General features: G+C 36.0%; 1 protein-coding gene across 1 annotated transcript; it reads left to right on the top strand.

Moving 5' to 3' along the window:
- Positions 1-70,171: 70,171 nt before the first annotated feature.
- LOC150104099 (metal-response element-binding transcription factor 2-like) lies at positions 70,172-241,830 on the top strand. Its single transcript, XM_090396400.1, has 13 exons — positions 70,172-70,219; positions 82,911-83,111; positions 102,250-102,331; positions 109,264-109,359; positions 113,134-113,234; positions 128,565-128,595; positions 144,489-144,529; positions 158,162-158,238; positions 192,189-192,241; positions 226,161-226,272; positions 239,077-239,203; positions 239,283-239,333; positions 241,813-241,830. The coding sequence occupies exons 2-13, from the start codon at positions 82,914-82,916 to the stop codon at positions 241,828-241,830; spliced, it is 987 nt and encodes a 328-aa protein (XP_090252526.1). The 5' UTR covers positions 70,172-70,219; positions 82,911-82,913.
- Positions 241,831-288,358: the final 46,528 nt, after the last annotated feature.

Here is a 288,358-nt window from a genome sequence, read left to right as displayed (position 1 = left end):
ATCCCATCCTACTCAGGTTAGGACTTCAAGACCAGCTCTCTCCCCATCATTCTTTCATACCATGGAACAGGCTCTCTAAGGGTCTTCCAATCCACATCGGTCCTCCCCCTGTCAATCGTAAAAAAGAAGAAATAGATCATGCTGTAAACAATTTAACTAGGCAAATCAACACAGCAATAGCATCAGTCACTCAAACTACTGTCTTTCACGCTCCTAACTGGATCCCAGAAGAGACAATGGACCTGATTAGAGCCAAAAACAAGGCCAGAAAGCGATATCACAACACCAGAGCCCCGCAGGACAAAGCAACCTTAAACACTTTGAACAAACAGGTTCGAAAAGCCCTCCAGGTCCACAGGAACTCCAAATGGGAAACCAAACTGAAGGAAATCAACTCAGAAGATAACTCCATGTGGAAGTTTGTAAAATCTCTTCGTACCAAAAGACAACCACTTCCCCCTTTAAAGACCAATCTTGGAGTTGCACACACAGATGAAGAAAAGTAGAAACCCTAATTGACAATCTGGAAAATCAATGCAGCCCATCTTATGCAAACTTAAATATCAATCTTATTTACAAAGTTCATCGTAAAGTTAGATATGCACTAAGTCAGCCTAAGGATGATTCAGAAACCATCACCCCCACATCTCCAACAGAAATAATAAATATCATTTCCCATCTGAAGAATAAAAAGGCCCCCGGCCCGGACGGCATTACCAATAGAATAATAAAGCTACTCCCACGGAAAGCCATAATTCATCTAGTTAATATTACCAATTCCATTTTAAGATTCCAATACTTTCCCTCTGATTGGAAAATCGCGGACATTATACCTCTGAAAAAACCTGGTAATAACCCACAACTTCCCCAAAGCTACAGGCCCATCAGTCTTCTTTCCTGTCTTAGAAAAGGTCATCCTATCAAGACTACAATCACCAGTGGACCAACAGAAAATAATCCCAAATGAGCAATTTGGGTTTTGCAAGGCTCACAACACAGTGCAACAAATTCACCGACTAACAGAACATATCACTCATGGCTTTAACTGGCACCTTCATACTGCTGCTGTATTTTTGGATGTTGCCAAGGCCTTTGATAAGGTCTGGCATCAAGGCCTTATCTTCAAACTAATTGAAAACAATATCCCAATTAAACTAATGAAACTCATATATTCATATATCAATGAAAGATACATGCAAGTAAAACTCAACGGAATTGTTTCTTCAAAGCGCAAAATCCTGGCGGGAGTACCTCAAGGTTCTCTTCTGGCCCCAATACTTTTCACAACTTACATGGCAGATATTCCTCTCAACCCAAAAACAACTACTACGGCTCTTTATGCTGACGACACCGCTATTCTAGCTAGATCGCTCAGCCCTCACCTAGCAATCACTAGACTCCAAGGAAGTATCAATGAGCTAGCAAACTGGTTCACCAACTGGAGAATTCAAGTAAACCCCCTCAAAAGCTCAGCCATGATGTTTTCAAGAAGAAAGATCTGCAACAAAGAAGACATCCTGCTCTCTGGTCAAAAGATCCCATGGCATTCAGAGACCAAATATCTTGGGGTACTGATGGATAAGAAACTCCTTTTCAACAAACACATCAATCTCATTTGCTCCAAATCTTCCAAAGTCATAGCTCAGCTCTACCCATTGATCAACCGCAAGAGCAAATTGAACCTACATAATAAATTGCTTCTTTACCGGATGGTAATACGTCCAGTCATTACCTACGCCTCACCAGCATGGAGTCACACTTCAAGATCAAACATTTCAAAATTACAGAGAATCCAAAACAAATGCCTTAGGATGATCCTGGATGCACCGTGGTTCATCAGAAATTCACAAATTCACCGAGAAACCGGCACTCCATACATCTCCCCCCTTCTTCGTGATCTTGCAGAAAAATTCTTCGTGAAGTCAAGTTCACATTCAAACCCACTAATCGTGCAAGCTGTCAATTACAATGAGACTGATTACTACAAACAGAAAAGGCCGAAGGCTGTTCTTCTCTCAACCGATCGTAGCTAACACTACTGCCCTCAGAGGGCGAGCTTAATTGCTCACAAATCTCCCATTACCAAATAACTCTCATTACAGATAAAGGGGAATATGAAAAGCACTTGTGCTTCACCCATCCTGTCAGTAACGTCAATGGTCAATGGTCAAAACTTGGTATTTCTAGCCTGGTTCCCACTGATGAGACCTCACAAAACCCAAAGCAGTATACTGGGATTTCTTCCAACTCTCCCAAATCTCAGGACCAACAACGAAATTCTTTTTAGAAACATTAAAAATAGCTGGGGACAGCCTTTTCATCGGGATCTCGCCTGGCGAATAGCCTACGGGCGGCTCCCGGTGAAACAGGTTAAATCCAGGTATGTACCCAGTCCTTGCAACCCCTTCTGTGATATCTGCCGAGGAGTGGAAACGGTGGAGCATTTTTTTTTTATTTTTGCCCACCAGCCCAACGCATCTGGCAAAGACTGAGCACAGCATTGGGAATCCCGATGCTGTTGTTAAATTGTGAATGAAACTACGTTGTGTAATTTATTTTTTTCATTCACATTTAACATTGATTATTATGTATTAATCATGATTTGTATAAAAATTATTTATTATTCCTTAATTTAGGATTACTATTTAAATATTTATTCTAAACTTAACCTACTATTAATTTGTTAAGCAATAATAGTGCAGAATTTATAATAACTAAAATATATATATGATGTAACGAAAAGTATTATTATAATTAATTCTATACGTAATGAAAAGGCTGATTAAGTAGCTCAAATATTCTGTTTATTCTTATTTGTGAAAATAGAGCGTGACCTTCGGACTGAAAGGAGAGGAAAGATATTATATATATAAAAAAAAGGATTTTGAATTACAGGAGAGAGGAAGTTTTTGCGGAGCGGGAAGGAAGGTAGGATACAAGCAAAAGAAGTGGAAGAAAATTATAAGTTCTCTAGGGCAGAAATTCATGAGAATAGTGTTTAGAAGTGAGCCAGAACATAGTGAATCATATACTTAGTGAATCATATACTGCAAGTGAAGTCAGCTGTGTTGTAAAGGAAAATTAATGCCTTATCCGGATAAATAAAGAACTGGACATTCAATGAAAAATTCTGATTAGTTCCAGTTAGTCTAGGATTACGTCTTAATTCTATGTTGCCCTGAGAAGAATTATATTGAAATTAACTAGTTTCAGAGAAGTAAGCAAGGAAAGATATCAGTGCCTTATTGATGTTTTTTTTTTTTTTTGAGTAGTGAAGCGCAATTAACAGTAGTTCAGTTAAAATAGTTGAAGAATTTTTATTAATGTGTTCCGCTAACGTAAATAAGTTAATTCATAAGTGTGCTCACAATTAATTGATGTATTGAAGATTGTATCTGGTAAGAGTAGTCATACTTGTTTGTTTATTCTAACATTAACATATCTTCGAAGTTTAAAGTCCGAATTAAGATTGCTTGGAATAGAATATTGTCTACCTTGGAATATTAGTGCTTCCTGTGAATTTTAAACATTAAATACAGCTGATAGATACTTGGAGACTGTTTAAATAAGAAGTTTCATTTTACTAACTTGAGTTAAGAAAGCTTGTGATTTTGAAGCTGTGAATTGTATGTGAAAGTTTAGAACATTGAATTGGCATGAGTGACTTAGCAAGATGTATTAAGTTGATTGTATTGTTTCATTTTAAAGCAGAATTCTTGTATTTGTTATATATATCATATATTAAATGTTTTATTTTGTTAATCTAAATATTGTGTTTGCCTGAATTCCTTTTTATTGCACCGTTCATAAATATTCGAATCTTGCAGGAACCCCAAGTGGAATAGTAAATAATTCGGCCTAAATAAATGAGGAGACCGCTAACTTAATTGAAAATTGATCCTACTATTTTATATAGACTAATCTAGAAATAGGGTGGCGCAGTATAATTATAAATTTCCCTGCTTTTGGATCGGTGATCAATTTGCAATTAGTTGTTATATTGATAAGAGTGACTTGAACCAAGATGGCGGATTTAGAACATAACATGAAAATAGAACGTCACGACACTGTCACTAGAAGAGGTCGTACGTCTACAATTCCCTCCACCGGTCAACAAGACCCAAAAGTTCGCTATCTTCTTAATTAACGTCTTAAAGTATCACATCTGGAAGGTACGGAAAAAACCCCAGGTACAGGACGCAAATTTAATGTACGCAAGAATAAGGAAAGGTTTTTTTTTTTTCTATCTACCTAAATTTCTTGCGCAAGAGAGACATTTATAAGGAGACTTTAAATTTGTGAACAAATACTGCAAACCATCGAAAATATGCTTTCTCATACAGGAACGCATCAAGCCCTGTATATATCTTTAGAATCTACAAAACCCCACCTAACTCTCTCTAGGAAAAGTAATAACTATTCTGTCCTTCCTCGCCACAAAGCTTTCGCTGGCACGGATTCTCTTACTCCAAATAAGGGGGGATAGATCTGAGAACCCGGGCTGCGAAGGCTTACAGAGAGGCGGTGCCGCTCCCTGTGAGCGGCATCTCCCGGGCCAGATTCTACCCCATTTTAAGTCCCAGTGGTACAAAGTCTGCAAGTTCTTCAAAACGTTCTTATTCATTTCAACTTACCGGACCTTAAGTTCTTAAAAAAAAAAAAAAAAAATCTAGTCCGGACCTTAAGTTCGAATTTTATGGGTAAATTTATATATCTAGTTTGGAACATAAGTTCTTAGATTTTCAATAACAGCAGTAAATTTCTAATTACCCGGAATACAAATAAAGATATTATACTTAGTAACAAAAATTACGAACAAACATTTAAACTGTAAAATACTGTTCCAAAACAGGGTCAACGGATATCCTCTAGACACCTGATTAAATCATTAAATTGGATAAATTTATATGCGAACCTTAGATAAAATTTTATGGTTAACCTTTTTTTGAATAGATAAATTGAGATTGTGTTACAGACCAATTAGCCTAAAACGGCTAAACAGGTTGACTGAGGCCTCTTTTACCTCCTACTATCCTACTCTATCTTGCATTATCCTCCTCTCTTACTGTCTGCTGATCCTCAGCATGCTTTATTCTTCAAAGGCCAATGATGAGAGACATGAACTCCCATTCTACCTCAATAAAGGTCGAAACCGGTCTGGGTAGTGGCCCCTTGCCTTTAATACAAAACATCATATATCTCCTCCAGGAGATGTGCTTTGCATTAAGGGTAAATATTAAGATTAGTGATCAGAGCTTATTCTCCTTTTACCAAAAGTTGCCTTGGTTTTGCACTACTTTAAGGGTCAGCTAGACTTCCAATACGTGCAGGCGCAAACTTGACTTGTTTGTCTGTTTGCTTACTTCGGAAATGGTGTAAAACCAGGTTTAAAATAGCTTGGTATTTTTAACATATATATTATAAAGAATTGAATGACTGGAACCGAGATTTAAGTAAAAAGGTTTTAATATAAAAACACGACTAGTTTCGGCCTGCAACAGCCTTCATCAGGTGACATTATAAAAGAAAGAAAAAATACTAAACACTGAAGTTTAAAATACTATGAACAACATAGAGAGTCTCTATACATAATTAGCATGAAAACGTTGTAGTTGTATTTAAAGCTGTTCTTTCGTTTGTTGCGTTGTTGGGAGAGTGCGTGCTTGCAGCATCACGTGAACGCTAGTACATGATTAGAGCTGAATAACTATCTGGGAGGTTGTAGCTTAAGTTATTATTTAGATCAACAGGATTGAAGATGATTTCTCTAGATTCCACGATTTTTCTCTCTAGTTCATCATTGCAACGGAAGATGTTAGTAGATTTTTCCCAGCAGACTTTGTGACTTTGGTTTTCATCATTAGAATTAGCCGAGAAAAGGATATGACTTGATAATATAAGATTTAATATAAAAACACGACTAGTGTTTTTATATTAAAACCTTTTTACTTAAATCGTGGTTCTAGACATTCAATTCTTTATAAAAATATGTATGTTAACCGAGTTAATGATCATTCTTTCATCTATAACCTTCATGACGAGGCTTCTATTATTAATAATAAAAGAAACTTCAACAAGACACTGATGAGGATTGGACTAAGCATCAACATGTTGGTCTTCTTGAAACGTTGCAAATTTCACGCTGTCTTTCCTAAATTTATGTGCTTTAAAGAAAACATAACAACTGAACGTGCGAGGAGAATCTATCATAAAGCTAAATTAGACTTACTGTCTGAAAGAATCTCGGATACTAAACGCACTCTCGCTTTTCTTTTTAATAAAAAAAAAAAGAACTATAGCGGAGAAACTGGAAGGATCTCTAGATAATGAAAGTTGCATACCTTTAATACATACTGTGAATCTCAAGCAGCCACAATACAATATAATAACAAAGTAAATCTTATAAGTAAATTTGAAACATTAAAAAGATTACAAAATAATAGGAACTTCTCAAAACCACACATCAATATTAACAAAGTCGTTATCAACAAATCATCTTATATACTTTCAGATGTAGAAAAAAGCATCCCTAGTAAAGGTCTAAACTTTATTCCTTCCCCAAAATTAATACCAAAGGAGACACTACTTACAAAAATAGAAAAAGCTGCTTCTTTTCTCCCTCCACAAGATGCAAAACTTCTACGTATAGAATCAATCTTTATTATCAATAACGAAAAACCACCTGCAGATAACATTACTTCAACAGAACGCAAAGCTATTTAAATTGTACATGTTTTTGGTCACAAAGTGTTACAAAATAAAGACATTGTTACATAGACCTTATATTTATAACGTACTTATGTTCTTACAAATTGCCTACCGCTTTCGCTAGTAACTGACTAGCTTTCTCAAGGCTTGCATAGTACAAAAAAATAGTACTTTCGTAGCGAAACCGGTAGGCAATTTGTAAGAACATAAGTACGTTATAAATATATGGTCTATATAACAATAAGTCTTTATTTTAGAACGTAAAGCTATTAAAAGTTTAAAAAACAACAGAGTTGTAATTATCCTTCCTGCCGATAAAGGCAATGCAACAGTCATCCTCAATTCTGAAGATTACCAGAATAAAATGCTTGAATTACTACATAATGATACCTACTCAATACTCGAGAGATCCAACTCGTGAACTTCAAGATCGTACAAACAACTTATTAACACGTTCGGGGGCCACGCTACTTTGGCATAGTCTGTTCCCATACGCCGAGTAATTTCACTTCTTCAAGGTCAGTACGGTAATCTCGTTGCCGGCGGTAAGCGTCATACGAGTATACTCGTAGTTGGCTTGTGCAGAGCATATACCATCTATGAGAATACACAGTTTTGATGCTAGCTCCATAAGCCAAGCATTTTCACTTCTTCAAGGTCAGTACAGTAATCTCGTTGCCGGCGGTAAGCGTCATACGAGTATACTCGTAGATGGCAGCGAACGTGTTACAAACAACTGAATTATCCCGAAAAGTTCGCTTATCTCTACGCTCTCTCCATTCGTTAATTCCTCGCGTATATGGTGTTCCTAAAATCCATAAAGAGAACACCCCATTACGCCCAATTGTAGAAGGTATCAATTCTCCGACGTACAACCTTTTAAAATATCTTGCCAAATACCTAAAACGTTTTTCACGCAAGTCACCATCCTTTATCAAGAACACTACAGAATTTGTTACATACATCAAGGATATTACAGTTAATGAAGATGACATCATGGCTAGGTTGGACATAACTTCTTTGTTCACTAATGTCCCAACAGATGAAGTCTTGACATTACTCAAGGACAAGTTATCCATAAAATGTTAGCCTTGCTTACACATTGCATCAGGTCCGGTTACTTCAAATTTCAAGATAATATATACAAACAAAATCATGGACTGGCTATGGGTAATCCTTTATGACCTCTATTATCTCTTCCTTTATTTTAACACCTAAAGTTTGGAAACGCTATGTAGATGATGTCTTCATTATTTGGCGCCATGGACATGAATCCCTTATGGTTTTCCTCGAACATCTCAATAGCCGACATCAAAGTATTAAGTTTACTGCAGAGCTTGAAACGGATAATACCTTGCCTTTTCTTGATGTCAAACTGACTCGCTCTTCTGGTAAACTCAAAATAACGATATATAGAAAGCCCACACATACCAACAGATATCTGCATAGTCAGTCCCATCATTTCCCTCCTCATAAGCTTGGAATAATTTCCACCATAATAGAGCCCGTTATCTTCTAGATGACCCAAATGAACTTCTTACAGAAATAAACCATCTGAAAACTTCTTTCGAAGTTAATGGATATTCCAAGAGAATCATTGAAAAATTCCTTCTTAATCCTCCTAGACATTACTCAGAAGAAACAAATAGATTCAAAAGCTCTATATTTATTCCTTACATAAGTACAGTTTCACATAAATTAGCAAAAGTTCTAAGAAAATAAAATATCAGAACATTGTTCACTTCACTTCCAAAGATCCGTTTCTTAATAAGCCACCCAAAACCTTGTCATCATCAACTCAAATACCCTAGTGTATATAAAATATTGTGTGATTGTGATATTCCTTATTTTGGGCACACAGACAAATCTGTCGAATTGCGTATGGAAGAACATATGCGGGACATTACTTACAAGAGACAGCGAGCCAGTGCATTATCAAGTCATATCCTTTTCTCAGCTAATCCGAATGATGAAAACCAAAGTCACAAAGTCTGCTAGAAAAATCTACTAACATCTTCCGTTGCAATGATGAACAAGAGAGAAAAATCGTGGAATCTAGAGAAATCATCTTCAATCCTGTTGATCTAAATAATAACTTGAGCTACAGCCGGCAAAGGTTCATCGATTGGTAGAGCCTCTGCTACTAATGGCTCAGTTAAGTAAGTTTGAGACGGTTAGTAGTTGGAAGGGGCACAATCGTTCGATGCTGTTGGCACACTCTCCCTCGATGAGTCTTTGGACTCCCTGGAGGTGTCAAATAATAATAATAATAATAATAATAATAATAATAATAACCTCCCAGGTAGTCATTCAGTCATTAATCATGTACTGGCGTTCACGTGATGCTGCAAGCACGCACTCTCCCAACAATGCAACAAACGAAAGAACAGCTTTAAATACAACTACAACGTTTTCATGCTAATTATGTATAGAGACTCTCTACGTTGTCCATAGTCATTTAACCTTCAGTGTTTAGTGTTTTTTCTTTTTTCTTTCTTTTATAATGTCACCTGATGAAGGCTGTTACAAGCCGAAACTAGTCGTGTTTTTATATTAAAACCTTTTTACTTAAATCTCGGTTCTAGTCATTCAATTCGTTATAAAAAATATGTATGTTAACCGAGTTAATGATCATTCTGTCATATATATATATATATATATATATATATATATATAATAATAATAATAATAACCTCCCAGATAGTCATTCAGCTGTAATCATGTACTGGCGTTCACGTGATGCTGCAAGCACGCATCCCAACAATGCAACAAACGATGTCTTACACCCACCCACCCACCCACACACACACACACATATATATATATATATATATATATATATATATATATATATATATATATATATATATATATATATATATATATATATATATATATATATATATATATATATATATATTAGGATAACCAAGCAATTTTATATGCTTGGTTATTTTAGCTCCTAATCCCAAGTATGCAAACAATTAAGTTTGCGCCTGAAACAAAGTTCAAGTCTAAAGATGGTACAACACCAGGGCAACTCATTGTAAAGGTGGCTAAAGCTTTGATCACTATTCTTAGTATTTTCCCATAATGTAAAGCACATCTCACTAGAAGATGTATACTGCAATGCATTATGGGTGGGGTCACTACCCAGACCGGTTTCGACCTTTTTTGAGGTCTCCTCAGTGAGTAGCTAGACCCTAAATACCAAGGTTTTAGTAATACAAAGCCTTATCAACTTTACCTATATAAGTTGCAACAAGGTGTATTAAGTTTTAATAAAAATCTCTGGAGGAGATATTGATGGGAATAAATTTTTAACTTGGGTATATTGTATATTAGGATAACCAAGCAATTTTATATGCTTGGTTATTTTAGCTCCTAATCCCAAGTATGCAAACAATTAAGTTTGCGCCTGAAACAAAGTTCAAGTCTAAAGATGGTACAACACCAGGGCAACTCATTGTAAAGGTGGCTAAAGCTTTGATCACTATTCTTAGTATTTTCCCATAATGTAAAGCACATCTCACTAGAAGATGTATACTGCAATGCATTATGGGTGGGGTCACTACCCAGACCGGTTTCGACCTTTTTTGAGGTCTCCTCAGTGAGTAGCTAGACCCTAAATACCAAGGTTTTAGTAATACAAAGCCTTATCAACTTTACCTATATAAGTTGCAACAAGGTGTATTAAGTTTTAATAAAAATCTCTGGAGGAGATATTGAAAAATATTAAAAAAAAAAATTTATTCCCATCAATATCTCCTCCAGAGATTTTTATTAAAACTTAATACACCTTGTTGCAACTTATATAGGTAAAGTTGATAAGGCTTTGTATTACTAAAACCTTGGTATTTAGGGTCTAGCTACTCACTGAGGAGACCTCAAAAAAGGTCGAAACCGGTCTGGGTAGTGACCCCACCCATAATGCATTGCAGTATACATCTTCTAGTGAGATGTGCTTTACATTATGGGAAAATACTAAGAATAGTGATCAAAGCTTTAGCCACCTTTACAATGAGTTGCCCTGGTGTTGTACCATCTTTAGACTTGAACCTTGTTTCAGGCGCAAACTTAATTGTTTGCATACTTGGGATTAGGAGCTAAAATGACCAAGCATATAAAATTGCTTGGTTATCCTAATATACAATATACCCAAGTTAAAAATTTATTCCCATATATATATATATATATATATATATATATATATATACGGTTTATATTTAATGACATTATTTTATAGGGAGAACAGTTAATCGTAACAGTTTGTGATATTATATTCCATATAGTCATTCATATAAAAAAATAAATAAATCTGTTATTATTTTTTCTCTAAAGGGAACAGGTGAGAAAAGCCGTACTTACACTTTTCACGAGACAGGAGGGGTCCGAAACGCTAGAGTGCTCCGGGGCTCCCATCTCATTGTTTGGAGCCCTTAAATTGGTCTTAATTTTTCGCGTCTCCCAGCTATAGCCTCGTGCATCTGCGCATAATTACGGCCTCGCAGGCGGTTTTATTCAAATTTCTTTAGGATCGATAGCTACTCTAGCCATTGCTGATAGCTGAATCAAAAATGGCAATGATATCAGCAGCATCAGGGGAAGATAATACACCCGCTGTCATTTTGTGTTCACTAAGTCTAATACAGTCCATTATTATCTGAAACAGTGGGAGTTATATTATTAGTTTCCTTCAGCTGCTAGGTGGAAAATTCAAGTTAGTGGGAAGAAAAACTCATGTTTGCCAGTGCAAAAAGATCCACTAAAAACAACAGAGTGTTATTTGAAAAAAAAAAAAAAAAGAAACGATATGGAAGAGCTACTGGTCTGCATTGGGTTTGCAAACAAACCCCTCAGGATAGGCTGCACGGTTGTGGACTGACCGTGACTGAAGATGAGTGAGATTATCTTACTCATTTTCAATTGAAAAACCCTGATAGGAGTTCTTCCTATGTAGAGGGGGGATTTCGAAACTAGGTCTTCACAGTGAAAGAGCATTGTCGAAACCGAAGCCATGGATGCTCAATAACATAGTCAAGACATATGCTGTATATATATTTTTCAACTTTCATCAAACCACCAGACTTAATGAGTCCTATCTGGACAGAATGCATCAAATCTCTACAGTGAATTACAATGAATACGAATGATGTTACACATGCTAGGTTTATCATAGTATTTGAGACTTATACTCTGGTACATAAATGAAATTAATCAGTGCTTGATATCATGAAATAGATTAGCTTTCAGAGCATTATAAATTCTATTTATAATGCTCTGAAAGTTATATAGCTCTATGAAGTTAATAGCTATTCACACTGTATATTCTTCAATAAAATTTCCTCAAAAATTAACTGCATAAAACTAGACAGATCACACCTTTTATGCATTTTAATAATAAAAAAAATAAACAATAGTCAGCACTAATGTCTTTAACAATCGTAATTGCCTTGACGTGTATATACGTCCATAATTACATGGATGGGAAGTGCCCATTAAAGTTATTATAAGTTTTCGATATTATAGAAATAATATGGATACCAAGGGTGAAAAAAAATCAGCGCCTTTTTACTCCCGTATAGGGAGTACGCGAGGCCGTTTTAGCCCTATCCAACTTTTAAAAAACTGAGTGGGAAGTTCAATCTCCACTGGAACCCAACCAGAGAGATAGCTAGTCCAAGGCTATCACTAATTAAGTGGCACACAGTGAAGAGACGGCTCAGCAAGCACCACCATCTCGTCGTCACTAACCCTATTACAATATATTTATCAGAAATAGTGTGGATTCTACGGTCGATTTTCTTGAGTTTACGGCCGAAAAATCCGAGTTTTCTGGAGAAAAAATTCGCTTGTCCGTGCCAGAGATCGACTCACTCGGAAACTGGTCGAAAAAAGTCTTAGTCACAGACTAGATTTGTCCAAGTCTTCCTTTGTGTGGCCAAGTGCTGTGGTGTGCAAACGCCACATCCACTGAGCTGCACAAGCTCCTGGATATGAAGCTTATATATTATAAATATTTAATCCATGTGGCCGTTTGAGTGGAAGAAAATAAAATTAAATACAGTAAGCTTCACTACAGGGTAATGAGAATAAGCATCTACTGTCACTTTCTGCATTAACTAGATCTTTAAAATGTTCATATCAATTTATGTTGCAACACACAAATGTTAATATTTCTAACTTAACATTATTATTTTATTTTTTTAAAAAAAATCAAAAACAAGACTATTTCTCTTAAAAATGATATCAGAATTCATATGTACAATAGAATGAAAGAAAATAAAATAAATCTGCAAAGGCCTTTTATTCTGTAAGGGAATTACACTAGGTCACTCAGCCCTAAATGTTTGAATACTTTGGGGAATTGAACTTTACCTTTAGCGAATCACTGACATCTGGTCCAAAGCTGTCAATGATTTTGATAGGCATTTGGACAGAAAGAGTACGGGAAACAATTGCCGCCATGTCGTGTTAGCTTATACATTATTGTCTGAAGTATTATGAATTTAATAGTTTTCTTGAACCAAGGATATAATAAACGCAACTTTCCAAAGAAAACACCCCATTTTCCACTTCTGTAGATTGAATAAGTTGGAATACTCTCGAACGCTTGGAAAATATTCCACTTGTCGGCGACTAGAAGACATGGTACATTGCCTTGCTGAAAGAGACAATGGTCATTTCGGTAGAAACGCCATATAGCAGGAAGCATTGATTGTTTGGAAGTTCTGATAGCCCTCAGGGATAAATGTTCGTGGCACCACAAACAGAGGTCCGAGGCCAAAACAGGACTTATCATCACGCCCCCCCCCACCATATGAATTTCATAGTTTGAGTTACGCCCTCTGGCAAGATACGCTCACATCTACCACACCTACAGTGTCCATCTGTAGGTGTGGCAAAGGGTATAGCTTGTCTCATCGTTTCATAACACACCTCTTCAACAAGCCTCCCACTGTGCATGCTCTTTTTTTTTCTGCTTGACAATCCATGGAACTAATGTGCTATAAATACCTATGGCTAAAAAATACCTTTTTAAATACCTATTTTCTTGAATTTATGTGCCGTATATATCTTAACAACGGTCCAGAACCCAAGTCTCTTATTTTTATAATTTAGCCATTTATACAGGGTGACCAGAGCCTGTGTAGCTCATTAGAAGTGGCTATGGTATTTATATACCAGAACAATTTCGCACACAGTTTCAAAATATGCTGAGGACTATCGAAAATAACAGAAGTGAAAAAGTTGCATATTTTGTGGTACAGCAGAAGACAATGAGTTACTTCTAGGTAAAATAAATTACAAGGATGATATTACGGCACATCATTTTTGTTTATTTTTTGCAAGTGGCCTTCCCCCAAAGCGGGAATGAAGATAAAGATGGCATTTTTGGATTTCTTTCTGCAGATATTGTGAAAGAAGTCCGTCGTGGAAAGAGACTGACATGCTTTTTTTTTGTAAAAAGACGTGGTGCTACAGTGGGTTGCTCAGATAAAAGATGCAGAAGGAGTTTCCATCTTCTTTGTGGTAGGAAGCATAACACCCTTCATCAGTTTTTTAAGGGTTTTCGTTCTTATTGCGAAAATCATAGCCCTAAACAGGAAATACCGAAAAAAGAAAGGGAAAAAAAGTCACAATGTTCTATTTGTCTTTCTCCGGTAAATAAAGAACAAAATCATCAAGGCACTTTTGGCACCTTGCTGTGAAAATGGTTGGTTCCACTATATCTGTTTACAGATTTCGCACACAGTTTCAAAATATGCTCAGAACTATCGAAAATAACAGAAGTGAAAAAAGTTGCAGAAGACAATGAGTTACTTCTGGGTAAAATATATTGCAAGGATGATATTATGGCACATCATTTTTGTTTAGTCAGTTCTTATTTTTATTATTATTTAATGTTTGAATAGGTTAAAAAGTAAATAGAGATTTCTGTTCCATTGATTTGTCAGTAATAGTTTTAATGGTAATTAATTCATTTATATCCACACCTATAATGTATTGAATAAGAGTTTGAATTTCTTAGTCATATGAACATCCAATCCGACTCCTTACGCTCAGCTGTGGAGCATGTCGCATACCGGATGCAATTTGTTGTACACAAGAAAGGTCAGCACATTGAAAATCGTGTATGTGGTCCAGGGGACCCTGATTCTGATGACTAAAACATTATTTCCTGTGAGTTCAATCGCTACATTAATTTCTGTATCTCTTGCAAGTTGTTGTTTTAATTTAATTATTATTATTATTATCATTGTAACGCGCCACGATTGAGTGACGCGGCTGTCGCTTACAACGTCGAAATGTTATTATTCCATTTTATCTGCCTTTGATGTAATTATTCGCTTGTTTTCTGGTCCGCCAGCGCTAAAATTTCTCCTATCGGCGACTTTTGGTACTAACTCTTTTTTTTTCGCCGAAATCATCTCCACATGCCTTCAAAAGTCTCGATATAAAATTTGGTCAGCTTTCATTTATTGGTTTTAGCTACAGATGCCTCCAAAAGAGGGAAAGTTATTTTATGGCCTCTCTGTACTTCTCACAGTTTTTTTTTTTTTTTTTGTGAACAGTTCAGTAACTTGGTCAGGCATTCCTTGCATGCCATCATGAAGCAAAAGAGTCTTTGACTCATCCTCTATAGTTAATTCTTTGCTAATTTTTTCATTTGTTTTGAATTTCTTATCTGTGGAAGGGGAATGAGACTAGTAATCCTTTCCATTCTTTACTATACGGTTCAAGATAATTTTTTGTGTATTACTGCTTTAAATGAACAGAATATCTGGGGTAGTCGAACACATGACCTAGTAAAATGATTTACTTCACATGTTCACGAGAAGAGAGACAAAGTGGCTCGTATTATATCTCGAGATATGACACCAGAATTTGTCGAGTGCTTTCTGTTTGCGAATTCAGACTATAATAATAGCGTAGTACTAGAATGAAAAAACCCTATATAATGAAACACATCTTTCCCCTCACCACACTGTACAGATGCAAGCAAAACTAAGTATTTATTGTAGCACTGAAAACAAAACACAGATATGACCTTTGTGTATTGCATTTATTGAAAAATCCAGTAAGTAAGTAAGTAAGTAAAGCATTTTAGAAAATAGTTCATAAATCTCACACTATTTTCAAACAGCAAACATATAGCATTAGGAATAGGGAGAACAAGATGGCGGCATTTGGCAGCCACCTTTCTTCACTGGATGCCATGTATAATTATTGATAGTCTTGGGCCAGCTATCTCTGATTGGTTACTGATGGAGATTGAACTACCCCTCAGTCTCTGAAGGTTAGATATGGCTGTTTGCCTACCACATTGCTAAAATACAATAATATTATAATATGCTAAGCAACCGCCTGTTCTAAGCGTGTATGGACGAGAACAAAAGTAAACAAAGAACACTGGATAATGGACTACCACAAGGGTCAGTTCTGGCTTCCCCTCCTTTTTAACTTATACATCGCACATTTGCCTAATACAGCCTCCAAGAAGTTTTGCTATGCTGATGACATTGCTCTAGCCACCAGACACACCAATTTTACTACAATGGACCTTGCAGTCCTAGATGAATACTTCAGCAAATGGAGATTATGCCCAAATCCTAGCAAAACACAAGTTTCATGCTTCCACTTGAACAATAACCAGGCTAACAAAGAACTCATGGTCTACTTCAACCACAATCTGCTACACTACAACAGATTCCCGAAATATCTGGGCGTTACTCTAGATAGAACACTATCTTTTAAACCACATCTCATTAACACAGCATCCAAGCTAAAAACAAAAACACAATATACTGCAAAAACTATGTGGAACAACTTGGGACGCCTCAGCAACTATGCTTCGCTGCACTGCTCTTGGCCTCGTTTATTCTACAGCTAATACTGCTCACCCGTATGGCTGAACAGCGCCCATGTATATTTCGTTTATGTCCAGCTTAACACCACTCTGCGCCTTATTTCTGGAACTGTAAAATCAACACCAATCTACTGGCTCTCAGTGCTAAGCAACATCCCACCTCTACACATCCGCAGATCCAACTTTCTTCTACATGAATACAGCATAATCATGGAAATCCAAAATCTTCCAATCCATGAAGACATCCCACCCCTAGAAATAAACAGGCTAAAGTCAAGGCACCCGCCAATCTTAACAGCAAAAAATCTTGCAGAGACTAGTTTCAATATGAAGGAGAAGTAGAAAGAGTCCTGGTGTAACACTTCAACAGGGATCTTCCATGAATTAGTGGACCCAACACAGATTCCTTCGGGTTTTGACCTACCGAATCCGCACCAACCATGGCAGATGTACAGACCACCTTTACAAATGGGGCATGATTGCCTCACCCAGGTGCGACTGTGGACCACCTCACCAGAAAAATAATCATATTACAGCAGAATGTGTCCTACGTGCATACAGTGGAAACCTCTCTGACTTCATCCATGCTACACCAAGTGCAGTCGACTGGATAATCAACCTAGACATTCAGTTGCAGCCTATTCTTGATTTTTGAGTGTCTCTTTTATGACTGTATTGTCTTATTATTGTACATGTGACTATTACTATGTCCATATATATTAAGGATTACTGTAATGTAACTTTTCATGTGTGAGCCATACGCTAAATAAATAAATAAATCTGGGACATAATAAAATGTTTAAACGTGAAAAAAAAAATTATTTCATGGCACATAGAAGAACCCCTGAACACACCGCCTTCTATACTTAATCCTTCAATTTCATGCTGGATGAAAAACCGGAGAATCCATGAAAATAAAGCCTGCTACTTCCATATCAAATCGGCTAACTGACTATCAATTGAAAAATCCTGCATTCCTCTCTTCACGACGACAATACTCAGGTCTACTCCAATCAAAAATCGCAATGTCCCGTTGTTTTCATAATTGAGCTACGGAGACGCATAAGTACACTGCTTGGAAAGAAGTTAGCAGACAGTATACTGTGAGGAAGAAATTGCAATTGCCCACACCTTAACAAGATGTTGAACCACCTTTTGCTGCGATGACTGCTACAATCCTATGGGAATACTTTCCACAAATGTACGATAGCCATCAACGGGAATTTTTCACCATTCTTCATCTAGTTATGTAATCAGATCGTGGACTGTTGTGGGGCGTACGTCTCCTGACCTCACCAGACGCTCAGGTTCATCCCCAGAGCATGGACTCTTGCTAAAAGAGACAACGGTCAGTTCTTCATCAACGCCACAAAGTAGGAAGAATTAATTATACAGAATATTCACATACCTCATGGAGTTCAATGTACTTGGCATCATAAACAGGATTCCCAGGCCACACCAGGAAAAACAGGTTCATACCATCATATGGCAACCCTGAATTTCATAGTTGGCGTTATGCACTGTGGTAAGAGACATTCTCTGGACATCTGGTTGAAGCCCAACCGTCCAAATGCTTAGTAGAAGGTTCAGCGTGATTCGTCACTCGATAACACAGGTTTCCAATCTTCGCAATGTACACACTCTTTTAACCACTGAAGACGAAGATGCATGTTAGTTCGGGTAATGTGGGGCTTGCATATTGCAGGTCTACCAGGAAAACTCATGTTGTGAGCCTCTGTTCTGAAGGTTTTTGTGCAAATTCATGTTCCAATTTATTCCACGAACTTCGCATTCAATGTGTAAAGCGACATATGTCAGTTTTTACATATTACCTGTCGTCGTAGCACCCTATGGTCACAATCAGTGGATGTGCTGGGTCGTTTACTGCAGATAGTACACGCAGTTAATTTCCTACACTTCCGTCTCAATACAGTGTCACTGATTGTTGACTTGGGATGGCCGAATTTGTCAAAAATTTGCCGAACATAGAGGCCTGCAACATAGCATCCTATCACAAAGCTTCTTTCAAACTCCGTCAGTTACCTTTTTCCAGCCATTTCACCCGGCTTCAGTTGCACTGACTTAAGAACATCATATTCCATTAAAGTATACCGGTACAAACACGTGATTAATTACATTGCACAATGACTTGGCTCATGGGAGTGTTCGTTGACTGCTTTCCAAACAGTGTACATCCAGGGGAACGCCAAGGGTATTTGCCGCCCGGGTGCAAACTTTTATCAGCTGCCCCTAATACTGCATTGTATAATCCAAATTAGATATTAGCTACATAAAATCCCACCATATCAATGTTGCTGCCGGGTGCCGTGCACCCCTTGCACCCACGGGTTGGCGCACCCTGTGTACATCTACTGAAGTATCTCTCATACCTGACAGCAATCATATCTTGTCCATGCGTGGCTTCTCTAGTACCCTCTACACACACACACACACACACACACACACACACACACACACACACACACACACACACACACACACACACACACACACACACACACACACACACACACACACACACACACACAGTGGCACAAGCTCGAACGCGAACGGACGTACCTGAAATCGCTCCTCCTGCTTTTACCTTGAATTAGTGCGGTATCGAACAGAAAAATAGCTCGTACAGTGCTCTATCTAACAGTAAGTAATTTATTCTATAGTTTCATACTTCTAAGCGCGTATGAGTAAAATTTTATTCTATCTTTATGAACTGAATGCTGCTGGTCCGTCAGACTATCTATTGTTAAGCTACCTCAAGGATAACTTCCCGGTAAATAGGATTAGCTTCTACAGCAAGGGCTAACTCACCCCCCCCCCTCTCCTAAAACTGCTGCCACTGAAGCCTATTCAATGGAATCGTCACTTCTAGGAACAAGCAGGAAAACTGTAAGTACACTATCTTAAACTTTGTATCTTAGAAAGCATAGCAGTTCAATAGGCTATAACACACAACTTTAAATAACATCAAGATGGCGGCACGGGACGAATTAGAGTTCGAAAAAGCCCTAGATTTGCTGCGTAATATTGCCAAATTGAGCGGTAATTTAAGAAACGATTTTAAAAAGGACATAATAACCGCACTTAGCCAACTAATAATAAAATGAAAAACGAAACTAAAGTAGCAGTAGAACTACAGGCAACTACAAGTAACCAGGAACAAGTTAACTAGGCTCAGCCTACTCAGCTATACTCGTAAGTCGTTAAAAACAATGAAAAAAAAACATGGACGAATTTGAAAACAATCCATGCTATAAACTATTAGTGAAACGAATAGCTCAACTGAACAGCGAGGAAACTAAAAATATCATCAAAGAAAAAATAGACCCAAGGAAAATCAAAATCGGAATAACAAAAATGAAAAGTTTTAATAACGGAGGAGTCTTAATTGAATCCAAAGAAAAGACTGACATAGAATTGCTACTTAAAGAAATCACGAAGGAATGCAAAGGCATGTTAGTAGCAAATCCCAGCAAGAAATAGTATTATTAATATTATTATTATGTGACACCTCCAGGGAGTCCAAAGACTCATCGAGGGAGAGTGTGCCAACAGCATCGAATGATTGATTCCTTTCAACCTAACCGTGCTCAAACTTGCTTAACGTTTTGCGAGCCATTGGTAGCAGAGGCTCTACCAATCAACCAACCTCTTCCAAGACTAATTATATATAATATTCCCAGTGAAATCGATATGAACAACGCAATCGACTCAATCGGCGTGCAGAATGAAGAACTCTTCAGATCCGATACAAAGCTGACACAGAAATTGATCATGATAAATAAAAAAACGAACAAGAGAAACTTAATTATTGAAATCGATCCAACGGTGAGGACCAAACTGCTAAAAACTGGTGTCAAAATGATGTGGAGAATTTGCCATTGTGCAGACTATGCAAACGTTCTGAGGTGCTTTACTGTAATAAATTCCACCATCACACACGAGACTGCAGAGGAAAATCCACCTGTCCATTCTGCTCTAAAGAACATAAGTTCAGCGAGTGCCCACGAAATAAGTCCGAGATGAACTACATAAATTGCCAAAATCATAAAAAGCATGCCAAAACCAAAACAACGGCAAACACATGACACTAAGCAAAGACTACTCGACGTACAACTACTACAGACAGCTCAAAATTCAAAACACAGATTATGGAAAGCAATAATAAAGTTAGCAGAAACAGCACTACTTCCCTGGCATGCCTTTAAATAAATCTTCTACGCTCTATAAAGGCTGTAAATAACTTAACAGAACTCATAATTAGAAAAAAATATAGAACTTGCTTTAATACAAGAAACCTACAATATCAGCAACAAAATATGCGCTTTTCCAAGTAATTATAAAATATTTTCAAAGGGATCAGAAAGAAAGTGTGCTGCAAACCTAGCGAGCAACCCTGAAGTCGAGGCAATATTAATTTCCCAGCACAGCAACGAGGACTCAGTACATATCGAAATTACATACAGAAGGATTTTATCATCATCCACGGCCTAATTCTAGGAATAGATAGCAACTCCCATTCGGCATTAGGGTTTAACGAAAACACAAACAGTAGAGATAAAAATTTGGAAGAGTTCATAGCATAAAATTCCCTACGCATACTAAACGATGATTATAACAGTCCATCATTTGAAAATACCAGAAGAAGCAGCTTCATTGATCTGACGATAGCAAACAACGATATTTTACCCCGGGTGTCTGAATGGAAATGCAAAGAGGAAAGCTGTTCTGACCATCGCATATTAAGTTTAATTATCAGTAACAAAAATTTAAACGGAATACACAACACAGACCATCACATTAACATCAAGTACTTCACCAATAAAACCAACTTAGAGAAATTTATAAAAGCATTAAAATGAGAATTTTCACGCCTAATCTCAGAAGATCACTATAATGCGAACATCGAACAGCAAACAACAACCAAGCTTAGACAAAAACCTAGCCATCTGAGCATCAGTACAAACCGATACAGACTTCCTTACTGCTACGCTTTCATCAAGTATGATAAAATCCAGCAACCAAGCACTCAGATCAACCAATAAGCTAAACATCGATGGAAGAAAATCAATACCTTGGTGGAACGACGAACTAACCATCCTAAGAAAATGTGTTAACGCACTCCGACGACTGTACCAAAACATACAATAACCAAGATTTGAGACAGAGTAGAAGACAGAACTACTATAAAGCCAAATACAGCTATCAGTCCAAAATTACAAATGCAAAAACAGAATCATGGAAAAAATTCTGCACAGTTTCAACCGTATCCAATCCTTGGAATTGCATATATAAATTAGAAGCAAGCAAGAATAAGACAATACCTATATTATCAACTATCAAGAAAACAGACGGCATCTACACTAAAAACTTAGCAGAAACCGCAGCTATTATGATAAAGAAGTTCATTCCCGATGACGATGAATCAACAGATGAAGAATCCATAACACTTACAGACAAAGAATGAAAACAGACATAGACACTCCCGACGACGACTTATTTACATCTAATGAAATCGAGCTACTATTAAGATCAATGGATCCAAAAAAAAAAAAAAAAAAAAACTCTGGAGAAGACGGAATAACCAGCAATATATTCCTAAGAGCGTTTCTCGAATTTACCGAATTCATAACAACAGTTTACAACGTATGCTTAAAAAGAGGTCGATTTCCTTCAATATGGAAGCGTTCAAAAATTATACCCATAATCAAACCAGGAAAAGAAACACCCGACTAAATTAGCAAATACAGACCAATCAGTCTCATAAACGTTGTTGGTAAGGTACTAGAAAAACTCCTAATAACCGAATAATGCACTATGTGTATTCAAGAAACCTATTAAGCAGCAATCAATACGTATTTAGACCTCAGTCCAGCACAGTAGACGCAATTGTGGAGGTTAAAGAGTTCACAGAAGACAATCCACAGCAAAACAAATACGTACTACTGATCTCACTCGATGTGCAAGGAGCCTTCGATGCTACGTAGTGGCCAGCCATAATCAATCAGTTAATAGATTTTAAATGTCCAAAAAACTTACTCTACCTTACAAAAAATTATTTTACAGACAGAAGAGCAACCATGACATTAAAAAAACCACAACTGCAGCGAAAGAAGGCAAACGAGGCTGCCCGCAAGGTTCCAGCTATGTGCCAGGTTTCTGGAACATCCAGTATGACTCGCTTTTAAGACTTCCTTTCACTACTGAAACAAAAGTCACAGCCTTCGCCGATGATGCGATGATAATGATTCGGGGACGCCACGGCTTACAGTTAGAAGTAACGGCCAACGAAGATCTCTTTAAAATTGCAAAGTGGGCACGCGAAAAAAACGTTACCTTCAATAGCACCATGTCTAAAGTGCTCCACATCTCAATCAAAAAATCAAACCAACCTGTAACGGTCTTCCTAAACGGAGAAGTTCTCGAGGTAGCCAGTGAGTTAAAACACCTAGGAGTGATAATAGATAAAAAATGTACCTTCAATAAGCACATCTCATATGTTGCCGAAAAAAGCTTACAAGTAGTAAACCTCCTAGCTAAGTCGGCAAGGATTAAGTGGGGGATCAGGCCAACGAGCTGAAAACAATATATACCGGTGCTATACTACCACTGATATCTTATGCTGCACCTGCCTGGAAACATACGCTAAAATCAAAGATAAACCGACAAAAACTAAATAGAGTTGAATGCCTTATAGCCATACATATAATTAAAGGATACAGGACAACATCTTTCGAAACAGCTTGCGTTATTGCAGCTCTAACACCGATTTGCCTGAAAATAGAAGAATTATCTTTTGTATATGACGTCTTTTCCGGAAGATATAATGAAAGTTACAACATCGATCCAAATTACTACGAACGCCCGCTTCACTAGTAGGTGGCCTCACCCAGCAAAGCGAGCATATATTAAGGAGAAGGAAAGCTCCGAAAGCGAGGATTTTCAAATATACACTGACGGAAGCAAAACCGAAGGGAACGTCGGTTGTTCTTTCATTGCATACAGCAGACAGTCCATTACACAAGAACGCTGCTCTAGGCTGCATCCACTCTGTTCCAACAAAGCAGAACAACTTCTATAGTTCAGTCACTTACATATCTCCGGGAATTAGAACTCAACACCTCTCATCAAAAGACAGCAACTATTTACAGTTATAGTAAAAGCACTATAGATGACATTAAAAACCAAAACAACCATATAGCATTAATAGAACAGGCAGGAAATCTAGATCAGAATCTCACTCTTGCAGGATGGGAAATCAAGTTCTGCTGGATGAAAGCGCATACTGCGGTAGCAGGAAACGAGAGAGTGGATCAGATGATTAAAGAAGCAGCTAGAAACGAACGGCTAGAAAGAAGTTACCAAAGTACTCAAAATCTGCTATAAAAATCCTTGCAGAAGAGAAAAGCCTAGACTTGTGGAAAGAAGAATGGAAGACATCAAAAAACGGATCAACAACAAAAGAATTCTTGCCAAGCATCAGAAGCAGACTCCAGCTGAAAACACACGCCATTTCTACAACTTTAACCACGCTACTAACGGGACATGGAAAACTAAGACACTACCTACAGAGATTCCATATCCTGGAATTGCCATCATGCACTTGTAGTCCACACCTTCAACAGACTGTTGACCACATACTCTACAACTGTCAGCTATTGGACTCCATCCAGATGCCCCTAATACAACATGTCATCACTTCCGGAGACAAGTGGCCAGTATCAAAACAGAGACTTGTCGAAAAGTATTACTCAGAATTAATTATATTTGCCAATAAGATCAACTTCCAGTGCTTATAATCTAACATAAATGACTGATATTGTGTGAATTATATGGTGTTAATATATGGATATATAAAAATATAAATGTAAATATGAATATCGATACAAAAATATAAATATAAATGTAAATCAGTACTTGTAAGCTACATGTAACATAAGCATTGTATGTATGCAATGGAGCATGTAGGAATAAATTACCTCCTTGTTGGGTGACTATTGGGAGGAAAATGGGAGTAATACACACACACAAACACAGACTCTCTCTCTCTCTCTCTCTTTCTCTTCTCTCCAAGCATGATATCTCCGAATAAATGGCAATAGGAAGAAGAAGATTGCTGGTATAGAAGCGCATAGAAACTTCATTTTCAAATATCATCTGGTTTGGAATATTGCACAAATCTTGTTGCCTAGCCACATATGAAAGCATGAGCTCACAGGAAAGAAAATTCTGGGTTTGGCTTCTTTGAAGACCAAACGCAGGGACTGCTAGGATGGCCTTCACTTGTCCAGGAGGTGTAGACCCTTCACTCATCAATGAAATTCATCATCTGCATAGGAAATTCAGTTTCTACAATTAGAGAAGGTATGTTGGTCTGTTCCAACATGCCTTCTCTAAATTTGTGAAAACACATTATCTCACTTGTAACCAGGGGTTGTATTTAATGTGACAGTCTATTTGTTGGACTTAAAAGTCCCAGCCGAGGTTAACATTTCTCCTTTTCTTCCCAACCACTTCATTCCTGATTTTGTTCTTTAGTTTCATACTTAAGATAGTGGTCTTTGGCTATCTGGAATGTTTCTATGATGATTCTTCAGGTTTTCTGCGATTTGAAGCTGTACTAGTCTTGAATAAGCAGAGCATGTCTCACGCCAGGCAGTGATATTATTTTCTACCTAAAAATAGTCAACAACCTCCATGCATGAGGGCCATCTTCGAATCCGCAGCCTATTGGTTAGAGAACAGACATGCTAGTCAGTTACCCAACTAGGCTAGCATTATGCTAATATGATTTGTTATGTTCACCAATTAGAAAAGAACAGAAAATTATTTTGATTACTGTATATTATTTCAAAAATAAACATTTTGTTTTTAACACCGCACCTGCAAATCTTTAAAAGTATTTTTTTAAAAATCGTTGAATCCAAATATTCATGGTTTCCAGTTATTAATTTCAAACTATGGCTGCAGGGTATGGTTGTCGTTATAAGCTCATCTGCTAATGTCGTTTATTCCCTTATAGGGAGTGGACGAGGTCCTTTTAGCCCTGACACTTGGAAACTGCGTGAGTAGTTCATTCTATACTGGTAGACAATCAGAGATATTTGCTCTATGGCTATCATTAATTATACGCGGCATCCCGTGAACAGACAGCTAACATGCACTGCCATCTCTTGGTCTTCAACTCGAACAGTATTTTTAATGTCTGAAATCGTTTGGATGCTGTACACTCTATTGTTTAGTGTACGGTACGAAAAACCGGAGTTTCCGGAGAAAAATCCCACTGGTATTATTATTATTTTATTCACATAATTGATACACAGTCAAAACAAGATATCATATAAATAAAAATATGACTGGTGATTCAGAACAATTCAGATTCTATCCAAGAATCTAAGAATAGTTCGTCAGGTAGCGTCGTTAAATATGGACTGTTCTAAGTAACGCTGTTTTTTGTAGGTCACATGGGGTCACTTCATTGATTTATAATTGCAATAAATAGTTGGACAGCTTCTTTGAAGTTGCACCAAGTGCAACTTCAAAACTATTGGGATGACTTTGGTATGTTTAAGCCACAGTCGGCCAACTTCGATTGCCAGATCTCGATATTTAGTAATTTTTTCCAGTTCTTTGTTGCTGATGTTGTTATCACTGGGTACTGCGATATCAATAATCCAAACCTGCCTACGTTCGATAATTGTGATGTCAGGTCTATTGTGTTCCAAATGCCGTTCAGTTTCTATTCTAAAGTCCCAGAGAATTTTTGCTGTTTCGTTTTCCAATACAGTCTCTATTTTATGCTGCCACCAGTTATCAGAAGTAGGAAAGCCATATATTTTGCATACATGCCAATGAACTATTTTGGCCACTTGATCATGGCGGTATTTATAGTCAGTTTGAGCTATTTTGCTGCAGACACTGATTAGATGTTCTACAGTCTCATCTTTCTGATCGCATAATCTGCATTTGCTGTTATTATTGATGTTGAAAATTTTTGCTTTGATTACATTAGTTTGTAATGCCTGTTCTTGAGCTGCTATAATAAATCCTTCTGTTTCTTTTTTAATATATCCATGTTGTAGCCATTGCCATGTCTTGTTCACGTCAATTTTGTCCTCAGTATCTCGAAGAAATTGGCCATGCAAGGGTTTATTTTTCCAGCCCACATATCGGATATTTTGCTGTTCCTTTTTGTAATCGGATTTGTTTCCTGTTGCTTTTAGATTTGTTTCCTGTTGCTTCTTGTGTAATTTAAGAAATTACATCGACAATAGCTCTGAGCCAATGCTTCAATGTAATTTCTTAAACCAATTTCTTCTTCTTCCACAGTCTGTCTCACTTGCAGCAGACCCCGTCCACCTATCCTCGGTAGGTACAACCGGTCAACATCACTTCGTGGATGTAATGCATGATGCATAGTCGTTAGTTTTCTAGTTTTGCGGTCTAGTTTGTCCAGGTCTTCTTTTGTCCAATTTATTATGCTAGCTGTGTATCTGATCACTGGTATAGCCAAAGAATTCATTGCTCTAATCGTGTTTAATCCATTTTGTTTTGTTTTCAGAATATTTCTAACTCTTTTGATGTATTCTGATGCCGCCTGTTATTTAACTTTCGAGTGGAGAATATCATTGGCTTCTAATATTCCTAGGTATTTTTAGTGTTCCTCAGCTGAAATTGCTTTTATATATTTCTCTTGATCAAATTTAAAATTGCTGTGTCATTAATTTTTCCTCGTTTAATAGATAAAATTGCGCATTTATCTAAACGAAATTCCATTTTGATGTCCTGACTGAAAATACGAACTATGTTCAATAAAGAATCTATTTGCTGGGCCGATTTTCCATATAGCTTCAAGTCATCCATATACAACAGATGGGAAATTTTAATATGAAATTCATGAATTTCAAATCCAAGTTTTGTGTTCTTCAGAATCATAGCAAAGGTATCAAAGAAATGTTGAAGAGCAATGGTGACAAGGAATCACCTTGAAAAATTCCACGTTTAATGCTGATATCTCCAAATCCTTTATTATTCACTATTAATGTTGTTTTCCATGATTTCATAGCAGTAGTCAGAAACGAACATATGTTTTTGCTAATTCCAAATATTTTTAGTGATTTTAGGATCCAGGAGTGTGGGAGGGAATCGAATGCTTTCTTGTAATCTATCCATGCCATGTTTAAATTAGTTTTTCGTCTTTTTTGAGTTTCTGAGAATCATTTTTTTAATAAGGATCTGGTCTTTTGTTCCTATAGATTTTTGAAAATTGCCTTTTTGTTCAATCGGATAAATCTGATTATCTGATAAGTAGTGGTATATGGAATTTGCTATGATTGAGTGAACAGCTTAAGCATAGTTGGTAGACATGTTATTGGAGGATAGTTACTAGGGTCTGCATTCTTATCCTTATCTTTCATGAAGAGAAAAGTGCACCCAGATATCATCCAGTCTTCTACTGAGCCAGACTGCAACAAATAATTAAATTGTTCTGCCATTTGATCATGTAGACTGGTTAGATGTTTTAACCAAAATCCATGTAGTTCGTCTTTGCCAGGTGCATTCCAAATTATTATTATTATTATTATTATTATTATTATTATTATTATTATTATTATTATTATTATTATTATTATTATTATTATTATTATTAAAGTAATACATTTTATTCCATTACAGGGAGTAGGTAAGGCCTTTAAATACTCTCTAGGTTTTGGAGATAGTGGGTAGTTCAATCTCCACTGGTAGCCAATCAGAGATAGCTGGCCCATATCTATCACTGATTATAGGCGGCCACCAAAGAAGAAACCGGCAAACAAATGCTGTCATCTCTTGGTACCTAACTCTAACTGAATATGTTATTGTCTAAAATACTGTAGGGTTCTACGGTCAATTTTCTTGAGATTAAGGGACGAAAAACGGAGTTTGCGGGAGAAAAAACTCGCTTGCCCATGTCAAAGATCGACTAACTTGTGAACTGGTCGAAAAAAGGCTTAGATTAAGTACCTCCAGCCAGCGACTAGACTTGAACTATAAGCCTAGGTCGCTTATCTTTCAGCGACCTAGCGCAGGAGATGCAAGCGTCATTTCCACTGAACTACACAGCCATTATTATTATTATTATTGTTGTTATTGCACAAACACCTCTGTGGGGTGTGCAGTCTCAATTTTGGAGACCAATCATCCACACCGTATCTATTTATAAGAGGGTTCGATGAAAAATTGTGATAATCACTGTGTAGCAAATGAGGTAGAACCATGTAACTTACATATTATTCTACATATTCCCCATGAAGTGCCATACATTTGTTACAATGCTGCTGCTGCATCATTTGCAATCCTTTTTTGAGGTGCTTAGGAAAGATTATACTATCTATATCCAAAAAGACAATGGCAAGAAATTTCCCTGGTGACTTTTCAGTTCTAAACTTCTTTGGTCTTTGAAAATTTTGTGTCTCCACTCCACTGACTGTTATGTCTCTCTGGGTCATAGTGATGAAGCTACATTTCATCAACAGTTGCAATACGAGACAAAAAGTTGCACCTGATTTCTTAAAATCACCCCAAATTCCTTGAGATGACAGCACACGTTTTCTCTTTTGGTTGGCATACAAACATTTGCCACCACATTGCTGAGAGCTGCATGTCCAGATGTTGGTAGATAACGCCTCTCAAATCGTTCCCTGGATATTCCCTGACTCTGCAGTGTTTTTTGGCTAGTATTTATCTGTCATCAAGGATCATGGCATGTACTGCATCTCATTTTCAGGTGTGATCGCTGTGGAAGGTATTCTGGATCTGGGAGCATCTGTTGTCTCAGGAAGCCCAGTTTTAATCTTGGCCACCCATCTGGCAACTGTTCGATATGCTGGAGCACAGACCCTAAACTCTCACACAACGTTAGGGGAATCTCAATTGTGAATTTTTCTTACAGCACGAGAAACTTGATAACGACCAGCACCTCTGTGTCTTCGAATTTCTTCAAAACCTCAGACATGTCTTCTTATATATTTTAAAAGAAAAAGAGCAAATTATTATACTTGGATGAAACATGAGGGTTAAAGGGATTAAGATATGTTCTTTCTTCTGGTTATATCAGTGCTTTAATATCATTTTAATTCTAGATGTTTATCAGAATTTTCCAGCCTTCCCCCCTCATGCTTCTTGAACCTATTGCCTGACAAAGCTCTTACAACAGATTCTGGCAACCCATTTCATGTATTCGACACTCTTGAAGGAAAAAAAAAACCTCTATATTGTCTCTGGACTTATATTGCATATTGTTCCTTTTTGTCATCTTTGATATAAAGAGATAAGTAAAGCTTTTATGTTTTGGAGCACCTTATATCTGAGATTTGACAGCTTCCCAATAATAAAAAGCTTTCAACCAATCAAAATCCGTTAACGGCATTTACTCAGTGTACATAATATACAAACCAAATTTTTCTTTTATTCTGATGACAGCTTTCCCGAAACGGCCTTACTTCGCCCCATATACAGTGCTCCATAATATAAATGGAGCACTGTATATGAAGTAAGGTGAAGTAAGGGATGATCAATTTCCAGGGATGATCTCTTGTTCTTCTCTCTCTTGCCAAGTTCTGAAATATTTCTCTGCATCAATGCTATAAAACACTTTAATTAACTTAAATATTTCTCATATCCTTTTTTCCCCGTCATTAACGAAGTTTTGCATTGCACAAAATCTCAATATGTTTCCATTGGCTAGTTCAGTAGTTATCGATAATGCTCTTTGGTTGGAATACATGGATCGATCCTATCTTGGACGGTAAGAATGTTTATCAAGATTTAAACGTGAGGAAGTTTCCGTGAGGAAAACCTTCAGTTTTCCTCACGGAAACTTCAGTTTTCCTTTTTTTTCTATTTATTCCCAAAACAGCAAAATTGCCATACGAAAGCACGCAAATACATTGGCCTCATAGCCTTAATTGATTTGACCGCATATCCAAATCAAAACAAAAACAGGCCACTCACTGTCTTAAGTTTTAAAAGAGGTAAACCGTGAGTAGACATATCCGTACACAATAAATAACGGAAAAAACTCACGTAGAAAGATTATTTATTAGTATAATTTTCGCCTGTGTGTCACAGGCATCTTCAGTACATTAAGCTCAAAATTAAACACTAACTGACAATTCCAAAAAGCGCCACCTAAGTAGCTGGTGTAAGATAACTAAAAAGGTCAATAACTTTCCTAAAAAAAAAAAAAAATTAATACAATAAAAAGTTAGGAAAGATTAGCTGATTTGTAAAGTACTATCTCCCATAAAGGGGATAGACGTAAGCCGTCGGATCTGTTTAAGTTAGGAGAATGAAGTAGAGTTTCACATGTTTCTTTATAAAGGCATTCCATGAGAAACTGACTTTTGTGAAGAACTCTTGTCTTTCTCCAATGAACTCTGTGTCTAGTGAAGATGGCATGTTCAGAAAGTCCAGACTTTTCAGGTTTAAAGTATTCAATATAAGATTGGTGTTCTTCTAGCCGAATAGAGGCGGATCTTCCCGTTTGTCCGAAATAAGATAATCCACAAGAGCACGGAATCTGGTAGACACCTGGATGATTAAGATGTGGAAGCTTGTCCTTAGGAGAAGTGAGAAAGATGGAGATTTTTCTAAACGGTCGAAAGGCAACAAAAATATTCAGTGGTTTTAAAACTTTTGCTATACGTTCACTGATGCCTTGTACATAAGGGATAGTAATGCGCGTTATTTCTTCTGTTTGAAGAGGAAGACATATTAAAACTACTCAAAGTTCTTTTAATGAAACAATTCTTATAACCATTAGATAGAAAGGAAGAAGTTATGTATTGTAGTTCTTTCTGTAAAAGATCGTCTGTAGAACAAAAGGAATGGGCCCGATGAACCAGTGTTTTAATAGTTCCTGCCTTTTGACTGGGACGGTGATGAGATTCCGCATGGATATAATAGCCTGCATGAGTCTTCTTTTCGGGAAGATCCGCCTCTATTCGGCTAGAAGAACACCAATCTTATATTGAATACTTTAAACCTGAAAAGTCTGGACTTTCTGAACATGCCATCTTCACTAGACACAGAGTTCATTGGAGAAAGACAAGAGTTCTTCACAAAAGTCAGTTTCTCATGGAATGCCTTTATAAAGAAACATGTGAAACTCTACTTCATTCTCCTAACTTAAACAGATCCGACGGCTTACGTCTATCCCCTTTATGGGAGATAGTACTTTACAAATCAGCTAATCTTTCCTAACTTTTTATTGTATTAATTTTTTTTTTTTTTAGGAAAGTTATTGACCTTTTTAGTTATCTTACACCAGCTACTTAGGTGGCGCTTTTTGGAATTGTCAGTTAGTGTTTAATTTTGAGCTTAATGTGCTAAAGATGCCTGTGACACATAGGCGATAATTATACTAATAAATAATCTTTCTACGTGAGTTTTTTCCGTTATTTATTGTGTACTCACTGTCTTGGCCACTCGCTTTTGGATCATTTCCACATTGTGTGTGTGTGTATATACAGACAAACCTCGCTTAACGCGATTAATTAATCCATCAATTAATGCGCGCTAAGCGAAATTGCGTTAAACGAATGCAATAACAATAGAAATAATATTAATTCATCCATCAGTTAGCTTAAATTTGAAAAAAAAAATTACAGTGTAAGCTATATTAGAGGATAACATCATCAAAGTTAATAAAATCAATTGCTAAAATTTTATTTAATGTCTAAACGTTTGATTGAGCTACTTTTTTTACAAAAAAAAATTAAGTAAAGATGTTTGAATAGTGCTCGATTTTTTCATCATGTCATGCAATTTGCGATAGCTGGCGAATGCTTCATCAAGATTTCGACGGACTTCGAAGTTTCGTTCCATATTAGAATCAGCCTTAAACAAAATTTCCTTAGTGTGCTCAATGTGATTGAAAACTAGCTCAAGTTCTTTCGCAGAATCTTTATTAGCTCTAGCAGATTCCCCAGTAGTTATTCTTATACAATCCAGTTCGATTTTTAAAACGGTCAAACCATCCTAAACTCACAGTAAAGCTTTCCCATTCCTCTTGAAATTTGGTCTCCTTCAATGAGGTAAAAATATAGAGAGCTTTTGTCTGAATATTCTCTGTACTAAGGGGTATTCTTTTTTGGTTATAATCCTCAATTCAGAGTGACAGAAGACGCTCCATCTCGATCAGTAAATCGCTTCTATTTTGGGTGATCTGCATGCTTAAAGAAGCAGTAGCAACTTTTCCTTGTTCTTTGTATTCTTTGCTCTTATTTAATATAATCCAATCTATAGACTCGCTGCATCCCAGGTCTCGCACAATCATTGTGCGAGCCCTGGGATGCACAATGATTGTGCGAGATTCGCACAATGATTCATGTCTCTTAATGACTTCCAGCTTTTCCGCTCGCTACGGACTGGCGACAAAAAATTTCGCCTTACGTAAAAAAATCTCGTTAACTGATTAATCACCACGCATAAAGCGGGAAATGGTATCATTTCACTCAATTGCGCTAATAATGGAGCACCCAGGGAGGAACCAAGGGGCCATTCCCCTCGAAAAAAAGAAAAAAAAAAGACACTAAAAAATTTAACAAAAATCTTTTCCTAATTAAAATTCATTTTTTTTTTATTTATGTTATGTCGTGTCTTCTATTTCTACACTACTTATGAATTAGCGGTCATATAAGGCGGGAAAAACATAACTTTCGGGAATCACTGCCGCTGTGAATGCAAAGCGAACGAAGTAGGACTCGGGCGGACCGAACGCTACTTCGTTTGACCGAGTGGGCCAGAGGAGATCACGGGTATCATGTATTGGCGATCACTGAGATGCTCAGTCATAGGTCGTATGCACTTCGTAGTGTGTATTCTCAAATAGTTTACTCAACCCCCCCCCCCCCCCCAAGATTAAATCCTGAGAGCGCCACTGATCGCTCATATCGAATTTGCGTTAAGCGGGGTTTTGCTGTATATATATATATTATTATTATTATTATTATTAGAAGTTTAACAGAAACACGGGCGTTAGGTATAATATAATTTTTAAATAACGACTTTACACATGTTAGAGAAAACTAAATATAATTTATTACTGCTATATATTTCGCCAATATGTCATGAACTTCTTTCAGAGAGAAGGTAGGAGAACTGATAACAACATTGAAATTCTGAATACAAGAACGAGTCATACAATATGAACTCTAATGGTGTTTCCTTCTATACAGCTACGACCAAGACACGTGACATATGCGTGCTGCAATGACTCGTTCTTGCATTCACAATTTAACATTTTTTTTCCAGTTCTGCCTTCTCCCTGAAAGAAGTTTATGACATATTGCGCGAAATATATGGGAGTAATAAATATAGTTATTTTGCTCTTACATGTGTGAAGCCGTTATTTGAAAATTATATTATATGTAATTGCTATTATTGTTATATGTTATTGCTAAAGTGATATAAACTATATATATATATGGAAATTTAAAAGCAAAAAAATTTATGTTTATTGCTATTAATTTTATTTTATAAATTCTATTGGAGAATAGGAAAGAAAGAAATTATTTAAAAAGAAAGAGACAAGAAAATAATTTCTCTTATCTTTTTTTTTTTTTTTTTTAATTTTTGTGTGATCTGCAAAAAAAAAGTTATTTAAATAAAAAATGAAAGGGGAAGGGTTTGAAGCGCTTTCATACCTTGTTGACTAAGGGGATAGCAAAAAAAGGGAAAAAATCCAAAATAAGTTTTTTAGATGGTGTAAAGGGCGATCACTAAGTATTTGATATGATTTTCATTGCCTTTTTTAAATTATTTCAAGATTGTGACCTTCTTTTTTAACCACTTAGGACATAAATTTCAAAAGAAATTTAAACAATTAATGTGCCAAATAAAAAAGGGGATATGTCTGTTAAATTCTTGAGAAAAAAAAAAGTCAAATGGCGCCCTGCTTAACACTGTCCATAAACTGCTCACTGTTCTGTAGAGTAAATAATCTTGTTTTGTTGCTGTATCATTCCTTGGTCAGTTTCCACCGAGTATGTAACAAAATGTTAGATTGTGTTTGAGATGAACTGAGTGATTACGAAACATCATTGTAAAAAAACTTCGTTTTGGATTAATTGAAAGTTGTGTAATTACATCCGAAGTGCCCGATATCGATTATAGGAACTGGCACATAGTATTTTGTATCAGCGTCATGTTTTACATGTTGTATAGCGTTTAATTGTATGTTCATTCGAAATCAGCAAAGTAGCCCAGATACTTCTTGGTGATAACTGATTCTCCAATATTAAAGTTTTGTTAGTTATTTAATGTCATAAAGAATTATTGTCCGTAGATGGCGGCACTTTTGCAACCTGATCTTGTAAAGTTGTTCTAGAAAGCGTGTAATAAAAAAACTATACAACAATAAAAAAAATCTCGTTTGGTTTCTTATAGTCAGCGTTATTTGTGAGTATTAATTAAGGTGGGTTTTTTATGTCTTTTTTTATTCTAAAATTCATTAGCAATAAGTAACCGACAATCGTGTTGCGAGCAAAACCTGTTTTAGATTAACTACGTGTTGCAGATTCTACTTCCTAAAAATATGTAGTCTAGCTTTCGGTTTAATTACGTATCTGTGCAGCGTTTTGCCACTCCGTTTCCGTATGAATATGAGATCTTATTTCCATGTAACTTGATTTGAAAAATATTTCGAATTCTAATTAAAAAGGAAAAAAAAAAGATAAACCTTAGATTTAAGTTGTTTTAGTTAAGCGCCATATAAATCATTTTTAAGTCCACTGATTCAAATTGTCTGAAAATGTAGAGCTATTTTTTGGGTGTTAAGAGAGGATGGCCTACAGTTTAGATATTTTTCCATGATGTAATGTATTTAATTTTATAGCAGCCAAAACCTATAATATAACTTTTTCAATTGGAGTATTTCTGTTTTAAGTTTTCTGCAAGGGTAAAGATGCTTGACAGTTGACATGGACAATAGAAGATATCATTTATGGATTTTGAACATGCATTCTAATGCCTCAAGAGAATAAGGAAAAAGGAATTATGGTCAGTATAGTAAAACTAAAATGATCATTGATATTGTGATCATAGTAAGTGACATGATAGAACTGAGAGAAGTGATAGAAGAATTACTTAAGACTTCAAAAGAAGTTGAACCAACATTGTAGTGTAAATGAAATTAATGACTTTATAGAAGAATGGTACAAACGGAGTGATACAAAAAAACATTGCTACAGAATGTAAAATAAAATATAAACTGAAGAATACATTTACTTAGAACTGCAACTGTGTGGGGTGTGGGGGGAAGAGAAAGAATACCCAAAGAAATCAAATGAAGGATTAAACTAGGATGAGCTGTCCTTGGTAAATTAAAGTATCTTATGCAACAAAATAAGAAAATAGACAAATTTTACAATTTGTGTATAATTCTAACAGTGACATGGAGCACAAATAAGATGAATGGATAAAATGCATAACTTAGAGAATAGAATGGAGAGAATTATGGTGAACAGCAGAAAAAATGGAGGGGGAAGGGAATGAAGATGTTAGATTGGAGACAAACTTTTTGACATTTTGGAAAAGAATGCCAAAGATAAAATGGCAATGAAATAGTCATATTGGTAGGTCACAAGATAACCTATGGACTAGAAGTACATAGAAGGGAAATGACTCCTTTCTTGTCTTTGGAGTAGGATGGAGTATTCATAATCTGCTTACAGTATTCATTCTGCAGAAAGACTATGACATGTCATAGTCTTTCTGCAGAATGAATACTGAATACTGTATTGACATGTCATAGGTTACAAAAAGGGCAGAGATGAAGACTGTTATTATATGGCACTTCCATGGAATACTAGGACTTATTGTGGGAAGCCACTCCACACCACTGTGCTATGCAACCCATCCAACTCATCAAAACCTATTCATCTGTTAACTGTGTTCTCAAGTTAGTTTTCTTGAAAGGATTTTCCAAATTTCTGGAAGAAACAACTTTATAGTTTGGCAATTTTTAGATATGCAACTAGAGGACTTGAGAATATTACTACTGTGAATTTCTTTCAAAAATACACTATTGAAAAAATTTTAACCTTTTACTGGTACTTAAATTCACATGGTATTAGTAATCTTAAAATAAATGAAGATGTAGACAGGTAACATAATATAAAATCAGTAAAAGAATGGACAGCAGTAGGAAGAATAAAATAAATTGCATGGTATATGGCCATTCATTAGGAACTTAGCATTATGTTATCCTTTCATTACAAGGTATTGATCTTTCTTTCAAGGTATTGATCTGATCTTTCATTATAAGGTATAGAGAGAAGGAGGAATTGGAAGGCCGGGATATCATTAGTGCATGGGAAATTGTGAAAGAATATTTGTTAGCAGCAATGGTAAGTTGTATACCACAAGTGAAGAAGAGGACACAATTTGGAGTAAAGTGGATGACAAACTATTAATATTGTTTGTCAAAAAAGATGACAAACGATATTAATGGAATAGTCATATTGGTAGGTCACAAGATAACCTATGGACTAGAAGTACATAGAAGGGAAATCACATGAAGGGAAATGACTCCTTTCTTGTCTTTGGAGTAGGACAAGAAAGGAATTGCATGCGAAAAAGAGGCTATGGAAGAGATATAAGGCGAAGAGAGGATGCATGAAGAATATAAGACACAGGCCAGAAGAGTGACTAGTATGGTAAGGAAAGCGAAACTGGAATATGAGAGGAGATTGGCCCTAAGATCCAAAGAAAATCCTAGGGAATTTTTTAGCTATGTGGCCAGTAGGAGGAGAAATGACTGTGGAAGAATGATATTGTGGGATAAAAATGGGAATAGAGTGACTGATGCAGAGGACATAGTGGAATTGTTCAATGAAAGCTTTATTGGAGTATTTCATCCTAGAGGAGTCAGTTTTAATGCTAGAGGGATAGGGCTGGTTCGAGGTTTAGAGGTACAGGAGGAGAGTGTGTTTCAGATACTGAGCACTCTGGATGTCAGCAAAGCTTTGGGACTGGATGGTATTTCACCACGAGTTTTGAGAGAATGTGCTAGGGAACTGACAGTGCCTTTAACGTGGCTTTTCAATGAAAGTCTGGCTTTGGCAAAGGTGCCCAGGGAATGGAAGAAAGGTAAGATAGTCCCATTGCATAAGGGTGGTAACAGACTGGAAGTGTCTAATTATAGGCCAGTCTGTGTGTCACCAGTAGTTGTTAAGATCTTGGAGAAAGTAGTGAGGGACCGTATACATCATTGGGCAGATGAGGGTAATGTTATCTGAGAGTCAACATGGATTTGTAAAAGGGCGCTCTTGTTTTAGCAATATGCTAATCTTTTATAATAAAGTTACAAGAACATTAGATGAGGGAAAGGCGTATACTGCAATTTTCTTAGACTTAAGCAAAGGCATTTGACAGGGTGCCACATGATAAGCTGATATTTAAGTTGCAGCACATGGGTTTGGATGTCAGATTGGTCAACTGGATTCAGGATTGGCTGTCTGATAGGTATCAGAGAGTTGTGTATGGTGGAGCAGTTTCAAGGAGACAGAGGGTTACAAGTGGGATCCCACAGGGCTCAGTACTAGGACCTATATTGTTTAACCTTTATATCAATGACATTGGCAGTGGATTGCAAGGGGATATTCAGTTGTTTGCAGATGATGCGAAGCTGGGAAGGATTATTAGTAATAGTGCAGATGTGGTAGCCCTGCAAGAGGATTTGAATAAGCTAGATAGATGGGCAAATGAATGGGGAGTGTCAGTTTAATGCAGTAAAATGTAGGGTCTTGAGGTTTGGGAAACATCGATGGGATGCTGCATACTCTATGGGAGGAGTTATACTGGAGGAAGTAGGGGAGACAAGAGATCTGGGGTTGATGATTGATAGAAACCTGAAGTAAGTTTAGGGGACATATTGCAAAGGTGGTGAAGGTAACACAGAGGATTGCTGCAATTATGAGAAGGACACTGACCTGCAGAGATAAGAGGGTTATCATTCCGTTGTATAAGTTTCTGATCAGACCACACTCAAACTATTGTTCTCAGATTTGGTCCCCAGGATTTGAAGGGGATAAATTAACTGTGGAAAGGATACAAAGACGGATGACAAAGATGGTTTCAGGACTGTACAAAGATAGTTATTAGGATCGGCTGAGGGAATGTGGACTGCAGAGTTTGGTGGATAGAAGAAGGAGAGGTGATATGATTGAGACTTTTAAACTGTTGAGAGGTGGTCACAGGGTTGACACTGGGGAGTTCTTTCGCTTGGTTGAACAGCGACAAGGAGTGATGACAAGAGGCCATCCCTGGAAGTTACGAAAGGAAACTGTGAACAAGAGGGTGAGGAGTGGTTTCTTTGCGTGGAGGGTGGTTGAGTCGTGGAATGCATTGCTTGATGGAGTGGTGAGGGCGAGAACGGTCAATGAGTTTAAGGAGTGGTGTGGTATGATAGACTTTGTGTTTCTTCGGGGGGGGGGGACCTCCCCTCGATGAGTCTTGACAGACTTTATGTTCTTAGGAAGGACCTCCCATGATGAGTCTTTTGACTCCATGGAGGCCTGAATGAATGATGATAATAATAATAATCTGACTACATCTGGACTCCTATGCACTCTGGTCACCTTGGGTTTCCAGAAGCCAAGGGGGGGGGGAGCAATATAGTTTGGAAGTAAGTGACCAAGATGGTGACATTAAGATCTGCAGAATAGGCCAGTATGTTAAAGATTTTTCTGTTACAAAATTTGGTTGATAGGTGGAAAAGAAGATATATGATAAAAGCATATGTTTACAAAGTTGTTTAGAATATAGAAAAAATTTTTCAGAAATTACAAGATGAGGGAGAGTGAGAGTTCTTTTGGAAGTCATTTAAGAGTAGATTACAAGAGCATGAATTAGATTTTTTGCTTAGATGATAGTGAACGAGGGGAATGAGTTGCTAGAAGTAATAAGTTTAAGGAGAGGCATGACAGGCATTGAATAATGGTAAACATAAATTCCTAGAAGTTCTCAAGCTCCATGGAGTTATCTGTAATAATAAATTCATTACAATAGATAATATTATTGTACAGGCACTTCCATGGAGTCTGAAGGCTCATTACAGGAAACCCAAACTATCCACACAATTTGCTATACTCCTTGAACCTGTTAACAGAAAAGCACTTACAATGGACCCAGCAACAAATTCCACTCATTCACAACTCTCCAAGCAAAAAATGTAGTCCTCACACCCCTACTGACCACACCTTTTTTACTTCCAGGGATGACTTCTTGTTCTGGTCCCTCTAGCCAAGTGCTGAAACATTTCCCCTGCACTTTAAGTAACTTAAATGTTTCTCTCATATCTCCTCTTTTTCTCTTATCATCAACCAACTTCTGCAATCTACCCTCCCTCAAACTATCCTCATAGAGAACATTCCACAGACCACTCACCATCTTGGTCACTCACTTCTGAATCTTCTCCACTGCTTCCTCATCCCCCCAAAAAATCCAGAAGACTAGACCTGAGCATAGTAATCCAAATATGGTCATATGAAGGTTTAGTGTGTTCTTCAATAGCAAAATAATCTTATGAGCAACCTTAGCAATAATATCTAGCTTCCTCTATTTCCTGAAGTACAATGTGGTACACAGCTTGTAAACTTTGTATCCTATTTAAATTGTCCTGCAAGCTCTCCACATTGTCCTGATTAACTATTCTTCTTCTTCTTGGCACTACAGCCCATTTTTGGGTTTCATAACTCCCTACTAAAATAGCAGTAATTACAGAATCTAAAAAAAAAGCAGAGAGGAACAGACGAAACTGAAAATTACATCTATATATACAGTGGAGTAAAAGCAGAAGAGAGAGCTAAATCTGGTGTAATGATCTTTCTACATAAATCTCTTAGAAACAATATAATCCATTACAACCTTTGGAGCAATAGAATAATAGAAATGAGAATTAAAATAGACAGAGGCTATATGACAGTAATTGGAACTTACGCACCTGAAGAAAGAAAAGAGGAGGACTCAGAAAACTTCTACACCCAACTGCAGAACATATTAAATAAGACCATTCCTAAGGATCACATTTTCGTAATAGGAGATCTCAATGCAAGAATTGGCAATAAACCAAACATAGGACCTATCGGAGAACTTAACTGTAATAGAAATGGAAATAGATTAAGAGATTTTACTATAAGCAATAACCTTAAAATAATGAACACCTTCTTCAAACCTAAAGACATCCACAGATACACCTGGGAAGCAAGAGACACAAGAAGCATTATTGATTACATAATCAGCAATATCAAAATGTCCGAAATGATAATAGATACAAGTGTATACAGAGGATCTGAAATAGAATTAGATCGTTACCTTTTAATTGGAAAAATAAAATAGGAACCAAGATGGAAAACAACAAAAAAGCACAAGGAAAATGGAAATTTTGAATCCTTCAAAGTTAGACTTTGGACGACAATTGTATTAAAGACTTGTACCAAAAAAGAATAAAGAACTGGATGACAAGTATAAAACAAAATCAGAACATAGAAGAATGGTCAAACCTAAAAACCATAATAACAAAAGCTGCAAAAGAAAGTTTAGGAACAATGGAAAAGAAAAAGAGGCCTTAGAGACTGGGATGATGAAATTAAATGCATTATTGAAGAAAAGAAAAAAAAAAGTATATAAAAACTGGCTAATCCTAAAAACAATAGAATCAAAAATCGAATACAGCAGAAAAAAGTTAAAGCAGTATGCAGGAGAATAAACAGAAACAGATGGAACAATTTTGTAACAAAATTAGAGAGAGAGACTGTACGCTCAAAAGACCTAATGCATATAAAATCCTCAAAGATGTAAGCAATGAAACTAGAGAAGAAGCATTAACCCAAAAGGAGAAGACAATATAAACTTGGAACGTATCAAATATGCAGGACTTGAAATCTCACTCAGGTTATTTAACTTTTATAATATAATCTGGAAAGAAGGAACATGCCCACAGGATTGGACGAAAGCAATATCCCCATCTACAAAAAAAAGGACACAAATCTGATTGTAACAATTATCATGGAATCAGCTTACTTAGTACCTGTTATAAAGTATATGCAAAAATCTTAGCGTATAAACTTAAATGTATAGTAGACCCAAAATTAATAGAACAAAATGGATTCAGAAAAGGCAGGTCTTGCATAGACTCTACATTTACATTAAAATTATTAATTGAAAAACACAGAGAAATGAACATGGAAACACACACACATAGCTTTTATAGATTACACCAAAGCATTTTATAAAATTATCAGAGGAAAACTATGGGAAATCCTAGTTGGTTTGGTATGAAATACCAAACCAACTCTTTAGAGCCTTATATAATATGTATCAAGATAATAAAATATCTGTGAAGTACAATAATTCAACATCGAGCTGGAAACCAATAAATAGAGGAGTACGTCATGGTTGCCCTCTTTCATCGGTTTTATTTAATATATACTTAGATAAAATCATAAAAGAATGGAAAATAACTAATGAAGGAGGATTCAAGATAAATCATAACACCAGATTAGCTACTCTTCTTTTTGCTGATGACCAAATAATCCTTGGAAACAATGAAGATGAACTACAAAAATCATTATGCTGTCGTCTAAATAATCTGATAAAAACATATGGTATGGAAATATCAACAGACAAAACAAAAGTCATGGCCTTCAACAAAGGTGCTAATCCAATAAGAAGCAAAATAGTAATAAACAACAAAATAATAGAGCAAATAAATACATTCAAATATTTAGGTTGCATAATGTCATATGAAAATGAAGCTGATATAGAACTAAAGATATCAAACTTTTAAAAAGTAACAGGCATTATAAATAAAATTTTAAACCCAATTATGTACAAAAACACACACGAATAAGAATCTATAATACAGTAGCTAAACCAACCTTACTTTATGGCAGTGAGATATGGACAATAAAAAAAAGCAGATGAAAGAAGAATTGAATCATCCGAAATGAAATTTCTGCACAGAACTGAAGGAGTCACAATAATGGACAAAATGAAAAGCAGCGAAATCAGAAAAAAACTTGGAATTACAACCTCCCTAAATGAAACAGTTTTTGCTATAGAGAAAAATGGAAAGAACACATATTGAGAATGAATAGAAGCAGAATGCCTAAACAAATTCTAAATTACCACCCAAAAGTTACTCGATGCAGAGGAAGACCCTTAAAAAGATGGAATTGCGTCTAGAACAGGCCACTTGGTCTGTTCCGGACTCAATTATACAAGTCTGGAAAGGAAGAAGAAGATAACTTCCTACTAGGTGGGGTCGTTACCCCCACGCTCAGCCATATGTAATTGTCTGTGAAGCGTTGCGTTCTTAAGACCGGTTTGTCTGCTTTGCAGGAGGAAAAAAACCCCAGATAAACCAGGGAGAAAAACCCTGCAGTCCACGCCCAAGACTGCTAACTTAGTTATGTCTGAGAAAGATCCTTAGTTCCTCACGTCAGCGATGAAAATTGAACGCAGGACACTCCTTTCAAAGGCATATGGTTGCAGAGCTCGTAGCCACTCGGCTAACTGCGCGGACCTTGATTAACTATTACTCTGCCTAAATTTACATCATAGTGATAGATAGAAAATTAACAATTCTTTAGATATTTTGGAGATTGTTAATGACCAGTTTATGAACATTTTTCAAAGGTTGTAAAATTACAACACTGAATGGGTTTGGATTTAGACTATTGTTTTTTAATCATATGCATTATTTAATGTAAAGGGAAATTATATGATGGTTTAATACTTTTCTTTTGAGTTATGAGACCTACTAATCTGTTATGTCAGTGTTATAGTTTATCTTTTTTTTTTTTTTAATATATATTGAGAGAAAAATTTAATAATATAAAATAATTTTGTATGAAATCCAATTAACTCTTAACTGTTGTGCATTTAGTTTAACAAGAGAATTAAATATTTTTTAATCTTGTATTAATTTGTTTCTGATAAAGAATAGTGAATCTTCAGGGTAATGGGCATATGTACTTAAAATGCTATGCAGCAGTTGAATAATCTGTATACTGAGGTGTAAATTAGGTCACAATACCTGCATCTGGTAACTTTAACTTTGTTTGTGATAGTGTTTTGCACATTTCTGCTAGATATGAATTAAAAACGAGGCATTCAATTTTTCTTTTGTCACAGTTTAATGACAATTCTTTATGTATTATCAGTTGCTTTCGTTTTTGTGTAGCATGTTTTGAATATCTAAATAAACAGTATGAACTGAAAATTCTTTGAGCAAACTCTTGTTTGCTCAAAGAATTTTTATATGTTTTTAAATACTTGAATAAAAATCAAAATTTTCTTAATTTCATATCAGCTTAAAATCAAAAAGCACAAACAATACCAAAAATGTAACTACTCCTAAGAGATAACACTCTCTCTCTCTATCTTAACATTCTTGGCCTTAATTCATTTTTAAATGATGTGCATTACTATTGACACTTACATGCATCAAAACCTGATCAGTTATTTTTCACAGCAATAACCTTATTTGGCAGTCTTGACCACTATTGTCCATCTTGATTATCTAAACTAATTCTCCCTGAACTCTGTTCATAAGACAGGCAATACATGTTTATTTGTAAAATCGTGTACCCCCATCTCCTTATTGTGATTTCATTTGACTAAAAATTTCGTTGTAGTACTTTATTACTTTTATTTTCTGCCTTTATTGCCCTGCTAATTCCAATAACCATTGTCACCTTTTTGAAGATTATCTTTGAGTATTTCTCATAAATTTGATTTTCTATGATCCAATTACTAAACAATGAGATTACCCTCCTTAGAGACATTTCATAATTCAAACTGGCTTCTCTGACATCACAGATCAGACAAAGAAATAATGTAGTTTTTGCTGTTAGTAATGAATGGACACAAATTGTCCATCTTCCAAGCAGAATACTGCACAATCCCAATATAACACCCTGAATTGAACCTCTTAACTAGCTTTCCCTGCAGATATACTGTATCTCTCCTTGAAGATTCTGTCCACAACCTTGTCCATGTTTCTTTTTTTTTTTTTTTTTTTTTTTTTTTTAATCCTGCAAAACAGTAATTGAAGCTCAGCTGCATGGCTTTTGGCCCTGATTGTGCCAAATTATCAGCTGCCCTATTTGGTACAATCAGGGCTTCATGAACAGCCTAGAGACAAGTTTTATGTATGTGGTAATAGTATCACATGCAGAAAACTTATCTCCTACTCAAATGGCATTTGAGCCTTTAGGTCATGATTAACATTAACCAAAGATAATGCTAATCTCTTAGGATCAGTTTTATCATTTTAGACAAGGAAAATCACCCTCTTCCTGACCATACTCTTCATAGCCTACTGCATGTTTACTGATTATTCATTGCATATCAGGAAAATGTTCTTGTTAGTTTACAGATCAATAAATCTATAATCTAGATGGTATTCTCCCATCTCCCCGACAGTTTTACTGAAAATTTCCAACCCCAAAATGAATGCTCGTCCTATATTATAAAAACACCTCATGGAAGCAGGACCCATTGGGGGAGGCAATAGTAAGATAAACTCTAACAAAGATAATGTCTATCATATATCATCTTAAATTGATTTAATGTTTGTGTGTTAATAACTTCATTTGGCAAATCCTCCACTCAAAAAAAAAAAAAATTCATGCCTCACTCTTATGCACTACATCTTTATCCAGTTTCCAAAAATAACTTCTTGTCTCTATCCCTTTTTCTCCTTCAGTCCTTCAAAAAATATCCTGGGTATCTGTCTTGTGAGCTCTTCTTAACAATTTGTGTCTCAATCACATTATTCCTTCTCTGCTTATTTACCAGACTCAGCAAATTACATTCTCCCAACCTGTCATCATAGTCAGTATTCCACAAACTCGATACTTTTGTTATCTATCTCTGAACCTTTTTCAAGAGCTTGCTTCTTCCATAAGAATCTAGGCAGCCAAATCTGTACACAGCAGTCCAGATGTGGTTAAATGAAAGCTTTTGTACAATGGAATGACCACATCCTTATCTTTACTTATTGAGGTTCGTCTTAGTATAGTGGGATTTCTTTGTGCTGTTTCATCACTTTTGAAACATATCCCTTGAACTTCAATTCTGTATCCACTACTATCTGAAGATTCTTTGCTTCCTCTGCCTCTTGTAATACAACTCCTCTAATGCAATATACAGTGTTACGTTTCAGTGCCATAGTGCAAAACCTTTGTCACTGCAAACAGCTGAATATCTGCTTACTAACCTCTCACAACGGTGTTAACAAATTTGGTCTGGAACAAACATATTATTTACTATATAACATTTGTTAACTAAGTCTCACAAAATTTTGTTCCAGGACAGAAGTCCATGGAACTTCACTAGTAACTCCTCCTAAGAGACAGCTCTTCTATACACAACCCTTTGATATCTATTAGAGAGCCAGTTTCTTATCCAGACTCATTTCCCATAACATATGCTAATTTATTATGTGGTAATCTGTCAGGTGGCATTGCAAAATATAGAAATGTGACCATATGTGAATCACTCCCATCCCCATGCTGGCCTCTATATAGAACTTTAATGACCATTCCAGAAATGCAAATAGGTCTGTAATTTAAAACAACTGTTTTGCTTCCATCTTTATGCAATGGAACATCTTGTCCTCTTTCCGTTCATTAGGAATCATTTCAGACCAAGATTCATTAAACAAGCAAGTAATTGAAAATTTCAATTCCTTGGCACGTTCTTTCATAACACATGAACCCATTCAGTTCAACTGCCGTATTCATATCAAGATGACTTAACTCAGACTTTCACCTCATTCACTTTCAAGGGACTGAGTTCAGGTTTAGTTTTCTCAACTTCCTGCTTCCTTAGAGCAGTATCATTATCGTAGCATGAAAAGCATTAACAAAATGATCGTTGAATAGTTCCACTATAATTTTTTCCTTGATTAATTTTACACCATCTCAATCCAGTAGAGTGATCCTCCCATAATTATTCTTTCTCTTGCTAGCTGCACAACAAAAAACTCCCTTGGATTTTTCCTGGTGTGTTTTGCTAGTCTCTGTTCTTTCCTGCACTTTGTAGATTTTGTGTAGTTGTTCATTTCCAAATTTGTTTTCTTCATAATCTTCTGTAATTCTTGATTAATTTCCCTATTCATGCATTTAACACCTATTCTATTAATCCTTTTAGACATAGGCACATAGTCTGTTATTGCCATCATCAAATATTTCTTAACTATTGCCCACTCCATATTAATCTCTTTTCCTTCAAGTTTATTTTCCCATAGAACTGTTTCAAGCTGTTTTCTGAACCTTTCATAATCTCCTGCCCTATAGTTCCATGTAATATCCTCTTATTCAAAGATATCTCTGTATGTCTTCACACCTCACCTCTCAGGTCAGGATTATGATCACTTTCACCAAGTGATGTTAAGGTTGATATCTTATCTATAATTATATCAAACTACTGTTATTACCAAATATAATACATTTAGTCCACGAGTTCCCTCCATCACTGACTGTATGAGAGTGTGACTCCTTACGAATAAGAAATTTTCTTTACTTTCTCCCATGTGCTATTCTTCCTTTCAATTTGTATTTTGAAAGTTAAAATCCCCCATTATGATAATTTTTTTTTTTTTTTTTGCATTACTTAAACTAATTTGCCTGAACATTTCTTTTCATCTAATTCATTATTTCTTCCAGGTGTGTAACAAACCCCAAATAAGTCTCTCTCTCTCTCTCTCTCTCTCACTTTCTCTCTCTCTCTCTCTCTCTCTCTCTCTCTCACACACACACACACACACACACGTTTATTTCATACTAAATACTTTCAAACTACTTTTACTATTACTCCCTAGTTCTTCAAACTTAAATGGACACAACTCATTTGCCATTATTATTTATTATTATTTCTGTCTTCTCTAAGAAGACGATATCCATAAATTTCAAATCCAATCAAGATATCAGTGAACTTTCTTCCCTGATTCATATTATTTTAGGTCAGACTGTAAAAACTATTACTTTAAACTTTTCTTACTCCTTATGGTTTTTTTTTGCATATATAAGCAGGAGAGGATATTTTTTAGATTTTGCCTTTGATCTTTTATTGTTTCCCATCAATTTTCCCTTATCCCTGTCCATATTATTTTCAACAGCAAACTTCATTTCCTTCTATCCTGTTTCCCTGATTTGATAACTTCACATTCCTGTCAACAGTAATTTTTGTAAATGCTTACTCCTGTATTTATCTAAATGCAGCCTGTCTTTGGAATATAATTATTTTCTTTCATCAAACTCATCCCATACATCCACATAATCAAACCCTCTCTACCTACAGATTCTAGCTACAATTTCATTCATTTTTTGATGTCCTTCTTTTCAGTTCTCCACGATCACATCTAGGCAACACACTCATATACTAGCGCCCTCACTGTTTGATCTGTTTCCCACATCTTCCTCAAATCCCTTGTTGCATGATTTACGTTCTCACTCCTCTCTACAGGTACAGTTACACAATTTAAAGTACCTCCCCTCCTGACAAACATTCTTCTAAAACATCTTTGCTTTGTATATATTGCAAATTGTCAAATCCCCCTAGCATTATTTTCTTAACTTTTCCCCTTCTCTATCTTCTTCCCTCCCTATCCATCCATCTCTACTAATTTCATCCATTCCCTTCCAATTCCCACAAATCCCTCATCCAAACTCTGTCTCACTCTGCACTGTCTTTAACTTGCACTGGAACAATGTGTCCTCTAATTTTTGTTAGCCCATGTGCGCATGAAAAACATTTTGTGTGCAATTTTCCACTCTCAGGCTCAATGTGGAGAGTTGCCTGTGCTTATAATAATGAAAGTCACAAGCCGTAAACCTAATTTGATATGCCTAAAATTGGTGACATCATCTTTATTAAAGGATCTTGTACATTGCATGCAAAATATTTATATAACATAACTTAAATGCTTACTCTTTCAGCTACTTAAATACTGCAATATACATGCAGTTTATAAACAAATTATGTCAAGTTCTAGAATAGGAAATATGATTATTACGTCACACCTCCAATGAGTCCAAAGACTCATTGAGGGAGAACAATCCTCCAGTTACAGCAAACCAGATCATCTACACCATTGCCATCTACTGCTCACCACTACTAGTATTTTCACAGACAATCACAAACATCCATGCCCACGGTGGGATTCAAACTTGTTGCCTTTTGACTGGAGAGCAGATATACCAGCCAGGCCAGCATGCCTAAATCCTTTAGGGAATTCTAGGTTTTAATGCACTAAAATCACTAATGTAATATTTTACATATTCATTGCCATTTTTTTATATAGCTGTAACATGTAAAATTGTAAGCACTAAATTCACTTAAGTCTGCGTAGCAAAAAAAATCCACCATTTGCATGAGTTCAAAGACTATTTTTGGGTACACGACAACTGGGTGACGGAATAAAAGATCAAATATGCAATTCTATTTTGTTGATCTATTACCAGGTAAATTTAAATAATATTTTTTTGAGAAATGAGTTAAAAGAACGGTATAAACATAAAATTTGAAAAATCTTACTTATAATTAAGTTTATTTTTATTGTGTAGAATTACAAATTGTATAGAAGTTATATTGAAATTTCCCATACAAAATAATGTCAGCTAGTTAATAAATTTTTATATTATATATTTTCGTTTATATCATATATCAAAATTTGTAGGATCGTTTAAGAAAGAGATGGTTAAAAAGAGTGGTCTGAAAATTATTTAAAAATGAAAAGGTATAATTGCACAGTATTAAAATAAAGAAAAAGTATAGTTTTTTTAAAATTCATTTATTAATATTATTTTGTAATTAACAAACATATTTACAAATGTTATTACATATATATACACTAAAACCAAAAAGTATAAGAAATTCAAAACAATTTTTTTGAATTTATTAATTCATATTATAGTTATATGCAATACCATGTAAATATTCTATTATATTTTCCCTATTGTAATTAATAACTTTTTTCAAAATTCTTTGGTCAGCTTCATCGTAACGTCTACGTTTGTGCTCATGTTGAAAACCTGCTACTGCTCTTTCATAATCAACATCATATGTTTTTTGAATTTTTGTAGTCCATTTATAAAAATCCATAAATTTGGATGACTTGTGCTGCTGCCAAAGCTCAATTGCAGTTTATGATGACAGGCTTCCGCAAAATTATTTGTCCTGTTGCTTCCATTTATTGTTCTTTGGTACACAGACCAAACGTTTGAGGGAAAAATCGGTGGAGACCTGGTTCTGTTATTCCTTAGACCAGTGCTTCCCAAACTTCTTGATGTCAGGGCCCCCTTAGCAAATATTAAAATATTTCACGGCTCCCCCTCGAAAAAAAATCGTAATAGAGAGATATATTATTATAATATTTATTGTATGTATATTCAATACAAAACGTACACAGCGAATATTGCAAAAATCAAATGCAAACATTACATTTTTTGCCTCTTACTGTTTGGTTCTGAAGACGATGCGGGCTGTTCTGGTAAAATATGAATACTGTCCTTTTTTTTGAGTCTGTTTCTGCTTCTTCTGATTGTTTGCGGGAATTTTTTTTAATTCTTAGTAATATATATATATATATATATTACTAAGTAATATATATATATATATATATATATATATATATATTACTTAGTTTTAACACTTTTACGAATTTTAACACGTTCGGTTGAATTTTATTGCTGCCTTGGGAAATCGAACTCACACACATCTAATTAATAACAATAGTTTTTAGTTAGATACTGTGTTTGCCCATGCAACATATGGTTTTGTTTCAGTCTATACAGCATAGTTTCTGTATGAGGGGACATGTGATTCATTAATTAGTGTGTTTTTATCCCAGTTGTCTCTAATTGCACTATTTGTTGAGAAATATATTACACAGACTCCTCATACCTTATTCACTGGCATAATAAAAGTACTTGTTTTTATTGCCTCTGCAGTATAGTGGCTGTTAGGGAGGGCCCACTGCAAGGGAGTTACTATCTCATCACATGAACTTGTTTAAGCTTTTTTTCATGTGTGAAGTATATGCGAAACTTTTATTGGTAGCAGAAAACTAGCTCGGATGAGAGTGATAATATAAAATGAGTTTTGATATGTATATAAAGTCAATATCAACAGTCCCTGATTACGAACGCGTGATGAAAGGGACAGGAAGATTTGGAACTTCCCTGGAGAGCATTCGAAGTAAATATAATTAACCACTGTTTTGAAATGAAACATATGAATAAGCAATATTTACTAATATTCATTAAGCGCCGAAATACGCAGGAAGCAAAGTTTGTGAACCAACACCACTGTGTGAATTTTTCCATTAAAATATAAAAAATAACAAAAAAAAAATAAAAGTTAAATACGTTTTTTTTTAAATAAAAAAATCTACTTAGTCTTAAAACATTTTAAATTTGTTTTAATTATTTCACGGCCCCCTGAACAAAACCTACGGCCCCAAGGGGGCCGTGGCCCACAGTTTGGGAAGCGCTGCCTTAGACGACCTATGTATGTGTTTGTAAACCATTCTAAAATTGGTTCAAATTCATTGGATAAATGATTCTCAACTTCATAAATAGCATAAATAATATCTTTTTCTGGAACGAAAGCAAGCAATTGTTTTTGAATTTAAAGCGAATTGCGCATCAGAATTCTATCTGGTTAAAAGACTGCATGAAGCTAAATGCTTACGAAGATTTTGTATGAGATGAAAAAAAGCAACCGTTTATGTTAGCTTGTGGAAATGCTATACATAACGCTTGATGAATGGCAATTTCAAAATCAGCATTTATATTTTCAGGATCTAGTAATGGCCACATTTCATGTATCATATAAAATAATTTTGTGTATGTTTCAAGAGTCTTATTAGGTAATAAACAATATAAAACTGGGAAAACAGGACCTCCATCCTTTCTAGCCAAAATAACAAAAATTTGAGCAAAAAGAGGGGGAGAAAGTAAAAATGTGCCATCCATAAATAATTCATTCATGCTTTGGCTCCACACTGCATGGCTTTCATGCCCAAAAATTAATATTCTCATGGGGTCGACCTGTTCTGATCTAGAATCAGCCACTATATGAGCAATAAAAAACATTCAAATTGTGATGGACCGAATTCATAATTTAAGTATTCTTCAGGAATAATTATTGTTTCCCTAAAATCAGGATTAATTGGGACTTTTAAATTTTTTTAATCTTCTTCTTTGAATATTTCTGTACAGACTGCTATGATTGGGAAGCATTCCTTCTACCTCAGAAGCATTTTGTAGAACTTGATTTCTGATTTGTGATGGGTTGCTCATTGTCGTATCCACTAATTTTTTTTTTTTTTGGCTTTTATACTAACTTCTTGCGTTATTACTCTGGCAGCATTTGCAGACCTGCTACATGTGTGTTCCTGTTTTTCAGAAATTAGTGATCCATCACTGACACTTGTTCAGATTCTACCTTTGCATCCTTTGTTTTTATTTTTGCATCGCCAAAATTGCAACAAACCATCCTTATCAATCTTGTCTTTAACATAAAGATACCCATTCCAAGCATATTTTTCCTTGTCTCTTTGACTTAATATTTTCACTATTGACATAATTAAGAATTTTTTTAGTACTATTTTTCACTTGTTGGGACACAAATAAAAGATTCATCATAATAATTGTATTTAGCAATTTGTTTCATTTGAGAGATAATCAAGAGTTTGAAATTTATTTAAATTAATTTAGATGTTACGTATACAATTTAGTATACGATTAAGCTTATATACAGGGGAAATTAGTGATTGTTATAGGGGATTTTAATTATGATGATATCGATTGGAAGGAGGAATTATCGCATGGCAAAAGGGAATTGGAATTCATACACCTTCTAAGAGATAATTGAAACAGCACATAACTGAAGGGACTCGTGGTGTGAGGGTGTTGGATCTGGTCATAGGTTCAGAGGGCATATGCATAAGAAAGGTGTCTTCATTACCTGCAGTTGATGAGAGCGATCATGTGGTATTGATTTGGGAGGTTGCAAAATTCTGTGGATTTCTCTCTTAAGAATGGATATATTCGAAACTACAGGTTAGGTAACTATAACAAGCTTTGGAGTGAGCTTACAGCCATCCCATGGCAGAAAATATTGCAGGGGAAAGATGTTAGCAGTGCATCGGATATATTTAGCGGATATCTGAGGGAGGCAATATCAGAATCTATTCCCGTGGTTAGGAAGATTAACAAGGTAGGCGTTAGATAGATAAGTAGTAGTATCAGGCTTGATCTACAAAAAAAGAAAACGTTATGGAGAATTTACAAGGAGAAAGGTGATCAGTACACTCATGAGCAGTACAAAGCTCAGGCTAGAAAGGTTACCATAGTAAGAAAAGCAAAATCCGATTATGTAAAGACCTTAGCTAAGGGAATGAGGGGTAATTCCAAAAAGTTCTTTTGCTACGTGGCAAGTAAAAGGAAGAATGACTTTGGAAGGATAACCTTAGTGGGTGCCAATGGTATCGAGGTGTAATAGTAGATGATGTAATAATAGAGTTACGGAGTGGGTACTTTTCAAAAGTCTATCACCCAAGTAATGATATCTCTATACCTGTAGCAATAACTGATGTGAGAATTCAGGTTAATGAAACAGAGGTACTTAGAATATTGCAGAATTTAAACGCAAACACTGCTCTTGGTTTAGATTGAATCTCAGCTCGGGTGTTACGCGAATGTGCAAGGGAATTGGCAACTCCTCTTATTTGGGTATTTAACTTGAGTTTGAACTCTGGTGTGGTCCCTAGGGAGTGAATGGAAGGCAAAATAGTTCATTTGCTTAAAGGAGGCTCCAAGACTGTGGTTGTAAATTACAGACCAATTACCATCAGAATTATAGAGTATCAGAATATGATACTCTATAAGGGCCAACATGGTTTTGTTAAAGGTCTGTCCTGCCTTAGCAATTTATTAACTTTCTTATAATAGCGTGACATCTGAGTTGGACAAGGGGAATGGCTACACAGTGATACCTCTGGAATTTGCAAAGGCTTTTGACAGAATACCCCATGGAATACTGTTGCACAAATTAGAATAAATGGGGGATGGATACTAAACTGGTGTTATGGATAAGAGAATGGCTTATGGAGAGATACCAGAAAGTAGTGTATGGGGAGCAGAGTCCAGGATGAAGCAGGTGACCAGTGGTGTGCCTCAGGGCTCTGTGCTTGGGCCGTTATTGTTTAATTTGTACATAAATGATATAAGAAATGACTTGAAAGGAGATGCAAAGTTGGGAAGCGCAATAAGAAATCAAGCCGATGTTGAGAGTTTGCAGGATGATTTAAATAAGCTGGCAAAATGGGTAAAGGGTAATGGATGTCAGTTCAATCTGAAAAAGTGTAAAGTTATGCATTTCAGGGTGTGTACCACATTGATGGAATGGTACTCCAAGAGATTGATGAGGCTAGGGACTTGGGGGATATTAGTGGATAGGTAATTGAAGTTCAGAGGACACATTGCTAAGGTGTCCAAGATTGCACATAGGATTACTTGATTATTGAAGAACATACTAACATCCAGAGATGAAGAGGTTATTATTCCTCTTTATAAGGTGTTGATACTTCCACATTTCGATTACTGTGCTCAAGTCTGGTCGCCTGGATTCCTTGGAGATGAGGAATTGGTGGAGAGGGTTCAGAGGAGCGTGACTAAGTTGGTGAGTGGTGTAAAAAAATGCTCCCTACATTGATAGATTGGAAGCTTGTGGATTGCAGAGGTTGGTTGATAGGCAGAGAAGAGGGGGATATGATAGAAACATTTAAATTACTAAAAGGTTTTTATAAGATTGATGCAGGGGAAATATTTCAGCTGTGTGATAGTGATGGAAGAACAAAAAGTCATCCCTGGAAAGTAAGGAAAAGTGTGGTTAACAAGAGTATGAGAACTAGATTTTTGAGCTTGGAGAGTGGTGAATGAATGGGACTGCATTGCCTGACTCAGTTGTGAGTGCTTCGTCTGTAAATGAGTTCAAGAAGAGGTATGATAGATATTGTTTTGATAGTTTGGGTCTCCCGCAATGAGTCTTCTGACTCCATGGAGATACTCATATAATAATAATAATAATAAATTTTGAATACATACCTTTTATTTACTTAAAGTTGTTCTTTGCACGTTGTAACTGTAATGTTGACACAAATATTGGAAATGATATAATAAACAAACAACTAGTCTTACTGTTTAATAGAAGTCAAAATATCTTGCAAATGCGTGTTGAACTAAATAACCGCACACAAAACGCACAAATGATAAATTGCCAAAGAAGAGACCTTACACCAGTGTTTCTCAACGTTTTTTGGATCATGCTCCACATCAATGTCTCAAAGATTTTGATCCCCCCCCCCCCAGCATAATAGTCAGCCAAGTTCTGAAAAAGTATAATATAAATATGTACATGTACATTTTCTAATTCTCCCCCCCCCCCCCCCTCATGGGGCGTAATGCCCCACGTTGAGAAACACTGCCTTACACAGTGAAGCTCAGAAATACTTCTTTACAAAATAATATTAATAAATGAATTAAAAAACTGTTTTTTCTTTATTTTAATATTGTGCAATTATATCTTTTCATTTTTAAATCATTTTTGGAACACTCTTTTTAACCATCCCTTTCTTAAATGATCCTACAAATTTTGATATATGATATAAACGAAAATATATAATATAAATATTTATTAACTAGCCGACTCATTTTTTGATGGGAAATTTCAATATAACTTCTATAAATTCGTAATTCTAATTATAAGCAAGATTTTTCAAATTTTATGTTATTCTACACAATAGAAATGAACTTAAATAAACTTAATTATAAGCACGATTTTTCAAATTTTATGTTTATACTGTTCTTTTAACTCATGTTTACCTGGTAATAGATCAACAGAATAGAATTGCATATTTGATCTTTTATTCCGTCGCCCACTTAGCCATCGCCCAGTTGACTGTTGCCTAGTTGGCCGTCGTCCAGTTGACCGTGTCCCGTATTTTCTAGGCAGTAGACAATAAACAAATGTCTCTGCAACTTTCTGATGTTGTGTCGATGTCAGTTTACCCGCACTGCACAGGCTAAAAGTAATTAAATGTTGGAATTGGTTAGGGCAGGGATGGCCTTCTACGTTCCATGTGCCAATTTTTTCACTTACAAGTTCAGATCCACCATATAACTCTTGTACCCTTAAAAAACTCTCTGTAAAAATAAGTTAATATAGACATGATATAGTGATTTAACATAAAATCAAGGCTTAATTTTAGATTGAGTACAAAACTGCAAATGTTCATAAAGGAAGAGCAGAGCAGAACTCCGTAGTGCACTAGTATCAGTTGTAAATTGAATGACAGAAACCTGCGATGCACCTCTGTTGCTAACGCTTGGCGCCTCAGGATCAGACAAGTGAATGTGCAAAAAGATGGGCACAAAACAATAGAATCATTAAAAAATAATTACAAAGTTTTACCTTTTTTTTTCTACAAATCAGTTTTTGGTTAATAGTTTTTTGCATAAATAGGCTTAGTTTTTTATTATTATCATTGGGGAAATGCGCTACTTTTGGTGCATGTGCCATAGGTCAGCCATTCCTGGGTTAAAGTAATATTGGAATAGAGACATTGGAGAAATTACTAAATAAATAAGTCGTGAGTATGATTTATCATATATTTCATTCCTCTAGTATATTCAAAAATTATTGACTGTAAGTTGTGAATTCTGAAAGCAAAACTTCCCTATTTGACCTGTGTGCACAAGTGCACAGCTTAGAGGGAACACTGCTCTGGACTGTCCCTAGTTTCTTTAAATCTCTGTTCCACACTTCATTCTTCATTTCCCCTGGAATCATTGTCACTTTCATGTACATTTTGCTTTGTGCTTGCATTGTATCATCTCTTCAATAAGCTTATATTTTTCACATACAGATCCTTAAACTTATACCATGTTTTGTTTAAAGCTGGAGGCATATACTAAACAGACACAACATCTATTGTTGATTTTTGAATTCTATGTCCTTAAGTACAGGTGGAAGAAAAGACATGTACTGTCACTTAGTCCCTTAGTTGGACTTTGTGCATTTCTGTTAAAATCTTTTGGAATGCTTAACATTGTCTTTGTAATCCTGCTAACTTGTCTCTTTTTTGACCTTACTGGTTGCTTTTCTTATTAGTTGTTAACACATTTAAGACAGTGAATTCAGTCTCTCTGAGGTTGTACATTACACTCCAAATCAAGTGATTTTATTTTTAGAATCACTTCATTTCGAGATTTGCTGTTGTGTTTTATTATTACACTCCAAATCAAGTGATTTTAGAATCACTTGATTTACAGGTTTGCTGTTGTGTTTTATTATTTTTTTCTTTTTCCTTTCCTTTCTTCCTCGTAGGACTGCATCTGTTATCATGCGAGTTTTCTGCACAAGGTACCAAGGTGGGATGCACAGGATGCCAAATCTTTGACAAATGTTTGCGAAATATCCAAATTGGCACCATTCAAATTGGACAGACCGGTGACTGATGTAATCCCTCACTCCAAACTAGCTAAAGGAATGGATACCAGACTAGGCAGATGTCAGGTACCGATAACTTTTCCTTTATTTATTTCCATAGCATTGGATGCCTTCCAACTATCCCTAGGAGACAGTGTTTGAATTACATCTCTTGACTTTGAGGACTCTGCCTGAAATTTCTTCTTGTCACTCAAATAGTGTGGAACTAATTTTATGCAATTTTTTTTTTCTGAAGTCCGTAGTAATTATGGATCTTATCAATTCGTTATTCACATTTAATTTGCTAGCATTCTTGGAGTTAATTAGTGGTCATGTGTTAGCAAATTGTGCACTTTTGTACACTAGTTTGAGCTTCAGGTCATTTTTAGTTGTTCACTTCAGGTCATTTTTAGTTGTTCACTTCAAGGTCATAAGCTGGTCATAACATTTCATGTGTTTAAGTGGGACTTTTCTCCAGCTTTACACAAAACTAGATATTGATCCATTGTACCATTATTTGGTTTCTGATGGTGATGTTAGATACAGTGCCCAAAGAGCCTATGTTTACCAAAAAAAAAAAAGGGGTGGTGGGAATGACAGTTAAAGGCCATTTGGTTTAAGTTGACAGGATTATCAAGGTCACACACTTCTATGCTGCCCTAGTGAAACTCCTGTTTGATATTTGTATTTTTTAAAATTCAGTCTCATAACTGTTTTTTTTTGGGGGGGGGCATGCTGCGTATATTTATTGTTTATCAGTATAGTTTGGAACATCTGAATAACCTCTTGAATTTCAAAATCCTTGAACTGTATCCAAATCCTGGTTTTTCAGCAATTATACCAAAGCATTGCAAGCCAAAAATTCAGCATATGCCCAATGTCTCCAGTCAAAAACTCACCCTTTCACTTTGCGTACATTGCAACTCATAACAACTAGAAAATAAAATCATTAAATCCAAAGCAGACTTTGTGAGGCAAGCACAACACTGGCCTCCTGTTCAAATGACATCTGGGTCTTCTGGTCCCTCACCAAGGCTGTGGGATGCAACTTCTGTTGTTTCCTGCTTCTACCTCTCTCTCTCTCTCAGTCATCCTGATGGTACATTGGTAACTCCTCTTAAAGATGAGGCAGATCTTTTGGCATCAGTTTATTCCTCCCACTCTTATATAGACAATTAAGCCAGATAAGGACATCAGAAAATACTCATTTGCCTTGATACCAATAAGTATCCTGGCCCTGATGGTATTCTTCCAGTTGTTCTTAAAGCTTGTGATCCAGAACTTGCACTCATCCTGTATCATCTCATCTCTTCAAGCTGTCCTGTCCTCCTCATCTGGCATTTGTCCAGCTACTTGGAAGCAGGTTTTTATCCTTCTCATTTCTAAAAAAAAGGTGATAAAAGGCAAGCATCAAACCGTTGTCCTATTGCTCTGACCTCAGTACTCTCAAAAATAATGAGAAAGGTCATCAACAGCCAACATCTTCACAACTCAAAGACTCACCAATTACTTAGTGATGACCAATATGGATTTCACAGTTCTTGTTTACAGCTGATTTCCTAGCCGCCCTCATTCACCTTTGGACACAAGCCATGGAAAAGTTTGGAGAAACTGAAGGTGATCATTCTTGATATTTCCAAGGCATTAGATTGAATCTGTCATTGCGGCTTTCTTTACCAAACTACTATCTTATGGTATCCCTCCTTCCCTCTGTGAATGGATTGCCAGCTTCCTCTCCAGTTGTTCATTGCAAGTCATAGTGGATGGTTTTCTTTCATCAGATTTTTCATTCATTGAAAAATCTGATGAATGAAAAAGAAGATGATGGCAATAATACCTAGAGGTACACTCTAGGTATTATTGCCATCATCTACACTCCCTCATATACATCAGTGATTTCTCTCTCTCTGACATCCAGTCCTCTTCATGGTTTTGCTGATGACAGTATTCTCTACTTTTTTTTACTTTCAAAATGTACTGCTCAGCTAAAAAAGATTGAAGATATTCTTTCACCAATGCTATAAACACTTAATTTTCTTGCCATTCTAAAGCAGGAGTGAGGACAACCTCTGAATTTGAATTCCACAAGAATTCAATCCTGTCTCATTTCTAGGAAGAAAGACTATGTCTCTTCCTCCCCCATGCACTTGTGATAGTATTCTTCTCACCAACCAGGATCAGTTTTCTCTTCTTTAACTCTCATATCTAGTCTATCCTGATAATAAGCACATCAGGTCCATAGCCTCTTCAGGTTCCAAAATATCTTTGTATCCTTTTTTGTTTCAAACCATACTTCTCTCTCCTGCTTTCCTCCTGACACTTTATAAAGCACAAATCTACCCATTCTCACATTTATGGTGGTGCACCTAAGACGTCCCTTGGAATACCTGATTGCATTCAGAAATGAGTAGCTCACTTAAGTGATGATCCCCTCCCTCACTCTCTCCAGTTGCTTTCTTGTAGATGCTCTGTTGCTGCATTGTCTTTTCTGTAGGTATTTCCATCAGTATTACTTCATTGAACTGGCTGCTACCATCTCTCCAATTCCTCTAATCACATATGAACATTAGTAGCTGCTGGTCAATGCCTGAGTATGGTTCAGCTTCCAACTCATCGGACTGAACTCAACCTTTGCTTCATTCCCTACACCTCTACTGTTTTCACCAATTATTACAGCCCTCATGTCTTCAAGAGACACATCAACAAATTCCTTTCTTTCTTCTAACCGCATATCCACAGATGGCACTGTCACCTTATAGATGACAGTGCCATCTGTGGGTATGTGATTCATATGTGATGTATATATTATATATATATAAATCACAAAGTCACATTAAAATGGAAAATGAAACAAATTTTCTTTATAGATATACAGTGTTTTCTCAGTTTTCTGACCTTCAAATGAATGATCCTTCAATTAACCAACCTTGACTGGGTTAGTGTGTCAACTAACCTCTGGTACAGCACAATGTAATTATTGCTTCATCTATCTCTAACTCTTCAGTTATGTGACCGACAAATTACACTCACACTGTGGTTAGATAACTAAGGGATTATTTTATCTCTTTCATAGCTGTTTCCACTATCCTTTTATTTTTCCAGATAGTTATTATGTACAAATTTAAAAAAAAAAAAAAAAGCATTCCATTTCCAAAGTATAATACAAGGATTCTATTTCTTTATCATTTTTTAGCATGGGTTTATGCATGTCTTATTACGTTTCGAAAAGTAACCACATGTCTGTTTTATAGTCATGTGGTTACTTTTGGAAAGGTAATAAGGCTTAGAACATGTGTAACTTCTAGAAATGAGTCAACCTAGAAGTTACAAAATTTCAGAAAGTAAACATTACAGCAGCTTCACTTACCACTGAAGAGAGAAAGAGAGCAGGACTCACTGCACATATTTCCACAGACAGTTGTTGAGTTTTTGTTTTCTAATGCAAATACCTATCAAAGGTTGTAAACATATCACATATTAACTGCCATGGGTAGGCAAAATATTAGATAATTTGGAATACTGTTCTAGAGGTCACACATGGAATTTTTTTGTATCTTTAGTAAGTAGGGTGGTTTCATCACATTAGGAAATGAAACACATCTGCTACTTAAAATAGGCTGGTTTGCAGCTTCATTGCCTTTTTTTGTGGTGATTTCAAAAACTTTGGCATAGTTGGTTTGTTTGAGAATATATTATATTCTCAAATGTTCCAACACGCAGTAACGAATATATCATTTGTATTCTGGTTTCTCAATTATTTAATAGTTGTGAAGTTATAAAAAACATCTAATATGTTAATTAATTGTTAATAAGTTTTTGTTGTGTAAAACTTTTATGTACCATTATCTTTGATGATGTAAGTCTTATGACGCACGAAGCTTGTCGGTTTTTTTAATTGTTTATTTTTAATAAATTCGTTATATTACTATGTGGTCTCAATACTGAAAACTACCTGCATAACTGTTTAACCACAGAAACCTATGTCTACAACTGAATAGTTCCTCTGAGATCTTTTCCTATATTGTTAATGTACAAATTAAATAGTAGCAGCCCAGGAACAGAGGCCTGTTGCATGCCACTAGTTACAGGCTTTCTACTGGACTCCACTCCTGAAAAAGCTAATCTCTCTCCATCAACCACCATGTTACCCACTTCACTAGCTTTATATCCATCCCAATATATCCTGTTAAAAATTTATGCAAGAAGCAATTTATTGATTAGAATTCCATGTGGTATCCTGTCAAAAAGCTTCTGCAAAATCTAGCAGTATCACTATGAACCCATTACCTTTATCTAAATCAATGCTTCTTAAACTTTTTCCACTCGTGACCCCTTTTCACTCGAGAAATTTTTACGTGACCCCATTTCGTTCTAGAAATTTTTACACGACCCTGAGTATATAGGTATATAAAATAAGTATACCAATCAAACATTTACTGATAATAAATCATAAAGAAATTTATTTTAAAACAATTCTTTAGTTTACATATAATTTTACAAGTTACATAAAGAATTACAAACAACAGCCTTGAATCTGAATTAATTTTTGGTCGTTGCGCATTCAGAAACCTTTTCCTGTTACCAAATTTTTTGTGATCCCCACATTCGGTTACGCGACCCCAAATGGGGTCACGATCCACAGTTTAAGAAGCTCTGATCTAAATCAGCTGCTACTGTATTATAAAATGTTAGCAAGTTACTGAGGCACAACCTACTCTTCACAAAACCATGTTGTGTCTCATATAGTATCCCATCTGTTCCTGGCTCTTGGCCAACTTCTCCAGTACCTTGACTACAACTTCTGATATGCTGATTGGTTCGGTAATTTGTTACATCAGTCTTGGATCCTCCTTTATGCAGTGGAACTGTTTTCCCCTCTTAAAGAACTGAAGAATACGCTGATGAGCAGAGACAAGCAGGCTATTATACCTCTTTATAGGTATAATAGGGTCTTGGTAATAGACATTCTTGGGACTAACCCAGAGCTGAGACTTAAGATTTAACAACATAGTCATAGGCACTGCCATTTCCTTAGTCCCTTCTCGTAAAACTCAAGCTGGTATACCATCTAATCCCATATCTGTATTCACATCAAGGCTCTGTAATATGCTTTGCACCTCCAGTTCATTTATCTCAGTTTTCATATAGGCCTTTGCCTCTCTTGTTACTACAATATCTCTACCTGGATGATATACTCTTGCAAAGTGTTCACTTAGTAACTCCACTATTTTGCCTAATTCAGTTTACTTTGTTTACTTCCCTACCATCAGCATTCATTAAAATCATTCTGCCATAAACATTCTTCCTTTTACTTGAACATACCAAAATAACTCTTTGGGATTATTTTCTATTCACAGTGTTTCATATTCTGCTTTTGCCTTTCTTACCTACCACTGGTTACCCTTCTGGCCTGTTCTTTGTACTGTTCATGTGCCTGATTGTCACCTTTCTCCTTGAATTCCCTTTATAATTTTTTTTTGTATCTCCAGCTTAATGATGGTATTCATCCATTTAACTCCCACTTGATTTTTTCTCATGCCTCTAGGTATATGCAAGTTGCTATTACTTCCCTCAAACACTCCTTTACCACTTCCCATACACTATCAACATCCAGTTCTTGCAATTTCATATGCTATGGCACTGATCCAAGCAATCTCCAAAGTTTGTCACACTTACAAGCCCTGTAATTCCACATATATCCCCTCTTAACTGAAAATTCCACACATTTAGCCATCTCTCTCAAGTCAAGACTATATGATCACTCTCACCATTTGGTGACATTGTGTGCATATTGGTTATAGACATTCTCTGATGCAATTACTAGATCTAGCGCTCTCATATCCCTAGTACATTCCATTACTTTGCTGTCTTGGGTAATTATTCCTCAGTAATTGCATAAATTCAGTTTCTTTCCTTCTTCCAATCTATGTTCCCATAGTTGAAGTCCCCCATAATAGTTACCTGCTCTTCATTCATTGAGCTTTATTTGCTGATGCATAGCATCCCTATCATCCTTTACATCCCCTAGTTTATAAAAGCATCCAAATATATATTTTGTTCTGCTGGCCACTATCTAACACCAAATGCACTCGAATGTGCTATTTTCACTGGCCTGCAGTTGAACTTCTACTCTCTTTGGTTGCAGTACATCAGCTATTATCAACAATACTTCTCCCATTTTCTTCTTTCTATCCACCATGAACACACTATAATTTCACATTCTGTCTTACTAGCTATAATCATTTTCTTTCAGCCATGTCTAACTAATGCCATTAACCTTTGGCCAGGATGAACTAACTAATGTCAAAAACTCCTCCCCCTTGTTCTGAATGCTTCTGGCATTAGTGTACATAAATTGCAAAAGTCCTTAGGTTCACCATTGTCCTTACACTTTCTACTAACTATCCCATTCTGGTTTGTTAGCAGCAGTACTATCTTAGGCCTTTTTTTGCACTTTCTTGCACTCAACTGCCTCACTGTTATCAGTGTACTCGCTGAACAGCTTTCTGCCTAAAAGCTCTAGTTTTCCTGATTGTGCACATCCAATTTCACTTCATTCAGCAACACTTTTTCCAGAATCTGAACACCAAATCCATTCAGATGCAAACTATCTTTCTTGTATAAGTCCTTTCATCCATCGAACTCATTCCACTCATCCACATTATTCCTCTTGCATAATCTATGCATCAACTCATTTGCTATTATGGCCCTCCTCAGCTCAACTCTGTCATATAATGGCAACAGACTCACAATCTGTTTTCTCTCTCTAACTTTCCCACTCTTTTTTTTTTTTTTTCTACTTTTAAATCATTTGTTCAGCCAAAACAATCAACTTTTTAACTTTACCCTTTGGCACTCTAATAGCCTCACTAACATTGTTAATTTTTGCAACTAATAAGCATGATTTTGTCCCTCTCTCACCAATCAAATCAAACAACAGAGTTCTCCATGAAATTATTATTATAATTCAGGCATCCACAGAGTCACAAGACTCATTGTGGGAGGCCCACCCTAGAAAAACACAAAGTCTATCATACCACTCCTTGAACTCATTGACTGTTTGTGTTCTCACAACACTATTAGGCAATGCCTTCCATGGCTCAACTACCCTCCATGCAAAGAAACCACTCCTTACCCTCTTGCTCACAACTTCCTTTCATAACTTCCAGGAATGGCCCCTTGTTCCACCAATCCTGTGAAATAACTTTGTCAAGTTCATCAGTACCACTGAATATTTGATCATAATCTAGATCTTCCAGCTGTGATATTGAATTCCATTTTAATCATATGAGCATGATTTTATAATTTGTAACTTCTAATAAGAGTTATCATTCCATTGTATAAGACCCTGATCAGACCACACTTAGACTATTGTTCTCAAATTTGGTTCCCAGGATTTGAAGGGGAAATTAACTGTGGAAAGGGTACAGAGGCAGATAACAAAGATGGTTTCAGGAGTGTACAATGTTAATTATGAGGATCAGCTGAGGGAATGTGGACTGCAGAGTTTAGTAGCTAGAAGGAGAGGTGATATGATTGAGACTTTTAAACTGTTGAGAGGTACTTACAGGGTTGACATGGGGGAGTTCTTTCATTTGGTGGAACAGCGGGAAGGAGCGATGAAAGAGGCCATCCCTGGAAGTTGCAAACGGAAGCTGTGAGCAAGAGGGTGAGGAGTGGTTTCTTTGCATGGAGGGTGGTTGAACCATGGAATGCATTGTCTGATAGAGTGGTGAGAGCAAAAATGGTCAATGAGTTCAAGGAGTGGTATTATATGCCTTTGTGTTTCCTAGGAAGGACCTCCCACGATGAGTCTTTTGACTCCATGGAGGCCTGAATAATAATAATAATATGTACCTGTAGCTTTTCTCAAAATCCAGTTGATATTAAAATAAAAGATAACCATGTTAAAAAATGTAGTACAGACATTATGCAACACCAGTCCTTATCTCAAACCACTGTGATGTTTGCTGTATAATAACAACTTTTACTTCCTTTATACATACATACATACATACATACATCTTCAAGGCCCACCTTTCCTAATTGAGTTGTGTGTGTGTGTGTGGGGGGGGGGGGCAACAGCTGCAAGAGGAACTTCCAATCGTCACGATCCTCTGCCACCAAGCTCAGGTGTGCTGGTGAGATTCTCAGACGTGTCCACCCAAGGTTTTGGATATAATCTATCCAGTGAGTCCTTGGCCTTCCACGTGGCCTCCCATCCTCTGGCTTGGCAAAGAGGGCCTGCTGAGGGAGCCTCTCTTGTGGCATTCTGACCAGGTGCCCATACCAACGTAACTGTGATCTCTCAACACGGAGAAGCAGCGGTTGAGTATTGAGGGTTTCCCGAATTGCAGAGCTTCTGACTCTGTCGAGTCTTGTCAGCCCCGCAACCCCCTCGAAGGAACCTCATTTCAACCGCTTGGATTCGTGTCTGCGTTCTTTCGGTCATTACCCAACTCTCATGACCATAGATGAGGATGAGGACATAGACTGTATTGAAGACAGCCAGCTTTGCCTTCTGGCTTAGCTCCTGCTTCAATACTACTGAACGGCCAAGCTCCCGCATATTGAGCTTGCTAAGCCAATTCGAGTATCTAGCTCTGCGTCCCACTTTCCATCATTCGTGAATATGGACCCAAGGTATTTAAACTTCTCCACCTGCCTCATTGGAACTCCACTTACATGTAGAGTGCACTGGGATGGTTGTCTTGAGACCACAAATGTTTCAGTTTTGGCCACACCGATCTTCATTCCGGCATCTCCACAAACAGCTACAAACCTATCCAGGGTCTGCTGGAGGTCATCTGTGGAAGAGCTAAGTAGAACTAGGTCATCTGCAAAACGCAGACATCCAATGCTACATCTTCCAATTCTGGCACACTCACTGCCTCGGCTGTGCCTATCAATCCAGTTCATAAATATTATGAAAAGGAGGGGTGACAGAACACACCCTTGGCGGAGGCCAACGGAGACTGTGAAAGGTTCAGACTGTGCTGTTTACCCTGACACAAAACTCTGGGCATTCATACAGGGACTTGATGGCAGCTAATAGTTGCCCATCCACTCGATGTACTACTTGCTAAAGCTTATCCCGAGGAACCCGGTCATATGCCATCTTCAAGTCCACAAAACATGTGTAGACATTCTTTGCATATTCCCAAGATTTCTCAAAGGCTTGCCTTAAAGTGAAGATTTGGTCAGTTTGCTTCTACCAGGACGAAAACCACATTGTTATTCCTGGAACTTTGACTCAACTATGTTCCTGCACCATCTTTCCAAGCACCTAACATACACTTTCCCAGGCAGGCTGAGCAGAGAAATGCCATGATAGTTACTGCAATCCTTCTGGTCTCCCTTCTTGAAGACTGGTATTATTATGCCTGTCCATTGCCTTGGTGCTCGTCCAGATATCCAAGCAGCCTGACACACTCGAGTCAGCCAGAGAACACCATCTTGATTTAAGGCTTTTAGCATTTCAGGGCGAATTTCATCATCACCAGCAGCCTTGCCCAATTTTAGCGATTTTATTGCTAAATGGACCTCTTCTGCTGTGAGACTAGTCATTGCCCCGATCTGCACCTCTTGAATGTCCACAACTGCTGTGCCACCAGGGTTAAGAACTCTCAAAGTATTCCCTCCATCTGTGGAGGATATCCTTCTCAGTTGTTAAAAGTGCACCATCAGAGGCCTTAATTGCCCTTGCTGTGCACAATTTCCTCCCTTGAAGGCGGCGGATGGTCTGCCAGAATACTTTGTTTGTATTTGCATAGGATGAGTCTAATCTTTCTCCAAAAGATTCCCAAGCCTTCTGCTTTGCTGTCTTTACTGCCTTAACAGCAGCTTTTCGTGCCTCAGCATACTGCAAACGCATCTCAGGTGACCTGACTCTAAGCCATGTTAGGTAGGACTCCTTTTTTGCCTGGTCAGTTTTTTGGACTTCTTGGTTCAACCAAGGTGTCCTTTTCTCACTGCCCGTTGCCACACCGAGCCGCTTTCTGCCACAGCATGAGAGTGCAGAGGCAGTGACAGCTTCTGAACAGCTTCCACTCCTCAACATCTGCAGTATGCTTGGGAATCTCTTTGAACCTGGAGGAAATGTCATCTGCAAAATTCTTCCTCACAGCCTCATTTTCCAATGCCTCCCATTTCATGCGATATAGCTGCTTAGGCCTACCAATGTTGATGGTAGCATCTGGTTTCTGAAGCTGTAGAGTGCACACAACAAGGTGGTGGTCAGTTGACAGTTCTACCCCTCTCCTCACACGAATGTCCAACACTGAGGAAAATAGGTCTGCTGAGACTATAAAGAAGTCAATCAGAGACCTTTATTCTAGTGTATCCCTGTACCAGGTATACTTATGGACTTCTCGGTGCTGGAAGAAGGTATTCATTATGGACAAGCTGTTAGTACAGCAGAAGTCCAATAATTTCAACCCATTCGCATTAAGGTCAGGGGTGCCATTCCTCCCAACCACACCCCTCCATCTCTGGTCATCTGTTCCAACATGTGCATTGAAGTCACCGATTAGCAGGAATGATTTCATGTCTGCCTCCCTGTCAAAAGCAGCATCCACTTCCTCTAGGAAGGCAGAGTATTCTGACTCCAGATTAGGTGCATAGGCTTGCACCACAGCTAAATCACGGTTTTTCATCTGAAGCCTTAACACACATACCCATCCCCCCAATGGGATCCACTTAGCAACACAGTCTGACAGCTGGGGGCTTGTGAGTATCCCCACACCTGCCTGAACAGACATTGTTGGGCTCACACCAGAGTAGTAGAGCTTCCACCCTTTATCCAGGTCGACAGTTGCAGAGCCTCTCCTCATGGTCGAAGAAAGCCCGACTAAGTCTAGCCGGTACGCTTGGCTTCCTTGACCAGTTCTAACTCCTTCCCTGTCAGAGAAAAGATGTTCCAGTTGCCTAAAGCCATAGTCTGGAGCCGTTGTCATTGCCATTTCCATCCTTTTGTAGAACCATTTCTTTGTGCAGCCCCTAAACACCTCCCCAAACGGGTAGCGTTCCCATTGATGGAGTTTCCTCTAGCAGAGTGCTGAGGAGTGGTGTTTAAGGGAGACTGTAACATATTTTTCGAACATATCCCTCTGCCTAAAACTCAAACGCGTCCCTTGGTAATCTGTGCAACGGACAATGCAGTATGAACATTTTTTGATGGCCTGATCATGTTACAGTGTTTGATAATGTCCTGTTAGCACCAGACGAAATGACACAGCAAAATATGAAAGATTCCCCTCGAATACTCGAATAGCATTTGGTTGGAAGGAGCAAGAAGAGAAGAAAGAAAGAAAGAAGCAAGGGAGGAAGAGGAGGGACCACCAGTCTACAGATAATATAACAGATGTATATTACATGAAGTAAGGATGGTCCAGCATCAGGTACCATCAGGTTTGCCACTCCTATTCTCACTAAAGTGAGCCTCTGAGGAATCCTTTATACATTTCTTTTATTATTCTCACATCATCAGGAATTTCATAGCTTCTAATAATTATCCATAACGACTTTTTATCAATACTGTCAAACTCTGCAAAAGCTATAAAATTTATGTTCTAATAAGGTCTAAATTCTACATTTTGTTCAATGATACAGTACTCACATCTGTTCTAAAACCAACTTGCTCATGCCTTAATATCTTTTCAAATTTCGTTTTTAATCCTGTTTATCAAAATTTTACAGAAAATTTTGTACCTGCAAAAAGACTCCTTTCTTTGGAATTATCACTGCTTCTTTCCATTTGGTTATCTGGATATCTTCTCATTTTGTATAGCATATTATTCATAATTATTTGCAATTTATCAGCAGCAATTTCTTTAGTTGTCGTAATCATTTCTATTGCTATAGTATCAATGCCACATGTCTTTCCACTTTCCATTGTCTCCTATTATTCATTAATTTTATTTTTGGATATTGGTTCTAATTTAATATTTAAATCTATATTTATATTTTTTCCATTATTGTACTTCTTTTGTCAGTTATATTGTGATCTACATTTAAAATCTCATCCAACTGCTCTCTTTCCTCAATCTTATTTTCTTCAGTTAGCAACACATCATTTTTTAAAATTCTTTATAGCATTTATCTTATTTCCTCCCTCGAGAGCATATTTTCCTTGTCATCTCATACCGTTTTCTGATGTGTTGTAATGTTGAAGCCTTCTGAATTTCCTTAATTCTATGCAACTTAACTTTTTTAAATTTTACCTTTCATTTGAGTTTTCAGGTCTCATTCGATAACCAATCTTTTGTTCATTTTTCTTTTCTTAATACCAAAATAATCTCTTGCCATCTTGTAATATGCTATCCTAAAATTTTTCCATATCCTTTTTTATAACTTTCTAACTTCTCATTTCGAAAATTTGAATCGGTTCGTTTCACTTTCTTGCACTCAACTGCCTCGCTGGTATCTGTGTACTCACTCAACAGCTTCCTGGCTAAAAGCGCTCTAGTTTCTCTGATTTTGCCATCCAGATGCAAACTATCCTTCTTGTATAAGTCCTTTCATCCATCAAACTCATTCAGTTAATTTCATTCATTTTTATTTAGATATATTCTTCTATTTTGATTTATAGTTTTCTTACTCCTGTGCAACTTAAATTAAAGCTGTAGAGTAACAGCTGCTCTTAGCTTTGGATTTTTACTAGTTCAAAAAAATTTAAAGTTGTTATTCTTTTTAGTCTGCATGTGTGTAAATTTATATATATATATTTGCATTTGTGTTCTATTATAATTTTTTCTTTATCTGTTTACTTAGAGGCTGTTATCAGATAAAAAGGCAGTAAAATATGTTAGTTATTCCTGAATAAATATTTAATTAAAATAGAATAATCCCAGTTAGATTGGACTTGGAGACTTATCTATGGCATGTATAGTTGAATTTCATGTAATTTTTTTTTAAATGTAAATCTCCTAACTTTTAATGGGTGAATAATGAGGGGGGGGGACTGTAGGAGCAGTCTGAAATATAAGTGATATATTTGAATAATTAAGTGGTCTTTACAATTTTTGCAGATTTGTGGAATGAAGCTTATCAAGAAGAAAAGGAGTTAATTGGCTGGTAACGTGTCTCATTTATTTATTAATTTTTCATTTATTAAGAAAGATTATTTTGATATTCTTTTTACTAAACAGAAAATGTGCTAATAAGCTGATGACAGTATCTTTTGTGATTGCATATTATTGATTTTGGTTGAATGACTGAATAACTTAAAATAGAAAAAAAAAAAGAGGTCCAAAGACAGAAAGAAAATTGTAAGAATAATTGAGAGAATGAGCATAAGTGGATAAAGGAAGTTCTTAATGAAATTACGAAATCTTGTTTCCCTGGTGTGAAAATTATTAATATTAATAATACTGTCAGAATGCAGAAAGGGAAGGTGAAAGAATTAATTATTTTGGCTGGAACCAATGACCTGAGAGGTGAAAAATATTATATGAAGGAGGATGTCAAAGATTATTGGAAAAAGTGAAAAAGAAGAGTGACAGGGTGAAGTTTGTGAGTCTGCTTCCATGCTATGATAGAGGCAGACTGAGAAGGAGAGCAATGAAAGCTAATGAATCAATGTGCAGGTTGTACAGAAATAATGAAGTAGTGTTTGTGGACCTGTGGGCTGAGTTTAATGGACATAAAGATTTGTGCAATGCTGATGGACTGCACTTAAATGGATTTGGAGTCAGGTGGCTGGAGAGAGTTTATTCACTGAATATGTGTGTGTATGTGTGTGCAAATGCAAAGTCAGGAAAACCAACTCAATTAGAGCATATGCAGATGAGTGTGTATGAAGGCACCAATGAAGCAAATGAGTGCAGAATGAACAAAACATATGCAATCTAGTCTTTCAGTGAACAATATCGAATGGGGTAGTCAATTCAGAATGTAAAGGTGGTTAGGGACCTAAGGGGATGCTACAGTTTCTATATACTGATGCTAGAAGCATCAGGAATAAGAGGGAAGAGTTTTTGGCATTGGTTAGTGCAACCTCACCAAAAGTATAGGCATTAATGGGACTTGGCTAACAGTAGATGACATAGTTACAGGAATAGAATGTGATGGATGTAATATTTTAGGACAGATAGGGTAGACAGGATAGGGGACTGATGATGATAGCAGATGAATTGTAACCAACAAGATTAGAAGTCAGTCGGATAGATGGCAGTTCTTTTGAGTCAATCTGGTGTGAGATCGAGGCCAATAGGACAAAATATAAAACTTGTTGCTGCTATAGAGTTGAGGTTCCAAGAATGAATGTGGAAGACATGCTTCAATAGATTAGTACAATGAATGCAAGCTTAGTAATTATTATAGGACACTTCAACTTTGGAGATATAGATTAGGAGGAGGAGGAAAGATCATATGACAGGAAGGAAATGAAATTTAATACACTTACTTCGAAATAATTACTTGAAGAAGAATGTGACAGAGGGGACTTGGGGGGGGTACAAGAAGGGGTACAAAGGTGTTGGATCTTGTTATAAGGTCAGAAGACCTGTTCATACCTAAGGTGGATACTTTGCCTCCAATTGGGGAAAGTGATCATGTGATCTTGACTTGGGAGGGTACAAAGCATTTCATTAAAGTGCGGAAATTCCATTTAAGAACGAGTATATGTGGAACTATAAGGCAGGCGATTACGATACACTTAGGAGGAGGTTTGAAGTAGTACCTTGGCATAAAGATTTACAAAGGAATGATGTTTACAGTGCATAGGAGATAGTCAAGGGATATCTGAAGGAAACAATATCACGCTGTATACCCAATGTCATGAGGGTAAATCGAGTAGGAGTTCGATGGATGAGTAGTATCATTAAGCATGAGCTGCAAAAAAAAAAAAAATAATAATAAATAAAATAAAATGTTTTGGAGGGTATATTAAGGAGAAAATGACCAGCTAACTCATGAATAGTACAAGGATCAGGCAGGAAAGGTGACCAGAATAGTAAGGAAGGCAAAATCAGATTTTGAGAAGAAATTAGCTAAAGAGGTGAAAGGAATTGCAAAGAGTTTTTTTGTTATGTAGCAAGTAGGAGGAAGAATAACTGTGGAAGGATAACTTTAATAAGTGCAGATGGTAGAGAGATAACAGAGGCAGACAAAATTAATGAGCTACTGAGTGACCAATTTGCAAGAGTATATCATCCAAGTGAAGATATTATTTCACAGGTGATGGGGACTGATGTGAGAACAGAGGTTTATAAAATAGAGGTACTTAGAATACTGCAGAATCTGAATGCAAATACAGCTGTTGAATCAGATGGGATATCGGTTCATATTTTAACAGAATGTTCTAGGAAACTTGTGATGCCTTTGCCTAGGCTGTTTAATTAAAGCTCAGCTCTGGCCAAGTCCTAAGAGAGTAGAAAGAGGGCAAAACAATTCCTTTGCATAAAGGAGGATCTAAGTCAAATTATAGACCAATCAGTATTTCAGGAGTGGTGGTAAAAATATTGGAAAAGTTGGTCAAAATGAGAATTCTAGATAAGAATATGATACTCTACAAGGGGGCAGAATGGCTTTATGAAAGGTAAGTCATGCTTTAGTAATCTATTGACATTTTATAATAGGTTGATAGCTGAGTTGGATAAAGGTAATGGCTACACAATGATACTGCTGAATTTTGCACAGATGTTTGACAGGATACCACATGGAACTCTGTTATGCAAACTGCAACAAATGGAGATAGATATGAAACTGGTGATGTGGATAAAAGGACGGCTCATGGACAGATATCAAAAAGTTATATATGAAGAAGCGGAATCTAGGAGAAGGCAGGTGACTAGTGGTGTTTTGCAGGGCTCTGTACTTCAACCACTGCTGTTTAATTTGTACATAAACAATATAGGAAATAATTTGAAGACAGCTATTCAGTTGTTTGTTAATGATGCAAAGTAATAGTTAATCAAGGAGAGCTTGCAGGATGATTTGAATAGTATCATAATGGATGTCAATTTAATGTGGAAAAGTGTAAAGTTATACATTTTGGGATACAAAGTTTATAAGCTGTGTACCATATTGAGGGAACTGTACTTCAGGAAGTTGATGAAGCCAGAGATTTGGGGGTAGTAGATAGAGTTGAAGTTTAGATGGCACACTGCTAAAGTAGCCAGGGTAGCTCACAGGATTACTTGGTTATTGAAGAACACACTAACAAGTGTGTTCTTCAGTAATGAAGTGATGGAGAAGATCCAGATGCGAGTTACCAAGATGGTGAGTGGTCATTGCAGTGCTCCCCATGGAGGTAGATTGAGGGTTTGTGGATTGCGAAAGGTAGGTTATGCCTTAGCAAAAGTTGATTGATAGGTAAAAAAAAAAGGGGGGGGGTTATGATAGAAACATTAGAGTTACTTAAAGGATTTTATAGGATTGATGTGTGTGTGTGTGGGGGGGGGATGTTTGAACACTTGGCTAGAGGGAGCAGAACAAGAGGACATCCCTGGAAGTTGGGTAAGAGTGTTGTTAGCAAGGGCATGAGGACTAGATTTTTTGCTTCGAGAGTCGTGAATGAATGGAATGGGTTGCCTGAGTCAGTTGTAAGTGCTTTGTTAATAGTTTAAAAGAGAGTCACAATAGATATTATGTTGATAGTTTGGATCTCTCACGATGAGTCTCAGAACTGCATGGAGGTTCTCATGCAATAATAATAATAATTACTTAGTTTTGATAAATACCAAACTATTCTTGTCATGTAATTCCTTCTCCCCCCCCTCAGTAATTCATGTTAATGTTATTATTATTAACAACACCTGACCTCCATGGAGTCAGTGACTCATTATTGGAGGTACATACTATCACAATCAAAGCTCTTTCAACTGCATTTTAAACTGATTCAATGCATCTACATTCACAACAACACACACACACACACACAAGTAATGCATTTCACTCACTAACCACTCTCCATGCAAAGAATCTGCTCTTCACTCTTTGCTCACCCTCCGTATAGTTTCCAGGGATAGTCTCTTATTCTTTTCCCCTCTCCCATTCTATGAAAAATTTCTTTCATGTAAGCATGGTAATAACCCTTGACCAGCTTATGTCTTAATCATATTCCTCCCCCCTTCTCCTATTAATGAGGCTTTGCAAATTACATTCTTTTAATCTATATTTATACTTCACCCTCCAATGACCAGTTACTACCTTTGTGAATCTTCTCTGTACCCTTTCTAACATATCCTCATCACTATGAAAACTAGATGACCAAATCTGTGCACAAAAAATTTTATATGAGGCCTAATGAAGGTTTTATACAATGGAATCATACCCTCTTTATTTCTGCATGTCATTGCCATTATAAGGTGTGATAGCATAACAACTTGTGCAATGTGGCCCCTGAATATCGGATCTTTGTCCACCATCTCAGATCTCTCATCTCCTGTACCTCTTTCAAAGTTTCCCCACCTAGTTTATTCTTTGCATCCCTTTGTTGCTTACCAAATTTCAAAACCTTATACTTTGCAACATTGAACTGATAGTTCCATTTACCTTCTCATTCATACAATATATTCAAGTTCTCCTGTGTAAGTCCATAACATCTGCTTGATTCTGCATTGCTCTTCCCAAATTTGCATCATCTGGTAATATGCAGACAGTTGTATATTATCAGTGTCATTTATATACAAGTTGAACCATGTTGAACATTTATATACATGTTGAACCATGAAAAATCGCCCTAATACAGACCCCTGTGTCACACCACTAGTGACTTTCCTCTTTTGATATACTGCCCTTCATGAATCTAACACATGATATCTGTTATTCCTCACAGCTTGTCATGTGGAAGTCCACAAAGCTTTTGTGAAATCTAAGCATACCACTGTATATGCATCTCTCTTGTCCAATACATTTGTCATCTTGTTATAGTACATAAGTAAGTTGATGAAACATAATCTCCCTTTAACAAACCCATACTGACAATCACAGAGAACACTGCTGTTATCAACCCATTTCTGTATCCTTGTTCTCACTAATCTCTCCAGTGCCTTAACCACAAAATCCAGATTGGCCTATAATTTGCAGCCACATCTTTATCACCACTTTTATGCAGTAGAACAGTTTTATCTTCTTTCCACTCCTTTTGGACCAGTGCTGTTGTAAGACTTATTAAACAGGTCCATGCCAATGCTACTGCCAACTCTCTGAAACATTATCTTAAAACATGATGATATGTCACCAAATCCTATAGCCTTATTGACATCAAGCTTATTTATTTTCTCATATATATATCTCCTGCTAACCCACAGTTAAACCATCCTCTCCTATTTCTGCAATACTTGAGCTTCTCATGGTTGTACTCTGATGAGGACAAAAGATCCTTAAAATTTGTTTACCACCTCAACCATGTCCTCTGCAGCAGTTACTATTCCACCATCTTCATCCATCAACATCATCTTAACATAATCATTCTTCCTTCTACTTGTCACATAACTGAAAAACTCTTTGGGTGTTTCTTGGCCTAATTTGGTAATTTCTGCTCATATTGCACTTTTGCTTATCTCTTGGTGATTTCCCACACAGTATTTATCTCCCACTTAACACCTTCATTCTGTGTTATAGCCCCAAGCCATCTCCTAAGCTTTTCATAATCACCAGCCTTGTAATTCCACATATATCTTCTTCTCACAGAAGTCTTCATATGGCTAGCCACAACTGGAGGGAAGTATGAAACCCCACTTGCAATCATATCCTCTGATGAAATGATCAGATCTAAAACTCTTGATCCTTGTGTGCCCTCCTTTACATACTGCCTAAGATAGTTGTCTCTTAAGAACTCAAGAAATTAATTTTCCTTATTTTCAAATGCTACCTCTTCACTCCAATCTATACTGCCATCATTAAAATCACCCATAATAATCACTCTTCTTATGTTAACTAAGCCAAGTTGCTTATACACATCTTCATCACCACCCTCCACATTGCCTGGCCTATAGCAGCATTTGACTAAATGTCTCTTCTTATCAACTTCCACCTCACACCATACTCACTCAAAACTATTGGCACTATTTGCATTTTCACTTTGTGTAGACATAATTCGCCTGCCCCAACATCATCCCCCCCACCTTCTTGTCCTTTCTATCCTCATGAAAAATATCACATCTTTCCATTTATATTCCCATCAGGATATCCTTATTCAGCTATGTTTCAATTATTCCAGCAATTTTTGGGCAAATAAACTCAATCAGCAAAACCATTTCATCTCCCTTATTTCTAATGCTCTTCTGGATTTATAAATAAGCACAGCAATTCACTGTTAAGTCTATAACTAGTCCTACCCATGCCACGTGTTGGTTGTGATTTCCCAACACCTAACCATTCTCATTCACATTTTTTTACCACTTACCCTATATACTCAACTACACTGTACATCCCAGGGCCATTACATTCCATACTGACCATCCTCATACATATATTTACTACTACCTCTGACATCCACTCTCCTACTGTGTCACCATGTCCATCTTGCATTCTTGTTCTCTCATCATTATCTCTTATACTACTACTAGTATTCTCATTTACAGCCACTTTAGTCTCATTTTTAGTTCTTCTCTCTTGATCTTTTGTTTTCTGATATGCTATTCAGATTTATAAATAATTTCTCAAACTTTATATGCAGGTGGTCATATACGAGGTGTAGCTATTAAATAACGAGATGGTTACAGAAATGTGGTTTATTATTACAATTGTACAACTTAATTGTTATCCTCTTCAACATACTTCCCGCCTCTATCTATACGCTGTTGCATCTGAATTTTCCATTGTTGGAAGCAGTGCTGCAAGTCATCAGGTGTTATCTGCTTTAGTAGTGCTGCTGTTTTCTCCTTTACTTCATCCACTGACTGAAAATGGGTGCCCTTCAATGCGGATTTCAACTTTGGAAAAAGTTAAAGTTGCATGGAGCTAAGTCCGACGAGTAAGGTGGATCCAGAAACAAAGAGACAATCGATGCACAGGAAAACTCCCATGTCACCGAGAATGAAAAAAGCAAGAATGAGCAAGTCAAAACTGAAGGCAATGCAGATCGTATTTTTTTTTTTTTTTATATCAATGGCGTGGTAATGGTTGAATGTATACCAGAGGGTCAGACAGTTAACCAACATTATTACCTTGAGGTTCTGGCCAAGCTGAGAGAACGAGTGAGGAACAAGAGACCCGATCTGTGGAAGAACAATGCTTTGATTCTCCATCGGGACAATGCTCCAGCCCACAGTGCACTGTTTGTAAAGCAGTATCTGGCTGATAAGAAGATCCCAGTATTATACCATCCACCTTACTCGCCAGACTTAGCGACTTTTACCTTTTTCCAAAGTTGAAATCCGCATTGAAGGGCATTTTCAGTCAGTGGATGAGGTAAAGGAGAAAATGGCAGCGCTACTGAAACAGATAACACCTGATGACTTGCAGCACTGCTTCCAACAATGAAAAATTTGTATGCAGTGGTGTATTGATAGAGGAGGGGAGTATCTTGAAGGGGATAACGATTAATTTTGTATCACCTCGTATGCTGGTGATACAAAAGCTGTCATGTGATAGCTTAGAACTGAAGACATTCATTGTTGCTTCATCATTTGACTTTCGTGACAAATATCCAATGTTTGCTCTGTGTTTTCCAGGAGTATTTTTTTGTTTATAAAATTAATTTTGTTTATGAAATTTTTAGCATTTATATTAGTATGTACATAATCTATTGCATCTGAAGAATACTTCATGTATTTCCTAAATATTGACAGTTTTGTAAAAGACACGAAATCTCAAACATCATAGTGAATGTATCTAGTTCTTATTCAGTTGTAGATGTCTTTTGATTAGAAAGATCTACGTTTAAATTCTTTAGGATGTGATGAACCTTTATAAAGATTTGATTGAATTAAGATGAATTAAAAAGTGGCAGGCATTTCATCCTGCAAAACATGCAAACTTATCAGAAGCACACGTCATTAATATACACAATGTACAGGTCATTAGTTGCTTTGGCTGTAATTTCAATAAATCTGATTTTTATTGCAAACTCAGCTAATTTTTTTTTATTAAGCATTTCTAATTTTTTTTTTTGTTTAAGAAATAGCTTTTTAATAGTTAATAAAAACTTATGAAAATATATAATATGCTGTATTTTATCATATCCTTTTATTAATAATTAAAATTTTTTTCTAAAAAAATCCACTATTTTTACATGTACTTCATAAATATTGCCTGCTGGTACATTTATTATCAATAGACCTCCAATGGAGTCAGAGACATCATAGGAAAGCTTTACTATTAAACACAACACTCATAATCAAACTTTGCTTTAAATTTTTAATTAATAAACATTCTGTACACCACATTCTTGCCTACCACAGAGTCTTTTCTTCATTCTCCTGCTCACAGACAGGAGAATGCCTCCTGCCCTTCTCCCTTCATTTGTAAAGAATCTCTTCTGCATTAATCTAGTACAACACTCATAATCAAACTTTGCTTTAAATACATTTACTTTTTCTGTACACTTCACATTCTTGCCTACCACAGAGTCTTTTCTTCATTCTCCTGCTCACAGACAGGAGAATGCCTCCCACCCTTCTCCCTTCATCTGTAAAGAATCTCTTCTGCATTAATCTAGTACAAACTGCTCATTCACTTATATGACTCAATCATATTATCCATCAGGTTCTGTAGTTAGCATATCCAGCATTCCAGAGCACTGACACTACTTTTCTCTAGATCTTTTGAAAAGTATCTTAATCCCCTTGAATACCAGGTTTTAAATTTTCCTCAAATCTGTAGAAAGTAGTCCATATATGACTTGAACATGATCTTACATAACTATGATCTCTTTATTTTTACATGCCTGTCTTTTTCATCATTGCTGTAATCCATTGTAGTGTCCTTTCATTTCTCATTGTGGCCCCTAAATTTCAGGAAGTACATCTGTGATGCAGTTGGGAGGATATTGTGACATTCACCCTCTGAATCCTAGATAGGATTTGAATTCAAGAACCATTAATAAGGACCTTTAATAAGTGCTTTTCATCAAAATATGAGTTAGCCATTCTCACAGGTAGATGGCAGGATTTTTTGACTCGTCAGAGAATGCATACAATTAATAGATAAAATAAACTGACTTCATAGTCTTAGTTGTTTTCAATGTAATTCCAGCCAAAGTAAATTTTAAGTCTACCATCCCTTGCAGGTTCCTCATCTTCTTCAGTACATTCCCAACAATAGAATAGACAATCCCATCCTTGTATTCTAATTTCTAAACCTTACATTTTACAGCATTGAATTAGAAATATCTTCATCTATCCACACAGACAATCCATTCAAAGTCTCTAGGAGAGCTACAACATTCAGTTTCACTCCTCCTGGCTCTCCAACTTTATATTATTTGACAATGTTTATTCCCATTTTAAACTTTTCTCAGTATTATTAACATATAGGTGTAAATGCCAATGGTTGTAAAATATTTTGTATAAAAAAAAAAGGATTTTAAACCATAATGGTTTGCTACCCTTGTGGCAATACTACTGCCTTTCCTCTTCTTGGTTATCAAATCCCAATACATAGTTTGCTGATATCCATTAGACTGTATTTCCTATCTAACTCGCTTATCTGTTATCCAATCCCATCAATTTAAGTCCAAATTTGTCATATAGCAATATCTGTCAGAGGTCTCTGCAAAGGTCGGAGGGGGGGGGGATGCATACACATACTAATGTGTATGCATCCCCCCTTGTCCAGTAAATTTATCCCTTCCATGTGAGGCACCTGCTCATCATGAAGTGGGGGGGGGGAGCTCTCTCAGTTAGAGTACTTCCTGAATTCTTCTCCTGATTTTTTAAAATTATTTTATTATTATCCTATCCTTCAGACCACCATTACTAAGATCCAATGCCTCCTCATCATGTTTACCATGTGGTGTGATCCATGGACATCCAGAAAGAGTGATCCTAGTCGTCTCACACTACTTTGGCCTCGGCTTTAACAAAATGGACCATCCTGGATGGCCTGGCCAGAATCAGTCAGCTAGTGAGCTTACCAGGATCAACAGTATTGTAGTGTCTCCCTCCCCATGCTCTGGGCACAGGGCCCAAGCTTGCTGCGATGCTAATATAATATCCAGAGTAGATCTGGCATTCCACTCTCAAGCGCTGCCATTGCTTGCCAGAGAGTGGGTATATGTGGTGGGTGGGGAGCACTATGATGAATCAAACTCCTCCTGAGAATGAATAATTTTTCATCCTCTTGTTTATCAAAGTCCTCAACAAGTCCCAACCATGTGCAGAAACCATAGAAATATCAACTAATAATCAAAATAAAATGCAAAAAACATCAGAAGCTGCAACAGATATGTTACTGTTGTTATCTTGCATTCAGTAGGAGAACATCCACTTGGAAAATTGTCATCTTTCTTCATCCAGAAGGATTGGCAGATCTCTAGAATCTGTAAAGAAACTGTATAGGTGATATATTCTTATTTAAGTAGCAATGGTGGCACGATCAGAAAAATTACTTCATGCAACATGTATTGGGGGAATACCATTTACACTCCCCAAGAGATGATATATTCTTATTTAAGTAGCAATGGTGGCACGATCAGAAAAATTACTTCATGCAACATGTATTGGGGGAATACCAATTACACTCCCCACTGCCAAAAAAAAACTTTTCTAGAGGCAAAATATCAGGGTGGATCCTCCTTGATGTTTTTGATGAGGGAGATCTGCACTGAAATTAAAGACCAAGGAGTGACAATTATAAGAAGAATCCTCATACATAGGAATGGGTACTTATTTCTCACCAGAAACATCATCCTTACCTTCAACATATCAAACTATATTGCCATATCTGTCAAAGCCAGATACTGAACGTTTTGTGCTGTTTTAGATGTCAGAAATATGATAATAATAAATTTAGTTTAATCCTTTATCCAAGTGTGAGCAAACAAAGTTTGTACCTGAAAGTATCTTCAGGACTGGGGTAAGGTAGTACAACACCGGGCAGCTCGTTGCAAAGGTGGAGCAAGATCACATCACTCCTATCTCAGTATCTCCCATAATGCAAAACACATCTACTTGCAGATATGTATAATGTTATGCATTAAGGGAAGGGCCACTACCCAGACTGGTTTCGACCTTTATTGAGGTCTCTTCAGTGGGAGCCAGGCCCAGACATGGAGATACCAGGCAGAAGCAATAGCAAGGTCATCTCTACCTATAGGAGTTGCCAAATCTATTATTTATTATTATAAATTTATTATAGTCTAACCAAGTGAAAAATAAACTTTCAACAGAAATATGATAGTTTTCAACTGCTTGTTATGGTTCTGCCATCTGTGCCCAATGTGGTAGTAAAGATCATGAGAATAAAGACTTTAAGGGCAAAGCACCAAAATGCTCTAATTGGGTGGGAGATCACCCAGCATACTCTTACGCATGCAAAAGGTGGAAGAACATAAAGAAGATCGAAAAATTACATTGCCTATCAGGAGGCAATATAACACAATAGTAGTAACAATATCTGATAAACCCTCTTAGGCTGAGAATCCTTATTGTGGGACACATATCATTCCTGCCTTCTCACAACTACAACATCTCTGAATGGTATGACTTACTTGCTATCTCCTTACGGTGAATCAAAGAGAAAAACTGATATGGACTTACTTCTGATAACATGCCCAAAATGGTCCCACCATTACATGAAAATCCTCTTATTGAAAAAAAAAAAAAAAAAAAAAAAAGCGGCATCACAGAGGACCAAAGATATGCTTCTAGACTCTTTAATAGATGGCTCATTAACAGATAGCATTTCTCTGTCCTCCCCCCCCCCCACACACAGGAAGATAAAACAGTTAATATACCCTAAAAATTAAAGATACCAAGAAATTATATTCTTGGTTTAATTCTTTATCCAAGTGTAAACAAACAAAGTTTGCAACTGAAGTATTTTCAGGACTGGGGCAACTCGTATATAGAAAGTTATAAACAAGTTGTGTTTTCATCAGTAGCTACTTGTAGGTAGATAAATTTGCACTACTTTAGAGGTATATTTTTTATTTATTGTTATTGTGATTTGGCAGATTATTTCTGATCTGAATTTTACATCTTCTAACTTATTTTTTATTTTATTGGTAATCAAAAAACCAATACCATGTTTGCTTTCATCTTGCTTTCCGCTTGTTATTAGTAGATGCCTATTGCTTAGATTTTGCATCGTATTTCCTTTTTGTATGTATTTGCTTATCCAATTATATCTTATTTGATACCTTGAAGTTCTTTTTATAGGTGTACTAATTTGTGATCACCAATAAGAGTGACATATGTTATAAGTAGCTATGTATAGAATTCTTGCTGATTGTATCTACTTAATGATTTATCCATTTTTAAAACTTGGTCAAGTTTATTTCCATCCAAGACTCTCCTTTGCAGGTTTTGAATTCATAATCATGGAGTTTTTGGTCTAATCTCCCACACTATTTACAGATTGTGAGATGCATTCTATAAATTTCTGCCAGCTGTATAGTAGAGTAATAGGAAATGGAAGGAGGTGGATGAAATAGACATCCTTGGCCATATCATTATTATCTTTCAACTTAGTCATTATTTCTTAATTTTCTAATATTGAGAGCTTATGTTAACTTCTAAGGCACTGTTAACTGCATCATGCCATCTAGATTTTGGTCTGTTCTATTTTTCCCCATTCCCTCCCCTCTGTTATAAGTAATTATTTTTAAACAGATCCTTTTCTTAAACTTATAATATTTAATTCAATTCAATTTTAGGCAATGTCAGAGAAGTGCAGCAATGAAGAAATAAATGGTCTTCAGAATGTGAGAGAGAATCAAGAAAGTGTTTGGACACAGACTGATAACACTTTATCAGATGATAATAAGGAGGTATTTGATAAAAGAAAATTTAAAGTAGACTGTGATGTGCTAGTACGTTGGACTGATGGATTATTTTATCTTGGAACCATAATTGAGGTAAAAATGTAAATATATTTGTTCTAAATTTTTTTTTGTTATGTCTCTAAAACATAACAAAAAAATTGCATGTCTCTAAAACTTATTTCCATGTTATGGCTTAAAATCTTTTGCCATGATTTAAAACTGTGTGTTTCATTGTATAGTAAATGTTAATTTACTATACAATGACGGAAAAAAACATGAAAGGATAGTATAAAATACCGATTTCCTAATTCTCAGAGTTCTGTTTTGTTTCTACTTAAATAAATATATTAGTTTAACATGAGGAATTTAAACCTATCAAGATCTTTTGGTAAGAAAAGTTCTTTTCAAATGGCATATTAAAATCGATTTTATATGTTAATATGAATGCAAAAAAATTCTTTTAACACTGTCATATTAAGTTAATTTTATGAATTAATTCTAAAAAGTGAGAAAAATAAAATAATTCCTTTTACATGTTTTATTATTATTATTCATTAGTACTGTATTAATCAAGTCAAGTCAGGTCAAAGGGATGGATTCATATAAATCCTAAAATCTGCTACAGTATACATACCCCCCCCCCCCAAGTAAGTTTTAATGCCATTATAAACCTTTTTAAGACACTTTTCTTAATATCTTCTTATTATTTATTGTTTACAATATTCTGTTGGATTTTTTTTCTCTTCCTTCTAAAAACCATACATTATTTGAGCGTGATTGGTCACGATTGGAAACTGTCAATTATCGTATTTTTTGATAGATAATGTGCACCTAATGTATAATGCACATCCCGACATTTTCATCACTCCTTTTGATGTATAGATAACGCGCATGCGCCAACTAGTAGTAGAGTTAGAAAGTGCAGACAGAGGACGGAGGAATTCTTTAAAAGCACGTGTGTTGCTAGTAGCAGTGGTTCCAAACTGCCACCGATGGTGATTTTCAAAAGAAAGACTGTTCCAAAAGGTCGTGATTCCAAAGATATTGTTACTGCTAATAATAAAGGTTGGATAAATTCTGGGGTTATGAAATTTTGGTTGGAGAATGTGTGGTGAAAGAGAAAAATGGCATTTTTCAACCGAAAATCTTTGTTAGTGTTGGATTCGTTAGGGCACACACATGACAGCAGAAATTAAAACAATTGTAAGTATTCCAAATTGGCCGTTATTCCAGGTGGTTTTTAACAAAAAAACTCCAACTCCTTGATCTTGCAGTAAATAAACCATTCAAAGACAATTTGCAGGCTAAGTAGGAAGACTGGATGATGAATGGCATTCATGAATATAACAAAACAGGGCAGATGAAAAGAACTTCATATAAAGATATAGTTATGTGGATTGTAGAAAGTTGAGCTGCTGTAAGTGAAAACTGTGTTAGAAATGGTTTCATTAAACCACAAGGGAATGCAGTGGTGTCCGGCGACAATGATTATGAAGCTGAAGAAATACCGTTAAATTGCGTTAAAAACAAAATTTTTAACTCAATTGATTCTTTCAATATGGAGTCTGATGAAGAATTTTTTGCATTTGAATAGTCTAATGTTCAATAAATATTAAGTAATACTTTTACCTTAGTTTTGTTATTACATTTGATTTACCTCTTATACCTTTCAAATGTATACCGCATATGTTCATTTTTAACAAATTTAGACTTTTTTGTGTAGATAACGGGCATGTTATCTATTGAAAAATATGGTATTCCATGAGACTTGTGACTATTTTTCTGTTTACTTGTTAATTGAACTTGTTAAGTGTATAAGAGTGAGTTTAACTCTTTAGGTACAATGTCTGGAAAATTTCTGAGCTTAATTTTTTTAAGCTGTGAATCAATGACTGGAAATTTTACAGGGTCACTGGATTGTTTTTTCTTTGCTAAAGATTGAGGACAGCAAATTCTTGTTTCAGTTTAGGTAAAAAAATAAAAAAAAAAGTTGGATAAAATGAATCTGTCAGATTCATTTTTGTTTTATTCAAATGTCTGCAGATTATTCCAGGACTTTGGCAGAATGGTATTTATTGAAATTTGTTATTTAGAATCATTACAAAAATTTATTGAGCCATCCCATTTTTTTTTTTTTAATCTGGTCATTTGCATCTGGAGGGGGGGGGGCAATGACATTTATTAAAATTTGGATAATATGATGTACACAAAAATTGTCCATGCAGTTCAGTTTATGATTTCAGTTGATTTTGCCAATAAAAATGTCATTTCAAACTAATATTAAAAATTCTGCATTGACTGTATGGGATTTAATGAAATTTGCTATTTATAATCTTAAATTTATCAATTCCTTTCAAATTTGGTTTTAATTGGATCATTTTCTCTGACAAAATTAGAAAAAACAAAATTATTTGTCTGCATTATCTTTCTTTCTTTGAGTGCCATCTCCTATTGGAGGTCGGCTACTACCTTGGCAAATTTTGAGCGATTCTCAGCTATTCTGAGCAGTCTCTCAGAGTTCATACCAGTCCACTGTCTGATATCTGCCAGCCAAGATTTTCTTCGTCTTCCTTGTCCTCTTCTTCCATTTATCTTCCCTTTTATAATCAATTGAAGTATCTTATATTTTTCATTACGAAGATGTGTTTTCACATTTTCTGTATATTCTTTTTTGAATTATTTTCAGAAACATTTTGAGAACTTGACTCATTAGGCTGATCATTCTATAGCCATTACAAGTTTTCGCATTTACTTTTTTAGGTAGCATGATGAAGGTCGACTGTAACCAGTCTTGAGGGATTATGCCTGTGTCGTAGATCTTATTAAATAGCTTTACTAATATGTTAATGTTGTCACCTTCTAATAACTTTACTATTTCTGCCGGTATTCTATCTGGTCCTAGGGCTTTACCATTTTTAGCTGAGTTCAATGCACATTCTACCTCTGATTTTAGAATGCATGGACCTTCCATATGTTCATAAGTATTTTCTGGGTTCTGTCTGTCATCAGTAAAGAGTTCTTCTATATATTTCACCCATTCTTGTATTTTGTCATCCTTTTTGGATATAATTTCTCCCTTTTTGTTTCGAAGGATACAGAATTGTTTTTTCTTATATATACCTGAGGTCTCTTTCATCTTTTTGTGTAGATTAAAATTGTCATGTTTTTCCTGTAGAATTTCTATTTCTTTACATTTTTCATTCATCCAGATTTCTTTTGCATTTTTGATCTTGTGTTTAATAATTTTCTGAATCTCTGTATATTTTGTTGGATTATGATTTTTATATGATCTGCGTTGATCCATGAGAGAAAGAATTTCATCAGTCATCCAATCTTTCTTTTTTACTGCTCTATTAGGACATAAGGTATTGGTACATTTCTCTATGAAGACAGATTTCAATTTGTCCCACGATTCATCAACCCTCATGATGTCATCATTCTTGATAAGTGCTAGCTCTTGATTCAGATCTTGACTCAATTTGCTTCTTATCTCTGTGTTTTTTAATTTTCCCAAATCAAACCTTTTTTGTTGATGTTTCTTAAGCATAGCTTTCAGTCTAAGTTGTAACTTTGCCACCAGTAGGTTATGATCAGAAGCAATATCTGCACTAGGATAGGTTTTTGTACTCTTTATAGAACTTCGAAATCGTTGATTAATTAGTAAGTAATCAATTTGGTTTCTGACTATATTCCCATTATTATCCTGTGGTGATCGCCAAGTATACAATCTTCGAGGTGGTAGCTTAAACCATTTGTTTGTGGTCTGCATTATATAAGTCAGAAACATATGGCATGCTAAAATCAATTCAACAAAATGCAAGGTAGAATCATTTTAGAATGAAAGTTTGTGATATTTATACAAAAGAGAAGTATTAGAAGATTATAAATTGAAAACTAAAGATCAAGACAGACAAACAGTAAAAAGAAAACATCAAAAATGGACACCATGTCATAAAGCAAAGGTAAAAAAAAATTAGCAAAAGAAAAGAAAATGGCATGTAATATCTGCAAGATAAATCAGTTCATATATGAAGAATTTAAAACAATGCAAAATAAAATAAATAATAGGATAAGAAACATTAAGAAAAAATTGATAAAAAAAATTTTATGATACTCAAAGAAGAATGTGGAGAATAATGCGAACAAAGCAAGAACAAAATGAAAAATTTAAGTAACAAACATTGGATTAGATAAATAAAAACAAACAAACAAATAAAAAATTATGTTTATGTGATCTCTAATCAGGTGATTAGAGATCTTGTTGATTAGGTTGAAAGTGATCTTTATATTTTGTTAGCGAAGCAACCTTGCTATTTTTGTCTGTGACTGATTGTACATATCGGAGAATCACTGCTTCTCTAAAGTCTTGGTTTCTTGTTCATCTGATTGTTTTGGAAGTTAAGATAGGATTTTTTTGATTAATGTTCTATTGTAGCTCTGTTCTGTTGTATTGTACTGTTCTATTGTATTGTAGCTATTAAAATCAAATAATGTTCTCAAGAACATTATTTGATTTTAAAATGATCATTCTTTCCTGTTTCAATTTTGCAATCTCTCCTAGTATGATTCCAAAATAAGATATTATAGCAAGTGTAAAGAGAAGCCTTCAAAAAATTCTGAGAGACACTGCTGATTTATTTGAATGCAAACAGCTTCCATCCTTTTATAGACAAAACTTCCTACTAATAATATCACAAAAGTAGAACAAACAGCTTTAAAAAACATTAAGAAAGACAAAAATAACTTAGTACTGAAAGCCAACAAGGGCAACTCAGCAGTAGTATTGAACTCAGTAGAATATAGTATTGAACTCAGTAGAATACATAGAAAAAATATCACCCTCTAAATGACACTAACATCTATGAAAAGTTGGGTCATGATCCTACAGGATATTTCCATAATAAGGCCAACAACGTAATAAAAAAAAAAAAACATGCTGAACTGGTCTGAGGGGAAAAAAAAAAAAATCTTGAATCTAGACACCCTCTGGTTCCAAGAATATATGGAGTCCCTAAGCTGCATAAGCATGACTTGCCGTTGAGACGAATTGTTGGTGCAAGACACTCCCCAAATTCTTTGCTATCGAAGTATCTAGCAAACCTATTAAGCCCTTAGATTGGATAAACATCCTCTTGTTTAAAGAATGCCATACACTTCATAGAAAACATCAAAGACATGACAGTGGTTCCTACTGATATACTTTCAAGCCTTTGAAGGCTTCTTTTTACACATAGTAGATCTGTTCACCAATGCACTAAAAACAGAAACATGTAACTATTACAAGCCGTCTTCCCACCAGACACAGTGGATCTCTTTAAATGCTGCATCAATAGCACATTTTTCAAATTCCAAAATGAATATTTTGAACAGAAGGACTGGCAATGGACTCTCGCTTCTCTCCCCTGTTAGCAAACCTATTCATGGAGTGATTTGAAAAAATACTTGTGATATTTTTTTTTTTGTAGAAAATACTGGAAAGCATATTCCCATGTCCCCTCTCTCTACAGAAAGCCTATTCAGCAAAAACCATTATCAGTATTTCAAGTTTTCCATTAACAAATGACGAGATTACACAGTCACTTCTAGAAACTTAGTTTCCACAATAAATCTTCCTTATTAACATTGATAGAAGTCTACACAGTATCCCAGATTATATGGCTAGTAGAGCTTAGAGCAGTGTCACTCACAAAATATTTACAACCTTTTTGTTGAGTTGGATTCTTTTTTTTAATATAACGTCCACCCATAAAAAATGGTAAGTTTATAGTACATTAATACCATAGTTGAGTTAAGAGTTTTTGATTATTATTTTATGGTATTTAGAAATCAAACATGGAAATTTTTTCAAGCCACTACGAACCTCCAGTAAGCAGAGCAGTGATCTCGCACAAGCCAATGAAATTCATAACCGACAGCTAAAGATCCCAGCTGTTTGGCTTAACCATGCTTGCAGTTTTTTATTCAATTAAAAAAATGCATACTTAGTTAGGCAAAAATCATCATCATCATCATCATCATCAAATTCCTGCCATGTACCCTCAAGGGGTGTACAGGATATGACAGTACTACATGAAAAAATTACATCATTACTAACTTCCTATCTACAATTTTCCTCCAAATCAGTCTGTTACTTGTCAAGACTCCAACATTATCAGATCTTATATTTCTATCGTCTAAGGCACTTTGTACCGTATCAATCCAACTATATCTTGGTCTTCCTCTGGGTCGTTTTCCTGCCAACCTGGCAGAGAACACTTGTTTTGCTAATCTTTCCTCTCCCATTCTATTTAAGTGACCATACCATCTGAGATTAGCTCTGCTAACGCATTCCTGGATGCTGACAATGTCAAGTTCTTTCCTAATATCCTCATTTTTAATATGATATTGCCATTGATGCCATCTGTTCACGCCTCTAATCTTTCTCAGGACTCTCATATCTGCGGTCTCTAGTCTTTGGTCAAGTGTTTTACTTCTGACCCAGCTCTCAGATCCATAAGTTAAAATTGGTTTGAACACAGTCTTGTATACAGCTAATTTAGTGTTCCAACTAATTTCTTTCTTATTCCATATGAATTTATTCAATTGACTTCCCACGATACCAGCTTTGCTGATTCTGTTGTCTATTTCTATATTTAGTTTACCATCTTCAGTAAAAATTGTGCCTAAGTAGCTGAAATGTTTTACTTGTTCCACAGGTTCTCCATTCACAACACAGTTGACATTTTCAATGATTCTGCCTATTTTCATTGTCTTTGTCTTTTTATTGCTGACCTTCATACCATATCTATTACAACAGCTATTCAATTTAGTCACAGAGCTGACATTAACATGTCCAATTTTGATGTCAGGTTTAATACCACATTCCTTCATAATGTGATCCATATAGATAATGAATAACAGGGGGGATAATGTACATCCTTGTCTCACACCAGATTTAACATTAAACCATCTTCCTGTACTTCCTTCAATTCTAACTGCTGACTCACAACTCAAATAAAGACTAAGTATTGCTTGATATAATGCCCCATTGACACCATATAACTGCAGCGTATTGAATAGCTTCTCTCTTGGCATCTTGTCATATGCCTTTTCCAAATCGACAAAACTTAAATACAGATCTTTGTTATATTCCCATGCTTTCTCGACTATTTGTCGTAAAGTGAAGATCTGATCCTGACAGCCTCTATTTGGCCTGAATCCAGCTTGTTCTTCACCAAGCTTTTCTTCCACAATTCTTCTCAACCGTTTCTCAAGTATACTTGCATAGATCTTGCCAGGAACACTCAGTAGGGAAATACCTCTGTAATTCTCACATTCAGTTTTATTTCCCTTTTTATATATGGGTACTATGAGAGCTCTACTCCAATCATCGGGAATTCGTCCCTCTGTCCAGGCTTTCTGAACTATGTAGTGCAGCCACTGTAAGACTCTTATACCACCATACTTCAGCATTTCTGGTCGAATATCATCTACTCCTGCTGCCTTTCCACATTTCAAGCCTTTGATGGCTTTTTCTACTTCAAGTATGGATATGTATTCCTGACTGCATGCCTGGTCAGTGTTTTTTATCACTGTGCTGTCATCACTGCTTGTTTCATTTAGCAGTTTTTCAAAGTAATTACTCCATACTTCAAGGATATCTTTTTCTCCTGTTTTCATTTCACCTTTATCATCTCTAATTCCTTTTACAGCACTCTTTCCTCCATTCCTAAGCTTCTTCAACAACCTCCAGAATATTTTGCCACCTTCTTGATATTTATTTTCTATATTCTTGCCAAAGTCCTCCCATGACTTTTGTTTAGCTAGTTTTACACACTGTTTAGCTTTCTTACATTTGTCTCTGTATTCTGTAAGAGTAAAAGCTGCCTTATTTGCCAGGAACTTTTGATATGCTTTCTTCTTTTCCTTCACTGCCTCTTTAACTTCCTGTGTCCACCAGGGAGTTCTGATTTTTTTATCCTTGCACACAACCTCACCACATGCCTCTCTGGCAGAATCAATCAATGTTTCCTTCAGAGTTTGCCACTGAATCTCCAAGGTTTGATTCCTGTTCTCAAACTCTTTCATTTTCTTTTCAATAATATTTCTGTATTTTAGTCTACAGTTCACATCTGAGAGCTGCTCAACTTTTATTCGCTTTAAAACTTTCTTACATGTTATTCTTTTCAATATGAAATTCAATTTTATCCTGCTCAAGACTAAATAGTGATCACTTCCAATTTCAAATCCTCTGTACACTCTGGTGTCCTGCACCAAGGAGAAAACATCACTATCAACAATAACATAGTCAATGAGACTTTTCTTATTCCTAGCCTCTTCTCTCCATGTGAATTTGTGCACATTTTTATGTTGGAACATGGTTTTAGTAATAACCAGTCCATGTCCTGAGCAGAAATCCAACAGATATTTGCCATTATTATTAGCTTTGCTCTTTTCTCCAAATTTTCCCAAAATATTTTTGTATGTCTCACAATCATTTCCTACTCTACTATTTAGATCCCCAACAAGGACCAACTTTTCCTTTTTCATTGTGTCAGTTGCTTTTTCTAAAGCCTCAAAAAATTCCTCCACTTCTACCTTAGTAGAACCTTCTGTGGGACCATAGGCACAAATAAGTCTCATTGTCCAGTTCCCCATTCTCATATTTGCCCACATTACTCTACTTGAGACTGACTGCCATTCAAGAAGATTAGCCTCGTATTTTGTGTTGAATACTATGGCTACTCCTTCTTTTCCTTGATTGTCATTGCCTGAATATAACATTTTGTATTTATTGCTCAGAAAGATCTCACCAGTTTTGGTCTTTTTTGTTTCAGTCACCCCTATTATGTCGATCTGGTACTTATCTAATTCCTCAGCTAGCTCCATTTCTTTGCCATTCAGGCTTCTTACATTGATAGTACCGATCTTTAACTCTGGTGATGTTGAGTTGGGGTTTGTTTTCAGATTTGTTCCAGTAGCTGACTTTTCGCTGTTCGCCCTGGTTCCCTGGCGAAAACAACGGGGGCCTTGTTTAACCGGGCGACGCCCCAGCCGGCATGAAATTTTGTCATGTTGTACCATCGTTTTTTATTTTGGTTTAACCAATAAGAATACAATTTGGTCGGCTAAATCCCAAATTGCCAGCCCATCTTCGTTCGTTCAGTATCAAAGTAGATACCCAACAGGGTGCACCACGAGAAGGTGAGGATTGGACATTAGGTCAGAAGCCCTGGTCGGTTCTCCGCATTCCTTTAAAGGCTATGTGGAGGTCTCCTCTCAGTTATACAGCTTTGACCCTTAAGCACCCCAAAAATCATTTCTTTCTAATTTATGCAGGAACAAAATTAAAACTCTCATTCTTCTTAAATAGATCAACAATCTCATTATAACCAGGTTAACATTGGGATAAGTATTAATAACACAAAGCCATATCATACCAGGATTAAAAATATCATCATCAGAGACCTTCATGAAGTCAAGGATTCATTGAAAGAGACCATATGTCACCCATCCAGCTCTCTTAATTCATTCACAGTAGAGGCAATCACCACTTCAATAGGCAAGCTGTTCCATTCAGTTGCTGCTCTGTGAGAGAAAAACCATGCTCTCACCCCCTTCTTAATTGCCACAAACTCAATTCTCATGAATGATCCCCCCCCCCCCCCCCCCAGTTGTCCTCTTCCTATAACAAAAATTCTAACAGCTGGTATTATATGGCACCCTTTCAGAAATTTATAGTCTTCTATCATAATCACCCTTTTTTCTCCTGTTTATTATTGTCTGCAGTCTGCATACTGTCATTATGTTCTCATCTTTCTAACTCTTCTTTATCCCCTTGTAACCCAGGAGACCAAATCTGTGCACAGAAGGCCAGATGCAGTTCATTCAAAGCCTTTGTCAAGATACAAAATTACTTCCTTATCATGTCAGTCATATCATGAATGCTGAAATGAACATTGACATGTTTGTTTCAGCATTGCATGATACGATTGAATTTCAGTTGAATATGAAACTTTTGCTATGTGACTTTGCACTTTAAATTCCTATCCATCATGACTCTGAGATCCCTATCTTCATCATTTTCTCCAAGCATAATCCTACCAACATAATACAGCAGTCCCTCGATTAGTGCGCCTAATGCGTTCCTTAAAAACAGGCACATTAATCAAAAACGCACTAATCGAATATAATAACCTGTGGGAAAATGTATAATCCGTTCCTCGGATTTCTTTTTTTTTTTTTTGACCCTTAATTTTTTTTATAAAAGAATTATGGTATGTCTCAGGGCCTAGTTAAAGGAAAACCATGAAGCTGAAAGACAATAAAACATATTCAGAATATAAATTTATTATTCTGCTTCTTAACAAAGAATTGAGCTAACGTAGTTTGGCAGGCATTCTGTTTCTTTTTTTCATACAACTGACGGTATGGCCCTATTGCCTCTTCTGCAAATTTTTTTCTCTCTTCACTAGGGTTGGTCTCTAAGCATTGCTGCTTAAAAACTTCAATTGTACAAAAACTATTTTCAAATTGTTTCTGTGAAACTTCTTTGGGCTTGTCAGTAATTAAATTTTCTTCAGGATCTTCCTGCTGCGTATCTAAATTTAGCAGGTCGGAATCACTCAACTTCTCAGAATGAGATTTAACTAACTTAGATTCATTTAAAAAGCCTCTAATGTCATTTGCACAATGTGGAAGAATGTGCTTCCAAACGGCTTGCATATTGCTAGGAGTAATTTCATTCAACTTTGCGACTTTATAACCAGGCTGAGATTTCTCTGATTTGGCTAGAAAAGTCTTGGAAGGCATTCACTTCCAAAAAAAAGGCCGGTTTCATCGACATTAAATATTCGTTGATCACAATAGTCTCCTTCTTACACAAATTCTTTTACTCATGATTAAAGGTTAGGAAAGTAATTTAAAATAAAAAAGTAAGGAAAACAATTGCAAGCGATATGATCAGCAAAATGCTATGTAAAGCAGACGACATAAATTTTGGCGGTAAATTTGGAATTTGGGTATCGAAAACGCACTAATCGGGGGCGCATTAATCGAGGGATTGCTGTATGCCATTGGAAATCCTAAGTGCATAATTTTACACTTACTAACACTGACCTGACAGCCAATGTCATTTGCCCACAGTTCCAGATCATATTCAAATCATTCTATGTGCTGGATATCAGTGGCATCCCTGATAGCCCTTCCTATATTTGCATCAACAGCAAATGAATGAGCATTTCCTTTCGGGTCCTACCCAATATCATTAATGTATAGATTGAATAACACTACCTCAAGGACTGATCCCTGGAGTATTCACTGGTCATCATAAATTGGACAGATTTACACCTTCCCCATATTGTTTTATGATACTTGTCCATCAGCCATCTGCTTATCTATCAATAGCTTATATTCCAGTTCTGTATCCTCCAGTTTATGCAACAGCCTTTCATGTGGTATTCTATCTAGTATCAAATTCTTAAGCAAAGTCCTACAGTTTCATAGTGTATATGTTCCCTTTATCTGTTTCAGCTGTAACATTATAAAACTATAAGCATATTGCTCAGACATGTCCTTCCTTTAGTAAAGTGCTATGCTTTTCTTTAGTAAACCTTTGTTGTTCCTTGCAATTATGGCTGTCAATCCATTTTTGTATAAGAGTTCTTACTAGTTTCTCTAAAGTTTTCAGCACCACCCTAGAGATGACATCAGAATCCATACCTAGTTGATGCTATATAGTAGTTACCCTCATTACCACTTTGTTTATTGGAGACCTGAAATAATTAATGCCTATGTTTGATCTTGAGTGGAGTGAGAGTCTCTTCTCTCTCTTTGCTCATCCAGTGTGAGTGATACAGTGGAGATCAAGAAAACTTCCATTCACAAATAAAGCAGTTCTAAATGCTGGCTTGTAGATAGTAATGACCTAACCAGTTATTAATTAGTTGGACCATGGTTCAACTTCTGTCTGCTCTGCCATTTTGCCTGGTGAGAATAGTTGAGATAATGTTTGTGTGTTAGAAATTGGGAAGGGGGTGGAAACTGTTGAAACCATGTTTGCCAACATTAACTGTGAAAAGATAAACAAATAATTATAGTATAGTGTCACTGTATTTAAAACAGTTCTAAAAACCAAAAATATTAAAAAAAAAATAATAATAATTTCCACAAAAATGCTGCAAAAAAACGTCTCCATCCAACACCATAAAACACAAATGTAAATTATATACAACACCCCTTTTACAGGCATCTAGTGCTCTTATTTTTGATTGAACCTTAGTTATAACAAGTCTCTGTACATTTTGACTACCCATTACACTTTCTATTATTCTTTCCACACAAGGATGACATATCACATGTGTTTTCTTTGTGTCAGAGAATCAGATCTGGAATCTTCTTTTGGACTTTTTTTTTTTTTTTTTTTATTGCTAAAAGCTTTCTTGCCATATTTATCTGCTGTTTTTAGTGCTTCTCCATATTCTAAAAATCACTCTGTTCTCTCTTTTTACTTCTTATTCCCAAAGTTTCATTTTTTACAAGCCCAGTTACCCAAAATGGAGGTAGTTTTTCCTGTGATTTTTATGTCTGCCACTTCAGCTGGCTTTCTTTTTCCAGTTCTGCTTGCTGGTAAGATATTTGTTGTAAGCAGTGTTCTATCAGAAATCATCCATCTACCAACTAGAACTCCAGATAATACCTTCACTTTGCCAATACTCTTGATTTTTTTTTTCTTTTTAAACCAATTATTATTTTTCATAACATATTTTAACAGTATTACGACACCAAACAAATTAAATTATAAATATGCTATATAATATTAACTTATATTTTGCTGGAGCCTCCGTAGCTCACTCAGTATAGACGAAGTCCTTTGGTTGGAAAGACCTGGGTTCGATTCCCATCAGTGATGTGAGGAACCATCTGGTCTCTTTTGACTAAAGGTGAATTAGCACCTTAGGGGGTTTTTTCACCTGGAAACTCTGGTTTTTCGTTCCCCAGAACAAGCAATTCGGCCCTCTGAACACACGTGGATTATAGTCATGAATACGTCCCAGCTATATGCCAATCCCAAGTCCGGATTAAATTGGGGGTTGGGGAAAGCAATGGTGAACTATCCTGTAAAAATCCTACCAGGAATACTTTGTGGGTAATACCTACAAAATTCACCTACAGTCGGAAACGACTGAAAGGGGAAACCAGGATATATTTTGCTGGATATCAAACAACATGTTATAGTTTGCACATGACAATGAGTAAGTGAAAGAATTCAAATTGTCATCATCATCATAATGCTGATTATAGACCATATAGGTCTGTTCCAGTCTCATTATCCATCCAATACTTTTTTTGAAGTCTACCCTGCCTTCTCTTTCCAATTGGCTTATACTTCAGTATTTGCTTAGGATATCAGGTGTTGGCCATTCAGTTTACATGTTCTATCCATTTTTGTTTATAATTGTTTAGTTTTTCTTCTATTGATTTTGTTTTTAGTTCTTTAAAAATTCCTCGTTCCTTTTTATGTGTATTTGGCAGTTCTTCTCATAAATCTCATTTCACTTGTTTTTATTCTTTATTTTGTTTGTTTATTGCTCAAATTTCACTGCCATATAATAATGTGGGCACTGCTAAAGTATTATATACTTTCAAGTGTGTTTCTTTTTGTACTATATTTATATTGAGTGTTCTATTTATCAGGCCTATAATCTATAAAAATTTTGAAGTTTTTAATTTTATGTCTTTTTCTCCTTCATATGATATTTCATTGTAACAGACTAAAAGATCTAAAGTCCTAATATGGCACCGTGTAATGTTGTAAAAAAAAAAAGAAATATTAGAAGTACAGAAAACAAGTGCACAGGAAGATATTTACATAAACAATCACATCATCAAGCCCAACAGTATGGAATTCCAAAATCAATTACACAAGAGCTAAGTATTTGTTCTAGTGATACAACTCTTTCTGCAGAACTCAACTATCTTCGCCATGGCCAATGGTTACAACTCCTACAAAATAAATAAAATGCTACATGCCTGCTACTCCTCCTCCCCAAACACACAAGAACAAAACACTATTCCATATATCCAAGGTACATTGGAAAAGATAGCCAAAGTACTAATAAAATATAAACTTCACAACATTAAAACCAGATAATCTTGATGCCACTTAATCTGTCAAATCATGCCTACTTGGAGGAAGTCTGGGCATAGTGGTGTGCATGTACAGGGGATGCAATTGAGTCATTTGTGGGCAGGAGGCTGGTACTACTTTTGTGTGAGATATTCATGAATCTCTCTATCTTTCTTTTACACATGTGCATGCGTGTGCACGTACACACACACACACACACACACACACGTGCATTCTGCATTCTCTGTCCCGTGATTACATTTCTGACATCACTAGCTATGCAATCAAAATCTCTCACAGTATAAAAATACAACCAAAATATTAAGCAAAAACTCCACAATAGGTTAATATTTCTATTAAGATGTGTAGACAATGGTGTCATCCCTTGTTTTTTGAAATTACACCTCACTGCTAAGCAAGCATTAAGAATTTATTAAGCATTAAGTAAAGTGACTTCTGTACACCAATGTACAGAAGTCACTTTACTTAAAAAACATATAGCACACATAAAGTATGAGCTTTCAAAAATAGACAGCCTAACATTTTCTTCTTCTTGGCTTTGCGTGTTAAGCAATTGTTTGCCTGTGGTTTAAAAAAGTCTTCTGCCCATCTCCTCCTGGGTCTTCCTCTTGATCAGTGTCCCTTTGGTTTATATTTCCAGGCAATATTTGGCCATCTGTCTTCATTTTTATTCTTTCTATGTGGTTTTTCCAGTTCTTTCTATATTTTGTGATGTCTTCTTTTATGTTAATTATGGATAATTGTTTTCTTCTTTCTTCATTTCTTTCCTTGTCTATTTTTTTATACCCTGCAAGTGGTCTTAGGAACTTCATTTCTGCAGCTTCCACTTGTCTTTTATCTTGTTTTCCCCAAGTCCATGTTTTACTGCCATATTTCAGAATTGGTTTGGCTATTATAGATGTATCTTCTCTTCTTGCAGACATTTTGAATTTGGACAGACTTTCATATGAAAAACGCAATGCATTAGTACTGTGAGTAAAGAAAGAATGAAGAAGAAACTTCAAATACATATCTAGTCTGATGTGACCATTTTTTCTTTATACGTGTTGCACACAGAAATCACAGACATTTTTGCCTAATTTTACCATTCACAAACCAAAATTAAAATAGCACAACACATTTTAATAGGAATTCGAGCACCAAAATTTCATTAAATTCTATCAAACAAGAAATGAATTATCATTCTGAATTATTTTGCCAATAAAACACTCCCTAACTAGTAAAAAGGAAAAAAATCTTTCAACCAGTCTTCAACCTGATACTAAAAATTATTCCAATAAGTATAACCAAATCATTCATCTGGTTAGCTTTGTCACTATTTCTGCCATTTTTCAAGAGCTACAATGATTTTAATAATTTTGGTAGATAAATTTCCTGGTGTGAGGCTACCCCTCTCCCCATGCTTATTGAAAGCCTGAAGTGTCATGAAAAAGATCCATGTATGGTTTCTGGATTATCTAACCCTTAGCCTGTCCATATTACTAATTTACATTAGGTTTACAACTTTTTGTGGATAGTTTTTTTTTTTTTTATATTAACAACAAACATAAATGAAAATATATCCAAGAGCTTTATTGAATGGTGGTACTTTTGTAGAAAATCCAATCGGTGTGTCAATAGTTATAGTGCACTTGATGAGTCAGTTTACTGCTTTTGGTGTGTAGGGATTATAATCTTCTTTTGCTTAAGTGAGTCTATTACTGGTCCAGTTATAATTGAAAAATAAAACTTTTAATATGATCCTGAGCACTAGATTTCATTAAATTCTGTTGGATCAGCATGGAATTCAAATAAGTTTGTATCATTTTGTCAGATTTTGCCAAGAAAAATTATTTGATTGGAGCAAAATCAAACCTCATAGAAAGCATCTTGTGTACATTCTGAATCCTAAATTCTAAATTGTATTACATTCCATCCTCTCAAGAGAAGGATTATTGCTATGTATAATTTTGAAACCCTATCAATTATCTGACTGAAACAAAAAATGGAATATCTTGACAGATTTTTGTAATGATTCCAAACATCCAGTTTCAAAAAATTTATCCAGTTGCAGCTTAGGAATAACTTGTGTATATATGGACAAAATGAATCTAATAGGTTAATAGGTACTTATGCATCTTGCAAAGATGTAAATAATAAAATCAACTCATGTAGAAAATTTTACATTGCTATAAAAATTCACTCACTATAACAAACTACTGAAAAGTCCCACCCAGTGCCCTATAGCTAGAATGATATATAACCAGTGGTGAGCTATGGAAATTTTAACAAAGGGCTCGCATCGTCGAGCAAAAAAAAAAGAAAAGGCTAACTAGTCCTTATAATGTTTATATTGCGACTTTGTAGAGCCTCTGACAGATATGATAATTCCTGTAGGATATCAATCATTAATGCTAGATCTTTTAAAAATTCCAAATTGAGATTGTCAGTTTAAAAAGCCTTTATATTTATCGTTCGATGCGAAACACACGGCCGATCTTTAAAATTTCGATACCAAGGTCTTTTTGCAATCGTATTTAATTCTCGTTGATTTTTTGGTGATTGATGATAAAAAGCATATAATTTATCTGTAAATATTTCAAAATGATTTATTTCTTTTAATGTTTTTTATCGAATCATCTAATGCTAATTGTAAACAATGAGCAACGCAATGCCAAATCTCAACGTTGGGAAATTTTTGTAGAAGTTTGATTGCAACGCCTGATTTGTCTCCTAACATTACACTAACTCCATCAGAACAAAATGCAATGAGATGATTTTTTAAATAGTTATCAGAAAATCCATATGAATTTAAAGTAGCAATTATAGTAGCATGTATATATTCTGCAGTGATATTTTCCAGTTCTACAAGATTATTAAACAAGAAGAACAAGGGGCTCGCAAATTTGAGAAAAATTTAACAAAGGGCTCGCGTGAGCCCCTTTTAGCTCCTGTGGTCCTTGCAAATTTGCTATAGTGAGAATCATCTATAATAATAGGGTATGTGCAGAACTACAGTAAATAAAACCATGTATATTTGGATTTCTGTGGACATGTGCTGGGTTTTTGTTAGCGTGCATTGTTTTCTTGGGCTGTAGGAAAATAAGTAGCGAAGAAAAACTTTCATTGATTTGATTAAATTTATAACAACTATGATTACACTGGACAACAAAATTTTATAAAAGTCATGCCCCCCCACCCCCAGATTAATTTAGTCATTTCTTATAGATTTCAAGGTGCTGAACACGAATATGACAGTGAAAATGCAAAATTGGCCAGTTTGTGAGAGATCCATAATAGTTTCTTATATAATAGAGTAATGCGCACTTATCACATATACTGGTAAATGTCCACTTCTGCATCCAATGTCACTTTGCCTGTCGCTTGTACAGCTGCTCAGGATCATGTCTGGTGAGCATCCAACAGTAGTCAGCCAACATGGAAGTGGACCACTTGTCCTGGTATCATTTCTCCATCATTGCAGTTTCCTGATGGAAATGTTCACTGTGCACATCACTAACCATGCTGCGGTTGTTGGGGAAGAAATTCAAGGGAATGCAGCAATTGTATTTTTAAGGACATGTTGCAGCCAAGTTTGTGATACAGAGACAACAAGTCCTCAACCAGTTCCTTGTAGTTTTCTGCCCTGACATTTCCGAGGAAGTTAGTTGACACCAGATGAAACATGTCCCAAGCTTTTTCTCATCATCCTGTAGCAGGTTGTCGAATATCTTGTCAATGAAGAGTTCTTGGATCTGAGGACCCACAAAACCTTCCTCTTTAATTTTTGCTTCACTGAGTTGAGGGAATTTGTCAGCAAGGTACTTGTAAGCTGATCCAATCTGGTCCATGGCTTTTATGAAGTTTTTTAATGCTGAAGGCTCAGGAGAACCTGACATCGGTTCACCTCCGTCCTCATTGTCCTCTGAATCAATGAAAAATTCTTTTGAAGGTTCGGGAATGGGAAGTCCTTTGCTGTGCAGAACTGGTCGGTGAGCAGATATTCGGATATGCTATTGTCCACTTCTTTTTCCTCGTGATGCCTCCCTAAACAAGTTGTACCATGCAGAAGTAGCAGTCATTTGCAGGATTGCTTCTCTCTCTCTCTCTCTTCAAACTATAGGAACAGCAAATGGCATCAACTTTACTGCCTTTCAGCTACTTGGGAAGATTTCTAGCATATGTGTGGGCCCAAGCCTTGTCCTGGTTCCCGATCTTACATCCGAAATAAAAGCTGATATACCTTTTTCACTAACAGAGTGATGGCTTTTTTTCTCGCTTGCAAGTATCACTTCCCACCAAATGTAACAAAAGTTATTTGCACTATTCACACAAGTACAAGGCATCACTACTGCTGGATTTACACTGCAGGGATCACTTGTGTAGTACTTATGACGCAGGAATAAATGGGAGTAGAGCCCACGAAGTCGCACAAACACTTGCTCATCCTATGAGACTTCACTTTATACTAATTATTGCATCATTTTACAATAGCAATGACTCAATTGCATTGCATCAGCCAATGATGCAGTTGCTCCCGGAGTGTTGCATATGATTGGTTGATGCAATATGAAGAGATTGAAATACAGCGTTGCCAAACAATACCTATGAACGCAATGCAGACTGAGTTTTTCCTAAACAAGAGCCAATCAACAGATTTTATTGTCATTTTCATGTTCAGGACATCGAAATTAGTAAAGAATTGCTATTTTCATTTCAGAGACAAATTGTGTGTGTTGTGCAGTGTTATCGTTGTTCTACACTCAGAGACATCAGCATATAGCATATTCTAAATCAAAGGTTTTTATGTTTTTAAATTTTATACTTTTTTAACATGTCAGTAATTTGTGTAGGAATATTCCTTTATAATACTGTCATTAGTAAGTAATTTCACACTAGAAAAATATCTGAAATATCCATATGAGGATGTCCCCGTAAGTGTTGCAGGGAGATTCTGAGATTATCTTAATACTAGGTAAGTGCGTTGCAATGCTTTTATCTTTCAATTTATACTGAGCTGTTTTTGTCTCTACAAGCCCAGAAGTGGTTATGGTATTTGCAGTTTCTTTCTTTTTTTTTTTAATCTTAAATATCATATAATTAAAAAAAAATTTTTTTTTTCAGGTTGATGAAGTATATCAGCGATGTGTTGTGAAATTTGAAGATGATTCCCAGTACTGGGTTGTCTTTAAGGATGTATTTAAAGGTTGGTGTGTGATTGATTCATTATTTAGTTAACAAACTTTGATAAAATTTTTTGAGGGGAGAAGTTAAAAAAAAATCAAAGATTTATAAACTAGCATTTTATAAAAAAAAAGCCACTTTTACTTTTGACTTTATTGACAATCCTGATCTCAATACTAACATTGTCAGTGACATACACCATTACTAACAGTCATGCAACCCTGATCTGTTACTTATCACTGAACCGCAACTGGTTTCATCTATGACTACAGCTCAGTTGAACTTTCATTGCTATGTCATATGTGCTGCCTTCTGTAAAAAGTAGGGGAGAATGTGCTTTTTTCAGTTCTGATGTTTCATGCCATTTCAGAACCCAGAATTCCTTTTATATGATTTTTTTTTGTCTCAAGATTTGTTACCTCATTTGATGCTTTTATATTGCTCTCCTAATTCTAAAAATCTACTGATCTTTTTGATTATTTATTTGTGAAAGTTGTTTACATACAGTCTTCACTACTCAAATAGTGAGATAATATTCTTTGAAGATGACAGCACTAATAATTCATTCTTACTCCACTTTCTCTAACTTCACAGATCAAACTAGAGAAGAAGCTGAATCGTTTGCTATCAGTAATGATCTGACACAAATTATTCACTAATCAACTAGAATAATCAATAATCCTCCTCATTCTCCCAACAGCTTTGACCTTTTCTTAATCAGCTTATCTTACCTTACAAATACACCACAGTCTTGTTCCTGTTTCTTTTTCTACAGATCAACATTCTCCCAGCCATCCTCATATCCTAAGAAACTACAGTGCTGCCATTGGGATGACTGTTGGGATTATTTCTGTGTTTCTTTTCCATGGTTTGATTATTGTTTTGCTCTCCTGATCCTAGCATGTTGGAATAAGTGCTTTCATTCCCCACTCAACTCAAAAAAACCCTTAGCCCTAGTTCTCCAACAAATATATGAAAGCAGTCAAAGACCAAAATAAATTCAATGGTGCAAGTTGAAACTCCACCTTCTCACTTGGCTTAATCTATAGCTCATAACAACTGTAAAAAAAAAAAAAAATCCCTCAACAAATCCAAGGCTGACTTCATAAGAGCTAATGTACTAAGCTTTTCTCCTGCTCAAATTTCAGTCAAGCATTCTGGCTCCTCACCAAGGCTTTTCTGCAAAATGTTTTCCTTATCAAGTTTCCAAAAGTTAGATGACTAATGCAAATCTCCTATTATTCTGTGAACTACCAACAAGATGCCTTCTCTGATCTTTCATCAGAAAGACATCAGAAAAGTACTTTATATAAGTCATATTCATCTGGCATCTCTTCCATGCTGTTGTGGGTTATGGAGTCGGTACATAAAACCTTGGACTCTGACTCCTCAATTTATGGTACCTTCGACTCAGACTCCAAGTTTTCTAGCCATTTCTCCATTTAAGCCTAAAAAGGCTGGTTGTGAAAGGATAGAGATATGCTATTTCAATGATGTGGTTTTTAAACTTTTCTGGTGTTATGATAACTTTGTCAGATGTAAAGAATCTTGGTAGTTGTGTTTGGCCTCCAGTAGATTTCTGATCTTTCTTTAGCCCTGAAGTAGAGGGAATGTTTTTATTGCTCTCTTTCTCATTCACAGCTTGTAACACTTTAGGCTGCAAATGTCTTTTTAAATTTGATGCTCTAGTAGGTGCATTTTTATCAGAACCACAAAAACTACTAAATTTTGCATCACATGCTTTTTCACAATCGCCATCTTCTATAAGACATTGACACACACACACACACACATTATATTTCCCATCTGTGTTATTGTAAAGTGTTCAAAAACAGTGGACTCTGTTGATACTTTTTTGCCATTGTGAATTTTTTCATGGGATGCTGCTTTCACTAATATAATATATATTATAATAAAATGTTTTATTTTGAAATTTGCAAAGAACTTGAAATGAAAATATAACCTGAAAAAAATAGGTCAACTAAATTACTATCTGTGAAATAGGAAATGTTAACATATTATTTATATTACAATTTAAATTCATTAGGAATCGGAGTTGGTACATTTTTATCGACTCAGACTCTAGTAAACCAAGAATTGCTTCTGATTCCAACTCCGACTCCACAGCTCTGGAAGAGATGCCAGATAAGTATGACAAAAGTACTCTCAAAAGTGATGGTAAAGATCATCAGCAACTAGCTTCTTTGCTACCTTGAGACCCATCAAATAATTAGTAATCACCACTATGGATTTCACCATTTTCATTATATAGCAGACTTCCTTTTTTGAAGTAACTTGTGGTTGCTCTTGATATTTTCAAAATATTTGATCGTGTCCTTCATTGAGGTTTTCTCACCAAGCTACAGTCTTATGGTTTCCTCCTGCCCTTTGTGATTGCCAGTTTCTTATCTGGTTGTTGATTAAACGTCTTGGTGGATGGATGGCTTATTCTCATCAGATTTCTTTATCATTGTAGAGTACCTTAGGGTTCTGTGCTCTTGCTTATGCTCTTCCTCCAGTGTATCAGTGACACCTCTTTCTCTGACTTTCAATCCTGTCCATTGTTTTGCTGATGACATTCCTTTTCTCCATTTGAGAAACCTTTTAGCACCCAAATGATTCAGGCTTCAAGGTTGTACATTACCAATGTCTTAAACACTGATCATCTTACTATTATCAAATGGGATGAAGATGATCTATTGAATTTCAGTGCTATTAAAATAGAGTCCTGTCTTATTACTTAGAAGAAAGATCTTACTTTGCTCCCTCTTACTTATGATAATGCTCTGATTTCCAGTCAAAATAATTTTTCTCTTCTTGAGCTGACTTTCATATCTAGCTTATTCTGACATAAACATATCTCATCCCAAAGCTCCTCAGCCTCCAAAAACTTTTTTTTTTTTTTGTTGTTGTTCAAAACACTACTTCTCTTTTGCTCAACTCCTCACTTTATAAATCCTGAATCTGACCTACTTTAGGATTTTGTTCTCATATTTGGAATAGTGCACTCAAATCCTCCCTAAACATAACATTTTTGATTGTATACAGAAAAGAGCAGTGTATCTAATAGGTGACTCATCCTCCTCCACACACACTCTCTCTCTCCCCATTCATTTTCTCATAGATGCTCTGTTTCTGCATTATACTTTTTTATAGATACCTTCATGGGTGTTTTCCATTGATCTAGTCACTACCATTCCTCTGCTTTCCTCTAATGATGTAAGAAGATGAGCAGTTCACTGGTCAACTTCCATGCATTAACTCCAAACATATTGAACCAACATTTCATCTTCTTCCATCATTCTGTCTACCTCTGGAACAGCTTTCTCCATACTGTTTTCTGCAATGAGTACACCCAATGTTCCCTCTAAGCTGTGTGCATGTGCGCATGCACACGTTTTACAACTAGCGCACAAAGCAAAAAATATGCGCACACTAGATTTTCAAGATGAAATTAAAATTTATTAATTAAAGAAGTTCCACCTAAACATTAATCTATAAATTCTTTAAAAAATACGGTAACTTGGCAATGCTCAAGCCTATAACCTCTAATTTTTTATTACATTCTCAAAGTTGCACAAAACTTATAAATTATTAAAGTAACCCTATTTGAGGCTAGCAATTTGATGCCAAAGTGAAAGAGGTGTGGCTTAAATGTGTAATTTTTAAGTAGCATATAGAATGGTGTGCAGTTTGTTTACATCTCAGGCCTGACTCATGGAAAATTCCCAAACGTGATTGACTGATCAAATTAGTTCAAGATCATGACGAATTAAAACAATGGTTTCATAATTTTAATAAAAATAATTAAATACTTTTAAAAACTTAAATTAGAGTACAATTAAAAATATTGTTAGCGTTTCAAAATTCTCTAATTTTTAAAAGGAATTTTAAAATAGTAGACTAAATAATAACATTTGCGTACATGCATTGAATACAACCAAGTTAATTAAATCTAGCCTCTAGGCATATCTTTTAGCTCTTGTGTTGCCCTCGGCAATGTTCAGTGTTCAGCTTTTGCCTTCCCAAGTTATTCAGTGAATAGTGTACATTTGTAAATTTATAAAAACAATAAAAAACATTCTTCAAATAACAAAATTGCAAAAAACTGATGCACCATGTCGAAGGAAGCAAAAGGTGTGAAGTGAAAACGAATATCTGCTATATCTGCTAGCTGCTTTAAAAGTGAATGGCTGGATGAAATAGTGAAAAACTGCTATGCCAAAAGCTCATGAGTTGATAAACATTCAGCTGCATGAAATATTTAAGTATGATACTACAATTGGTGTTGCTTGTATTTATTGTCGTAATGCAAAGGTTGCTGGGGATTTTGCTAATGCGAAGAAGTTTGATGTCACTTGGAAGTTGGACTTTTTGAAATGCCATTTGACAAGTAAAATACATCTGGATGGTGTACACAAACTTAGGCAACAAAATTGTTCATTGCCAGCTGCAGGAGTATTGCGTATGCTACATGAAAGTTCAGATGACCGAGAGAGAAAATGATCAAACCCAGAGCAGAAGTTCTTATTGACAGTGTCTTATTAGTTGTTAAGATGAATAACTCTTTACTTTCAGTTCAACATATTAATGAACATATGAAAAAGTATGCCAACTCCCAGACAGCTGGCAAAGCAAAAATCATGCATTTGAATTTCTTGAAACAATCAATTTAATTGTTGAAAATGACATGTTTGAGCAAATTGCATCTGCAAATTTCCATACCTTAACCATTGATGCTGATATAACTGTTAACAAATGTCTCATTCTTTATTTTAAGTTTAGACCTAAAGATTGTAATGAATATAAAACATATTTTGGCGAAATAATTCAGTTGCAGGCATGTGATGCCTCCTCCATTGTGTTAGCTATTAAACAGTTTTATCAAGAAAAGAAACTTGATCTCCAAAAAATGGTGATGTTTACCTCTGATGGAGCTGCAGTGATGCTGGGCAAAGTTAATGGTGTCGCTGCAAAACTTAAATTACAAGTTCCACATCTTGTCCAGCAACACTGTGTAGCTCACCGTGAGGATCTGGTAATCTGTGATACGTAGAAGGAAATTAAAGTAATCAGAGATATTGATACATTAATGAGAACAGTGTACACACTCTTTTCTCGTTCCACAGTGAAAATACATGAATTTAAAGAAATTGTCGAAATCGTCTGAAAATGAAGCTATTGCCTTCAGACCACTCAATGAAGTGCGGTAGCTAGACATTTTGCATTACAGGCAATAATAAGAAACTATGAGGGACTGATCACATATTTTGAAAAAGACAAATGAAATGATCCTGTGGTTAATTATTGTCACAATAAATTAACTAACGTGACATTCAAAGTAGCTGTTAATGTTTTAAGTGATGTTTTTGAAGAAATGGCTTCCCTGTGCAAAATCTTACAAAGGAGTAACCTTACACCACTAGACAGTCATCATTTTGCCAGAGGGAAGATTAACAAAATCAGGAATCAGTATTTAGAAGGTGATGCTTGCTGGAGTGACAGAGTAAATGCTTTACTTAAACAAGAAGAGACTGAACCACTAGATACTAGACCCCTGTTAAATTTTATAAATTGTTTATGTGCACATTTAGAGGACAGATTCTCTGAGAATGAGAATAGAAGAATGGTCAGTGTTTGATATCTCCTCTATTTCACATTGTGATTTCTCATTTGGTAGTGAACATATTAATGCCCTTTGTCTTAAATATCATGATTTTCTGGATGATACTACAGAAATAATTAGCCAGTTTAATGATTTCAAATTTTCTGTAAAAAAATTAAATGCAAAATGATATCAAATTTTACACAAATGGTTGTATTTGCTCTTCAAAATGAGCAGTTTTATGATTTGGCAAAGTTAATGGATATTGGAGGAACCTTCCTTGCATCTAGTGCAGACTGTGAGTGAGGTTTTAGTCTAATGAATAAAATAAAAAACCAACTTAGAAACCGTTTAGGAGAATGTCATTTGGATATGCTAATGAGAGTGAAAAGTTACCAATTATATGGAAATTCAATTAATTTAGATAGTGTGTATAAAGAGTGGGTGAATGCCAAAGACTGAATATTTTATTATTTATGTTTAGAGTTATTTGCAAAGTTAGAAAATTTAATGAAAGGCAATCAGTCACTAGTGTTATCTTTTTTTTTTTACTTTATTTCTTACTTCTAATCAGATCAATATTAAATACATGTAAAATATATATGTTAGCTCTGTGATTGATGTCACACAACTTACTTGGTGATGGTAATAATACACACACTTAGAATCCTATCTAGTACGGTCAGTATCGTGTTGGCCTCGCATGTGTGAAGTCCCCGGAATGAGTCCTGCCCAAGGCTTGTGAATCGTGATTTCCGACTATTTACTGGGGAGGCTACTGCCGTGTGTGGGAACACGGTGGGGAGTTGGGGTGACCTGGCTGACGTCCCATTGACACCAGAAGGTAAAGAGTGAACTAAAATCTTTTAACTTTTTTGCTTAAATGATCAGTATGGTGACTCGTATGGGTGCGCACATACTTTTCAAAAGAAGGCAAATTTTGCACACATGCAAATTTTTGCACACACTCACAGCAAAAAATTAGAGGGAACATTGAGTACACCCTCCCTTGCTTTTCAAGAAACTTGTCAGTAAATTTCTTCTTTATCCTTGATCGTTTTCCTATACACATGTGTGCACACACACACATGTGCATGCAGCATGGTTGTGTTATAGGTATTGTGACCTAGTTAACATATGGAGTTAATATAAAAAAAATAAACAGTAAAATTATACTTGATTTTAATTTTGATTTGAGCCCATTCTTTAATAATAAACAAGAATAAATTTATTCTTCTGTACACGTAATTTTTGGTAAGTTTTATTACATTGTAACTAGTTTAATTGAACATTTTAATTTCATATTAATTTTGTATCTGTTTTCTTCCTTTTGTAATGTTGTCATGAAGGTCTTATACAAGGCTCTGAGCTTGTTTGCACTATATGTGAAAATGGAGTATCAGAAAAGCCAAATGAAATAGTTATATGTGACAGTTGCAATTTAGGTAAGCAAAAGTCTTTTTACATGAGTATTAAATTTAAGTAATTTATGTAACCTTTAACCACTCACAGCCACATGGATAAAATATATAAAAAATATAAGCTTCATATCCATTTACTTCAATTAACACTTTGTAATTATTGATGTATATACACCTCAAGGCTAGTATGGTGGTTAAATGTTTTAACCTTTTACAACTTATTAAATTGTGAAAGAGAGAGAGAGCAGATTCTAATCAAAATCAGTTTGTAATGGATAATTAAAAAAAAAAGAAAAAGAACAGATTGTTTTTAATAATTCGGAATACACAGTATATGTTCTAATGGACTCACTCTCATCAGAAGATGGCAAGTGACACTGTGCATTATGGTTGGAAAGATGTAGGTTCAAATTCTGTCCAGAATGCAGTGAACATTTATAATAATTTCAACTGAGGGTGAGTTAGGATAAGGTTGCTCCTCATCCCATATGCCTTAATAGTACAATCAACCAGACAACATTTTTCCTTCATTTGGAAACCCTTAGGTTTGAATCACATTCAGGATGCAAGGAAGAAACTTTTATAAGAGCTGTTGATCTGAAGATGAATTAGCTTGTCTCATATGGAGGATGCAGGGTTTTCCTTCAAGAAACTCAAGTTTTTCATTCTTCAGAACTAGCAAACCTACACATTATACACTGATTTCACATAACCACTGTCTCACCTTTGAAAACTAGAATCCCCTTTTTCTTACATAAATTGGATAGATAGACCTGACATCATTTACAGGCAAAAAGAGTGTAGGCAGTATAGATTGTGGGGGAGTCAGAATGCTAGTCAACAAGCACTAGTTATATCTTGTCTATCTCCAAAATTCTCTGATAGAATAATGGTCATAACTTTAAACTCAAACCCAGAAGCAACCATAACCTGTACCTGTGCACCGAGACTTCATCTGAAAACTCAGAGAATGCTTCCTACAATCAGATTTCGGACTTCCTCTTTACCATTCCAAAACATAATCTCCATATCATAGATGGAGATTTTAATGCACAAATGGGATCAGATGCTTCAGGAATTACAAAACATAGGACCTTTCATGTACCACAAAACTAAAAAATGACAATGGACATTGAACCATGCAATTGAACCACTTCTGATTGAACCATGCAACAATCTTAACCGTGTGGAAAGTTTTCTTGCTTAGTTCCAATGTATATTATACTTGACAAGAAATTATACTCTTGTTTTAATCCTATATCCAAGCATAAGCATCAAGTAACTTCATGACTGGTCTACTTGTATATAGAGGCTGTTGATTTCACATCAGTTGCCTTACTATCCCATAATGTTTTCACATTATGGGAAGGATCAATCTGTAATGATGGGCTACTGAGACAGTTGATGTGAAGTCTACAGTCTCTGTATGTAAGTAGACTAGTCGTGAAGTTACTTTATGCTTATGCTTACACTTGGATATATGATAAAAACAAGAGTATTCTTATCAAGTATCATATACTCATAACCTTGTCAATTTACAGAGCAAATTTCCACACACTTGGAAGAAAATTGACCTGAGAACATCCAAATGGAACAAAGATCACAAATAGATCATATTTTAATCAATTGAAAATGGCTGAGATTAGCTCAAAATTGCAGAACTTACAATAGTGTAGAACTGAACTCTGACCATAGATTAGTAAGTGCACATAAAACTTCATATTAACACTTTTAACAATAAGATAAGAATAGAACATAAATATCATTGGAATGACCTGAGTCTTTCTACCATATAAACCAAATATAAAGAAGCATTACAACATAAACTAATGAAAGGTCCAATGCCTGAAGAACTATCCCACAGCTTCACTTATTGTACAATCCATCCATAAAGTGGCAGCAGAAACTTTTACAAAGACCACATCATTTCAAAGGAAATGGGTGATACAATCTACTGAAAAATTAATAAAAAAAAAGCAATGACATTAAACAGCGATACAGAAATCAAAGGATGTATGACTACATAATCAGATAAGTAAACTAAATGATTAAGTATATATGGCCTTTTGAAATGACAAGGACACCATAACCAGACTGACTGTCTATTCAGAAATTAGCGCTGTATCAGAATTTGCATACAACCAGAGAAATGTACCTGATAGTTAATTCCTCATGTACCAAATCAAGGAAATCAAAAAGACTAAGAAAATCAAAGGTGAAAATAACAACGAGATACTCAAAATGAAAAACTTTTAGTGTGGAAGAACTAATTTAAAAAAAAAAAAACTGTTGAAGAATTCATTGCATTTCACTAAGGGTGGTTTGCTAGAATTAAAAATCCAAAAATAACTTTCCATTATGTGTAACAATTTTATATGCAAGAGTTTGCAACGGGGTGCTTAAGGGTCAAAACTATAATTGGGGGGAGACCCCCCCACACACATAACCTTTAAAGAAATGCAGAGAACTGACTGGGTCTTCTGACCTAATGTCCAATCCTCACCTTCTTGTAGTGCACCCTGTTATGTATCTACCTTGGATACTGAACGAATGAGGATTGGCTGCCAATTTGAGATTTAGCTGATCAAATTGTATTCATATTGGCTTAAGCCACAATGTAAAATGAGGTACAACATAACAAAATTTCATGCTGGCTAGGGGTTACCTAGTTAAATAAGGCCCTCTATTGTTTTTGTCAGGGAAACAGGGTTGTCCCCTGATCCTTGACTGCCCCTTAGGACTGGTTGAGCCTTCCTACTGAGGGATTACAGGGTGAACAGCACTAAGTAAGCTATTGGAAGACATCCCGACTCAACATCAGCAGGATTTAAGATTGTTACTAGTATAAGAAGCATCAATGGAAAAGAAATGGAAATAGCAGAGGAATTGGATAAGTACCAGATTGATATAATAGGTGTGACTGAAACAATGAAGACCAAAAAGGGTGAGATTTTTCTAAGCAACAAAAATTAACAATCAGAAAAAAGGAGTAGCTGCTATAGTATTCAACACTAAATGTGAAAGTATCTTCTTGAATGGCAGGCAATATAAAGTAGAGTGAGATTGGCAAATATTGGAATGGGGTACTGGATAATGAGACTTATTTGCACTTATGGTCTCACAGACGGTTCTACCAGGGAAGAAATAGAGGACTTTTTTGAGGCATTAGATAAGGCAGCTAGCACAATGAATAAGGAAAAGTTGGTCCTTGTTGGAGATCTAAATAGCACAGTAGGAAATGATTACCAGATATAAAGAAATGTTTTGGGAAAATTTGGAGAAAAGAGCAAAGCTAATAATAATGGTAAGCACCCTGCTGGATTTCTATTCAGGACTAGATCTTGCATTGGTGTTCAGGTCAATTGTCTGTGTAGTACATTGTGACAATTTTATAGTATTAGTAATTACATTTTCCAACATGATAGTGGTCCATACCACAATGTAGCATTGTAAATTTGTGATTTTTAGAATGAACTGAAATGCAGAATCAGGCCATAGACAAATTGTTCTCCCTCTCAATCATTGAAATTTATTAATTAATTAATGCTTTAAAGGAGGAGTTAAGCACAATACCACTGACTTTCCACATAAAATTAGTTGAAAATCTTCCATAATACATTGAAATAATTATTATAATTATTTCAATGTATTATGTATTATTATAATTATTTCAATTTATGTAACATTGAAATTAATAACAGGATGTGTTATTCATTTTTGTCATTAAAGACATGATTTGTTGATATCTAATATTATAAAAGAGATATGTAGATTATGAACTTTGTTTTTTTATGACAGGATTTCATCAGTTATGTCACGCTCCTTTAATTGGATCAGACATTTTGAAACCAGAGGTTCCATGGCTTTGCCGTAATTGTGTTTTTGCTTCAACAACAAAGGTATTTTTATTATTTATCCACATATTTTAATGCTATATTACAAATAACCAAGTATAAAATAGATTATACTAAAAATTATGCAAAATTGAAAAGAACTTTAATAAATAATTTCACTGGGAGACTGCTTGATTGAAATTTTGAATTCCATGACTTGGAGTTTCCTAAATTCAAGTTTTCTTAAAAATGCTCTCTCTCTCTCTCTCTCTCTCTCTCTCCTGCTCCTTGAAATCTTAAATGAAGAAGCTCACAGAGTGGAGGGAGGAAGGTAGGGGTACTAGAGAGGAAACTCTTTTGTATAAATGGTGTACAGCAAAACAGGAATTTTTTGATGTTTGCTGCTATCTATGATTTTTAGCTGAGATACTGAATTACTGAAAGAAAGTACAAGAGGCCAAGTGGGATGGAGAGAAAACTGAAGTTGATGTTACAGGAAAAGATTTGCCAGACAGAAGCAGCAGAGGATAAAAAGAAAATGGTTCATTAAACCTGATATCAAAATTGGAGATGTTAATCTCAGCTCTTTACTTTATGCAGATGATGTTATACTTTTAAATCAATCTGGTAAGTCTGCAAGATTCCCTGACTAAATTGAATAACTGTTGTAATAAATTTGGTATGAAAATCAGCAATAACAAGACAAAGACAATGAAAATAGGCAGAAACATTGAAATTATCAACTGCATTTTGAATGGAGAACCTATGGAACAAGTAAACATTTCAGCTACTTAGGTGCTGAAAGTGAGGGGGTAAATTAAATATGGAAATAGACAACAGAATCAATGAAGTTGGTATGGTAGGAAGTCAACTGAATAAATTTATATGGAATAAGAGAGAAATTAGTCAAGTCAAAACATTAAATTAGCTATATACAATACAGTATTCAAACCAATTTTAACTTATGAATCTGAGAGCTGGATTAGAAATAAAATGCTTGACCAAAGACTAGAGGCCATAGATATGAGAGACCTGAGAAAAATTGGGATATGAACAGATAATATCAATGGCAATATCATATTAAAAATGAGGATATTAGGAAGGAACTTGGCATTGTTAGCATCCAGGAGTGTTAGCAGAGCTAATCTCAGGTGGTATGGTCAATTAAACAGAATGGGAGAGGAAAGATAAGTGTTCTCTGCCAGGTTGTCAGGAAAACGACCCAGAGGAAGACCAAGATATCGGTGGATTGATACAGTAAAAAGTCTTAGAAGACAGAAATATAAGATCTGATAATGTTGGAGTCTTGAAAGATAACAGATTGATTTGGAAGAAAATTGTTGATAGGAAGTTAGAATTGATGTAAGTCCTTCATGTAACACTATCATAATATCCTGTACACCCCTTGATGGTATATATCAAGAATTTGATGATGATGATATTTGAGCATCTCTGGTTGAATATCACCTACTCCAGTTGCCTTTCCACATTTGAGATTTTTGATGACTGTTTCTACATCTTGTATTGATATATACTCCTTATTGCATTCCTCTTGATTGTTTTCTACACTGTTCTATCACTTCTTGTTTATTTAACACTCTTTCAAAGTAATTATTCCAGAATTACTAGTTTTCATGTCACCTTTATCATTTCCCATTTCTTTCTACAGTACTCTTTCCTCCATTTCTAAACTTTTTCAAAAATCTTCAGAACTTTTGCCACTTATTTTCTCTGTTTTGATTAAGATCTTTTCATGACTTTTGTTTAAGTAGTTTTACACAGTTTCATTTTCTTGGATTTTTCTCTGTATTCTCTGAGCACATGGTGATTTACTTGACAGAAGCTTTTTGATATGCATTCTTCTTTTCCTTGACTGCCTCTTTAACTTTCTGAGTGCTACTCAGTCATTATAGGTCACCTTATCACATGCCTCTCTGGCTGAATCAGTCAATGTTTTCTTCATGATCTACCACTGAACTGTAAGGTTTGATTCTTACTCTTTCATTTTTTCTCCTGAATATTACTTATATATTTGAGTTTACAGTTCATCTCTGAAAGATGCTTAATTTTGATTCATTTTAAAACTTTCTTAACACTTTTCTTTACAGTATGATATTCAGTTTTACTCTGTTCAAAACTGATTGGTTAACACTTCCTATTTCAAATTCTCTGTGTATGCTAGTGCCCTGAACTAGCATGACGACATCACTGTCAACGATAACATAACTTTCTTATACTCTTTTCTTTTCAGTATGATATTCAATTTTATTCTGTTCAAAACTACATAATTATCACTTCTTATTTCAAATCATACTGCCTAAATTAATTAATAAGTCAGTTCCTTTGTAATTACATAAGTGCTATTTCCTAGCTGAAATAAAACTCCTTTAATAAATTTGTTGGTAACTGATTTTGATCAAATAACTTGAAAGTGAATGTGGTGATGTTTAAAAATGGAAAAAAAAGTATGCCAAATAAATAATATATTTTAAATGCATTTAGAACTAGGATGAAAATTCGCTCACCATTTGTCTCTGATACCTTGCCTCTGGTCACCACTCTCCCACTCATTTTATGAGTGGAAGAGTGGATTTCTGGAGCCCTGCCCATGGAGACAGAAGAATCTTTGGCTAGCCTTGGTATCACATGGTCTTCTGTTCTGAATGATACCAAGTCCATCATGCAAAAATATGTGCAGCAGAACTAATTCTTGTATTATGATGTCCCTAAATCTGTTATTGTTTTATTATTTCTTGAAAGTCTCTCCTAAAAAAAGGAAAATAATAGACTGCCACTGAACTTTGAACTCTTGTCCAGGTGCTCCCACTTTCATTCTTTCAGATATAATGGAAAAAAGCCATGTTCTTCACTTCTTGGAAACTCAGAAGTTAATCACTAATTATTAATATGAAGTCTATTTAAACTATTTAAACACACTATTTAAAAGTTATTTTGTTGTATACACTCCAAACTTCAGAAGGTGTGTGTATACTACAGAAAATATTGGAAAAGCGCAAAACAGTAACTCTTAACATTACTAAAGCATTTGACTGGAGTCTTCTTAGCAAGCCCTCTTTCTAATGCCCTGTATAACTGAGTCATTAACCTCCTCAAAAGATTGTTCATTGTTGTGATGAATGACTTGATCTTCACACTTCTTTACCAGAGGAGTATCCTAGGATTCTGTTCTTGCTTACTCTGTATCTTATACACTAATGATCTTTTATATACTATACCTTCTTCTCCTTTGACATACTAGGTGCTACTCAAACATTCAAAACATCAAGATCTACAAATAATACATTGGATACAGACCTCCATACTTCCTCCAGTGGTAGAGCAGCAAAAATCTATTCAGATGTACATATAGGTTTTTGTGGTTAAGCAGTTCTGTAGGAAATTTTCGGTATTGAGACCACATTGTAATATAAGGAGTTTATTAAAAATAAACAATTAAAACCCTACAAGTTTTGTGCATCGTAAGACTTACATCATCAGGGGAATGGTACATAAAAGTTTTACACAACAAAAGCCTATTAACCTCCCTACTGGCTAGGACGTCTATAGACGTCCAACTAAATCTGGATATGGTTCAGCCCACCTGTTTAAAGAACCTGGATAAGAAGTGCAATTTGACTGTCATGTCCATTAGAAGGTGTGATAAACCCTCACGCTGAAGAGAACGGTTAATCGGATTATCTCCCGTTCGTAGCTGCCTCTCAGTTGCCTATAACAAGAAACGCACTTCCTTGTTCTATGCTGGGTAACTGGATCTTAGTTATATTGGATAGACTAAAAATATAGAAATTATTTATATTTCTGTTTTCTCTTTTTATTGTACAATACCATTTTAATTTCTGGACAAAATAAAGGTCTTGCATAATTTCTTCACTTAAATATTGCCTTACCTTGGAGAACCAATTTAATTTTTTATTTTTCTGCGCTAATTTTTTTCTAATCGCTTACTAGACAAAAGATTTTTCTTTGTTCTCGAAGAAATTAATTCACGATAATTATTTAAAATATTCTTTTAAAAAAAGAAAAGAAAACCGGCTGCTGACGTTCCAGATTATATTATTTTTATTTTTGTACAAAACCATCGAAATCGAATAATACTTCACACATTTCCTTAAGACACACTTGAGCAACTTTGCTTTATAGAGAATAACATGAAATTCTTTAATCATATTACTAAATTTTTTCTTCATGTTGTATAGTAATCTGTACTTTCACTTTCTTAGTTTCCTTGTATAATTGGTTATTACAAAATGAAATTAACAGTTATGATTTAAATTTATATTTTCTGCATAATTCAGATATTTTTTCTCCAATTTTTAAAGTAAGCGATACATTTGCTTATTTTTATCATTTAAAATATGTATATCAAATGTGAAATTTCATTTCCATATTTTTACAATAGAATTGAATTTTATTTCGCCTCTGATAGTTTAACCCCCCCCCCCCCCCCCCGTTGCATTACTATCACACACCCGAAAACTGTTATGAAACATAGGTACAGTTTTTATTTAATTCGTTATTTTTCTCTAGTAATTGTTCCACATAACTTTAATTTTTCGATACTGAAACTATGTGGCGATTATTATAAATGAGCAAATTATAAATCAGACAATATACATATTTCCTGATTATTATAAATCAGGAAATTATGTGATATTCGGATATAGGTGAAATTAATATTTAAAATCACTGTCATCCTTCAAATGCAATATCAAAATAAAGAAAGTGGAAAACCCGAAGTTTCGAAATACATTTCGAAAGCCCACTCTCGAAATGTATTGGTCTACAGACTGGATTCTGAACACGCCAATGTTTCGTGATGTTATGACCTGAAAAACAATTCAGTCTCATTATGAAGTATTTGCATTTTCAGAATAATGAGGAATATGATCAGGCAACACATTCTTGCCCAGTCCTCAACAAAATTTATGATTTTCTGATGAAAATTCATCAGAAATGTAGATCACTCTACATTCCTGAGAGAGACTTGAGTATCGATGAAAACCTTATGCCATTCAAAGGTAGACTGAAATGTAAGCAGTATATTCCCAAAAAGAAAGCGAAGTATGGAGTAAAATTTTTTATGCTTTGCGAATCGGAAAGTGAATATCTTTGGGATTTCAAACCTTATACGGGAAAGCAAACTGTAATCGAGCATGATAAATATTCGGATCTCCCCTTGTCGATGTGTGCAGTAATGCAGTTACTAGACCCTTTACTGGGGAAAGGTCTGCATTATAATGGATAATTACTATATGTGTCCTGAACTCGCTGATTTGCTTTTACAGCATCGTACAGATTGTTATGGTACTGTAAATGCAAAAAGGCGAGATATGCCTCCAGATCTGGCTTCAGGAAAGCTATCGAAGGGGGAAATCCGAACTTATCAGCGAGGGAAAGTCTTTGCACTACGTTGGAAAGACAAAAAAGATGTTTTTCTGCTGTCTTCCCTCCACAATCCATCAACGGAATCCATGGAGAAGCATGGTTTGAAGAAAGAAAAACCCATTGCTGTGTGTGCATACAACGACACTATGGGTGGAGTCGACAGGTGTGATCAGGAGCTATCATTCTACTCTGTAATGAGGAAACAGTATAAAAATATTACAAAAAAGTGTTTGGACATGTATTGGATTTTGTTATTTGGAACAGTTTCCTCCTGTACAAGAAAAAATGTTTGTCTACCATAACATATCTAGAATACAGAATAGAAATTGCGAAAGCATTGCTGCATGCACATGCACCTTCTTCAGCAAGCAGAAAAACAGGAAATCCTGCCAGACATCTGAGGTTGAACGCTGCTAACTCCAAACATTATCCCGAAAATCTACCACCAACGGCTAATAAAAAAAAAACCTGCACGCAAATATTATGTATGTAATAAAAAAAATCTCAGAAAGGAAACAAAAATCTGGTGCCCTGAGTGTAAAACTGCTTTGTGTGTTTAGCCTTGCTTCAAGGTGTTCCACGCTGTTCAAGAATTTTAAATTCTGAACAGTATGAAATAAAAAATGTTTGTTTTCAAGACCATCAAAACAGTCCTTTTCAGGACTACAAATATTGATAGAGGGATACCCGAATGCACTGTTTCTTTATCATCTTGAAGGCTAATTTTTAAGTTCTTTTTATGACACAGAGAAACTGGAAAGAGTATTCCAGGTAAAGTAATTCATCAAAACAATAAAAAATAATGAAATAAAATCTACCCTATATATATATATAAAATGATAAGCCTTTTTATGTCATGTTTATCGAAACGTTTTGAAACTCGGGGGCTACCCTGAGTGTCGAGTCTTCAAAATTCGAGTCATCAGAATTCAGGGGCGGAACTCCCTTTCGAGTTATCACAATTGAAGGAGAACTGTCCTACCATACCGGAACACGAGGGGTTGGGCATACCCCCCCCCCAGTTAATAAATGAAATATATAAATAATAACGGGAACATTTTCACCTTGCCAACACTCAACACTGATGTGATATGGGTTCCAAATTTCTTGTTTTGGAGATATATATATATATATTACAAGTTTGTAATAAAAATTTCTGCTACAATGAAGTTTGGCAGAATCAACAATATTATTACTACCTTATTTCTGTTTCTCGTGTGGGAGAAAAACAGTAAAATATCACTCTTATAATTATATGAGATGTTATAATGGCAAAAATAGTAAGAAAGTCATTTGCACTTTTTCTTCAAAACACAAAGAAAGAACATTGTAAATTCAGCCAGTGGAAAAGAAAATACTACATATTTTTCTCCTGTTATCTGATTTTTTTTCTTGTAGTACAAAGAAGAAATCACTGCATATAACATGAAGTCTGCAGGAGGGAAAAAAATCTGGAAATTGGTTACATTATAACGAATAGAGAAATCATGTCAGAAAAAATTTCACGTAAGATTCTAATCTCAGCAGACATAACATTTTCTTCTAGATTACATATCTAAAGTAACTGAACCTTTGCTACCATTTTACACTAAAATGAATGGGTATGTTCCCCAAGTGATTTACGTTTGTTACAGCTGTCTTGCGAACGATTTATGAAATAAATTATCTGAAATATCTGCAGATTGATTAGGTCTATACCCCCCCCCCCCAAAAAAAAAGAAGATTATGAAACGCATATGCACCTTTTCTTTGAAAATAATTCAAATCCTCTTTTTCAAGATAATTGTATGATTTAATTTCTAATTTTTGATAATATAAGTGAAACTGATCATTATAAATTAAGCAATTATTTTGGCATAAATAATGTATAAGCATGTAAACGAAATATCAGTATTTCTGTTAGGATATAGGTAATCAACAATCGAAAAGGAAACAAGACATTCTTGACATATTCTGCACTACAGCCTGAGGCACTTTAGTGTTCTCCCCCTTTCTTCTCAATAGCACTGAGAGTAATAAGCCTTCAACTTTTCCTCCAGCTAAGAGGATATTACCAAGTATTTACAAGACATAGATTATTTCAGAAATAGCTTCCAGCAGCAGAAGTAATATTTAGATTTTTTTAAAGAAAACCAACACAGATAATACTACTGAACTTTCTTTTGTGTGGTATGCATATAAACAATTTTGCATGGTGAAAATATACCATATTATTTCTAAAATTTCACATAATTTCAGCGGACAGTAGAACAGCTGGTTTTAGATTGCAAATAAATAGAACTGATTTAGAAGCTTCACGATACAATCTGATTGCCGTATATCTATTGTCAAAATGGTAAAATGAAGTAATTGATTTTGAATGCTGTCTAGAAAAGCTTTCAAACCTGTATAGAAATTTAGAGTAGTTATGCAATTGAGTTCCAGGAGAGAATAAGGAGGGGGGGGGGAGCATTAGAAAACTTCAAAATGAGCAAAAAGTTGAATCATTCCGTATATGATATTTTTCACATTATATTTTCAACATATCTATGAGGTTATGCACTAGATATTATCGTAATATGCATAATACAAATAAATAAATAAATGACGAAGGCGAAGAATCACTGCTAAAATATCATTGGATATAAATTTTTGATACCAAAAAGACACGATCAGAAACCGAGTAATGCAATTTAGCATTTTAACATTTTTTTTTTATTTTGTCTTTATGAATAACAAAAAATCGTATCTAAATCTGAAATGTGATGATCCATATAATGCTATTTGGCTAGAAACGAAAGAAAAAGGACATTTATTTCAATAAATATTATTTAAAAATATAAATATTTGACATAACATTTGAAAATTCTAAAATTCGAAAAAAAAATTATTCAATTATTATAAGTAAAGTGAAAGAACAATCAGTGCAACTCTTCCAGTGCACTGATTTATAGAATAAAATATACCAAATTTACTATCACTAAATAGATTCATTGCAAAAGCTGATCAGTGGTCATTTCAGGATTGATTTTTTTCGCATATGTGAAATTCATTTCAATTTTTGGGAAGAGATACAATAAATCATTTTAGAGGCAAGATAGGTCAAATAACTTAGGACAGTAAATGAAATTCTAAGCAACACAATAGACGTAAAGACAGGGGGAGGGGACACAAAGGTCACTCCACAACAGTTAATCCACTAATGGCTATGGAATAGCCGTAACGAGATTAACGGCGGAAGAAGGTAATGGCATGATAAAAGGTAGAATGCCGACAAAGTTTTGATCCATGAAAAAAGCTAGGGAGTGTTTGAATATTTCATCCACACTGGCCGGTTGGGAGGTTAATGATTAATTACACATATTAGATGTTTTTTTATAGCTTCACATCTGTTAAATAATCGATAAGCCAGAATAAAAATGATAAATTTGTTACTGTGTGTGAGTTGGAACATTGCTTGTTGTTGCTATCACGTTTTATGGTATCACGTGCTATATCCTATGTCCGTAGCAGTTAAATTTTTGATGAAAGCAGACCATGCTTGATGTAAAATTAAGCCTTCATTTTTATTGCATTGTGTAGGGATCCTAAGCATTTGTGAGGCTTCTTTAAATTTTCTTGTGAAACAAGAAAATGATTCCGAGGCATAGTTGCCAATTAAATTTAAGGAATGACCAGAGCATGATATATAATATGCAGAGGGAACTATGTTTTTTCATCCTAGCTTGTAAACCTGTATAGACATCTAAAGCCAAACCTCCAAAATCCAACTTATCCAAAAACGAATACACAGCCCTACAAGAATTAAAAAACAACAAAAAAATAGTAATCACCAAAGCTGATAAGGGAAGCGCCACTGTGGTACTCAATCAAAAAGACTACAAAGGTAAGCTAAATTCCTTAATACGAGACCGTACTACTTACCTCCCCATTGAATATAATCCGACCAGCTCTCAGATTAGAACTATCCACAGACTCCTTAAGAAAGTCACTTCTTGGCCTGTGGAAGTCACCAACAAGCTTAAACCTTATAACTCTAGACCCCCCCCCGATTATATGGACTCCCAAAAATACATAAACAAAATGTGCCATTACGTCCCATAGTGGATGGCATTGATTCCCCCACATATAAATTAGCCAAACATTTAGCCAAAACGCTCACACACTACACTGGCAACACACCATCACACATAAAAAACTCGGCCCACTTTAAAGCCAGTATAGAAAACCTCACACTCCAACACACTGACATAATGGTCAGTTTTGACGTCTCCTCCCTGTTCACTAATGTCCCACTCAAAGAAACCCTTGAGCTCATCCAAGCCAAGTTTCCTCCCGATATCTCAGCCCTATTTCAGTTCACAATGAACTCAGGCTATTTCGTTTGGCAAGGAAAGTTCTACAAACAGATAGAGGAAACAGCCATGGGTTCACCACTTTCCCCACCCTTGGCCAATTTCTTTATGGAGACATTTGAAGAAAAAGCCTTAAACTCCGCCCCACAAAAACCCACTATTTGGCTTCGTTATGTGGATGATGTGTTTGCTATTTGGCCACATGGCTCAGACTCACTCCACTCCTTCCTAACACACTTAAACAACCAACATCCCAGAGTCCAGTTCACCTTAGAAAAAGAGGAAAACAACACCCTCCCCTTCCTAGACACTTTAATCACCCGCCAGCTTGATGGATCTTTGGTTTTCTCTGTTTACAGAAAACCCACCCACACTGGCAGATACATTCACCAGCAATCCCCCCCCCCCCTCACAACAATATGGGGTGATAAAAACACTATATAACAGGGCAAAATTAATCTGCTCAGATGACAAGGCCCTGACTATGGAACTAAACCACATCCTCAACACTTTCTTAGCCAATGGCTATAACCCCAAAAAAATCCAAAAAATACTAAAACCTGAAAACCACAACCCCCCTCCCCCCCTCAACAATAAAGACTACACCAAGTCTATCACTATCCCCTACATCCAGGGCACCTCTGAAAAAATAACTAATATCCTCAAGAAATATGACCTTACTTCCTGTTACAGACCATATAAAAAGTTGGCATCCCTTATCCGCTCTACCAAAGACCAACCACTTCCCCTAGACCTACCTGGTGTATACCAGGTCCCTTGCAGCTGCAAATTGTCCTACTTTGGCCAAACAGGCAGAACAACAAATATCAGGATTTCAGAACACCAAGACTACATCCGGTTTCACCAGTACAGCCGCTCTGGGCTGGCAGACCATGCCTTAGATACCCACCATAAAATTCGTTGGAAGAAGACAAAAATAATCCATCGCAGAAAGTTTAAATACGAAAGATTATTCAAAGAATCTTCAGCAGCTCTAAAAAACGTTCCTAACCTCAACAAATTTGGGTGCATGAAACTGCCCCAAATTTGGGAGACTTTCATTATGAGAACTTCAGCCCAACGGCCAAGACTACCAAATTAGCCCGCAAGAGGGCACCATTAGGACTTTAGGAACAAAATTAGTGTCTTAATTTCTTCCTCATTTGCTTTGTTAGTTCCTGTAGTGCACATACCATATCTTTATGTTCCTGAAGATGACAATGTGACATTGTTGAAATATAGAAGTGATTCATTAAAGTTATCTTTAATTAATTTACTTTATATGCGTTGTTAATTCCGTAAATTAATTACCAGTTAAGACATCTTTCATATTGGCAGTGTTATCATAGCTTCGCCCTCTGCACATTTTTATCTCCAAAGATAATTCTTTTAATTGTTAATACTACCTCTTCTAAATATAAGGAACTATATTGTGTAATACTGATGAACTTGATAAATGTTTCCCTAATGTGAGAATTTGCGGTAACGTGCATCAATATAATAGCTAGTTGGTCATTATAGGTAATGTCTGGCATTGAATTGAGTATTATTACAAAATAAGCAGTTTCCTTAATTTCTGATATTAATATTTCTCTTGTTTTATTAGCTATTAATGCTATGAATTCATCACAAGTGAGGTAAGAAATAATTTGATTTGCCAGAACCACAGTTGGTGTACATTTTCATGTGGTTTTAAAAAATCATCAAATTCACTTAAATAATATAAACACAATAACTAATTTCTGCAAGAATCAGAAAAAATATCATTTGTCTTACCTCTAAATGCTAGCCCTAGTTTACTCAGTAACTTAATGGTAGCTATTATTCTTTTTAAAACCTCTTTCCCCAATAATTTTTGTTTCAGATTTTATTTGTTTCATCAATTCGACTATTTACAGAACTTGATTTTCTTTTACGATATGTGCACATTGCTCATATATGCTCAGTAAAACGCTCGTGATCACATAAGGTTTGTGTTATATTTCTCCAGTCATTAAAAGCCTTCATTAAACTATTAATTGGCACTTAGAAAAGAATTTACAAACAAAGCAGTAAATTGCTTTGCTGGTTTCTGAAAAAAAATTAGCTACTCTTGTTTCTCCTTTGTTCCATTCGCCTTTTTCATCAGAAATTTACATCAGAAATGTAAATGACATATATTCTATTGCTTTTTTGTGTATTCTTTTTAAATTTTCAATTTTACCAACATTCTGAGGAATATTTATTAAAATATGCTCGATAAATTATTCATTAATACTAATTGGCCACACTGCTATATCAGTAGGATAAGAGATAGCTTGCTTGCTGGTATGTACAGATTCCGATTGAAAATTTTATTCACAACCCTCTTGATTTGTTTCATTTACTTTTTCTCCTTCTATGTTTTCCACATTATATTGATGTTCTTCATTTTCACTTTCTTCTCCTCCTGATACTGATACTAATGTTTTGCTTTCATTCCAAGAAGTTTGAGGTACAACTTCAGTTCTATGAAATTCTTTGCTTTCTTCATTTTCAGAAAAATGTAAGAAAGACAAAATTCCCCCCATTTGACTATTTAGCTGTTTTTCATTTCCTCTGAGTCGTTGTCTTTTACTAGCTCCAGATTCAAACTTTCTTGGCATCATTATGCGTATTATATATCAAAAACGAAATAAATATTTACTAAAATAAAAAGCCAAAATGCTTCACTTCGGCAATGCAAAATTATATAAATTAAGTGGATATTAAATCCAACATCATTTCAAAGCTGAATACAGACACTATAAAAGTTTCGTGCGAAAATTGACCAGAGAGCTTGCGGGAATACACTCGCCACCATACCAAGAGTTGCAAAATAAATATTTATTATCCTGTACACCCCCCCCCACTTGAGGGTACATGGCAGGAATTTGATGATGAGGATGAGGATGATTAAATCCAAAATAAACATACCAAAATCCAAGCACCATATGCCTTTTGTAGTTTCTACAAAAAGACATCAGAAAACTACTGAATAACTTGGATACTAAAAAGTCTTCTGGTCCTGATGGCATCATTTCAGTTATTCACAAACATTGTACTTGAGAGTTGACACCCATCCTGCATTGTTTCTACAATCTATTGTAGGGGAAACAATCTCATATCCATTTTGTTTCAAAAAAAGGGTGATAGAAGTGTGCTCTGCTTACTATCCTTCAATGTGGTGAGGACAACCTTGTCATGTTCAATGGCACCAAAACATAGTCTTGCTTTTTCTCTTGCAAAAGAGATCTCATCTCATCTACTCTTACCCTCAGTAATTTACAAATCATCATACAAGATCAGATCTCTCTGCTTGAACTAGCATTTACCTCGAGTCTCTCCTGGCATAAACTCATCACATCAGTAGCTTCCTCAGCATCCAAAAAACTAGGCATTCTCTTTTATTCAAGAGGCTAGTTTACACCCAACCAACCAACTCTTAACTATATAAAAATCCCAAATCTGCCCATTCTTAGAACACTGCTCATATGTTTGTTGCAGGGCACCTAAACCATTCCTTAAAATCCTTGACAATCCAGAGGTGAGCAGTTAGGTTCATTGATGATCCCCCTCTCTTACAGATTCAATCTCGCAGACACAGTGTTCAGTACTGTGTCTATTCTACAGGTATTTCCATGGTCACTGCTCCAGTGAATTGGCAATCACATTTCTTCACTTTCTGTTACACCTGTTAATACAGGAGCAACAGCTTCTCAGCATCCCTTGATTGTGCAACTGCAAACGCACCAAACCTGCTTCTATTCTTCTTTTATTCCATCCAACTCTGTCTTCTGGAACAACCTTCCTCAAGGTATTCCCAAACAACTACAATCTGCAACACTTCAAAAAAACAATAAACTTCTATCTTAGTCCTCATCTGCACCCAACACACAGCACTGATGTGCTTATAAGTCTTTCACCTCTCAAGTTTGGGATGAATATAAAAAAAATAAACAAAATTCATTTGAATTCCTTAAATTAGTTTTGATCTTTTGGATCTGTCTATCTGTCTATCCCCCCACCTGCCCATCTATTCACTGGACATTATCAGATGCCATATGGTCACTCTGTTCCTCAGAGATGTGCCGCACCAGTTCTTCCTGGGTGGTCCTGTTGTATGCCCTTCTCAAGGCTTGAACTCTCTGAAGACTAGCCACTCCAGACTCACTATCCTTCCATCTCACTGAGGATTGTTTACCACTTCCTCTTTTTCCAGTAACTTTACCTACTATTACTGGTTTGAGAAGTTCTCCCTCCATCCTTTAAATGTGTCCAAAGTATTTCAGCTTTCTTCTGTTAATATCTTTAAGGAGCCTTAAAGTTCTGCTGATCCTTTCTGGCACCCATTCATTTGACTGCTTTTCAATCAACTTCCTTCTGTGACGCCACATCTCAAAAGTAGCTATCCTTTTCCAGTCAGATTTCTTTAGGTTCCAAGTCTCACGTCCATAAATCGTTATTTGAAAAGCAGCTGTCTCCAGATTCCTGAACTTTGTTCCTGTTGGATAGCGCCATCCTTCCAGATTTTAGACAGGTGTCTGATTGTAGTTTTAGCCACGCCTGATCATCTTCTGATGTCTTCTAAGCAGCAGTTGTTCACATTAATAATGGCTCCCAGATACTCGAACTTGATGACCTCCTCAGTTCTTTCTCTGTTAAGGTACATGTGTTTCTCAGCAGTTTTCCTATATTTTCAGAACAATACTGTATTCTTACTGATCTCATTAACTTTGTCAAAGATTTGTCCTAGTTCTTCCTTGTCATTACAAAGTAGTACTGTATCATCAGCATACCACACATCAGTCTGCTACTATTCCCAATTTGCTCATCGAATCCTGCACGCATGATCTCCTCAGAATTGACACTAAACAGATGAGTAGAAAGTAGGCAACCTTGCCAACCTGAAGCCATTCATTTAATCCAACACCTATTTTTACCTTGGCAACTTGCTCGTTGTACAAGTTAGCTATCAACCTGATAATGTGTTGAGGAAAAACCCATTAGTTTCATTACTTTCTACAATTTTATATGCTGAGCATAGTCAAAAGCTTTGGAGTAGGCTATGAAACACATTACCACAGGGAGTCAAAATTCTTTATAGTTTTCAATGATCTGTTAAGACAAAGTATCTGATCTCTGGTACCCTTGCCTTTCCTGAAACCTGCTTGTTCCACTGGCATCCTGCCTCAGTCCCATTTAGATTGATCTCTAATAATCCCCCCCTTCCAAATACCATCTATTAGCTCTCTTTCTAGTAATGTGTGCACATGTTTCAATCATAAACAAAGCCAAATAAAAACAAAGTATAGAATTATTAATAGCAAAATTAAATAATGAATTCTAGCTTTGCTTTTGAACTTTTTAAATTTATGAATAACTTTGGAAACTTCATCACTGTTTCTGTGAATGTACAGGATAAACCATTTAATTAATTTAGTCTTATGGATCCTATTAGATTGATAGCTGAGATATCAGGCACTATAATGTAATACTTAGCCTGCTAATGGGTTTTCATCCTGGCATAGGCAAAAGATGAGAAATTTCCTGGCTTTTCTGTAAAATAATTTTATTATTTAAGTGTACTAGTAATACAGAATTCTCAATTATTGCATGTCTGTATGTGTATTTATTTATTTATTTATTTTATTTTCAGAAAGGAGGTGCCATGAAAAAAGGTCCATATGGTAAGATAAATTAACTTTCAGTATGAATTGCTAAATTTCACTGTTTTTTTTATATAACTTCTACCCTTTTCTACGATATATTTATCTTAGGTAGGTTAAGGATTTTTTAAAATTATATTTTATATAGTCCTTATGTGAAAGGACTATGTAAAAAAATAGTCCTTTTTACTCCTAGAGACCAAACAGGAAACTTTGTGAACCCATTTAGATCTCCAGTTAATGAGGCAGTGGCCTTAGTCCAAGTGATGAGGTTCATTCATCTCCCACCTAAAGAATCACATACATTCATGTCCACAGTGAGATTCAAGCCCACATCATACAGAGCAGATACACTAACCACTCAACCAGTCCATTGAAATTATTAGCAAACTGCTTTACACATTAACGTTATGTTCAGCCTTTTGTTAATTTGGCTTTACATGTTTTATTAACTTACTAGGATTATATTTTGAAGACACTAATATTTAGATCAGTGTTATATAATATATCATTTTATGTTCTCATTTTCTGTGTTTTCTTTTGTTTGTCTTATCATATGTAGATAGCAGGACTTTTTATCCTAGAAACTCGGGTTTTTTCCATTATACGATGCAGGAAAACTGGCTGGAAAATGCAAGCAATGCATAAACACAATATGCTGTCCTCATATCCTTCGTTACTTTGACCATAATTCCAAACATCCCAGTCCTTTTGGCTGGCCAGATTTTGCTATGGTTAACACTTATTCTAGAAAAAATTACCATAACAAACTCAGTCATAAAAAATTAGTAAGAGGTCCTTACCATAGTATCAATGTACTGTTTTAAAATTACTGTAGCAAACCTTCCACTATAACAAGTTACCTCTCACTGTGTCTTGACATTCATAGTTTTGAATAGTTTATTCTGTTTATTCTTCTTCTTCTTTCACTACGTGTTATTCCTGTTTCCTGCACTATCCGCGTGTTACTTAGATGCGACTTCTTGTTAGTACCACTCCCAACCGACCTGTCGCCTAGTCTGCCACTGAGGGGGGGGGGATATATTTTTGACTGTAGAAGCGTATGTTCACGGGGCCGGTTTGCCTGCTTGAGGGATGAAAAACGCCAGATAAACTGGCAGGAAAAACCCTACTGCCTGCACCCAAGACCGGCTAACTTGGCTATGCCTGAGGAAGATCCTCAAATTCCTCACGTTTTCGACGGGAATCGAACCTGGGACACTCCTTCCCCATGCATATGGTTGCAAAGCCACTAGGCTAACCGTGCGGACTATGGTTTATTCTGTTTATTATTCCATCTTATTAAATATTGCTGTGTATAGTATATTGTTATGTATAATGCATTTATACATGTGTGTATTGTAAATTAAAGCATTTTTTAGCTTAAGTATTTTTAACAGTAATTAAGAAATTCATGTCATTATTTTTGAAATCTTACAGATTTAAGTGCAGAGTGAATAGCAATAGTAAAAACAAACAAACAACAACAAAAAAAATGTTGGCTAATGACAAAATTTTCAAAATGTTTTAATTCCTGATTAAATTGCAAAACCATGCTAGCAGAGGTTCTTCTTTTTCTTCTGATGTTTTAATTAGAGAACAACAGCAAATATTGAAATGTTAGAACTGAAATAACTAGAATAATTGAAAGGAGATACTATTATGAAAAGGAGAAAGAAATGGAACTATTAATCCAAATTTATTTTTCACTTGGTTAGAGTATAATAAATTTAGTTTAATCCTTTATCCAAGTGTGAGCAAACAAAGTTTGCACCTGAAAGTATCTTCAGGACTCGGGTAAGGTGGTACAACACCAGGGCACTCCTTGCAAAGGTGGAGCAAGATCCCAACTCTCACCTTATTTTCCCTGATGTTGTACCACCTTACCCCAGTCCTGAAGATACTTTCAGGCATAAACTTTGTTTGCTCACACTTGGATAAAGGATTAAACTAAATTTATTATGAACTATTAATCCAGAATGGAAAGTAATGGAATATTTTTGGAGAAATCACTTCTTGCCAGATATTTAAATAGTAGAATAAAGAAGGAATTACTTATGAAATGGAAAATTGGATTTTTCACATATTTGTGTATGTGATTTCATCTAGTGTATACCAGGAATTTTATGTTATTAGAAAATTTAAAATAACACAGTTATGCTTCTCTGATCAAAATGCATTTGTTAGGAGTTATGACCGTTTCCTGTAAGCATGATTAATAATAATTTTTTCACAGCTTATCTTCAATATTTATTCATATAGAATCTGTGTGTTGAGGCTTAAGTGTTGTGAGGACATCATGTTAGAGGCTTAATGGAATATATACAGCACTCAGAAAGGATTAAAACTGATTTTAATGTTTCTGATATTTTGTTTCAGTCACTGAGACATCTTCGGAAATTACAAGAAAACTAATGTAACACACACACACACACACACACACACACACAAACACAACACAATACTAAGTGAAACACATGGGAGACTCTAAAGTCCTGGGACTAAAGTATATGGCTCGTTTTTCAAAATTTTCCATATAAAATTGGCAAGAGGAGTGAGAGGGGGAAGACCAGCTCTTGGAAGAACAAAATTTACAAACAGATAGAGGGAACTGCTATCTATGGGTTTCTCCTTCTCATCCCCCTTCTTGGCAATTTTTATATGGAAAATTTTGAAGAACAGTTCATAGACTCAGCTCCTCTCACATCTGGCTAAGATATGTAGATGATGTGTTCTTTATTTGGCCTCATGGCCCAGACATATTAGACTCCTTCCTCAGTCACCTGAACAGCCTACATCCAAGAATCCAGTTTATGATGGAAAAGGAAAATAACAATAGTTTACCCTTCCTAGACACCTTAGTAACACACCTTTCTAATTGTAACCTTTCCTTCACTGTATATAGAAAACCTACTCACACAGGCAGATACATTCATAAACTCTCCCACCACCATCACCACCCCTCTCAACAATATGACATTATTAAAACTCTAACCAAGAATGCCCACAATCATTGTTCTAGTGGAACTGCCCTTTCAACTGAACTCAACCACATACACAAAACCTTCCTTTCCAATGGCTACAGCGATTACAGAATTAAAAAAATAATCAGTTCCTCCCCCATTCCCTAGCATCACTTCAGAAGGAGTTCAGAAATGCCATCACCATACCCTACATCCATGGTACATCAGAAAAAATAGCCAGGTTTTTAAAAAGTGCAACCTCCACACAGTGTTTAAGCCCCACTGTAAACTTGCTACCCTTATCCGTTCTACCAAAGATCAGTGCCTGGAGTTTATAAAGTACCTTGTTCCTGCAAGCTAACTTACTTTCGACAGACAGGTAGATCAGCAGCCATCTGCTTAGAAGTACACAAATCATACATCTCAATCACGACTATAGTCAATCTGACCTGGTAGACCATGTTTTGGATACAACCCACAGGATCTCCTGGGAAAAAAAACATCATGCTCCACCATAGTAAATTCAAAAAAGAGAGACTATTTTTAGAATCTGTGGCAGCACTCAGAAATCAACCGAATTTAAATAAATGCGGTTGCATAAAACTTCCCAAAATTTGGGAAACATTAATTACGCAGTCCAACACAATTTTTGCTGACTTTTATATGAGACTTGTTTTTTACTAATTTGGATGTGCTGATTTCAAATATCACGCCCATTTTTCTCTATCACGTCAGGTTTTTCCTCTATGGCATTTTCTTTTTGCTAATTTGTAAGTTTTTGATAGTTTTAAGGAGGCAGTACTATTTAGAGGATCAAAAAAATCGATTTTTTAATATTATTTTCTGAAAGTATGTACTTTTAAAAATCTGTTCCTAACTTTTTATCAAGAAATTCGAAAAATTCCCGAAGATATAGCCTATTATTCAAAACGGTGCGCAGATCAGAATCGGAGCGCTCACCGCTCTCGTTTGTTAGTAAATGAATAAATGCGTAAGAACCTGCAACGGCACGTACTGGCGTTTTGAATGCGAGAGAGGCTGATAATTAGATACATAACTACTTAACAATATTCATTAAAAATTACAAGCATATTTATAAAAAAATAACAATTTTACTTACACATGAGTTTCAGGGAATAAATTTTTGTTTGTAGCAATTTCTGCTGTGTGTTCTGTTTTGGCAATCCCTTTGAATACTCCAACAGTAGTTGGCCATCATGTGAGAATCCCATCTTCCTTGGTACCAATCTTCCATAGTTTTTAAGTCTTGATGAAATCTTTCGCCTTGTTCATCGCTTACAGCACCTAAATTCTCGGGAAATCTATCAAGATGACTGTATAGGAAATGAAACTTTATGCTCATGTTGCAACCTAGGCGCTGGAAATTTTCAAGCATTGTTTCCACTAGATCTTTGTAATTGCATGCTTTTTTGTTTCCAAGAAAATTATTCACAACCATCATAAATGAAGTCCAGGCCTTTTTCTCAATTTTGTTCATAGGGTTGATGAAATTTGGGTCTCTCATTAAAGTTCTAATTTGCGGTCCATCAAATACACCGGCTTTAATTTTTTCATAACTAAGTTGTGGAAATTTTTCACATATGTATTGGAAACAGTCACCTTGTAAATCTAAAGCTTTAACATACTGCTTCATAAGACCTAGTTTGATGTGTAGAGGTGGAAAAATGATTTTTTCTCTGTCGATTAAAGGTTGATTTATAACATTCTATTCTCCAACATTTAAGGATATTCTAAGAGGCCAATGTTTCTGACTCCAGTGTTGGTTTCTAGCTCGACTATCCCAGAAGCATAGAAAACACGGAAACTTTGTATATCCTCTTTGAAAGCCAAGTAAAAAGTTCACCATTTTAAGATCCACACAGATGATCCAGTTATGGTCTGTATATTTTAATAACTTCAGAACCTTTTTAATGTCCTCATATGTTTCCTCAATTAAGTGGACTGAATAGCCAATAGGAATTGAGCCATATACATTCCCATTGTGTAGTAAGACACACTTGAGGCTGAAATGAGTGTTGTACAATATCATTTGGATGATATTGTACAACACTCATTTCAGTTAGTAAACCTGACACATTGTTACAGTAAACAAACCCACACTCATGTTTAAAATATTGTACAAGATTACTTTCCCTGCTATGATAAAAAGTTATCTTCGTATCTTGCTCCAGTAAGTTTTTTTCATTTAATCTTGAAGCTAACAATTCCGATGATTCCTTTGATAGGCCCAAATCTCTTACTAAGTCATTCAATTTCGCTTGAGTAAAACGTTGCGGTCCAGAACTAGAAATTAAATTTTCATTGTCTAAATCAACATCCGGGTCTTGCTCCTCAAGAACATCTGGCATATCCCGATCATGCTCGTTCTCAAGTAAAGGAAGTCCTTTATAAATTGGCACGACTATTTCATTGGAATGAGCAAGTGGCCGAATTGCTGAGTCGAGATTTGGATACACAATTTTTTTCTTATTCTTCTTATTATAACCAGAAGTCTGAACTAAACAAAAATAGCAGTCATCTACGTGATTTTTCGGTTCACGCCAAATCATTGGAATGCCAAAAGCTAATTTTTGGCGTTTTCCCTTGCTCCACTGTCGTAAATTTTCTACACATGACTTACACACTTTATTTGGAGCTCATGACTTGTCCTGATCTGCAATTTTTACGTCAAAGTATGCAAAGTACACTTTCTTAATGAAATCAGTGATATTTGTCCTTTGACTGGGAACAGTAAAGCTGCCACAAATGTAGCAGAAGGAATCTACACTATTGACACAATTTCGAGTAGTAGACATGATGTATTTTCTTCACTGCCGACTAACATGCAATTAACAAGTGAAAAAAAACCAGAGACTTTATTGAAACGTTATAAGCGCTCATCATACTTTCACGATCGCTTAACGATTGACTGATTTCGATCGTTCTTTGTCCGCTATGACGCATATAGCATTCATTTGTTTTAGGCAGTTGTCATCGCCTACTTTTCATCACCTAAATGTATTAGGTCGGTTATCGGCCTCTCTCGCATTCAAAGCGCCAGTACGTGCCGTTGCAGGTTCTTACGCATTTATTCGTTTACTAACAAGCGAGAGCGGTGAGCACACCGATTCTGATCTGCGCACTGCTTTGAATAATAGGCTGTATCTTCGGGAATTTTTCGAATTTCTTGATAAAAAGTTAGGAACAGATTTTTAAAAGTACATACTTTCAGAAAATAATATTAAAAAAATTTTTTGATACTCTAAATAGTACTGCCTCCTTAAAACTATCAAAAACTTACAAATTAGCAAAAAGAAAATGCCATGGAGGAAAAACCTGACGTGATAGAGAAAAATGGGTTTGATATTTGAAATCAGCACACCCAAATTAGTAAAAAATAAGTGTCAGATCATAATCAGCAGAAAAAAAAAATTTTTTTGTTGGCCAGTGTTATCAGAGATCCCACCTTACATCCTAGGCCACCTACAAATGCCCATAGAGGGCGCACCACCTAGATAGGGCTTTTGTCTCCCACATTTTTCACTTAGCATTGTGTTGTATTTGTGTGTGTGTGCATGTTACATTAGTTTTTTTGTAATCCCTGAAGATGTCTCAGTGACTGAAACGAAATATTTTAAGCATTAAAATCAGTTGTAATTCTTTCTTAGTGCTGTATATATTCCATTAAGCCTCCAACATGATTTATTCATATAAATGACAAACAATAGGTAGAAATGATTTAACTAGTGATAAATATGCTATGAAAGGATTGTTGGGAGAAGTGAGAATGAAAAGTGAGAAAGCGAAAACAGTTGGTCAGTTACCAAAATATGATAATAATTGAATATTGAATTAAATTAAAATATTGAATGAAGTCTTAATAAGAGCTACAGTGGCAATTGATTTGAGGCTGTGTAGAAGGAATAGTTGTGACTTTTTTTAATGTGTGGAGTGAGTTTTAAGGTAGAATGGATTTATATGAGAGGAATGGTCTGTACTTGAGTGCATTTGGTATTAGGAATCTGAAAGAAATTATTTATTGGTATGAGACCTAATACAGAGAATCAGAGAAAAACTTGATCATAATGGGAGGAATAGTGAGAATCTATGTATAAAAGCAAATTAGTTATGAAACTGTGTTAATGATATGAACGTACATAATCATGGAGGTGATTATGATAAAACGATTATTAGACTACAGAGGTGAGTATACAAAAAAGCCTTGAGAAAACTAATGCCTGTACGCAAATGCCAGGAGTATCAGGAACAAAGAGGTTGTGTTTGTTGTCTTGGTGAATATGTTGTAACCTCAGATTGCAGACGTTAGTAAGATCTGTCTCTCAGAGAAAGAGGTACTCATTGGTATCGAGTTTAAAAGGTATGATATTTTTAAGAATGATAAACAAGATAGGAGAGGTTGATATCAGATGATTTGAGTCCATTTAGGAGAGAATGCTATGATTGCAACATTAATAACAGTTTTCCATACGTCAATGAGTTTGAAGCTATCTGGTACAAGGTGGAGTCTAACAAGCAGTTGCAACTTTTCACCTTGTTGAGGAATAATCTGTTTGCACCCCCCCCCCCCTTGACCTGGCTTCACTGCTAAAGACCTGCTATTTTTTAAATTGTAAAATCATGGTGTCATGTATAACATCCAACGGAAACACTCTCGCTGCTCACTCCAAATCCACCTTGAAGCCAGTGATGCTGGGGTGTTGTTTATTGCAGGCTACTTTTGGCTATTTGTATACGGAAATATGACTTCTGCCTTACTTCAACTTTGGTATCACGTCTGGGTCTGGCTCCCATTGATGAGACCTTCATAAAGGTCGAAACCAGTCTGGGCAGTGACCCTTCTCATAATGCATAACCATAAGGATATATGCTTTGCATTATGGGATACTAAAGTAAGTAATGTGAAATCATCAGCCTCTATATATGAGTTGCCCAGTTGTGCAGTTACTTCACGTGCAGGCTTTGTTAGTTTACACTTGGATAAAGGGTTAAACCAAGAATATAATTTCTTGGCATCTTTAATTTATAGTATAATCAAGTGGAAAAACTTTCAGCATCACAGATGAGAAGATTTTCATCACTGAAGATTCATTTAACCACCAAAATGAAATGATCATTTATATGCCCAGATAGTTGCACACTGGGCAATTGCACCTAGGATTCAGAGAGATCATCACCCCATGTCAGTGATGGTTTGGTTGGGGTGACATATGAGGCAATATCTAAATTTCATTTCTGTGAGAAGAGTATCAAAACTTCCAGCAAAGTGTATCAAGGCACCATGCTAGAACCTGTGATATGGCGACTGAACAACACCTTATGTCACAGTAGGCAGTGGACCTTCCAAAAAAGACTCAGTTCCTACACAAAAGACAAGGACCACATAACAGTGGTTGGAGGCAAATGTGCTCGACCACACATGTTGTTATCTGATCGACCATCCAATCTGAATCCATTGGACTTCAAATTGTGGTTGGAGCTTGAGAGAGAGAGAGAGAGAGAGAGAGAGAGAGCTGCAAGAAATGACAACCCCGCATCACCAGCCTGAAAGTGAATTTGGAGTGAGCAGTGGCAGCATTTCCGTTGGATGTTTACGTGCCACCTTAATTATGTCATGCACCATTTTTTTTTTCTTACACTTGGATAAAGGATTAACAAATCAAAGAGGAAAAGAGAAAGGTCAGAGTCAGTCAGATAAATTTTGAACGCTGATTAATTGCTTTGGGTCTTCAACATCCAAAGAACCCTCAATACCGTTTCAGTCCTTGATTATGATGAACCAAAAGGCACTTCAAAGAAGTCCATGTTCATTAACAAATTAAATAAATTAACTCATTCAATAAAAAAGCATTATTATTATTGTACAGGCACCTGCATGGAATCCAAAATCTCATTGCAAGAGATCCAAACTTTTCACACGGTCTATCATACCTCTCCTTGAATCCATTAACAGACAGAGAACTAACAACCGACTCTTGTAACCCATTCTATTCATTCATAACTCTCCAAGTGAAAAATCTAGTTCTCACACTTACTAACTACATTTTTACTCTCAACTTCCAGGGATGACTTCTTGTTCTGCTACCTCTAACTAAAGTACTGAAACATTTCCCTTGCATCAATCCCATAAAATCCTTTAAGTAACTTAAACATTTTTATCATACTCACTCTTTTTCTCCTAACAACCTACTTCTGCAATCCACACACCCAATCTATCCTCGTAGGGAACATTCCACAGACCACTCACCATCTTGATCGCTCACCTCTGAATCTCCACCACTTCCTCATCCCCCAAGAAATTCAGGAGACCAGATTTGAGCACAAGTAATCCAGATGTGGATGTATCAAGGGCTTATAAAGGGGAATAACAACTTCCTTATCTCTGTTTGTTAATGTGTTCTTCAATAGCCAAGTAATCTTATAGGCTACCTTAGCAATATGTTCTCTAAACTTTAACTCTCTGCTCTCTGTCTACCAACCATCTCTAAATCTCTAGTGTCATCTATTTTCTGGAGTACAGAACCATCAATGTGATACACAGCTCGACATTAAACTGATACCCATTATCTTTTGCCCATACTGGCAGCCTATTTAAATCTCTTCCTACAAGCTCTGCTACTACTCTATGTAATTTCACATCATCAGCAAACAACTGAATATTTCCTTTCAGGTTATTTCCTATATCATTTACGTACAAATCAAACAGCAGTGGTCACACCACTTAACCTTGCCACACACCACTAACCACCTGTTCCCCCCCCCCCCCCCATGCAGCACTTTTTGATATCTGTACAGCAGCCATCCTCTTATCCACTTTAACCAGTGTCATATCCATCCTCATTTGTTCTAATTTCCATAACAGAGTTCCATGTGATATTTTATCAAATGCCTTTGCAAAAGTCAGCATGTAGCCATTTCCTTTATCCAACTCAGCTATTGCTCTATTATAAAAATCACTAAAAGGCATAACCTACCCTTCACAAAGCCATGCTGCCCGTCATACAGTATCATATTTTTATCTACCCATTCTTGAATTCTCTTTTGACCAATTTTTCCAGTACTTTTACCACTACATCTGATATACTGATGGTCTCTAATTTGCTACTGCAGTCTTAGAACCTGCCTTATGCAAAGGGAGTTATTTTGCCCTCTTTCCACTTCCTTGGAACTCTACCAGAGTTGAGACTTAAATTAAAGAACCTATAAAAATAGTTAGAGGCATTGCCATTTCCTTTGCACATTATTGAAAATCTGAGCTGATATCCCACTTACCTGACAGCTGTATTTACATTGTGATTGAAATTGGTGATTTTTATCTGTTTTATTATTATTTTTTTCTTAGAAAATTACTGTTTTATAGTATATCAGTGTAGATTTTTGTATTTTTAGAGTATTTAGCATTTTTATTAAGATATAGTTTAAAATGGTGCAAAAAAACACACAAGAAATGTAATGCCGAAAATGGTGAAGTTGTGAACAAGAAGGCTTGCTCTGCTAAGGAGGTTATTGAAGATATTGAGGAGGATATTGAAAATGATTTAACCTCCAAAATTGCAAAGTTAAAGCAAATTATTAGACAGACAATGCAGGGAATTACAGAAAGTCGAGTGGCGTTTAAATGAACATGGGGATGATCAAAAAATTAAGCTTCATAATAAGAAACAACAAAGCATGGAATCAGGTAAGTAACATCGATTGTAGAAAGGATATTATTTGGTACAGTGACTGTTGTGAAACATGCTATTGTGAGTTGGTTATAACTTCAAATTTTCCTGGAGCAAAAATTAAAAATATAGCAAAATCATGCAATTGAAAAAAAAAAGAAAAGAGATTGTGAATGTATCATGGTATGGAACAAAACAAACAAAAAAAATTACCGAACTTCAACATCCGTTTCAGTACATGCATTATGAGATATGCCGTTCGACTACATGCACATTAATAGAAGAGCATGTGTAGGGTCTATGCTATTACATTTAGCTGAAGCAATGGTGTTGACATTGGAAGTAAAGACATTTATCGTTGAGTATTATTTTCGTTCACACGGAGTTGGTAGAGTAAATGGTCCATGCTTACGACATGTCTGTGAGTAGTTTGTTTGTTATTTCCGTAAGCATGCCCCAAGCAGTAGTGTTCACCATTGCCTTAATAGAAAGGTTCTGACATACCTGGAGTGGATTACACTGTGCGGTGGGAATGCTGTGCACACTTGCTGGCCATGAAGATTCATTCTTTCTCCATAATGTCTGGTTATTGGATGAGGCACATTTCTATCTTAGCAGTCATGTAAACAGACCAACCTACAGGTTTCTTGGTTTCCCGAGACCTGAATTTGTCCAAGAGAAACCTCTTGACAGTGAGAAGGTCAAAACATTGTGTGCAGTTTCCATTCATAGCATAATTTGGCCCTATTTCATTGAAGATGGTGGCTTTGAATAGCAAATGCTACATCAAGAATGTGTTAGTTCTTTTCCTCCAGGATTTGGATACGATGTGTCGTGCAAAAACATTCCATTTCGTGCACGGGTATTCCAACAGGACAGAGAGCAACCTGCCACACATCATGTGGTTTTAAAGCCTATTTACCAGCACACTACCCCTGGAAGCTCATTTCGAGGTTCACAGAATTCCCGTACCCTTCATGTTCTCTTGATCTCACATCACTTGATGATGACTTCGTTTGGAGTATGTTGAAGGAATGGATATTCCACCATGACCTGCCTTCAAACCTTAATGAACTAAGGGATAAAATTACAAGATATGTTCAGCAGATATCCCACCCTTGTTCTCAAAGATGACAGAGAACCTTCGCATACTCCAAGAACTATGTCTTGAAAGACAAGGTGTCCATTTTGAGCACTTAATCTTCAGTTGTTAATGCTTTATTCGACCAAGATTCCACTGATTATTGTTGTGGGTGTATAGATAATCATGTGTAAACATATATTTCCTTTGTTAATAAATATGTTTTCTCCATAACATATATCATAGTTATTCAGTACTGTTTTTTTTTGTGCTATAGTGTAGATACTAATGACCTAGATAGCAGTAAGTTCAGTATGAAAGAGGATATGAAAGGATTGTTGGAAGAAGCGAGAGTAAAAAGTGAGAAAGTGAAAATCATAAGTATATTATCTAGATATGATAAAAATGAATTAAAAAAAAACTATGATGGCAAATGATTCGATGTATAGGCTGTGGAAGGAATGGATGTGAGTTTTTGGATGTGTGAAGTGAGTTTCAAGGAAGATTGTATAAGAGGGATGGCCTAGACTTGAATGCGTTTGGTATCAGGAGTCTTGAAAAACTAATAATTTGTATGAGACCTAACACAGAGAGTCAGGAAAACTAAATTATGATGGGAGGAATGGTGAGAATCTGTGTGTAAGAGTGACAATGTTATGTTACTGTGTTAATAATGGGAATGGGCAGTATCGTGGAAATGATCATGAGGAGAAAACAAATTTATTTTATGTTTTTCCAGTTCGGATCCATCAAGCAGGTGCAAAGATATCTGCGTTGTCCAACTGGGTCACACAGACAAGAGAACATGCAGATAGCTTATTATGTATGTACGTGAATGCCAGGAGTATCAAAAACAATGGGATAGAGATAGTTGTCTTGGGCAGTATGTTTGTACTTCAGATTATAGGTTTTAGTGATATCTGGCTATCAGAAGCAGGAAAGTTCTTGGCCTCGACCATAGATGGCAAAACTATCGGCAAGTTTTTTTTCTAAGTTGGTATATCTGTCATAAGCATCCATGTGAAATTGCAACTCATTCTATCAAGTAGTTTTTTTTTTATACAGCTGTCTGAAGCAATAGTATTGTCTGTATCCCTTGAAATGGATAAAATAGAGTTTTGGCAATGGACAAATTAAGGGATCTGCACTATGAATTGTTAGAACATCAACCCTATTCCCCAGATTTGGCTCCCTCTGACTTCTATCTCTCCTGAAAACCTCTTCCTCGCTGGTCAGCATTTTTCTTCGAATCAAGAGGTGATTGCAGCTGTAGAAGGGTATTTTGGAGATCTTACTGAGAACCACTACAGGGATGGAATAATGGTGCTGGAGCATCGCTGGAATAAATGTATCAGTCTTAAGGGAGATTATGTTGAAAAATAAAAATAATTTTGAAATTATAAATTTGTTTTTTCATGTTAGGCTGAGAACTTTTCAGACCACCCTTGTACTAACTGGTATCGAGTGTAAAGGGTCCAGTATTTTTAGGAAGAATAGACAGGATAGGAGAGGAGGCATTGTGCTACTAATGATATTGGATGACTTGAATCCAGTTAGTGTTGAGACCTATGACTGTAATACTAGTAACATTTTTCCATCTGGCAGTGAATTGGAAACCATCTGGTGTGAGATGGAGGTTAACAAAATGAGTTACATAGTTGGGTGTTGTTGCAGACCTAGTGGTGGATCGGTTGCTAATGATGAAGAAATGCATCACCAAATAAAAATGATGGGTGCGAAAAGAGTAATCATAATGGGGGATTTTACTTATCCAAACAAATAATTGGGAAGCAGTAAAATCTCATGAGAAGAATGAAACTGAATTTATTGGGTTGTTGTGTGACAACTTCCTCAGTCAGCATGTGACAGAAGGACTTGAGGTCAAAGAGCGTTATATTTGATTATAGTATCGGAGGGGATTTCATTTGAAGATGTGGCTATACTGCCTCCAGTTGGTGACAGTGACTATGTGGTACTCACTTGGGAAGTGACTAAGTTTATGAATATTCCATTCAGAAAATGTTACACATGCTTTAGCTACAAAGCAGGAAACTATGACCATCTGAGAAGTATGCTGGATTCTGCACAGTGGTATCAGTTGTTGGAAGGGAAGGATATTGGCAGTCAATGGGCAGTGTTTAAAAAATACTTAAATAATGCAATATCAGAATGAATGTGTCCCTAGAGTTCCAAGAACAAATAGAGTAGGAGTGAAATGGATGTGCAATCTTATCAAGCAAGATATTTGTAAGAAAAAGATGTGGAAAAAGATGATACTGTGTGCATAAGAATGATGTCCATTATGAAAATTATAATCAGCAGGCCAGAAGAATCACAACTGTTGCATGGAAAGCTAAGTCTGAGATGATGTGGAAGGAATACTGTGTGCATAAGAATGATGTCCATTATGAAAATTATAAATTCTTTGAGTTCATTCAGTTTCCAAAGAATGAACCCAAAGAATTCTGAGGTATGCGGCAAGTAAAAGAAAGAATGCATATGAAATAATAACTCTACTGAATGCAGATGGTGTGATGCAGGTAACAGATGTAGAAGAGGTTGTTCAAGAAATGAGTGCCCATTTTGCTGAAAGCTGTCAACCTGGTATATGCAACATTGCACTCACTGCTACCTCTTCATTAAATGAAGAAAGTCAGGTGTATGAAGAGGAGGTATTAGAGCTGTTGCGCAAACTAAATAAGAATTCAGCAATAGAGACTTATGGGATATCAGCATGGATGCTGAAAGAGTGTTCAGCTAAACTTGGCTATTCCTTTGACTAGGCTATATAATTTGAATCTCAGAACAGAAGATTCCATCAGAGTGGAAAGAATTTATTGTAATCCCATTGTACCACTATGGTTCAAAGACTGATAGGTCAGTAGTTCAAGAAGTTGGGTTTCACATTCAGAAATGGGTTGACAGAGTATCTCTACTTTGCAATGAACAGCATGGGTTAACCAAGGGAAGGTCATGTTTTAGCATCTTGCTCACATTCTATAATAATAATAATACCATTGAGTTGGACAAAGGGAATGGATACACTATGATACTTTTTGATTTTGCTAAGGCTTTTGACAGAATACAGCATGGAAAACTGTTGCATAAATTTGAAAATACGAGTTTGGATCATAAAATGTGAGTGTGGATAGGAGGATGGCACAGAAAAAAAAAAAGTGGTATATATGTGGGATGTGAGTCTGCAAGATTTAAGGTAACTGTGGTGTACCACAAGGATCAGTCCTGTGTTCACTATTATTCAATCTGTACATTAATGACACTGGAAAGGATTTGACAGTGACACAGCTGTTTGCTGATGATGCAAAGATAGAATAATCAGGAATGCAACTGATATGCAGTACTTGCAGAATGATTTGAAATAGGCTGGAATTATGGGCATAGGAAAATGGCTATCAGTTCAGTGTTAGTAAATGTAAAGTTATGCACTCTGGTCAGATTTAGATATCCAGTGTCATATTATATTAGTGGGATTATGCTAGAAGAAACTGAACAGGCTATAGGTCTTGGAATTTTAGTTGATAGGAAGTTCAAGGGCCATATAGGGAAGATTGCAAATACAATTCAGAGGATAATAGCAATGCTGAAACACACTTTGACATGTGAAGATAAGGATGTCATTTTGCTTCTTTACAAGGCCTTGATAAGATCTCACTTGGACTATTGTGCACATGTCTTGTCTCCTTGTTTGCTTGGTGATTCTGATATAGTGGAGAGAGAGAGAGCATAAAAGGAAAGTGTTAAAAATGATATCAGAAATTCAGAATTTGTAGACTGTAGACACTAGCAAACAGGAGAAAGAGGGGTGATATGATTGAGACTTACACACTTCTGAAAGGGTCATATACATCTGTTGATGGTATTTTTTATTTTATGGAGGTTGGAGAAAGAACGAGAGAGCATTCTTGGAAGCTGAGAATAAATGCCATCAAGAAAGGGATGCAAGCTACATTTTTTTCTCATAGAGTTAGTCCATGATTGTCATGGATTGCCATTGGATGTTGTGTGTGTGTGTACATGTAGTGTGAATGAATTCAAGAACAACTATGACAGCTGGTATGGGTAGTATGTGGCCTCCCTCAATGAGTCCTGACTCTCTGGAGGTCTCTCTTAATAATAATAATAATAATAATAATAATAATAATAATAATTAAATTGGAATATTTTCAGCACAAGACTTCGAAGTAATGAAACAGACCCTTCCTTATAATGTAAGTATGACTTATGTAAACTGTGTGTGTATGCATGCTTGTTTATACATTTATGTAATTCCCTCCAATTTACTTTGATTTTACTCATCATACAGTATTTTTTTGAACTTGTGGAAAATAATTAGCGTTTATGTTAAAAAAAAAATGAAGTATTTGTCATTTTACTCATTACTCAGACTTCAGAATTGACACTACATGTCACTGAAGAAGGTGTTAGACTTTTTTCGAGGCTTGCTCTCTGTATGAGTTTTTTTTAATAGAAATAAAACTTTTTTTTTTTTTTTTTTTTTTTTTTTTAAATCTTAATGAAATCCACAATAAAACTGGTTATTTATCTTGCGGTGTTGTGAGGAGGAGAAATAAAAATGACTACATTGCTGATCACTGAATACTCAGAAGAAAATTTGCATTGCCTCTAGTCTGTTATGATTATCAATGAAGCTGTCACTTAGTCTCTCTGGTGGAGGCCCCCCTTAAGTCAGATAATTCTATATAAATGATCTTTATAAATTAACATAGATGACAGTAGCCCACCCATGGTTGGTTGGATGAATAGTGTCTCTGCTCATCTAGAGACTGCGGATTTGAATATCACTCTGACTTGAATGTTTATAAAATGTCTTTAGGGTAGATGATTTTATTTCACCTATTGTAACTACTCTCTGCTTACTGGGAGCCTGAAGTAGTTTGAACAAGTACAATATGATATAGGTTTTCAACCTTTTGTGAGTGAAATTGAGACATAAAGGGAATGGGAACTCTAATGCTGTTGAGAAACTTACATGCCAGGTCTACATCGTGTTTCCAGATTTCAGATGAAGGACTTACATGTTATTGAAATGAATATTGTTGATGATGTTGTATCTTTAGCAGAATGGAAACAGTTATTAATGACATCTGGAGGTAGTATTACAGTAGTTTGCATTCAGGACATTATGACCATGATGAATGAAGTTGGCTTTGAGAATTTGAAGAAACTGATTTGAGGTACTAGAATACCATAGAGAAGTGTCAAATGTGGATTTAATGGTGATGGGGGAAAGAGCATGAAGTTTATTTTGTATGATTAAAAAGCTCTCAAAAATATTTAAGCGGTGTTGAAAATTGTTTTGAAATCATCACAAAAAAAATGACCCATCTGTGACATGTGGTGACTTACTGCAGTGAGAGAGAGATCTACATGCCAGTCAGCAATGGAAAGTATTATCTCTTACTGCTGCTGCTCTCGCTCTCTTTTTTAATTTCACATAATATATATTATTTTGTTTTCATTAAATCATTCTCTATATATTTATATTTTTTGGTCTCTCTTTTTTTTTTTTTATAGGAAAAAAAAAAGGTGAAAATAAATGCTATTATCCCAAAATGTTTTCTAGCTAATTATAAAAAAAAATCTCATTTTAGATATTATGAATGACTCTTAAGCTGAGTACTATAGGGAATCACTAACTATTTTTATTACAATAATTTAGGGCCAAACTTTGACCTGCTGAAACTCTAGTTTCAAGTTGATTGTTATCGCTTTGACATTCATTCAGCAGAAATATTGAATGAATTCTAGAGCATATTGAAAATAGGTAAACATTCCTAAAACCCATAGTTTTTTCTTTTTCTCTCCCTCTAGATTATATGAGGGTGGTCTGAAAAGTTCTCGACCATAGATGGCAACACTATCAGCAGGATTTTTTTTTTTTCTAAGTTGGCACATCTGTCATAAGCATCTATGTAAAATTGCAAGTCATTCTATCAAGTAGTTTGTTTTATACAGTTGCCTGAAGCAAAAGTATTGTCTGTATTCCTTGAAATGGATAAAATTGAGTATCATGCGGTTATAAAATTCTTTGTAAAAGAAGGTCTAATGCCAAAAGAAATTCATTCAAAGTTCATAAAAGTTTATGGTCTCTCTTCTCCTTCATTTTTGGCAATTAAGAAATGGGTTGTCAAGTGCACATTATGATATTGGATGATTGGCAAATCAAAGTGCATGAAATTGCTGAGACTATAGGTATTTCCAAAGAATCTGTAGGATATATTTTGCATGAAGAATTGCAAATGAAAAAGCTTTGCGCAAGATGGGTGCTTACTTGCTGACAGATCAAAAACGTACTCGCATGAAAATCTCTGAACAGTGCTTGGAGCATTTTAATAAGAATAAAACTGATTTTGTGTGTCAATTTATTACTATGGATGAGACTCGGATTCACCATTACAGACCAGAATTCAGTTGGGATAGGGAGGGTGCTTGGCCTTTCTTTTGCCTCCATCTAATATTACGACACAAATTTGCTAAAGACGACATCAGAGATGAAGTGTTGTTATCTAAATTTGATGAAATATCGGTAATTAAAGACCGAGCAGAGATTTGTGAACTAGTAGCTGATGATTTTAAGTTTGCCATTGCTTGATAGATTTCTAGGGTTCAGAAGGGTGACAATGCTCAGTGAATGTTTTACATAACAGAATTAGTGCATAGAAATATTTATCAAAGGAAGCACACAAGCAGACTGTCAGTTAGAATGCTTAATTTTTAAGACATTACCGTCCTCTAACTAGTTGGTTGATAGGTCACCAGATTGTTAGTTTAAATTTTTACGGTGAAAATGTCTAATGGCAAATTTTTCTACGGCAAAAATGTTTATGCCGAATTTTCCGGCGACGGTCATAAAGGTAATGTATATTGAAGCTCTATAAAGAGGGATAATAACTTCCTTGTTATTTGAGCTATTTTGTCCACTTTTGTATGCTCTCTGAAATTTAACTCCCTGGCCACCATGAAATCTCTATCCTCAATTGTTTCCTATAGACCATTTTTGTCAGTGTAATATGCAGCTTGTTTACTCTTTTCATCTCAAAGGGCGTAACTCTGTCCTTTGCCACATTGAACTAGCAACCATTGTTCTGTGACATCATCAGCCTGTTTAAATCATCCTGTAAGATGTATATTATCTTTATTAATTATTTCTCTTCACAGTTTAGCATATTCAGCCAGCAATTGCACATTTCACCTCAAATTGTTCCTAAGCAGCTGGCTAAAAATAATCTTGTACCATGCCACTGGTCACCTCTCTTCTCCTTGATTCTACTGTACCACATACTACTCTTTACAATCTGTCCATCAGCTACTTCCTTATCACTAGTTTCATATCCACATCACTTGCATCAGTTTATGTAATAGGAATCTGTGCAGTAACCTGTTCAATACCATTGCAAACTTCAGTGGTATTATGGTGTAGCTGGTTTTATGGTTTTCTTTATCCAGTCTAAGTGTCACTTTAGTGTCAATTTATCATCCTATCATAAAGCTGTGCTGTTCCAATAAAGTATCCTCTTCCTGTCTACTGATTCTTGAATTCTGTCCTTAACCAACTTTACCAATACTTAACCATCACTCCCGAGATACTGATTAGTCTATGGTGATGTGTCTGTCTTGAAGTCTCATTTATATATTGGAACTATTTTGTCATTTTTTCACTCCCATCTGATCTGTCAAGTGCTGAGACTTAAACTTGCTGGTTTTGGGACTTCATGCCTGGTAATATCTGATCCATCTCCATAGCTGTGATCCCAATGAGATTTCATAATTTCACACTTTAGTTTTTCAACTGTTCTCACATCAGCCCCTCACATATCACTTACTGCATTATTTTCACCTGATTGATTTTATTTTTATTCTTTGTTTTTTATGGTAATTCCATACCTGAAAAGTTGTTCAGCATATAGTACATTAGTATTATGGGTAGGAAAAAAGTTGAGGAGAATGAAGAAACATTGGATTTGAAGACCTGCATATTATGGAAAATACACAAAAGGCAATAGTAAAAGTAATGAAGAAGAGGGGGTGAAAATTGTTGTGTGTGTGTGTGTGTGTGTGTGTGTGTGTGTGTGTGTTACTTCATATTTTACCTCCAGAAAAGAGATCTGAGGAATTACTAATACCAATTCTGATGGAACAGTGCCTAGAAATATTTGTAGAAATATGCAAGCAGTAATTTCAAACTAAATCTATTTGCAAGATGGATTTTAATCAACCTAATTGCTGTTTTCTGTACTGAGTTGAGCATTTTTGGTTGCTATTAGGGCAACTATCCAAAACTATGATATGATTATAGGAAAATAATTATCATATGATTATATGAGAACAGTATTCAGTGGTTGGATGGATCTGCAAGTTGTTTAGAATTAATGCTTGATCAGAAGCAAAGTAGCATTATGAGAAAAAGAGAATATCTAATTTCGTGGATGCTGAGAAAGCTCTATTTGTAATATGTTCATCTAGAAATATTGGAGACGAGAGAGCTATCCCAAAAAGCGAAATCTCATCTTGTTTGGAATTTGGATGTTGATAAAGTGAGATACGGAGAAATGTTTTTTTGAAGTAAATAACACAGAATTTCTGTCATTGAAGTTAAAAGTTATCGGAGTCCCATGGAAGAATAGATTGGAGATAAGAATTTAGAGTTGTCGAAGTTGATATTCTGGAAATTTTCCTGATTTCTTCACTGCAAGGTTTCTCAAATAAGAAAGAGGTGTACAGTGCAGAACTGTCATCAATAAAACAGTCTACTGGATTTGCAGTCTAATGAGAGGGTCAGTGATATGTTGGTATTCTGGAAAAAACAGGGAAACATTACTTCTTTCTCTCTTTTTTGTAAAACACTTTCTCTAGGTTTCCCTGTTTTTTTCCAGAATACCAACATATCACTGATCCTCTCATTAGAGGGAACAGCCCTTCAAGAAGAGTGCTAGTTCATATCACACAATGGAGGATTCCCAGTTAACATACTTGTTCCACACATCTTTGGAGATGGTAACAAACAAGTACTAGCAAATCATGTTACTTGAAGAAAAACCTCTCGAAATGGAGTTAGATTCAAGTTTGGCATATTCTCTAATAGGTCATGGGACTAGCAACCCGAATGATCATAGTTGATGACTCCCTCTCATTGACACTGCCAATCCAGAAGTACCGAGTTCTGTCTTATTGCCTTTCCTCCTTCTCATGTACATAAGACCTACTCTCAATTACCACTAATCCTATCTACAATTTTACAGATGATAGTACTCTCCACTCATCTTACTCATTTGACAAACCGTGCAGTACTTTGACATCCCAGGCTACAAGATCATCTACAACTACTGCCTTAAACATTGATCTGCGTACTATCCTTGGATGCGGTGAGGACAACCTTGTCACATTCAATGCCACCAAAACATGGTCTTGCTTTTTCTCTTGCAAAGGAGATCTCAGCTATCCCTTGCCCTCAGTAATACACTAATCACCAGTCAAGATCAGATCTCTCTGCTTGGACTAATTTACCTCCAGTCTCCTGGCACCATCACATCACATCAGTTGCTTCCTCAGCATCCAAAAAACTAGACATTCTCTTTTGTTCAAGATGCTATTTTACACCCAACCCACTCTTAACTATATACATCTCACAAATCTGCTTATGCTTAGAATATTAATCACATGTTTGGAGTGGAGCACGTAAAACTTTTCTAAAAAATGCTTGATGTTGTCTAGAGGAGAGCAGTTTAGCTCAGACGATTCCTCACTTGTAGATTCACTTCAACCTATATCTCGAAGACACAATGTTTTGGCTCTGTATCTATTCTACAGGTACTTCAGTTTTCATTTCTCCACTGAATTGGCAATGATCATTCCTTCACTTTCTGTTCTACCTGTTAATATAAGAGTAGCAGCTGCACAGCATCACCTTACTGTGCAACTACAAACACACCTAACCTTGGTTTGCTACTTCCACTTTTATTCTATCTACTTTCATCCCCTGGAACTGCCTACTACAAGAAGTATTTTCAAACAACAACAGCCTGCAACTCTTCAAAAAATGTCTATAAACTTCTGTTTGAGTCCTCAAATGTATTAGGCACGTGCTTATAGGTCACTTATTCATCCCATACTTCACCTCTCATGTATGGGATGAATATATTTTAAAAATATGATAAAAAAACTTGACAATTCTGCATTCATTGCAATTATCCCTTCAATAATCATCCATGCTTTTACTCACCACATACATAAAAGAAGGCCAAAAAATCTCTTTGGGATTTCTTTTGGCCTTATTTGCTAATTTTCTCTTGTAATCTGATTTTGCTTTCCTTACCACTCTTGTCTTTGTATGCTTTGTAGTGCTTATGAGCCTGCTGATCACCTTTCTCTTTTAATATATCCTACACATTTTCTTTTTCTTTCTTTTTTCTTCTTAATACTTTCATTGAGTGATCTCCTTATGCTGGGAAAATACCCTAATGCTGCTTCTCTCAGACATTCCTTGACCATTTCCCATGCACTGCTAACATCTTGCTTTCTGTCACAGTTCTCATGCCAAGGCAATGCTGTAAACTCACCTCTATGTTTGTTAATCACTGTCTTCATTGTTCCATTATATGTAACTGAAAATTTCACATGCTATGCCAGTTATCAGGTCTAGACTGTATGATCACTCTCTCCATTGGTGGCAAAGTATTGATTTGCCTTGGTTATGGACAAATATTTTCACTTCTGGTGCATTGATTTGTCTAAGACTAACTTCAGAAAAGATGCCAAAAAACAAGAAAATGAAATGGAAATGTGATAATTGTGCTGTTAGTGACTTTATCTTCATTAATAATATGCAGATTGTGGATAATTGAAATATTAACAGATGCAGTTCTACTGAAGCTCTAAATATAGATGCCTTGAAACCATATGTGGTAAAACTATAGTAGTACTAAAAGATCTCATCAGAATATTTAAGGAACAAATACAAAAAAGGCATAAATAGCATAAAAAAGGAAATTAAAGCAGAAAACTTTATGATAAAAAAAAGAAATGGAGGAACTTTTCAGAGCTGAAATTAATGATCTGTAATCATTACTTGAATTCTCTTTCAGCTGTATTTTGAGATACAAAGAGTAAAATTAATAATAATGAAAAATTAAAGAGATAATCAAAATTGATGTAGAGCTAAGAAATGAAATTAATCTTTAAAAACAACAGATTAATGATCTGAAATGGGAGGTGAAATATTATTATTACACAGGTCAGATGAGTCAGAAGACTCATTGTGGGAGATCCATTATTCACACAATACCTATCATGCCTCTCCTTAAATTCATTCACTTATTAAATTTATTCACTTATTCATTCACCCACAACCACCTCTGGCAACCCATTCCACCAATTCACCACCCCACAAGCAAAAAATCTAATCCTAATACCCTTGCTAACCACACTCTTACACAGCTTCCACTGGTAACCTCCCACCTCCTGCATTCTCTCCCTTCTTGCCATGTACTGAAAAAAGTCTTCAGTGTCAATCCTATAAACCCCATTTAATAATGTAAATGCTTCTATCGTGTCTTCTCTTTTTTTTTTTTTTTTTTGTCTATCAACTAATTTTTGAAGCCTACAGACTGTCAATCTATTCTCATAGGAGCATTCTACACACCTGCCACAATCTTTGTGCCTCACCTATAGATCTCTCTCAACAACTTTTTCATCCCCACGGAATCCTGGAGTCCAGACCTGTGCACAGTAGTCATGATGTAGCCTTATTGAAGCCTTATATAGGGAAACAATAACCTCTATCCCTGCTTGTTAGTGTGTTCTTCAATACACAAGTAATTGGATATGACATTGAGTTCACTGCTACCTCTTCACTGAATGAAGAAACTCAGGTGTAGGAAAAGGTATTAGAGCTGTTGCACCAACTGAATAACAGTTCAGCAATAGGGACTGATGGGATATCAGCATGGGTGCTAAAAGAGTGCTCAACTGAACTGACTATTCCTTTGACTAGGCTATATAATTTGAGTTTCAGAACAGGGAAGATTCTGCAGGAATGGAAAGAATGTATGGTAATCCCATTGCAAAAGGATGGTGCAAAGACTGATGTATTCAACTACAGATCAATCAGTATCTCAGGAGTGGTGGTGGTGAAGATTTTGGAAAAATTGGTGGACTCGCATTCAGAAATGGGTTGATAGTGAATCTCTACTTTGCAATGAGCAGCATGGGTTCAATAAAGGAAGGTCATTTTAGCAGCTTGCTCAATTTTATAATTTTACCAGTGAATTACACAAGGGGAATGGATATACCATGATACTTGTGGAAGACTGTTGCATATTGGAAAATATGGGTTTGGATTATAAAATATTAGCATGGATAAGAGGATGGCTGGCTGACAGATATCAAAAAGTGCTATACAGGGGTTGTGAGTCTTTGAGATGTAACCTGTACCACAAGGATCAGCCTTGGTCCACTGTTATTCAGTCTGTCCATTAATTATTATTATTCTTTTTATTATGTGGCACCTCCAGGGAGTCCATGGACTCGTCGAGGGAGGGCACTTGCTCTACAGCTCTCTGTCTCCACCACTCAGTCGACCAACTACAACAAACCGCATCTACACCAACAGCATCTACCACCAACCACTACCACCACTAGTATTTTCACAGACAATCACAAACATCCATACCCACAGCAAGATTCGAACCCACAGCCTTTCAGCTGGAGAGTAGATATGCTAACCACTTTGCCAACCAGGCCAGCTAGTTTGTTGTAGTCGACCAACTACAACAAACCGCATCTACACCAACAGCATCTACCACTAACCACTACCACCACTAGTATTTTCACAGACAATCACAAACATCCATACCCACAGCAAGATTCGAACCCACAGCCTTTCGGCTGGAGAGTAGATATGCTAACCACTTTGCCAACCAGGCCAGCTATGATATTGGAAAGGATTTGACAGGCAACTACATCTATTTGCTGATGATGCAGAGATAGGTAGGGTAATCAGGAATGCTGCTGATATGCAGTACTTGCAGAATGATTTGAATAGGCTGGAATTGTGGGCATGGGAAAATGGATGTCAGTTCAGTGTCAGTAAATGCAAAAGTCATGCACTTTGGCACGATTAGATATCCAGTGTCATATCATATCGGTGGGATTTATGCTAGAATAAACTGATCAGGCTTGGGATCTTGGAGTGTTAATAGATAAGTTGAAGTTCAGGGGCCATGTAGCAAAGATTGCAAATGGAACTTAAAAGAAAATTGCACTGCTGAAAGAAAGCTTCATATGTAAAGATAAGGATGTCATTTTGCCTCTTTACAAGACCTTTCATAACACCTCACTTGAACCATTGTCCGCACATCTGGTCTCCTGGTTTCCGTTGTGATTCTGATACAGTGGAGAGAAAAATGGATACACCTCCACAGGAAGAGTGTTAAAACTGATATCAGGATTGTGGAATACTGATTATGAAGAACAGGTTCAGAATTTTTAGACTGCAGATACTAGTGAACAAGAGAAAGAGGGGTGATATGATTGAGACTCATAAACTTCTGAAAGGTTCATACAGGATTTTAGTTGATATAATTTTTCATTTTATGAATGGTGGGGAAAGGACAATAGGGCATTCTTGGAAGCTGACAATGAATGCCACTAAGAAGGGGGGTGAGGGTTAGATTTTTCTCACATAGACTGGTGTGTTATTGGAATGGATTGCCATTAGATGTTGTGTGTGCAAGTGGTGTGAATGAATAAGTATAATAGCTGGTACGTGTAGTATGTGACCTCCCTTGATGAGTCTGTGACTCTCTGGAGGTCTCTCTTAATAATTATAATAATCATAATATTATTATAATTTTCTCAAAACAGGGAAGTTTTGAGAAAAGTTTACCTCAACTGAAAAATAATTCAGGAAATTGGAAGATTCAAGTACCTGGGATCCAACATTAATGTGAAAAATTCATGTAGGAGAATTAGTGCAGTTCATAATTAGTTTTAAGTAGAATACTTTCTTTATAAATTTTTATATGCCAAAAGTGAAGGGTTACGCACTGTTTATCTACAATATTTGTATCCCAGATGACAGCTTTCTTTAATAATCAGTTCAGTTGTGTGATTTGGTTGAGTGAGAAGTGTGATTTTCTCACTCCAGTAGGATATTTCAGTCTACATTAAACAACATAAGAAACAAATATACAGCAATTCCTTGATTAGTGGCCCTAATGCGTTCTTTAAAACAGGCACATTAATCGAAAATGCACTAATCGAGTATAATAACCTATGGAATAAAGTATAATTCATTCCTCAAATTTCTTTTTTTACCCTTGATTTTTTTTTATAAAAGAATTAGGGTATGTTTCAGGGCCTAGTTAAATCTTTAACTATGAAGCTAAAAGACAATAAAACATATTCAAAATATAAATATATTATTCTGGCAGGCATTCTGTTTCTTTTTTTCATATAACTGCCTCTTCTGCAAATATTCCTGCTTCTCTCTTCACAAGGGCCAATCTCTAAGCATTGCTACTAAAAGTTTCGGTTGCACAAAAAATATTTTAAATCTGTTTCTGTGAAATCTCTTGGGGCTTGTCAGTGATTAAATTTTCTTCATGTTCTTCAGGATCTTCCCGCTGTGCATCTAAATTTAGCAGGTCGGAATCACTCAGCTTCTCAGAATGAGATTTAATTAACTTAGATTCATTTGAAAAGCCTCTAAAATCATTTGCACAATGTGGAAGAATGTGCTTCCAAATGGATCGCATATTGCTAGCAGTAATTTCATTCGACTTTGAGACTTTATAACCAGGCTGAGATTTCTCTGATTTAGCCAGAAAAGTCTTGGAAGGCCAGTTTCATCGACATTAAATATTTGTCGATCACAATAGCCCCCCCCCTTCTTATCTTATACAATTTTTTAAAAATCTCTGGATAATTTGCGGCCACCTCCTTATCGGCACTTGCAGCTTCACCAGTGATTAGAAAACTAGCATGGAATTCTTCTTTTCCATCATTGATAGCCCTTTCTTTCAAGGTTGCAAAGAGACTTAATGCTTTTGATTCGTCGGTTCTTAGCAGTTTGGTTACAGCAGTTTTGGTTACAATCCTTGATCCATGTAGAAAGAAGTCTCTAATTCAATCATTATAATACTTTGTATTCAGCAGTTTTGCTTAAAATTGCTCTTATAGTTGATTCACCCATTTTTGTGTTCTTGTCTTATCTTTGCTCTGGACTCAAATTGTTCACTTTCTTTATTATTTCAAGTTTTTCTTCCAATGAGATTACTTTTCGAATCATTTTTACACTTTCACTTTTTTGCTCACTAATTCTTTTACTCATGATGAAAGGTTGGGAAAATACTTTAAAATAAAAAAAAAAATGTAAGGAAAATAATTGCAAAGGAGGTACAAGATATGATCAGGAAAAAGCTATGTAATTTGCAGACGACATAAATTTTGGCGGTAAAAATTTGAAACACAGTATACATAGTGTACATGGAAGTAGTGTAGTATGCCATTAATAATAACTTTGTAAAATGTTTTAAACCAGTAACTAAATTATTTCTTTATGGTGAGTGATTTTTTAAAATAGTTAGCCATAAAAAATGTATAGATAGAAAATTTTTAAAATCTGTAACATTTATTTTTAAGATGTATATAGGTGCACTAATCGAATTTTAGAAGCGCTAATCGAATTTGGGTATCGAAAAAAAATGACGCACTAATCGGGGGCACATTAATTGAGGGATTACTGTATTCCATATTTGTTTGAAATAGGTTGAGCAGTGCAACCTGCAGAGGTGTCTGTGGATGAGAAGTTAAAAAAAAATGAATAAAATAATAGAAAACATCCTTAGCCTACCCACAGTACTAACATGCTATAGGTTTACAACCTTTTTGGGTGGGATAAGGAATTTTTTTTTTTTTTTTTTTTAATTTTCATAATTTTTTGTATTTTTTATTAAATTTTTATCTAGTCCCGAAATCCTGCTCTAGAGATCAAACATGGAACTTTTTTTGAGTTACTTTAGGCTCCCAATAAGCAGGGCAATGGTATTACACCACCAAGCAGTGAAAATCATCTCCCATCTAAAGTAGAATCACACTCAGTGGAACTTGAACTCACAGCTTGTTGGTTGGAGAGTGAATCTGCTAACCACTCAGCCAACCAGGCTAGTTAATTTAAGTTCTAATAATTTTTGTAAATAAGAGTAGTCAATAACTTGTTACAATAACTTGACTTAATGTTTTCTGTGCAAGTTGCAAAAACTGCCATGAGTAGTACAAAACAACTTTTATAGACTGAATGATGTTTACTTCTATTAGTTTGTGGTTTAGCAATTAAAAAAACTTTGGCTTAATTATTATTATTATGGGACATCTCCAAGGAGTCCAAGCACTCATCGCAGGAGGGCACTCTACTATCTTCCTTTACTATTATTCTTTACTGATATTCTAAATGATATCAGGTTGTGCATGTGCATAACCTGATATCATTTAGAAAGTCAATCTACTATTCATCTAGCTAATCTATTGCCCATCCCCATTTTCTGAGATCATGTGGCAATATATCTAATGCTTCTGCAGAATACAAGAATGAGTAGAAAGGCTTATGTCTTGGCAGTACATGTTAGTTTATTTTAATGATATTGATCACAACACAGAATGATAAAAAAAAATAATCAGCTGGCCTGGTTGGCCAAGTGGTTAGCATATCCGCTCTCCAGCCCAAAGGCTGTGGGTTTTAATCTCTCTGTGGGCATGGATGTTTGTGATTGTCTGTGAAAATACTAGTGGTGGTGGTGGTGGGTGGTAGATGGTGTTGGCGTAGATGATTGTAGTTGGTGGATTGAGTGGTGCAGACGGAGAGTTGTGGAGTGGGTGCCCTCCCTCGATGAGTCTTTGGACTCCCTGGAGGTGTCGCATAATAATAATAATAATGATGATGTCATTCACCAACCCACTAGCCAACACTTATATTATTTATGCAAGGAACAATATGATTCATAGCATCACTGGTAATTAACTTCTCCAGACTTTCTAGAGTACCATGTTTTCTGAAAACCATCTTTTGGATTATTGTCACTAAAATTCTGCCTTAATAGCAGCTTGGATTGATGCCTTCCACTATCATCAAGCATGTAAGGCAAACACTTCTATCCTCCAGCCATTTCATTCAATTTTAACATGTCTTCAAATTCAGAATTGTCTCTGCGTTGTAAATAATCACTGCTATCAAACTCCATATCACTTTCATCTGATACATGCGAGTGTCACTCATATCCTCATCACATAACATTTTTTACGATTTTTACTGAAACTGTTAAAAATAATGCAAAATAAAACTTAGCTATTTATTGCTAGTCACCTTGCAATCAGCAGTAGCCACATCCTCATCACTGTTTTAATGATATGAATGATAATGAAAAGTTTCTCATAAAAAGAGATGCAATTTTTTGATGCACTGACTTCTCTAGAATTTCTAGAGTACCATGTTTTCTGAAAACTATCTTTTGGATTATTGTCACTAAAATTCTGCCTTAATAGCAGCTTGGATTGATGCCTTATTGATGCCAGCAATCATGTCAATGTTGCAATATATCTGCAACATTGACATGATTGCTGGGTAGTATATGAAGGCTTCTGTGATGCCAGCATTGAAGACATCATATTGAATGGGTTAATAGTCATTGCAGTGACTCTTGATCTCATTTTCTAGATATAGAAGTTCAGCATTATTCTACTTGTTTTTTCATTCTGTTAAGCTATTTTGATTGCTTGCTGTTAAAAAAAAAAAAAATTACATTTTATTTGCATCTGTATTTTTACAGTTGAAATCATTAACTTGGGATGTTTCTCATCGAACAAACTATGAGCAACTCTATTGTTATTGTGGTGGACCTGGCGAGTAAGTATTACAGTTTATTTATTGGTATAAATAACAGTGTTTGAAATGAACTTTGGATTATTGGAGACATAATTAAATAAATAATTAAATTAAATTAATTAATTTATTATTATTTTTTTTTTTTGAGATAGAGGTAATTTCTAATTTTAAGACTTATTTTGTTCATAGCACATGATCATAAAGCTGGAATTTATTTCCCATTGATGTAATGATAAAAACAGGAGTTATATTCTCAACAATAACATTTGACCATAGTAATATTTTAGGCAAGAGATGAATTTCATTGCCCAGTATGAAACCACTGCTCTGCTTATAATAATAAAATTATTATTATTTATGGCATCTCCATGGGGTCTGGAGACCCATCGCGGGAGACCCAAATCAACTATCATACACTCAAATCTTATCATACCTTTCCTTGAATTCATTCACTATCAGGGAACTCTCAACCAATTCTGGCAATCCATTCCACTGCCAATCTCCATGCAAAAAATCTGGTCTGCACATATCCCTACTAACCACACTCATACACAACTTCCACGAATGGGCTCGTGTTCTCTTGACTATTTATCATATATTGAAAAATTTCACTTGCATCAATTTTATAAAACCCTTTTAATATCTTAAAAGTTTCTATCATCTCCCCTCTTTTCTGCCTATCAACTAAACTTTGTAACCCACAAACATTCAACCTATCTTTGTAGGGAGTATTCTGCAGACCTGTCACCATCTTGGTCACTTGTCTCTGAATCTTTTCAACCACCTCCTGGTTCTCAAGAAACTCCGGTGACCAAATCTGTGCATGGTAAAGATATGACCGAATCATAGCCTTATAAAGAGGGATAATAACTTATCTTTACTTGTTAGTGTGTTTTTCAACATCCAAGTAACACTTTTGCAATATGCCCTCTGAACTTTAACTCTTTGTCCACCATTATCCCCAAGTCCTTATCAATTTCCTGCAAACCAATATCATCAATATGATACACCATATGCAACCTTTTCAGCCAAAGCACGTAACCTTACATTTTTGCAACATTAAATTGGCAATCATTATTCTTTGCCCACAATGCCAATTTATTTAAATCATCCTGCAGGAAGTCTACATTACCTTTATCAGCTATTGCTCTCTCCAGTTTTGTGTCATCAGCAAACAACTGAATATCCCCTCTTAAATCTTTCTCTATGTCATTGATATACAAATTAAAGAGTAGTGGCCCTAGTACTGAACCTTGATGTACTCCACTAGTCACCATCATTCTCTTAGACTCCATTCCACCATTTACAACTCTCTGGTGTCTGTGTGTCTGTCAGCCATCCCCCTATCCATGCTACTGGCCTCATATTCATTCTCATCCTGTTTTGAGGGATGGAAAACCTGAGTTTCTGGGTGAAAAAAATCCTCTACCTCCATGTGAAACCAACTAACTTACCTTTAGTCAAAAGAGACCAGATAATGGTTCCTCACATTATGGATGAGAATTGAATCTTGGTCTTTCTGACCAAAGGGCTTCATCTATACTGACTGAGCTACGGAGGCTCTTGTATCAGGATGGAACACTCTAATAAAGCGATCATTAAATAGCTCAACTATGGCATCTGCATTAGTCACCTGAGTACCATCTCCATCCAGCAAGTTAATCATTCACAATAATTTTTCCTCCTTGCCACATTTAAAAAACAAAATAATAAAATAAAATAAACCTCCTTGAGATTCTCCTTGAATTGCAGCGCTAGTCTCCTCATATTCTAATTTTTCTCTCCTTGCAATACTAGTTACTTTCTCAGCCTGAGCCTTATATTTCTCATGCAACTATTCCCACCTCTCTCTCTCTTTATATTATTATTATTATTATTGTTACGGGCAGCTCCAAGGAGTCCTTAGACTCATCGAGGGAGGCCCGACATCATGTCAAGAACAACTATTCAACATTCACACGGTATCTATCATACTTCACCTTGAACTCATTTACAGACTCTGGCAGCTTATTCCACTCATTTACCACTCTCCAAGTAAAAAACCTAGCTCTAACACCCTTGCTAACCATACTCTTACCAAGCTTCCATGGATGGCCCTAGTCCTCCCACTACCAGTCCTATTCTCAAAATTATCTTCTGAATTAATCTTATAGAAACCCTTCAGTAATTTGAATGTCTCAATCATATCACCCCTTTTCTGCCTATCAACCAAATTCTGCAGCCCACAAATCTTCAACTTGTTCTCATAAGGTTCATTCCATAGTCCTGCTATTATCTTGGTCACTCGTCTCTGGATTCACTCCACCTCCTTCCCATCAAGAAGAAACCCTGACACCCATATCTGAGCTCAGTAGTCTAGATGGGGTCTTATCAAGGCTCGATACAGAGGAACAATAACCTGTTTGTCTCTGCTCATTAAAGTATTTTTCAGCAACCAAGTGACTTGATGAGCTGATTTTGACACTTTTGCAATGTATCCCCTAAACTTCAACTCCCTATCTATCAACACTCCCAAATTCCTGGCCTTGTCAATCTCCTGGAGTATAGTTCCACCATTGTGATATACTGCTGCTAATCTTTTCACCCCAAAATGCAAAACCTTACATTTTTCCACATTAAATTGACATCCATTCTCCTTAGCCCAGTCCTCCAAACTATCCAAATCATCCTGCAAAATTTTGACATCCTGAGCATTCACTATTGCTCTACCCAACTTTGCATCATCTGCAAACAGATGCACAGTTCCTCTCAGATCCTTTCCTATATTGTTAATGTACAAATTAAACAGTAGCGGTCCAAGAATAGAACTCTGCGGCACACTGCTAGTCACAGGCCATCTTTTGGACTCTACTCCTGAATAAACCACTCTCTGATATCTCTCCATCAACCACCCTCCTAATCATCTCACCAACCCTGTATCCATTTTCATATGCTGCAGTTTACTGATTAGAATTCCATGTGGTATCCTATCAAAGGCTTTAGCAAAGTCCAGTGGAATCACTGTAAACCCGTTACCCTTATCCAGTTCGGCCGTCAAAGTGTTATAGAACGTGAGCAAGTTACTGAGGCATGATCTACCCTTCACAAAACCATGCAGTCCCCAATAGAGTATCCCGTTTTCATCTATCCAATCTTGTATTTTCCTCTTGACTATTTTCTCCAAGACCTTGACAACAATTCCTGATATGCTGATCGGTTGGTAATTTTTAACAGCAGTCTTGGAACCTCCTTTATGCAGTGGAACTATTTTCCCCTCTTTCCACCCCCTTGGGACTAACCCAGACCTGAGACTCAACACCCCCTTGGGACTAACCCAGACCTGAGACTCAAATTAAGCAAAATGGTCAAAGGCACTGACAATTCTTTAGCCGCTTCTCGCACAAGCGGCTAAAGATGGTACACGAGCTGGTATACCATCCAATCCCGCAGATGAATTGACATTGAGGTTTTGTAATAGACTATTCATCTCCACTTCATTCACCACAATTCCTGTATAAGCTGTTTGTTCTTCCATTTCTGCAATGTCACCACATGGATGATATACTGTGGCAAAGTGCTCACTCAGTATTTCTACTATATCAACTGATTCAGTTACCTCCCTACCATCGGCATTCTTTAAAATCAATCTGTCATATGCATTTTTTCTTTTACTTGCAACTTGAAAAAACTGTTTGGGATTCTCTTTAGCCTGCATGGCTAATGTTCTTTCATAATCCGCTTTTGCTTTTCTTACCACACTTGTTACCCTTCAGGCCTGGGCTTTATGTTGTTCATGTGCCTACAGGTCACCTTTCTCCTCAAATTCTCTCCACAGGTTTTTTTTTTTCCTCCAGCTCAAGCTTAATGGTGTTATTCATCCATTTAATGCCTACTTGATTTATTATTCCGACTCTAGGTATACAGTCAGCCATTGCCTCCTGCAAAAACTTCTTAACTGCCTCCCATGCACTATCAACATCCAGCCCTTGCAGTTTTACATGCCATGGCACTGAACCAATCAAACTCCTAAGCTTGTCATACTTGCCAGCCTGATAATTCCACATGTACCCTTTCTTAATTGTAAATTCCACACCTTTAGCCACCTTCTAAGTCAAGACCCTATGATCACTCTCACCAATTGGTGGCAATGTGGTCATATTCGTTACAGCCAAATCCTCAGATGCAATTACTAGGTCAAGCACTCTCTGACCCCTACTATTTTCCATTACATGCTGTCGCAGATAGTTATCTCTTAATAACCGCATAAAATCCAATTCCTTCCTCCCATGTGTCCTCTTCTCACTCCAATCAATGCTACCATAGTTGAAATCTCCCATAATAATTATCCTCCTTCCATTCATTTCTTCTATTTGCTTATGCATACTATCTCCACCATCTATTCCATCACCTTGTCTATAGCAGCACCCAATTGTATATTTTGTTCTGCTAGCCTCAATCTCACACCAAATGGCCTCAAATGTGCTCTTTTCTCTATCCTGCAATTCAACTTCTATTCTCCTTGGCTGCAGCTCATCAGCTATCATCAGTAATACTCCTCCCCCAATTTTATTCTCCCTGTCATTCCTGAACATACTATACCCCTCACATTCAATCCCACTAGCTATATCCTCTTCAGTCAGCCATGTTTCACTAATGCCAATAACCTGTGGTCTGGAAGTGCCAACCAAGGCCAAAAATTCTTCCTTCTTGTTCCTAATACTCCTAGCATTAGTATACATGAATTGCAGACCCCCGTTAGCCCCATCCCTACCTTGATGCCTTATACTAACTATCCCATTCTGATTTGTTGTCCTTATTTGCTCGGGTATATTATACTCATTCATACACTCAGCTGCCTCCCTAAGATCTGCATATCTACCCCCCCCCACCTTAATAAATCTAGTTTCCCTGATTCTGCACATCCACTTCATACAACACTTTTTCAAGTCTCCTTACACCGAATCCATGCAAACCATCCATCTTATATAGATCCTTTCGCCCATCGAACTCACTCCACACATCCACAAATTCCACACCACTCATCCTGCATAACCCATGCGTAAAGTCATTTGCAATTATGGCCCTCCTTCTAAACTCTTCACTGTCATACTGCGGCAAAAGACTAACCATCCGAACTCTCTCACTCTTTTCTTTTGCTACCTCAAACAATTCATTGAGGTCCTGTATAATTTCCATTTTATCTCCTTTCAAATCATTCGTACTTGCCACCACTATCATTTCTTTCACCCTTTGCTTTTGCTCCCTAATAGACTCGCTTACGTCCTTAATGGTCACACCAGGTTGGTACGATTTTGTCAAATTCTCTACTATCACACCTTGTACTAACGAATCTCCATACAGCACTTGCTCCTTCATTTTGTTTACGTTCACAATCATACTCTTATTTTTCCTATCATACTTTTTTTTATTGGCTGGTATACTCGGTAGACATTTGTGCATACGCTCTAGCTGCCGCTTTGCTCTATATATCGCTCCACTGAACAGCGCGATCTCACTCATCTATCTCATCTTTTTTATTATCTGTTAAACCATTAATTTGCTCTGTATTAATACCTTCATACACACTTTCTACATTCACGTCCTCTCAGCTCTCTGGTACAACCTCGCAATTTCTTATCATATCGCTATTTTCTACATTCTGAAATTTGACAAAAATATCACACTCATTACTTGAATTACACTTTAATTCCTCATTTTCCTTACATTTTCTACACGCATTCACTCCATTATCATCTAACCATACTCCAACCGCTCTCTCATTAAAGCACACATTTCGCAGATAGTACATTGAATAATTTCCTTTATATTACAGTTATTGAACAAAGATGGTGAACCATTATTACTAGCTGCCATTTTCCTTCTTACCGGAGCCATGTGCACACTTCTATCGTATTTTATCAAATTAATAATTGAAACACCAAAAACACACAAACAGACACACTAAGATACGAAAAGCAAACAAAACTACGTAATATTCAAGCAAAATTGTCAATGATAACTTAACGGGGGTGCTTAAGGGTCAAAGCTGTATAACCGAGAGGAGACCTCCACATAGCCTTTAAAGGAATGCAGAGAACCAACCAGGGCTTCTGACCTGACCTAATGTCCAGTCCTCACTTTCTCATGGTGCACCCTGTTGGGTATCTACCTGGATACTGAACGAACGAGGATGGGCTGGCAATTTGGGATTTAGCCGACCAAATTGTATTCTTATTGGCTTAAACCAATATAGAAAATGATGGTACAACATGACAAAATTTCATGCCGGCTGGGGCTACTGGAACAAATCTGAAAGCACACCCCCAACTCAACATCACCAGAGTTAAAGATCGATACTATCAACATAAGAAGCCTGAATGGCAAAGAAATGGAGCTAGCTGAGGAATTAGATAAGTACCAGATCGATATAATAGGGGTGACTGAAACAAAAAAGACAAAAACTGGTGAGATCTTTCTGAACAATAAATACAAAATGTTATATTCAGGCAATGACAATCAAGGAAAAGAAGGAGTAGCAATAGTATTCAACACAAAATACGAGGCTAATCTTCTTGAATGGCAGGCAGTCTCAAGTAGAGTGATGTGGGCAAATATCAGAATAGGGAATTGGACAATGAGACTTATTTGTTCCTATGGTCCCACAGAAGGTTCTGCTAAGGTAGAAGTGGAGGAATTTTTTGATGCTTTAGAAAAAGCAACCAACGCAATGAAAAAGGAAAAGTTGGTCCTTGTTGGGGATCTAAATAGCAGAGTAGGAAATGCTTGTCAGACATACAAAAATATTTGGGAAAATTTGGAGAAAAGAGCAAAGCTAATAATAATGGCAAATATCTATTTGATTTCTGCCCAGGACATGGACTGGTTATTACTAACACAATGTTCCAACATAAAAATGTGCCCAAATTCACATGGAGAGAAGAGGCAAGGAATAAGAAAAGTCTCATTGACTATGTTATTGTTGATAGTGATGTTTTCTCCCTGGTGCAAGACACCAGAGTGTACAGAGGATTTGAAATTGGAAGTGATCACTATTTAGTCTTGAGCAGGATAAAATTGAATTTCTTGCTGAAAAGAATAACATGTAAGAAAGTTTTAATGCGAATAAAAGTTGAGCAGCTCTCAGATGTGAACTGTAGACTGAAATACACAAAGATTATTGAAGAAAAAATGAAAGAGTTTGAGAACAGGAGCCAAACCTTGGAGATTCAGTGGCAAGCCTTGAAGAAAACCCTGAATGATTCAGCCAGAGAGGCATGTGGTGAGGTTATCTGCAAGGTTAGAAAAATCAGAACTCCATGGTGGACACAGGAAGTTAAAGAGGCAGTGAAGGAAAAGAAGAAAGCATATCAAAAGTTTCTGGCAAATAAGTCAGCTTGTGCTCTTAGAGAATACAGAGACAAATGTAAGAATGCTAAACACTGTTTAAAATTAAACAAAAAACTAGCTAAACAAAAGTCATGGGAGGACTTTGGCAAGAACATAGATAATAAATATCAAGAAGGTGGTAAGATATTCTGGAGGTTGTTGAAGAAGCTTAGAAATGAAGGAAAGAGTGCTGTAAAAGGAGTTAGAGATGATGAAGGTTACATGACAACAGGAGAAAAGATATGCTTGAAGTATGGAATGATTATTTCGAAAAATTGCTAAATGAAACAAGCAGTGATAGCACAGTGGTAAAAAACACTCAACAGGCATACAGTCAGGAATACATATCTATACTTGAAGTAGAAAAAGCCATCAAAGGCTTGAAATGTGGAAAGGCAGCAGGAATAGATGATATTCGACCAGAAATGCTGAAATATGGTGGTATAAAAGTCTTACAGTGGCTGCATTGTATAATTCAGAAAGCCTGGACAGAGGGACGAATTCCGGATAATTGAAGTAGAGCTCTAATAGTACCCATATATAAAAAGAGAAATAAAAGTGAATGTGAGAATTACAGTGGTATTTCCCTACTGAATGTTCCTGGCAAGATCTAATGCAAGTATACTTGAGAAACGGTTGAGAAGAATTGTGGAAGAAAAGTTTGGTGAAGAACAAGCTGATTTCAGGCCAAATGGAGGCTGTCAGAATCAGATCTTCACTTTACGACAAATAGTTGAGAAAGCATGGGAATATAATAAAGATATGTATTTAAGTTTTGTCGATCTGGAAAAGACATATGACAAGGTGCCAAGAGAGAAGCTATTCAATACGGTACAGTTATGTGGTGTCAATGGGGCATTATATCAAGCTCTTTATTTGAGTTGCAAGTCAGTAGCTAGAATTGAAGGAAGTACAGGAAGATGGTTTAATGTTAAATCTGATGTGAGACAAGGATGTACATTATCCCCTCTTTTATTCATTATCTATATGGATCACATTATGAAGGAAGTGGTATTAAACATGATATCAGAATTGGAGATGTTAATGCCAGCTCTTTGCTTTATGCAGACGATGTTATACTTCTAAATAAATCCGCGACATGTTTGCAAGAGTCCCTGACTAAATTGAATAACTGTTGTAATAGATATGGTATGAAGGTCAGTATTAAATAGGTAGAATTGTTGAAAATGTCAATTGTGTTGTAAACGGGGAACCTGTGGAACAAGTAAAACATTTCAGCTACTTAGGCACGATTTGTACTGAAGATGGTAAATTAAATAAATGAAATAGACAACAGAATCAACAAAGCTGGTAGTAGGAAGTCAATTGAATAAATTCATATGGAATAAGAGAGAAATTGGTCGGAACACTAAATTAGCTGTATACAAGATGTTTTTCAAACTAGTTTTAACTTATGGATCTGAGAGCTGGGTCAGAAGTAAAACACTTTACCAAAGACTAGAGACTGCTGATATGAGAGTCCTGAGAAAGATCAGAGGCATGAACAGATGGCATCAATGGCAATATCATATTAAAAACAAGGATATTAGGAAAGAACTTGACATTGTCAGCATCCAGGAATGCGTTAGCAGAGCTAATCTCAGGTGGTATGGTCACTTAAACAGAATGGGTGAGGATTGATTAGCAAAACAAGTGTTCTCTACCAGGTTGGCAGGAAAACGACCCAGAGGAAGACCAAGATATAGGTGGATTGATACGATTCAATGTGTCTTAGACGATAGAAATATAAGATCTGATAATGATAATATTGGAGTCTTGACAAGTAACAGAATGATTTGGAAGAAAATTGTAGATAGGAAGTTAGTAATAATGTAAATTTTTCATGTAGTACTATCATATCCTGTACACCCCTTGAGGGTACATGTCAGGAATTTGATGATGAACTTAAAATAACACATTATCTTATCAGGAGCTCTCAACAAACACTACAGGCCACGAATTCCTCTAGCGGCAACTTTTTTTTGAATATGTCTTCCATAATCCTTTTTTTTTAATCTGCAGTTTTTGTTTAGTTTCTCTTGTCATTTGACTCTAAATCACTTTATCTTTTTCACTCAAAGTATACAATCTGCCATTGCTGTCAACACCTTTTCATATATCTCTCATGCACAACTTAAACCAGTTTGTATTACTACCAACTGGTTTCTAAGTCTATGATAATTGCCCACCTTAAAATTCCACATAAATTCCTTCTGCGTTGATATTTCTGTATGCCTATTTATCCTGCAAATCAGGATTACATGATCACTGTCACTAACTGGGAACAAGTGTGTGACATCTTAATACAATCAGATCCTCTTATGCTGTGACCAAATCCAAACCTCTTGATCATTGTGTTCCCTCTGCTGCATGCTGCCTAAGACAGTTGTCTCTCAAGAAATATAAAAATCTAGTTCCCCTTCCCTTAGTACTGCATGCTGGATCCTCTTGCCAGTTGAAGTCCCCCATAATAATCACTTACTTTGCACTTTCCAAACTAATTTGCCTAAGCATTTTCTAGTCATCACCATCTATATTCCCTGGTCTCTGGCAACATCCCATTAAATATCTTGTTTTATAAACGCTAACACCATATACTGTCTATGCCATTAGTGTAATTTTCACTGTGATTCTCCACTCTGAGAGAGCACAATTCATATCTTATCATGAGTAACATTCCACCACTGTCATGTTTTCTCTGTCCTGCTGAAATATGTTATACTGTGTGATTTATAGCCCGATTAAAACATCCTCCTCCTCAGTTAACCACTTCAACTGATACCAGCAATCTTTGGAGAGACTGAGTTTATCAATGCCATAAACTCATTTCCTTTTTTCCTAATGGTCCTAGCATTTGTATACAGAAAATCTAGTGCATTGCTAGTATTCTTATAGTCATTATTACTCCCTTCATATTCCACCTAGCCCTGCAGTATAGTGTAAATCCTCTAATTTCTCAAGTTGCCCTTCCCACAAGGCCATCCCTGCCATGTTCCACCCTTACAATTCTACTTTCCGTGTCCTGACACATGCTCAGAAAATAACAGCCTCTCCAGATACCTGCATCCCTCTGCATTCAAATGTAATCCATCTCTTGTATACAGCTCTCTTCTATCCTCAAATGTATTTCTTTCATTCCAGACTTCTCTTTCTACACATTCTCACTATCATCTCATTCCTTATCACTTTTCTCCTCCTCCATTCACTATCTTTCCTCTGACACATTTGTACTGCACTATCCCTAACATCAATCTCAAATCTCTTGCTGCACAATTCACACTACCTCTCCGGTTATTCGTACCAACTGTTACTATTACCTTTTCTACATTTTCACCTCTCTTTATTGCCATATTGTCTTTCATTCTACCTAGCAAGCACTATGCACTATCCCTGCTGCTTGATCTCTCGTGCCCTTCTCTCACACACCTGCTCTTGTTCTTCTCACACTAGCCCAACCCTCTGACTTCCTAATCTCTTCATTCATCCTCCTCAACTCAGTCTTCATCCCTTTCATCTCCTTTCTCAGCATTTCTATTTCTCTCTTCACACATCCTGCTTTCAACTGACATTCACACACCCACACATACAGTTATGGCCATCAGATAAACTCCCTTTTCCACATTGCCCAAAGTCAAATCCATATGTACATTTTTCCCATTCTCTTCGTCCTCCAAAACACTACTGGTATCCACAAATTGATATTTACCCATTTCCAAAACACCATCCTTGCTGCTGCTGCTGAATTCTAAGATTTCTTATATCTCCTAGTGCTTCCCACTGCCTATGTTTTATGCACGTTCATAGAAACCGCATCACCTTATGTAAATATAGTTTTTAGTAGTTAAATGATCATTTGGTTTTTCATTAGATATTTCACTGTATTACATCATCTATCATTCCCATGGGTTTCTGTATAATCTAATAGTTGCTGCATTGTGTCAAAATTTTTATGCTATAAATAGACAGCAAGAGTAGTTTTGCATTTTCGTGCTAATATTGCTATGGCTAGTTATGTGTAATTAACATCTTGCAGAAAACGTGTAATTCAAGCTTTGAATAGAGAAGACTGTTCCTCTCTTGAAATAGCTAAAAGGGTGTCCTGTAGTCAATCTACTGTGGTACTACTGCTGTTGAAAGTGAAGGAAATAGGATTTGCATCTGTTAAAAGGAAGAAAGCCACTGTCTACACCATGCCATGATCAAGTTCTAAAGTGGCTCTGCCTCAAAAAATCGCCGTGCATCATCCAGAGAACTGAAATGGGACTGGGAAGATTTCTAGCTGTGAATGTTAGTAAAACCGTGTAGTTGAACTAAATTTTGATACCAGTATTTGTTTTCCAGTGAAAATATCACTGTCCACTCCATGTTGAAATATTTGTCAAGTTTGTTGTCATTTCCTAATTATGTCACATCTTGTACTAAAAAGAGCCAAATATTAATCAAAAATAAAAATGTTATATTACCTTTTTCATTATTTGTGCCAATTATTGTGTTATTATCCCTTTTCAAATTGGCATTCACATTTAATTACCAAAAAAGCAAGGTTAGAGCAGGTGATGTGGTTTCTATGAAAATGAGTCTATACACATTCCCATACCTGCCATATTTTTAAACCACTGGATGCATATGTGATGTATGCATAGTAAGCTACAAAATCATTAACTATGCTATGAATAACTTAGTCTTTAAGTGGTTGCTGTGTGGACAATATTGTGTTAGAACTGGTGGCTGCCATGTTGAATATGATCAGTTCAACTGGATACAATATAGAGACAATAATATCATAAACAAAAGATCACACCAATCATACAAAAAACTGTCAATTTTAAAAGCACAGACTTTCAAACCAGTATTGATAACTAAATAAATACAATAAAATACTTCCTTACTATTAATTTATATTTATATTTATAATATATATAATGAATATATATATTAATATGCCGGCTTGTTTGGCCGAGTGGTTAGTGTATCCGCTCTCCAACCAAACATCTGTGGTTTCGAATCCTGCTGTGGGCATGGATGTTTGTGATTGTCTGTGGAAATATCATGGAAATATATGCTGTAGTGGTAGATGGCATTGGTGTAGTTGTGGTTAGTTGTAGTTGGTGGATTTGAGTGGTGGAGACAGAGTTATGGAATGGATACCCTCCCTCGATGAGTCTTGGGACTCCCAGGAGGTGTTACATAATAATAACAATAATAATAATACTTATCTTTGTTTTCACAGCTCACCTTCTTATATGCTTAAACTCTTCTTACTTACTACTTTTGCAAATTCCAGGGATTGCCTCTTGTCCTTGTTCCTTCTCTCATTCTACCATATGAAAAATCACTCCACTGTCAATCTAATGAATACCTCAACAGCTTAAATGACTCATTCATTCACCCCCCCCCCACCACCACCATCCCATTTTTATCAACCAGACTGTGTTTGCATGCTCTCAGTCTATCCTCATAACCAACATTGTACAGTCCTTGATATCATTTTTGTTATCTGCACCCTCTCTGAGGTTACTTTATCCTCTTCAAATCCAGGTGACCAGATCTAAGCACAGGGAATCCTGATGTGGTCTGATCAAGGATTTATACAATGGAACCACCACCACCCATTTTTCTTTGCTGGTCAGCATCCTCCTCAGTATTGCATCAGTCCTCCATGATGTCTTTGTAATATGTTCCCTGAACTTCAAATATCTCTCTACAGTTCAAATATCTCTCTACAGTTCAAATATCTCTCTACAGTTACCCAAGATATCTTGCTTCCTTCACTTCTTCCATTAGAACTCCAAGTTTGTATGAGGTATCCCATCAGTGGATCTCAAATTTCAAAACTTTGTGTGACTGTATTAAACTGATAACTTCATTCATATACCTACCTTTCCAGCTTATCGAAATCTTTTTGAAGACTCACAACATCAGGACTGTTACAACCAAATCTTACCTTCTAATAAACCTCTCAAGATTCACATCATCTGTGAAGCTGAATATCTCCCTGTAATCCAGTACAATGTGACAATATCATTGGCATAAAGATTGAAGTAATTGGTTTAATACTGACCCCTGTTAAACTCCATCTATCTATATTACCCCTTGATATTGTTCCCTGATATACAGTTTTATGATATCTTTCAGAAAGATAGTTTTATTTTATATTCTTTTTACAGTTTGAGTAAAATATTATCCAATCCCCTAGCCTGGTATCCAAACCCATCTGTTACAACTTAAATACCAACTTATGTGGCACCCTAGCAAATGTCTTTTGTAAAATCTAGAAAAAAAATTATTATTAAGAGAGAGCTCCAGGGATTCAGGGACTCATTGCAGTGTATCCTTTTCCACCATCCATTGCTCTCATTACTCTTATTATAAAGGCCATCCTGATTACTAAAACAAGCACACACCTTAACAAATTCATGTTGGTCTTCATAAATAATGTTTATGCATATGAGTTCTTACTGAATTTTCCAGAACCACAGAAGAAATACAAACTTGCTAATAGTTTTTGATACCTCATTTTACTACTACTGTTATACACTGGCACTATCTCATCCTCCTCGGGAACTTGCTCCATGTCAAGACTTATTTAACAGCTAGGTTAATGGTATAGCCAGTTAGAATATTCCCTTAAACACATGGGGAAATCTCACCCTGATCCCATTGCCTTGCGTGGGACTAGTGTTTTGTATTTGGAAAATAATTTATGAAATTTATGTATAAAATTTATATTTATAAATTTTGTATTCATAAATATAAATGTCAATTTATATTTATGAATACAAATTTATAAATTAAAATTGGAACTCCATTGAAAACAAGTAAAGAAATGATTGTAGACAATCATAGAGAGGTGCATTTCATAATAGCATTCTTATCACTCACAGGAATTGAGTGATGCATGCAAAGCTTACATACATTACCACAGAAACTGGGCATAGAATCTCTGTAGTATATATTATTGTAGACGTTTTGTTTTGCATGATTTTGCTATGGTCCAGGTGAAATGACTAAGCAGTTCAGAATATAAGGTTTCATTAACTTCCATCATGCCAGAGAGGAATTATATCTTTTAAAAAATATTATAAATAAAAATGGATTATAGGGGAAAAGGGGGATAGGAATAATTTAATTTCAAATAATTTTGCCAGTAAAAATGAAATTATAAGTAAAGGTTTCTTTAGCAGGGAGAAAGAATGTTTCTTCAATCATTCTTGAACCACCATCTGGTTCAGGAATAAATGTATACTGACATGGTTAAACACTCAAGTCATGGTTGTAGGTTCTTTTAATTGCTTGCATACTATTATTTTTGAAATGTATGAAACTTGAAATGCATATAAAGTTTACATACAATTTGTAATTGATGTGGAGTAGAACTTTAAGTTATTTATTTATATTTTCATTGTTTTTGTGAGAACTATTGTGATAACTTGAGAGAATTTAATTTGAGTAGTCATAAAAACACATCTGTGTTTTTATTTTTATGCAGAGATTCTATGCTCAGTTCCTGTGGTAATGTACGTAAGCTTTGCATACATCACTCAATTCCTGTGAGTGAGAAGAATGCTATTATGAAATGCACCTCTCTACGATTGTCTACAAGCATTCCTTACTTGTTTTCAATGGCATTCTAATTTTAATTTAGAGCTTTTAGCTCTAAGTGGTGATAACGTGTCACGATGTTTTTGGCTTATTGTGCTTGTGATGTATAATTTATTTTGCTTAATTTTGCTACTATGAATGGCCTATTGAAATGATTTGAAAATTTTATTAGACATTCTAAATTCCAAATTTCATTAATTACCAATGAGCCATTGTTGATTTATTTGTAGAATAGCTGATATTTGGTACTATCAGATTATCATACAGTTTTTTTAATTAAATGTTTAGCAGTGGTCAATTTTAAATAAATAAATAAAAAAGAAAGGATAACACAGTTTTATTTTATATTTAAACATTTCTTAAATGTATAATGAAATGAATTATTTCTTGTAATCAGAAATTTCTTTACTAATGTTACATATAAGAGAAATCTTTCTATAGCTAAGACCTGTCACAACCTCTTAAATTGCTATACTTATTTATAAAAAGCACTTACCTCTAATTTAATTTTTATTTCTGTAACTTAAAAAAAAAGTAATTGAGAGAAGAAAAGATTGAAGGTTCCAGTGAAGTTTTCATGCCATTGAAGAACTGTAGTCTTGTTTAAAACAAGTAATTATTTATTTTTGTTCCAGTGATATGTTACTTGCACACTACTAGCTGGAATGGCAAGTAAAATGCCAATCCAGTGGCATGTTCGAAATTTGTACTTTCGAAGAGGAAGATGATATTAGCGTGTGTGTGTGACAGATCGAGAGAGAGAGAGAGAGAGAGTGATAGAACAGCTCTTGCATTGATTAGAACAGAGATTAGAAGTTTAGGGGAGAGACAGAGTTTAAAGAAGTTCTTAAACCAAAAAAGGTGGAAAAGAGCCATTATGAGGGAAACAGTTATCCCAAAATTAATGGATGAATTTCTTTCAACGGAAGCTAAGGAGTGCAAATAAAAGAGAAAAGAAGAATCAAATAGAGTCTCTCTAAGCAATGATAGTTCCTTTTGATATGTCAACATGCAAAATCTGAAAACACACCCCAACTCAACATCACCAGAGTTAAAGATCGGTACTATCAACATAAGAAGCCTGAATGGCAAAGAAATGGAGCTAGCTGAGGAATTAGATAAGTACCAGATCGACATAATAGAGGTGACTGAAACAAAAAAGACAACACCTGGTGAGATCTGAGCAATAAATACAAAATGTTATATTCAGGAAATGACAATCAAGGAAAAGAAGGAGTTAGCCATAGTATTCAACACAAAATACGAGGCTAATCTTCTTGAATGGCAGGCAGTCTCAAATAGAGGGACGTGGGCAAATATCAGAATGGGGCATTGGACAGTGAGACTTATTTGTGCCTATGGTCCCACAGAAGGTTCTACTGAGGTAGAAGTGGAGGAATTTTTTGATGCTTTAGAGAAAGCAATTGACACAATGAAAAAGGAAAAGTTGGTCCTTGTTGGGGATCTAAATAGCAGAATAGGAAATGATTGTCAGACATACAAAAATGTTTTGGGAAAATTTGGAGAAAAGAGCAACGCTAATAATATTGGCAAATACCTGTTGGATTTCTGCTCAGAACATGGACTGTTTATTACTAACACCATGTTCCAACATAAAAATGTGCACATTCACATGGAGAGAAGAGGCAAGGAATAAGAAAAGTCTCATTGACTATGTTATTGTTGATAGTGATGTTTTCTCCCTGGTGCAGGACACCAGAGTGTACAGAGGATTTGAAATTGGAAGCGATCACTATTTAGTCTTGAGCAGGATAAAATTGAATTTCATATTGAAAAGAATAACATGTAAGAAAGTTTTAAAGCCGAATTAAAGTTGAGCAGCTCTCAGATGTGAACTGTAGACTAAAATACACAAAGATTATTGAAGAAACAATGAAAGAGTTTAAGAACAGGAATCAAACCTTTGGAGATTCAGTGGCAAACTCTGAAGGAAACATTGATTGATTCTGCCAGAGAGGCATGTGGTGAGGTCGTTTGCAAGGATAGAAAAATCAGAACTCCATGGTGGACACAGGAAGTTAAAGAGGCAGTGAAGGAAAAGAAGAAAGCATATCAAAAGTTCCTGGCAAATAAGTCAGCTTGTGCTCTTAGAGAATACAGAGACAAATGTAAGAAAGCTAAACACTGCTTAAAACTAGCTAAACAAAAGTCATGGGAGGACTTTGGCAAGAACATAGAAAATAAATATCAAGAAGGTGGCAAGATATTCTGGAGGTTGTTGAAGAAGCTTAGAAATGAAGGAAAGAGTGCTGTAAAAGGAGTTAGAGATGATGAAGGTGACATGACAACAGGAGAAAAAGATATCCTCGAAGTATGGAATAATTACTTTGAAAAATTGCTAAATGAAACAAGTAGTGATAGCACAGTGGTAAAAAACACTCAACAGGCATACAGTCAGGAATACATATCTATACTTGAAGTAGAAAAAGCCATCAAAGGCTTGAAATGTGGAAAGGCAGCAGGAGTAGATGATATTTGACCAGAAATGCTGAAGTATGGTGGTATAAAAGTCTTACAGTGGCTGCACTGCATAGTTCAGAAAGCCTGAACAGATTGGTGATTGGATTAGGGCTCTAATAGTCATCATCTCATCTCATATCATCTCATCCGATTGGTAAGGGGTTGAGTCCACTAAGAAGAAAGGTTTTCCACTTATCGCGATCTTTAGCCATCTCGATCATGGCTCTATAGCTGGGTAGATGTGAATGTTCTTTCAGCAACTTTATCCAAGTACTTCTTGGTCTGCCTCTAGGTCCTTTTCTTCCGATATATCCATTCAGAGCTAAATATGGGAATCTGTGAGGGGGCCATTCTCTGAATATGACCAAACCATTTCAGTTGATGCTTAATGATTGTGTCTATTATATTATCTGGGAAGTCTAAATCTGTTCTGACTTGATCATTAGTCTTGTGTTGCATCCAGTGGGTGTTATTAATTTTTCTAAAGCATTTCATTTCAAATGCTTGAAGTTTCTTGATTGGTTGTTGACTTAATCTCCAGGCTTCTGAAGCATAAGTAGCCGTTGGGATAATAATTGTTTTATATATTTTTAATTTTAGACTCGTTGGGATTTTTTTTATTTTTCCACATTTTGTTTAGTTTATTCATGGTTTAGCCTGTGTTTTACTGTTTCCATATTGTTGAGGTTACTAGATATAAGACTGCCAAGATAAACATATTTATTAACTTGAAAGTTTATTTTTCACTTGGTTAGAGTATAATAAATTTAGTTTAATCCTTTATCCAAGTGTGAGCAAACAAAGTTTGCGCCTGAAAGTATCTTCAGGTCTGGGGTGAGGTGGTACAACACCAGGGCACTCCTTGCAAAGGTGGAGCAAGCTACCAACATTCCTATCTCAGTATCTCCCATAATGCAAAACACATTCCTTGTGGATATGTCTAATGTTATGCATTAAGGGAAGGGCCACAACCCAGACTAGTTTCGACCTTTATTGAGGTCTCTTCAGTGGGAGCCAGGCCCAAGTGGAGATACCAAGGCAGAAGCATCAGCAAGGTCATCTCCTCCTATAGGAGCTACCAAACTGTGTGCCACCTTTTTATTAAATTACTCTGGATTTAAAGAAAGATGTTAAAAGTTTATTTTTCACAGTGGTACAACGGTGTTGTACCACTTTACCCCAGTCCTGAAGATACTTTCAGGCGCAAACTTTGTTTGCACACACTTGGATAAAGGATTAAACTAAATTTATTATAGTCTAACCAAGTGAAAAATAAACTTTTAAACTTTTAACTTACAAGCATGGTTAGCAGAATGACATTACAGATGTTTCCAGTTTAATAGAACCCAAAAACATAGGTGAAATGAGGAGTTATTCAACAAAAATTTGTTTGGTATACAGTAAATCTTTCTCTAAATCCAGAGTAATTTATTAAAAAAGGGTGGCACACCATTTGGCAACTCCTATAGGTAGAGATGACCTGCTAATGCTTCTGCCTGGTATCTCCACTTGGGCCTGGCTCCCACTGAAGAGACCTCAATAAAGGTCGAAACTAGTCTGGGTTGTGGCCCTTCCCTTAATGCATAACATTAGACATATCCGCAAGGAGCTGTGTTTTGCATTATGGGAGATACTGAGATAGGAGTGTTGGTAGTTTGCTCCACCTTTGCAAGGAGTGCCCTAGTGTTGTACCACCTCACCCCAGTCCTGAAGATACTTTCAGGCGCAAACTTTGTTTGCTCACACTTGGATAAAGGATTAAACTAAATTTATTATATTTATTAACTTGTTCAAGCAGGTGATTTTCAAGATTTATAGAAATATTTTCTTCTTCTCTACCTATCTTCATTATTTTTGTTTTTTGAAGATTTATTTTCATATTATAAGTTTTACAAGCGAGTTATTTAAAATATTAATAGTTTTTTTTAACTGTGGTTTAGAATCTGCTAAAATAATGATATCATCGTATTTTATGTGATTAATGTTGGTACCATTGATTTTTACACCTGGTTCATTGGCTATGGTTTTACAGACTTCTTCTAGGAAGAGGATAAAGAGTTGAGGTGAGAGAGGGCATCCCTGCATTACACCTATCTCGACTCTGAAATTCTCGGTTTTAATGTTGTTTGTTTTAACAAAAGCTTTGGTGTCTCCATAATTTGTAGGAGTGTTAAAAATGTTAAAATATCAGAATCCATTTTTACTTTTTTTAGGATAATAATCAATTTGTTTCTATTAACTGAAACTCTAATAGTACCCATATATAAAAAGGGAAATAAAACTGAATGTGAGAATTACAGAGGTATTTCCCTACTGAGTGTTCCTGGCAAGATCTATGCAAGTATACTTGAGAAACAGTTGAGAAGAATTGTGAAAGAAAAGCTTGGTGAAGAACGAGCTGGATTCAGGCCAAATAGAGGCTGTCAGGATCAGATCTTCCCTTTACGACAAATAGTCGAGAAAGCATGGGAATATAACACAGATCTGTATTTAAGTTTTGTCGATTTGGAAAAGGCATATGACAAGGTGCCAAGAGAGAAGCTATTCAATATGCTACAGTTATATGGTGTCAATGAGGCATTATATCAAGCAATACTTAGTCTTTATTTGAGTTGTAAGTCAGCAGTTCGAATTGAAGGAAATACAGGAAGATGGTTTAATGTTAAATCTGGTGTACATTATGTACAACGATGTACATTATGCTCTCTGTTATTCATTATCTATATGGATCACATTATGAAGAAAAGTGGTATTAAACATGATATCAGAATTGGAGATGTTAATGTCAGCTCTATGCTTTATGCGGACAATGTTATACTTGTAAATAAATCTGCTACAAGTTTACAAGATTCTCTGATTAAATTGAATAACTGTTGTAATAGATATGGTATGAAGGTCAGCATTAAAAAGACAATGAAAATAGGTAGAATCGTTGAAAATGTCTACTGTGTTGTGAACGGGGAACCCGTGGAACAAGTAAAACATTTCAGCTACTTAGGCACGATTTGTACTGAAGATGGTAAATTAAATATGGAAATAGATAACAGAATCAACAAAGCTGGTATGGTGGGAAGTCAATTGAATAAATTTATATGGAATAAGAGAGAAATTAGTCATAACACTAAATTAGCTGTATACAAGACAGTGTTCAAACCAGTTTTAAGTTATGGATCTGAGAGCTGAGTCAGTAAAACACTTGACCAAAGACTAGAGACCGCTGATATGAGAGTCCTGAGAAAGATTAGAGGCGTGAACAGATGGCATCAATGGCAATATCATATTAAAAACAAGGATATGAGAAAAGAACTTGACATTGTCAGCATCCAGGAATGCATTTGCAGAGCTAATCTCAGGTGGTATTATCACTTAAACAGAATGGTCAAGGAAAGATTAGCAAAACAAGTGTTCTCTGCCAGGTTGGCAGGAAAACGATCCAGAGAAAGACCAAGATATGTGTGGATTGATACTGTACAAAGTGCCTTAGACGATAGAAATATAAGATCTGATAATGTTGGAGTCTTGACAAGTAACAGACTGATTTGGAGGAAAATTGTAAATAGGAAGTTAGTAATGATGTAAATTTTTCATGTAGTACTATCATATCCTCTACACCCCTTGAGGGTGCATGTCAGGAATTTGACTCTGTAAACCTAAACTTGAAAGAGACAACTGTTTTTGTTCAAGAATAAGGAAGAAGTTTCCATGAGGAAAAAGTAACTTTAAAATTATCTTTGTATTTCAAGAAAATAGAAGAAGAACTGATAATGTAGAGAAGATGAAAGAAGAAGTATGTTCTTTCTTAAGAAAAGTTGTGCGCAAATTATCTTTTTGCTTTCAAAGAAAAACAGGTATAAGGTAATTAGATTTCTATGGCTTCTGTTAAGAGTGGAAGAAACTGTGTTATAAGTTTGATGTTTGTGTATTCTTATCAAATCCTGTGATTATGAATAGAAGAGACAAGAAATCTTGTGTGGTGTTTATGTTCTTTAAGTCTGATATTAAGTTTGTGGGCCCCTTTCTCTTTAGGAGATAAGGTTTTATTTATAATGCAAATTTATATATTGTTCTTGCAAAACATAAACATTTTAAATGCACCTTTATTTTGTGGTGGTTTTAATCCTGAGTTGCAAAGGATCGTTCAAAAGGAAGGGATTATTAATATTACCGAAGCTTTGGAGTCTTCATCAAAGGATGAAATCTTAATGGAGAGTTTGAAAGCATATTAAGTTTGTGGGGCCCTTTTCTCTGTAGGAGATGTTTTTATTTATAATGCAAATTTGTATATAGTGCTTGCAAAACAAACATTTTACACACACCATTAAAGCAATACCATAAATCCACACTAATATTAATTGTTTGTAAATAAAGATATTATTTTTGAATTTTTTTGTCTTTCACTCAATCACTTAAGTTAACTTATTATAATAATATCCCACGTCTTAATCTGTGATATTATCTAAAAAGTTAATAAACCACTCAGGTACGTGCTACTCTGGTAAAATGGCAACCAGAGACGAGACATGCACTGCTTGAAAAGAAGTCAACGGACACCATATTATGAAGAACAAGCAGCCATGGCACCCACCTTAATAAGATGTAAGACTTCCTTGCTACGATGACTGCAGCAATCCTATGGGCCATACTTTCCACAAGCATATGATAGCAATTAATGGAAATTTTGGACCCTTCTTCCTATATGCATGTAATGAGGTGCTGGACTGTTGTAGGGCAGACGTCTGTTGACCTCACCTGATGCTCCAGTTCATCCCACAGATGTACACTAGGATTGAGATCAGAAGAGTTCTGTGGAGGCCAGTGAAGTGTGGTGATATTCATGTCCACAAACTACACAGTTACAACAGCAGCAGTAGTCTTATGACACAGTGCATTTTCTTGCTGAAAGAGACAATGGTCAGTTCCATAGAAATGCCACATAAAGTAGGAAACATTGCATTGTCCAGAATGTTCAGATACCTCTCAGAGTTCAATGTTTGTGGCATCACAAACAGAGGTCCAAGGCCAGACCAGGAAAAACAGGGTCATACTATCATGCCACCACCTCCACATTTCATAGTTGGGGGTTAGGCCAGGGGTCGCCAAAGTTATTTGCCTGTCGACCCCTTCAAGCATTTCTTGACTTTTTATCGACCCCCTATATTTTACTATTATGTAATTATAATAGGACAAGCAAAAAAGACACTTATGTGAGTTTTTAGATTGTTTATTTTATAGTTACAGTGTTTATTGTATGTATAATATAGTATATATTATTATATTACTATTACTACTACTATTACTATCACTAGTAATATCACTGGTATTACTAGTGATATTAATAAACTACTGGTATTAATATCACTGGTATTACTACCAGCGCTGCTCAACTCTTCAATATAGAGAAGTTTAGTTCGTGAATGAATAACGATTGAATTATAATATGTATGTTGATGAATTTTAGAACAGTAACGCTCACTTGTATGTCGATGCACAAAAATGAGACTGGGATCGAATACTTGTAAATATCAGTAAATAAGAACCACGCACGTGTTGCAATCTTGCTCCCACTGTGCCGGCCGGCAGGAACCACCAACATCCATTTATTGGTAAATACGTCATTTTGGCCTACTTGATTGGCCTCAGTAACTATTTTCATGACCTTACTCCATCTTACAGATCCATCCTATTCATGGACCTGTAAGATGGAGGTACTGATCCCACGATTCACTCTTAATTGCGTTGTCATTACCTCCATGTCTTTTGTCATGGAGGTAATCCAAGTTAACCAAATTAAATATTACCTATACAGTGATGTCTTATATTTTTCTGTCAAACCCCCCCCCCCCCCAATCGATCCCTAACAATGTCATATCGACTCCTTTGGCGACCACTGGGCTAGGCACTTTAGTAACAGACATTACTGGGCATCTGCCACATTCACATCCATCCATCTTATAGGTAGAGGGTGGAGCATGATTCGTTGCTCCCACAATGCAACTTCTATTCCCACTGTACCTGCTCTTTGCACTACTGAAGACGACGTTGCATGTTGGTTTGGGTAATGTGGGTCTTGCATATTGCAGTCCTACTATGGAAACTAATATTGTGTTACATTCATTGGGTAGGTCACTGTGGGTGGCACTTACAGTTTGACTTCCTACTCTCCCATCTCCCATCATCACTGATTGTTGACCTGGGATGGCCCAATGTGTCAACAATGTGCCATACAGATAGGCCTTCAACAATGCATCCTATCATGATGCTTTCAGACTCCATCAGTCACAGCCATTTCATCCAGACACAGTTTCACTGACTTGAAGCATCATATTCCTCCAATTTATATCGGCTACAAACGTGTCTCATTACATGGCACGATGTCCCTTGCCCATGTGGGTGTCAGTTGGCATCTTTTCAAGCAGTGTATATGCATACTAATATCAGTTTGAATCATTTTGCCAATAATAAAATCATTCTAATGGAATGAAAATAGTACAAGAAATTAAACAACACTTTAATGCTTCTGGCATTTCATTGCTGTTCCAGAGACATCAGACGTGCAGTATAAATTATAACAAAGACACACCAGCAACATAAAATAAAGCGGAACTTAGTAGACTAAATAGAGTAGGAGTGAAATGGATGAACAGTGAAATCAGCAACAGATTCACTATGGATTCACAACAGATTACACTAAGAATATAAAATGCAGTCTAGAAAGATTGGACAAATATGGAAAAGAAAGAAAGAAAGTAAAAGACAAGTTGGCTGGTCAGACCAAAGATACTTCAAAGGAATCACCAGACCATCAAACTATTCTGGAATCATTAAATAATTCCAGTTTGATGGTCTGGAATTGTTTAATGAGCCACCTTTTTTCATCATATATCATACTGGTATAAACAGTGCTATGCAACACCTTGAAGGGAGGAAAATAATAAATATTAGGGAAATTAGAGGTGAAAGAATCAGAGTGATATCAGTTTTGGTTAGACAATGTTAATAATGCTGTGAGAATGAATGACATATCTCCGCATATTTTTAAGCAATGTGCAAAATAGCTGTGCCTGTCACCTAGTTATTGTCTTGCAGTGAGAAAGGTTATTGAGTCCGCGCGGTTAGCCTAGTGCCTATGCGCTTTGTAACCATATGCCTCGGGAAGGAGTGTCCTAGGTTCGATTCCCATTGATGACGTTAGGAGCTTAAGGATCTTTCTCAGTCATAGCCAAGTTAGCCGGTCTTGGGCGTGGACAGCAGGGTTTTTTCCCCCAGTTTATCTAGGGTTTTTCATCCCGTAAACAGGCAAACCAGCCCCGTGAACACACGCTGCTACAGTCAAAAAATACATCCCCCCCCCTCAGCAGCAGGCTCGGCAACAGGCCAGCTGGGGGGTTGTACTAACAAACGTCGTATCTATGTAACACGCAGGCCCTGCAATGGAAGCGGAAAAAACGCACAGAGGAAGAAGAAGTGGGAAAGGTTATTGAGCATTTGCAAGAAGGCAAATCAGTACCACTCCACAAGCTTTTTTTTAGGACAGAAGTTTCCAATTATAAGACCAGTCTGTATATCATTAGTTGTAGTTGTTAGTGGAGAGGTTGGTTAGGAATAGAATTCAGGATTGGATTGATGGACAAAGGATTCTCCATGATGGTCTGCATGGGCTTATGATGAATAGGTCTTGTTTTAGCAGTCTTCTTACATTTTATGAGGTGATGAATGTTGGACAAGGGAGATTCCTATACAGTGATATTCTTGAACTTCTATCAAATGTTGTTAATCTATCAAATGCAAAGGCATTTGATAGATTATTACATAACAGGCTGGTGTACAAGTTGCAGAAGATGGGAATAGATAACAGATTGGAAATGTACTCGTTGAATAAATGCCAGCAAGTAGCATTTGATGAGGAAATTGTTCAAAAAAAAAGGAAGGGGTGGGTGGGTTATCACTAGTGATGTGCTGCAGAGTTCTGCTCTCGAACTCCTACTATTTAACATATTGGTTAATGATGTTTCATGTGGATTGACTGGAGATCTTCAGTTGTCTGCTAATGACGAAGAGTTAGGGAGAGTTATAAGGAGTGTTGTTGATGTTAGTTCTCTTCAGGAAGATTTGAATAGACTTTTAGCTTGGACAAATGAATGGGGTTTTAGTTTCAGTACTAATAAGTTGCAGATGAAGTGCTGAGATATAAAGCTGTGCATGTATTGGTGGAGCTGTGCTTCAGAAAGTGATTAAGAATTATGATCTAGGGTGACAGGGAACTGAGGTTTAGAGTTACATTGCAACTTCTTCAGACTATTCATGCATTGCTACTGTGATAAGAAGCACATTGACAAGTAGGTATAAGAAGATGGTTGTGCCATTGTTCAAATTTATGTGAACTGTTATGCTCAAATTTGGTCAGCTAGTTTTTGTTGTGGAGTCACTCATCCCTAGATCCTCTCCAGGGGAGGATCTAGAGATAAGTGACCAAGGCAATATATGGACTGGGAAATGTTGTGCAACATCTTCAGAGACTATACATGCATTGCTACTGTGATAAGAAGCACATTGACAAGTAGATATACGAAGATGGTTGTGCCATTGTTCAGATTTACGTGAACTGTTATGCTCAAATTTGGTTAGCTAGTTTTTGTTGTGGAGTCACTCATCCCTAGATCCTCTCCACGGGAGGATCTAGAGGTAAGTGACCAAGGCAATATATGGACTGGGAAATGTTGGTTCTGGAGAGAGGTGAAGGGAATGCAGATCAAAGAGTTTTGGTGAAGAGATAGATAAACAGTGAAGAGGAAATATGATAAAGGATTTAAGTTAGTGAGAGGGATTGTACCAGATACATAGAAGGTTATAAAAAGAGTGGAAGGTAAGATGAGATGAATGATAAGCCATTAATGGAAATTGTGTGAAGGTGTGGTGACATGGGTGCAAGGAGACTGCTGGGTCAGTGGATTGCATTGACAGATTATGCTGTGAATGCAGATAACATAAATTAATTTAAGATTCAGTATGATAAGACATGTTGCTAGTATTTGCTTAAAGGCAGATTTTATTGCCCGAATAGTTTCTAAAAATATCAGACTTCTTTTATTTGATGTGTCATGTAATAACACAAAAAAACCACAACTCCAGTTATATTAATGATGCTGTGTGCAGCCATTTACATGTCTATCAGTTGAGAGAGTGTTGTCTAGCTGTATGGGTTAACATTCAGTGTGGAGATTATGAAACTGTGCAGCTGTTGTTTTTATGTATTGAAAGCTGTAAATGATTTACCGATAGGTTAAAGGTTTATGCACTGTTCAAGTTGTAACAGTATTTATGGCTAGGCTAAGTATTTGGAAAGCCATTTCTGAATCTTGACATTGTCCATTTCTTTAGCTGGAAAGTGTAAGATTCATAAAAATTTCCATTGCTCAGAATTCATCGAAAATGGAGTCCTTGATTTCAGCTGCAGTCTTTTTCTATTGAGGATGCTCTTTTGGAGCATTTGATTGTAGAAGTTTCATTCTGAAGGCCAGTTTTGCTCTTTGTTTTATGTGGCCCTACCCATTAAATTCCTAAAATTTACAGTGTATTAGTACTGTGGATGGGCTAAAAGATATTTTGTGATTTCTTTATTTTTTATTATACTGTTTATTTAGTTGTATCTTTTGTTTATTTTTTTACATAATCTGGAAATCTTGCTCCAGAGACCAAACATGAATTTTTTCAAGTCACTTCAAGCCTCCAGCAGGCAGGATGGTGATCCATTGGGCAATATAATTCATCTTTAACCTAAAGATATTCAGAAACATTCATTCCAACAGCAGGATTCTAATCCAAAGCCCCCCTGTTGATTGGAAAGCAGATATATTAACTTGCCAACCTGTCCAGCCATTTAACTCGTGTATCTTTATCATCAAAATTCAAACATGGGTGCACTATCCAAACTGAGGTACTCTGCATTGATGAGAAAAAGCTTGAAGAGAGAGAGACCCATCCACCATCACATAGAATGAAATCAGAGAGAAATCTGCTGCCCAATTACAGAGAGTATTTATTACTAAATAAATAAGTTTATTTCTTTAGTGATATTTATTAAATTTATTATTTAATATTATCTCTTGCTGGAATAGATACTGTTGATTGCTGATTAATTGGTAGGCCTCGAGGTAGTGGAGAAATTGTCTGTTGATAACTTTTTTCCTTATTTTGGAGAGGATTGAAGTGATTGCAGTTTGATGGTAGACTTATCTTCCTTTGTTTGGAATAGGTTTGATATGTGAACATTATTCCAAGATTGGGTTATGTTTGATTTATACAGTATTTAGCAGTTGTGAATAGTGTTTTCAGTGGAAAAGTTTTGAAGCTAAAGAAGCTGTGGCTGAGATGTGTTGACAGAAAAGACTAGCTGTGCCCAAGAAGAGAAATCTAGTCATGTTGGAGGATCTGAGTAAAAGTAAAGGGATATAGAGTGTGATCTTTTTTGCAAGAGAAGACAGGACTGTGCTTTATATATTGAAGTTTACAAGATTATCCTTGATCCCACAGAAGAATAGGGAGAAAAAAACAACAACAGAGATTAAGGTCTTGGTTATGGAAGATATAGTAGTCTATAACGAGTGTGCAACACAAGGCTTGTAAAACGAAGAGGAATGGAGCGTACTGTCATCAGCAGAGCTATGGATAAAATTTATATAGGAAGAAGACATGGGATGAATGTGCAGACCTTTTTTTAACATTATTCCCACTCTTGAAAAGTTGTAAGCCTATAGTACACCCAATTCTCCATTTACACGGTCGATTGGTTCCAGAAAAAATCGTGTAAATGAAACCGTGTAAAAAAGAATACAGTTCATATGAAAAATAGAAGAATAATTCCAGATGCGAAAACCCGATACGAGCAATAAGTTATTTTCAAACAAAACATATATATATATACACACACACACACAGTAATCCCTCAATTAGTGCACTTAATGCGTTCCTTAAAACAGGCGCATTAATCAAAATCGAATATAATAACCTATGGGAAAAAGTATAATTCGTTCCTCAGATTTCTTTTTTGAATCTTAATTTTTTTATAAAAGAATTAAGGTATGTCTCAGGGCCAAGTTAAAGGAAAACCATGAAGCTGAAAGACAATAAAACATATTCAGAATATAAATTTTATTATTCTACTTCTTAACAAAGAACTAACATAGTTTGGCAGGCATTTTGTTTCTTTTTTTTCATACAACCGATGGTATGCCTTTTCTATTCTTCTGCAAATTTTACTGCTTCTCTCTTCACCAGGGTCAGCCTCTAAGCATTGCTGCTTAAAAATTCGATTGTACAAAAAATATTTTCAAATTGTTTCTGTGAAATCTCTTTTGGCTGACTATCAGTGGTTACATTTTCTTTATATTCTTCAGGATCTTCCTGCTATGCATCTAAATTTAGCAGGTCGGAATCACTCAATTTCTCAGAATGAGATTTAATTAACTTGGATTCATTTCAAAAGCTTCTAAAATCATTTGCACAATGTGGAAGAATGTGCTTCCAAATGGTTCGCAGATAGCTAGCAGTAATTTCATTTGACTTTGCGACTTTATAACCAGGCTGAGATTTCTCTGATTTGGCTAGAAAAGTCTTGGAAGGCTTTCCCTTCCAAAAAAAGGGCGGTTTCATCGATATTAAATATTTGTTGATCACAATAGTCCCCTTCTTACAATTTTCTTCAAAATCTCTGGATATCTCCTTATCTGCACTTGCAGCTTTGTCTGTAATTAGAACATTATGTAGACTATTTCTCTTTTTGAAACACTCAAATCACCCAGCACTAATGTGGAATTCTTCTTTTCTTTCCAGATTACAAAGAGACAATGCTTTTGATTTAATAAGGCCAGTTTTTAGCGGGATCCATTTTTGGTTACAATCTTCGATCCATGTAAAAAGAAATCTCTCTAATTCAATCATTATAATACTTTGATTTCGAGTGCATGCATGATAAACTTGAAGCAGCCTTACCTTTCTCTTTGTATTCAGCAGTTGATTCATCCATTTTTGTGTTCTTGTCCTATCTTTGTTCTGGATTGGCCTTGTTCGTTTTTCTTTTATTTCAAGTTTTTCTTCCAATCAGATTACTTTTTGAATAATTTTCACACTTCTATTTTTTGCTCACTAATTCTTTTACTCATGATTAAAGGTTAGGAAAATAATTTAAAATAAAAAAAGTAAGGAAAACAATTGCATGAGATATGCTCAGCAAAATGCTATGTAAAGTGCAGTAAAGCAGATGGCATAAATTTTGACGGTAAATTTGGAACATATTGTACATGGAAATAGCGTAGTATGCCATTAAAAAATAACTTTGTAAAATGTTTCAAATCAGTAACTAAATTATTTCATCCTGGTGAGTGATTTTTTAAAATAGTTAGCCATTAAAAAATGTATAGATCGAAAATTTTTAAAATCTGTAACATTTATTTTTAAGATGCATGTAGGCACACTAATCAAATTTTAGAGGTGCACTAATCGAATTTGGGTATAAAAAAAAAAATGACACACTAATCAGGGGGCACAATAATCGCAGGATTGTTGTATGTACACACATGCATCTCTTAAAGAAAATAGTGTGTTACTAATAAAACAGAAATTCAAAAAGATACAAATATACCTGCGCATATGATTATTAGTTAAATTTTATTCACCATCACTTTCTGACAGCAGCCGTATTCTTTTGTGTGAGACATTTCCATCACTTGAAACACTTTGGCTATCCTGTTCATACTACAATGGCAAAACGTTTTCTTCAGTAAAAGGAACTAAATTAGCACTAATTTTCAATAATTCTGAAGGTTGATTTTCTTTTTTCTTTTTTTTTACCACGAACTCTGTAATTAATCATTGAAATCCTGTTTTGACTAGATCTTTGTATAATTCTTCATATCGCACCATACATGTCAGTTCATGTTTATGCAGCTCATTCAGTATTTGGATCATGTGTAAGAAAATGACTGCAATTTTACAAGCCATTTGAAGCCCTTCTGTAATTAATCCTGCAGTGAGTAGAATCACTTCATTAACATCATCACTTTTTTCATTGAGATTCTCAAGGACAGCTTCTATTATTTCGTCATCACTAACAGCTTTGTCAAGCATCAGTTCTTCAATATCTGGAAACAAAAATCATCAGATCCTTCTCCGTCAACTGCACATGCTAATCTAATGATATTGGAATATTCAGTTGTATGCAAAGATACAGGGCTTTTCTTTTTCATGCATTCTGGCCAACTAACTTTTCAGCTTTGCATTTAAAGTTGATGGTTTCAGTTCTGATAACACCAACTTAGCAAGTTTGATGCAATCCAAAATAGAAAATTTATTCCTCACATCAGTAATTGTCAGTAAATTATCTCTATCTAGTTTATCCAAAATGTATTGCAATGTTCTTATGTAGTAAGTTTTGAAGGTAGTGATCACACCCTAGTCTAGTGGTTATATTAAGGATGTTGTATTAGGTGGCAGAAAACAAAACTCCTCATTTGGGTGTTCTAAAACAGGATGGCCAGGCACATTGTCTATAATCAATAAAACAGATTTTTTCCATCAAATAGCATTTAACTTCTGGAACAAAACATTGATGGAACCATTCATTAAAAATTTTTTTTGTAACCCAACCTTTTTTATTTGCCTTCCAGTGCACTGATAATGTGTTAAAATCCACACCTTTCATTGCTCGAAGTCTTAGAGATTGATTAATGAGTAATGGTTTTAATATATGATCTCCTGAAGCATTGCTGCTAAATAATAGTCAACAATCCTTAGCTGCTTTAAAGCCACCAGCACTTTTTTGTGATTTATTATTATTATTACGTAACACCTACAGAGAGTGTTACTCATTGAGGGAGGGCACCTACTCTACAACATGAATGCTACTAAGAATGGAGTGAGGGCTAGTTTTTTTCTCTCATAGACTGGTGTGTGATGGAATGAATTGCTATTGGATGTTCTGCATGCAAGTAGTGTGAATGAATAAGTATGATAGTTGGTGCATGTAGTATGTGGCCTCCCTCCATGAGTCTCTGATTCCTTGGAGGTCTCTCTTAATAATAATAATAAATCAGAAATTTTTAAAACAAAAATTTTGTGAATGTAGTTACTATACTCTTTTTTCAGGTTATCTTGGAAGTAGTGGAATAAGCTACATTTCCGACTTTTCTTACCATTCATACTATAGGCTTACACTGCATAAAATATTTCCTTAAATTTTTTACGTTATCACATTGTGTGGTACTTTGTATATAATTATTTTACTACTGCCTTACTTGCCGATGCTAGAATTATATGTTGCCATTAAATTGTTACAGGGAACTTATTTCTGGAAAATGCAATTATCTATCACGTGTCTCCGTCAACTTTACCCTAAACATGGTGGAGATGACTGGTGGTGTTGGATCTTGTATTCCCACTCGTGCTAGTCTTAAATTAGTAATACATCCTAAAGGCAAGACTCTGAGAAGCTCTGAAAAGTGCATCATACTAAATGTTTATGCTGTTTACAGACGAGAAATCCTAATGAAACAGTGGGCAATATTGTGAAGCAAACAGTGGAACTGATAGGTGTAAGTAAGATGGCAGTATACCGCATGAAGAAGGAACTTACCATGACGGGACAACTGTGTAAGCCAGGAAGAAGAGGCCTAGTGCCATAGGACTACGCACACGCTTGATGAAATATGACGATTTTACGCTGTCAGCAATTCGTCCAAAAATGCATGACAAAATTCCTATGATATATAAGGTAATGGCTTTTATAAGCAATGATGTTGTTTACAGCACATTTCATTAACAACAACTTACTGGTTGTTAAAGGGCCTTGGTTTTGTTTACACCACAAGAAAGCAATCATTGGCATTACTTGAAAGGGAAGATATAATTTTATGGCATCGCCAGTATTTGCATTCTATCAGAAAATATCATCACGAGGGACGAAAAATCTATTATACAGTCACCTGGGTGAATGCCAGTCACACCTGCACTAAAGTTCTCCAGGACACAACAGTTAAAAAGTGCTCATCAAGCATTTTTGTTGGGCTTAATGACAGTCCTGAAAGCACCGAGTAGAAAGGGATCTCGTATAATCATAACGCACGCTGGCAGCAAAGACGGATTTGTACCAGTGGGGCCCTTGAAATTTTACAAGCACAGAAATCAAAAGCCGATTATCATAAGGAAATGGATGGAAAGCACTATAAACATTGGTTCATGAACATGTTTTTGCCAAACATTGAGCCTAACAGTGTTATTGTAATGGACAATAACACTAAACCTTACCATTCTTTCTGACTGGAAAATGTGCCATCTCAGGCTACACGCAAAAAGGACATTCAGAAGTGGCTGAAGGAAAAAGAAATCAGTTTTACTTCTGATATGGTGAAAACAGAACTATTGAACTTGGTGGCAAATGTCAAGAGTCAGTTTAAAAATATCGCATGGACAGTATTGGCGAACAGGAAGGACACACAGTTATTCATTTTCCGCCATATCTTGTGAACTGAATCCCCATAGAACTCATCTGGGCACAAATTAAGGGACATGTTGCAGCTAAAAATACAACTTTCAAAATTTTAGATGTTGAAAGACTGGTCATGGAAGGATTTCAAAAAATTACCCAAGTGCATATGGAAAAGTTGCATAACCCATGTTATTGAAGAAGAAGAAAAATTCTGGGCCCTTGATGGAATGAAAGATGAGGTGGTGGAAAATGTGTATTTCACAGTAGATGACAACTCTGAATCTTGATTTAGTGATTTATCACAATCTGATGATACTACCTACAGCCTGAGTGTGGTGTTGAGGAGCTTCCTCATTAAATTAATGAAGGGATAAGAGTGTTTATGCATATATTATTGTAATAAAATATGTCATGTTCAGAAATGTGCATGGTGACGAGTGAAGTTCACTTCATAACGTAAACAATCACTGCTTATCTTAAACCAGTTTATTATAAACTATATGACATCTACTTTTTTTACAGCCTATCAGTTAATTCCAGAAAATCCAAAGGCACACTGTCGTATTCATATTAGCAATCATGATGTAATGCTATACATAGAATGGTATGATTTGGGCAGTGATGGCTTTTAGGGGATTTTCTACGCATGTGCTTAGTTACAAATGTGATGCACTTCACTATTGCCATAGTAACAGCAAACTAATATCCTGCTACCTTCAGAAGCGGTACGGCCTCTAGTATATTTCTTTACTTTCAAGATAACCTGAAAAAGAGTATAAGTATGTGTGCTCCCTTTTTGATCCCCCATTCATGTATACACATGCACAGCTTAGAGGCAGACCATCTTATGATCTGCCTCTAGCATTTGCGATGAATTATTGTGCAATGAACTGTCGTTCAATCAGTTGTTTATTCGATAAATTGCTTTCTTGATGAATTGCCATTTGTTAAATTGTTTATTCGATAAATTGCCATTTGTTAAACTGTCTTTCAATGAATTTTCATGGAACTGTATAATTATGAAATGTATTTTGTTCCATTTTAGATGGTATATGAAGATGCTTCAATGCAACAGATGTAAACAGTGGTTCCATGAAGGTAAGCATGTCAAATAAGTGCATCCTCTAATTTTTAATTTATTTCTCTTTTTTTTAAAAGCCAGTTATGTTTTGTTTCTTGAAACATTCTTTACAATTTTAACCACTAATAATCTTGACCAGCATTATCAGAGAAGTACTAATATGGAAACATTGTTCAGGCACATGAACAATGTTTAGTTGGAATGCATGATATTTTATAGACAACACTAGTTTCTACAGCTCATGTTTCTATAATAATATGAAGCTTTCTAGAAACTGCAAAGTTAATATATATATTGTATAAAGTTCACTAGTTTAAAATTACTAGTGAACTATAAACAAATGCTAGCCTGATTACTGTGATTGGCTACCTGATCTCTAAGCATCACGCTGTAGGTTTTAATCCTGTCGTGGCTATGGATGTTTATGAATGTATTTATGTAGGAGATAAATTACATCATCACCTGCATGAGCTACTACCCTGCTTATTGGGGACTAACAGTGAATGAAAGATATTGTTACCAGATTATGTTAAAAATATAATAAATAAATAAATACTAATAATAAAAACTTATCTACATTAGTATATCTTTTGCTGGCTTGGAGTTACAAAAAAAAAATGCTGTTAAATTCATGTCTTCTGCTAAATAAATATTAAACAAGATTGCATAAGTTGCCTCCATAGTGCAATTGGAGAATGACAGTATGTTGTGTGCCCTTCAATTGGAAAAAGCATAAGTTCGATTCTTGTCATGACGGGAGGAATCTTTATATGGAATTTTTCAGTTGAAGGTGAGTTAGCTGATCTCATAAGGAGGTAGCAGGGTTCTTTTCTCCCGGAAACTCAGTTTTTTCATCCTACATACAGGCAAATCGGCCTTTAGGACACATGCAATTTACAGACAAAAATACTAGTAGTGGTGGTGGTGAGCAATAGGTGGTGCAGGTGTAGGTGACGGAGACTGAGAGTTTGTAAAGCAGGTGCCCTCCCTTGATGAATCCTTGGAGATGGCACGAAATAATAATAATAATAATATTTATTACACACTTATTTATTTCCACTGCTTATCTGACCACAGTAAGAATGCAATTGGCCATTCTGATAACTGATGGGTTTGGAATAAGTGCAGGTTCAATTACATGGCGCGCTGTTCCAGAAGTCAGTTGATATATAATGGTGACATGTCATTTAATTGAAGTGTTAAAGATACCAAGCAATTTTATAAGCTAGGTTTATAATCCTTTTTCCCAAGTAAGCAAACAGACAAGTAAGTCAAGTTTGCAGCTGCATGTAGTGCAACACTAGGTAGCTCGTTGTAATGGTGGAGTAAGCTCTGATCACTTTCCTTAGAATTTTCCCCTAATGCAAAGCACATTTCCTTGCGGAGATGTATGATGCTATGCATATAGGTAATGGTCACTACCCATATCGGTTTCGACCTTTATTGAGGTCTCGTCAGTGGGAGCCAGACCTAAAAAAATGCCAAGGAGTGAAGTAATACAGAGCTTATAAATATTTTACCTAAACAAATTGCCATAAGTTGCTTTGACCTCATTAAATAAAAATCTCAGGAAGTAAGATGTAGAAAGTTTTTTTACCTTGGATATATATTATGTTAAAGATACCAAGCAATTTTATAAGCTATGTTTATAATCCTTTTTCCCAAGTAAGCAAACAGACAAATAAGTCAAGTTTGCGGCTGCATGTAGTGCAAAAAAAAAAAAAAAAAAAAAAACTTTCTGTCCACCTCTACAACTAGTTGCCTAGTGTTGCACTACGTGCATCCACAATGTTTACTTATCTGTTTGCTTACTTGGGAAAAAGGATTATAAACCTAGCTTATAATATTGCTTGGTATCTTTAACATAATATATACCCAAAGTAAAAAACTTTCTACATTTAATTGAAGTGTCGCTGTTTTGAAGATCAGATAAGCTGTAGATTGCTGTAATAATAACTTATTTATTTAGTAATATTTATTAAATTTATTATTTAATATGAGATTGAAAAGTTACATGTTTTGTCTCTAGAGCAGGGTTTCTGGCCTATGTAAAAAATAAATAAAAATTAAAAAAAAATTATAAATTTTCCATATTTCATCCTGCAGCTAATGCTGAAACTCACTGAAATATTAATAGCTGAATAAATTATTTATCTTTCTACTGTTGTTGTTTGTACTGTGAAGCATTGCTATAAGGTTGAATTATTGGAATACTCATTATTATTATTATTATTATTATTATTATTATGGGTATCTCCATGGAGTCCGTAGACTCATCGTGAATGAGTGTACTGACTCCATGTCAGTACATTCATCATATCTATACACTCATCACAATATATATCATATCTCTTCTTGAATTCATTTACAGTTGAAGAACTCACAACTGAGTCAGGCAAAGCATTCCACTCATTCACCACCTTCCAGGCAAAAAATCTAGTTCTCACACCCTTGTTTAACCACACTTTTCCTTAATTTCCAGGGATGATCTCGTGTTCTTCCATCACTATCACACAGCTGAAATATTTCCCCTGCATCAATCTTATAAAAACTTTTTAGTAATTTAAATGTTTCTATCATATCCCCTCTTCTCCACCTATCAACCAACCTCTGCAATCCACAAGCTCTCAATCGATCAATGAAGGGAGCATTTTTTACATCACCCACCAACTTAGTCACTCCTCTGAACCCTCTCCACCAATTCCTCATCTCCAAGGAATCCAGGTGACCAGACTTGAGCACAGTAATCCAAATGTGGAAGTATCAACTCCTTATAAAGGAGAATAATAACCTCTTTATCTCTGTATGTTAGTGTGTTCTTCAATAACCAAGTAATCCTATGTGCAATCTTGGACACCTTAGCAGTGTGTCCTCTGAACTTCATCTCCCTATCCACTAATACCCCCCCCCAAGTCCCTAGCGTCATCAATCTCTTGGAGTACCGTTCCATCAATGTAGTACACAGGTGGTCATCTTTTAATCCTAAAATGCATAACTTTACACTTTTCCACATTGAACTGACACCCATTACATTTTGCCCATTTTGCCAGCTTATTTAAATCATCCTGAAAACTGTCAACATCAGCTTGATTTTTTATTGCGCTACCCAACTTTGCATCATCAGCAAACAACTGAATATCTCCCTTCAAGCCATTTCCTATATCATTTATGTACAAATTAAACAATAATGGCTCAAGCACAGAGCCCTGAGGCACACTACTGGTCACTTGCCTCATCCTCGACTCTGCTCCTCCATACACCACTTTCTAGTATCTCTCCCTGAACCATTCTCTTATCCATATCGCAGTTTAGAATCCATCCCCATCTGTTCTAATTTGCAACAGTATTCCATGGGGTATCCTGTCAAAAGCGTTAGCAAAATCCAGAAGTATCACTGTGTAGCTATTTTCTTTGTCCAACTGGGATGTCATTCTATTATAAAAAGTTAATAAATTGCTAAGGCAGTATCGACCTTTAACAAAATTATGTTGGCCTGTATAGAGTATCATATTCTGATCCACCCATTCTTGAATTTTGTCTTTAACCAACTTTTCCAATACTTTTACCATCACTCCTGAGATGGTGATTGGTCTGTAATTAACTACCGCAGTCTTAGAGCCACCTTTATGCAAAGGAACTACTTTGCCTTCCTTCCACTCTCTAGGGACCATACCAGAATTCAAACTTAAGTTAAATAACCAAGTAAGAGGCATTGGCAATTCCTTTGCACATTCACGCCACACCTGAGCTGATATTCCATCTAAACCTACAGCAGTGTTTGCATTTAAATCCTGCAATATACTAAGTACCTCTGATTTATTAACTTCACTTCTCATGTTAGTTATTGCTACGGGTACAGAGATATCCTCACTTGGGTGATAGACTTTTGAAAAGTGATCAATCAGTAACTCTACTATTACATCTGAATTGGTCAACTCAATGCCATCAGCATGCACTGAGGTTATCCTTCATTCTATGTGGTATGTGGCAAGTAAAAGTCATTCTTCCTTTTACTTGCCAAGCAGAAGAACTCTTTGGGATTACCCTTGATCTCCTTGGCTAAGGTCTTCTCATAATCTGATTTAGTTTTTCTTACTATGCTGGTAACCTTCCTAGCTTTAGCCTTGCACTGCTCACGGGTGCACTGATCACCTTTCTCCTTGTAAATTCTCCATAACATTTTCTTTTTTTGCAGATCAAGCCTGATACTACTACTTATCCATCTAACGCCTACCTTGTTTGTCTTCCTGACCATGGGAATACATTCTGATATTGCCTTCCTTGGATACCCCCACTGATTTTATCCCATGCACTGCTGACATCTTTCCCCTGCAGTATGTTCTATTATTGGGCGGCTGTAAGCTCACTCCGAAGCTTGTTATAATTATCTAACCTGTAATTCCGTATATACCCTTTTTAAGAGAGAAATCCATAATCCAACCTCCCAAGTCAATACCACATGATTGCTCTCACCAATTGGAAGTAACGAGGACACCGTACTTATGCATATGTCCTCTGAACCAATGACCAGGTCCAACACTCTCACACCACAAGTCCCTTCAGTTATGTGCTGTTTCAAGTAATTATTTCTTAGAAGGTGTATGAATTCCATTTTCTTTTTGTCACATGATATTTCCTCCTTCTAATTGATATAATTAAAATCCCCCATAATAATCACTAACCCTCCACTCATTGCACTAATTTGCTGATGCATGAATTCAATATCACCCCCTGTATCCCCTAGCCTAATGCAGCAACCAACTGTATATTTGGTTGTGTTGATCACTATTTCACACCAGACCACCTCAAATGAACTATCATTCACACATCTATCCTCTTGATATACTACTTTCTTTGGCTGCAACTCATCAGCTATCATTAACAGTACTCCCCCCCCCCCCGTTCTATTTTCTCTATCCTCCCTGAAAATATTGTACCCATCACATTCAATTCCAGTAACTTCTGCTGACAGCCAAGTTTCACTAATGCCTACAACTTTTGGTGAGATTGAACTGACTAATACCAAACATTTTCCCTCTTATTTCGAATGCTTCTTGTATTAGTATACAAAAATTGCAGATTCCTTTTAGTTCTTGTAACAGCTTTAGAACTGATATACATGTCACTAATTTCAGTAGTCCAATGCCGATTTTTATCCACTCTATTCTGCAATTTATTCTGTGAAAAAGGATCAACAAATATACATTCACAGCATAAGTTTCTCCTTCTTACACTCAACTTTTTCAATTTGTTTCCCTGCCCAATTACTTCAACTTGTTCAGCAAACAGTGACTTCTTCAATCGCTTATGACCTTCAATGTTTAGATGCAACCCATCTCTTGCATACAGCTGTCTTTTACCTTCAAACACACTCCAGTCATCAACAAATTGTAGACCTCTTTTTTTGCACATTCTTGCAATCATATCATATATTATCATCGGTCATCTGCTTAACTCATAATTTTCAAAACGAGGCAACACACAAACTATCCTCCCTTTGACACTTTTCTTCTTCACAATAGCTAACAATGTTCTTAAATCTTTTGCTACCTGATTAATACTACCACTCAGGTCATTTGTACCCACCATAACTATCATCTTTTCTGCATCATGTCCTCTCTTTATTGCTAAAGTCACTCTCTCTCTATTGTTCCACCAGCCAAGCACTCCTCTGGCATACCACTCTCCATACCCTTAATCATAATCACCATGTATTGTACCACTCATAACTTCATTCAAATCCAAACAAGCGTCACTCATGGCCTCATTTTCAACGCTATTCAGCATGATTCTCCCAGTTTCATTACTTTCCCTCAACACTCTTTTACTTACTCCCTCACTTTCACAACATCTTATTTTTTCTAGACCTCTTGTGCTTTCATTCTGTCGACTCCCAATCACTCCCATACTATTTATTGCTTCATCATTCACAAAAGACTCTCCCTTACTTAATCCTGTTCTAGTTACTTCAGCTAAAGTAATCTCCATAGTATTAATTTCTCTATTCAACACATTTAACTCAGTTTTAATTTCCAGAACTCCTTACTGAGCACTTCCAATTCCTCTTGCAGGGGATGAAGGTTACTTTTCAGTTTCACGAACTCCTGCTGAAGCTCTTCCACTAAGGTCCCAACATCTGCTTCCATTCCTAATCGCTCCAGTCTATCCATACACTTCTCATATACATCGACGTTTTCATTCCTCTCGTTTAGCCAAACAGTCCACAGAACCTCTACATTCTTCGGCACATACATAAAGCAGTTTCCACAACGCATCCCTTGTGAAAAATCCAAGGCAGAGCGAGACTTTCGTACAGAAGTCCTCTGAGCCGCTGACATATGTCTCTAAAGATGGTGTCCATCCTTAGATGGACACCATCTTTAGATGCTTAAATAGTGGAACAAACTGCAATGAAAACACAATATGCGTAGGCTGTTCAATAAGTAATAAGACTATATTTATACAGAAAACATATTACCTTTAATCATCATCATTTACATGGTCTTTTTCGAAGTAACTACCGTGAAACGGGATGCATTTGTCCCAACGTTGCGTCCACTTCTTAAACACATGTGAGAGTCCGTTTTTTGAGAGTTCTTTCAAAACTGCCTCCGCAGCTTTTGCACATGCTTTGTTGCTTTCGAAATGGCAGCCTTTTAATGGTTTCTTGAGCTGAGGAAACAGCCAGAAATTGCACGGTGCGAAATCAGGACTGTATGGAGGGTGTGGTAGGATACCTGTGTTGTTCTTCTGCAAAACGTCCACTATACAACCAGCAATATGTGGCCTTGCATTATCGTGGTGCAATAAGAAGCCATTCTTCAACAATGGATGCTTCCTTTTGACGTGCTTGATGATAATCGCTGCTGTGTTGATCATTGTCTCTGTGATGGACATTGAAGGTCTTCCCTCACGTTCAAGATCTTTCACATTTTGCCTTCCTTCCTTAAAAGTTTTATGCCAGTGAAAAACACTTGCCCTCGACATTGCTTCATTGTGGAAAGCTTCGCGTATCATGTTAAAAGTGTCCGATGCCGATTTTTGCAAATGCACACAAAATTTAATCGCATAACGCTGTTCCATTTCGAACAGGACGCTTCCATTTCGAAGACTGGTCGCGCCTCATAGGCACTCCGATGAGCACTTGCGTTTAGTCACATGACACTCTGGCACATCAGCTCGTATACGCCATCTGTCAACCTCTTTTGTTAATACAGACAGCAACATTTCTTTATTCCACAGAAATTAATATTGTGATCAGTGGTTTCGCCACAGTAAAATTAGTCTTATTACTTATTGAACAGCCCACGTATATACAACAAAGTTTCAACAGTAACACCCAACTGAAGGACACTTCCAACCAACCAAAGTACAACTGCAGCACAATTTAAGACAAAAAGCCTCATTATACTTTAATTTAAAAACACTTTTTCTAACATAGCTTTGGCCAGGATGAATTAACCATTGCAAAAAATTCCTGCCCATTGTTTTGAATCAACTCATTCCATTGTTCTTGATGGCCTTGGCTTGTGAAGAATTGTCTGGTATGCCTTCTTGAACTTTTTAAATAACGAAACCTGTGGTGAGATCATAATTAAAAGAAATACACGTATTAACCACAGTGAAAATGATTTAATTGTAAATATTTCATCCTAAGTATCTTAGGACATCATCAGTACAGTAGTTTAAACAATAATAGGAATAACATACAGTTAGGGCACCTGATTACAATAGAATCTGTTGTAATCATGCGCCCTAACTGTATGTTATTCCTATTAGTTGTTTAAACTCAGAGCAGGAGCTAGGGTCTTTGCCACCCCATGCAATTTTTATCTAAGTGCCCCGTAACGATCCGAGCATGTGGGGTTCTTTTATGATAATAAAAATTTATATTATTTGGAATTTCTTAAATAAATTTTTAAAGAACAGCCACACGTTGGTTCGCTAAATGTAACGAACTGGGGGTGTCAACTAGGCAGGATAATCGTTAAAAACCCGAATATTAAAAAAATTCTCAAAAGCTAAAGCAAATTTTGATAAAGCCACTTCACTTTAATCGTTGAATATTACAGGGATTATAGCCTTCTCACCGATCCGAATCGCTAACAAAATTAAAATGAATTTTAATTAAAGTTAAAATTTATTTGAACTAAAGTTTAAAAAATTCTTGCATTTTACAAGTTACTAAATTCTTAGTAACTTGTAAAAATTTTTTAATAATTTTTGTAAGAGGAACTATCTTTTAGGAAAATAAAAGAAACTCAAGACAGATGAGAAAATAAGAAAAGAATTCAGAAATAATTAGAACATTTAATATAAGTATTCAAAAAATAACATCTTTACAGAATAACAGAAAATAAATTAAATTACATAAATATACTTGAATTTTTTTAAATTAAAATTTTAGGGTTTTTGATTTCATATTTACAAAATTAGAAATAATGGTCTTAACGTCTAATTCCGCACATGTATCATTTTCAATAGCTATTAACGCCAAACTAACAAGCCTTTTTTGTGACATACTTGTTCTTAAGTAGGTTTTAATCAATTTCAACTTGGAAAAGGAACGTTCACCGCTCGCTACACTAACAGGTAAGGTTAACAGTATTCTTAAAGCAATTGAAAAGTTAGGGAAAGATAAATTATTGGACACAATAAAATTAAGAATATCGAAAGGGTTTTGAATATTTAAATTAACCTTCCGAAAAATATCCCAGAAAGCACATAACTCGTCATATAGTTCTATTGCATTCACTTCATTATTGTCGCCATCCTTCAAGAGAATATCTAAATTGTCACAATTGTTTTCATAAATCTTCATTATTAATTTGTAGTAATCAATACAATAAATTGAAATTATCATAATATGTTTTTAGTTGTTCAAAACGTTCTATTAATGAACACATTACAACGTCTAGAAGTGTATAAAACACATTCACTCTAAATTTATCTTCTGGTGATTCTGGCATTTTATCATGATGCTCGTAGTCAAATTGTCGTGTCTTCTTTCGTCTTTCCATTAAGCGGAATGTTCTATTTCGAACTTCCGTACCAGTTTTAAATTCTTGTTCTCCATGCAGTGTGATTTGAATGCCACTTACTTGTTATTGCATGGTTTTATTATGAGTAAACAGTAGAGTGCTGTTAACTAAATAACTCAATTTAATAAGGCTGTTGAAGGAGCATTCTTACGACTCCATCCACCTCTTCACTCAGTTCTTTTGCCGTTTTTAGAACTTCTTTAAAATTTGTATCTGATCGATACTCTTGTAAGAATATTTTTAAGTTTTTGATAGATTCTAAAGCAAGTGCAATGTTCATATTTTTGTCTTGAAGCATTTTACTCACAGGTTTTATTCTGTTAAGTAAATCATGCCAAGTTATAAGAGAGAGCAAATAAATTTGTAGTCCTTTGTTTTAGCACATAATGTTTGTGCTTCATGCTGAGTTTCTTTATTAAAATTTTCATTATTTAAAATTTCAAAAAGTGCATCGTAAATTTCTCCTAACTGATATCGTAGAGAGTGGATTGCATTAATTTTACTTTCCCATCGCGTTTTTGATGGCTGTTTCAATGTTAAATGTTTTATGAACTTTAAAAGGATTGCCCAACGTTTGTAAGAGAATGAAAAGAAATTGTATATCTTGAATAATTGCAAAGAAACTAATTGTATCTGCATTCACTTTGGCTGCATCGTTAATGATTAAATTTAGAGTATGAGCAGCACATGGCATGTAAAAAGCCCGAGGATTTCTGTTCAAAAGCAAATTTTGGAGCGCATATTTTTTCCCTTTCATATTTGCCCCATTGTCATACCCTTGACCTCGCATGTCTTCAATGGGAATGTTCCATTCTTCCAGTTGTTCCATTATTGTTGTACATAAACCACGTCCTGTAGAATATGATATATCTGCAAAACCTAAAAAGTTTTCCATGATCTTGACAATTCTATTGTCACAGGAAACAAAGCGAATAATAGTGGTCATTTGTTCTGTTTTACTTGCATCAGGTGTGCAGTCTAAAATTATGGAATAATATTTAGATTTTCGAATTGATAATAAAATTGTATCCCTGATTGCGTTACTTAAAGTTTCCAACAAAATGTAAAACTAGCTAAACAAAAGTCATGGGAGGACTTTGGCAAGAATATAGAAAATAAATATCAAGAAGGTGGCAAAATATTCTGGAGGTTGTTGAAGACGCTTAGGAATGGAGGAAAGAGTGCTGTAAAAGGAGTTAGAGATGATAAAGGTGACATGAAAACAGGAGAAAAAGATATCCTTGAAGTATGGAGTAATTACTTTGAAAAACTGCTAAATGAAACAAGCAGTGATGACAGCACAGTGATAAAAAACACTGACCAGGCATGCAGTCAGGAATACATATCCATACTTGAAGTAGAAAAAGCCATCAAAGGCTTGAAATGTGGAAAGACAGCAGGAGTAGATGATATTCGACCAGAAATGCTGAAGTATGGTGGTATAAAAGTCTTACAGTGGCTGCACTGCATAGTTCAGAAAGCCTGGACAGAGGGACGAATTCCCGATGATTGGAGTAGAGCTCTCATAGTACCCATATATAAAAAGGGAAATAAAACTGAATGTGAGAATTACAGAGGTATTTCCCTACTGAGTGTTCCTGGCAAGATCTATGCAAGTATACTTGAGAAACAGTTGAGAAGAATTGTGGAAGAAAAGCTTGGTGAAGAACAAGCTGGATTCAGGCCAAATAGAGTCTGTCAGGATCAGATCTTCACTTTACGACAAATAGTCAAGAAAGCATGGGAATACAACAAAGATCTGTATTTAAGTTTTGTCGATTTGGAAAAGGCATATGACAAGGTGCCAAGAGAGAAGCTATTCAATACGCTGCAGTTATATGGTGTCAATGGGGCATTATATCAAGCAATACTTAGTCTTTATTTGAGATGTAAGTCAGCAGTTAGAATTGAAGGAAGTACGAAAAGATGGTTTAATGTTAAATCTGGTGTGAGACAAGGATGTACATTATCCCCTCTGTTATTCATTATCTATATGGATCACATTATGAAGGAATGTGGTATTAAACCTGATATCAAAATTGGAGATGTTAATGTCAGCTCTTTGCTTTATGCGGATGATGTTATACTTCTAAATAAATCCGCTACAAGTCTTCAAGATTCTCTGACTAAATTGAATAGCTGTTGTAATAGATATGGTATGAAGGTCAGCAATAAAAAGACAAAGACAATGAAAATAGGCAGAATCATTGAAAATGTCAACTGTGTTGTGAATGGAGAACCTGTGGAACAAGTAAAACATTTCAGCTGCTTAGGCACGATTTTTACTGAAGATGGTAAATTAAATATAGAAATAGACAACAGAATCAGCAAAGCTGGTATGGTTGGAAGTCAATTGAATAAATTCATATGGAATAAGAAAGAAATTAGTCGGAACACTAAATTAGCTGTATACAAGACAGTGTTCAAACCAGTTTTAACTATGGATCTGAGAGCTAGGTCAGAAGTAAAATACTTGACCAAATAAATTAAGAAATAGACAACAGAATCAGCAAAGCTGGTATGGTGGGAAGTCAATTGAATAAATTCATATGGAATAAGAAAGAAATTAGTCGGAACACTAAATTAGCTGTATACAAGACAGTGTTCAAACCAGTTTTAACTATGGATCTGAGAGCTAGATCAGAAGTAAAATACTTGACCAAAGACTAGAGACCGCAGATATGAGAGTCCTGAGAAAGATTAGAGGCGTGAACAAATGGCATCAATGGCAATATCGTATTAAAAATGAGGATATTAGGATAGAACTTGACATTGTCAGCATCCAGGAATGCGTTAGCAGAGCTAATCTCAGGTGGTATGGTCACTTAAATAGAATGGGAGAGGAAAGATTAGCAAAACAAGTGTTCTCTGCCAGGTTGGCAGGAAAACGACCCAGAGGAAGACCAAGATATAGGTGGATTGATACGGTACAAAGTGCCTTAGACGATAGAAATATAAGATCTGATAATGTTGGAGTCTTGACAAGTAACAGACTGATTTGGAGGAAAATTGTAGATAGGATGTTAGTAATGATGTAATTTTTTCATGTGGTACTGTCATATCCTGTACACCCCTTGAGGGTACATGGCAGGAATTTGATGATGATGAAGTTTCCAATATTTCATTTTGACTGTCTTTACTCAAATAGCGTACTCTATTGTTTCCTTGTAGGGCCCTTTCAACATGATTTTCCATAACGGGATCAAACTTCGTAAACAGTTCGACTAATTTTAAAAATTACTGTTATTCCTTTCATATAATTTATCGGATAATCTGCGAAAAGCTAAATTTTGGCTACGAAGGAATTTTATAATTTAAATCAAGCATTCTAAAACACTCGTCCAATGTTTGTTTTCCATTTCATGCATGCTTTGAGTCTGGCAATCAGTAGTAGTTTTGTTTTTTAAATTTTTATCAAGTTCCTTCCATTTTAAGAAATTTTTCATGTGAGTTAAACTAGTCTCATGTCTGCAAAGTTGTACTTACATTTCTCCAATCGTTATAATCTTCTACAAGACTACTTGATTCAGTAGGCGAAAGTTTGCAACAAAAGGAAAAAACAGAATTTAAAGTTTCTGAATAAATGAGCAATGTTTTTGGATTGAGCTCCCTGTTTTTCCATTTTTCTATTATAATACGTGTCGCCAAATTTACAACCATATGTGTCTCTGGGATATATTATTTTTTCTTTTGAACAGGCACATTTCAATTAAAACAACTAGTAATTTTTCATCAATATTTCCCCATTCACCTGGATCTTCTAAATTTAAGAGACTAACAACGTGTTAGTTTCGTGGTCAACTATAACTAAATCTTCTAACTGTTTTTCACTTAAATCCTGCGTCTTCTTATCTTGTTCAATAGTTGCAATAGTACTTTCATGCAAACTGGATGATGCATCAACTCAGATTTCTGATCTATCGAGTTGGTTACTATCTGCATCAGAATATTTTAATATTTTAACAAATTTATTAAGAGCTCCAGTTTGTTTTTTAATATCTGCTTCTTTCGCAGCATGACGCTTGTGATTTTGTGCACCAGATAACTTTTTAATTTTTGATTCTATTTCTATTTTATACCCACAATAAATTATTACACAACACGACACAGAGACGAAAGAATAGTCGGCACTGCGTTACTGTCAGTAGCCTACTGAGATGCGTACTGTTATAAATCTAATGTTGCTATGCTGTCATTACTGAGACATTGTAAACTTTTATTATTATTTAACTTTGTATTCTTGTAATTTCTATGAATTACTTGTGATGTCTTTTTTCTTTACTTTATACTGATATCTTTGTACTTTATACTTATATTAGAATAATGGAGATATAAACATATATCTCCATTATTCTAATGTAGCTGTACGCTCTTTCTCTCTCTCTCTCTCTCACTCAGAATCTCTCTTGTTTATATTGTTACGTGCTATGTTTACAAGAAAGTCAAATAACATTTATTTACATTACTATGAAATGTACACGAATTTAAACATTAGGGAGATTGCTTTCTCTATCCTTCTATAAAAACTCTTTAGCAAAATTTAGAACCTTTTTTCTTCAACTTTAAATACTTTCTTTAACACAAAAAGTTATCTACTCTCAGTTTACAAATTTTACTTATAAACTCCAAGCTTACTTGCCAAGAGGTTACCTAAATCTCTTTGTTAAGTTATCTTTATTACAAATTTGATATCAACTTCTAACATACCAATTGATTCTCTTAAGGACACTTCTTAACCTTATTAAACATATATCTTAAAAGTCTTTCTAATACAACTATAAGAGGAATTATATGAAAGTTTTGAACTTACAAAGCTCTGTATCTCACAATCAGTCAAAAGTCTTTCACTAAAAGCTCTATGGCAATTCTTTCATCTCAGATCTTCATCTGGAATTTTGACTTCGGCTATATCTCATCGGGAGTGTAGCGGGACTTGTACAGATCCGGAAAAATGTTATTCTCCCACGGCGAAAAGAAAAATTTACCAGCGAAGGTACTTCGGGAAATTTGCCTCGCCTTTTCTCCTCTACTTGGGCTGGACGACTGCTGTCTCAAGTAGCTTGAATTGCCGCCTCTAAGAAACTGAAAATGCCGTCTGCAAGAAAAAACGAAACTGACGTCAACTATCGATCAGCATCCCTCTCTGGACTGAAAACTTCTCTCTTCTATGGCGTTTGGGAGTTCTCCTTTCGGCAATTTGAAAGCCCTATCTGTGGCCTAGAAGTTGTTTCTCTCTAGCAAAGTCTCGAACCAAGAAGCTCCTTTCTGGAAGCGGAAAACTCCTCTCTTGACCAACATCTGGATCTGGGATGCTCTCTGATGATGTCTGGAACTGAGCAGCTCTGTCTCTCTTCGGCAACGTCTGGAACTGGGCAGCCTCATCTTTGACAGTGTCTGGAACTGAGCAGCCTCTCCTGTCTCTCTGCGGACGTCTCTGGAACTGGGCCCCCTCTACTTCTGCAGCAATCTCTGGATCCAGGCAGCCCTTTCTGTTTGCTTCAGTTCCATTTTATTATGCCTCCTCTGAGACCTTGCATGAAGTTTGGCAACCCCCAGAAGAATCCGTATGATTCTTTCATCTTAAGTTTCAAGTTCGGCACACCTTTTGTTCTCCTCTGCTTTCTTTTAATTGTAAGTTGCCGGTCATCGGAAAATTATTTAAACCTTTCTAACTGACTTAGCAGATGTTTACACTTAGAGCCTGCAAGCTTTTCTCATACAAACAAATTTTAATCTTTCTAATGCTGCCATGTAGATCTATTACATGCAGCTTCGTCGATGAAAACATTGCCTTTGTTTTTAACACTCTAACATATTCTTATTAAAGCAGTATATACAGTTAACTTCCAGAATGTTATTTACAATAACATCTAAAACAAACTATACAGAGTCAAACAAAGTTTATTTTTAAAATATTCACATGGGACTTAACTTAAGTAAACAATCGAATGTAATGTGCTTTGGAATATTTAAGCTACATCGAGTTTTTACAGTACCATATGACTGGTTATGTAGCAACAAATGTTTTGTACGAAAATTCGTTTCTGCGCATAAAAACCGTTCAACGTTTCACTTTAGATTCTGCAGGCAAGCATTTAGCCTGCTCTTGATGCAAAATTGTAAACCGCCGGCAATATACAATTTTTTTTATATTTTTTATTCGGTGTATCCTGCCTTATTTATTTTAATATTGATCATTCTAAGAATTTTTTGTTTTTATGATAAAAATTTTGTTTCTTAAAAATGAACTACGAACTGTGCCCCAGCGGCGGCGCCCCTTTTGTAGCGGCGCTCACATGCTCTGCATGCCCACTTCTGTTGGCCCTGTTTAAACTACTGTACTGATGATGTCCTATTATACTTAGGATGAAATATTTACATTTAAATAATTTTCGCTGTTCAAAACATTTAACTCAGTTTTAATTTCCAGAACTCCATACTGAGCACTTCCAATTCCTCTTGCAGGGGATGAAGGTCACTTTTCAGTTTCACGAACTCCTGCTGAAGCTCTTCCACTAAGGTCCTGACATCTGCTTCCATGTGGTTAATACGGGTGTTTCTTTTAATTCTTGAACTTTTTTTCATACTGACTCCTGATGTGATATAGGGGAGGGATGTAGGGTTCAAAACATTGAGCAGTAGCTATACGTTTATTAAAGTTATTTTAGTTCTAAAATGTTTCTCATTTAAACGTTCAAATTTGGAAATTTACCATTTGTTAATTAATAGTATTAGTAGGGCTTACTACATCATCACTATCAAGAAAACTAAAGTTTCTTTTTTTTTTTTTTTTGTCTCTTTCTCTCTCTCTCTCTCTCTCTCTCTCTCTATGTGAATTCTAATATTCATAATTTTGTCCCAGATGTGAGATGATGCTTAAAAAAAATAAATAAATAAAAATAAAAATTAGATTTTGTAGGTAGTAAAGTTGTCTGCAAGGATAGAAAATTAAGAATGTCATGGTGGACACAAGAAGTTAAAGAAGCAGTCCTGGAAAAGAAGAAGCATATTGAAAGTTCCTAGCAAAATCAGCAGATGCTCTAAAAGATTACATAGAAACATGTAAGAGAGCTAAATGGTGTGTAAAAGTAGGTAAACAAAAAGTCATTGGAAGACTTTCTTAAGAATATAGAAGATAAATATCAGGATGGTTACAAAATGTTGGGATGCTATTGAAAAAGTTGATGTTCCAGATGTATGGAGGCTATAAAAAAATCTGATATTCAAGATATCTGGAATAATTACTTTTGAAAATCTGTGACACAAGCAGTGACAGAACACTAACAGAAAATATAATTAAATATTGCATTCCTCTTGAATATTAAAATATTCAGGAGGAATGCAAATGAATGTATAAATAGTACTTGAAGTAGAAAGAGTTACCACAAGCATAAAATGTGAAAAGGCAGCTAGAGTAGATGATATTCATGCTCAAATATAACCTTTTATGGGTGGGAACCACAGTAAAAATAAATAAAATAAAATAAAAATGTGAAAAAAAATGTGGTGGCATAAAAGTTCTACATTGGCTACACTGCATAATTCAGAAGTCCTGGTCAGAAGGTTGAATTCCAGATGAGAGTAGAACTCTCATAGTACATCTGTAAAAAGGGAAATAAATCTGAATGTGAGAATTAGAGAGGAATTCCCTACTGAGTGTTCCTGATAAGATTTATGTAAGTATACTTGAGAAGAGGGGAGCTCAAGGATCAAGGCTAGATAACTGGGAGGAGACCTCCACATGGCTTTTTTAGGAATGCGGACAAATGGCCAGGCCTTCTCCTGGTGCACCCTGTTAGGTATCTACCTGGATACTGAACAAACGAGGATGGTTTGGAAATTTGGGATTTAGCCAATCAAATTGTATTCCGATTGGTTAAACCATAACTCAAAATGATGGAATTTCATGCCCGCTGGGCCGTTGCCTGGTTAAATAAAGCCCATACTATTTTTGTCGGGGAACTAGGACGAACATTGAAAACTCAGTTACTGGAACAGACCACAACTTAACATCAGCAGAGATCAAGATTATCACCATCAATGGAAAAGAAATGGAGCTAGCAGAAGAATTGGATAAGTACCAGATCAGCATAATACGTGTTACTGAAACAAAGAAGATAAAAACAGGTGATATCTTTCTAAGCAACAAATACAAAATGCTACATTCAGGCAATAAGAATCAAGGAAAAGAAGTAGTAGCTAAAATATTAAACACTAAATATGAGGATAATATTGAATGGCAGGCAATATCAAGTAGAGTGATGGTGTGCTAATATCAGAATGGGGAACTAGACAATGAATAATTTGTGCTTATGGTCCCATAGAAGGTTCTGCTAAGGAAGAAGTGGAGAAATTTTTGAGGCATTAGAGAAGGCAGCTGACACAACAAAAAAGAAAAAAGTTGGTTCTTCTTGGAGATTTAAACAGCAGAGTAGGAAATGATTACAAGACATATAAGAATGTTTGGGGAAAATTTGGAGAAAAGAGCAAATTCTTTTTTATTTTAATAATAATGGTAAGTACCTGCTAAATTTCTTCTCAGGACATGGACTAGTTATTACTAATATCATGTTCCCACATAAAAATGTGAATAAATTTGTGTAGAGAGAAGATGCAAGGAATAATAAAAGTCTTATTGATATTGTTATTGCAACAGTGATTTTTTTCCCACTGGTTCATGACACAACAGTATACAGAAGATTTGAAATAGAAAGTGATCACCATTTAGTGTTGAGCAGGATAAAATTGAACTTCATATTGAAAAGAAGATTGTGTAAGAAAGTTTTGAAATGAATCAAAGTTGAACAGCTATCAGATGTGAACTGTCGGCTCAAATACACAAACATTATTCAAGAAAAACTGAAAGAGTTTCAGAACAAGAACCAAACCTTGGAGATGCAGTGGCAAACCCTAAAGAAAACTTTGATTAATTCAGCCAGAGCAGCATATAGTGAGGTAATCTGCAAGGCTAGAAAAATCAGAACTCCATGGTGTATTCAGAAAGTTAAAGAGGCAGTGAAGGAAAAGAAGAAAGCATATTAGAAGTTTCTTAAGTCAGCTTGTGCTCTTAGGGAATACAGAGAAAAATGTAAAAAAGCAAAGCATTGTGCAATATTAGCTAAACGAAAAAAATGGGAAGACTTTGGTAGGCACATAGAAAATAAATATCAGGAAGGTGGTAAAATATTTATTATTATTATTATTATTATTACATTACACTCCAGGGAGTCCAAAGACTCATCGAGGGAGGACACCTACACCACAGCTCTCCATCTTCACCACTCAATCCACCAACAACATTCATCATCTACACAACGCCATCTACCACCACCACTAGTATTTCACACACAATCACAAACATCCATGCCCACGGTGGGATTTGAACCCGCAGCCTTTTGACTGGAGAGAGGATATGCTAATCACTCGGCCAACCAAGCCAGGTGGAAGCTATATATTCTGGAAGCTATTGAAAAAGCTTAGAAATGGGTGAAAGAATATCATAAAAGGAATCAGAGATGATAAATGGCACATGCAAATGGAATATAAAGCTATTCTTGATGTATGGAGTAATTACTTACTTTGAAGGATTCATCATCATCATCAAATTCCTGCCATGTACCCTCAAGGGGTGTGCAGGATATGACAGTACTACATGAAAAATTACATCATTACTAACTTCCTATCTACAATTTTCCTCCAAATCAGTCTGTTACTTGTCAAGACTCCAACATTATCAGATCTTATATTTCTATCGTCTAAGGCACTTTGTACCGTATCAATCCATCTATATCTTGGTCTTCCTCTGGGTCGTTTTCCTGCCAACCTGGCAGAGAACACTTGTTTTGCTAATCTTTCCTCTCCCATTCTATTTAAGTGACCATACCATCTGAGATTAGCTCTGCTAACGCATTCCTGGATGCTGACAATGTCAAGTTCTTTCCTAATATCCTCATTTTTAATATGATATTGCCATTGATGCCATCTGTTCACGCCTCTAATCTTTCTCAGGACTCTCATATCTGCGGTCTCTAGTCTTTGGTCAAGTGTTTTACTTCTGACCCAGCTCTCAGATCCATAAGTTAAAATTGGTTTGAACACAGTCTTGTATACAGCTAATTTAGTGTTCCGACTAATTTCTTTCTTATTCCATATGAATTTATTCAATTGACTTCCCACGATACCAGCTTTGCTGATTCTGTTGTCTATTTCTATATTTAGTTTACCATCTTCAGTAAAAATTGTGCCTAAGTAGCTGAAATGTTTTACTTGTTCCACAGGTTCTCCATTCACAACACAGTTGACATTTTCAATGATTCTGCCTATTTTCATTGTCTTTGTCTTTTTATTGCTGACCTTCATACCATATCTATTACAATAGCTATTCAATTTAGTCAGAGAATCTTGAAGACTTGTAGCGGATTTATTTAGAAGTATAACATCATCCGCATAAAGCAAAGAGCTGACATTAACATCTCCAATTTTGATATCAGGTTTAATACCACATTCCTTCATAATGTGATCCATATAGATAATGAATAACAGAGGGGATAATGTACATCCTTGTCTCACACCAGATTTAACATTAAACCATCTTTTCGTACTTCCTTCAATTCTAACTGCTGACTTACATCTCAAATAAAGACTAAGTATTGCTTGATATAATGCCCCATTGACACCATATAACTGCAGCGTATTGAATAGCTTCTCTCTTGGCACCTTGTCATATGCCTTTTCCAAATCGACAAAACTTAAATACAGATCTTTGTTACATTCCCATGCTTTCTCGACTATTTGTCGTAAAGTGAAGATCTGATCCTGACAGCCTCTATTTGGCCTGAATCCAGCTTGTTCTTCACCAAGCTTTTCTTCCACAATTCTTCTCAACCGTTTCTCAAGTATACTTGCATAGATCTTGCCAGGAACACTCAGTAGGGAAATACCTCTGTAATTCTCACATTCAGTTTTATTTCCCTTTTTATATATGGGTACTATGAGAGCTCTACTCCAATCATCGGGAATTCGTCCCTCTGTCCAGGCTTTCTGAACTATGTAGTGCAGCCACTGTAAGACTCTTATACCACCATACTTCAGCATTTCTGGTCGAATATCATCTACTCCTGCTGCCTTTCCACATTTCAAGCCTTTGAGCTTTTTCTACTTCAAGTATGGATATGTATTCCTGACTGCATGCCTGGTCAGTGTTTTTTATCACTGTGCTGTCATCACTGCTTGTTTCATTTAGCAGTTTTTCAAAGTAATTACTCCATACTTCAAGGATATCTTTTTCTCCTGTTTTCATTTCACCTTTATCATCTCTAATTCCTTTTACAGCACTCTTTCCTCCATTCCTAAGCTTCTTCAACAACCTCCAGAATATTTTGCCACCTTCTTGATATTTATTTTCTATATTCTTGCCAAAGTCCTCCCATGACTTTTGTTTAGCTAGTTTTACACACTGTTTAGCTTTCTTACATTTGTCTCTGTATTCTGTAAGAGTAAAAGCTGACTTATTTGCCAGGAACTTTTGATATGCTTTCTTCTTTTCCTTCACTGCCTCTTTAACTTCCTGTGTCCACCAGGGAGTTCTGATTTTTTTATCCTTGCACACAACTTCACCACATGCCTCTCTGGCAGAATCAATCAATGTTTCCTTCAGAGTTTGCCACTGAATCTCCAAGGTTTGATTCCTGTTCTCAAACTCTTTCATTTTCTTTTCAATAATATTTCTGTATTTTAGTCTACAGTTCACATCTGAGAGCTGCTCAACTTTTATTCGCTTTAAAACTTTCGTACAAGTTATTCTTTTCAATATGAAATTCAATTTTATTCTGCTCAAGACTAAATAGTGATCACTTCCAATTTCAAATCCTCTGTACACTCTGGTGTCCTGCACCAGGGAGAAAACATCACTATCAACAATAACATAGTCAATGAGACTTTTCTTATTCCTAGCCTCTTCTCTCCATGTGAATTTGTGCACATTTTTATGTTGGAACATGGTGTTGGTAATAACCAGTCCATGTCCTGAGCAGAAATCCAACAGATATTTGCCATTATTATTAGCTTTGCTCTTTTCTCCAAATTTTCCCAAAATATTTTTGTATGTCTCACAATCATTTCCTACTCTACTATTTAGATCCCCAACAAGGACCAACTTTTCCTTTTTCATTGTGTCAGTTGCTTTTTCTAAAGCCTCAAAAAATTCCTCCACTTCTACCTTAGTAGAACCTTCTGTAGGACCATAGGCACAAATAAGTCTCATTGTCCAGTTCCCCATTCTCATATTTGCCCACATTACTCTACTTGAGACTGACTGCCATTCAAGAAGATTAGCCTCGTATTTTGTGTTGAATACTATGGCTACTCCTTCTTTTCCTTGATTGTCATTGCCTGAATATAACATTTTGTATTTATTGCTCAGAAAGATCTCACCAGTTTTGATCTTTTTTGTTTCAGTCACCCCTATTATGTCGATCTGGTACTTATCTAATTCCTCAGCTAGCTCCATTTCTTTGCCATTCAGGCTTCTTACGTTGATAGTACCGATCTTTAACTCTGGTGATGTTGAGTTGGGGTTTGTTTTCAGATTTGTTCCAGTAGCTGACTTTTCGCTGTTCGCTTTGGTTCCCTGGCGAAAACAACGGGGGCCTTGTTTAACCGGGCGACGCCCCAGCCGGCATGAAATTTTGTCATGTTGTACCATCATTTTTTATTTTGGTTTAACCAATAAGAATACAATTTGGTCGGCTAAATCCCAAATTGCCAGCCCATCCTCGTTCGTTCAGTATCAAAGTAGATACCCAACAGGGTGCACCACGAGAAGGTGAGGATTGGACATTAGGTCAGAAGCCCTGGTCGGTTCTCCGCATTCCTTTAAAGGCTATGTGGAGGTCTCCTCTCAGTTATACAGCTTTGACCCTTAAGCACCCCCTTTGAAGGATTGCTAAATGAAACAAGCAGTGATAGGATGGTGGTAGAAAACACGCAACAGAGGAATGCCATATAAAATATATATCGGTACTTGAAGAATCAAAAGCCTGAAATATGGAAAGGCAGCTAGAGTAGATGGTATTTGACCAGAAATGCTAAAATAAAAATTTTTCAGTGGTTACACTGCATAATTCAGTTGGTCTGTCGGAGGGTCTAATTCCAGATGATTGGAGTAGAGTGCTCATGGTACTCACCTATAAATAAGGGAATAAAGCTGAATGTAAGAATTACAGTGGAATTTCTCTACTGAGTGTTTCTGGTCATTATATGAAGCTATACATACAAGTGTTGTTGAAAAGGTTGGTAAATTTTCAATAGACGGCGACACAAAAGATGATATGTGTCAGCATGTATCATCTTTTTCATGATCTCTGGCAAACTTTTAGCTACATGTGACATGTAGTTCTGTTTGGCAAACATTTTAAATGATCTTGTTTGCATTTTTCATAAAAATGGAGAAAAATGAGTTTCATGCATTGTTAAATCACTTTTATTTGAAGAAGTGGACGGCTGCGCAGCTCAAAACAGAGTTAGATGCAGTTTGTAGGGACTCTGGACCAGCATTAAAGACTATTTATTTTTGGGTAAATCAGATTAAACGTGGTCCTAAGTCCATCGAAGGTGAAGTGTGCTCCGGATGCCTGACTGAGGTCACTACGAAGGAAATGATTGACAAAATCCATGCTATCGTTATGGAAGACCACCGAGTGAGATTGCTGAGATTATAGGAATCTCAACTGCATGGGTGTATAATATCCTGCACAGAAAATTGCACATGAAAAAGCTGTGTGCACAATGGGTGATGCGATTGTTGACTGTTGATCAAAAATGCATATGAAAAGAGATTTCAGTGCAGTGTTTGGCGATGTTTAATCGTAATTCGCAGGATTTTTTGCATCGATTCGTCACTGTAGATGAAACTTGGATCCACCACTACACACTTGAGTCCAATCAGCGGTCAAAACAGTGGATGTTGCCCTGTGAAAGAGCATCAAAAAAAACAAAGACCATTTTGTCAGCTGGGAAGGTGATGGCGAATGTTTTTTGGGATTCCCATGGAATTTTCATGATAGACTATTTGGAAAAGGGTAAGAAAATAACAGGAGTCTATTATGCATCATTCTTGGACCATTTAAAAGACAAACTGAAGAAAAAACTGGCAAGATTGGCGCACAAAAAAGTGCTCTTACATCAAGACAATGCACCGTCCCACACATCAGCCGTTGAAATGGCAAAATTGCATAAATTGAGGTTTGAACTGGTTCCACATCCGCTGTATTCACTGGTCTTGGCCGTGTGTGACTTCTTCTTGTTCCCAAACTTAAAAATTTAGCTCGATGGGAAAAAATAAATTTCCTTTGAACGAGGATGTCATTCGAAGAATTTTTTTTTTTTTTTTTTTTATCCCATCGAGCCAAATTTTCTTCAAAAGAGGATGTCATGGGGTGCTTAAGGGTCAAAGCTGTATGACCGAGAGGAGACCTCCACATAGCCTTTAAAGGAATGCAGAGAACCGATCAGGTCTTCTGACCTAACGCCAATCCTCACCTTCTCGTGGTGCACCCTGTTGGGTATCTACTTTGATACTGAACGAATGAGGATGGGCTGGCAATTTGGGATTTAGCCGACCAAATTGTATTCTCATTAGTTAAACCAAAATAAAAAATGATGGTACAACATGACAAAATTTCATGCCAGCTGGGGTGTCGCCTGGGTAAACAAGGCTCCCGTTGTTTTCGCCAGGGAACCAGGGCGAACAGCGAAAAGTCAGCTACTGGAACAAATCTGAAAACACACCCCAACTCAACATCACCAAAGTTAAAGGTCAGTACTATCAACATAAGAAGCCTGAATGGCAAAGAGATATGGAGCTAGCTGAGGAATTAGATAAGTACCAGATCAACATAATAGAGGTGACTGAAACAAAAAAGACATAAACTGGTGAGATCTTTCTGAGCAATAAATACAATATGTTATATTCAGGCAATGACAATCAAGGAAAAGAAGCAGTAGCCATAGTATTCAACACAAAATACGAGGCTAATCTTCTTGAATGGCAGGCAGTCTCAAGTAGATTAATGTGAGCAAATATGAGAATGGGGAACTGGACAATCAGAAGTTTCTACTAAGGTAGAAGTGGAGGAATTTTTTGATGCTTTAGAAAAAGCAACTGACACAATGAAAAAGGAAAACTTGGTCCTTGTTTTGGATCTAAATAGCAGAGTAGGAAATGATTGTCAGACATACAAAAATATTTTGGGAAAATTTGGAGAAAAGAGCAAAGCTAATAATAATGACAAATATCTGTTGGATTTCTGTTATTACTGGTTAGTAATAACCAGTCCATGTTATTTCAGTCAATAACATGGACTGGTTATTACTAACACCATGTTCCAACATAAAAATGTGCACAAATTCACATGGAGAGAAGAGGCAAGGAATAAGAAAAGTCTCATTGACTATGTTATTGTTGATAGTGATGTTTTTTCCCTGGTGCAGGACACGAGAGTGTACAGAGGATTTGAAATTGAGCAATCACTATTTAGTCTTGAGCAGAATAAAATTGAATTTCGTGCTGAAAAGAATAACATGTAAGAAAGTTTTAAAGCGAATAAAAGTTGAGCAGCTCTCAGATGTGAACTGTTGGCTGAAATACACAAAGATTATTGAAGAAAAAATGAAAGAGTTTGAGAACAGGAACCAAACCTTGGAGATTCAGTGGCAAGCCTTGAAGAAAACCCTAAATGACTCAGCCAGAGAAGCATGTGGTGAGGTTGTCTGCAAGGATAGAAACATCAGAATTCCATGGTGGACACAGGAAGTTAAAGAGGCAGTGAAGGAAAAGAAGAAAGCATATCAAATGTTCCTGGCAAATAAGTCAGGTTGTGCTCTTAGAGAATACAGAGACAAATGCAAGAATGCTAAACACTGTGTAAAACTAGCTAAACAAAAGTCATGGGAGGACTTTGGCAAGAATATAGAAAATAAATATCAAGAAGGTGGCAAAATATTCTGGAGGTTGTTGAAGAAGCTTAGCAATGGAGGAAAGAGTGCTGTAAAAGGAGTGAGAGATGATGAAAGTGACATGAAAATGGAAGAAAAGATATCTTTGATGTGTGGAATAATTACTTTGAAAAACTGCTAAATGAAACAAGCAGTGATGAGAGCACAGTGGTAAAAAACACTGACCATTCATGCAGTCAGGAAGACATATCCATACTTGAAGTAGAAAAAGCCATCAAAGGCTTGAAATGTGGAAAGGCAGCAGGAGTAGATGATATTCGACCAGAAATGCTGAAGTATGGTGGTATAAAAGTCTTACAGTGGCTGCACTGCATAGTTCAGAAAGCCTGGACAGAGGGACGAATTTCCAGTGATTGGAGTAGAGCTCTCATAGCACCCATATATAAAAAGGGAAATAAAACTGAATGTGAGAATTACAGAGGTATATCCCTACTAAGTGTGCCTGGCAAGATCTATGCAAGTATACTTGAGAAACGATTGAGAAGAATTGTGGAAGAAAAGCTGGATTCAGGCCAAATAGAGGCTGTCAGGATCAGACCTTCACTTTACGACAAATAGTCGAGAAAGCATGGGAATATAACAAAGATCTGTATTTAAGTTTTGTTGATTTGGAAAAGGCATATGGCAAGGTGCCACGAGAGAAGCTATTCAATATGCTACAGTGCTATGATATCAATGGGACATTATATCAAACAATACTTAGTCTTTATTTGAGTTGTAAGTCAGCAGTTAGAATTGAAGGAAGTACAGGAAAATGGTTTAATGTTAAATCTGGTGTGAGACAAGGATGTACATCATCCCCTCTGTTATTCATTATCTATATGGATCACATTATGAAGGAAAGTGGTACTAAACATGATATCAGAATTGGAGATGTTAATATCAGTTCTTTGCTTTATGCGGATGATGTTATACTTCTAAATAAATCTGCTACAAGTCTGCAAGATTCTCTGACTAAATTGAATAACTGTTGTAATAGATATGGTATGAAGGTCAGCAATAAAAAGAGACAAAGACAATGAAAATAGGCAGAATCATTGAAAATGTCAACTGTGTTGCGAATGGAGAACCTGTGTAACAAGTAAAACAGTTTTAGTGAAGATGGTAAATTCAGTATAGAAATAGAAAACAGAATCAGCAAAGCTGGTATGGGGGAAGTCAATTGAATAAATTCATATGGAATAAGAGAGAAATTAGTCGGAACACTAAATTAGCTGTATACAAGACAGTGTTCAAACCAGTTTTAACTTATGGATCTGAGAGCTGGGTCAGAAGTAAAACACTTGACCAAAGACTAGAGACCGCAGATATGAGAGTCCTGAGAAAGATTAGTGGCGTGAGCAGATGGCATCAATGGCAGTATCATATTAAAAATGAGGATATTAGGAAAGAACTTGACATTGTCAGCATCCAGGAATGCGTTAGCAGAGCTAATCTCTGGTGGTATGGTCACTTAAATAGAATGGGAGAGAAAAGATTAGCAAAACAAGTGTTCTCTGCCAGGTTGGCAGGAAAACGACCCAGAGGAAGACCAAGATATAGATGGATTGATACGGTACAAAGTGCCTTAGACGATAGAAATATAAGATCTGATAATGTTGGAGTCTTGACAAGTAACAGACTGATTCGGAGGAAAATTGTAAATAGGAAGTTAATAATGATGTAATTTTTTCATGTAGTACTATCATATCCTGTACACCCTTTGAGGGTACATGGCAGGAATTTGATGATGATGATAATGACGAGGATGTTATTAAAGCTGTCAATGACTGTTTTGCACAATTTGACAAATCCTACTTTTTAGATGGGATGAAAAAAGTGGAAACTTGCTGGACCAAATGTGTAGACCTCGATGAAGTCTGTGTTGAGAAATAAAGGCGATATTTTCCAAAAAAATGTGTTTAACTTACTTTTTTACCTAACTTTTCAAACAACCCTCATAATCTCTATTTGAGTTGTAAATAAGCAGTTAGAATTGAAGGAGGTTAGGAGAGATGATTTGATGTTAAGTCAGGATTGGAGATGTTAATCTCAGCTCTCTACTTTATGCAGATCATGTTATACTCCTAAATAAATCCCAGATAAGTTTGCAGAATTCCCTGACCAAATTTGAATAACTGCTGTAATAAATTTGGTATGAAAATTAGCATTACAAAGACAGTGAAAATAGGCAGAAGCATTGAGAACGTTAGTGCATCGTGAATGAAGATTCTATAGAACAAGTAAAACATTTCAGCTATTTAGGCACAATTTTTAGTGAAGATGCCAAATTAAATTAAATTTGGAGATAGACATCAGAATTAGCAAAGCTGGTATGGTAGGCAGTCAACTAAATAAATGTGTATGGAATAAGAAAGAGATTAGCCAAAACTAATCTTTATGAATAAAGATATTTATAAAACATCTTCTGAAGCAATTGGGAAAAAAATAAAATATTAAAAAGAAAAACATTAAAAATTTGGAATACAGTTATAGAAAATGCAATAAAAGAATAAAATGGTATATACATCATTCCTTCAAACACATAAAAAAGGAAACAGAAGAAATATACAAAAAGAAAAAAAAAAAGAAGCTAAAATCAGTACAGAAAGCTCATAAGATTCTTGAGACAGATTTATTAATAAAATAGAAGACGACATACATGGAAGACAAGACATAGCCTACAAAATATGAAGGAAATTAAACAGTGAAGAAAGAAATAAGGCACAAATCAACATAATCCAAGAGAAACAATGGATAGAACATTATAGGAATTTATGGTATGATCCAAATTTAATAACAGAAAATAATAATGAAGTAATCAGTACTGATAGATAGAACCAATTATACTCAAAACAATTAGTGGATATTTTGGTTTTCTTGTAAATCATAAAGTTATAAAAAAATTTACAAATATAACATAATATTTAATAAATATCGATTATTTAAATGATATCTAATCAATTACACCCTATCCATAAGTAAGAACTATTTATTAATGTATAAAGTACCCAATAGTTATAATTATTTTCAGAAACTAAAATATCTTCTAATTGTTTTGATCAGTGTAAATTGGACTAAAAGAAGTGATGAAGTGATAAAGGTATAAAATCAACCAGATTAGGTGACACAAATACAGAGCTTTGGAAATATGGTGGAGAATATTTAGATCACAGATTTTTAAATTTAATAAATCATTGTTGGAGGAAATGTTAGGTTCTATCAGATTGGTCAAAAGTTAACACATTAACTGCCGTGATAATAATTTTTTTTTTCTCTATCTTCACAGGCCACTATGAATAATGACAGATTAATCTGTGAAACAGATATGTATCATGTGGCGCTAGCAGAAAATATATGTGCGAAGCACACTTGTTGCATACAGCAACAAGTTTCAATTTTCTGTAAGGTTTGTAACAGGAGGTCAGGTCATGTTTTTTTAAGATTTTGGTAATCTTTTCCGAGGTGCCTCGGATGTAGGGAATGGTGATGGATTTAGAGTAATCCTTGTTGTGGAGGGGGGGGGGGGAGGGGATCTGTGGTTTGTAGGTTCTAATATTTTTTGGATTTTTTGGGGGGGTAGCCATTGGCTGAGAATGTGTTGAGGATGTGATTTAGTTCAGTGTTTAGGGCCAAGTCGTTTGAACAGATTAGTTTAGCCCTGTTGTATAGTGTTTTCACTGCTCCATATTGTTGTGAGGGAGGGGGGGGGGGGATTGTTGGTGAATGTATCTGCCTGTATGGGTGGTTTTTCTGTAAACTGAGAAAACCAAGGTTCCATTAGGCTGGCAGGTGACTAGTGTGTCTAGGAAAGGGAGGCTGTTGTTTTCCTCTTTTTCTAGAGTGAATTTGATTCTGGGGTGTTGGTTGTTTAAGTGTGTTAAGAAGGAGAGAAGTGTTTCAGAGCCATGTGGCCAAATAGCAAACACATCATCAACATAGCAAAGCCATATGGTTGGTTTTTGTGGGGCAGAGGTTAAGGCTTTTTCTTCAAAGGTCTCCATAAAGGAATTGGCCAAGGGTGGGGAGAGTGGTGAACCCATGGCTGTCCCCTCTATTTGTTTGTAGAATTTTCCCTGCCAAACGAAATAGCCTGAGTTCATTGTGAACTGAAATAAGGCTGAGATATCGGGAGAAAATTTAGCTTGGATTAGCTCTAAAGTTTCCTTGAGTGGGACATTTGTAAATAAAGAGGAAACATTAAAGCTGACCATTATGTCAGTATGTTTGAGTGTAAGGTTTTCTATGCTGGCTTTGAAATGGGCTGAGTTTTTTATGTGCGATGGTGTGTTGCCAGTATAGTGTGTGAGCTCTTTGGCCAAATGTTTAGCTAATTTGTATGTGGGGGAATCAATGCCATCCACTATGGGACGTAATGGCACATTTTCTTTGTGTATTTTTGGGAGTCCGTAAATACGGGGGGGGGGGGTATAGAGTTAAACGGCTTTAAACTGTTGGTAACTTCTACAGGCCAAGAAGTGACTCTCTTAAGGAGCCTGTGAAGTTTTCTAATTTGAGAGTTGGTGGGATTTTAATTGATAGGGAGGTAAGTGGCCCGATCTAATAGAAGAGCATTCAGCTTACCTGTGTAGTCCTTTTGGTTAAGTACTACAGTTGCATTTCCCTTATCTGCTTTGATGATAACTAATTCTTTATTATCCTTCATTTCCTGTAGAGCTTTATATTCCTTGTTGGATAAGTTGGTTTTTGGTGGTCTTGCTTTGGAAAGAACACAGGCTACATCCAGTCTTACACTGTTGGCGACTTGATGTGGAAGGTGGCGGATTCCGCGTTCGATCTGGATCATAATATCCTCACTAGGTATTTTATTGGGAGCAATGGCGAAGTTGTGTCCACGTGACAGCGCATTGAGTGCTTCAGGGTGACTGAAGAAAGGTTGATTACCATGTTGGTAGCAGGTTTTGGAAAGACGTTAGAGTTCTTTTTTAATTTTTTGAACTTTTTCATCTGTCTGCCTCGTATTTTTTTAAATTCTTTTTCGGCAGCGGTAAATGAGACGTCATGTAAAATCGACCAAAGTTCGTGGTTCAAAGTGCACGAAAGCTCATCTTCGACGGCACGAATAGCTTCGTTAATGTCCGCCAAGAGCGACCGCGTGGCGGTGATTTGTTCGCATAGCAACGCGTAGCTAGCGCGGTTATATATTCGGAGAGCTTTTTGTGACGCAAACCGGTGCTTGAATTTTACACAGTTCGGGATTACTTTATTATCCCGGCAGCGTTTCAGGAATGCTAGACGATTTAATTGTCTAGATAGCTTCAATTTCAATTTACCGTATTGGCGGGCCTTCCGTGCGATTGTATCTCCGTGGATGATGTTGATTCTCGTAGACAAGCTTATACGTTGGTTATGCATTATTAAAACACTTAAGGAATTGAACAACGTAGTTAAGGATATAAATTAAATTAAACTTTAATAAATATTGTCCGATATTTCGGCAACGTCACGTTGCCATCTTCTAAAGGAGCTTACAAAAAAAGTTACGTGCACGTAGGCACTACAACACAGAAACTGGGAATGAAGAGATGAAGCTATTTTTCTCCTAACAGTCCTGATGGTGCCCTCTAGCGGGCTAAGTAGGTGTTCTTGGCCGTTGGGCTGAAGGTCTGCTGATGTAGGCCTCCCAAATTTGGGGCAGTCGCATACAACCAAATTTGTTGAGGTTTGGAGAATTTCTTAGGGCTTAGGCTGATTCCATAAAGAGTCTTTCAAATTTGTATTTGCTACGGTGTATCACTGTATCTTTCTTCCACCGTATTCTGTGGCGTGTATCCAGAGCATGGTCTGCAAACCCAGAATGACTGTATTTATGAAAACGGATGTAGTCCTTGTATTCCGAAATTCTGATATTTGCTGTCCTGCCTGTTTGGCCAAAGTAAGACAGTTTACAACTGCAAGGGACCTGGTAAATGCCAGGTAGGTCTAGGGGAAGTGGTTGGTCTTTAGTGGAGCGGATAAGGGATGCCAATTTTCTGTAAGGTTTGTAACAGGAGGTCAGGTCATGTTTTTTTAAGATTTGAAGAGCCTTTAGAAGATGGCAACATGACGTTGCCAAAATATCGGAAAATATTTATTAAAGTTTAATTTAATTTATATCCTTAACTACGTTGTTCAATTACTTAAGTGTTTTAATAATGTGTGAGCCTGGTTCTGTTAGTGGCACTGTGCACAGCCAACATTCACATTTATCAGTAGAGAGACAATTTTCTAGCTGTACGATTTACATGTAGTGGAGGAGATTATGAGAAACTGTGTGCTGTAACAGCACTTCACAAGGTTGGAATGCTGTCACCTGTTAGTTTCATCATGCTGAAAATACTTGGAATCAGTAGTGTGTTTGTATATATAGGACTATTAGCCATTATAATGATACAGAAGACATATCTGACTGCAAAAGAACAGGTCAACTACCCTGCATTAGGTTGTTAGCACATCACTCACAACATCTTGTGTGTGCTGTGAAGGCACATCTCTGTCATAATTCTGTGAAAATGCAAAAGTGATGTTGCAAGAGATGAACATTTCACAGAGAATGATGTCACGTGTACTAACTGATAATCTGGGGCTGAGAACCTATTGTCATTCTACTGGATACTTCCTAACACCACAACTTATGTTGCAGAGGGTGATAAAATCAAAACACTTTGCCGGTGGTATGCGAACAACAGACACAGAGATATCCTATTGAAGAGTTATTTAACTTCCCTGACAATCAGGTATATGCCTGAGTGCTAAGGCACAGCATGTGCCTTAGCACTCAGGATTCAGAGAGATCATCACCTTTTGTCAGTGATGGTTTGGTGGCGGTGGTGGGATAACATATCAGAAGAGTGCTATCCAAGTTACATTTCTGAAAGACACCATTCTGGAACCTGTGGTACAGCCCTTGAACATCACCTTGTTTCATGATAGTCAGTGGCCTTTCTGACAGGATTCAGCCCCTACACAGAAGACGAGGACCACACAAGAATGTTTGGAAGCAAATGTGCCCAACCACATATCATTATCTGATTGCCTGCCTGGAAGTCTCAATCTGAATCTGTTGGATTTCAAATTATGGTCAGAACATGAGAGCGTAGCCTCCAAGAAATAGCACCCCGGCATTACCAACCCGAAGGTGGATTTGGAGAGCATTGGCAGTGTTCTGTTGGATGCTGTGCATACCGCTATCGATATGTTGCCTCACAGACTTCTGGTGTGCATGAAGGCAAAAGGGGGATATTTCAAACATTGAATGCTGCTTTATGCATGTTATATATGTGGTTTGTACATGTTGATAGATTAAAAGTTTGTGTACTGTTCAAGTTGTAACAGTATTTATGGGTAGTGAAAAATTTATGGAGACACAACACACCTGTTAGAATAATTACTTTACTGAAACTTTAGGAAATGTGGAAGAGACAGGGTCCTCACCACATGTCATTACGTCTGTAGTTAACCATGAGTCACATCATGGTAGTCAACCTCCTGGATAGGAGATGACACACAAATGGAATGGAAACTTTAGGAAAGTAACATTCAACATTTCGAGCTTTGTATTGAGGTCATCATCAGGAAAAATACATATGTATAAAATACAAGCTGCATGACACTGCACTATACAAAAGTTAAATGAATCTAAATGCTTGTTAATTATTTAACCTAGCCTGACCTCTTGTGGGAAAAAAATAAAATAAATTAAGAAATTAAATAAAAAATTTTTTTAAAAAATAAAAACAAAATATAAACGGGACTACATTAAACATTTCTCAAGTTCTCCCGCATTGAGATCTTCTTTTGTTTGGGCTTGTTCTTGTTGCTATATGGATTGCAGATGGTTTCTCCACATTCTTGGAATGATTAATCCATTGTTTTTGTTCAGGTTTGGATAATGTTTCCGCATTTCAGGAGCTTCTTTGAATTTTCTTTCAAACCAGGTTTTGGTGCAGTGTAGGGACTTGGTGATTTTCCAGTCAATTCTGTGGCATGTTTCAAGTGTGTGGTCTGATAGGCCTGTTTTGTCTGTAAATACTTCCACTATGACAAAACAGGCCTATCAGATGTGGGGATGGGGATGTATCTTGTTTATGAATTTTTGGTGCTCCATATATTCTAGATGGTTTTTACATGAAAAGGCTTGGAGTTTTTTCACAGTTTTTTTAGACCAGGAAGTGAATTTCTTCAGTAATATACAAACTTTTTTCTTTTGTGAGTTAGCAGATCACAATCTATGGTTAGGCATACAAACTGATCTTGTAAAATAACGTACATTTTGTTTTAACTATTTTAACATTATTGTTACTGTTTGCATACTGTGACAAACTGTTCTCTGTGTTCTGAAGATGCTGGGTATAACACCGGCAAAGTATCAGCAAATAAGCTAAATAAATATTAATTATTTTCTTATTATTCTTGTGTTACAAATTAAAACTGGTAAAATTAATGAAACATGAACTGCCAACACAAGCTGTTTTACTCTTTAATCTAAGATAGTGTGGTCACTTAAACAGAATGGGATGGCAGGAAAAAAGAACCAGAGGAAGACCAAAATTTAGGTGGATTGATTCAGTCAAAAGTGTCCTAGAAGACCAAAATAATAGATATGACAATATTGGAGTGATGACAAATAATAGACTAATTGGAGGAAAATTGCTGATAGGTGATTATGTAAAGTTAATCATGTGGTGCTATCATAGCATTCCATATAACCCCATCCTTGAGGGATCAGGAAATCAAATGATGCTGATGACATTTTGTACATTATAATTGAACTTTTTTTCATTAAATTCTGTTTACTAAAGCAATTTAGAATAAGGGATATAATCTTATGACATAATGATCTTGAGAATTGATCTAGGCCTGTTTATTTTGTGTATCACTCTTTTCATGAATATATTTCTAGCTTGTCTTCAGTGTCTTGAAATGCCACTCTTGTATGGAGATAGGTTTTATGTTTTTGTATGTTCAGTATGTAATGGAGGCCCTGAATTCTTATACAGGATGGATCTGAAATGGTAAGTTTATAAAAAAAAAAATTTTTTTTTCCCTTTACATAAATATTTTAATGGAATTATCAATGAAGATTTTAGTGACAGGATGAAGTTTTATGTTTTATCCAGCATACAAAGACTGAAAAGTGAAAGAATCAGTTATATTGGATGATACCAAATATTTTTAATAGATAATGAAATTATTCATGTTAGATAACTTTAAACGTACCCTGTGAAAATATGCATTATAAACACTATAATTATGATGAATGTGAACAATTTTGACAGAACATATAAACGTTGTTTCTCTCACTCACTCTCTCTCTCTCTCTCTCACACACACACACACACACACTTTTATATTAATCCAATGCGCAAGAAGTTGTATATATTGGATTGGTTGTGTGTAAAGATTTGTAGAATTTATAGCCTATTAATACCATGTTTGGGAAAGAGGTTAAAAAGGAAAAAGGTTAATGTTATTTTTGGAGGTTGTAGTCCATGGAAAACATTATGTGAAGATCCTTTTCCTGGGGAATTGTGAATGGGCATTGGCTAGCATTTATCTTGTATTTTTACAGGTCTAGAGGAAAGTGGAAAAACATTGGATGCTAATTCAGTAGAACAGCACCCATAGAAATATTTATAGATGAGGAACAGACAGAAACAGAACATCTATAACTGGTAATTAACTTAAGGAATTTGCAATGTATAAAATGGATATCAGTTAAAGCAAACTTTAATGAATACCTTCAATATTTCGGCAACGTCACGTTGCCATCTTCAGGAACATACAAATATGGTATGTGCACATAGACACTAACAAAAGCAAATGAGGAAGAAGGCAAGAAACTGATATTGTTCCTAAAGTCCTAATGGTGCCTCAATGGTGTCTTGTCCATTGGGCTGAAGGTCTCATGATGTAAGTCTCCCAAATTTGGGGCAGTCTCATGCACCCAAATTAGTTGAAGTTTGGAATGTTTTTTAGAGCTGCTGATGATTCCATGAATAATCTTTTGTACTTGAACTTGCTGAGGTGTATTATTTTAGTTTTCTTCCAATGAATTCTATAGTGGGAATCCATGGTCTGCAAGCCCAGGGTGGCTGTACTGGTAGAAACCGGATGTAGTCTTTGTGTTCTGTAATCCTGATATTCACTGTCCTGGTTGTTTGGCCAAAGTAGGACAATTTAGCTGCAAGGGACCTGGTATACACCAGGTAGGTCTAAGGGAAGTGGTTGGTCTTTGATAGAGTGGGTAAGGGATGCCAACTTTTTATATGATCTATAACAAAAAGTTAGGTCATATTTTTTGAGGATATTGATTATTTTCTCAGAGGTGCCCCAGATGTAGGGGATGGTGATAGATTTAGTGTAATCTTTATTGTGAAGGGAGGGAGGAAGGGGGGTTACTGGTTTTAGTATTTTTTTGGTTTTTTGGGGGTTGTAGCCATTGGCTAAGAAAGTGTTGAGGATGTGGTTTAGTTCAGTGGTTAGGGCATCGTCATCTGAGTGGATTAATTTTTGCCCCGTTATATAGTGTTTTAATATCCCCAAATTGTTGTGGGGGGGGGGATCATTGGTGAATGTATCTGCCTGTATGGGTGGGTTTTCTATAAACAGAGAAGACCAAAGATCCATCGGGCTGGCGAGTTATTAGATTGTCTAGGAAGGGGAGAGTGTTGTTTTCCTCTTTTTCCAAGGTGAACTGGACTCTAGGGTGTTGGTTGTTTAAGTGTGTTAGGAAGGAGTTGAGTGTATCTGAGCCATGTGGCCAAATAGCAAACACATCATCCACGTACTGAAGCCAAATAGTGGATTTTTGTGGGGCAGAGTTTAAGGCTTTCTCTTCAAAGATCTCCATAAAGAAGTTGGCCAAGGGTGGGGAAAGTGGTGAACCCATGGATGTCCCCTCTATCTGTTTGTAGAATTTTCCTAGCCAAATGAAATAGCTTGAGTTCATTGTGAACTGAAATAGGGCTGAGATATCAGGCGAAAATTTGGCTTGGATGAGCTCTAGGGTTTCCTTGATTGGGACATTTGTGAATAGGGAGGAGATGTCAAAACTGACCATTATGTCAGTGTGTTGGAGTGAGAGGTTTTCTATACTGGCTTTGAAGTGGACTGAGTTTTTTATGTGTGATGGTGTGTTGCCAGTATAGTGTGTGAGCGCTTTGGCTAAATGTTTGGCTAATTTATATGTGGGGGAATCAATGCCATCTGCTATGGGAAGTAATGGCACATTTTGTTTATGTATTTTTGGAAGTCCGTATAATTGGTGGGGGGGTCTAGAGTTAAAAGGTTTAGTTTGTTAGTAACTTTCACAGGCCAAGAAGTGACCTTCTTAAGGAGTCTGTGGAGAGTTCTAATCTGATAGCTGGTAGGATTATAATCAATAGGGAGGTAGGTAGTACGGTCTAATAATAAAGCCTTAAGCTTACCTGTGTAGTCCTTTTGGTTGAGAACCACCATGGCGTTTCCCTTATCCGCTTTGGTGATTACTGTTTTTTTGTTTTTCTTCATTTCTAGATACCCACCATAGAATTCGTTGGAAGAAAACTAAAATAATACACTGCCGCAAGTTTAAGAGTACGAAAGATTATTCATGGAATCATCAGCAGCTCTAAAAAACGTTTCAAATCTCAATTAATTTGGGTGCATGAGACTGCCCCAAATTTTGGAGACTTACATCATGAAATCTTCAGCCCAATGGACAAGACAACCCAATTAGTCTGCTAGGGGGCACCATTAGGACTTTAGGAACAATATTAGTTTCTTGCCTTCTTCTTCATTTGCTTTTGTTGGTGCCTGCATGTACATACCATATTTGTATGTTCCTGAAGATGATGTTGCCGAAATATTGAGTATTCACATTAAAGCTTGCTTTAATTAATATCCGTTTTATGTGTTGTAAATTCCTTAAGTTAATTACCAGTTATGTATGACCAACATATAAGCCATGCTACAGGAACAAGAAACAGAACAGCTGTAGGAAGGCACTTGAAGTGAGCACTTGAATATTAAAGTTGTGCTAGTGAGAAGAATAGTATCTTGAAGTGGATATCAGTTTTTAGAGGCTGTTGAGGTGTGTTAGAGGTGTATGCAGTACAAGAACCCTGTAAACCTTCATAAGAGAGGTAGTTCTCTCCCCCAGTATATTAGTACTGCTGATGGACAAAAAGTTGAGAGAAGAAAGATAAAACTTTTTCCTTGGATTTGAAGATAATGCAGATTATACGCTTTAAGAAATACTTAAGAAGGAAGGTAGTTGGAAAGGACAGATGGAAATAGAGATATTTTCATACTTCGATATTTCTTATATATCCCCCCCCACCCTCCAACACGTAAGAGATTGCAAAACTTGTGACAGATCAGTCAAGGATATTTAGGGAACTCTTAAGAGGAACCAGTGTCAGTGTGAGAACAATATTCAATATCTCGATGGATTTGTTATTTGTTTAGAGCTAATAACTGTTCATAGATAAAGTAATGCCTTTAGCAAAAGAGAAAATCTAATTTCTTGGATTCTTCTAGACGTCGCGATACTTGTAACATTGTTTATAAGAAAGATTGAAAATTAGATTTATACTATTGTGATAAATCTCATCTAGTGCTTTGAAAATATGAATATTTCCAAAAAATAAGACTGAAAGAAAAGAATTCTTTTGTTTTGCAAGAAATAAGACAGGATTTAGTTTGTAAGCATTAAGTTGCTAACTTTGTCAGAATTCCCATTAAAGAACGGTTTGGAGGTCAGCATTTGGGGCTGTAGTAGTAGATATTCTAGAAGTTTTGGTGATTTGCATGATATACAGTTTGTAAAATGAGAAAAAGAAGTGTAATACAGCAATCTCTCAATTAATGCATCTCCGATTAGTGTGTCATCTTTTTCTATACCCAAATGCAATTACAAGGGTGGTCTGAAATGTTCTCAGCCTAACAATGAAAAAACGAATTTATAATTTCAAAATTATTTGTATTTTTCGACATCTCCCTTAAGACTAATACATTTTTTCCAGCAATGCTCCATGCCATTATCCCATCCTTGTCGTGGTTCTCAGTAACATATGCAAAATACCCCTCTACAGCTGCAATCACCTCTTGATTCGAAGAAAAATGCTGACCAGCTAGGAAGAGTTTTAGTTTTGGGAAGAGATAGAAGTCAGAGGGAGCCAAATCTGTGGAATAGGGTGGATGTTCTAGCAATTCATGGTGCAGATCCCTTAATTTTCTCATTGCCAAAACACCTTTGTGGGCAGGTGCATTGTTCTGATGAAAGATGATTTTTTGATTCTGCAAACCAGGTCTTTTCTCATGAATTTTTTCATCTAATCTGGTTAAAAGATCAGAATAATATTCTGTGGTTATCGTTTTACCCTTTTCAAGATAATTAATAAACAAAATGCCTTTAGCATCCCAAAACACCGATGCTATGACCTTTCCTGCTGATAGAACTGACTTTGTCTTCTTTGGCGCTCAGCAACCGGCTTCTGTCCACTGTTTTGACTGCATTTGGAATTCTTATTTGTAACGATGAATCTAAGTCTCATCCATCCACTCATATTTGTAGATTTAGGGACTCAAAAACACATGTGTTGAACAGATTATTTTATTAATTACAAATAAAATAAAACTTGACGTTTCGACCTCTATATTGAGGTCATCATCGGAAGAATACAACTGTATACAGAACCAAGCTACATGCTCATGCTTTCTATACCAGTAAACTAAATCTACGTAGTTAATAAATCTTTTTTCTAGCTTGACCTCTAGTGATAGAAAAGAAAAACAAAAATAAATAAATTAAAAAAAAAAATATATATATATATATATATATATATTATAAATAGATAAATGCAACTACAATAAACTGTTAGAGTCCTCATGTATTAATATTCTGGATAGTTACGATTTCTTTCAGTTGCTATTGAATGTTCTAAACACTTCACCAGGTCACCAGGTTGTCTTCTTGTAGTGGGAATTTTTCTAATGCTAGTTTAGGATGTTATACAGGTTGTAGATGGGTCCTCCACATTCTTGAAATGGTGAGGCCATCATTTTTGTTGAGATTTGGGTTGTGTTTGAGCATTTCACAAGACTCTTTAAATTTTCTCTCAAACCAGGTTTTGGTGCGGTGTAGGGACTTGGTATTTTTCCAGTCAATTCTATGGTATGTTTGGAGTGCATGGTCAGAAAGGCCTGTTTTACCGAAGTGGAGGTATTTAATGTGTCGTTCGTGTTCGTCTTGTCTGATTGGGATAGTTCGCCCTGTTTCCCCTATGTATGGTATGTTACATGTGCAGTGTATTTTGTATACCCATGGGTGTGCTAGGTGTGGAAGAGGATCTTTAGAGGAACTGAGTAAGTGTCTTAGCTTATTTGGGGGTTTAAAGGTGGTTTTAATATTGTATTTGCGAAGTGTTCTGTCTATTTTTTCATAAATGCCTCTAACATAAGGAATGGCAATAGCATTCTTGAAATCTTTTTTGTTCTTACTGGTATCTTTATGGATGATCTTGTGAATAGTTTTTTTTTTTTTTTATTGCATCCATTTTTGATAAATGTTTGGTTGATGATTTTGTATTCTTGGTTTAGAGCCTGTTCATTCGAACAAATAGTTAGGGCTCTGTGTTTAAGGGTGCTTATGACACCTAATTTTTGTGTTGGGTGGTGGTAAGAATTTTTGTGTATGTATTGGCCTGTGTATGTGTAGGTTTGCGGTAAACTGAGAAGGAGAGACAGCCAGAGGGAAGACGTGTGACAAGTGTGTCTAGGAAAGGAAGAGAGTCGTTTTTTTTCCATTTCAATGGTGAATTGGATACGTTTGTGTTGTTTGTTTAGGTGGCTAAGGAATGTATTTAGAGCTTGGCGGCCGTGGGGCCAAATGGCGAAAATATCGTCGACGTATCTGAGCCAAATTTTGGGCTTTAGACATCTCTAGAGCACGTTGCTCAAAGTCTTCCATATAAAAGTTAGTTATTGGGGGAGAAAGTGGTGAGCCCATGGCTGTACCTTCTTTTTGAAGGTAAAAATTGTTTTGCCATACGAAATATCCGGAGCGGAGTACGTGGGCAAAAAGTTTGTAATTAATAAATCTTTTTTCTAGCCTGACCTCTAGTGATAGAAAAGAAAAACAAAAATAATTTTACAAAAACAAAAGTAGAAAAACAAAAAAAACATTAATTATTTGTAATTAATAAAATAATCTGTTCAACACGTGTGTTTTTGAGTCCCTAAATCTACAAATATGAGTGCTGATCACCATGTAACCCTAAAAAAAAAAAAAAAAAAGAAAGAAAAGTAAGTCTCATCCATAGTAATAAATTGACACACAGAATCAGTTTTATTCTTGTTAAAATGCTCCAATCACTGTTCAGAGATTTTCATGCGAGTGCATTTTTGATCTCCTGTGAGCAAGCACGGCACCCATCTCACAAAGCTTTTTCATTTGCAATTCTTCGTGCAAAATATATCCTACACATTCTTTTGAAATGCCTATAGTCTCAGCAATATCACGCACTATATCGTGCACTTGATCAATGATTTCTGATGGTGTTACACTTTTTTGGATGTCCTTAACATGGATCATCTTCAAGGCTGGTATGGCCACGTTTAAACTCGGCAGCCCATTTCTTAATTGTTGAAAACAAAGGAGAAGAGTGCTCATAAAATTTTATGAACTTCGAAAATGAATTTCTTTTGGCATTAAACCTTCTTTTACAAAGAATTTTATAACTGCACGATACTCAATTTTATCCATTTTTTTCCAGCTGGAGCCTTTGTATGCCCATGAAGATCTGAATTTGAAGACCTTAGGTCACCCATATATTAATTTGGACAGAGTTTTCATATGCCAGCTTGTAATATTATATGATAAACTTATTGTTTTATTTTTAATGGATGTTGTATGGTCTTTCAGTATTGGAATATACACTGTTGTTCAAAACTGAAGGAAGAACACCATTTCTGAAGATTGCAACTGCAAATTCAGATGAATCACCTTTTATGGCAATTTATATAACTGACGATTTCGAGTAGAATCTAAATGATTTCATGCTAGGAAGAATTATTGTAAAACTTGAAGGATGTGCAGAATTACTGATATTGCCAGAGAGTTTGGAATCTCACATAGGGCTGCATCCAGACTCTCGGCAGAATTTCAAACCAATGGAATATGTTCCAGATGTTTGCTAAGAGATCACCCTTGCTCTACCTCTGAGCATGAAAACAGATTTTTGATTATAATAGCAAACTGTAATCGAAGCACCACAGCAGGTCGGCCAGCAAGTCGGCTCCATTCAAGCTTAGGTAAACAGATATCTTGACAAACTGTGGCAAGACACAAGTAGGCCTATACATCCAAAGGCTTGTAGTCTAAGTCCCTTTATCCACAGCTCATTGTAGAGCACATTTTCAGTGGTGTTGTATCCATAAAAATTGGACAAGACACCAATATACTAACATACTCTTTACAGATGAGAGTCATAAATATGAGACATTTTCTTTAGATTTTATTGGACCATGATTCTTTATAAATATATGTATATAATCGTCTACCAGTTTCGCCAGCTTGAGTCTGTCTGACTTCTTCAGGACGAGAATGGTTGCATTAACATTAAATGCTAAAACAGAAGAATGCAGTAATGACATTAAAATCAAATAAAAAATTGAAAAGATGCGTGACATTAAGAGCATAGAGCGTGGAGACTTAGTCATTGTTAGTAGATCGCATTTTATAGTTTTTCGCAAAATTGAGTTCTGCTAAACATAGTGAATTTATAAAACTTTTCCAAATGTCTTTTAATATCATGCCTTGATTTCTATTGAGATTGTCTCCTGTCTGGAGTACCACTGCAGCTTCTTTAAAGTTTCTACATCTTAAATCTTCTTCAACGTACGGCATGGAGCTGTTGTCCCAATCGATGGAATTGTTTGAAATCGAGAAATGATAGGCTAATCCTAAGGTGTCTGTTCTGTTGTTGATATCTCCTATATGTTTTTTTTTTCAGATTTCTAGGCTTCGTGATGTTTGGCCTATATAATTCAGTCCACAGGAACATGGGATGTTCTATAAGCTTCTATAAGTTCTAGAAACTTCTATAAGCCTGCATACTTGTAGAAGGCGATGTAGTCCTTAGGAAATCTTAACATATGCCATGTACTTAAAATAGGTTTGAAGGCAACCCTGATGTCGAAAGACTTCATGATTTTTGGTATTTTCGTTGAGACTGAGCTGGCATAAGGTAGGACGATGTATACTACGTCACTTGAGGTTGGCGCTGTGGGCTCTTTCTATAGAGAATCTTTTGAATGATATTTTGTGGATAACCATTTTCAGATAGAGTTTTTGATATGAGTGAGAGCTCATCAAATGGTTACCCACAAAACATCATTCAAAAGATTCTCTATAGAAACAGCCCACAGTGACAGCCTCAAGTGACGCAGTGTACATCGTCCATCATACCTTATGCCTGCTCAGTCTCAACGAAAATAGCAAAAATCATGAAGCCTTTCAACATCAGGGTTGCCTTCAAACCTATTTTAACTACACGGCACATGTTAAGATCTTCTAAGGACTGCATCGCCTTCTACAAGTACACAGGTGTATATAACATCCCATGTTCCCGTGGACTGAATTATATAGGCCAAACATCACGAAGCCTAGAAATCTGAAAAAAAAGAACATATAGGAGATGTCAACAGTAACAGAACAGACACCTCAGGATTAGCCCATTTTCTCGATTTCGAACCATTCCATCAATTGGGACAACAGCTCCATGCTGTACATTGAAGAAGATTTCAGATGTAGAAACTTTAAAGAATCTGCAGTGTACGGTACTCTGGACAGGAGACAATCTCAATAGAAATCAAGGCATGATATTAAAAGACATTTGGAAAAGTTTTATAAATTCACTATGTTTAGCAGAACTCAATTTTGCGAAAAACTATAAAATGCGATCTACTAACAATGACTAAGTCTCCACGCTCTATGCTCTTAATTTCACGCGTCTTTTCAATTTTTTATTTGATTTTAATGTCATTACTGCATTCTTCTGTTTTAGCATTTAATGTTAATGCAACCATTCTCATCCAGAAGAAGTCAGACAGACTCAAGCTGGCAAAACTGGTAGATGATTATATACATATATTTATAAAGAATCATGATCCAATAAAATCCAAAGAAAATGTCTCATATTTAGTATAAAAGGACCAAATATTAGCAGTCAAAAAGATGAGAGTCATCTTAGTCTTTCCTCTGATTCTAGATAACACTTGATCTGGCATGAAAGTTGTGTTGCTTACCATCGTGAGAATTTTCTTGAAATGGATGGATACAGTAGTTCTGGGTCATGGTATGTGGAGGAATTATGCTTAATGGATGCACTAAGCTACAAGGTGCTGGAACAAGGGATTATGACTAGTGAACAATATTCTAATGAAGCTTTTCAATATCACTTTCAATTGTTCTGTGGTGTTGTAGGTGAAGAATTCATTTTTATAGATGATAATACCACGTCACATTGAGAAGCACTGAAGATACTTCTGGAAACCGAGTATATTAATCAAATCAAGTGGCCAGCATATGTTTGGAATGCAATAGGGAGATGGATTGCTGCTCAAAATTCCCCTCCAGAAAATGCACACAAGGCCTTATCCTTGCTCTGAAGGAGGAGGAGTGGGCCAGTTTGACTCAAGAACTCCTGAGTCATTTGTTGCTAAGCATGGTCTGATGATGTGAGAGCTGCATTGCAGTGGACATATTCCATACTGAAATGTTGCTGTAGTTTTCTGTAAACACACTGTACATTAATTTCTTAGCTATGTCCTTAGGAAGTTTTTAACTTTTGCCAAAAACATATTGCAATTTAATTTGTATGAAATTTATAACACATTTTTTGTATCATATAATTTATTAGTATACTGACAATAAATTTATGCCCACATGGGCATAAATTTATGACTGTAGTCATGAAAATTATTCATATACTGGTAAAAATGTAGTTTGTCCCTAACTTTTGGACACCATTATACTTATTATACTTACTGACTAAATACTCAAAAATTCAAGTAGCAGCGGTTCTAAAGGAAATTTTGTAACTTTGCACTTGACAAACTATTTCATTAAGCTCTATGAGTTTGGTTGTGACAATAACTATTATTTTTCAGAAAGTAATAATGTATACTAAATATTAATTATAATTATTTAAATTAAGGGGATATTAAATCCCACATTATTTCAAAGCCGAATAAGAAACTCAAAGATAAAAATCTGATCTAAGAGTTTCATGCCGAATATAGAAACTATATAAACTATATAAAATAATTTTTACGTCGCCGAATTGAAGCCTCTTGGCTCTTTATTTTAAATATTAATTATAACTTTAATTCATACTTTCCTGTATTTGGGCAATGTTACATTGCTATAATCAGGGATCACGAAACAGTGATATGTGCATGCAGGCACCAACACTGGACAAATGAGGCTGATGAAAGGTAACCAAAGTTGGGACTTAGAGTCCTAAATAGTGCCCTCTAGTCGGCTAAATTGGAAGGCTGTTGGCTGAAGATCTAATGATGAGTGCTTCCCAAATTTGGCATAGTTTCATGCACTTAAATTTGTTGAGGTTTGGAAAGTTTCTCAGGACTTGAGGCAGATTCCAGGAATAGCCTCTCATATTTGTATTTGCTGCAGTGAAATAGAGTGGTCTTCTTCCAGCATATCCTCTGGGGAGTTCCCAAAGCATGTTCAGCAAGTCCAGAGTAGCTATAATGATGGAACTGGATGTAGTCCTTGTATTCAAAAATTCTGATATTGGCTGTTCCTGCCTGTTTGGCTTTAGTAGGACAGTTTGCAACTGCAAGGAACCTGGTAGATACATGGTAGGTCTAGGGAATATGGCTGTTCTTTGGTGAGGCAGATAAGCACCCTAGATATATGGAATGTTGATAGATTTTTGCTCTGAAGGGGAAGAGAGTTACAGGGTTATAATGTTTTTGGATTTTGTGGGGGTTGTAACCATTGGTTAAGAAAGTGTTAAGAATATGATCAAGTTCAATAGTTATGGGACTGTTATCAGAACTGATTATTTTTGCCCTGTTATATAATGTTTTTGCCAGCCTGGTTGGCCAAGTGGTTAGCATATCTTCTCTCTAGCCAAGAGGCCGTGAGTTCGAATTCCACCTGAGGCATGGATGTTTGTGATTGTCTTTCACCTTCATACATTTATCCAGACAAATATGTATACGCTTTCCCAAGATGGAGTGGATAGACATGTGGTAGGGAGAAGTAGACCCAACCTTCCCATAATGGGAGTGGCCTTTACCAGCAGTGGGGAAGTTACAGGCTAAAGACAGACAGACAGACAGACATATAGTATTTTTGTCATCTGATTTTGTTGGGAGGGTGGGTGGTGTGGATACATTCACTTCTGGTGAATGTAACTACCAGGAATTGCCTCTCATATTTGTATTTGAGGCAGTGCAAAAGAGTAGCCTTCTTCCAGCATATCCTGTGGAAACAGATGTAGGAGAGTTTGAAACTGCAAGGTACCTGGTAGGTCTAGGGAATGTGGCTGGTCTTGGGTGGAGTGGATAAGGGATTCCAATTTTTTATGAGCCAAAGTGCTCAAATATTATACTGAAATAGCTTGAGTTCACGGTGAACTGAAACATTGCTGAGATATTGGTAGGAAATATAGCTTGGATGTAGTCTATTTGAGTAGGACATTAGCGAATAGAGAGGAGGTATCAAAACCGATCATTATGTCAGTCTGTTGGAGTGTGAGATTTTCTATACTGGCTTTAAAGTGGATGGAGTTTTTTTATGTGTGAAGGTATGTTACCAGTATAATATGTGAGCATTTTGGCTCATCAAAAATTGGCATCCTTTATCTGCTTCACCAAAGCAGATAAAGGATGCCAATTCCCCAGACCAAAGCCACATTCCCTATACCTACCAGATACCTTTCAGTTGCAAACTCTCCTACTATGACCAAACAGATAGGACAGCCAATATGAGAATTTCTGAACACATAGACTACATCTGTTTCCATCATTACAGCCACTTGGAACTTGCTGACCATGCTTTGAACACTCACCACAGGATATGCTGAGAAGGCTACTCTTTTGCACTACCTCAAATACAAATATGAGAGGCTGTTCCTGGAGTCTTCCTCACCCCTGAGAAACTTTCCAAACCTCATCAAATTTGGGTGCATGAAACTGTCCCAGATATTGGAAGCCCCCTCATCCTCAGATCTTCAGCCCAACTTTGGTTGTCTTTTATCAGCCTGATTTGCCCAATGCTAGTGCCTGTGTGCACACATCGTTTTTATATTTTTAATATCTTTTTTAAAATATATTTTAATATTTAGTTTTATTTATTTATTTAAATATCAGATATATAGTTCATATATCACTGTAACAGACTATAGCAAGGGAACATTGCTGAAATATAGGAAAGCATTAATTAAAGTTATAATTAATATTTAGTATTGTTATTATTTCCTGAAAAATAATAGTATGAATAGCCAAAGTATAAACCTGTCTATCAGGATTTGGTAGGGATAGTTGACTATATGTATATGTTGTATGTTGACAGAATTGTATTATGTAATACACTTTTATATTAATAGTAGTTTTTTTTTTAAATAATTCTGTTTCACTTAATTCATTTATTATTGTGAACTCCAGAAATATAAAAGTTAAGCATGTTTTAAATTTTAATTTTGAAAGGAACTTTCAGAAATGCTGATAGCATGGAAAAAGTCTTAATAATGTAATCTCTTGTTGTAACAGTAATGTGTGTAGTATGAATTTATTTCTTTTAGGACAGATGTGGCTCATTTAACACTCTTCAACCTAACAGTACATCATGGGAAAAAGTACTTTGACTTTGAATCTTCCTTAATGCCATTTGTTAATGACAATTGGCCTCTTTTACAGGTTAAGAAAGAGGTTAGTAAAACTATTTTTTATGTTTTTAATATCTTTTTTACAATATATTTTAATATTTATTTTTGTTTATTTATTTAAGTACTGGGTATACAGTTCATCTGTCACTATAGCAGACTTACAGGAATCAAAGGTACTGTGGTTTAATTCACTATTTAATTGTACTTTTTTTTTTTTTTTTAAATGGAGAACCCAACGATAAAAGGTTGGTCAACCTATAGTACACTAGTATCATGGATGGAGAATAAGAAAATTGTTCACATTTGACTTGAAAGGCTGTGGATTGTTTTCCTTGGGAAAAACCAGATGACTGTTTCGGGAGATAGCAGTGCAGGAGAAATTTGTTCTGTGAGTTTGGAGTTTAACTGTGAGAGGATGTTGATTGACTGCTGTATGTGTTTTGGGTGGTGAATTACTGATGCCCTTTCCAAGTATTTATAGAAAATGCAGCTGCAGAAACTGAACACCTGGGTGAAAATGAGTGTGGAGTGTATTAGTGAGAGAGGGATCATCAGTCAGTCTGACTGCCCTTTTCTGTATAGAATCTAGTATTTTTTATTATTATTATTATTACGGGCAGCTCCAAGGAGTCCTTAGACTCATCGAGGGAGGCCTGACATCATGTCAAGAACAACTATTCAACATTCACACAGTATCTATCATACTTTGCCTTGAACTCATTTACAGTCATGGCACCCACAACAGACTCTGGCAGCTTATTCCACTCATTTACCACTCTCCAAGTAAAAAACCTAGCTCTAACACCCTTGCTAACCACACACTTACCAAGCTTCCATGGATGGCCCACAGTCCTCCCACTACCAGTCCTATTCTCAAAAATATCTTCTGAATTAATCTTATAGAAACCCTTCAGTAATTTGAATGTCTCAATCATATCACCCCTTTTCTGCCTATTAACCAAAATTCTGCAGCCCACAAATCTTCACCCTGTTCTCATAAGATTCATTCCATAGTCCTGCTATTATCTTGGTCACTCGTCTCTGGATCCTCTCCACCTCCTCCCCATCAAGAATAAACCCTGGTGCCTATATCTGGGCATAGTAGTCTAGATGGGGGGTCTTATCAAGGCTCGATATACACAGGAACAATAACCCGTTTGTCTCTGCCCGTTAAAGTGTTTTTCAGCAACCAAGTGATTTGATGAGCTGATTTTGACACTTTTGCGATGTGTCCCCTAAACTTCAACTCCCTATCCACCAACACTCCCAAACTCCCGGCCTTGTCAATCTCCTGGAGTACAGTTCCACCAATGTGATATACTGCTGCTAATCTTTTCACCCCAAAATGCAAAACCTTACATTTTTCCACAGTGAATTGACATCCATTCTCCTTAGCCCAGTCCTTTAAACTATCCAAATCATCCTGCAAAATTTTGACATCCTGAGCATTCACTATTGCTCTACCCAACTTTGCATCATCTGCAAACAGATGCACAGTTCCTCTCAGATCCTTTCCTCTTTAATGTACAAAGTAAACAGTAGCAGTCCAAGAATAGAACTCTGCGGCACACTGCTAGTCACAGGCCATCTTTTGGACTCTACTCCTGAATAAACCACTCTCTAATATCTCTCCATCAACTACCCTCCTGTAATAAAATGGTTATTTTTGACCATGAGAACTATAGGAGAGAATGACTACTATTTGGTTTTTTTTGGTCAACTATATTTATTTTAAACTAAATTATAACCACTAGTTTCACCAACTGTCGCTGTTGGCTTCGTCAGAGTTAAAATTATATAAATGTAAGAACACTTAAACTCTAATAAACTGTTTGCACTGAAACCATTAATGGACTGAATACAATTACATTTTTATAAAAGCAGAAGAACGCATACATCACACTCGTAGCATGTGTATGATATACTAGTTATTATGTAGGAACGTTCTGTATTTGGCAGCAAAATTTAATTCTGGCATGTTGAAAGATCTAATGAGGGTCTTCCATATCTCAGGCAGAATTAATCCTTGCTTTCTATTTAGGTTTCCTTCTGAACGGAGAACTGTTATGGCTTCTTTTATCAATCGGTAGCGGAAATCCTCCTCTAAGTAGGGCATGGAGCTTTTATTCCATTCTATAACATGTTATAGAATGGGATAAAATTCTGGCACCGATTTTGGCACAATTGGCATGTTCACTCCACTGGCAACAAAAATCACATAGAAACGTTTTTTCTTTTCTAAAATATTTAAGTTTTTTATACTTCAGCATTTTAATGCTTCAAGAAGTCTGTCTACAGTGATGAGACTTGAAGCATTATGTTATCAATTGGCTTTGTTGCTGCATCTTTGCTTCGTACTGCAGACATGGGCTTCTAACACTTGATATGGCCAATATTAAAATACAGAAAACCTGTTTTTTAAAATGCTCAGGATACTTACGATTGGTTTAGTGTTCTTTAGTCCCTTGAGAATGATTACTATACTTTCTTTTCGAGCAGAAGGTTGAGTAAAATCACTTCTGAAACAAAACGTTCAGTCAAATTTAGTTATAATAAGCACCATGGGACTGACAAAATTAGCAATTTCAAAATTACTCATCATTATATCTGTGATGAGTTAAATTTATCTCCTTTTTTTTATTCTTTTTTTAGTGTTCTTTAGTCCCTTGAGAATGATTACTATACTTTCTTTTCGAGCAGAAGGTTGAGTAAAATCACTTCTGAAACAAAACATTCAGTCAAATTTAGTTATAATAAGCACCATGGGACTGACAAAATTAGCAATTTCAAAATTACTCATCATTATATCTGTGATGAGTTAAATTTATCTCCTTTTTTTTATTCTCAACAACTCGATAAAAAAAAAAAATAGATTAAAAAAAAAAAGAAGCATTAGAGAGAAAGAATAATATAATTACATACCAGATATTATTTGTATGGATATGTTTATGTAAACTGCAATAGACTTCATACTAAACAGTTTCTTTCTCCATAATTAAAAACATTATTAATTAATAATAAATGCAATTTCAATTAATCTTTTTAAAAACTGACATTAACAATGTTATGTCGACTTTTAAATCACTCCAGCCAACTGTTGTTTCATATAAAATTGTTTAGCAAAATTTTCAATTGACCTTTCAAGATCAACTGTCTATTGAGAATCCAGCACTTGTGTGTGTAGTGAACTTGTAAAACAATGCTTCATCGACGTTCATAAGCTCACACTTTCTAGATTTTTTTTTTCCTGTTATGTTGTTTTTCATTGCTAATATGTAAACATCTTTTTTTCCCCACAATGTTGAAGAGGACAAAGAAACTTTTTTACACACTTCACCATTTCTTGCCCCACATTCTAACTCATGAATAATTTTGACTTTTTTTGCAAACAAGAGACACTTTCTTTTAGTAGATATGTTTCCGATGGAAGGGTTTGTTTTAAACTGATTTTATAGTTGTGGCGGTGTTTGGGTAAAGTGCAGGAGGAGAGCCAGAGGCTAGTCACTGGAGAGGTAGGTAGTGAGGAGTTGGTCTGCAACAACAAGATTAGGTTATAAATTGACCCATAAGCTGAAGCAGGTGATCATAAAAGCTAAATCACTCCTTTCATTCTTGTTCGTGTTCCAAGAAATAGGTATTCCAAGAACAACACATTAAGAATTAAGAATGTGTGCACGATTCCAAAATTTCTGATATACTGTGTGATTATAAAATAACGTCAAGTGTTCAGAGCCCTCTAGCGAGAAATGTATTGGACGAAACACACCAATATTCGGTAGACGTACACAGTGGAACATGGGGATTTGATTTAATGAAAAAAAAATAGTACCAAAAGTCGCCAACAGGGGAAATTTTGGCGCTGTTTACCGAGTAAAATGCATTAATTTGCATTATCGCGTTTCTTGTGAGCGAGCATGCAATAAAAGGAAAGCCTGTGAGATTTCTTATCATTCGTAGACGAACTGCTTTTCGATGCCTCTTACCTTACATGAGCGTGCTTTGTTAGTCAAAACTCTATTATCAGCGGAACAATAATGCCAGTACTTGTCTTCGTGATTTTCGGTGTGTGAAAAATTTACGAAAAGGGCCGATTAGCCTAACAAACTTACGAAAACCGATTCGGCGATTTGAAACTACTGGAACTCTAGCAGTGCAGGTAGGCAGGGGACGCAAACCAATCAATCAATCACCAACAAGTTGAACAAGTTGCAACTGCTATTGTGGAACAGGAGATGACGAATGTGCAGGGTACCAGCAGTGCACGAGAAATTTCCTGGCAAACAGATATCGCATACACAATGGTGTGGAAAATCCTACATCAGATGTTGAAGTTTTACCCCTTTAAAATCAGTCATGTTTGAGAATTGCGTCCTAGTGATGCGACCACACGAATCGACTTATCTTTGAGATTCTTAGCACGCATGGAAGTGGATGATGCATGGCTGTGGCAGATTTTATGGAGTGACGAAGTGCACTTTTATTTGAACGGTGATATTAACACACACAACTGTCGCATTTGGGCTGCAACTAATCCACACGTGTGTCTGCAGATGTGCCTATCCACTCGCCCAAAGTCACAGTGTGGTGCGAATTTACGGCATCTTTTATCATCGGTCCATACTTTTATGAGGAAAATCGCCAAGCTGGACCAGTGACCTGTTCCGTCAATGCTAACAGGTATGCCAATATGCTACAGAACTTTGTGGTTCCACAACTGCAGCAAAGAGGATGTCTTGATTCGACCATCTTCATGCAGGATGGTGCACCACCCCACATCAGACTTCAGATACAGCGTGTTTTGCGACAACATTTCTCTGACAGAAGAATCATTAGTCGTGCATTTCCCATGCCATGGCCACCGAGATTGCCTGATCTCAATCCTTGTGACTTTTGGCTGTGGGGATTTCTTAAAAGCATTGCGTATCAAGGACATGTATACCCATACTTTATACCATAATATTCCAACTTTGAAAGATCAAATAACATTATACGTGAGACAAATCAATTCCGATATGTTGCGAGCCACTGTGGAAAATGTCGTGTACCGTATGCAGTTCCTGGAACATCAGAATGGTGGTCATATTGAACCTCATTTGTAATTAACAATAAACGTCATGAAATTGATGTGTGCTGTCTCTCATTTGCCATTTAGTCATTCATTAGTCACACCTACTAAAATTAATTTGGCAGTGCCAAAATTTCCTCTGTTGGCAACTTTTGGTACTTTTTTTTTTTTTTTCGTTAAATCGAATCCCCATGTTCCACTGTGTACGTCTACCGAATATTGGTGTGTTTTGTCCAGTACATTACTCGCTAAAGGGCTCTGAACACTTAATGCTATTTTATAATTACCCGGTATATCCATGTAGTAAAGTGAGCAATTGTGTGAGAATATTTCTTAACCATAAAATCATTATGGTAGTTTGCTCATTACAGCCATGATCTTGTTATTTCCATGCTCATTACAACAAAAGTTGAACTGTAATTGTAATTTTTTATGTAACGTAATCCAAAATGCTGATCCAGTTTTTTGTTATCCAGTTTGATTATAGGATTGATACTAAATCATAAGAAACTTATTACTTTCAAAATTTTTGGCAAAGTGTTTTGACCAGCTTCAGTGCTACATGCCAGGTTACAAAGGAGTAATAAGCAATGTAGAAAAGAGGATTTAAAGATAAAATTATACACCTATGATGAGGCAAGCATAACTTTGCAGGTAAAGAACTCACTCTGAATTACCATTCAGACAGTCCAGTAGGAAATAGAATATGGGGGAGGGAATCTATTCACCATGGATTTTGTAGAAAGTTTTTTCACTTGGTTATACTATAAATTAAAGATGCCAAGAAATTATGTTTTTCGTTTAATCCTTTATCCAAGTGTAAGCAAACAAAGTTTGCATGTGAAGTAACTTTGCAACTGGGCAACTTGTATATGGAAGCTAATGACTTCACATCACTTGCCTTAGTATTCCATAATGCAAAGCACATATCCTTACAGACATGTATATTACTAATCCGTAGTATTTTAGTAATATATTACTACTCCGGAGCATTTTAGTAATAAGGTGTGACACCTTTTGACTAATTGTATATGGAAATATGACTTTGCATTACTTCAACCTTGGTAGCTAAAGGTGTAGAATTTACAATTAAGAAAGGGTACATGTGGAATTATCGGGCTGGTAAGTATGACAAGCTTAGAAGTTTGATTAGTTCAGTGCCATGGCATGTAAAACTACAAGGGCTGGATATTGATAGTGCATGGGAGGCAGTTAAGAAGTTTTTGCAGGAGGCAATGGCTGACTGTATACTTAGAGTCTGAATAATAAATCAAGTAGGGATTAAATGGATGAATAACACCATTAAGCTTGAGCTAAAAAAAAAGAAACAACTGTGGAGGAAATTTAAGGAGAAAGGTGACCTGCAGGCACATGAATATGGTATAAAGCCTAGGCTAGAAGGATAACAAGTGTTGTAAGAAAAGCAAAAGCGGATTATGAAAGAACATTAGCCATGCAGGCTAAAAAGAATCCCAAAAAGTTTTTTCGATATGTTGCAAGTAAAAGAAACGGCAGATTGATTTTAAAGGATGTCGATTGTAGAGAGGTAACCGAATCCGTTGATATAGTAGAATTACTGAGTGAGCACTTTGTGAGAGTATATCATCCATGTGGTGACATTGCAAAAATGGAAGAACAAACAGCTTAAACAGGAATTGTGGTGAATGAATTGGAGATGAATAGTCTACTACAAAACCTCAATGTCAACTCATCTGCAGGATTGGATGGTATACCAGCTCGTGTCGTATGAGAAGCAGCTAAAGAATTGTCAGTACCTTTGACCATTTTGTTTAATTTGAGTCTCGGGTCTGGATTAGTTCGAAGGGGGGTGGAAAGAGCAGAAAATAGTTCCACTGCATAAAGGAGTTTCTAAGACTGCTGTTGAAAATTATCGGCTGATCAGCATATCAGGAATTATTGTCAAGGTCTTGGAGAAAATAGTCAAGAGGAAAATACAAGATTGGATAGATGAAAATGGGATACTCTGTGGGGGACAGCATGGTTTTGTGAAGGGTAGATCATGCCTCAGTAACTTCCTCATGTTCCATAACATTTTGACTGGATAAGGGTAAACCCGTTACCCTTATCCAGTTCAGGATAAGGGTAACTGGATAAGGGTAACAGGTTTACAGTGATTCTACTGGACCTTGCTAAAGCCTTTGATAGGATACCACATGGAATTCTAATCAGTAAATTGCAGCATATGAGAATGGATATAGGGTTGGTGAGATGGATAGGAGGGTGGTTGATGAAGAGATATCAGAGAGTGGTTTATTCAGAGTCCAAATATAGTGGATTATATAGAGTCCAAAAGATGGCCTGTGACTAGCTTCTATTCTTGGACCGCTACTGTTTAATTTGTTCATTAACGATATAGGAAAGGATCTGAGAGGAACTGTGCATCTGTTTGTGAATGATGCAAAGTTAGGTAGAGCAATAGTGAATGCTCAGGATGTAAAAATTTTGTAGGATGATTTGGATAGTTTGGAGAACTGGGCTAAGGAGAATGGATGTCAATTTAATGTGGAAAAATGTAAGGTTGTGCATTTTGGGGTGAAAAGATTAGCAGCAGTATATCACATTGGTACTCCAGGAGATTGACAATGCCAGGAATTTCGGAGTGTTGGTGGATAGGGAGTTCAAGTTTAGGGGATACATCGCAAAAGTGTCAAAATCAGCTCATCAAATCACTTGGTTGCTGAAAAACACTTTAACGGGCAGAGACAAACGGGTTATTGTTCCTGTGTATATCGAGCCTTGATAAGATCCCATCTAGACTACTGTGCCCAGATATGGGCGCCAGGATTTCTTCACGATGGGGAGGAGGTGGAGAGGATCCAGAGACGAGTGACCAAGATAATAGAAGGACTATGGATTGAACCTTATGAGAACAGGTTGAAGATTTGTGGGCTGCAGAATTTGGTTGATAGGTAGAAAAGGGGGTGAAATGATTGAGACATTCAAATTACTGAAGGGTTTCTATAAGATTAATTCATAAGTTATTTTTGAGAATAGGACTGGTAGTGGGAGGACTGTGGGCCATCCATGGAAGCTTGGTAAGTGTGTGGTTAGCAAGGGTGTTAGAGCTAGGTTTTTACTTGGAGAGTGGTAAATGAGTGGAATAAGCTGCCAGAGTCTGTTGTGGGTGCCATGACTGTAAATGAGTTCAAGGTGAAGTATGATAGATACTGTGCGAATGTTGAATAGTTGTTCTTTACATGATGTTGGGCCTCCCTCGATGAGTCTAAGGACTCCTTGGAGCTGCCCGTAATAATAATAATAATAAACCTTTGTATCACTTCTGAGTGTGGCTCCCACTGATGAGACTTCAATAAAGTTTGAAACCGGTCTCGTCAGTGCCCTAACCATAATGCATACCAATATACATGTCCGTAAGGATACATGCTTTGCATTATGGGATATAATGCAAAGAATGCTATCATACATATTCTTGAATTCATTCACATTGCTTGCACCCACAACATCCAGTGGCAATCCATTCCAATCACACACCACCCTACGAGATTGGTTTGAAAAGTTCCCGGCCTCAGCCATAGATGGCAACACCATCAGCAAGATTTTTTTTTCATAGTTGGTACATCTGTCATATGCATCCATGTGAAATTACAAGTCATTCTATTAAGTAGTTTGTTTTATACAGCTGTCTGAAGCAAAAGTGTAGTCCGTATCCCTTGAAATGAATACAATTGAGTATCGTGCGGTTATAAAATTCTTTCTAAAAGAATGTTTAATGCCAAAAGAAATTCATTCGAAGTTCATCAAAGTTTATGGGCACCCTTCTCCTTCGTTTTCAACATTTAAGAAATGGGCTGCCAAGTTTAATGGCCATACCAGCCTGGAAGATGATCCACGTGAAGGATGTCCAAAAAGTGTAACAACACCAGAAATCATCTATCAAGTGCATGATATGTTATTGGATGACCAGTGCGTGAAAGTAAATGAAATTGGTGTGACTATATGCATTTCAAAAGAACTTGTAGGATATATATTTTGCATGAAGAATTGCAGATGAAAAAGCTTTGTTCAAGATGGGTGCCATGCTTGCTCACAGCAGATGAAAAACACACTTATACGAAAATCTCTGAACAGTGCTTGTAGCATTTTAACAAGAATAAAACTGATTTTGTTCGATGATTTATTACTATGGATGAAACTTGGATTTCCCGTTACACACCAGAATCCAAACAGCAGTCAAAACAGAAGCCGGTTGTTCAGCGCTGTTGTGTCGACTTTCTTCTAATATATTTACCTTTTAGTCTATCATGCATATACTCATAAGACTCTTTCTCAGGTATCACGTGGTACCTCTGAATAACAATGGAATTGCCTCAGGGTCGAGCCAATACCAGAGTATCTGAGATCAACCTCTCCTAAAGCACTAAGAAATTTATTTTTTAGCTGCGCCACTTAGGGCTTTTAGATTAAATACACTATATCAATCAAGAGGCGATCTCTAAATTGTACTTAAGTGATACCTTGACCTTGCAGACGTGGCAAAATTCTCTTCTTTTTATTTTCCCGCCTAGGTTCGTATTAAGTTTTATAAGAGGTGCATCGGATTCCAAATTACAGATAGTCTTAATTGGATTCAAAAGCAAAGTTTATTGAATACTATATTTACACATATACAGTACATATTAGTTTAGTTCTCATTCTAAGATAGTTCCTGACAATTAGGTTAACATTAAAACACTCTATCAACATAAGGATACACAAGCTGATTATTATTAATTTTAGTAATATAAATCTTATCGACATTAAAACACTCTAACTAGGCATGATATTCACAGCAATACTTTTCCAATCCAGTCACAACCAAACCACTCTAGATAGCATCTATATCTCTTACAATCTTGTCATTTATATCTTCTTTTACTCTGAACTTTATCATAGCACCCTTTAAACACATAACATAATTCAATTATATAAGGAGACAGTAAATTTACGGTATTTATCTCAAGATCACTATAGTTCAGTTCCTTATAATACTTTTAATGTTCTTTCCTCTGAATCACAGTACGGCACATTTCCTTTCATCCTTAGTTAACAAATTCAATAAAGTCTACTTATCTATCTTGAACTGCATCACACTAATTGACCTTCAGGAATCTGTTTCTCCTTAACCGAAATTTCCATAGGTTCCTATCTGGCTTTCTGTGGATGGCTGGGCTTACACTCGCTTCACGGGACTACGGACCTCGAGTTTCCGCTGATACCTCGATCGAAACCTCTGGAGTGGAGGCGCTGCCACCCTTCTCCAGCTCACGACACCACGAGATCAGGAACAAAAAAGCCTCGTGTTGGGGGGTTCTTGACCCTTTTATTTCGTCTTGTTTCCTGGCGATTCTCGCACTCCGCGATGTCCACCTAGCGCTTTCATGTAGTTCGACGTCACAGCATCCAGCTTTCTCCGCGCGCCACTGGTACTCGATTGTTTGGGGGCAAACCGCTCCCCTCGCGTTACTGCTTCGTGACCTTTGGATTTACATCCCCTTTAGAATTTGTGCAAGTCATTCAACAACTACTAATACTTATGGCTCTAACAAAATATTAAGTATTTACATTTCCACTGTTATTTACACAAACTAGTGAGTGGTCTTTTGTTGAAATACTAGATAAATAACTACTTGTTTTCCTTAAGTTTGAAACATTTAACATATTTAGAAAGCTGTATTATATTACCTAGAGACAAACACATGTATTTAATTTCCTTTTCATTGGGTTATGCATGTTAAACTGTGATAAGATTGGAATTCCTAAAACCACAATCTATCACAATTTAACATAGGTCTCCCCTTCCTATTAAAATTTTCGTCAATTTTTTTAATTTTATTTTTCTCAAGTGTTCCTCTTTTCTGTTCTAAGGGGGGGGGTCTCATGTAATGGCACCTTGTCAAGGATTTCCTGCTTCACATTCATTCCCTATAGTGTGGATTTCTTTGATTGTAGAAGCACTGTGTGCCCCTGAGGTTGTTTGCATCTTTACTTAGTTTATCAATATCATAATCTGTCTCCTTGGATTCCTTCCCTTCAACTAACCCATTATTTGTTCCTTCCCCTTTCATCCTTTCAGAGGTGTTCTGTTTGCCAAAGAAATACCTTGTGAATTGAAGGCATCGGGTACTGCCAAGTTCTTTGTCATGATGGAGACTTAGTCTTTTTGATTTCCTCCTTTTATCTGTTCTGTCTACATCCTCCTTTATCCTTCGTTCAGTTGACTAAGGCTTATTCAATTGAGGCTAGGTTCCCTTTCTTAACTCTAATGTTATTTACTTCTGAGACATCAGGTTGAATCTCATCTACGTCTAAGCTTCCATTGCCAACAGAATTTCCCTGTGATGTTCTTACTACAATGGACACATGGTTTACACGAGGGCTTGTCTCTGCTGACAAAGTGTGCTCCTTCATGCTCAAGTTATCACCTGCTAGCTCACCTATGGATTTATTAACCTGATTTTCAAGGCTCCTTTTATAAGATCGGATTCTGGATGAGTTTCTTCCATTCGCATGCGATTTTGGTTCAAACCCCCTTTTAATAATTTGCCTTCTTCCTAGGAGATATACTTCTTTCCTCGCATAATCACACTTAAATTTGCACCTTATCAAAAAATCATTACCCATAATCAGTTTTTATGTGTGGGAGAGAAGATCCTGACAAGAACACAAACTCATGCCAAACACACATTCTGAATTCAGGCAGGTACACTAAGATTCACGGATTTAGATGCATGAGATGTGGAGGCTATACACCCAAATATTCTCACGGATCATTTGAAGTAAGTAATCTTGTCCTTAATATAGGGTTCTAATATTTTAAAATAGTCTTCAGAAATGATGGAAGTTTGGGCTCCAGTGCCAAGTAAGGCATTGCAATGTTCTCCATGCACACTGGTCTTCACCATCATTTCATAGGACTGCCCTCTTATTCTTTGTCCTTTCCTCCACGTCCTATTAGCGTACGTGTGAGACCTAAGCTCTTCATTATAACCTCTATTAAGGCGTCTCCTTCCATTGAAACAATTGCGAGCAAAGTGCCCAATTTTGTCGTACTTATAACACCTGGGAGGCTCTCTTCCATCGCTTTGATCATTAGTTCTGTGATTTGATGGAGGTACTATCATTTCCTGGGCAGTGATTTCTCTTAGTCTCTGCATTATTGAGTCTATTCGGTCAAGAAGGGGTCTCTGTAGTCGCTCAACCTCTTCGTGAATTAACCTTGTGGTTTCCTCAGTTGTATTACTATTAGGCTCTGGGGTCTTTATAGACACTGTTCCCAGTTGTTTCATCACCTCGTCTAAGCGCTCCATGATGGGCTTCTGGAGAATTTCTATTTCCTGTCTTACAATAGATCTGATGTTGTCTGTCTCAGCAAAAGACTCTGTTAATTTATTTATCACCTGACTGTCATTGTTTTCATTTCCCCTTTTCACCTTAAAATTTTCCTTCTTGTCCTTGCATTCTTTACTTTGCTCAATCCTTTTAACTGAGCTGCAATCTTCTTTGACCATATTTACAAACCCAGGGGAAGATGCAGGACAGATGTCCCCAAGCATCTGTTCACATTGTAGCATTGTAATATAATCATTCAAGTTGGTTATCCTCTTATTAAATGCAGTCTCCCTTAATTCTGTTCTTACCCCCCCCCCCTTATCTGAACTGCTGGAAGATGGCCCAGTCCAAATGAGGTTTCTCTTCACTGTGGACACTCGGTACTTGCCACCATTAGTAATCTGTTCTGAAAATCAGACACACTCTCCCTGTCCTTCTGTGCACCTCTGGAGTTTCCATAAATTAGGCCCCAAACTTCCCAATTTAGAGAACTGAGAAATTAGGACTGTTTTAAACTTTGAATACTCCAGGGTCTCTTTTAGAATGGGAGAGGAGTATAGGAAGGTTTTGGCCTTCCCTACCAGCTTACTACAGAGCAAGACCAGTAACTGAAAATCATTCCATCCTCCAGCCTTTCTTAGTTCTTCTGTGTAGCTGAAGAATGCGGTGACATCATCTGAATCTTCACCTGAGAACTGAGGGAACACTTGTTGGGAGGTGATGCATCGAAAAAACTTATTGTCTACCATTATTGAACTACTAAATGGGTTTGACATGCTTGCCTCTAAGTTAACACAAATATTAATTAACCTTTGCTTTTGTTAAGAATTTCTGGTTGGAATCCGAAACCAGCTTATTGTGATTTGTATATAGTTCTTATTTTAGTTATACAAACCACATCCTATCGGCCGACTGCGCCATTTATGTTGTGTCGACTTTCTTCTAATATATTTACCTTTTAGTCTATCATACATATACTCATAAGACTCTTTCTCAGGTATCACGTGGTACCTCTGAATAACAATGGAATTGCCTCAGGGTCGAGCCAATACCAGAGTATCTGAGATCAACCTCTCCTAAAGCACTAAGAAATTTATTTTTTCGCTGCTCCACTTAGGACTTTTAGATTAAATACACTATATCAATCAAGAGGCGATCTCTAAATTGTACTTAAGTGATACCTTGTCCTTGCAGACGTGTCCAAATTCTCTTCTTTTTATTTTCCCACCTAGGTTCGTATTAAGTTTTATAAGAGGTGCATCGGATTCCAAATTACAGATAGTCTTAATTGGATTCAAAAGCAAGGTTTATTGAACACTATATTTACACATATACAGTACATGTTAGTTTAGTTCTCATTCTAAGATAGTTCCTAACAATTAGGTTAACATTAAAACACTCTATCAACATAAGGATACACAAGCTGATTATTATTAATTTTAGCAATATAAATCTTATCGACATTAAAACACTCTAACTAGGCATGATATTCACAGCAATACTTTTCCAATCCAGTCACAACCAAACCACTCTAGATAGCATCTATAGCTCTTACAATCTTGTCATTTATATCTCCTTTTACTCTGAACTTTATCATAGCACCCTTTAAACACATAACATAATTCAATTATATAAGGAGACAGTAAATTTACGGTATTTATCTCAAGATCACTATAGTTCAGTTCCTTATAATACTTTTAATGTTCTTTCCTCTGAATCACAGTACGGCACATTTCCTTTCATCCTTAGTTAACAAATTCAATAAAGTCTACTTATCTATCTTGAACTGCATCACACTAATTGACCTTTAGGAATCTGTTTCTCCTTGACTGAAATTTCCATAGGTTCCTATCTGGCTTTCTGTGGATGGCTGGGCTTACACTCGCTTCACGGGACTACGGACCTCGAGTTTCCGCTGATACCTCGATCGAAACCTCTGGAGTGGAGGCGCTGCCACCCTTCTCCAGCTCACGACACCAAGAGACCAACACCATGAGATCAGGATCAAAAAAGCCTCGTGTCGGGGGTTCTTGACCCTTTTATTTCACCTTGGTTCCCAGCGATTCTCGCACTTCGCGATGTCCACTAGTGCTTTCGCATAGGTCGACATCACAGCGTTCAGCTTTCTCCGCTACGCTTCTTGTGCACCACCAGTACACGATTGCCCGGGACAAACCGCTCCCCTCGCGTTACTGCTTCGTGATCTTTGGATTTACATCTCCTTTAGAATTTGTACAAGTCATTCAACAACTCCTAATACTTATGGCTCTAACAAAATATTAAGTATTTACATTTCCACTGTTATTTACACAAACTAGTGAGTGGTCTTTTGTTGAAATGCTAGATAAATAACTATTTGTTTTCCTTAAGTTTGAAACATTTAACATATTTAGAAAGCTGTATTATATTACCTAGAGACAAACACATTTATTTAATTTCCTTTTCATTGGGTTATGCATGCTAAACTGTGATAAAATTGGAGTTCCTAAAACCACAATCTATCACAATTTAACAGTGCCAACAAATACAAAGTCGGTTCCATCAGCACGAAAGTTTATGGCATCGGTGTTTTGGGATGCTAAAGGCATTATGCTTATTAATTATCTTGAAAAGGGTAAAACAATAACCGACGAATATTGTTCCGATCTTTTAACCAGACAGATGAAAAAATTCATGAGAAAAGATGTGGTTTGCAGAAGAAAATAATCATCTTTCATCAGGATGATGCTCCTGCCCACAAAGGTGTTTTGGCAATGGGAAAATTAAGGGGTCTGCACTATGAATTGTTGGAACATCCACCCTATTCCCCAGATTTAGCTCCCTCTGACTTCTATCTCTTCCCAAAACTAAAACTCTTCCTCACTGTTCAGCGTTTTTCTTCGAATCAAGAGGTGATTGCAGCTGTAGATATTTTGCAGATCTTACTGAGAATCACTACAGGGATGGAATAATGGCTCTGGAGTATCATTGGAATAAATGTATTAGTCTTATGGGAGTTTATGTTGAAAAATAAAAATAATTTTGAAATTGTAAATTCGTATTTTCATTGTTAGGCCGAGAACTTTTCAGACCACCCTCGTATGAGAGAAAAATCTAGTCCTCACTCCCCTTCTCAGTGGCATTCATTCTCAGCTTTTAAGGGTACCCTCTTGTTCTTTCCCCACCCTCCATAAATTGAAAAATTCCATCAACTAAAATCCTGTATGATCCTTTCAGAAGTTTGTAAGTCTCAATCATATCACCCCTCTTTCTCCTGTTTGCTAGTGTCTGCAGTCTGCAAACTCTCAATCTGATTATGAAGAGAGAATTCCACAATCCTGATATCATTTTTAACACTCTCCTTTGCACCCTCTCCACTATATCAGAATCATGACGGAATTCAGGGGGATAGACCTGCACACAAAGTCCAAGTGGGGTCTCATCAAGGCCTTGTAAAGAGGTAAAATGATATACTTATCTTTACATGTGAAAGTTCATTTCAGTTGTATTTGCAATCTTTGCTAAATGGCCCCTGAACTTCAACTTCCTATCTACCACTCCAAGATCCCTAGCCTCATCAGTTTCTTCTAGCATAATGCCACCAATATAATACAACATTGGATATCTAATCATGCCGAAGTGTATGACTACATTTACTGACATTAAACTGACATCCATTTTTCCATGACTACAATTCCAGCCTATTCAAATCATTATGCAAGTACTGCATATCAGCAGTGTTTCTGATTACCCTATCTATCTTTGCATCATCAACAAATAGCTGTATGCTGCTTGTCAAATCCTTCCCAATATCATTAATGTACAGATTGAATAACAGTGGACCAAGCACTGATCCTTGTGGTACACCACTGGTTACCTTAAATCTTGCACACTCACATTCCTCGTAGACCACTTTTTTGATATCTATCAGTCAGCCATCCTCTTGTCCATGCTAATATTGTATAATCCAAACCAATATTCTCCAATTTATGCAATAGTCTACCATGTTGTATTCTGTCAAAAGCTTTAGCAAAATCCAATATTCTTTCAACTACATCTTATGCCTAACATTCTTGCAACCAGGACCATACAAAGGAGGCATTCCCCACAAGCTTTGCAATTCTTAAATCACTTATTTATATAAATTGATTGCAAATACAACTCAAAAGATAATTGGATGATGTATCCATTCCTCTTGTCTAGTTCAATGGTAAGATTGTTATAGAATGTGAGCAAGTTGCTAAAACATGACCTTCCCTTAGTAAACCCATGTTGCTCATTGCATAGTAGAGATTCACTGTCAACCCATTTCTGAGTGTGAATCCTAACCAATTTTTCCAAAATCTTCATGACCACTCCTGAGATACTAATTGGTCATTAGTTGGATACATCGGTCTTTGCACCACCATTATACAATGGAATTCCCATACATTCTTTCCATTCCTGCGGAATCCTCCCTGTTCTCAGACTCATATTAAACAGCCTGGTCAAAGAATAGCCAGTTTAGCACATGTGCAGATTAGTCCCTATTGCTGAATTCTTATTCAGTTTGCAACAGCTCTAATACTTCATTCTCATACACCTGAGTTTCTTCATCCAGTGAAGAGGTAGCAGTGAGCTCAATGTTGCATATACCAGGTTGATAGCTTTTAACAAATTGGCATCATTAGTTGAGCAACCTCTTCTGCATCTGTAACTCTCAAGCAGTCTGCATTTAGAAAAGTTATTCTTTCGTATGCATTCTTTCTTTTACTTGCAGCATATCGATAGAATTCTTGTGGGTTGTCTTTAGCACACAGAGCCAGTTTCTTTTCATACTCAGACTTTGCTTTCCTTACAACAGATGTGACTATTCTAGCCCGCTGCTTATAATTTTCATAACGGACATCATCCTTATGCACATGGTATTCCTTCCACATCATCCATTTATCTTTTGAGGTGTATTTGAAATCTTATTTGCAATCAATTTATATAAATAAGTGATTTAAGAATTGCAGAGCCTGCATGGCTTGCCTCCTTTGCATGGTCCTGGTTGCAAGAATGTTAGACATAAGATGTAATTGAATGAATGTAAATACCATAATTCAAATACTTGCATATTTCACTATGTAAATTCACAAGTAAGAAAGAAAAGAAAAGAAAAGAAAAGAAAAAATTGCTAAAACACATGCATACAGATTTAAAGAGCTTTGGTTTGTTTTATTTTATAGCACTGTTGTATGGCTCTGTCTCTTTAAGATGAACAATAAATAGTTTGCCAACATGCTTCCATTGTGTTTTACCTGGTTTTGTTGCCCTGTTAGAGCTTTGTAATGGTTCTGGTTTTATAGCCAGGTCGCAAACTACTTTTAGGTTGTAGATCTATTCTCAGTACTGTTTACTTATTTCCATTAGGATAAGAGGCATTGGCTGTTTATCTGCTCGGAGATATGGCTAACTTTAATTGGCTTTAGCTGCAGTTTTGGAAGTCTCTTGTGACTTCCTCAGTGGTGACAGATTCTGTAATACGGTGCAGTACCACTTTTAATTTTTTAAATTTTCGTAAAGCAAATGCGTGGTATTGGACATTGTTGTCGTCTAAAAGTTTAGGGAGTGCATGGTAATCGGCTACCATCTCTGGCTGTATTCGGACCCTCTTGTCTGTGTTCCTGGCTTTTGCAAAATTTATTTGATGGTTTTTGAGCTTTGTGACCACTTCCATCCATTGTCCCTTGGCTCTCAGGATAACAGGAGCAACTCTTTCTTTACACTGGTTTGTTTCTCCTTCCATGGAGATTGTAGTTTCATTTAATTGGTTCTTTGCATCATTTTTGCCTTCTGACTTCACAGAACCTATCTTGTTCTTGAGCTGTTTCCAGGGTTAAATATGAGCCAAATTGTTAGTACAGAGTCTGGGACTCTGGTCTTTTGTCGATGACTGGAGTGTTTTTCTTGGAGTGGTTGTCAGCTTTTCAAGCTCAATCTGGAGTCAATCATGTTATTTTGCTTGCAAGAAGTCATAAAAACTTCTGAACTGTGCAAACGCCTGCTCAAACTCTAGGTTTGCTCATTGAGGATCACCCATTTAAGGTTCGTAGAGCAATCCTAACTTCTAAGTTAAGAGAAAAGATAGAAAAAAAAAAAAGAAGAGGGGAAATAGAATAAATCTACTAACTACCTGGTTCTTAACTCTGGAGAAGCCTTGAACACGTCACTAAAGATAGGATGAATAAATCTCAATGAGTCACCTTGATGACGAGTCACCTCACTTCACTGGATTGTGTATCAGATACCAAGATTGAAGATACCACTTGTATATGGGAACTATATGCAGAAATCATATAGTTCCCATATACAAGTGGTGAATAGATGTAACCTTATTATTAAAATACTTGGGATTAGAGCAAGTTGTGGAAAAGGTTTTCACTTGGGCATATATTAAACTAAAGTTACCAAGAAATTATATTCTTGTTTAATCCTTGTGTAAGCATATAAAATTTGCATGTGAAGTATATTTTGTGTCTTTTGCATAGCATTATACACACTGGAAAGGTTGTATGCTTTGAATTGTGGGAACAGTTAATGTGAAGTCATTTGCCTCTGTATACCAGTAGTTTTCATGCACAAACTTTGTTTGCTTAACTTGGATAAAAGATTAAACAAGAATATAATTTCTTGGCAACTCTAATTAACATATATACATATAATGACAAAGATGATCAAATGTCTTACTCACCGGAGTTTTTCTGGTTAAACAAGGACCCCACTGTTTTTTGTTAAGAAGCTAGGTTGGCTGACAAAAAAGTCAGATACTGGAATGATTTCAAAATCAACTGAATTGAAGGTAGCCACCATTGGTAGAAGCACAAATGGAAAAGAGTTGAAGTTGCAGAGAAATTACAAAAATATCATATCAATGTATAAGACTTCACTGCAATAAAGAAGACCAAAACAGCTGAGGTTCTGATAAATAATCACTTCTTCTTCTTCTGCAGTTTTTCCCACTTAAGTAGGGTCATTGTTTGTGGTGAGTCTCCTCCACAACTTCTTGTCTTGGGCTGTAGCCACATCCAAGTTCTTCATCCTTAAGTCCTCCTCCACCATCTCCCTCCATCTCTTCTTTGGCCATCTGCACTTCCTCTTCCCCTGCACATCCATATGCATGACCTTTCTTCCCACATACTCTTCCTCCCTCCTCATCACATGACTAAACCATCTCAGCCTTGCCTCCTGTATCTTTGCTCCTAAGTTCGTAACTTTCACTGTTCCCCTTACATAGTCATTTCTCAGATGATCCTTTCTGGTCACACCGCACATCCACCTAAGCATTCTCATCTCCGCTACCTCCATCCTGCTGATGTTATTTTTCCTCAGGGCCACAGTTTCCAAAGCATACGTCATAGCTGGTCTCACTACTGTCCTGTAGATTTTGCCTTTTAGTGTGATCGGCACTCTCTTATCACATAGCACTCCAGCCATCTCTCTCCAGTTCCTCCATCCTGCTTGTATCCTGCACCCCACTTCCTTCCCAGCCTCACCATCCTCTTTCATTGTTGAACCTAAGTATCTAAAGTCACTGACCTCCTGATGATTTCCTTCCAGCTCCAGATCTGTCTCCTGGCTGCCATCCACTTTGCAACACATATACTTGGTCTTACTTCTGCTCAGTCTCATATCTCTCTCTCTTCCAGTACTTTTCTCCAACTTTCCAGTTTGGCTGCCGCTTCTTCTCTTGATTCTGCACACAGCACGATGTCATCTGCATACAAGTCCATAGTCCAAGGCACGTCTTCTCTCACTTCCTCCATCACCACCTCCATCGCAATATTAAACAGGAACAGACTTAATGCAGACCCTTGATGCAAGCCAACTGTCACTGGAAAACTTTCTGTCACTCCCAGGCAAGTTCGAACACTTGTCTTCACATTTCTGTACATCTCCTGCACCAACCTGACATATTTTTCTGGTACCTTCTTCTCCCTCAGACACTTCCAGACTTCTTGCCTTGGCACTCTATCATACGCTTTCTCCAGATCAATAAATACCAGATGTAGCTTCCATTGCTTCTCTTGAAAGTTTTCCATCATCTGTCATACCCCAAAGATAGCATCTGCTAATTGACCGGGCATGAAGCCAAATTGCTCCTTTGCAATCTCCACCTCCTTCCTCAGTTTTCCATCAAGAACCCTTTCTAGGATTTTTCATTGTGTGGGACATCAACTTTATTCCTCTGTAATTCTTACAGTCTTGTGCATCCCCTTTTACCTTTGTAGATGGAGACAAGAGTACTTTTCCTCCATTCCTTGGGTATATTTTCCTGTCGGTAAACTTTCACGAACAGGTCCCACAACAGGTCAATTCCCTCTTCCCCCAGAGCCTTCCATGCCTCCACTGGAATCCTGTCTGGGCCCACCGATTTTCCATTCTTCATCCTCTTCATGGCCTCCTTCACTTCCACTCTACTGATGTTCTACACCATCCCCTCAGAAGGCTGCCCATCTTCTCTGTGAGTCCTCGCATTTTCCCCATTCAAAAGTTCCTCAAAGTATATTCCCCATCTGTTTCTTATATCCACATCCCTCCATAATATTCTTCCTTCAGCATCTTTGATTTGCCTCACATGTACAATGTCCTTTGAAGCCTTATTTCTACATTTTGCCAATCGATAAATCTTTCTCTGTCCTTCCTTTGTTTCTAATCGATCATAAAGGTCTTGATATGCCATGGCCTTCACCTGTGCAACAACTCTCTTGGCTTCTCGCTCTTTTCTCTCTGTATTCCTCTCTGTCCTCTTCCACTCTTGACTTGTCTCACTTCTACTTTGCCTTCCTCTTAGCTGTCACTGCTTCTTGTACATCATTATTCCACCACCAACCCTCCTTCTGCTCTGTAATCTTTCCGAATGTTTCATTCGGAAAGATTACAGAATTACTTTGAATTACTTTGAATTATGTCTCCACTATTAATAATATCTCCGCTAATAATAATAGACATTACTGACCCTTATGTTCCAATATAAAAATGTGCACAAATTCATATGGATAGAAATCACAAGAAATAATATATATATATATATATATTTAATATGTTGTTGATAATAGTCTTCAGACTGATTCAGGTTACAAGAATGTACAGGGAATTTGAAATAGAAAGCAATCACCATCTAGTTTTGAGCAGGATAGAAATGAATATATAAAAGTTTAATAACAGGAATCAAAATTTAGAAGCTTTCAGGGATGAACTGCAGATTCAAATATACAAATATTATTGGATTAAAAAATGATAAGCGTTTGAAAACAAGAACAGAGCCTGAGAGGATATGTGGCAAAATATGAAGAAAGCATTTATTTGGCCAGCGAAGCATGTGGTGAAGTTGCTTATGCAGAAAAATCAGTACTTCATAATAAATTGAAGAAATAAATTTTGAAGAAATAAAAAATACAGCCTGAAAGAGAACAGGTAATATCAGAAGATCATGGCAAGTAAGTCAGCATGTGTCCTTTGAGAATACAGAGAAAAATATAAGAAACTAACATGTAAAAGATGCTAAATAAAAATGGGAAAATTTTGGGAAAAATCAATATATCATAAAATAAATATCAGAAAAGTGGCAGAATGTTCTAGCAGCTGTTATAAAAGCTTAAAAGAGAAAAGAATATTGTAAAGATTGCTCTAATTAAGTTGTAAGTCAGTGATTGTAAAGACAACATAAGAACTGAAGTTTAAGGACATTTTGGATGTCTAGATTAATTACTCTGAAAAATTGTTAATGAGATAAGAAAAATTGTTAACAGTGGTACAAAAAAGAATTTCAATTAGGAGTACATATCAAAACATGAGTAGATAAAGTTGTCAGACTTAAAAAGTGGAAATGCAGTGTGGATTAGATGGTATTTTACCAAATAAATGCTCATATGGAGGTATAATGGCTAGATGGGATAATTCAGAAGCCTTAGTTATAATATCTAATTTTGAATGATTGGCATAGAGCTCTAATAGTACTCCTGTCTGTAACATGATAAATAAAAATAAATATGAGAGTTACAGAGCCATTTCCCTCCTGATTGTTGCAGGTAAGATTTATGTAAGTATACTTGCAAAGAAGCTAAGAAAATTTGTTGAAGAGAACATTGGGAAGAACAAATCTGGTTCAGGCCAAATAGCAGTTGTTGGGATAATATTTTTGACTTTAAATAAAATAATCAAGAAATCATGGAAATTTAACAGAGATCTATATTTAAATTTTATACATCTGGAAATGACATATGATAAAGTGCCAAGAGAAAGGCCTCTATTTACTACAAACAAAGCTGTAGTTGTGGTGTGGTGAATAAGTGAAAATTGGATCTGAAAGTGTTGTGAGTGCTTGCTCAGCAAATGAGTTGAAGAACAGCTATGGTAGGCACTGGGTGAATAATGTCTAATGTGGGCCTCCCGTGATGAGTCTTGACTGCCTGGAGTGGAGATGCTCATTAATAATAACATATAGTGCGAATGAAATTTGTACAGAGCAATATAGGTGTATATATCGCTTATGATTAATTTGTAAATCAGCAGGCAATTAAAATCTTAGGATCTACAGGAAGATAGTCCACTGTAAAAGCAGATGTAAGGCAAGATCACATTACAAACTAAAGTGGCATATAACCTAATATCAATATTGGAAATATTCAGTTTGTTTCTATGCAGATGATGTTATAGTATTAAATAAATTCACAAATAAATAAATTAAATAATTACAAAGGATTGGACTTGAACAACTGTTGAATTGATGTGAAAATCAGTAATAAAAAGACAAAAAACATTGAAATATCATTGCAATGCAGAATTCAGAGAACAAGTAAAACATTTCAGCTGTTTTGCCACAATTTTTAGTGAAAATGGCAACTTATATATCAAAATAAATAAATTGTGTAAGTGAAGCTAGTTTGTTTGACAGCCAGTTGAATAAATTTATACGAGTTAAAACACTGATTATAAAATTGAGTGGAGACCTTGGATGGATGTGAGAGCTCTGAGGAAAATTTAGGACGAATTTGGCATCTGCGATAGAATCATATTAAAAATGAAGATAAAATTCACATCATTAGAATTTAAGGATGTATGAATATAGGTGATCTATGAACCATCACCTATAGACATCTAAACCTGATATGTTTTTTTGTCATTCTACCACATCTGGCATCTTCTGCAACAACACCTCACCTCAGCTTTCTTCATTACATCTTTTATGGTACCTTTTGTAAGAAGGGTAGGATGTGTATTGGCTGCTTCTCCCATTCTCCTAACTCTATTACTTTACTTAACTATTTATCTCTGAAAGTCGATCACATGCAATGTAATTAATTGTGAGACAATTTTCCTTAGTGATTTCAGTGTCTACATTTAAGATTGGCTTCTCTTTTCCAACTTCCCAGACAAAGATGGAAAAGAAGCTAAATTGTTTGCTATCAGTAATGATTTAGCACAATTTTTCACCAACCCACCAGAATTCCAGATAATCCTCCTCATTCTGCCAACACCCTGAACATTTCCTTAACTGACTTACCCCTCCAAGTACTATTGATGTTTGTCTCTTCTTGGTAAAACTGACCATAACCTTGTCCATGTTTCCTTTTCTACAGATCATCCTTCTCTCAGTTATTCTCAGCCTTGTATCCTGTGACATTACAATGATGTCAAATGGGATGACCTCTGAGATTTCTGTGCTTCGTTTCCATAGTCTGATTACTGCTTCTGCTCTTCTAATCTTAGCACCTGCTCTGATCTAATAACAGAAATTATTATTACTGGGATGAGTGCCTTTATTTCTCACTCCACTTAAAACTCTTGACCCTTATCCAAATCCTGGTTCTCCAACAATTATGCCAAAGCTGTCCAAGCCAAAAATTCAGCATAAGTCTAATAGCTCAAACTCCAGCCTCTCACTCAGCTCACACATGAACTCACACTTGAAGAAATCCAAAGCAGAACTTATAAGGGCAAAATGCTCTAAGCTTGTCTAATGTTCAAATGGCAGTCGGGCCTTCCATGTTTTCATGCCTACATCCTGATAGTATGACGGGAACATCTCTTGAAGATAAGGCAACAGTTTGGTATCAGATCTTTCCTCCAACTCTTGTACAGATGTTGTACAGATAAAAATCAAACATCGAATTGTTGCCCTATTGCTCTGACTTCATTACTCTCAAAAATAATAGAAAAGGTCAGCAACCAACTGCTTCATTATATGCAGACTCACCAGTTATTTAGTGATCCACTTAGATATGGATTACTTAAATACTGATTACTTAAGATATGGATTCTACCTTTCTTGTTCCACAGCAGATCTCCTAGTCAGCTTCACTCACCTTTGAACACAGGCGATGGAAAAGTTTGGAGAAGCTCAAGTAGTTAAGTTGCTCTTGATATTTCTAAGGCATTTAATTGAGTCTGACATTTTAGCCTTCTAACCAAGCTACCAACTTATGGTATTCATTTTCCCTTTTCCAAATGGATTGCCAGCTTTCTCTCCAATCATTCATTGCAGTTCATTTCATAGATTTTTTTCAGTCATTGCTGTTGTGCCCCAGGCTCCGTGGAGAAGCTCAAGTAGTTAAGTTGCTCTTGATATTTCTAAGGCATTTAATTGAGTCTGACATTTTAGCCTTCTAACCAAGCTACCAACTTATGGTATTCATTTTCCCTTTTCCAAATGGATTGCCAGCTTTCTCTCCAATCATTCATTGCAGTTCATTTCATAGATTTTTTCAGTCAATGCTGTTGTGCCCCAGGCTCCATGCTTTTTCTTACACTCTTCAAGATCTTTAACCAGTGCATTAAGTACTGATTTCTAAAGCGGGAGTGTGAGGACAACCTGTGAATTTTAATGCCATCAAAATTCAATCCTGTCTCATTACCAAGAAGAAAGACTTTGCTTCTCCCACTTTTGACAATATTCTTCTCATCAACCAGGATCAATTTGCTCTTCTTCAATTCTCACATCTAATTTATTCTCGCATAAGCACATCAAGCCCATATCCTTTTCAAGTTCCAAAAATCTTGTTATTCTTTTTCATTCCAAACAATCTTCTCTCCTGTTCAACTCTTGATACTTTATAAAGCTTAGATCTACGCATTATTTTTTCACATTTATGGTAGTGCACCTAAGAACTCCCTTAGAATATTTTATTGTATTCAGAAGCAAGCAATTCACTTACAGGGTGTTCGGGATAAATTTGACAGTTTCGTAAGGAAAAAGAAAATCTTCTTTGTATCTATTAAATTTAATGAATTGACAAAAAAACATTACAGGCAGAGTTAATTACAATACTATCAACAAGATTTACTCAAAATAACCACCATTAGCATCGATCACAGCTTCAATTCTGCTTCGGAACCTCGAACAAGCTGATGCTACAGTCTCCCTGGGAAGGGCCGCAAAAACTGTTTTAATTTTATCCATTAACTGGGCTTTTGTATTACTGGAAGTGCGATTGGTGTCTTTTTCAACTGCGCCCCATACAAAATAATCCATGGGGTTAAGGTCTGGGGAGTTTGGAGGCCAAACATTTGGACTGGTGAAGTCGTAGAAATTTTCAGACAACCATTTTTGACTTTTCCCAGAGGTGTGGCAAGGGGCCGAATCCTGCTGCCATACATACGGCCTACCATTGGCTACCCTTGTTATCCAGGGCTTGACTACAGTTAGCAACTCCACGAACAAAGCCCGAATTCCAATGCCAGGGTTCTTCAACACCTGTTCCTGCAGATTTGCGAGGAATTCTGCTGTACGAACGCAATCAGATCGTCTGCTAGGGATCTTTCTTCTTGCTACATCCTCGTAGTCACCATTGCAAGTCTCTAGTTCATGCCTGATTGTTTTTACTGTATTCAGGGAGCATTGGGCAGCAGTCGTAATATCCTTATTTTGATGGCGGGCACGAATCATCATGATACAAGTTATTCTCTTCCATGATTCAGGTGGGTTCCAGCTATCCATCCTTTCTGACATCTTGTATATGAATGAAGAAGGGTCCAAACTTTTAAATGAAGAGAAGTGTGTGTTAATACATGTAACTTACGGAAAAATATAATTAATTATAAATATGTCAAATTTATCCCGAACACCCTGTATATATAAGTAATATTCATCATTATCCCCTCAATCCACCTAAGGCTACTGTGACAGTAGCTTTAAATTTCTGTCTATCTGCAGCCAAGTTATTTAAATTTCTAAGAGTTCAATGACTTAACTCTTGATGTTTCCTATCCATTTCCTTCTAGGTCTTCCCGATGGTATCTTTGGAGAATTTAAGGAAACTTTTTAGTAGGCATTCTGTATACATATTCACCATACGACTGTAATTTTGTTTCTTTGATTCTTATTATTGAAATAGGAAATTTAATCCTTCTCTGATCTGATTAATTTTCATTTCAGCCATGCTGTTTTATTTTCCTCAAACATTGTTTTTCTATTTGATAACCCAAGTCTCACCATTATAAAGAACCATGGGGAGTACCATTGAGCTATATACTTTGATTTTAAATTCTGTGAAAATGTATTTCCCACATATTTTTAAGTTTGGTCATAGCAGACTACCCTAGATCTATTGGGTTTGATGCTTTCTTCATAATTTAACCTGTCTGTGATAAATGTGCCCTATTCACTGTCATTTCACAGAAAATGGGTCCCACTATGCGACGGCATGAAATTGCACACCAAACTCCAAGTTTTTGAGAATGCAAAAGTTTTTCATATGAGCAAATCCTATTGTTTTGACTATTCACATACTCACTGAGGTGAAACCAGGCCTCGTCACTGAAGAAAATTGTATCAAGCATCTCTATACTTCATTCTTCAACGAATGAGCATAATAATCTGCAGAAGATTATTCGTTTGCCTTTATCTTGGTCCTTCAGTTCATGGACTGAGTGCACACAATATGGATGAAGGCATAACAATCTCACAGCTTTCTGAGCACTACCTTATGACATTGATGATTGTTGCATGGCAAGTTTCCTGAGGCTTTTTATTGGGTACCACTGCAATGCTTTCTTTACCTCATCCCTTTTATCATCAGTCAAAATAGAGAATTTCAGACCAATTTCTATCTGCAACAGATCCGGTTTCCCAAAAATGCAGCACTAATCTTGTTATCATCAACTTCTGAGGGACTGCTTTATCTGGATATTTCTCACGAAATTCCTTTAATGTATGTGGCAACACATACATTAAAATGATTAGCGAAATAACTTTCCAAAATGAAAACTTTTTTTTGCAGCTTAGAAAAAGACATTTCACTTTTACAATGAACAAAGCTACACTGAGAATAACCTGTATGTCACAGTGAACTAGTCATCTCCAATAGCTTATAATAATAATATGATGGTGACATCTAGTGCCATAAGAAATGATTATAACTATTTGAAAACAATTGGTATAAATTCTAATTTTCAGTTGTGCGACTTTACAATCACTCTGTAGAAAAAGAAACATTTTATAGATTATAGAAAAACACTTTAGCTTTTTATATATAAAAAATTCTTTATTGATATACAGTGTTCTCTCAATTTTGTGATCTTCAAATGAATGACTCTTTAATTCAAACCTTGATTGGGTTAGTGTGTCAACTAACTTCTGGTACAGCACTATGTAATTGTTGCTTCAGTTATCTGACCTACAAATTGCACTCTCACTATGATTAGATAACTGAGGGATTACCTTATCGCTTTCATAGTGTTTCCCTCAGTTATCTAATCACAGATAAACTATTATGTACATTAAAAAAAAAACATTCAATTTCCAAAGTATGACACAAGGATTCTATTTCTTTGTCATTCTTAAATGTGAATTTCATGTCTCGCTATCTTTCGAAAAGTAAATACTACAACAACATCACTTGCTGTTTAAGAGTTGATGCAAGAGGCAGTGATATAAGAAATAATCTTGAGCAGTATATTGTGCTCCAGGCAAAATATAAATATTTATTGCTTGTAGCACAACATATAATTTAAGCCTATACTTTTAATGCAATAACTTGATCTGTATAAATTGTAGAAGTCATTAAAATTATTTTAAAATTTAATTTTAGAAGTAGTTTTTTTTTTTTTTTTCTGATTTTGGCTGCATAATTTTCACTTATATATTAGGACTCATCGTTAAATTATTTTATACTTAGCCTATATGCTATTCAGGCTTTTGAGTTGAAGGTGACTTAGCAGGTTTCATATGGAAATGGCAAAGAGGCAAACTATCCAGAAAAATATGTACAATTAACAAAGACAATATGCATTGGCCTCATAGCCTAGATTCTTTGGCCATACTTCAAAAATGAACAACAGCTTTCCATAGGGGTCAGGAGGTAATATTTTGTAATAGGAGATAGAATGGAAGTGGGAGTTGTGATATGATATGGTATGGAAGAGGAGATAATCAGAAGCCAGTTTACATAATTTTGAGAACCTTTATTTAGAAATTTAAAACCCTGAATGTGTTCAAGCACACTTAAAATTAAATTATGTTCTTTTCAGCTAGCAAAAGCATCAGATAGTGAAAGAAAGAAGAAATTACTCTTGGTTCTTGAAAATAATAAAACCAGGTAAGCATTTCTCTCTCTTTCTCTCTCTCGCACTCACAACCACTCACACACAAAACAGAAAAGTAAAGAACTTTGTTACTTCATCCATACTCTTTCCCTTAATGATGGATATGGGTGCAAGATAATTAATGGGATTTTGGCAAGATAAGTACTTTGGTTTTCTTTCCTTTGTTTTTATTTTACTGGTGCTAGTGGTGGTTTCGCCCCCACTACCACTGGCTTTTTTTTTTAAAGTAAAAACTGTATTAAGATTGCTGATAGTGCATTTAATATCTGCATTATGGGATTACTCAGCCACCATTTTATAGTACCTCAAACATAGCATTTGCTGGTGGTGTAGACTTGTTTCTATATCACGGGATTATTCAATTCTCAGTCTTACAACTAAAAGATTTTTTGCTCTTACAATCAAATGCAGAGGTTTTAGTCTTTACCTCCACTTGAGATAATGGTACCAATTCTTCCAAGGATGCGAACTCTAGGAATTGAAATTCCAGGATGTGAAGAAGCAAGACGGGTGACTAAGGTTTTAAAAGAATAGTTGGAGGGAAAGATGAAGATGTGGAAACAAGGGTTTCATATTCAAAAGTAGCATAGTAGAATAGTAATTCCTGTAATGGTGGGAAGCCAGGTTAAAACAGTAAAAACAAGTATTCTGGAAATGGGGTAAAATCAGTAACATACAAAAGGATTTATCAGGTGAAGATCCAAATTGGTTTTCTGGTGAGGTCACCTTCACCATGGATATGAAGATGCCTGTACCAAATTCTGTCAACATCAGTACAATTTGAGTTGGTTTAGGACTGAGGAATGAAGTAAGAAAAAGGATGTTGGAGTTTTGTGTTGAAACAGTTGCTTTATTGCAAATACTTGCTTCCAACAACATAGAAGAAGATTGTACACATGAACTTCACCTTATGGGAGAATACAGAAATCAAATAGATTATATTATTGGCAGCAGAAGGTGGAGTAGTGCTATCCAAGCAGCAAAAACACTACCTGGTGCAGACTGTGCGACAGATCATGAATTATTGATAGCTGAAGTTAAATTGAAATTAAGGGCTGAGAATTTATTTATTCGAGTTGAGCCCCCTCATGGGGGGTTAAGCATTTATGGCTGTAGCTCCGTGTATGTTCAAGGGGCCGGTTTGCCTGCTTGCGGGATGAAAAACTCCAGATAAACTGGTGGGGGGGGGAGACCCTGCTGTCCACGCCCAAGACTGGCTAACTTGATTATGGCTGAGGAAGATCCTTAAGCTCCTCATGTTGGCGACGGGAATTGAACCTAGGACACTCCTTCCCCAGGCATATGGTTGCGAAGCGCAAAGCCACTAGGCTAACCACGCGGAGGGCTAAGAAGAAACAAAAGGACAGCATCAGATTTGATTTAGATTCTATAAATGAAACATTTAAAGTAGAAGTCAGAAAGAAATTTAAAAGTTTGGAGAAGATATGAAGAGAATTAGAAGAATTGTGGGAAGAAACAAAATGTACAATTATAGAGGCAACAAAGAGTGTAGATTTCCAAAGACAGGCTAGGAAAGATAAGGAAAAACATCTAAACAAAAGGTGCAAGGAAATTGAAGAAAGCAATATTATGGGTAGAGCAAGAGATCTGTTTAGTACAATAAATGATGTTGATCCCTAGATTAGGAGTTGTAAAAAGTAATTTGGGTAAATGTCTGATGGAAGAAGAAGGTAAAAAAAAAAGATGGAAAGAGTATATAGAGGATTTGTACAAGAAAGATAATAATATTGAAGGAGAATTTGAAAGGAGAGAATTTGTTGAGGAACCCATGATAATGAAAAGTGAAGTGATATCAGCAATGGAACAGCTGCCAAAAGGGAAAGCTCCTAGAGCTGATGGTGTGTCAGTGGAATTATTGAGAGCAGCTGGGGATGAAGTAGTGAATATATTGACTGAAATTTGTCAACAGGTTTGGGAGAAAATATATAGGCCTAGAGATTTAGAAAACATCAAGTGATCCAGTGAAGGTTGGAGCCATGTGTGAATAAAGAAATGCCACAAGAACAGGCAGGCTTTGGGAGAGGTGGAGGAACTAGAGATCAAATAGCAAACATGAGATGGATTATGGAAAGAACAAGAGAATTTCAGAAGGAAGTACAGCAATCCCTCGATTAATGCATTCTTTAAAACGACGTATTAATCAGAAACGCGCTAATTGAATATAATAACCTATAGGGAAAAGTATGATTTGTTCCTCGAATTCCTTTTTTGACCCTTAATTTTTTTTTATATAAAAGAATTAGGGTTGTTTTCAGGGCCTAGTTAAAGGAAACCATGAAGCTTAAATTCAGAATATATTCAGAATATAAATTTATTATTCTACTGCTTAACAAAGAATTGAGCTAATGTAGTTTGGCAGGCATTCTGTTTCTTTTTTTCATACAACTGATGGTATGGCCCTATTGCCTCTTCTACTCTTCTGCAAATTTTACTGCTTCTCTCTTCAGATTTTACTTGCTCAAAAACTTCCATTGTAGGAAAAATATTTTCAAATTGTTTCTGTGAAATCTCTTTTGGCTGACTGTCAATGGTTAAATTTTCTTCACATTCTTCGGGATCTTCACGCTGTGCATCTAAATTTAGCAGGTCAGAATCACTCAATTCTTCAGAATGAGATTTTAATTAACTCTTGGACATTATCATTGTCAATCTCATCAAAACCTCAAGAACATTATCCATTTTATTTGAAAAGCCTCTAAAATCATTTGCACAATGTGGAAGAATGTGCTTCCAAATGGCTTGCATATTGCTAGCAGTAATTTCCGACTTTGCGACTTTTTAACTAGGCTGATTTTTCTTTCTCTGATTTGGCCAGAAAAGTCTTGGAAGGCATTTACTTCCAAAAAAAGGCTAGTTTCATCGACATTAAATATTTGTTGGTCACAATGATACCCCTTCATCCACAATTTTCTTCAAAATCTCTGGATAATTTGTGGCCCCCTCCTTATCTGCACTTGCAGCTTCACCTGTGATTCAAACATTATGTAGGCTATTTCTCTTTTTGAAACATTCAAACCACCCAACACTAGCATGGAATTCTTCTTTTCTATCATTGATGGCCCTTTCTTTCAATGCTACAAAGAGGCTTGATGGTTTTGATTTAATAAGATCAATGCTTATCAATATCTGTTTATGGTTACAATCTTCAGTCCACGTAGAAAGAGGTCTCTGTAATACAATCATTGTAATACTTTGATTTCAAGTGGTCTGCATGCATGATGAACTTGAAGCAGGCTTACCTTTCTCTCTGTATTCAGCAGCTTTGCTTAAAATTGCTCTTATAGTTGATTCACCCATTTTGTCCTATCTTTGCCCGGGACTCGTTTGTTCATTTTTCTTTATTATTTCAAGTTTTTCTTCCAATGAGATTATTTTTCAAATCTTTTTCATACTTCCACTTTTTGCTCATTAATTCTTTTACTCATGATTAAAGGTTGGGAAAATACTTTAAAATAAAAAAAGTAAGGAAAACAGTTGCAATGGAGGCACAAGATATGATCAGCAAAATGCTATGTGATTAACAGAGACATAAATTTTGGTGGTAAATTTGGAACACAGTGAACATGGAAATAGTGTAGTGTGCCATTGAAAAATAACTTTGAAAATGTTTTAAATTGGTAACTAAATTATTTCATCTTGGTGAGTGATTTTTTTAAATAGTTGGCCATAAAACAAATGTATAGATAGAAAATTTTTAAAATCTGTAACATTTATTTTTAAGAAATATATAGGCACACTAATTGAATTTTAGAGGTGCATTAATTGCATTTGGGTATAGAAAAAATGATGCACTAATCGGAGATGCATTAATTGAAGGATTGCTGTATTCATCTGCTTTATTGATTATAAGAAAGCTTTTGATTGTGTGGATCACAACAGACTGTGGATTGTAATGAGATCAATGGGAATACTTGAAAATCTAATTCAGAGAGCTGTATGACAACCAAGAAACTTCACTAAAAATAGTCTTTGGAGAAACAGACAGTGTTCATGTGGAAAAAGGGGTGTGGCAAGGTTGTATACTGTCATCCTACCTTTTTAATATTTATAGTGAATATGTTATGAGAATGGCTGATTTAGACAAAGATCCAGCTGGAATTAAGATTGGCGGCAGAAAAATAATAATTTAAGTTAGGCAGATGATACAACTCTTATAGAAGAAAATAAGGAAGATCTGGAGTGGTTGATTCTGTTGGTTAAGACTTAAAGTAACAAAACCAGGCTTAATTGAAAAAATTTAATTGAATTTATAATAGAGGGAGATAAAATAGAAATTGTTGAAAATTATGATTTACTGGGGTTTAGAATCAGAAATGATTGGAAATGTGAAGATGAAATTCAAAGAAGGATTGTCATGGGAAAAAAAGCTATGTTAAACCTGACAAAAATTATGAAAGATAGAGGTGTGAGTAAGTCCATGAAGTTAGAATTGTCAGAGCAATGGTATTTCCATAGCGATGTATGGATGTGAAAGTTGGATTATTAAGAAGAAAGATAGAACGCAAATTGATTCATTTGAATTATGAGTGTAGAGGAGGCTATTAAGAATCTCACTGACTACAAGAATGACCAATAAGAAGGTTTTATAGCATATCAAGACAGAATGTTTCTTGGGAATGTTTCAATGGTATTTCCATAGCGATGTATGGATGTGAAAGTTGGATTATTAAGAAGAAAGATAGAACGCAAATTGATTCATTTGAATTATGAGTGTAGAGGAGGCTATTAAGAATCTCACTGACTACAAGAATGACCAATAAGAAGGTTTTATAGCATATCAAGACAGAATGTTTCTTGGGAGACGATGATCACCAAATAGAAGTTGATGTACTTTGGTCATATTATGTGAGCTGATGAGTCATTGGAAAAGGCAGTTATGTTGGGGAAGATTGAGGGAATGAGAAGAAGAGGAAGATCACAAAAGAGTTGGATGGACAACATAAAAGAACTTACCAACTTGAACTTACAATTACTGAAAGAAAGGACAAGAGGCTGAGTGGGATAGAGAACCTTTGTTCACATGATCACCAAGAGTTGAAAATGACTGGAAGGCACATAACACAACAACAACAATCCTGGGGTACAAAGGCAGTGCCTGTGTTGTGGTTTATATGATCACTTGGGTAGCAACTGCTCCAAATATAAATGTTTGAAGTGCACGGAGATTGGACATATCACTAATCAGTATCTCAAACCCTGTCAGAAATGCAAAAGTTCTGAACACTGTGTTAACACACCTGTTCTTTCAGAACTTTCATTGCAAGAGTGGGAGCACCGTTAGAACCACTTAGAACAGCATATATATATATATATATATATATATATATATATATATATATCAGAGAGGCATAAAGGAGAGTTTTACTGGATTTTCCAATTCAGTCTAGTGAATATGGTGCTTTTGAACAAACCATATTTGGTAAAATCACAAAAAGTGCACAACCAAATCAACCAGAAATTGAATCCAAAATTCCAGAACTGTTGGATCTACTTTGCCAGTCAAATATGGATAGAACAACATCAGTTGAAATTACCAATAATGAACGTAGTATAACAATTGAACAAAAACAAGACGAAATGCAAACATATGAGACTGAAATAACTTAATATGCAGACAAGATCATCCAAAAGAAAAAATGAATTAATAAAAAAAATTGAGGATGAACAAAAAAATTAAAAGATGTATTAAAATAAAAAGAACTACCGTAATTCTAAAAGAAGAAGAAATAGTAAAAAATGTAAAGATGAGAAGGTTGTGGATCATTAAATGAAGACTCTTCAGTCTCAGAAAGTTTATGGAGACTATGAAGAACATCTCATGCTAATAAAGGGAAAGGAAGAGATACAATTAAAGAAAAAATAATAAAATTTACTGATTCAAAGTTTACTCAGTACGATTGTCATCTAATGAAAAGGAAATAACTAGTTTCCAAATCAAGAATGATAGGCATGAAATTGAAATAATGGAAAGCAAACTGTAAAAAACTGGAAAACAGTTTACAAGAAGCAGGCTACACAACTGCTCTTTCAGAGATTGAAGACCTCATCAAGTTCATCAAAAATCTAGTAGTTAAAGATTTACCAGTGACACTTCACTAATCATAGCATCTCCTTTCTGCATTGCCTCATTAACCTCCCTACAAGCCAGGACATATATATATATATATATACACATCCAGCAAAAGTTGGATATGATTCATACCTCCTGTTTAAAGAACATGGATAAGAAGTGCAATTTAACCATCATGTGCATTAAAAGATGTGGATCTTTTAATCATATCACTTGATATGATTAAATTGATATGAAATAAGTCTTGAATCATATCACTTAAAATATATAATCTTTATAATGTAATCTCTAGTTCTCTGCACTTCAACTTTCTTGCTTTCCCCTGATCACTCATTACAAATTGCAGCAACCAGCTGTTATGAAGTAAACTGTTATGTACATATTTTCGGTTAATTTAGATATTATGAGGCAGTTTTGAAGTAGTGATACTTTCACTATAGTTTATCATTCAAAATAGGTATAAAGTGCATGCCTCAAAAGTGAATGAAATTTCATTTCCAAAATTTTCATAATAGAATTAAAATTGTATTTCTCTCTCTCTCTCTCTCTCTCTCACACACACACACAAAATACTGCTAGCTACATATGTGCACTTTCTTTTTTGTTCGAATTCATTATTTTTCCGACGTAATTGTACCAGATAACTTTTAATTTTCAAATACTGAAATTAAATTGTGTTTATTATAAATTAGCAAATTTTGTATATTTTCTGATTTATATTATTTCCTGATTATTATAAATCATTCAAGTATGTGATATTGGAGAAATTAATGTTTAAAAAACATTGTCATCCTACAAAAGCAATAACAGAATAAAATGTTTCAAATATCTGCTAATCAATCAAAAAGTTGAAAAACAAAATAACAAATTTCTGTGTGTATTCGGCTATTGCTTGGGACTTTTAAGCATGTCTGCTGGGATGTGTTCTTTCCTGTCTTCCTCAGTAATCTTCGTTAGCTTACAGCCTATTATTCGAGCAGAAAGGAATATTAGCAAGCGTATCTAAGACACAATTAATTTCTGTGATGGCAAATAGCAGCAACAGTAGCAGCAATTTTGAAGTAACAATACTTTCCCCTGTAGTTTATAATTCAAAACATGTATAAATGCTTTGTTCCATTCAAAGCTAGGTTGAAATATAAGCAGTATATTCCCCAAAAGAAAGTAAAGTATTGGGTAAAAAAAGGAAAAGTTGGAGCCTTTGTCTTTCAAGTAACTTATTCTACTGATGATATGGGAAATTTTGCTGGGCTCTAAAGATAGCGATTTTGTCTGTAGTTTAGACATATCTTCGTGCAGAAGATGGGCGATTATCACTAAATACACACACCATCTTGTTCACAGTTTTCATTCATAGGTAAGCCAGGAATTATATTTTAGGCTCCTTCTGTCTATTTCTAGATGATGATATTCTTTCCTTCATAGTGGAACCCTCTTACCTTTATGCTTGCCAACAACATCAGCAAGTCGAGTACGGTCTGCATTCTTACAGTACACTTTGGAGTATAATAGACATCAACATGTTACTTACATTTATAGCACTCTTGATTATGCAAGATATCGTGAAAAAGCCCACTCTCGAAATGTATTGGTCTTCTGAAAATGACAATTTTTTGTGATGTTATTATTATTATATACGGGGCACCTTAGTGGAGTCTGAAGATCCAATCAATCATACCTCTCCTTGAACCCATTAACAGACAAAGCACTCACAACTGACTCTGGCAATGTATAAAAACCCTTTAGACAACTTAAATGTTTCTATCATATCCCTCTTTTTCTCCTATCAATCAACTTCTGCAATCCACACACCCTCAATCTATCCTCATAGGGAACATTCTACAGGTCACTTGCCTTTGAATCTTCTACACTGCTTCCTCATCCCCCCCTCTCCCCCAGAAACCCAGTGAACCAGACTTGAGCACAGTAATCCAGATGTGTGCATATCAAGTCTTATAAAGAGGAATAACTTCCTTATCTCTACTTGTTAATGTGTTCTTCAATAGCCAAGTAATTGTATGGGAAACCTTAGCAATGTATCCTTTAAACCAGGGGTTCCCAATCTTTTTGTTTCCTAGAGCACATTCTAAAATACCGGTAGGGCCACGGGCACCATGTATTTTTTCAAGCAAATTTTTTGAATTTGTTTGTTAAATGAATACATACAAAGTTTACATTATAATCAAATGTTTTATTACTTAAAAGTTTACATTATATAAAAATGTAAATATATATATGTAAGTTAGTGTGATCTTTGGCATTGCATTTCATTGACCAGTGCTTCATAATTAGGAGAATATGATGATATTCCAGTTCTTAAACTGGAATGAACAACTTCGAATGCGCGTCTACTTTACATTGTATGCGTTTAATACTCGTCATGTGTCATTAATGCATGCATCATATAGCATGCCATGAACTGTTGCGTGATTATTTCAAACTATACGGCACACGGTTGAACAGCGGCAGGCACACACAAATTGGTCGACGGGCGCCATGGTGCCTGCGGGCATAGAGTTGGGAACCTCTGCTTTAAACTGTAGCTCGTTCTGCCACTTTGTCTACTTCATATCAACATTAAAAATATCTTTACTGATGTAATCCAGAAGGAATAGAGATAAGGAATAATCTCTACTTGTTGATGTGTTCTTCAATAGCCAACTAATTGTATGGGCTACCTTAGCAATATGTCCTCCTCTGTACGTTAACTCTCTGTCTGCGACCAGCACTAAATCTCTAGCTTCATCTATTTCCTGGAGTACAGTGCCATCAATGTGACACATGGCTTGTAATCTCTTTATCCCAAAATGCATAACTTTACATTTCTCAACATTAAATTGACACCAATTAACTTTTGCCTATACTGACAGTCTATTTAAATCATCCTACAAGCTCCACATTCCCTTGATTAACTATTATTCTATGTAATTTTGCATCATCAGCAAACAACTGAATATTTCCTTTGAGGTTATTTCCTATATCATTTATGTACAAATTAAACAGCAATGGTCTCAGCACTGAACCTTGCTGCACACTACTAGTCACCTGCTTTGGCCTTGATTCTGCCCCCTTCATATATCACTTTTTGATATCTGTCCAGTAGCCACCCTCTTATCCACTTAACCAGTGTCATATCCATCCCTATTTGTTCTAATTTGCATAATAGTGTTCCATTTGGTATTCTATCAAATGCCTTTGCAAAATCCAGCAAAATGATCATGTAGCCATTTCCTTTATCCAAATCATCTCTATTATAAAAAGTTAGTAAATAACTAAGGCATGATCGACTCTTCACAAAGCCATGTTGATCCTCATACAGTATCATATTTTTATAAACCGATTTTTGAATTCTCTTTTTTACCAATTTTTCTAGTACTTTTACCACCATGTCTGGGATATTGATTGTCTATAATTTGCTATTGCAGTGTTAGATCCTTCCTTATGCAAAGGAATTATTTTGCCCTCTTTCCACTCCCTTGAAACTTTACCAGAGCTGAGACTTAAATTAAAGAGCCCAGTCAAAGGCATTGCTGGTTCCCTTGCACATTCTCGCAAAACCCTAGCTGATATCCCATCTCACCTGACAGCTGTATTTACATTGTGATTCTGCAATATCCTAATAATTTGCAATTCATCCACCTCTGCTCCCACATTAGTGTCTGTCACATAGGTTGAAGCAGTAACCTCGCTAGGATGATATGCCTGTGCAAAGTGGTCACTCAGTAACTGAGCTATTCTATCCGTTTCTGTCTACTCGTGACCACGATCACCCATTAAGGTTAATCTTTCATAGTCATTCTTCCTCTTATTTGTCACATGACAAAAAGAACTCTGGGATTTCCTTTGACCTGCTAGGCTAGATTCTTCTCATAATCTGATTTTGCCTTCCTTGCCATGCTGGTCATCTTTCTTGCTTGAGTCTTATACTGTTCATGAGTTTGCTGGTCACCTTTTTCTTTATATACTCTCCACAGCATTTTCTTCTTTTGCAGCTCGTGCTTAATGATGTTATTCATCCATCAATTTCTACCTGATTAACCCACCTTACCCTAGGTATATAATTGAATACTACTTCCTCCAGATGACCCTTAGTTATATCCCATTCTAACGTTCTTACCCTGTAGTGTTTATGCCATGGTACAGATTTAAGCTTCTTTCTATGCATAATGTCATAATCACCCATCTTGTAGTTTCACAAATACCCCTTCTTGATAGAATATTCCTCATGTTTTAGTTTCCTCTTCCACCAATTGGAGGCAATGTTGTCACCTTGGTTATGGATAGCTTTTCTGATCCTATGACCAGGTCCAATACTCTCCCACCCCCTAATCTCCTCCATCACATGCTGTCTTAAGTAATTATCTCTTAGCAGGTGTATAATTTCCTTCCTGCCATGTGATCTTTCTTCCTTCCAGTCTATATCTCCATAGTTGAAGCCCCCCCCCCCCACAATAATCACTCGACCTATATTCATTGTATTAATTTGGCAATGCATGTCTTTTAGATTGTCTGTGGAACTCCCTGGAGTGTAGCAACAACCTACTGTAGATTTTGTCTTACTGGCCTTAATCTCACACCAGATTGCTTCAAATGAACAGCCATCCTCCCACCTGTCTTTGATTCTTTTTGGTTGCAATTCATGCACTATCATCAGCAGTACTACTCCCCTAGTCCTATTTTCTCCCTGAAAATACTAAATCTTTCACATTCAATTCCTGTAACTACATCATCTGCTGTTAGCCAACTCTCACTGATGCCTATAACCTTGGTAAGGTTGTACTGACCAATGCCAAAAACTCCTCCCTTTTGTTCCTGATACTTCTGATATTAGTATATGGAAACTGCAGCATCCCTTTAGTCCTCCACCTACCTTTACTTTCTGAATTGACTACCCTATTCAATATTTTTGCTTGAGAGACTAGATTCCTCATTTGGTCATTCTCACACTCACTCGCTTCATGGGTGCTTTCACACAAACTCACTTGCTCCACACTGATTGCTTAAGTTTCCTTGAATTTGCACTTCAGCATGCTCAGTGAACAAAGCTCTCTCCAGTCATCTAACACCAAAAACATTTAGATGCAGTCCATCAGTATTCCGTGAATCCTTTTTTCTGTCAGAGATCCTAGATCAACAAATTCTACATCATTTATTTTGCACAATCTATGTATAGACTCATTGGCCATCACTGCCCTCCTCCTCAGTTTGCTTCTATCATTGTGTAGTAGGAGACTTACAATTTTTACCTTCTTGCTCTTTAGTTTTGCCTCTTCTGACAATTCATTTACGTCCTCCCTCATAGAATGCTCCTAGCCTTTCATATTATTTGTACCAACCAAGACAATCATTTCCTTCGACCTACTTTTTTTGCATCCATATGGCGTGGCTAATATCATGAAATTTTGGACCTGAAAATTGTCTGAAATGTCTGTAGATTGAATAGGTCTATAACCCCTAAAACATTTAAATAATTATATAACACATGCACTTTTTTTTTTCTCCAAGAATTGAAATCCTTATTTATTTTATTATTTTTTTTTTCAAGGTAATGGTATCAAATAATTTATGATTTTTCTATAATAAAAGTGAAACTATGATCATTATAAATTAAGCAATTATTTTGTCATAAATACTGTATCAGCCTGTAAAAGAAATGTTAGTATTTCTGTTTAGGATGTCTGCTAATCAACAATTCAAAACAAAATAAAAGACACTGCTGATGTATTCTGCACTACAGCTTTAGACACTTTAATATAACTTTTGGCGAAGTGTTTTCTCATATCTTTCTCAATAGCAGTGAGTGTAATCTAAGTCTTTATCCTCTCCTTCAGCTGAGAGGGTTATTATAGAGTATTTTAAGACAGATTATATCAGAAATAGCAACTAGCAGCAGTGAAAGTAGTAATATTTAGAATCCTTTTTAAGAAAAAGGAAAAAAAAATAACACTGCTGAACTTTCTTTTTTTTTGTACCATGCATATAAACAGTTTTACATGGTAAAAATATAGCATAGTATTTTTAAAACTTAGAGTAATTTCAACAGCCAGCTGAATATCTAATTTAGATTGCGAAGAAATGGTATAGAAGCTTCGGCAGATACAACAATATTGTTGCCTTATTTCTTTTTTGTCATAATGGTAAAATGAAGTAATAGATTTTGAATACTGTCTGTGAAAGCTTTCAAACCAGTAGAAATTTAGAGTAGTTAAGCAATTGAGTTCCAGGAGAGGAGAAGGAGGGGCAGGGATGCCATGGAAAATCTTCAAAATGAGCATAAATTTTGAATCAGTCCATATAGGATATCCTACATATTATATTTTCAACAGATTATATTGGAGAGTCAGTGTGTCATGGTAATGTGCATCCTGAAAAAAAAAAAAAAAAAAAACTGTTTGCAATTTTAAGCAAAAGATGAAGGCAAAGAGTCCCTGCTGAAATATCATTGGATATAAATTTTTGATATTAAAAAGTGTCGCAATTGGAAACCGAGTAATGCAATTTAACATCATTTGTTACTCATAAAAACAAGAAACATTTGTTTCTAAAACTGAAATGTGATGATCCTTATAATGGTATTTTGCAAGGAAAGAAAGAAAGCAAAAGGTCATATTTATTGGTTCACAGACAATTCATCATGGGGAAAATTCATTGTGCGAGCTATTCATCGCAGGAAAAACTCATCATGGAAAGAATTCGTGAAAATGATATTTTCTAGAAAATTGAAATGATATTGCATTGATACCGATATATGAAAAGTAAATGCAGTGCAACATAAATTTCACAAAATAAATTTTTTTTATGTATTTATGTATTATTTATTTAGATTTTAATTAGATTGTCATTAAATTTTTATTCTTATACAGTGAAAGTAATATTTTATTGATCGGTGAGTTTCCTAATTTCTGTTTTGTCTTAAGAAGTTATAAATATTCTTTCTTACGTAGATACTGCAGAGTCTGTTGATGGAATATTAATATTTACAAAACATGGTTAGATGACGATGACATCCTGACAGGAATAGAGATGAACGGATATGATATTTTTCATGAAGACAGACAGGGAAGAAAGGGAGGAGGAGTACTGTTGATAGTAGCATAATGAACTGTGTCCATCTAAGGTGGATTTGCAAGGTGCAAATAGTGGCCATGGTATTGAGGCAGTATGGTGTGAGGTGAAGGTAAACAGGATGAAATATTTAGTTGGGTGTTGCTATAGACCTGGTAATATGGAGGGTAATCAGGAGGAAATGTATAGGCATATTGGCCTAGCTAGCAAGAAACAAGTGATCATTATGGGTGAAATTAATTATGGTAATATAGACTGGAATCAAGAGACTGCATCTGGGGACAAAGAAAATGAATTTCTGGAGTTACAATTACCGTAGGCAGTACATAAAGAAGGGTACACAAGGTTCAAGAGTATTGGATTTGATCATCCCATCAGATGATGTTATTATAAATGGGGGTGTCAAATCTTCCACCAGTTAGTGAGTTTGACCACGAGGTAATCACTTGCAGGGCGACCAGTCATTTGAGGACATCAGTTAGAAAGGGATATATGTGAAATTATAAGGCTGGTAATTATGAAAAGCTCAGAAAATAGCTTGCAGTAATAAATTGGAAAGAGGAACTGGATGGAAATGATATCAATGCTGTTTGAACCTGACTCAAGAACCATTTGGTGGAGGCAATATCAGAATATATTCCATAGGTTAAGAGGGTAAATAGAACAGGTGTGAAATGGATGAATCAAGGGATAAGGTATGCAATCATGAAGAAGAAGAAGAAGGTATTATGGAAGATGCACATGATGAGTAGTTATAACAACCAGTTGCTTGAGAAGTACAAAGAGCAGGAAAGGAAGGTGACTCGCTTGATAAGGGTAGCAAAAATGCAATATGAGCAGCAGTTAGTTAATGTAGCCAAAAAAAAAAAAAAAATCCTGAGTTTTTTGATATGTGGTTAGTAGAAGAAAATGTTTATGGTAGGATGGGATTGATTACTGAAAACGAAGGAACGATAACTGCTGTAGAGAATATAGTTGAGATATTTAATGAGCAATTTATAAAGGTATTTCATTCTTATGAATGTGACATCGTGCAGAACTTGAAAGCAATGGGAAAGGAGGAGGAGGTGGAACTGTTAGTAAGTGAACAGAGGGTATAACAAATTGAATAGACTTGATGTAAATAAGGCTGTGGGACTTAATGCTATTTCACCACATGTTTTGAGGGAATGTTCCAGAGAGTTAACATCAGGTTTTACATATCTTTTCAACATGAGCCTTTGTAACATGACTGGGTCAAGTTACAAAGGAGTGAAAAGAGGGTAAACTTATTCCAGTTCATAAGGGAGGTGATCAGAGTAGGGATTTGAATTATAGACCAGTCTGTGTGTCTGGAGTTGTGGTTAAGGTGTTAGAGAAGTTAGTTAGGACCAAGATTCAGAATTGGGTTCACAACAGATGTTGTCAACCCAATTCTTAAAGGAAGATCGTGCTTTAGCATTCTGCTTACTTTTTATAATAAAATCACAAATGCATTGGATAAGGGTGTTTTATATACAGTGGTGTATTTAGATTTTGCAAAGGCATTTGATAAATTGCCACATATCAAACTGATAATTAAATTGGGACAGATGGGGCTGAGCTGTAGATTAGTTAGCTAGATTGGAGATTGGCTGTCTGATAGGTATCAGCAAGTTGTCTATGGAGGAGTGATATCTCAGAAAAGGAAAGTTACTAGTGGTGTACATCAGAGGTCCATGTTTTGGGTCTATTGCTGTTTAATTTGTATGTAAATGATATTTGGAGAGGTCTTGAATGATGATATGCAGTTGTTTGTAAATGATGCAAAGTTGGGGAGAGCTATCAGGAGTAGATGCTGCGGACTTGAATACACTGGCTGAATGGGTAAATGAGTGGGGATTCAATTCAATGTTGCAGAGTGCAAAGTTTTGAAATTTGGAAAGCAGAGATGGGATATAGAGAGTGCATAGTCGATGGAAATATCTTGGAAGAGGTAGAGGAGATGAGAGATCTGCGAGTGATTGTAAACAAGGACCTAAAATGGGGACATGTTACTAAAATTGTGAAGACAACACAGCAGATAATGGGAATGATGCAGAGGGCACTGACTTGTAGAAAGTAAGGATGTTATGGTTCCCTTGTATAAGGCTTTGATTAGGCCATATATATGGAATTACTGTGCGAAGTTTTGGTCATCTGGTTTTCAAAAAGATGAAGATGTATTGGAAAAGGTTTAGAGATGATTAACCGAGGTGGCTTCTGGTCTCTGGAATGTTGAGTATGAAGATAGAATGCAATTTGCCGAAATTGGTGGATAGGAGGAGGATAGGGGGCGGGGATATGATTGAGACATATAAGCTCTTAAGAGGTTATTATCAGATTAATGACCGGGAGGTTTCGCACAGAATGGGTTAAGATAGGAGAGAACAAGAGGTTATCCCTGGAAGTTGTATAAGGATGTGAGCCAGGGGGTGAGAAACAGGTTTTTTGTATGGAGAGTGATTAGTGGAATGCATTGTCCAAGAGTGTGGTGAGTGCAGAGACAGTGAACATAAATGGCATGGTATGATAAACTGTGTGTATAACAGTAGACCTTCCACGATGTGTCTTTGATTGCATGGAGGTGTTTTAACAATAATAATAAAAAACTAGAATAGAGTGGTTTACAGAGAAAGGGCACATATTTGACATCCATCCAGATGATACACACACACATTTTATCTGAACTAATTCAATGACTCCATTTTTCCTGCATAGGAAAGATATGTTGTATGCTGTTATTATTTACAGAGCTAGCTTAAGAGCTTAGGTGCACTTTTGAGTAATTATATTAAAAAAGTTGATAATAAAATTACGTAAATGCTATCATAATGTAAATCAACATAAGCTAAATTGCCTTCTGTGGCTGCAACACTAGTCTTTAAACCTTTTCCTCCAATGCTAGTATTTTCAGGGGACGAAATTCATCTCTCACCTAAAATCAGTTACAAACATCCACGCCCATTGCAAATTTCAGATCCACAGTTTTAGTCGTTTGTTAACAACATGATATTTCTGATTACAGTTTATTTTTGAATGGTTCACAAGAGAAGTAATTTATTTGATTTCATTTTGGGAGTATGCATCTATATGTTTTTTTTTTTTTTTTTTTTTTTTTTTTTTTTTTCAGTAAAGAAAACTACATATAAAATTTAAAATTTCTTAGTGTCATAAAATACTAGTATTGGAGAAAAAGGTTAAGACTAGTATTGAAGTCACAGATGGCAATTTAGCTTATGCTGATTTACATAATGATGATAGTATTTATGTAATTTTATTATCATTTTATATGTCTTTACTATGCAGGAAAAGTGAAGTGATTTTCAAAATACACGTGTATTTAATAACTGAAACATGTCACCTTCTGAATTAGTTCAGATAAAAAAATATATCACACCTGGATGGATGTTTAAATGTGCTGAACAAAAAAAAATGAACGGTTAGAAGAATAAATATTCTTAAATATTGTCCCTTTCTCCCTATTCTTAACTCTTCTTAAATATTTTATTCTTCCTAATAACTATTCTATTAATAGTTAGAATAGTTAATAGGAATATGTAAATAGCTAACTAAATATTAGTTGGGAATAACTATTATCCCCAATATTCTTAAATATGGGGTCCTTTTATCCCAACCACGCTATCCCAGTTTTGTAAAAATTAATATTCCCATCTGCAGAGCCTGTAGTATCTGAGTAAGAAAGAATATTAATAACTTTATACAGAATAAAAAATTTCAGAATGCTAAATATAATTGAAATAATAAATAATACATAAAATATTTCTTTTTTTTTTTTTTTTTTTCATATATGGGAATAACATGACCATAGTATTTCAAATTTTCTTGTGAAGTATTTTCCTCTGATGAATTGTGCAGCCATGCTATTTATTTCAATAAATGTTATTTAAAAATACAGTAGAATCTCTCTTAGCCAGCAACGATGGGACTTCGCCCATTCCGGATATGAGATTTTGCCAGATAATTGATTTGTGATGCCATGTGTAGAAATTGCAGCATGTGAAGTTCGTTGGTCATGTTTTTCAATCTGCCAGCCATAAATAAATAATAGCATCAAAAATCGTGTGAATTTTTTAAAATTTAAAACACATACACATAATTTTATATTTCACAAAATCAAATTTAAACAGCATTTAAAAATTACAGTATGTACATCACATGAAAGTTGTTGTGAATTTCTTAATGTGAAATTAACTTCGAAGTTTCATTGAGCACATTTCAGCACATGATGTTATGAAACTTCATTGTTAAATGAAGTTTCATAACATCATGTGCTGACATAGATGAACATTCCTCGGCAAATCTTGCCAGAATGCAAGCCCATTGCATATTTTTCTTATCTCATAGGCTTAAATTTTGGGTTTAAATTTAGACCTTCAAAAGTGCCATTGTTTTGGTATTGCCGTTAATTGGGTGCCAATTACAAGAGATTTTATTGTATAAATATTTAACATAATAATTTTCAGGGCAAACAAACGTTTGAAAATTATGCAAAAAATGCTTCTATATTGTCAGTCAAATGAAAGAACATAAATTGTCTTGTTCCAATGAATTGATTTGAAGAATAAGAGACAGCAAATGTACTACTACTACTAAATAAATTCAAAGCATGATCTTTTGTCATTTCAGGATTGATTATTTATTTTCTCACATATGAAATTCATTTTTATTTTTGGAAAGAGACATGATAAATAATTTGTGCAGCAAAACAGGCCAAAGGACAAAGGAAATTCCAAATACACAATACACGTAAAGACAAGTGACATGAAGGTTGCTCCCCCCCCCCCCCAGTTAATCCGCTAATAGTTTTAAAATCGCCGTTAAGGAATTAACAGCAGAGGAGGGTAATTACATGATAAAAGTTAGAATGCCAATGAAGTTTCGATCCATGAAAAATGCTAAAATATAATACTCTATTGTGAGGAGTCAATCTTGCCTCAGTAAGTTACTCACTTTTTATAATAAAGTGACAGTTAAGAATAAGAGACAGCAAATGTACTACTACTAAATAAATTCAAAGCATGGTCTTTTGTCATTTCAGGATTGATTATTTATTTTCTCACATGTGAAATTAATTTTTATTTTTGGAAAGAGACATGTCAAAACAGGTCAAAGGGAATTCCAAATACACAGTACATGTAAAGACAAGTGACATGAAGGTTGCTCCCCCCCCCTTCACAGTTAATCCGCTAATGGTTCTAAAATTGCTGTTAAGGAATTAACACAGAGGAGGGTAATTACATGATAAAAGTCAGAATGCCAATGAAGTTTCGATCCATGAAAAATGCTAAAATATAATACTCTATTGGGAGCAGCATGATTTTTGTGATGAGTCAATCTTGCCTCAGTAAGTTAATCACTTTTTATAATAAAGTGACAGTTAAGTTGAAGAAAAGAATAACTACACAATGCTAATGCTTGACTTTGCAAAGGCATTCAACAGGTTACCACATGGAACTCTGTTGCAGGTGGGGATGGATATGAAGCTGGTGATATAGATAAGAGGATGGATGATATACAGACATCTGGGAGTAGAATATTGGAGAATTGAATCAACAAGAATGCTTGTTTTATGTAGTATACTGTAGGGCTCTGTACTTTGACTTCTTCTATTCAATTTGTACATCAGTGATATAGGAAATGATTTAAGAGAGAAATATTCAGTTGTATGCTAATGATGCCAATCTAGGCAGAGTGATAGTCAATGCAGATAACGTAGAGATCCTGCATGATAACTTAAATAGACTGGCAGTCTAGGTGAAGGATAAATGCTGCTGCCAGTTTAATGTGGTCAAGTGTAAGACTATGTGCACTTGAATGAAGAGATCACAAGCTGTGTACTATAATGATGCAACTGAAGTGCGGGAAATTGATGAGGCCAGGGATTCTGGAGTGACTGTTTACAAAAAGTTGAAGTGTAGAGAGCATGTCGTAAAGGTAGCCATAACAGCACATCAGATTACATAGTTATTGTAAGAAGACAGTGACAGGCTGGCATATTGAGGTTATTATTATTATTCCCTTTATAAGGCTTTAATGTGTCCATACCTGGACTACTGCATTCATATTATTACCTGGATTCCATGGGCATGAGGAGGTGGTGGTTGAGCTGATCCAGAGGCAAGTGGCCAAGATTGTGGCAGGTCTGTGTGGAATGCACCTCTTTGAGAATAAATTGAGGTGAATTTCAAAGATAGGCAAAAAATAGGGGACATGATAGAAACATAAGTTATTAAAAGAATTTTATAAGATTATCACTGAAGACTTTTTTTATTTACATGGCAACAATAGAGAGAACAAAGTAATCATAGGCCACTCTGGAAATTGTATAAATGTGTAGTTAGAGGATGTTAGGACTAGGTTTTTTGTTTAAAATGCAGAATGGGTTTCCAGAGGTGGTTGTGAATGCTTTGGCGGTGAATGAGTTCAAGAAAAGGCATGATAAGTATTTCGTGAAGAATGATTAGAATGGGCCTCCTGTGATGAGGGATTCCATGGAGATGCTTGAGAAAATAATAATAATAAACATAACAAAATTGCCATGCCACATTCAGTTTTCAAAGAATGTTCTGAAGGGTTTACATGTACGTGTGTGAATGAGTGGAAAGTAATTGAAACATAAAATTTTTAGTTTTTTTTTTTTTTTTTTAAGTCGATTTGAATGCTTTTCTTTTTAAGCGTATTTGAAAAACAGCAGAACTATCTTAATCACATTACTGGATCATTTCTCCCAACTAATTTTGAATTAATACTAAGAATAAATTAATGATTAAATTTTTTAAATGAATAATTAGCATATTATCCCATTGATAACTTATACTTGTAATTAATTGTATCTGCCATTTCAGTTTTGTCTAATTTTAATTATTTACTAATTATTTGGCTTGAGTATGTTTCCTCTTTTGAGGACCTTATATTTACGTAATAATTATTTGCATATGAGTAATGCATACAGTGGACTTTTTGCATCTAGCCTCATAACAGTGCGAATGAATTATGTTTATTATTCTGTATTCAAATATTAGCTATTTCGTTATTCTTCTTCTCTCTCTTCATTCTGACGA

The sequence above is a fragment of the Typopeltis vanoorti genome, chromosome 8 (genome assembly GCF_054136105.1).
Source record: "Typopeltis vanoorti isolate ZY-2024b chromosome 8, IOZ_Tvanoo_1.0, whole genome shotgun sequence".
NCBI lineage: Eukaryota > Metazoa > Arthropoda > Arachnida > Uropygi > Thelyphonidae > Typopeltis > Typopeltis vanoorti.
This window is presented reverse-complemented; position numbering and strand designations above follow the sequence as displayed.

Coding starts and splice junctions, on each gene's coding strand:
- LOC150104099 (XM_090396400.1), top strand. CDS start 82,914: ATGTCAGAGAAGTGCAGCAATGAAGAAATAAATGGTCTTCAGAATGTG. Junction 128,596..144,488: donor CATGAAAAAAGGTCCATATG/GTAAGATAAATT, acceptor GAATATTTTCAG/CACAAGACTTCGAAGTAATG. Junction 144,530..158,161: donor AACAGACCCTTCCTTATAAT/GTAAGTATGACT, acceptor GTATTTTTACAG/TTGAAATCATTAACTTGGGA.